Genomic DNA, 225,991 nt, shown 5'->3' with positions numbered 1-225,991 from the left:
CCTAAAGTTGAATATGATTTTTAATCCCAATGATTTCTTTCTTACATATACATGTTGTTTATACATTTTTTTTTGACATGCCAATCCTCTTCTGCTCCTATGTGTAGCCTTACAGAAAGGTGCCCCAATCCAACAAGGAAAATCCATAATGCAAATGTAAAGCTTTGTAAATTAAATTAAATGTAAATTAAATTAAATGTAAAGCTTTGTAAATGTAAATTAACTTTGGTGTTAATGAAATTTCTACTGAATCCAACATAGATACATCAGATAGAGACAGATACCCATCTACTGTCTGCCTCCTTGTTGCCCATCTCAAGACAATTCTAGAGTTATTCTGAGGTCAGGAAAAGCTATATATACAAAAAATAATCAGCATATTCTGACACAAAGGTTATCCAACTACATATTCACATTATCTACAATGAAAATAGCTTTTATTTCAAAAGATGAAATTAAAGAAAGTAGCAATTGTGTATGTGTTCTGTTAAAACCTTTCAACATTACTTATGCAAAGTGAACACCAAAATGCCTATTGGGGAACTGTCAAAGCAGTGCAAGTCACATGGAGTCACCTTTTAATAAAACATTTTTTGAAATACACTAAATAACGGGGTAGCTGGTATTAAGTCCAATTCAGTTGGGCATCCTTAGCCTAGAAGAGAGCATGGCTTCTAGGAGTTGCAAATAATCAGTTCATGAAACAACTGTAACTACATCCAGTGAACATCAGCACAGTCAAGTGAAATTAATGGGAAGTATTTATCACAGTGAAAAATTTCTGCCTGCCTACTAGATTTCACCTGAGTTATGTATGTTAAATGATGCTATATTTTTGTACAAAAAAGTAATGTCATTTTTAAAAAAATTTCCAGACCAGGAAAGAATTAATGAAAAACTAAAGCTGCCATTAGTTTTGTTTTTTGACAAAAATGCCTCATTTTGGCTCACTTCATGCTATTGAATCCCAACAATTGCCTTCTATAATCACAAATCTCTTTTTTCTTCCAGCCTTACTTTGAGTGAACAGTTATTTACTCTGAACACTGATGACTACTGAATTTATTGAGGCTTATTCAGGATAAACTTGTCAATGTAAATCAAACTGCTTTAGTTCTGTTGAAAGAGGCATCCACAAGAATTTTGTTGGCTGTAATTTGTCTTTAGAAATCTTCAGACATCTTGCTAGCCATGGCAAAAAAAAATAAAATAAATACATTTGTGATACTGAGTTCTAGTAGTGGTGCCACATTATGTGGCATTTAATGAATCTATTTCCTTTCCTTTTCATAATGTACAATCATTTGGATTACTGTACTATATGCCAGAAGCAGATATGGTCATCAGCAAGGCATCATTATATTATTGTGTACAAATATTCAGCAACAGATAAATGGTACGAAATAGCTCATTGTTGGCCCACGGTAAGGTTGATTAGAATTGGGATGATTTTAAGGTACAGCATTAGATTAAGCTCACTTGACTTGTGAATTACTTGTGAAGTAATTTGGACGTCATTTTACAGAGCATAGATCAGAGCACTTTCACCAGGAGTTTCTTAGATTAATATATGGTGTTCGTTATTATTTTGTCCCTAGGAGAAATATGCCATTTCCCTGGTTCAGCATAAATGATTTCCCACGTATTTCTTTGAAATGGTAATCAAAAGCATTCTTATTCATGGTGGTGGTAAGAAAACACCATTCTGTTTCGGGACCAGTCTGTATTTTAGTTTTGTCATTAACTTTTTAAAAATTATTTATTTATAGGATTATTAATTATTTTTGGTTGTTTTCTTAAAAACTGCTTTGCCTATGGAAAAAGAGAAGTACAGGTAGTCCTTGACTTACAATAGTTAATTTAGTAACTGTTCAAAGTTACAACAGCACTGAAATAAAATGCCTTATGATCGTTTTTCACACTTACAACCATTGCAATATCCTCGTGGTCACATGCTCAAAATTCAGATGCTTGACAACTGACTCATATTTATGATAGTTGCAGTGTGTTGGGGTCATGTGATCACCTTTTGAGACTTTCTGACAAGTGAAGTCAATGGGGAAATCCAGATTCACTTAACAGCCATGTTACTAACTTAACAATTGCAGTGATTCACTTAACCACTTAAAGGTCATAAAATGGGGCAAAACTCACTTAACAAATGTCTCACTTAGCAACAGAAATTTTGGGATCAGTTGTGGTCATAAGTTGAGGACTACCTGTAGTGGGATAAAATTAATAAAAATGAATAACAATATTAATTTTTAAACTCTTACAATATTTTCTATGGAGCTAAAAATGGGACCAATCTGAGTTGAATTGAGTAGCACTTGATGTTGCCTCACCAGGTTCAGTGACTGGATGGACTCATATGCTGGTAGCTGTATGATACATATATAGATTTTGGGTCAATTCAGTTGCAGTAATCAATGATTGGAAGAATCTGATTCTGTCAGGCAAGGCACTGCTCATAAGTAAGGATGACAGAATGAGTCCTAGAAGCTACACTCACTAACATACACAAACTATCTCTGTTCAAGGCTGATAGAGCGGTGTCTCTTGAGACAACCCTTTTTAAAGATTGCCTAGGTATGAAAATATTCAGAAGGATACTTAAGATGTACAAGGTTCTACCACAATAATGAAACTCAGCAGTTTTCTTTCAGACAGAACTTCAGCTGAAGAGGTTTCCAATGATTTATAAATAACATTCAAAAATCTCCAGTGCTTACACAACTACTCCATTTCCCCATCATATTTTAAATGACACTGGTGTTTGTTTGTTTTAAAGTCCGTGATTCCTAAAAGTATTGCACTTAGCAGGAAATAACAGATCAATACACACACATGTGCAGACAAACTCCTGTGAATGACAAATGTCATACAAGAATTCTTGCTTTTGATAAGAATCAGACACAGTTAAAGTCTAACTGCACAACCCAACTAACCGTGAAAGGGTTTGACTGTTTAACATTAAAAAGAACAAGATAATTTTGTAAACAGTTTCACAGTATATCAGGAATCATGTTGTAACATCTCTGCCCTCTCCCTACCCCAGCCCCCACGCCCAATTTAGACTTATGGCTTTTTAGAGTTAGCTAAATCGTTGCTTAAAAAAACAGTGAGGTACTCTAAATAGCTGCCAGTCTGGTATGATGAAAATGGCACTTATTAATGGGGCAGTTTAAAAAGTGCCAATCAAATTCTAATAATAAATTGGTTTAAAACAGAAATGTCTTCTAGTAGTGAGTTTTTAAAGTTTTTTTTGCATCTTATTATTTTCTAAATTCTAAATCTAAGCCTAAAATTAATTACACACAAATATACATTATTTAAAGATTCTTTACTACAGTACTTTTGTACATGCTGGATTTATTATTAAACTGAAAGAGAAAGAAATTACAGAAGGCATATGTACAGTATCATATTGATCTGCAGATCTTTCTGCACATCTTGGGTCTTAAAGCTGCAATAAAGGCATATCATTTAAATCTATTTTGGAGAAATATATATATATAAATCTGGAGTTAAAGCTCAGGTCAGTAATAATTATTACCTACAGGTTCTTCATTTGTTTTTGCCCAGATCTATGTGTTTTTGCTTTTTGGTATCAAAACAAAACAAAACAAAAGCCACTCGCTTATGTATGAGAATATTGATTTCATCAACTAAAAAGTGGAACAACAAAAGGTAAAATAAAATAGGAAAATATACAATATTGCAGCTTCAACCCAAATCTCCACTGATCTTATTGATGCATTTTAGACTGCTGTTTTTTCCCCTTCTTTTGAAAGTGTTAAAGTTTTCTCTCCCATAGTTCAGTTCTAAACTTTGGATTCATTCTCTAAGTTGGCCACATCACCATTCCTTTCTGTTTGTTCTTCATGGCTCTTAGCTTCCTCTCCAGCCTCCATTTCAGCATGCTGATCTAACTGGCTTGAGACAGACCAAGTAAGGGGTAACTCTGCTCGACTGGCCATCTCAGCCAATTCTTTGGCGCTATAAGATGGGGTGTTGGTTTCATATGTCTCATGGAAATTATTATAATCAACTTCATAGAATCCATCCTCTAGGGTGAGAACAGGTGTGAAACGATAACCCCAGAGAATTTCACTGGTAATGTAAGAACTTCGGGCTTGGCATGTCATCCCTGCAAAGAAAGAAGATAGAAATTAGAAGATTAGCTAGACTCAATAGTATTAAATTTATTTATTTATCACTTTTATTTAGCTGGCCATCTCATATGACATGATTCTGGGCAGTGTACAAGTAAATCTTTTATCATTGGTTTCAATTGCTTTTGTCAGCTACTTGGAATGCTTTTTCATGGAAGAGTGGGATAAATACATTTTTAAATAAGTATACTTACTATGATTTATACTTTGCTAAGGTCCAAGGAAAAGCATGACAGATTTTAAAAATTTAAGATTTAATAGCATGCAAAAATGATGATCTTATATTCAATTTAGAAAAACAACTTTACAAATAGTCCTTGTTTAGCAAATGCCAATTTTATTAAACACTATAATTATAACAGAAAAAACTAATTCAAACTGAACATACAAGAATAAAAAGAATGGAAAGTGCAGAAAAGAAAGAAAAAATGAAGTAATAGAAAAAGGAATAGAAAAGAAAGAAAAGTACAAGTATATAGTAAAGAAAATAAAAAATATATATGAGGTGACTTTGCACCTTCACCACAAATATAAACATTTTTAGTAATATCTTCTCTTAAAATACAACAAATGATTTCTTCTTCATCCCATATTCCATAAAGCAAAGTCATTTCTGTCCTTGTGCCAGCAAAAAGGTTTACCAAAGTAATAACATATTTATTTTAATCTTGATCAAGAAAGCCAACTATATATTGTTTTACTTCTAACAAAGAATCTTTAGCCCATTCAATGTGTCATAGAACTTTCATTGTTTTTGTCTCTTCTCACTTCAAAACAAGCCTTTTTTGTAAATCCACTACAAAAAAAATGATCCTGTATTTGAAAATGCCGGAGTGGCATTTGGACTTGTTTCTTCTGGCCAATAATCCTGTAGAGCGCCTTTGTTCAGTCCTTCTCTCTTCCCAGCAAGCTGTTGCATTGTAATGAGGTGTTTGCTCCACCTCTTCATCTTCTGTGGCCACCAATAGTACAACACAGACGCACACACACACATATACCACACACTACACATAGCATTCAAAAGAGACAATAAAAAAGTTAAGAAGGAAACAAAAATATCAGAATAGCAGTTTATACCCAGATAGGGATTAGCAGTTGGTAAACAGTCAAGATGAAAACAATACCCTAATCAAGGAATTACCAAGGATAAAAATTCAACCAACTTGGCAGGGCAAGCTACTGTATATAAACAAGCAGCAAACCCCATACTCACTTGCATTAATAATGATACTTAGTCTGGAATGAAACATCTGCAAGTAAACAAGCAAGCTCTGAGCACCAAGGTCTCTACAGTTGAACCCTGAGCTACATATATTCTCTTCTATTGGAAACATATAATTGGAGATTGCTGTAGATATGGTAATAACCCCTGTTTCTAGTATTTCTGCCCTCTGTTATTATGCCCAGGGACTTAACTCTATAAGGTCTAAAGATCAGGTGAATCAACACCTGGTCTTTTTGAGAACCCATTCATTTTGATACACAAAGTACATCATTATCTATTTGGCAGATGGGACTCTAGCATCTCATTCTAGTAACCTAGACACTAATAGCAAACAGTTAATGCACAGTTATTTTTTCTAACCAAGCCTTCTGTTTCTGTACGTGAGTCTACTGCTGAAATGCAGCTGACCAAATCTGAGAACAGCTAGAAACAATAATAAGCTAGAGAAGCTTAACTTTTCCTGACCTATCTTTGTGTCCTTTCATTTGAAGTGTAAGAATTCTATATTTGGCTCACAACATCTCTTAATTTTAATTACTTTATTGCCTCCAAAATTGCTGATACGTTTGATATGTAGGTCTTTAGAATCCATTTATTTAAATAAGGGTTGATGACAAAAAACCTACACAAAGGACTTTAGATTAAGATTTCTCTACTGAGGAAGGTTATTCTAATGATGGCTATTACATTACTTAGTAAAAGATGTGAAAGAACATAAAATTCATAGACTTCACTGACCAGACTCTAATATTGGTAGCGTGAGAAATAAGATGAATTTGAAATTTTAATACAGGTTTAATTGGCATAACTAAGAATTAGTAGAGTAATAGCAATGATTACAATATAGCTGTCAACACTGCATTGATCTTGGCTGAAGCCATTTTTGTTTCGTTTTCGATTGCCACAGTACTGGGAGGGGGAAATGGATGGTTCTAATGTTAGACTAAACAATGTTTTGTCCCGTGGGAACCAAGGTCATTGCTGCCTGACTTTTGACGGGCTGAGCCTTCCATTAAAAAGCCTGCCAAAGTATTCTATTGGGGAACTTCTATAGTTGATTACATAGTGCTGGGGTGGGAAGTTCAACATTGTAACATTGTAATGCTTGGGAGGGAACTCCAGACTTGGTTTCACTTTTGACTGTGCCGATACTTTGTAGCCAATAAACATGTTCTTTAAGGAAACCTCTTGCCTTGGAGTTCAGCTTTTACTGGTCTCATCTATTGGAACCATGACATTAGCAATTAAGAATACAATTTGTTAAGGCTTTTTGGATTATGATTTGGTGGAACATTCAAAAGATTTTTAGAAGGAAGATAAAGTTTACTCCTCAACTATTTTTACTGGGTATTTTCGTTGATTTAAATGAAAAAGAAACTATTTTGATGTTGAATTTAGTAACTGCAGCAAGGTTATTAGTAGGTTCATATTGGAAGAAAGATTCTTTGCCTACTTTAGAAGAATGGACATTTAAAGTATCTAGTTTTGCAGAAATGGCAAAAATTTCTGCTTATTTAAAGGATCATACACAAGAAAGATATATCACTGTATGGAGAAGATGGATAGATTATATTCAGAAAAAGTATGGAATTAAAAAGTTTCATTTATTTTATGAATGAATATTATAACAAATATTATAGAGAATTGTTTTATAGGTTATGGAGTTAAAGGTTAATTATGATATTTTCTTTTTTCTTTTTTCTCTTTTTTATTATTATAAATTTTGTTATTATTAACCCTGTATTCTGCTCTGGGAAGTGAGGGAGGGGGGTTGGGGGTGGGAGGGAGGGTAAGAGGGGGGGTAAGTGTAGTATAGATAATGGTTGTTTATAGGAGTGCGGCCCGGGCACTCCCCTTATGCTGCCTTCATGGGTTTGATAGGGATGGGAGGAGAGAAGGTGTAGAGAGGAAGTAGGGTACTGAGAGGAGAGGGGGAGGGGAAAAGAGTAGGAGGGGAGGAGAGAAAGAGGAGGGAAGTAGGGAATGTTTTAAGAAAGGGTGGACGCAGCTTGGGGCGAATGGGCGGGTCGCACCAATGGTTATGAATTTATTTTATTTAAAATTAAAATTGTATTGTATTTTTATAATGTTTAAATGGAAAAAAAAATTTCAATATAAAAAAAAGAATACAATTTGTTCAAAAGTAATAGAAAGTGAGAAAATGTACTATATGTTAAAAGTAGCCACAACTAAAAGTTGATTAACATATATCCAGGTTAACAAACTTGATTAAAATAAATTGAGGAACAAGTGAAAACAGTTTACTTTTTTAACAATTAAAAATGAATGGATGAGTTATATTTTGATTACCATTTAGCTTCAGGATATAGAGTCGGGCACAAGAGCTCTTCTCTTCTCTCTGTTCTTATGTTGATACTAACAGATAAATAAGACAGGGCTGCTTGCATTGTCCTTTTGCCAAATTGTTTGAATGGTCCAATAACCCTTTCTGGAGGCAGAAACATATAACGCTACCCTCTAATAATCTCCCACCGACTGCCAAAGCAGCTTCAGGGCACTTTTACTTTCCCATGTTCTCTCCTTGAGGCTTCAGTCCATTTCAGGTAGCATCCTTGTATTTGTGGAATGCTAGCAATTTATGGGTTGTTTCACAGAAGTAGGAATGCTTTTTTAAATAAGCCAATGCCGACTACATTCTGTAGTATCTTTTAGAACTAACTTTAACCCTGATTGCTATAATAGTACTTATAATGCTATATTAATTATATACTTATACATAGAAGTAGCTGGTCTGAAATCTTGCGGAATTTTTAAAAAGTACTATATGATTTTTATTTCATTGAACTTCCTTTTCCCGATGAATGTGTTTTTTAAAAGTCCAGTGGTATATAGTTTTATTGTTTTCCCCAATAACCTGAGATAGAAGATTTTCTCCTCTAGCTTCCAAAAACAAAAAACAAAACAAAACCCCATGATCTGTTCAGGGAGTGCATATGTACTCTCTGAAATATAAATCTTCAGGGTCAGGTGAAATAATTTGCAGATGGTTTGGCCAAACCTTTTTGCTTTATTCTTAAAAATGTCAAGAAGTGCCAAGTGCCAAATTTCTCTATCTTTTGATTGTCAATAAATCTGAAACTGGATCTAAGACAATTCTGTAACAAATCATAAAGAAACCAATCTGAAAGAACTTTGAAAATAACATAAACATGAATTTGTCAAAATGAATCATATATGAATTGGATGACTATCTTAATAGATTTTGGGATATAATCTACCTCATCTTGTTTTCAGTAAAGATAAAAATCGCATACAACAGTGGGAAGGCTCACAAATTTGGTGCTTAGAGTTTGGAGGGGTCCAGACTCCAGTTGAAGAGGATACCGGTGTATGCAGCTGTATTGGGCATCAGAAAAATGGAGAGTCCTTAGCAGGACAGCAGGCAGAAACAAGCTATGATCAGTGATCTCAGGAGTACCTTGCCACCGTTGTCCCATCCCAAGCCTTATTTAACCAAACCACCATTGCCAGACGGAAGGAATATTCTTTGTTTTAAACAGATTCTTGGCATTTTCTTTTTCCTCATAGGGAATGTTCCATACTCAGATGAATGAGGTTTTTGAGTGGAGCCACCACCCATTATTTAACAAAGATATTTCCTCTGTGTTGCTTTATATCCATTAGAGTATTCTGTGAGATTTAGGATCATTATATTGGGAGAAGGGTCATAAAAAGAAATTATGTTCTACTTAATTTTTCTGTCTGTCATCGTTTCTCTTGCAGAATCATGATGTACAAACCAGTTTCCTTGTAAATGTCTACATATTGGAAAGGATACTAATGTCAGGATGATAATGGATCATTGCATTTAGTCCTTGGAATAAAGAGAGACAATGTTCCTGTTTTCAGCCATCTGTTTAAATTTGTCTAATTTTGGAATACTTGGGATTACTAATATAAAATAAATAAAAGGTTGATTTTACTTAAGTCCCTCTCTCTTTTATTGGACACTTAGTAGACCCCCAGATTCAAATAGTAGGAAACCCTCCTCCCTAGAAAATTGAATACAGATGCAAATTATCATAGATGAGCAATTGTGCAAAATAAAACTGAAGTAAATTTAGTAGGTGTAAGTTAAGAGAAAGATTTATCATGATTTGGTAACTGGTTAAACAACACAAATAAATAGACAATTATTACCTCTGCTAATTAAGAACTTTCATGGTAATGGATTTTTCTTGCTCTTCTGCTTTCTTAGTATAATTGAAATGAGGGCAATTGCTACAGCAGTTTTGTATCAGTCTGTTGGTACTGAAATGTATTTTGGATAACCAGTTCCAATATACATTTCAAAATGTAACCATTGCACTCAGACATTTCTTTTGCCCGTCTGTCTAAGAAGTTTTAGCAGAGTGAAATGTTTCAAAACTAATAATAATAAGAAGCCAGTGAAGCATCAATACATGAAAGCCAGTTTGGTCTAATGGTTAAAGCACCAGGCTAGAAAGTGGGAGACTGTGAATTCTAGTCCCACCTTAGCCCTGAAAGTCAGCTGGGTGACCTTGAGCCGGTCACTCTTCTGTGTTGTGGGGAAAATAGGAGGAGGAAGGTGTGTTGCATACGTTTGCTGCCTTGAATTATTAGTAAAAATAATAAAGGCAGGATATAGACTAACAGAATAACATAGTTGAAAAGGACCTTGGAGGTCTTCTAATCCAATGCCCTGCTCAAGCATGAAACCCTATCCCATTTCAGGCAAATGGTTGTCCAATCTCTTATTTCAGTGTTGAAGCACCCTCAACTTTTGGAGGCAAGTTGTTCCACTGATTAATTGTGCTAACTGTCAAGAAATACCTTCTTAGTTCTAGGTTGCTTCTCTCCTTGATTAGTTTCCATCCATTGGTTCTTATCTTGCCTTCAGGTCCTTTTGGAACATAGGTTGACACCCTCTTCCTTTGACAACCCCTTAAACATTGGAACACTGCTATCATATCACCCCTGCAACCATTCTTTGTATGTTTTACCAGCCTGTCCCCTAATCATCTTTGTTGCTGTTCTCTGTACTCTTTCAAGGGCATGGGTGTCAAATTCGATTGCATCATGTGACATATTGTGATGTATCATGACTTTTTTGCCTTTGCGGAGCCGGGGTAGACATGGCCTGCGTATGATGCATCCAGCCTATAGGCCGCCAGTTTGACAACCCTTTTCTAGAGTCTCAACATGTTTTTTATATCATGGCAACTAAAACTGGATGCACTATTTCAAGTGTGGTCATACCAAGGTATTATGGTATTAGCACTTCATGTGATCTTAATTCTATCCCTCAATTGATGCAGCCTAGGACTCCATTGGGTTTCTTTTGGCAGGTCTCTACATTGTTGGCTCATACTTAAATGATTGTCCACTAGGACTCCTAGATCCCTCTCACAGTTATTACTATTGAGCCAGGTACTACCTGCAGCATGCTATATCTGTGCATTTGGTTTTTCTTGCCTAAATGTAAAATGTTACTTTTCTCTACATTGAACTTCATTTTATTAGATAATGTCCAGTGTTCAAGTCTGTCAAGATTTCTGTATCTTGAGCCTATCTTCTAGAGTATTGGCTATTCCTGAAAGTTTAGTGTCATCTGCAAATTTGATGAGTTCCCCCTCAATTCCCTCTTCTAAATCATGGAAGAAGATATTGAAGAGTACTGGGCCTAAGACAGAGCTTTGGAGTACGCCACTGCATATTCCCTCCATGTAGAAGGAATATAAATAAATAAATATTCATTGTTTCACAGAACATTACTCACAGGTCAAATATATATATATATATATATATAATGATATAAATATAAATATATAAATATAATTAAAAACTTATTTGGAATCTACAACAAGTCAAGATTATTAATGGATCTGATGAGAATTGGAATCAATCGAAATCTTGTTTGCATCTGAACACTGATAAATTGATAGCAATATTTGAAGAAGTGAAAATAAAGAAAATAGTATTTCAAAAATAAAAGCAGCTTCTCTTCCTTTCCTTTGGGAAGGCTATTTATAAAATGAATAATTTGATCTTTTAAAAAAAGTGTTACATTTTTTGTTGAGATATTATGGGTGTCTCATTTAGAATTCATAACTTTAAATTTTCATTTTGCAAAAAAAAAAAACCATCTGCAACTTTAATCTTGAATTGTTTGTAGGTGGCTTCCAATCATCAGCCTCTCAAATTTCTTAAACCAGTCCTGAATGCTTTCAGGCTTGCAAAGAATTCCCATTCCATCTTTAAAAACTCCTAAACCTTCTCAGTGTGGTTTGTATTTTGGAGTGCACTCCAAAATTAACATTTGAAATAACCAATAAAATAAGCAACATAAATAAACTGTAGATACATCTTGCACCAGTTAGCTGAGGTCTTGAAGTTAAGCGCAATCAGATCTGGCTAGTCCTTAAGGGAGAGTTAACAATTAATTGCAGGATTGTAGACTGCATCAGAAAATACCCCTCTCTCAGATTGGAAGAAAGCAAAACATAGATAAAGATAATAATAGAGATGTGTTCATGTATCACCAGAAGCTAGCTTTGAGTGAAATGCTACCTGTTGTGCAATTCTATAAAAGCAGCATCCAAATACAGTTATATTAGTTGAAAAGACCATGTGCTTAGCTCTTATCTTCTAGAAATGTTAAGCCCTATTGGCCACTGTGAAATGATATGCTTCTCAAAGTTAAGTGGTTGATAATTACAGATGCAATCAGAACTTTTGTTTTAAAATTTTATACAGTAAGTGGATCAAAAGCAGGTGAGCTTGTTTTGTGTGTTCAGGATCATTACGTTATATATGGTCAACTTTTACATCAGACAGATAAATTCCATATAATGTTTGAAGAATACACAAAAGTAGCAGTTCAAATAACTATTTGTTGTCAAAAAGCAACAACCTAGATGCATCTTTTGCTCACTATTGTATTTTTTGAATCTGTTCTTATATTTGTCCTTCTGTATGTCATTATAGCAGTCTAGCTTTAATCAATTCTATGTAGTGAAGAGCTTCATTCAAGTAGACAGCTATTAATGAAACATGATGCCTTGAAAAGTGGCATGAAACCAAGTCCATGCTTTATGCTTTCAGCTTAGATAGTACAACAAGCAATAAATTTTGAATGGTACAACAAGCAATAAATTTTGCTATTAGTATGGCAAGTTAGGCAGTTCAGTGTTAGGCAGTTCATTATTCAGGAGGTCAACAAAAATAAGGAGAGAATGTAAAACATAGCCAAGATCTCATGGGAAATTGGCTTGATTGAAGAAGCAGTGCAATATAACCCCAAAATAAAAATGGATGTAGTAGCACATATGCCTCAATTCTCAAAAGAGTTCTGAAAAATCCTCATAAATTTACAAGGGTACCTTGTAAATTTGATTATGAATATTAAGAAATAAAGTTTAGTTAAAATGAGGCTACCATTTTCTCCCCTCTTGGTTTGAATCTCAAACATCCTGACTGTAAACCTAGAAATCATCTCTCATTATTCTGTGACATTAGGAGTAGTGTTTCATGGTGGGAAAACACTTTTACTCTTTACTCATTGTAATGTAATGTAATGTACACTTTACTCATCCTTCCTTTTATGGTACCTTCCATCCCTAACCACATCCATATTTTCACAATAATAACCTTTTGAAAGAAAGGCAAAAACTTCAGGATACACTGTATTTGTAAGACATGTTTACCCATGGTGCTTTCCATCAATTCCTTTCTTTGGGTTTCTTTGATGTACGGAACCTTAAACTAACTTCACTATTTGGATTCCCAGATTGGCTTAGCTAAAGGTTGATTGGTTAATTTGTGGTGCAATGCCTCATGCAACTATTCTGAGACAGCTGAAGTTCCTCCTAATTTCTTTCCTGGGATAAATCTTTTTCATGGTTCTCTAATCCTCATTAGATGATACTGTATATCCAAAAATAGAATATGCTAAGGCAACACAGAAGAATGAAACAACCCTTATCTAAGTGCAGGTATGTCAGAATGAATACAGCAAGGTATGTTAAATTCAACTTTCTGATTATTACTGGCATTTCTAACTTGGCTGCCTTCTTTATTTCTTGGAAATTGCTTAGTTATGTGATATACTAATGTAGCTTTCAGTTTTGATACCAGTCTTACAAGACTCCAATAATGAGATAAGCAGAATTAACTTTTATATTGAAAGTGAAGGAATGGAGAAATGTGAGGACCATATTCAAATTCCATTTGAGTTGATGGCATAGTGCTGCAATGTGATTGTGCTTTGTTTAATTACACTGTACTATGTCATGTTCATCAACAGGTGGAGCAGCTGCTTTTTGCTCATGGGTTGCATTTTGCTTTCCATGTGGTTTAATCGGTGGCTTCAAACATCAAGCTGAAAAGAGGAGGAAATCAGAATGCACAATATTATAATTATTTTCCACTACCTGTAATAAACTGGGGAGTCAGTTTGGTCTAATAATTAAGGCAGCAGGATAGAAACTGGGAGAATCTGAATTCTAGTATTGTCTTAGGCCCGAAAGCTGGCTGGGTGACTTTAGGCTGCTCCACTCTCTTTCAGCCTAATCCACCCCACAGGGTTGTAATTGTGGGGAAAATGAGAGTATTAGGTTTGTTCGCTGCCTTGAGTTAGTTATAAAAATAATAAAGGTGGGATATACAGCAAATGAACAGAAAATGGAGGTATCTTATGTACAAAAGATATAAGCTGTGAAGTAACAATGCACTGAAATCTCAGCATATTTATTTGAAGTATAACGTTATCAAAATGAACGGAAAATGTAAAACATTGGTGTTAATGTGAAATATGGCTATTTCTACTTCACAAATCTAAAATGTGGAACAAGGCTGACTCCCCAATAGCACTAGCACTTAGACCAATATACCGCTTCATAGTGCTTTCTTCTGTGCATCCCATATTTTTTCCCCCTAGTGATTTCTTTTGGTAAGGACATACTATAGTAGCTCAGGCCCTGATTTTGTGCACCTGTACAGGTTATTGTAAGGTAGAATGAGCGGTATAAATCAGTGTTTCTCAATCTTAGCAACCTTAAGATGTGTGGGCTGCAATTCCCAATATTCCTTAGGCAGTATGGCTGGGGAATTCTGGGGGTTGAAATCCAGACATCCTAAAGTTGCCAAGGTTGAGAAACACTGGTTTAAATTACTTCTGGTCCCATGAAAGTTTGATTGGATTTGCTACTTCTGGGCAACTCTGCATTTCCTTTTCTAATTTTTCAGTCTGGCAAATCTCTTGAGTATCATTCCCTTTGTGGATGTCTCCTCCATATCTCTCCAGGCAATATTCAGCTGCCATAGGATTCTCATAGTAATAATAACAGTTGATTTAAATCTCCTGGCTCAGCTTTCCAGTTGCTTCCACTGTGGTTTCAGTACAACAGTTTAAAAAAATATATCACTTGAAGCAAGATATTTTGGGAAAAATTAAAAGGCACAGGACAGGGTTCACAAAGCAATTTCAAATCATGGAAGGAGTAATATGAATATTATTATTCTGCTAATGATAGATTGAAATTAGTTTCGCAAAATAATTGTGCACTAAGTGATTTGGTACTTCTGGAACAAACAATATAGTCTTAGAAGTTCAGGTGTTTGTTGAAATGACCCCATTATGTTACTTCTAACTATAAAAGCCTTATTTGCAGGTTTTTTAAGTACAGTAGAAATAACCCTCTCAACTCTTAGAAGCAAAGTTTCTTTGGTAGGGAAGAAGTTGATATTGAGGCATATTCTGGCCATGGGTTTCAGTGAGGGCTAGAATGCCTCCAAAGGGCTAACAAGTAAGGATTACTTATTTTTCTTTCTCCATTTGCCAAAGGCAAAGGACAACTACAAATCCCCAAATACCCCAGCCAGGACAGCATTGGAAAGGACCACATAGAAAAGAGATGCCTCAGTGGAATTTAATGGAGAAGACAGATGACAAAATGTTGACTTCACCATTTTAATTCATTTTCTTCACATTTTCTTGACACCCCCCCCCCAGAAATGGAGAACAAATAGCACTCTTCTTAAAAACAAACATGCTGAGCAATTATATATATATATTTGTCCCAGTACTTCATTACAGTTGCTAAAGTAATGTTAATTTAGAACGCATTGATATGTGGGTTGCCTCATACAACCCATGGCTGTATTTGTCTATTTTTCATTATTCTGACATTATCCTGGCACTGTAATATGAAAATAGTTGTGATGCAAAATGTTGTCTGTTGACTTCTGTGGTTAACTTGATCAAAGTATTGTTCTTAGATTAAAAGTTCCTCTTTGTCATTTTCAAAAAGATAGTTTTGTGTTTTGATGGAAAACTGAGAGACATTTTTATGGAATAACTCCAACTCTTTTTGTTTTCTGAAGTTCTAGGAACATTTATTGTTGACAGGTTCCATTTTTAGCAGTTAGAGTGATAAATGGATGTTTCTAGCTAAGCAGTGATATTAGTGTCACAGCAATTCATCCAATATAGATGATAAATTTCATGGATGCTGTGCTTGTAGGACTGCAAGATTATTCAGTGAGCCATAGGGCAAATAAATCTATATCTCCAACCAGTTTGGGTCTAGTGCAGGGGTCTTCAAACTTGGCCCTTTTATGACTTGTGGACTTCAGCTCCCAGAATTCCTCAGCCAGGCACAGCGTGCCTGGCTGAGGAATTCTGGGAGTTGAAATCCACAAGTCATAAAAGGGCCAAGTTTGAAGAGCCCTGGTCTAGTCTATCCAACTATCCCTACTCTAACTTCCTTCCAGACATGTTGAGATTACAATTCTCAGAATTCTCTGATAGTCTGGCTTTTGGCTTTACAATCAAGATGATGGGGCCTCTTACAATATTGAATGAAATGAACTGCATTACCATAATGTGGAAACTGATTTTGGCACTGCAGGGAGGAGGAAAGTCTCAGCAATGGGGAGCTAACTGGCAAAATGAGAGAGGCGGTAGAAGTATTAAGACCTTGCTGCAAGAGAGTAAATGGGGAATGAAGCCTAAAGTGTATAATAATAAGCACATGATGGAAGTGAATAACAAATTACTGTGAGGTGGTGTGCAAGGGTGCACTGAGATTACATAAAACATTTAAACGGCTTCAAACCAAGCCACAGCCTTATTCCTTAGACCAGTGATGGCGAACCTTTTAGAGACCGAGTGTCCAAAAACTGGCCTTGCCCCCGCTCCACCCCCTGTCCCGCCCCCATCCCGCCCCACCCCCCTGCTTGCAGGGCCACTCATTACCTCCAGGACCCGCCACAGATTGCCCAGGTAGCCCAGCAGTGCCATGGCGGCCACACCCTCTGCCCATGCCCCGCAGCATCAACTGTGCACAATGCCTGGCTGCCATGTCCTTGGATGTGCTGCTCCATGTGGGCCACACTCAGGGGGGCAACTCTCCTCCAGGGGGGCTGCTGGTGAGGAGGGGGTCATGGGGGGAGTTGAGGCTGGGGCAACGGCACATGTGCCCACAGAGAGGGCCTTGAGTGCCGCCTCTGGCACATGTGCCATAGGTTTGCCACCACTGCCTTAGACTGACAAAAATCCTCCATCCCAATGTTTTATTAACAGAGAAATATATACATAGTGTACTTCAATGATAAAATATTGTATTGATATTTAATATTAACTCTTTCTATACTTTCTCATGCATATCCAGTAATAATTTTGGAAGATTCCCTGAAAAAAACAGAAATATTAGTGGAAAACAGTGTTTGGGATGTTAGCTGTTTTTAAAATTAATAAACAAAATACCATGTTTCCCTGTAAATAAACCCAGGTCTTATATTTATTTTTAGTCCAATAGACCCATTAAGGCTTATTTTTGGGGGTGTCTTATTTTGTAGGCAGAGGCAGAGACATGGGGGAGAGGAGGCAGGGCTATCATGGGGAGGCAGCAGGTGGCAGGCCCACTGGAAGACCAGATTGGAAGGTGAGGCCCAGCACAGGAACTACGGAGTTTTGCATGATAGAAATGAGGTAGAACACTGATGTCAAACTCGTTGCATCACGATGTATCACAATTTTTTTCACATTGCCGAAGCTGGGGTGGGCGCAGCCTCCACATGATGCAACTGGCCCGTGGGCCGGCAGTTTGATACCCCCGAAGTAGAACATACTGTTACTGCACCAAAGCCATTTAGTCCGAGGTGAGCAGTGAATGTGGTTTCAGCTTTTATACTGTCCCTTCACTAATTCAGGGATCACTCCCCTTTTCCTTCAGCACAGCCCAAGCTCCCCGTGCTTCTTTCCAATTCTGCCTCAAAGCCTCAGTGATTCAATTCTCTCCCAGCCTTCCGAGCATGCAAGCCTAACCTCATCCCTTTCCTTTGACTATCACCTCCTCATTTACCTATTTCCACCCACAAGAGGCAGGCTTTCTTTCTCATTACTTGTTCTTCTCCAGGATTTTATTCTTGTGTGCTTTGAGGCAGTCACTGGGTGAGTTTCAATTGCCAGGCATGGCATCTCAATGCTGTGGATTCGCTGTGCTGCAAAAGTTTGGACTGGATCTCTCTCATACACAGGCACACACAGAGGTTGGATCAGATCTCTCTCTCTCTCTCTCTCTCTCTCTCTCTCTCTCTCTCTCTCTCTCTCTCTCTCTCAAACACACACACACACACACACACACACACACACTACACACACACTACACACACACACACACACACACACACACTACACACACACACAGAGGGGCCCCTGAGCTCTGGACCTGCTAAACCTCACTTGGACAGAACTTCAGCACCCAGCATACTCCAAGCTGAAGAGGAGCCCTCCTGTACAGCAAATAAGCCAAAATCAATGGGTGGCGTTCCCTTCTCCTTTCAGAGTGGGGCATGTTCTGCTGCTGAGAAAATAAATGAGTAAAACTCTTAAAGTGCCTGGCAATTGAAACTCACCCAGCTGCTGCCTCAAAGCCACACAAGGAAACAGTCCTGGAGAAGAACAAGCAAGACGAGAAAGGAGGCCTGCCTCTTGTGGGTGGAAATAGGTAAATGAGGAGTCAAAGGAAGGGGGTAGGGTTAGGCTTGCATGCTAGGAAGGCCAGGAGAGAACTGCTTTGAGGCACAACTGGAAAGAAGTGTGGGGAGCTTGGACCGTGCTGAAGGAAAAGGGGAGCGACCCCTGAATTGCCCTTTCTAGTCAAGGGATAGTGTAAAAGCTGAAACCACATTCACTGCTCACCTGGACTAAATGCAGTAACAGTATCTTCTACATCATTTGCACCATGCGAAACTCTGTAGTTCCTGTCCCTCCCCCCCACAGCCCCACCCAGGCTCCTGCACGTCCCACACGACAGATATCAAACTGGCCATGCCCACCCCCACCCCCTGGGCAACCACAATGCTAGGGCTTAGGCCCACCCCCCAAAATCAAGCTAGGGCTTATTTTGGGGGTAGATCTTATTTTCGAGGAAACACAGCATTAACAAAGAATTTGAAAATGGAAAAGCCAATGGAATTGATGGAAAAAATGATTTTAAGATTGAGAAAAAAACATGAGTTTGTCCAAAATAGATCATGGTAAACAAATCTTATTGCATTTTTTGACAAAAAGACTAAATTAGTGGACATGCTATGGACATAATGAATTTGCTAAAGTAGACCACAACTTACTATTTAATAAGATAGAAAAATGTGGGTTAGAAGCATTACCACCAGGTGGATTTGTAACTGACTGACCAACTGCATGTCAGTCAATGTGTAGTCCTTAATGCAACTACATCTACTTGGAGGGAAGTACGCAGAGGGGTAGCCCAGAGTTCTCTCTTAGGCTCAATACTCTGCAACATCTTCACAAATGATATAGATGAAAGGATAGAAGGGAAACTCATCACATTCATAGATGACACCAAGTTGGCAGGAATAGCAACAATCTAGAAGATAGGCTTAAGGTATAGAAGGATCTTGACAGATTTGAACACCATACCCTCTCCACTAAATGGAGAGAAAAGTAAGGTTTTACAGTATGCTGCAGCTGTTAAAAAAACCAGTGCAATCCTAGGCTGCATTAACAGAAGGACAGAATTAAGATCATATGAAATGTTAATACTGCTTTATAATGCCTCGGTAAGACCACATTTGGAATATTGCATCCAATTTTGATCACCACATTATAAAAAAGATGTTAAGATTCTAGAAAGAGTGCAGAGAAGAGCAACAAAGATAATTAGGGGATTGGAGGGTAAAATTTAAGAAGAAAAGTTGCAGGAATTGGGTATGTCTAGGGGTGATATGATAGTAGTATTCAAGGGGTTGCCACAAAGAAGAAGGTATCAGCCTATTCTCCAAAGGGCCTGAAAGCAGGACAAGAAGCAATGTATGGAAACTAATCAAGGAGAGAACCAACCTAGAACTAAGGATGAATTTCCTGACAGAACAGTTAATCAGAAGTTATAGATGTTCCATCACTGGAGATATTTAAGACAAGATTTGACATCCATTTTTCTGAAAGAGTATAGGGTCTCCTGCTTGAGCAGAGGGTTGAAGTCCTCCAAGGTCCTTTCCAACTTTGTTATTCTGAAAATTCTGTAAAATACTTGGGTATCATTATGTCTAACATGAATTGCATGTTATACCAGATTATTATGTTATGACGTGGAATGAAATTAAGAACAGGTTAAAATGGGAGCTATTACCATTGTCATGGTAGAATTTCTGTGATAAAGATAAATGTTTTGCCAAGAATGATGTTTTTATTTCAAACAATACCATTATGAAAATCAATGTACCATTTAAACAATAGCAGAAATATATATCTAAATTTGCATGGTAAGTGAAAAAATTAAGAGTTAAATATAAAATATTGTAAGATGCAAAGGAACCAGTGCTTTTTTTGTAGAAAAAAAAAGGTGCCGGAACTCACACAACGTCATGCCTACCCTACAAGCTTCCATTCAAAAAAGGTGCCGGAACTCCGTTTTGGGCGTTCTATGACAAAAAAAGTCCTGAAAGGAACAATATAGTATGCAGTAGAAACCAGTGTTGTTGCATCACTGGATGTAACATAGAACACCTCAAATACTTTGGATATGTATGAGGACCAAACAATCTTCTCTCAGCCTTAAACTGGAAGAACTCAGATTTTTTTTTCTAATTCCAGGTTTTGCCTGACATTGCTCTGTAACTATCCTGTTCCAGCTTCCACATAATTCTTATTTTGAAGACTTTGATTACTTGTTGCATTAGGTTCTGGTAATTTTGAAGAACTGAGGATCCAAACCAAACATTAGGTTCTGAAACAGATAGGTGGCAATGTGGGACTGGCAAGTTTAGGCACATTTATTATTGAGGAACTCTGTTATGCTTAGCAATAATCTTTGACATGCATAACAGTCATGTCAGCTGCTTTTATAGTAATTATTTTTTCTCTGAAACTTTTAACATTAATTCACCTTCTGTGGTTTTCTCTTCTTCTTCTTCTTCTTCTTCTTCTTCTTCTTCTTCTTCTTCTTCTTCTTCTTCTTCTTCTTCTTCTTCTTCTTCTTCTTCCTCTTCCCTTCCTCTTCCTCTTCCTCTTCCTCTTCCTCCTCCTCCTCCTCCTCCTCCTCCTCCTCTTCTTCTTCTTCTTCTTCTTCTTCTTCTTCTTCTTCTTCTTCTTCTTCTTCTTCTTCTTCTTCTTCTTCTTCTTCTTCTTCTTTTTCTTCTTCTTCTCCTCCTCCTCCTCCTCCTCCTCCTCCTCCTCCTCCTCCTCCTTCTTCTTCTTCTTCTTCTTTTCTTTTGAGTTTCAAATAGACAGTGTGTTTCAGGTATGTGATGTCAATGAGAAATTCTACTGCTGTGGATATATGACATAACACTTCCCCCCCCCCGATAAGTTGTCAAATATTTTCACTAGAATGACTACATTTATGACAATTGTTTCTGGAAGCAGATTAAACTGCCTTATTTTAAAATAATGTATCTCACTACAGCTTTATCCTTATTTATGTGGTAAGATTAAAAGTAGGCAATTACTTTCTACTGCTAAAATTTGCAGTAATTGTGAAGAATGAAGCAGTCGAATACTCAAAATTAGTTGGGACTGGACATAGATAACACCTATAAAGAAAATAAATCATGTGATGTTCTAATAGCACAGGTGTTTTGAGAACAATTTATATGTGAAATAGGCTCACCTTTATAGCTCTTAATATTAGAAAGATAAATTATATGAAGTAAGAGCTAGATAATAAGATATTCAGTTATATATAAACTCATGTTCCTTCATATGACTAAAGCAAAATAAATCAGAAATTAAACTGAGTCTAAAGTACAATTGATGGAATTTGAATGTAGATGTGAATTTTTAAAGCATACAATCAAGTCTGTAAATTCAATGTAGCCAGTATAGAACTAAACAATCCAACAGTCCACAAGACTAGAAGTAAAAAAAAAGCTTTGTAAATAGTAATCTGTTTGATAGCTTCATTAAATATCTAAATAACATTCTCTATGCAGTTTACTGCTTCTCAGAACATTTTCTGCAGCTGCTAAAGCATGCTTTTCTTTTTTAAAATGTAAGCAGAATTGGCTCTGCAAACATTGGACTTGAATTGTTCATCTGTTGGCAGCATAAATGAAATCACAAACAGATTTGTATGGATTAGCTATAAAGGAGTAATTTATCTTGTAAGGATTTTATGATATATTTTGTTCTTTTACAATGTATAAACATCTTTCTTTTAAGTTAACCTTGGCTACCTCATATAAAGAGAATCTGTATAAAATGTTTTACAGGTGGCATCTCTCCCCAACAAGATTGGCAAAGATGAGAAAAGATATATCACCACAATGTTGGAAGTGCACTTATTATCATACGTGGTGGACTTGTTCCAAAGCCAAAGAATTTTGGTGGCTAATAAAGACTTGGTTGGAGGAAATATTGGGACTGAAGATAGATTCCAGACCAGAATTGTTTTTACTGGGAATGATAGATGGGAAGTTTAACAAAGGAGAGATATATCTAGTGGTGCATATCATAACAGCATCAAGGTTGGTGTATGCCCAGAACTGAAAAAACGGAAATTCCCCAGTGGAGAGTGAACTAATTAATTTTTTTTTATATGTGCAGAGATGGATAGATTATCCTTAGAAATTAAAGACAAGGATGAAACAGAGTATTAAGAAGTTTGGGATAAGATGTACTATTGGTTAGACTCGAGGAGAAAAAGTCAGAACAGAGAAAGCTCATCTAGAAGAGAGAAAGTGTAGATTTCCAACATCAAAGTGAGCATATGATAGAGATCAGAATATGAAATAAGAATGGAAATGGAAGTTATGTTATAAATAGACGTAAATATGTATGTAAATATGTAAATAGTATAAAATGCAATATGTAAATAGTATAAAAGATCAATGACTAGGAAGGTATATGGTATATGGTATAGTATGTATGGCAAAATAATAGCCAGAAAAGTCACACTGTGTTCAACCTGTTTGTAAATGTTTACTTAATAAAAATAAAAAAAAAATCTTTCTTTTGTGGGGAAGAAAGAGTTGTTTAGAATACTACTTTTATTTTGCTCTTGGGGAAGAATCAGTACTGTGGAAGGCTTACATAATGTAATAATCAGGAAGCCTGACAAGAATGTGTCTGTTTTTCTCCAGCGAGAGCGACATCAAACTACTGGCTCCATTTAAACGGAACTAAACTCATTCTCTGCTAGTGACTAAAACGTAATGACATTCGCTGAACTAAATCCATGACCTCCTGCAATTTCAGATAGTTGAAACTGTCATTCATAGAATGACAACATACTTTATTGCTTGGGAAATTAGCTGGTGGATGGAAATTAGTTCCAAATTCCAGTGCTGATATTTAAAATTCTATATTTCCAGATTCCTAGATTTGATGCTGAGAAAGAATTCAGAGTCTTCAGGGGTTGTTGCTAGGCCTGAGATCCTTAAGAATACAGTTATGCCAATTATGACAATCATGTAAAGAAATCTATTGAAAAACTTTTGGATTATACTCTACTATCCTATTTTTGAGATGTCTTATTTGCAGCTAGATGTATCATGCCAGAAACTTATTTGGAATTGTACTTATTCAGGAACTAGTACTTGTCTAGAAAGCATTAACATTAAATACAAATAATACAATTATGATTGGGCATATAGAGTATCATTTTGTAATTTATTGCAGTACATTTGCCTATCAATGTGAACCAATGTTGTGGAATTCCTATTGTAAGATATAATGAAACAAATAAATCTTTCCAAGCCACATTTACCATAGTCATCACCATTTCTCTGCTGCAGACATTATTCTATTTTACAGTTTTTATTTCCTGCCAGCAATTTTAAAGCAACATGTCTTTTCAACAAAGCAGCTTTTCTGGTTATATGCCTTCTCTTGATATCTTAATTCATGGTGCTTGTGGCTGCCTTTCTTTTTACTATAAAAACACCAGATTATTCCCATTATTTTTCTATGGTCTCTTTTTATGAATTTTTGATGAAATGCAATTTTGTATTCCCAAAACCTATTGCTTTTTTTGTTATTGGAAAGGACAGTTTGTAGTAATTCCACACATGCCTTCTGCTTTACAATGTCTTTTAGATGCATGTCTAGACTGACAGCTCTCAATCATGTGGCTCTCACTTTATTCATTTCTAGTTTACTGTTATAGGCATTTCTCTGACACAGTCCATAGATTCCATTACCAGCTCAGCTGAATTTCTTTGAGACTGAAGTCAATTCACTTCTTCCTAAGCATGACAGATGTGAATCTCAAAAAAATATTGTTATGGTTACATCATATTTTTTAGTTTAACAATATTGTTATCTCACTAGCATTTTGTTCCGCTGATTTGTGTGATTAGTGCATCAGAGGAGAACAGACCATCAGGGCCATCTTTTAGATGATTTCCTTAAGTTGAGACCAGCAGATAGAATAGGACAATCTGTTTTCTGGCTCTACCTCCAAACATCAACCCATACAGATGAGATAATGGTATGACACAAATATAGATCATATCTGTGCAAGAATGACTTACACAGCAATATGTATATAAAATTTGTCTTCTATTAAATCAGATCATTGGTCTATGTAGACCTGTGTACTAATTAGCAGCTGCTATCAATTGGTATAATTCAATTGGCAATAGTTTTCAAACACTTCATGAAGGAATCAAAGTAAAACTGTCTGAAATGTTTCACTTTTCACATAGCAGGGACTGAATCTGGGAGCTAGAGTTCAAGATTACATGGGCTTACTATGGTAGAGAAAAATTAGAAGCTGATTAAGCCTGGAAAATTTCTGAAAATGTGAAACTTCTTTGAGAAGACATTAAACTAAAAGCAATGATATCATTTCTGTCAAATAGAATAGAATAGAGCTGGAAGGTACTTTGGAGGTCTTCTAGTCCAGCCCCCTGCTCAAGCAGGAGAACATATACCATCTCAGACAGGTGAATGTCTAGTCTCTTTTTAAAAATCTCCAGTGATGGAGCACCCACGATTTCTGGGGGTAAGCTGTTCCATTGGTTGATTGTCCTCACTGTCAGGAAATTTCTCCTTAATTCCAGGTTGCTTCTCTCTTTGATCAGTTTCCAACCGTTGTTTCTCATCCTTCTCTCTGGTGCTTTGGTGAACAATCTGGTTCCCTCTGCCTTATGGCAGCCCCTCAGATACTGGAACATTGCTATCATGTCTCCCCTATTTCTTCTTTTCTTTAGACTAGCCAAACCCAAGTCTCGTAGCCGTTCTTTGTATGTTTTAGTCTCCAGGCAATTAAGTCCAGTCTTGAGTTGGCAATTAAATCTTTTTTGGGCCGTATTCTACTAGTAAATGTATCTGATCTCTTCTTCATGGTAGGAATAAGATCAGTAAATATAATAACACAAGGTTTCTAAAATGTGCTGATACTGGGGAAGCTCATTTTTTTTTGTCCCATGTAACAGTGATAGGAGAATTACATTCAACAATAATAGGAAAACTATAACCATAAAGAATATCTGCCTCATTACCCCATTTGAGAATGTCACAGCACCGTCTCTGTTCTGTTCCATTTTATTCCATTCATCTTTTGCACCATCAGACTGATATATGTTAGACAATTTTAGATACTTAGACTTCAGGTGTGTGCTTGTAAATAAATTTCAAGTGTTTTACATTTTAACTTTTTTACAATACAATATTTCTTTAAAAAAGTTAATTTATGTAGAATATGAGAATAAAAATTGTTACCTGTCGCTTCCACCATTCCTTCTAGGATCACAACTATTTCTAATTCCTCTTTGGGCAACTGGGCTTTGGAAATCTCCCAGAAAGGACTCTGTTGGTTTATTTCATGGCTGATGATCAGTGGTGAAACCAAAAACAGTCGATCATCCCCAGTATAATAACCTACATTGATATCTGTTTGATTGAGAGGTATAAATTCCCCCTCTTTTGTCTGTTTCGATTTGATCAGCTTGGCTCGTATTGATGCTTCCACAATGTGTGAATTTCTAAGATCCCCAACTCGAAACATCAAACATAGCTTTCCATCCCGCATAGAAATTACAGCATTGGTAGAAAACACCAGAGTTTCCGCTCTCTTCTTGGGCTGTGATATTTTTACAAACATGCAGCCAACCATGAAAGCATTCACAATAGACCCTAAAACAGACTGAACTAAAAGCAGGATAATTCCTTCAGGACATTTGTCTGTGATAACCCGATAACCATACCCGATTGTAGTTTCTGTCTCTATAGAGAATAAAAAGGCTGAGACAAATCCATTGAGGTTACTAACACACGGTGTCCATTTCTTATCTCCTATGTGCTCCATATCGCCTCGGATGTAAGCAATTAGCCACCAGATGAATCCAAAGAATAACCAAGTCACAGTATAAACCAAGACAAATATGAAAAGGTTGAATCTCCACTTGAGGTCGACCAAGGTAGTGAAGATATCAGTCAGATAGCGATAAGTCTCTCTCACGTTTCCATGGTGGACGTTGCATTTTCCATCTTTCCTAACATACCTCTGGATTTTTCTTTTGGCACTCTCTTTGCTTAAATGCTTTGGCAGATCTTCTCTGGCCTGTTTGGGCAACTTGGGTGGATGAATTGTAACAGGGCTTTCCACGTCCTGCTCCATTGAGTCTCCTTCAAGCACATTAGCTATTATTAAAAAAAAGAGAGAAAGAAAATAAATAGGGATGGTGACAATGCAAATAAAATTTGCAAGATCAGTTACATGAAGCATGTGAAATATTTTTGAACACCACTAGAAAATTACTGAAAGTTACTATTTGTTACCAAGGAACAGATGTTAATCTGTATTATTTGAAATAAACTCTTACTTTTATTTTGTATAAGTAAGTTAATTTAATATTCATAAAAACTGTTTAAGTTGCAGTTATATGCAAATTTTCTTAAGTGGGAGTCTAGGTGACATATAGAACTGTCCTCCCCAAATCTCTCAGGAATTTTGAAATGGATTAGCTTTATAAATGGTAATTAATCAAATGCTATCAATATGATTTCTAAGCACCACATCACGTTGCTCTTTTTGGAATAGCAACTGTATAAATGATTGTAACAAGTTTTATGGATGTAAAGGTTTCAGAAGAACAGAAGCAAAGATTGGAAGCACTTTACTACTAGAATGTTTAGAAGCAAACTATAAGCTGATGATTTAAACAAATATTTATTGCATTTCTATGCTACCATATTTGATGAACTCTTATAATAGCCATGACATATATAAAACAAACCAATCCATTGTAAATATTAAATACTAATATTCTTAGTACAGGTAGTCCTCAACATACGACCACAATGGAGCCCAGACTTTCTATTGCTAAGCAAGACATTTGTTAAGTGAGTTTTGCCCCATTTTTTTGGCCACAGTTGTTAAGTGAATCACTGCAGTTGATAAGTTAGTAATAGGGTTGTTAAGTGAATCTCTCCATTGACTTTGCTTGTCAGAGGATATAAAAGGTGATCAGGACAGTGCAACTGTTATAAATATGAACCAGTTGCCAAGCTTCCAAATTTTGATCATGTGACCACGGGGGTGCTGCAATGATAATTCCAAAAAAACTAAACATTCATAAATCACTTTTTTCAGTCCATTGTAACTTTGAATGTTCACTAAACGAATGGCTGTAAGTTGAAGACTACCTGTAATTCCAATATTAAATAGTAAAATATCTACAGTAAAATCATCCATAGTAACCTAAAACAAAGAACAAAACTACGAATGAATCTCCTAGCAGAAATTCAAGCAATAGTTTCGATCAAGATGACCATCAACTAGCAAAGGCCTTCTGTGAATGCTTTATTTCATATTATAAATCAATATTGATATGTTAGTCTCTGTTCTTTTATTTCTGATTCTGGATGGTTTTTTTCCAGAAAAATCAAGAAAAAGGATTAACTACATACATGTATCATCAGAGATAAGCCAAACCTTGAATTTTTAACCAAAATACTATGAAAATGTGCCATCCATGAATAAGCCAATCCTAGAAAAAAAAATCACATGTTTTAGTATTCCCAATTGGCTCATCTGTGAATAAAACATGAATTATCCCCTTTTCCTGGTATTTTGATAAAAAAATTCAGGTCAGATTATCCATGAATAGGCTTATCCACAAATATATATGGGATGTATACCGTAGGTGCTTTAAAAGATATTGACATATACAGTGGATAAGCCCATCCTTGGCTAAACCAAACACAATTTTGGGGTGCATTTTGGTACCTAAAGTCTTGGTTATTCATGAGTATATACAGCATATGGATATTGTCACTTTCTTCATAAGTATTTTCCTTATGCGCATTCACACAGTCACACCTATTCAAAAATTCTAGCTCTGGAAGAAGGAAAAATATGCATATGGGCTGTGTTTTCCTCACTCCACAAATTTCATAGTCCTAAGCTGAATAATCATGGGTGTTGATATCCAACAATTCTGGGTAACTCAATAGTGTGCTGAGTAGTTAGGGGCATTCTCAATCAACTTTTGAGATTTTGAGATGATAATGATGATGATTTTGTAAGGCAATCATGATTCATCACCTAAGCAATTTTTGTGAAGAAAGAAGTAACTCTAATGTGTATTTTGCAGCAAATTATTGTCAGGACAGAATGTTGATGTTTCTGTTAGAACTATCCAAGTTTGGAAGGCACGTTTTAATGATATCTCAGGTGAAGCACTCTTCAAAGGTGTCTTGTGCGAGGCACACTCTATTTTCCCCTTTTTAAAGAATGAAACAAAGCTGCTGTTGAGTTGCTTCTGTGGCCTTCTTTCCATGAGCTAGTGGAGTTGCTGGAGGAGATCTCTGATGTGATTCTGAGAGCTTCACTGAGATGAACAGCGTTACCTCAGGCAAACTTAGTAGCCTTGGAAAGCTTTGTTTCTGTGTGTGGGATACTGAACTGACAGATGCTTGAATGCTGTTATTCTTTTGTAACTGTATATTGTAATGCTATGGTTAATCTTGCTTCTGTTTCTGCATAAACAGACTTTCTCATTCTTCCAAAATGATATGCTATAAGTTGCTCTCAGATTTTTTTTCAACTGTTATACATAAACCTGTTTGGCAACAGATGTTTCACTCAAGTAGGTGATGTAAAACCTCAGTATGCAATGATTTGGATAGCATCAATCAACACCAGAGTATTTCATGAGGGAACATTCAGCTGGGGCAGTTATATGAAGCAAATAGTTCTATGTAAATCATATTTGGTGACACAACTGGGATTACTCCATATTGCGTAATAAAATATGAAAACAAGGAAACATCCTCTTGTCTCAAGATTATAAAATATTAAGGGGAAAACAATGTAATAATCCTAAAATGGTAATTGTATAATTTATAGAAATCATTTACTACATTTCAGTTATGTAGTATCACTCCAGATTTATGTTAAGATAATCAGTCTTAACTATTCTTTGTGAAATTTATATCCCATCTTTCCGCTGGGACCTCAAGGTGGTATACACTACAGTCCTTCCTCTTACTCCCCCCACTTCAATTCAGTAATACAGTATAGGGTCATCTGGGAAAGAGAAGAGAGTAACTAACCTGAAGTCATATAGTGAAACTTTGTGGCTAACTATAGACTAGAACCTGGATCTCTCTACTTCTAAAACAGGGGTCTTCAAACTTGGCCCTTTTATGACTTGTGGACTTCAACTCCCAGAATTCCTCAGCCAGGCATGCTGGCTGAGGAATTCTGGGAATTGAAGTCCACAAGTCATAAAAAGGTCAAGTTTGAAGACCCCGTTCTAAAATAACACTTTAACTACTGTATTGTACTGCAGCTTTCTATTGCATATTAAACTAACAAAATTAACCTAAGCAATCCTTAGCACAGAACATAAATATATGCATGCTACATATATTTTCTAGTGCAAACATATTTTAACAATAACACTAGGGTTTATGTGGTTCCTCATGTTCTTCTTTTCCTGTAGATCAGCCCAGTACCACATTTATTCCATTGTAGAAGAGAATATACCATCAGGAAGTTTTCCTAATATTTAGTGAAAATCTCCTTTTCTCAGATTAAACCCATTGTTTGGTTGATTCCCTAGAACAATCAAAAATAAATTTGCTTCATCTTTTTTTTTTATTAAAAAGTTTTACAAAAATTACAAAATATACCCAAACCCACCCCCCCTACCCCCCTACCCCCCTACCCCACTTCCCAGAGCTGAATACAGGGTAACAAATATAATAATCATAATCTAACTAACATTAACCAACTATGTAGATAAACAAATATAATGCACTTTAACTCTCTTTTAACACAGGATAAACAATTTACAAATGATAAATTTGCTTCATCTTTGAGATAGTATTTCTATAGTCGAAAGTGAGGATAATGCTACTTATGCTTCAAATTTAATTATCTATCTTCTTAAGTTATTCTTACAGGATTTGGGCTGTTGTAAATCTACCATTCAGCTGAATTAAACCAATCAGAGAGCCCTATTTCTAAGCTTCTCATTTCAAGCAATCAATCCGACTGACTATAGTCAATATATTATTATTATTTCTTTAGATTTACATAATAATATAGGATTATATATTAAATACATACATAATTCATCCATGAAATTTACATCAGTTGATTGCCAAGGAAACTATTATGGCTTCACCTTTTAGTAGTTTATGTATTTACTTTAGAAGAAGCTGTCCCTATATATTTTACTTATTCATTTGAAGTTTTTGTTTAGCCAGTTAATAATTGGAACTAGTTGGTGTTTTTTTTAGGTACATGCCAACTTTATTACCTAATAGTGGGTATACTTTATAATAGTTTTAACCATAATTTTAGATGTACAGAGGTTTGTCCATCAGTTTGTGTGAAATCCACTTTTACATAACAGCTATGCTTAAATATTTAACCTATAATTATTTTATATTATAATTGTCCTAAAAAAAGCATACCCAAACCCAAGAATGCTGCATAACTTGCCAATGAGTTTCTCACTAAAATTAACAGTGAACTAGCTGCACAGTGAAAACCATGGGATTCTCATTTCCCATTTAATCTAATTTAAGAGAATGAGTAAACATTGCTCAATTTTATTCATTATAATGCTTTGCTAACCAAAACCATCTTCAGTCATTGAATATTCTGTTATAGCAGTGTTTGCCAATTGTGGGAACTTTAAGAAATGTGGACGTCAATTCTCAGAATTTCTCAGCCACATGGCAGATTGGAGAATTTTGGGAATTGAAATCCACATTTTAAAATTTCCAAGGTTGAGAAATAGTGGTGTATAGAATAATAAAGCACAGGGCTTTTTCTCTGATGTTTCATGCTCCAAACTCTGTTTCTGTGATGAAGACGTGTGTGTGTGTGTATGTGTGTGTGTGTGCTTGTGTGTACACAGCTGTATATGTATTTACAGGGATTTGATCAATAAGTGTTCTAATCTAGTAAAGCTGTTGTCACAAGTTCCGACTAATGAAGCACTTCAAAGAACTTTCAGGCATGTTTCCTAAAGTCTTTATTTGCAGAGCTACAAATTTTGCCGGTCACCATGTTGGACTAATTGATGCCAGAATCTGAACTTCCGGTCGCTGGCATCAAGCTTTCCTTGCTCAACCCCTCCCTTCTCATGCAGTCACAGGTCACATTATCCAATTAGTGAGAAGGTCAAAAGTTTACTTCCTCTTTCTTTCCCGGGCTTTTTCCCCCGCCCAGTCTAAGCTAAGTATTAACCCAATAAATGCCAAACAGTTTTGCATATTGTCAAAGCAAGAATATACAGTATTTGCAGCATTGACAGCTGTGCACACAAAACAGTGGGGGATGGGAATCCTATTTAATAGACTAATGATCTGGTCTTTTTGGAGTGTAGGTTTTTGCATTCAAATAAAACAATGGTTTTCTGTAATGATTTCCAGTTTTCTGTCTCCACAGGGGCCAGTTATCAATCCCCAGCAAAGTAGCCAGCAAGGGACAATGTTGCCCATTGGTTTTAAAAGAACGACTGAGCTGCACAGCTGCAAATACCATTTTTCTTGGTGTGTAACCAGGTTGCTATTGTGTTGTATATGTATTTTGCTATATTTTCTGCACATTGAAAAGTATGATAGAACATGAGTTCCTTCTTTCTATTATAAATTGATATTTATATTATATTATTGTAAGGAATGTAAATTGAGTGTTGAACATCCCAGCAGATATCCAAACCAGCATCTGCAAATCATATTTCTAGGAGAAAAGCTAGCAGTTTCACAACTCTAGAACTCTATATTTCCTGCTGTTTGCATACACATTCACACCCGTAGAATCTCTAACCACGACAGGGAAACAGAAGGCATGCTGTTATCCTGAGCAGTCATTGGTTAGTTCTTCAGCCAACTACAAAAAGCTATCAGCTAATCTCTCTACTGAGAATGTTGCCAGCATATTTTCAATTCCAAGAAAAGCCATTCACAGAAATTGCAAAGTCAAGAATCACTGACTTGGAAAGCAATCAGAGAGGTTATTCAACCAAACCCCCAGCTGCATAACAACATAGTGCAACAACCAAGGTGTGCACTTAGATCATGCTCCCTCCCTTAGGACCCTTTAAATATGCAAGTGGGCTGCTCACGTTCCAGAGCTCATGTGCCGGGAAGTAATTCAGGCAGAAGGCAAAATTCACCTGCCTCCTATCTCAAAGGCCTTTTAAAAGGGAAGCTTTTGTGCATAGGAATTCATGACCACAGCATGTAACTCTTCCTTTTTCCGAGAGCATTTTTTTCAATCTCTTCGTTTCCTAATAAAAAAAAATGTATTTCAAAGAGGATACCACAAAGCTAGAAAATCTCTTGCCAAATGATCATCAGCTTGCCAAACTAGAAAAATTAGAATGTTTGTGAGAAGGTAACTGAGACATTATTTTTTCTAAAATTGTATCAGGTAAAGAGGCAATTGCAGTGTGAGATTGTTCTTCCTCCATTATCCCCCACCCAGGAAATCCAGGAAATATTAAAGGAAGTTCCTGAAGATAAGTAACTGTGTAATTTTGTGAATAATTAAAGGGATTTGCCTGGCACGTGAAATGAAGATAGCCATTTATGTAAATATATTTAAACAATAACCTTTGAAGGAAAGTATGATGATTTGTTACTAGTTAGGTGATTGGGCACACATCCTCTTGTGGGTTTTCTCATAGCATCTGCTTGGTCAGGGAGAAACAGCTGGATTGTTCATCTGATCTAGTATAGTGCTTATGTCATTATCTAAAACTGAAAGAGTTGTATTCCCAATAATGTTTGAAATCTCCCAGCAATGCAAGCCACCTTGTTTAACTTGAATGACTGTTGAGATAGGCATCATTGTGCTCTGTCAGATACCAAAGGAGATGCTGTTAAACACAGGGAAGCAACCTTGCATCCTCCATATGTTATAGTTCCAACGTACGTTGCTATTAAGTCGATTTTACCATCAAGATTGGAATAACATTGACATGGTTTTGCACCAAGTATATTGTCCATAGTATCAGAATAAACTGGTACAAACAAATGAATAACATTCAAACTCCTCTAATAAAAGTGAAAAAACAACGACACATTATAATGAATAGTGTTTGCAGTGTCATTGGAGATATCATTTGAACTACAGTAGACAAAAAAAAGAGGTCTAAACCTCCCCCATTGTAATTTTAGCAACAAATACCTACTCTAAAAAAAATTATACCTGTTTGCAAATCATTAAAGTAGTATTTCCCAATCTTGGCAGCTTTAAAATGAATGGACTTCAACTCCCAGAATTCCCCAGCCAGCAAGGAATCCACTCAGGTTAAAGCTGCCAAGGTTGGGAAACACTGCATAAGAGGATCTTAAAGCTGCCTTCCATAGCTGGGAACAGAGGTGTTTCCCTTAAAGGAGTTGCAATGTTGCATAGCCCTCCTTTTTTCTATTATTATTATTATTAATAGAATAAAAGCTTTGAAGGCTTTTAGAGTGAGGTTCAGGATTATAGTAGAATGAAGATATTCTTCAATAAGAATATAGTATTATTTAAACCTTGATATATACATATACTGCATATATTGCAAGTGGGTAGACAAATCAGCATGATTTAGCTTTTCTAAAAATACTTCACTTTTTGCTGGATTGGATGACATTTTTCACATACATTCTTACGATATGGGAGAACTGGCTGACCCAGTATATTTTAGCATCGTTTTAATTTTATACTAATTCATGATCTTTTCAAAGTATATCTCTTAAAACACATCCAATTCACAGCAGGACTGTGATAATTCAAAACCTCTACAGCTTTATAAATTCTATATAGAAAGGATTAATTATATATATTTTTAAAAAGTATATATTTTTGTTCAGCGAGAACAATGTAGAAAAACGTATGTTATATTTTAAGAAAAACCTACTGACCCAAGCCAAAGATATATAAATGTTTTCCCAAATTAAAAAACAAAAACAAGTCTATATCATGTATTTGATTTTTTTAAAATTTCTTTTTAGACAAATGCTGAACTAAGTTATATGCTAGAAAAAGTAGACTTCCTGGAATAGTTTGATTAGGCTACAGCAAGGGTGTCAAACTTGCAATGTCATGTGATGTGTTGTGATATATTGTGACTTTTTTGACACCCCTGGGCTACAGGATCCTGATTCATAATTCTGACATATTGTTTTTGTCCATTGAAAGAAAGCCCAATATTGTTTGGTACAGTACTTTCTATGTGATAGGAAATTTTTCTTAAATTTTTCTTAATTTTTTTTTAAAAAGGTAATTCAGACATTGAATCTTCCAATAGTATCAATAAAATCACTGACAGATTATGAAATATGAAGTTGCCATCTGTTTGCAGAAATGTGTTCTTCTACATAACTGTTAAAAGAACAAGAGCTTTGTCTTATTTTTTTGCCAGACACCCTAATAAGAACTAAAACAATTATTTGATACGTAAGTATCTTAAATTGTAATTAAATTTATAAATAAAATGCTAAAAGAATAAATTAAAATAGTTCTGTACATCACAGAATGTAAAATGTACTTTTCATTGACTGATAATCTCATCTCTTAATAATACAGGAGTTAAAAGCTCTGAGGCTAATACAGATGCTAAAATATATGGCAGAACACAAGACTATGAAAATGGAGCAGATGGTGCATTCTCAACAGAATAACATTCAGTATATCTTGGTTTCTTCCATATATTTACTGTGGTTATCTGCTGTTCATAAATATATAGCTCCATGTTTAAATTCTGCAAGCAACATCTGGCAAGCCATTAATTTATCAGCTGACTGTTAAATTTCTATTAGCTGAAACTGATTTCATGGTTGACCTAGTATTGAGCAATCAAACTCTCTGTCTCATTCATATTGAAATTTCAGACAATTTCCACTGAAGTAAGCTACATGAATACTTATTGGCTTCTAACGTGTGTGATCTATTGACACAATATTGCTACATTTGATTATTTGCCATTTATTATTTTCTATCCTTTTTATTCCAGAGCCTTCATAATTTATTTATATATTTCACATTGTTATCACTTTTTTTTCCAGAAGAGAGTTTTGTGGTTCATATAGCTGAATTACAGAAAAGTCAGATGATCCCATTGTTACCTTAATTCAGTTCATAAAAATATTTGCTCAGACTTCAAAATGCAGCAGCGCAGAGGCAGCAGATAGAGAAATGATGAGTCATAAAAACAAGGTGAATGCCTCACTCTGGAACATCATACTCCTAAGATTTAGGACTCTACTACCATTTTGTAAGTCCCTGAAGATCTGGATTTCAATTTCGGGTATGGGGTTGGGAGGTTAGATGACCCATTTCTGTGGGTTTGCAGCTTTTATGATCTGATCTGACTTTGTCTCTATCTACCACTATATTGTTAATTATACCCATATGTAGCTGAACAATAATGGTATACAGTACCACTAGTTATGTTACACTTATCACGCTAAATACTATCATCAAGTGGTTAGTTTGAATTTTAATAGTCAAATACTTATTTGAGTTTTCTTCACAAGTGACCAATCTTGATGTTATTAGTGGCAAACAGAAGTTGCTGTGCAGGGAAGCTACTGTATGTGAGGAAAGGTCAATTGTAAAAAATGTCAATGGAAGTGTTAAAATCCTGTAAAGCAGTGGTTCTCAACCTTTTTAATGCCGCGACCCCCAACTGGTCGTAAGTCGAGGACTACTCAACCGGTTGTAAGTCGAGGACTACTCAACTGGTGCAGCATCGTTTGCAGAATGGGACTTTTGGCAGGCTCAGCAGGGCAGAGACAGCCTGGACAATTCCTATTGGCTTTTGAAAGCCAATAGAATTAGACTCTATTCAAGAGAGTCTATTCTATTGGTTTTCAAAAGCCAATAGAATAAAAGGGAACAGCACAACTAAGGAAAAGGGGGAAAAAATGGCGGACTGCGTTGTTTGGTGACCCCCGTGAAATGGTCATTCAACCCCAAATGGAGTCCTGACCCACAGGTTGAGAACCACTGCTCTAAAGACTCACTTGCAGTTTTTCATGATGCTGTAGTGCAGGGGTGTCAAACTGCCGGCCCACAGGCCAGTTGCATCATATGGAGGCCGTGCCCACCCAGGTCTGGCAATGCAAAAAAAGTCGCACTATGTTATGTCACGACACATCATATGACGTGCCGAGTTTGACATCCGTGCCGTAGTGGATGAATTCAGAGTTTGAAGTGGATGATGTGTTTAAACAATATATGTACAAAGAAACATTCCAGAAACTGCACGCTAGACTATTATTATATAAGAGTGGAAGTAGGCTAATAGCTGGCTTACTCTATGATCCAGAAGGTGAGGTAAATTAAGAGTTCCCATCAGTAAGAATATGAACCATACACAAGATCTATTAAACTGCAGTGACCCTACTAGGGGTTTATGGATAACTGGTTTTCTTCCATGATATGATGCTTTGCTTCATTGCAGTGAAGTTTCTCCCAAAGACATGCTTTTGATAAAAAGTCAAACCATAACTGATATGCATCTGTTGCTCACTCTGTTTGACAAGAATGGCTACTATAATGATGAAGTGGCAACTGCCATTTGGAAGCCATAATACAAGTGCTCTTTTAAATACCAGATTGTAATATACTGAATAAGTGTCAGAAATAAATCAATGCAGATTCTAGAACAGATGGCAACATGAAACTGACCATCTGAGCCAAACTTGAAGTGATGCAAAATAGTGATGTGGAACACCCTGAATCTTTTCCTTGATAGGAGTGATTGGGTTTGTTTTCAGAGGGGATTTGAACAAGTTCTTCTGTCTTCTGTCTAATAAGGATCCTTTTGAGGCAGTCTTAATAAGCATAAAATGACTTCAATTTTTCACTGATGACGTGTAAATTTGAATAAACCAGAGAGACAGTGTCTAGGATAATTAAACATTGATTTGCCTTGAGATCAGCTGGGAAAAGACTATTATCAGGAAAAAGGGTACATAGTTATTTTAAAAACTTGTTGGCTGGTTTATCATAGAGGTTTCCTGCAATAGAAGAAAAGGTGGGTAATCTCAACTATTTGCAGTTTCTGACTAGTCTCTGGAACCATCTCTGTTTGTGTCAAGGGTTGAAATTGATTTATTCAATTAATTAAATCATTTGCATTTATTGGCAAACATTCTTGTTCAATAAATATACTTAAAATTATTAGATGTCCCTCACATGATTTCTAATGCTTTAATGTGAAAATATAAAGCAATTCATCTCCAATTTAACTTTACAACAACAAAAAAAAAATCCCAGGAAACAACAACAGAAAAGGAACAGATAAAACAGACAACTGAATACAAATGTAAGGATAGAGACTTAAAGATGGAACCTAACAAAACAAAGAAGTATGCTTTAACCCAAGTGAAAAAAATTACAAGAAATACTGGATTTGGAAAAGACAACTTATACTTTAACACAACAAAACAAATTTGAGAATAAGAAAAAAGATTGGACAAAATGGACTGCAGAAATGCCAGGAAAAACACTAGAACTGGAGAGACAAAAAACGATAAGAGAAGTAGAGAGAAAAAGAAAGAAAAAGATTTTCAACAAAAATGAATGGGCAAATGCCTCTCACAAAGATATTGTACTTGACTTACCTTTTATATCTACAGTAACACCTACAAGAATATGGAAAGATTCTTTGATTCAGCAGAACATATTGATTAAGGAAGATACTGGGCAAAAGAAAAAGGCTAAAATGAAAATTAAGAAAATAGACAATGAGGCCTATCAGAGAGTATATTTTAAAAAGAAACACCTGTTTGAATATGGTTAAAGAAATAGAAAAAAAATGGATATGAATTTGATTTTAAGAGGGAAGAGCCCCTCAAGTAACCTAGTACTTTCTTTTTCCTCTTTCTTTTTATTTTATTTTTTGATATGAGTAACATAAGAGAGTTGGAATGGCTTATATAAAGGAAATGTGTTAGATATTTAAAGATGATTGACTTTAAGAAAATTACAATGGATTAAAAAAAGGTTTTGAATAAGAGTTAAAAGACTAGATGACTAGATTTATTAAATGGACTATTTAAAGATTAAATATATTTTTAATTATGGTAAAAAAGAATGATTTTTTTTGGAAATAAATATGTATTAGCTTATAGGAAATATGGATTTTAAGTAGCAGACTATCTTTTTATTCTTTTTTATTCTTATTCTTCTTTTAGTCTTATTTATTCTTTAAGAAAAGTAAAAGTATTGGGTTGGCTTACATAAAAAAATAGACTTAAATATTTAATTGTAATTAACTTTGAGAAAATCTTAACCAGTAAGATTGTTTTGAACATTGTGAGAAAAACAAATGTAAACAGGAACTGTAAACAGGATCTATGATGAGACAATCAGCATGACTAGATAGAAAAGGAATATTATATTGATGTGATTATTATCTGTAGAAATACTAGAAAGCGTTTATATTCAATCGTCATTCACTAAAATAACAAGAATGGTATTAACTTAAGGTTGGTAAAAGAGAACATTATGGGAAAAAGAGGAAATCAGGTAAAGTTATTATGTGGATTATAACTTATAGAAATCAACTGTTAGTGAATGTTTCTTAAATGTAAACCCAGACAACACACTGTTTGCCGAATATTAAGGTGATTATGTTAAAAAATTAATAAAACATATTTAAAAAAGAAATGAGATAGAGAGTAAAAACTTAACATATTATTAAGCAAAAAATCAACTCAGACCACACGTTTGTTAAGCACTAATGAATTAATAGAAAATTAATAAAATACTTTTAAAAAAATACATCTCTTTCAGCAGTGGAAAATGGACAAGTTATCTCCCTGAAATGAAGAATTATGGTTAAAAATAAACAACTTGTGACCATTGAGAGATATTTCCTTAATTAAATAGAGAAGCAGAATGACTCTAGGCTGGCAAAAAGGAAGTAGGAGCAGGAGTAATTTCCAATTTGCCAGCGACTTCCCCATTTTGGGAAGCTGGCAGGGCATGTCAAAATTACTCCTCCTTTTCCTTGGCTAATATGTGGAACTACCTGCCACTTTGCTTGGGGAAGGGGGAACAAAAAGAGCTATAGAGTGTCAAGAAAACCGCATCCCAGGTCACCTCCTGGCATGTCCCCAAAGGGAGAGCATACAGGCATATGGCATGGGAAGATCACAAGGGTGCATTTGATTGTGGGAAGCTGGCAGGGAGCATCAGCAATCACACTCGAGTTCACAGTTCCTGCAGGCTTCCCTACTGACTTGTGGGAAGTTGGCAGAGAGTGTTGGAAATGAAGAGCACAAGACTGAGGCTGCGCATGGCAATGTTGAAGCAGCAGCATTGTTGCTCCATTAGTGCAAATTCTGTTACGAACCATATTCAATGGTACATTCAAGGAGGATTTTATTTGCAAAATAATTATGGTATTACCAGCTGCAAAATGTGACTTCTTATATGACTTGGTGTACTATAGCACCTTCTAGCAGAAAACTAGCAATGTAGCAGCTTATTCTGTAAATATTGTATGGATTTCTTTAGGGCTTTTACAGCATGCTTGTAAGGGAGAAAAAGAGTAAATTAAATGTGTTTTCTCTCACTAGGGATACTTGACTAATTAGTCTTTTATAATTCTATGTGATGTGAATGGAGGTGATTTGCAACTTCCAGGATAATGTGCATGCCGGACACTAATTAGCTGATGGATTTTACACTTCCTTGATTTTTGCTCAAAAATATATTTACTTATCTTTTAAAATATGTAATTTGGGGTAAATTGTATTCAGAAATGTTTTATCTCCATATTGTGTGCACAGTTTGTCTATTTACTGTGCATAGTATATATTTAATATCTTTAATATTTTCATATTAAAGGATCAATGTATCTTTCATTGATCCTTTAATATGAAAATGAAATGGAACAAACTTATAAATGAGCACATGAAAATGAGCACAAACTAAAATCTGCCCTCTCCTAGAGATCTCGTAAGTGAAATATGCCTAATCTATCAGAATTTTACTTTTATGGCTTGGAAAGCTTTTCTTTAAATGACAACAGCAGTCAGTTTCCTTTCAGTCTGCAGTTCTCTGATACACATTCTAGAGTAGATGAGAGATTTGTGTTTATTTGCTGCAGTGCTAAATTGCAGATGGTTGCAGTGCAGCAGTACAGCAACCATTGGTAACCAGCTTTGTGTTTTGATGAATAAGACAAAACAGTGAAGGGCTCTTCCATCTCTGTTACATACACCCTTAATCATGGACAGAAGAAAACTGCTTGCAGAAAAAAAAATACTAAAAAAGCCAAAAACTGGGATTTGGATTTAAATAAACAACTCTTTTTGATATAGGTAGTCCTTAATTTACAACAGTCCGTTTAGTGACCATTCAAAGTTACAATAGCATTGAAAAAAGTGATTTATCACTTTTACATACTTATGATAGTTGTAGTGTCCCTGAGGTCATGTGATCAAAATTTGGACACTTGGCAACAGGTTCATATTTATGACGGTTGCAGCGTCCTGAGGCCATGTGATCACCTTTTGCAACCTACTGACAAGCAAAGTCAGTGGGGAAGCCAGATTCATTTAACAACTGCACAACTGTCTTAACAATTGCAGTGATTCACTTAACAACCGGACCAAGAAAAGTTGTAAAATGGGGGGGGGAATCGCTTAACAAATGTCTCACTTAACAACAGAAATTTTGGGCTCAATTGGGGTCGTAAGTCGAGGACTACCTCTATTTGGTATAACAGTTATAATGTTATACCAAATATTTTTATGTTCTCCAATATCAAAGTTCAAGATAAACTACATCAGGATTAAACTAAAAAGGGATATAAGGCAGAAAGACCGGTTGTTTAGTGAATCACTGCAATTGTTAAGACAGTTGTGCAGTTGTTAAATGAATCTGGCTTCCCCACTGACTTTGCTTGTCAGTAGGGTACAAGTTGTTTCCTTTTGGAGACCCAGTGTGCAAAATGGCATGATAGAATCCATATGCTTGTTCCCATACACATTGTACTTTGTAAACTAGTTGAACATCAGCAATTCTCAGGTAGTGCTAATTTTTCCCATGTGTGGAGGTTAAATGATGCTGGAGAACTAGCAATGGGGAGAGCAGTAGTTCTTCAATGGCATGCTAACACTAACAAATCCTTAAAACAATTAGAATGGAAGAATGTAAACATATCTGAATTGAAGGCTATCGATTTTTTTTTTGGCCTGTTGAACACGTTTAAAAATAGTTGGGGAAATTGAGGGAGTTTCATTCAAGCTATGAAGGTTTCTGTGGCACACTATTGATGCTATTAAATAACTGAACTCAAGAGATATTTAGTTGTTGATAAGGGGAAAAAGTCTTCAATAATATGTGGCTTTCTCTGTTTTTTCACTGGAACTACTAATCTTCATTGACATTTCTGTCATGACAGAAGTATATACATGTTTATCTCATAGATAATTGAATTAGTAAATGATTGGCATTTGTCAACCTTCCCTTTGCTAAACATTTTAATCCTGAAATGGATTTATTGTGGTATTTATGTACTAAATACTTCACCACTTTGGAATGTAATCCCAATTTAATATTCTTTCAGGTTTAAACTCAAGGGATTCCACATTTATCTCTAGCATCAGCCAGGTCTAGCTACTGTCTCTGGCCTGCTCCCATGTGAATCCCATAACTACACTGGAGTTTGAATAGTTGCTTCAGTTCTTCTAGGTCAGGATTTTCCAACATGGAATGCTCCAGATGGGTATGGGCTTTTCCAACATGTAGCCAACATAACCTATGGCTGAGGAATGATGGAAGTTTATCCAATAGACAGTAAGTCAGGGATGACATACTTAGCTCATTGATGTGGCCAGAGAAGGACTTTGATTCCTTTGGTCAATATCAAATGTAATTAATGTCTCCTGATAAACATTTTGGAGGTTATTAATGTGGCTTTTTGAACACCATTTTGAAACATTTTAAACACAATGTTAAAATAAGTTTATTTCTATTGGTTTATCTTGGAAATGTATATTTTTCTAGTTCTATATTTCCTGGAAACTAAGTGCTAGGGTACCTATTCAGGAAGATATCTTTCTCTTTTGAACTGGGCAGTTTGAACTAAAAAACAAGAAAACTGATGACTATGCATTACATCCCCATAGTGAAATTGATAGATTATACCTGCCCTGCAGAAATAGAAGCAGAATTTACTTCAAGTCACAGAACCTGTCAAAGATCAAAAGCATGCATTATCTGATTACATAAAAGACAGCACAAAAAAAGCATTGTTGCAAGTTAAAAAATGGGACATATTAAATGTGAAGGAAACAAAACATGAATATCAAAATAATGTAATAAAAACAAGAATAGAATGCTGGCAAGGAAAAGCATTACATAGTCAGTTTCTACAAAAGACTGAGGGGATAGTGAATATAGACAAAACCTGGCAAAGGATTACAATGGGAACATTTATAAAAGAAATTGAAGAGCAAGCTATTCAAAATAACGTAATCATGGCCAGAATTTAAAAAATCATCAACAATTTGTCATACACTCAGACTGCACAAATGTATTGTAAACAACAGCATAACACAATCAACATAATAATTCAATTTTTACATCTGTAAAAATTATTGTGTGCCAATAATGAAAAATTGGTGGTAACATAAAGTTGAATAAATAGTCAAAATATGAGCAGGTTAAACTATTTAGGGGATTTCTGAATACAAAGTAATAATGTCTTGGTGCATAACACACACACAGATTTAACTGGGGTTGAAAAGAAGAAAGTGTGGATAATTAATGTGGCCATACCATGGGATAGTGGAATAGAAAACAAAGGATTGGAAAAGATCACAAAGTATCCAGATCTGAAAACTGAAACTGAAAGATTAATAAATCAGCTGTGGTTGTCCCAGTGGTTATTGGCACATCGGATGTCATACCAAAGAATCTTGGATGGCATTTGGAAATGCTTGCCAATGTACTGATTTCTATCTATCAATTACAAAAGGCCACACTCTGGGTATACTATGCTGACACCTTAGGACAGGGGTGTCAAACTGCCAGCCTGCAGGCTGGACGTGTCATGCGGAAGCCGCGCCCACCCCATTGCCAGCAATGGCAAAACAGTCCCGATATGTTGCGCAACATCATGTGACATCGCGAGTTTGACATGTCTGCCTTAGGACATCTTTAGTTCTTGTGAAGAACTCAGTGAATATGAAAGCCAACACCAGCTAAAGGAATATGAAAGCCAACACCAACTAAAGCAGACATGTCAAACAGAAAGCCCGGGGGCCGAATGTGGCCTGCGATATGGTTTCATGTGGCCCATGAAGCCATCCTGGAAACAGTGAGGGAATGGCCCTGGCCCAGGCCAACCAGGAGCCAATGTACAATTTTGTAGTGGCCATCTATGCTGAAACACATTCAATCTTAGCTCCACAAGGCTGTCTGGAAACAGCGAGGAACCAGCACCTGCCGCATTAGCCCCACCCCCCTGGGTGCATGTTGGGGAGGTGTCACCCTTTGTGAGGAATGAAGAAATGCACTATTGCCTGGAAGTGGCCAGCAAACGGCCCTCGCCTATTTCACATATCTGGCCTGATGGGCTCCGGAGGAGGGGTTTCGGCAGGCTCTTCCAGTGGACCATGCCTTGGTGCTTGCCCTGGTCCCAACCCCTTCTGCCAGAGACCCTCAGATCTGTCCCACTCCTGTCCAGGCCCCCACAGGCACCCTTGATGCGAACGATGTAGAGCTGGCCATGTCCACCCAGTAGGCCACACCCATTCCAGCCATGCCCACCCAGTAGGCTGCCCTCACACTGGCCACACCTACCTGGCCCCCCAAGGACAATCACAATGCTGATGCGGCCCTCAGTGAAATTGAGTTTGACACCCCTGAGCTAAAGAATTGGCAGCTCATATTGTTGTGTATATAATACTATAAACTAAACACTTAAAAGATTTAATATTTAGTTGGTTTGATCACTCAGCACCCTGGCTATAACCCCCCCCCCCCAAATAGGACACTATACTATTAAAAAAGAATTGTGGATTCAGTATAGGTTGTACAAAGGTGTCAGATAAGCACTGCAGAGAAAACAACCTACTGTTTTCTAAGTTATTATACAACATGCTTTTGCATACTTTGGTATGCATAGGACTTTCTTTCTCATATAATATATGTTCAGTTTTGGGCTTTTCTCTGGAGAAACTAGAGAATTGGCCTAATTTCTGAAACAGCAGTATTTAATTGCTTGCAGACTGGTTGTGACTTAGTGCATATCGTATTATTAAAATAAATGGTTATTTAGAACATTGTGGAATGGACAGGTTGTAAGAAACTTTGTTTAGTATGTAATGCTGACACACTGCAGTGGGGGCAAGTGAGATCTTAATTTGAAGAGGAAAAAAATATAAACCAGAGAAATATAAATTTATGTTAGGGCTAAGCTAAGAGCTGTACTTTTGTCTTTTGCTGTCTAAAATTAATGAGGCAGGATGTGATTTCTTGTTTTCTTTATACACAAGCACACACATTCCTAATAGATAAGAATGGAAATCTGGACCAGGGATAGTAAAATGAAAGCAAATCAGTTGGCAAAAACAATCCCTATCCTACACTGGATTTTCTATGGAATGGTCCCCATGTTCCAGCTATACTACCTTGCTAACCAAAGTTCTTTCCACTCAAGCAAACATTTCCCAGAGTAGAAAGGTCTCAAGTGTTGGCTTAAGAATAGTTTTTGGGCAATAGCCTAGGAATCATCTTGTACGGCCAACTTCGAGAAAGTGCCCTGGGAGAATCTTTAGAATTTGTTTTCGGCTTGCCTTAAAAAACCCTGCATAGCTGAGATTGAGTAAAGTTAGAAGTTTAGCTGAATTTTCTTTCAATGTAACAATGCAAAGAGCAGAAAGCTAACTCAAGCAGTTGTTTAGCACTTGAGTGCATAACTGAACCTTTACCGTAATAGAACTATTTGAGCACAAACTCTTCCATGACAATACATGTCTCTTTGAGACCAGAATTAATGCTTGTAATTGAATCTTGGACAGGGGATGAAAAACTAGGTTTTGAAATTGATCGCTGAGGAATGTCCCAAGTTTTATAATGCCATTTGTTGGATCATTCAAACTCCTGAGTAGTGACTTCACGGTGACAAATTTTGATAGTATTATCTTGAACTAACCTACCCTATCATAAATGTTCAGTGTTGATCAAAACTTTAGACAAAATCCCTCACTAAAAACTCCTGAAAATATTCTCTGTTACAGGGTAAGATACATGCCTTTTTATGGGCTGGTCAGTGATTAAAGCATAAGAAGATTAAAACAGAAATTGATAGATAGTTCTTGATATACTTCACCCAATTTTAGAATATTGCTTGGTGAAGAATTAAAAATCCTCTGTTTATATCATATAACTCCCTTCACTGCTTTATATTTTGTCTATCTGCTTGCCTATTTACTTACTTATTTGTATTGAAATTATTAAAAATAACTTGAAAGCAAGGAAACTTCTAGAATAAAAGTCAGCAAGCTTTTTTGATATGAAGAGTTATATGAATTTCTAAACTCAGTGAGGCAGATCATATATATTTTTTCTTTCTGTCTTCAAAGTTGTAGTCATATACTATGTTTGAGCTTCTTACTGATCTATCTAATTTTCTGCAGTTACAGAACAGAATAAATCACAAATTACCCAAATGAACTTGGTTTATATAACCCATTAAGACCCACTGATATTAACATTAGCCAAACATAAAATGTTGTGGAAATATATATGTAGAGGTCTTTCTCTGATCGGGCTAAATATATTGTGTGAACCCCTTACACCCAGAGAATGTCCATTTGTCCTTTTCAACAATCCCAGTAAGTAGGTTGCTGTTTTCCATTTCTACTAGCAGCCTTGATCAGCACGGTTTTAGCGTTCTTCATGAGACTGCCACATTATTACAAACATAAGTGATTACCACTGGGTAATTTTTTTCTTGCAAATTAATTGAGAGATTAATCTAGATCAAAGAATGATTTTAAAAGAGACAAATTGCTTCTAATTGTAGAGCAAGAACTTTGTATTAACTGCATCCTCTGATTAAGGAAGATAATACATTTCTATTAGATTTTTAAGTAGGAGTAAGCAAAAACCCAAGTCTTAATTTCTTGAAGGATAGCACAAATTGGGTTTTAAAGACCTGTTCAATGCTGCATTATTTTATTCACAGTACACACAGTATATATTTTTTTCAATATAAACTTCCAGTTAACAAAGCAAGACACTACATTAAAAATATGGTAAATTAATATTTGCATATATAGGCATAGGCAAACATATCTAAAACTGAAAGTAGCAATAAAAAATAAGAAATTTCACTTCTATCATTTTTATTTGTAAGTCTTGGAGAATAAAAATTATCTGGTACCAGAAAGAAAACAAATCTGGTAGTAGGCAAATAGTTATATAACAGCAATTTAGCCTTTACTTTAGCTTGCTTGGACCTAATAATTAAAGAAAATAAAAGAAAACAAGGTCACGTTGTAAAGCTGATCTGATAAAATAATAGGATAGAGGGTACTTTAAATTGGAAGGTTGTTAATGCTGTCATTCAAAAGATAACTCTCAATTCTAGATGAACTTCTTCTGTAAATTTCTATGGTTAAAAAAAAGCAGCTGGCAGAGTGGGGAAACAAAAGATTCAAATAATGTATCCCTTACAAAATTTTACAAATAAATAAGCCTTATATATAACAAGGATAACATGAATGAGAGGAAATATTATGGTAAACAGGAATGAACAGTTATTCAAATTCACAATGGTACCAAATAAAGTTAAGTTCAAAGGACACAAATTCATAAATTACGTACAAAAAACAAATGAAGTTACTTATCTCCCAATATTCTATAATCTGATAATATTTTAATATCCTGTATTTTAATAAATATAATATAGGAGGCTTTGCCAACAGTTCAAATTTTCTTTTTAAAAAATAAATGGACAGATGATCGATGATAGACAGACAGACAGACAGACAGACAGAGTTAAAAATTAAGAGGAGCAAGGAACCCTTAGGTTGCTAAAGGAGCTGTTCCTAGATACATTGGCATAGTGGTGCTCTTATAGAACCATGGTGACGCAGTGGTTAGAAAGCAATATTGCAGGTTAATTCTGCTGACGGCCAGCAGTTCGATTCTTACCGGCCAAAGGTTGATTCAGCCTTCCATCCTTCCAAGACTGGTAAAATGAGAACCCAGATTGTTGGGGGCAATATGCTGACTTTGTAAACTGCTTAGAAAGGGCTGTAAAGCACTGTGAAACGGTATATAAGCCTAAATGATATTGCTATTGTTAAGTGGCTATAAGTTATTCAAGAGAATGAACTTCATATTAGTCAGCATCTTAGCTAGTAATAATTAATAATACTTGAACACTGCCTTTTTCAGCTAGGAAATAAGTTTTATGCAAAACATTAACTTGATGCTAAATTAATGAAGAACAATCTTGCCAGTAATGTGGCTTTTAATGTCTTTTATTTTACTGATGGAAGATGATATTAAAAGCTTATAACTTTCTCGTTCAGTTTTTAGCTGTATTGAAATTTGGATAAATTCTTTATTTGTTCATTCCTCTCTTTTTGTGTCATTTCAACTAGGCTAAATCAACCAACCACTCAACCAATTAACCAAGGAGGGGGGGCCCTTTCAGCATTTTCTGCACATATATCTTGAGTGGACAAAGTCTATTTGGAGTAGCAGTCAGGAAGATCATCAGAACCCAAGACATACAGTGCTTTAACTACTGGACTATCCTTCTGTCTGCCCAATAAGATGCCTTCAAATACTTCCTGAAATTCATTTGTGTCATGTCCCATTTTGATTTTAAAAATATATTTAAATGAAAAAGAAGGAAAAGAGTATTTTGCAAATGAAAATTTTCATTTATAAAAAATATCTCAAGCTCTGTAATGACTCTCAGTCATCCAGGTCATGGTGTCCCAGAGGTTCTTTTTCAAGAGGCAACTGGTCATCATCATCATCATCATCATCATCATCATCATCATCATCAAGTTGGAAGGGACCTTGGAGGTCATCTAGTCCAACCCCCTGCTCAGGCAGGAAACTCTATACCATTTTGGACAAATGGCTGTCCAGTTTCTTCTTAAAAACTTCCAGTGTTGGAGCATTCACCACTTCTGGAGGCAGGTTGTTCCACTGGTTAATTGTTCTAACTGTCAGGAAGTTTCTCCTTAGTTCTAGGATGCTTCTCTCTTTGGTTACTTTCCACCCATTGCTTCTTGTCCTGCCTTCAGGTGCTTTGGAAAATAGCTTGACTCCCTCTTCTTTGTGGCAGCCCCTGAGATATTGGAACACTGCTATCGTATCCCCCCTCGTCCTTCTCTTCGTTAAACTTTTTTCTTTTTTTTCTTCAAAGATGTTTTGCTTCTTCAGCTCTGACTGGATGGTGGGGAATGGAAGGGTTTATATTCCTTGCAGACAGCTGGTCATTTGCATTCTTTTAGAGAGTCATTATAGACATTTGCATTCTTTTAGAGAGTCATTGAGGCCACTTGGAGGTTTATGTGTATTCTCGGGGTCACCTGAGTAGTGCAAATGGGTTTGGAGCCTTCTTGGAACTGCTGAAAAGACTATTGTAGACCGGAGATAGATAATGTCTTAATAAAAGAGAATATTTGTAACTCAGGGTTGACATGAAGGGTCCTTGGTGCTCTCTGAGCTTCTTGTTTTGTTGCAGACATTACATTACCTAAGCTAGATAACATCATCAGTGCTAGTAAGGAGTTTAGTTTGCTGTCATATTATATTTTAGTGGCTTGCCTGTCGATGTTGGTGGGGATGGTCTTAGAGATTCTTTGATTGGACTATTTGCTGTTGGCTTCTTTGGCAGTTTCTTGATAGAGGTATTGTTTACTTGAAGTTGATCTGATGTTAAACTTTGAGTTAATCTATGCTGATCCGCATGCTGATTGCTGGTGGAGAGGTGCTTGGGTCTTATGTTCCTTTTTGGGCTGGGTGATAGTATCTTTTGCATAATCTATAGATGTTGTTAATGTCTATGTGTCTATTGATGGCTTCACCATAACAAAAAAGGACCTATTAGAGAAAACCCACAGAACCAACAATAGCATTTTTAAGACCTCCAAGGTGCCTCCCTCTGTTATTCTGTTAAATCTACTCCCTGAAAGAAGATCCATGGCTGAAATCCACAGCTTTGTTTAGGCACTGAATCAGCCCAAGAAGAAATCAAGTTAAAAACTGAAGATATGGCTTCTTTTACCTTCTTTGCCCACAGTAGCTATGACTGCTATGTTTTCATGTATGCATGTATACACCGGGAAGCTCAGGGTAGTCTACATATGGTCAGTTCTGGATCATATGAATAGAAAGTGGGGATTGGCAGTTCTTGTCCAAGAACTCTGGAGATGAATTGGGGAATTTTGTTTTCCCCCAGCAGACTCAAACAAATCCATCCGGTTTTCAAATATTTCTTTCAAATCATTTTTTTTTTGCTTGTTTGTTTCTTTTCCTCCACCATTCTAAATTTGTCCCCCTTTGTTCAGTTTCCTGAAAATTATGCTGCTGTCACAGATTCCTGACCCCTTTACATAATATCTTACCAACATTCTGTTAGTTTGAAAGAATAAATAGTAAGTTGAGACTGCTGAAGAACATTCATGGACTAGAAGTGCCAATAATGTACAACCTTTGTAGTTTATTTCTGGTAATTTTGTTTTGTTTTGTGAACAGCCTTGCCAATCAAAGCAACCATTTTTGAAACTGTAAAACTCCCCATGGCAGCAATGCTCTGTAAGTAGCTACAACACATTCTCAAAATACTATATGTGCCTGTTAGCTCCAAAGTTGGGGACTCTTGGGATAGCTAATATTTTAAAATCAAATTCAAAATGGTAGCTCAAATGTTTTAATGAAGCTAATATCTGCATTTAATTGCACTAAATTTGGAACAAGGACTTCCGGTATAATTTTGTTTAGTTCCATGAAACTTTGGTTATTCTACTGGTAAAGGTATTTTAAGGCCACCATCAGTAATTCCAAATTCTTAATTTAGAACTGGTCAAGGTTCTCTATCAAATAATTAAAGCCATCCATTTTCTGAAGTTTCCAACAGCTAGTAATTTTGAAGTCACAGCCCAGCATATCTGGAAGGAACAAGGTTGGAAAAAACTGCTGGAGTCTGATATGTATTCAAAGATTAATTTGCAGGAGAGTGTCATTAATGAGAAACCATGGAAACTGCAAGAAACAAGGCATATTTGCTAGCCTCTTAGCAAGAAAATAGGCAGATACATATCAGTTGTGATGATGCTAACCAAGAGTGGAGTGGAGTTAAAAGAGCAACTAAGATAATTAAAGGCCTGGAGACTAAAACATGTGAAGAACGGCTGCAGGACTTGGGTTTGGCTAGTCTAAAGAAAAGAAGAAATAGCAGTATTCCAGTATTTGAGGGGCTGCAACAAAGAAGAGGGGATCAAATTATTCTCCAAAGGACCAGAAGGCAGGACAAGAAACAATGGTTGGAAACTGATAAAAGAGAGAAGCAACCTGGAATTAAGGAGAAACTTCCTAACAGTGAGGACAATTAACCAGTGGAACAGCTTGCCTTCAGAAATTGTGGGCGCTTCATCACTGGAGATTTTAAAGAAGAGAGTAAAGTGTCATTTATCTGAGATGGTATATGTTCTCCTGCTTGAGCAGGGGGCTGGACTAGAAGACCTCCATGGTCCATTTCAGGTCTATTCTATTCTATTCTATTCTATTCTATTCTATTCTATTCTATTCTATTCTATTCTATTCCATCCCATCCCATCCCATCCCATCCCATCCCATCCCATATATGATTTACTTTGTATTTTCTCCTTTTGGCATTGGCCTTTTCTGATATTTTATTTTTTCATATATTCATTTAGTAGCATTATAATAGAAATATAATTTAAGTCACCATTTCCTCTATGTTGCACAAATTGGTTGTTTATAACTCTAATAAGGAAAGTCATTAAAAAACTGAATGGCACAGAGTGAAAGGATGTACTGTATGTATGCTTAGCCCTGGAGAATTGTTGACAAGCTAGTAACAGGAGCTAGTCTACCTATGTCTGGGAGCTTAGCATTCATATGACAAATTTGCCTAGTTCTATTGTTTAGTAAAAAATCACTATGTCATTTTTGTCCATCATGTAGTTATTTTCTATCATCAGCTGCCAGGCTCTAGCTGGAATACAAAGATTGAGTATATAAATGGCAGGATTTATAAGCTAGCCCTCACTGCTTTATAGAGGGAGGGGGGAGGGGGGAGGAAAAGAAATCATAGACATGTCAAGTCTTATGAGAAGTGCAATATCCAGAACATTGAGTTGTTGTTGTTAGCATATGGTATTGTTACAGTAGCCATGAGACCACAATGCTATTGTAAGGTAGCGGTTTGGCTTGCCAAGGTATCTTCCTAAGATGCCCCACAAGAGGGCTAGCTGGCTTTGCACCAAGTGGCTCTTCCTGCAGCATCGCTCAAGGCCCCCTTCCTTCCTGGAGCTGCCTCTCAAATGGGTGCTGCAACATGAAAGGTTCAGAGCCATCAGGAATCTGACTGCCTCCAAAGAGCACCCACTTGTCTCCCCAATGAAGTGGTATCTATCTATCTATCTACTTGCATAAAACATGCTTTCAAAGTAAGTGGACAGAAACTGAGGTAAGTGACAGGAGCTCACTCTGCCACACAGAGCTCGAACTGCCGGAGCTGAGACCATCTCCAACATCATTAAGCCATAGAGCCACTGTGCCTCTCAACTGAGTTGTTCAAATCAACCTATTCAAAAGAAAGCAGAATGTTATGTTAAAAAGGGCAACTGCAAAATATAATTGAAGTTTACTAAGAAGCCACTAAATGGTTTAAATGGATTTCAAATTGTCCATCTTTAGGTAAATAGGTAAACTTGATATGAATTATCAAATCAAATAGGTAGATCAAGACAGTTGGTATACATGCTAGTCACCACCAGTTTAATTTGGAAATTTCAAATGTAATGCATACAAATCAGTGCAAATAATTCAATTTGAAGGGATGACTAATTTGATTAAGCTTTAGGCAGCCTTAATATGTATATCAAAGCTACTGCAGGACTGTGATAAGAAATTAGTTTGTACTAGATAAAGTTAGTTAAAAAATTAATTGAAAACATTAGGAAAGTTCTGAAGGGAGATAATACCTATTTTAAATTAATAATAGAATGTTATTCTGAAGCTATTTCTCTTGCTTTAAAAATAATTTGTTATATTTAGGGTTCAGAAAAGGAACTTGAAATTTTAATGCCCTGAATTTTATTTTCCTGATCAACTTGAAAGAACTAGTTGGTTGTAGGAGTGTATGAATATGTCAAATATATAGAACTTAAATGTATATATTTATCTTCAATATATGTACAGTATATAGGCCACATTTTTCAGAACACAGTAAAGTAGAAAAGCATAATAAATGCTTTAATAAAGAGCTGACTGCTAAATTTCCTCATCTTATAGATTCTGTGAAAAGACAACTTGGAGCTGAAGAAACCTCTTTTGGTGGTCACTAAGCCTTGAAACCTGAACAATGTTTGTGTCTATTTAATGTGAACTTTTGCAAATTATATTTCCAAATCCATTGTATCTGAAACTGCGTTGTAACAGCCACCATATGAAGTTCTGGCTTTTAACAGATATGAATCTCCTTATCCTTATGCTCAGAAAATAAGCAGGCCTGTTGCATTACTTCATGATTTGTGGCCATTGCAATTAGCACATCATTTATCTCAGAGAGGAATGTTATATAACAAAGAGAATGAAGAAGGAAAGAAAACATATTGTAGCTATTTATTCAAATAAGTCCATTTTACTATACCTTGTGATTTGAAACTAATCACAATAGATGATATAGTGGCTTCATTTTAAAATCTACATCGCACTACACTGCCAAGAAAAAGGCCGTGAATTATTTTCTTCCACAAAAGTTATTTCCCCATACTGTAATTTGTCCTTGTATTTGGCAAAGGATGAGAGCTGAACTACACATTACATACAAGCATCAGGCTCTTTCTTTAGAAAAGAAAAAGCAAGGCTGAAAGCAGAAATGGAAGGGATTGTGCCAGCGTTACACATGGACATCAAAGTCTATTTTTAAACCTGGGAAAGTTCCCAGAGAGAGATGTTAAATGTCGGGGCCTGCAAATCTTGCTGAAGAATAGGATCAACGTTTGCACCCAGCCTATTTATGTCAGCTTTGGCACCAACAACTGAGATCATATAGGGCCAGCCAATAATCCTGGCTGCAAATCTCAATCTCAATGTTCCTTTCTGTTGTAAAATGCATTCAATAGTAATTTCCTCACTATATTATTATTCCTATCATTATTTGGGGGGTATATCCCTCAGTTGGGCTAACTTTTAATCATGGCTTATTCATTCTGCTCTTGGCATATGTCAGGCTAATGACTAATGTTTATCATGATTCAACATTCTAACTGTTGTCTATCCACTGCAGGATGAAGGCCTCTTCTGCATGTTTCCAATCAATGTTTTCCATGATTCTTTTAAGAAGAAGTATTTTGATTCTCCTTGTTTTTATTATGTGATTATTTTTCAAATAAGATATTGTCTCAGATCCTTGCTGTTAGCATTTTTCTGTTAACTGAAAACTTTGCATGGGTAGGGGGAATTCCTACCACATCAGAATGCAGTTTTTGCATTCCATACCAATAATTAACAAAATAAATCTCCATTAATTATCTTTTTTGAACTTCACTGTTGTGAAGTAAATATGACAAATTTATGTCATCCTTTATTTGATAAATAAAATATATATCATATTATGATTGCAATCTTTAGCACAATTACCTAGCAATCAGCTCCATGTTGCCTTATCAATGGCTAAAAACAGATAGGAATACTAAATGGTAGGAAGAACAGAACTATGTGTTTTATTTTAAGTCAGAATTTGCAGTACTTTTTGTTACCCTTTTTATGTCCTCTCCATAAGATAATTGTGATGATTACTAATAATAATATAATAAGCAACAGGACTATGTAGATCCTGAAGTGGAGTTTACTAAAGGTTTTGTGAAAGGGATCTTGAACCTGTTTTGCAAAACAATATGGCCACTTTACTGTTAGAAATAAAGAATACAGTAGCTGGAAGAAACTTCTTTGCAGGCTGTTGCAAGTATTAATGTTAAAGTCCTGGAACAAGACTTGCCTCTTTACTTAGTAAGGCCTATCTTGCTGCTTTTGATCATGAATTCATGAAGTCCTTTGTCTAATCCTTACAGACAATGCTGATGTCCACTAATTGTGCTTTCAGTGAACTATATAGTTCTTGTTCTTCAGCACTAAACAGAAATAGTCACAAAAGGGTACGGGACTTTTCTTTTTTTCTATTATCCATCCATCCATCCATCCATCCATCTAGCCATCCATCATCAATCCATCCCTTCTAGCTTGATGTAGTGATTATGGCACCAGACTAGAAACCAAGAGACCGTGAGTTCTAGTTCTGCATTGGGAACAAAGCCAGTTTGGGTCTGTCATTCTTTCTCAGTCCTAGAAAAGAGGCAATGGCAAACCACTATGGAAAATTATACCAAGAAAACTCCAAAGATCAGCCAGGCAATCATCAGGAATCAAGTCTGAGTCAAAGATGTGTGTGCAGAGTATGCACACACACACACTTAAGTTTCAAATAATTCTTTATCAAGTTGTTTGCTTTATAATATATCTAATTTTTTCACTCAATTTAATTTTGCTATCAGTTGTGTACTTCATATATGCAATTGTATGTTACTCTCAGGGAAACTTGTAGCAGGTTACACGGTCAGGCTATAAACTTTATTTAGAAGGCAAAAGGAAGATTAAGAGAATTGAATGGTTACATGGTACCTCAACTTATGACCCCAATAATTTTATGATCAAAATTCCAGTCCCAATTGTGGTTGTAATTTGAGGACTGTCTGTACAGCTGGACCTCAGAATATCTTCATCCAAGCAATATGTCACTGGGTTTGGATGGATAAAATATACATAAATATAAGATTTTGGAATGTGGTACTATCCAATCTATATTGAAGTAACTTTGGTTATTGACTCATATACTGCCATAATTATAACACAGAAGAGATTATGTACCTTACCTCAGGAATGCCCCCTGGCTAGTGATGTAAACCTGCATAGCTTCTGCCCACCCAATGAGATTGAACAATGAGAGTGTACTCTAACATTCAAGGAGTGTTACCCAACCTCGGCAGTTTTAAGATGGGTCGATTTTAACTCCCAGAATTTTGGCTGAGGAATTCTGGGAATTGAAGTCCACTCATCTTCAAATTACCAGGGTTGAGAAACACTACACTGGAGTGTTACACTGGTAATTCTAACACTATAATCAAATAATGTCATTATTGTAGGGCTTTTCAACTGGTGGTAGGTGTACAACCGGTGGTACTTTGGCATCTGGCTGATGGTACATGGTCATCCTAGAGAAGTAGTAGTGGGGGAGGGGAATGAGCTGAAGCAGTATCACAGAAGCCTGAGGGAGAGACAGCTGGAACTGCAGGGCTGTCAGGGCTCAGCAGTAGCCCCAGGATTGGCCCATGTGGCTACAAGCCAATTGGCGCTTCTGCAGGGCTATGGGGGCTGGGCAGAATCCCCATGATCAGTGCCAGGCTCCAGCTGATTGGCGCTTCTGGAAGCTGGAGGTACACTGAAGAGAAAAGGAGGAGGGGGAGAGGAGAGGATCTAAAAGAAGGTTTTGGTGGGAAAGGGCCAGCGAGGGGCTGCCCCTACCCCGTCCCCTGGGTACGCGCACAGAAGGCGGAAAGCACACGGCATTCCTGATGACCATTTCTGCTGACCACTTAGAAAGAAAAGAGGCAGGAGAAGTGCTTTCCTTTCCCCCAGGATCCGACAGTCTGTACTCGCCACCTCCTGTGTGTACCCCCAGGGGGCGGGACAGAGGTGGCCCCTTGCTGGCTCCAGAGCTGTCCCGTGAATCTAAGGCTGGCCACGCCCAGATTGTAGATCAGCGCCATGCCCACCATGCTTCATTGACAGAGGCTCGCAACCATGTTTCACTGGGACCGCCCCGCCTATGTGGGATAGCTACGGCTGGTGGCAGCATGGACACCAGCAGTGCTGGCAATCTAACCCCCTCCCATCATCCCTTCCTGAGTGAAGAGGAAGGAAAGAGATAGGAATGAGAAGCAGGGAAGGCAAGAGGGAGGGAGGGAGGGAGGGAGGGAGGGAAGGAAGAAAGGAAGGAAGGAAGGAAGGAAGGAAGGGAGGGAGGGAGGGAGGGAGGGAGGAAAATTAGAAGGAGGGAAGCAGGGAAGGAGGAAGGAGAGAATGAGGAAGGAAGGAAGGAAGGAAGGAAGGAGGGAGGGAGGGAGGGAGGGAGAGGCAACTTGGGAAGGAAGGAAGGAAGGAAAGAAGGAAGGAAAGAGATGGGAATGAAAAACAGGGAATGAAGGAGGGGAGGAAGCAAAGAAGCAAGGAAGCAAGGAAAGAAGAAAGGAGATGGGAATGAGAAGGAGGGAGGCAGGGAGGGAGGGGAAAAGGAAGGAAGGAGATGGGAATGAGAAGCATGGAAGGAAGGAAGGAAGGAAGGAAGGAAGGAAGGAAGGAAGGAAGGAAGGAAGGAAGGAAGGAAAATGAGGAGGGAGGCAGGGAAGGAGGGAGGGAATGAGGAAGAAAGGAAGGAAGGAAGGAAGCAAGGAAGGAAGGAGAGGCAACTTGGGAAGGAAGGAAAGAAGAAAAAAAGGAGATGGGGATAAAAACAGGGAAAGGAGAGGAGGAAGGGAGGGAGGGAGGGAGGGAGGGAGGGAGGAGATGGGAATGAGAAGGTGGGAGGCAGGAAGGGAGGGAAAAAAGAAGGAAGGAGATGGGAATGAGAAGCAGGAAAAGAAGGAAGGAAGGAAGGAAGGAAGGAAGGAAGGAAGGAAGGAAGGAAGGAAGGAAGGAAGGAAGGAAGGAAGGAAGGAAGGAAGGAGGCAACTTGGTTGGAGATGCCCCAGTTCACACAGTTCTGCTTCAATCCTGATCCATTGAGACTTCGGGTCAAAGGAGAAAGCAGTTTTGTGTTCTATTTTGTCACAGACAGAACTTTGTTGGCAATCCAAGTTAACATTGGTATTCTTGAATTGTGAGCTCTTAGGAATGTATCCCCTCCTTGTGTGTTGCAAACAGCCATTTCCAATGGGGAAAACAGGAAAAAACAGAGTGGAGAAAAATATTTTCCTTTGCTATATTTCTAGTCTGAATTAGACCAAGGCAGGCTCCCTACAGAAGAGCCCTTTATGTATTAATAGAAGAGCAACTAACCTACCTCTGGTCATAAATGCTAAAGCTATTGCACATAAAAAACAGAGGAGCTCTGATCAACTATCACAGCCACCATTTTGACAGTTTTGCTGTACTGTTGTCTGTGGACACCCTCACTAAATGCAAGCACGGGATAAACTGGGCCTACTTTGGTCTCAGTCTTTTAAGTGGCCACAAACTACTGGCAAAAGTGGCATTTGATCACAAGGCAAGGAGGCATTGAGAAATGTTTCCCCTTTTGCATTTGGGCATCCAAGAAGGGACAGGAAAGGAAAAAGGGAAAGAGGAAAGACAAAGAAAAAGAAGGAAAGAGGGGAAGAGAGCAAGGAAGGAAAAAAGAAGGAAAGAGGGGAAGAAAGAAAGGAGAATGAAGAGGGAAGAAAAAAAAAGAAAAGGGAAGAAGAAAGGAAGGAAGGAAGTAGATTATAATGAGAGGGAGGGAGGCTCTGAGGGAAGTCCTGCTTTAGCACTTGGCCACCAGCCGCCCTGCTACTCTTTCACCATCCCCTTGCCCCCTCTTCCTGGTCTATCCTGGTGGTCTCCCATCCTACCGTGAAGGATGCTTTGGTTACAAAGCCACATCTTCTCACATGGAGAGGGAGTGGGCCTCCCTCTGACCCACACACTTTGCCCTCCTGTGCCACCATGAGCAACCTGGCCAAGGAAGTGTGCACAACAGCAGCAACAGCCTCGAGGAGGAGGTAAGTGCATCCAGGTGCCCCCTCAGGGAAGTGGGGCTGGACTGGGTTGGGCTGCAGAGTCCTGGTGTCCTGGGAGCTCAAGGGCAGGGCTGGGTGCTTGTCCTCCACTGCTCAGGGCTCCAGGCAGCCCATGCCACCATCCAGGAGTCCCTCACAGGGCCCAAGAGGGATGGCGAGGCTCCTCCAATGGACCATAGCCTGGTGCCCACCACAGTTCCACCCTCCCACAGGCGCCCCCGACCTGAGTGATGTTGAGCTGGCTCCGCCCCCAGCCATTGACCTTGCTTGTCAAAAGGTTGCAAAAGGGGACCACATGATCCTGGGGCACTGTGACCATCAGAAAAATGAATCAGTTGCCATGCATCCAAAGGTAAATCATGTGACCCTGGAAATGCTGCAATGGTCATAAGTGTGAAAAACGGTTATAAGTCACATTTTTCAGTGCCATTGTAACTTCAAATAGTCACTAAGCGAACTGTTGTAAATTGAGGATTACCTGTATTTTATCACTTTTTTCCCCTTTTTTTAATCATCAAGTTTTTGACACCTTCCTAGGCAACTGGTGGCACTTGAATATTGCCATATCCTAAAAGTGGTACAATTGGTGAAAAGGTTGAAAAGCTCTGATCTATTGGACCTAGGCAATATTGGATCTATACTTGTTCCTGAAGTTGTTAAAAGTTGCTCTAAATGCAGGCCCTGAATTTAACCTTTGTTAGTCTTTTTCTTTTTTTGAACGTCCTTGGGTAAATTCAGTTGCTTTACCTTTCAAGATTCATGTCTTTTTATTGTTTAGTTTTTCTCTGTGTGTATTGTGAACCCAGAGTCTTTGGGGAATCAAGCAGTCTACAAATATAATAATAAATACCTTGAAAATTGCCCTGCAATTGTTAATATTCACTAAAAGCTGTGATTGTGAAAAGAAAAGAAAGCCTGTGATTTAGACAAGCATATTATCTAATCATTTTGTTTAGAGTGGCTAATACTTGCCTGAAGTAGTAGAGTATATGCCTACATACTTGGATTCTACAAAGGATGCATGTAGAAGAATGCTTATTCTGATGGTGATCAGACAATAAGATTAGCTGCTGACTTGTCTATTGTACTTGAGAACAAGCATTCTATTAGCTATGCATAAAATGCTTAACTTTGCATTAGTTGAAAAGGAAAAAAATAAATTCTAAATATCAAAACCCAGCAGGCCAGCAATCTTTGGGAACAGCTTCAATCTCTTTGCTCCTGTTCATTTTCCTGCCTAATTAAACAAGCATTCAGGCAGGCTTGGGTTGCAATAGTGCATTACTTTTAATGTTCTCAGGCACTTGAACAACCAGAATGCACACAGGAAGTCAGTATTAATTCATGCTCTTGTAAGCTGCCCAAATATTGATTTCCTGTCTTTTGGACTGTTTGACCTGATTCAGATTCTTTCCTTTCCCTCTCCTCCCCACTGATCTCCTCTTGCAACAAATATTTCTTTGAACATAATCAGCCAAACCTATACCTGGCAGCTAATGACAGATGAGGAAGAAAAACACAAAAAAACAAAGTGCATGAAGTAAATGAGCTGCTCTTTCAAGAGAGCATGGCGTAAGAGAGCAGGTAACAGTGCCTGCCTGTGTGATCACTGAAGCTATTGTTTAAGTCCGAACAACAGTTTCCTGTTAGCAGACTCAGTGCACTATTAACAAACCTAGAGATCAGCACCACAGGAGGAATCAAATATAGCTAGAAAAATGCATAATGAAGACTAAAATCTTATGCACACTTCCTTGGGACTGAGTTCTGTTAGATGTAATCTGACCTGCCTAGGAGTTAATATGATTTCTATTGGATTTTAAATACACCTAGATTAACAGTTCAGTTACATGCTGGCACAGTTTTTGTTTAATACTCGATGGAAAGAGCTGGGTTTTGTTTTTTTGCATTAGAGAAGGCAGTTCTTTACCAAATAAATACTTTGAATAATGTTTCCAGTAAGAGTTGAACAGGGATTGTGAGAAGGACATCCCTACCAACTTGTAACATGAAATAACAGGAAGAGCATACAAGCAATTTACAAAGCTCCAGTTCTACTGTTTCGGCAGTACTGAATGTCTTCTTCCAAATTGCTAATTGCTGAAAATTGACAGTGTAGCTTCCTATCATTTAAAGTGGAAAGCACACAAAAACCCATAACATGGGCTTTATGGGAGCAGAACTCCTCACCCAAAATAAGTGGGAAAGAAACAGATAATTGCAACTTTGCCCATGTATGTGACTCTATAGGACAGGTGAGGTTTTCCTGCAAGGTGAGCTTGATTTCTAGTGACTTTATAGATCAATCCATGTAATTTTTTTGACAGCTATAAGTGCAGCATGAATAGAAAGAAAAAAAGAATGAAAGGCAGAGTAACATTTCTTGTGTGTGTGTGATTGTGTGTTTTGTGTGTGTATAGTCATATACTTCATTAAAGGCATCAGGCTAGAAGGCAGATGATCATGACTTCTAACCATGACTTTTAATCCTACCTTAGGCATGAATCCAGACGGGTGACTTTGGACTAGGCCAGGGATAGGCAACCTTGGCTCTTTTATGACTCGTGGACTTCAACTCCCAGAATTCCTCAGGAATTCTGGGAGTTGAAGTCCACGAGTCATAAAAGAGCCAAGGTTGCCTACCCCTGGTCACTAGGCACTCAGAGAGAAACTCAGCCCTAGGAAGCAGACAATGACAAAGCATTTCCAAAAATCTTGCTTAAAAACTGCTATTATTAAAAGATTGGAAACAATTCTAACAATTTTCCCCATCTTTATATTTTAGCATCAAGGAAAAGTTTTCTGTATTTTTGCAGAGCCAACATGCCAGTTACGGTTTTCTTCTACAGTTCTGCTATAGCATATTAAATGATACAGGATTTTTATTTATTTACAACTCCTCCATAATTCTAAAAGTTGACCTGCAAGCTTCATGGACTGCACTATTTACAGGTTTTAATTAAAAAAAAAATTAAGTCACTAATATGTTGCTACTGCTTTGAAAGGGCATCTGTGGATTAACCTACATTTGAATGTAATGTATAGAATTATGCTGATTTGATTTATAAAATCTAATTTATCTTCACTGTTACAGTTACTGGGGGGCTTGTAGTGCAGACGTTTAGCAGGCAATAAGATTTGATCTCTTAAGGCAGCCATCATTAACAAAACTTTTATATAATACTTTGCAGTGTTAATTTTAAACACTGTCATCTGTTTCTAATTTTGAGAATTGGATAGTTTCTAGACAAATTCTAAAGTCATGCATTATGATATGTTAGAGCTAAAATTCTTTAAATGGGTTAATAATGATTCAGAAAAAGCACAGACAAAAAATGTATACTATTTGTAGACCTGCCATTCAAGGAAGTCAACCTATTAGATTTATTGTGATACAGGTATCAGCATTCAGCTAGGGTGGAGGTCATATGTTTATTGTTAATCTTATATTTGTTGTATACCCTTTTTTCTTTTTTGTGTTTTGTTTGTAATTCTTGTTTTCTTTTTCATTCTGTGTAAAACAACAAAATGTTTAAAGATTTTATAGAAAAAATGCTTCAGACATTATGTATGTGAAGTTCATCAAAGCAATCCTCTTTTCCAGGTTTTGTAGGATCCCGAAAACTAGCTCAACGTTTTTCAATCTCGATAACTTTAAGACAGCTATGCCGGCTGGGGAATCTGGGACTTGAAGTCCATGTGTCTTAAATTTGCCAAGGTAAGAAACAATAGTATAGCTGTTTTGACTCTTGAAAGCAGCAGCATTTGTTTTGCTTTATTTTTTGCAGCTTGCTTAGTCTTGTACAATGTCATATAAAATCACTGAATTATGGTTGTTCCTAAATGAAATTTTGGAGGCACTGTCCACCCTGATACACACAGGTACAATTTGCTATGCTATGCTGATGACATCTAGAGTTTAAGAGAATTGGGGAAGACAATGCAAAAATAGCAGGGTGTGCAGTAATTTGGGGCCTATTGGATCCTAAATAAAAGAAATGTATGAGGAATTATTGTAATTTATTTATATTGTCAATCACAAATATCCTATAACTATATATATCCTAATGGATGGAGGAAAAATAGAAAAAAAATTATAGACCTGGAACTAATATCCTTTGTAGAATATAAGAATTTACAAAGTCTGATTTGCATGATGGAAAAAATCTGTGTGGTTGCTAAGACTAGATGATGACTTGATGACACATAATCAGTCAATCAATCTGATTTGCACCTCACAATTCTGTAAGACATTTGTGTCAAACAGAGAAAACATGCAGAATGTGATTTCATATTTTTTTTCTAACTTTTTAAATGGCACATCAATCCTCATATCATAGAAGAAGTGCAGGGGATTTAAAGAAATATGTAAGGAGTCCTTGAATTTTTCCTGAATAGCGATTACATGATGCCATATTTCACCCAGAAGACTAGTTACATAATTTCCTATTAGGCATAGCTGAAGAGAATTTGATGATGAAGGCTGACAGCGGGTCATGAAGTTTTGCAATCAGTCATTTTCCTATATCAAGCCCTCAATCAAAATGAACTGGAGAAAAATATCCAGAACACAGGAAGAGAAATTTGTAGAAATTGAGAAACGGGAAACTAGAGCTAAGCTTCTACCACTAGAACTTTCTAGATATAGTGGATTGTCATACTTTGTAGCTCTAGGATTCATTGTCATTTTCATGGTATAAAACTATCTTACTATTTGTCCTTAGAGGATGTATCCCCAGGGCCCCCACCTTTGTCTCATATCCAGTCTTCCACAGAGTAGATTATATTTGTTTTTTGCTGTTAAAAGTAGTTTCTCCCCCTTCTTCTCCTATAACCTATAACCACAGTGTAGGCACAGCATGAACTTTTACCAAGGCTTGGTTATGTCCACTTTTGGTTTTTTACCATAATTTTCTTCAGCTTCTCAGTAAACAAAGGAGCCTGTTGGAATCAATACATGCGTGGAAGCCTCACAAGAGCATTACAGTGTTTGGCTTTCTTTTGGTTCTTGAGACCAACAGATAAATTACCTGCCAAGTTTTGGAATCCTTCTGGATCCGTTAGATATTCTAAAAAATCTGCCATTTGCATGGAAGTGACAGGATTCCTGTTCTTTTAATGCAACTAATATGTGGCTTACTCACTGTTCAATCAAATTCTTGAATTTTTGATTTCTGGGCTCATGCAAATGAGTAACACAAACCTGTCAACATAACACACCTGTCTGCCAGCAATGGAGACAGTAGTAGAACAAACATCTTTACAGAAAAGTATAATCTATGATTAAAGTGATCCAAAAAGAATTGTCATCCTAGAGAAAGGCAAAATCATTCCGAATAATTTTTACTAATTTTATCTCTGGCAAAAGGCAAAAGTTATGTTACTTGCCTCATTTTTATCTTTCATAAGTCTCTATGAAGATGGAAAACAAAAATTAAAGGTCAGTTATAACTGCTCCAACTAATGTGTGTGAAGGAACAACTTATTCCTGTAGTGACGCAGTGGTTAGAATGCAGGCTAACTCTGCATTCCACTGCCGGGAGTTCGATCCTTATGAGCTCAAGGTTGACTCAGCCTTCCAACCTTCTGAGGTTGGTAAAATGAGGACCAAGATTGTTGGGGGGAACATGTTGACTCTATAAACTGCTTAGAGAGGGCTGTAGTGCACTATGGAGTGGCATATAAGTCTAAGTGCTATTGCTATTGCTATTATTTCTCTGATTTTCCTAGATTCCTGCAATGTGTACATTATATCTCTGGGCCTTTCTTCAACATCAAGACAGGAAACAGCATATATCAATATTAGCATTTCTTATTGAGCAAAGAAGATGTCTTCAGAGGCTGGATTTAGAAATACAAACACAGAATATTGCTTCTGACACAATTAAATAAAGCATTTATTTAGGAACATGTAAAGGAGAGAGACGTGTATTAATACTCTTTGCCATGTGAATTATCACTGCCTTTATATTTATTAAATATAAATATGCAAGTCATATTAAAAATAGAGAATTCATACTTAACAGTGGAGGTCAGTCAATAGTTAAAGAAAACAGAAATAGCAGGTTCAAGGCTTCCACCTCTGACTTTGCCAAGGAGGTCTGAATAAAATAATTTAATGAATGAAAAAAGTGTGAAAGCTTTACCTTTATATTTCCAGCTGAACCAGCAGTAGTTGCTGCACAGCACCTCAGAGACCTGAAGTAGGTACAAATGTCAATTTTGAGTTGTCAAACTAATGTTAGTTTTATTTTATTCTCCCAATATCATACATCCTTGAAGAAAGCAGATGACCATGCAGCGTATTCATAATTCAAGTTAATCAAAACATAGTTTTTGTAAAAACAGCTGTGTTTAACAATAATGACAGTTCCTATCAAGCTTTTACTGAGGGGAGGAAACAAGAAATTTAGAGTTTGCGACTGAAAATTGTTGCTAATGTCCCTAACCTTCAAGATGACAGTTTTATCAATACAGCCTACAGTTTACAATTATCATATTCTCAGATATTTAAAATGATTAAATGTTTCAAACTCCTCTGAATTTAGACGTGGCTTATTTTGGACAAGGAAAACCATCTAAATATAATAGTTTTATTAATTTATTTGCCCCTACTGGAGTCATATAGTGCTCCTTATAACCACCATCACCCTCCTTAATTTAATTTAATTAATTTTTCAAATTTATACGGCTTCACAAAACAAGGGAGGTATATAAGGACATCCTGAAGGATAGCACCTTGAAAACGGTAACTGATTCTCAGATGACAATCACCCTATATCCTTTCTGATCCCAATCCATTTCTTTAACTTGTGAATGTGTAGCCTTCAGCTCTGAGTCTATATTTGGTTTAAAGAAGATCAAATTGGGTCATGCATGTGAGCTTTTTTTGCTACTTGTGAAGAGGAGAAAAATGTATCAGAAAGAGAATGAGAACAAGAAAGGGTGGGGGTCAGAAACAGGGGGAAAAGGATGTGTCACTAAAGAATAGGGGTTCCCATCCATTTTGGTTGATTCCTGAGAAGTGGGGCTCCAAGTAAAAAAAATATAGCCTTTTCCAGCCCACCTTGGAGAACTCCAAATGAAACTTCAATTTAAGTGGTTGATCCACAGAGGAGCCCCTCTGACTCCTGAAATTTTGTTACTGATTTGTGGTTGAGCTGAGACCATCTTGGAGATTTTGGTGATATTGGAAGTAACAAATTTCAGCCTTTCATGGAGTGCTGTTATATATAATGATACTGTAAACAAGTTAAAACAGCTAAGAATGAGGGAAATAAAAAAATTGTTTACAGAATTTGTTGCTCAAGCTAAAACAAGATACAAAGAGCTGTTGACCTGCCAAGACACTCTGGACTAGATTCAAAGTCATGCATGAAAAAAAGTTGCTTTATCAATTTTCCTTATGTGGAACATAAGCAGATTTTAGTGAATGCCATAGTAAAATGCATGCAAAATGCATTACTGATAGAATCAGCACAGTCTAATGGGTATCTTCTTCACAATCTCCCCATCTTATTGGTTTTTTTTAAAAAAAATTCTTTGCAGATCTGAGTATGCTAAAATATTACAAGCAGCTATAACATAAAAGTTTTAGAATATGAAGGGAAAAAAACCTTGCATGTGATTTCCAGATTTGTGCTCAGGGCTGATAAGAAACATGAAGCAGTCCACAAAAACTAGCCTTATAGCCCGAAAACAAGGGATAAAGACAGGATATATCTACTGCAATCTCTAGCTTAGTTTTGGCTTATCTTTGGATCCTTGGCTTATCCATGGATTACTTGGTACAAGGTAATTTTATAATCCAGAAACTGTTCTTAATTATCTCAAGCAACAGATGGATACTCAGATTGTTGCAGATTTATCCCACTAGTGTATTCAGAAAAGATATATTGGTTGGAGGATTTATGGAGGATATTACATCTTTCTCACGATCCCCCATCCAAACAGATACATATTTATACATACTATAATGCTTGATGCAGAGGGAGATATATCTCCCCTTTGGTATTATCATCTTTAATTTTTTTTTCAGAATAAAATAACAAAAAGTAGGGTCCCTATGTACTTGCCATGTTCCACCTGAGAGTGCCTAATAATGTAGAATTTTTATTTTTTAACATTTCAGCTTTAGTCAGTTATTCTTTACCCCCCATTCTTTGTGTTTCAAAATATGCATATACAGGTAGATTTGTATTTAGAATTTAGCATATTTTCCTATCTTTGAGATGTAAGAATATATGATTTTCATAGGTAGGAGACTTTGTGTTTTTATTTTGTTACTAATATTAAATATTGTAAAGTTTAAGACAATGTTTCAATTTTCTGATTTTTTTAAGCATTTCAAAAATTTTCACTGTAGTCCTAGAATCTGCAAAATAATTTATTTTCAATGTTTTTGTATTATTATTATTTTACAAAAAGTCTCCTACCTATGGAAATCATATAATTTCTGGTATGGAAAGGTAAATGGCTGAGAGGTGTAGCTGAATGAAGATGATTTTTCATAAATTGAAGACAATGAAGTCTGAAAGGAGTTTTTCTTCCCATGAGGAAAACATATTAATTTGATATTGGATTGATCAGACATTAAGAAATGGAAATTTGAAGTAACAATTAAATAATTTTCTAATTTCTAATTTTATTATTGAACAAGAGATTTTGAACTTTGAATGATATTTTATAATTCTGGTAGTTAAAAACTGAGATCACTGGATGGCTTAGATAAATTTTTATGCCCCTTCAAAATGGGTACTTTTCATTTTACACCATTGTTTTTGTAATCTTTTTGAATTACAGAGGGACAAATATTTTTTCCTGTGGGATTTAGTCTAATTTTGTATCCATTTGTGGATTGGAATAAGATTCTAAGGGGGGGGGGGAAGGCATGATTGGGTTTGAAATATTCTCCATGCATACATCTCTGAATTTAACTTAATGGACATATGGCAACAATTTAACTCAAATAAGCAAGAATATACTTTTATATTTTCTCTGTATAATACATATTCAAGACTGAACATTTTTTTAAGTATTTGGGTTGACAATTGGTATATGAAATAAGTTTGTAGGAAAGCACAGCTCCTACCTTGCTGGACATATGTCAGCAATCTTTTGAAAAACTAGTTCAGCCAGCCATATAATGAAACTTATGTAACAGTTACTTTGAAAACTAATAAAAGCCCTATAACAGTAGCTCAGTATCTTTGCTAAATGTGGATGCTAAGATTTCAACAATCACTCTAGCAAAAGTTATTACCTTCAATAATTTCTCTGTTGAGACTTGGTTTTGTGAAAGCGTGTGAAGTTGTAGACAAAATTAGACTTTAGTTTTTTCTTTAGTTTTCAATGCTACAACTATTTTGGTATTATGAGATGCAGAAAAGTCTTCAGTATGGTAAAAACATTTTTTTCTGGTACAAGTGATGAAGTTTGGATATAGCTTGCCATATTTATTTACTGGATTAAAAATGTTCCATTTCCAACTCCAGTTCTTGGGTAAAGATGAATAGGAATATTTTTTACTGAAATCAAAATGTGACACTTGAAAAATTGCTATGATTAATTTCCAGTTTAGTTTTCACCCAGCATCCTGCCAATCAATCCCTACATCTCTATACAAGCAGGAACATGTGTCAATTAGTTCAGCAAGCAAAATATATAACTTGATGTTTATTTATTAAACATTCAGCATACGTATAAAAACACTTAACTGGCAAAAATAGGATAAAAGCAGGGAAAGAGACACATTTATACTAATATTGTATATAAACAATTTACACTAATACTGTATATCAAAAGGCATAGAACTTTCCAGAGCCACTGGGAACAATACTGCAAGCAAGTAGCATGGGGAATCCCAAAGATAATGTTTTTTGGTTATTTCAGCCTTAACTGTTTAATATATATAATGGCAGCAGATAGAGATGGAATGTAGGACACAGGTGAGCTCTACTCTCCTTCCTTTGTATTGCCACAAAGAAATATATCAAGATTGCCCTTTATCTCCTTTAATGTTTCATTTGGTGCTTGAATCCCTGGAATGGTTGTTGATTTATAATTTTGATTTATAAGCCTGCTCCAGCTGAAAACCAACTCTGGGCAGTATAAAATTAATAAGTTAAATTCAGATCAGTATGTCAATCGGATAAAGTAATGTTCTTTTTAAAAACCTTTAAGCATTACAGAAGAATATATATTACCTAATACAGATGAATGGCAATATATAGCTAAAACACTTGTTAGGTAACCTTGTTTTTCCTGAGATCCCATAGCTTCAGAAATTCTAAAAGCATTGGATGTTTGGAGAACAGTTATGGAGGCCAACCATTTTATTATCCAGCAGGTGAATAATATATGAGAAATTGTAACTAATGAACCACAAAAATTAGTGTAGTCAAGTTTTAAGAAATATTATGTAAATTTTGAAAAAATTTCAAAATTTTCTTGAATCCAGCAAAAATAATTGAGAGGGGTTTTTTATGTCTCAAAGGATAGCAACAGATTTGATGAGGGTTCTGATGAAGAAAATTCCAAACTATTTTTTTCGTTGCTGTTGTTAAATTAGCTTGGATATAGAGGTGCTTCTTTCTGCTGCTGATTCACTATACCATTTCTGTTTGTTCCAAGCAGAACTGACCTCATATATTGAGGTATCTGCTTCAGGCAACTGATATGAGATGATGCGAAAAGACTGTTTTTTAAAGTTATTGTTGCATTTCTAGCATGCAATGAGATTGTGGGATTTCCTGCTTGAATTGTAAAAATAATTTGGCTAGCTTTGAATACAATACATTTCGCCTTGGGGTGGGAGATGCCAGTTGCTGCCTTCTATCTGCAGAAAATCTTAGGCTGATCTTCATTCCATGGCAATTGATCCAGGTGAGACAGGTCTTGGTTCTCCTAATTAATAAAGCTGGGCTATTTGAATATGTGTGGACTTCAATTCCCAGAATCCTTCACTCAAGAATTATGGTTAGGGAATTCTGGGAGTTGAAGTCCACACATTTTCAAGTGGCCAAGGTTGAGAAACAGTAGGTAAGAGAATTGACAGATGGATCAGATCAGCTTTGTTTTCCTCCAAATAAGAGGGTACTGAAAATGCTTGTAAATGTTGTTTTATTTACAGATATATATGTAGACTGTAAGAAAGTTCAGCCAACATGTTAACTGAGCTATCTTTATATATGCTCTTAAAATAAACTTTGATGTTTTGTTTTGCACATCACCTTTTTGCTTTAATCATTCAGCCCTCTAGCTGGCAATCATGAGTACAGTTACCATATGTGAGTTGCACAATCATCTTTGGTGTCCCTATTCATAAGACTCTCTTGGTGTCAACTGGCAATTACCTTCCAATCAATCTGCACTGAGGAAGCAATCTGTACTCTGGATCACTAACAAGCAATCTCTCTAATAAAGACATCTTAATGATATTTATGACAGATGTATATTGCTTGGGAATGTTGGTTTCTGAGGAAACTAAGCCTAATGCTCGTCAAGCTGTGAGACTGGTGTTCTGCTACATTTGGCAGCATTGCTTCTTTTTCCTAAATATCAGCAATAGCATTACGTAAGCACTCACGGTAAAGCCAGAAAAATCTCATATATGGGCCATCAGTTTTCGATTCCTTTCTGTCAAAGTTCCCCGGGAATGAAACTGATTATTTAAATATGGATTTTCATCAATGTTTTGGATTTGCACTCTAAAAATCAGTCGTAGATGGCTCATTTATTTGCACAGTCCTATTCATTAAAATAATAAAACACTCCATATCTGATTTTGGCAATCTTTCTTTTCCCCTTAGCTTACATCCCAGCTTCTCCTATTCTGAGGCATTTTTAAAGTGCTGGAGGGGTTTCCACAGGGGAGGGGTAGGCAGCACATTTCACTTCCATTAGCCTTGTTGCTTTTGTCTAAAAGTGGATCCAATCGAATGGCTATAGGTCTTTTCAATTTGCCAAATATATATGAAATATTGGCAGCTTTATCTGCTTTCAGATGCACTGATATAGTAACAAAATGTTTCCCTCATTTCTTTCCACTTTATAAAATAATAGCTGTTCAACTGAATGACAAATTGAACCTCAAAACCTTGGGATAAATTGTGATTGCATATGAACAATGGTTTTGCAATTCAACTCGTCCACATTTCTGCTTATTCTGATTAACTTGCCAGTCAATATATCACAATCAAATTACAATTTCCATGACAGATTGTAAATTATAATGATCTCAAATAACAGGAACTCTAAATTGATTCCAAATTATAAGAGTTCAATAAAGGTCACCATTGCAATTATCTTTCCCTGGGCTTCTGTATTGGGGAAAAAATACAGGATGACATGGTGCATTCCTTTTCTACATTATGAACCATATATTCCTACTTCCATAAGATGTTTAAGTTCACCTGAAAATATGACAAAATTTGCAATTAATGGGTTTGCATTATATTTTCAAGCTTATAGATTGTATCACAACTTATGAAAAAAAAATCAACTCTCCTTTACATCAAAAATATCTCTGAGACAACTAATATGCTATTACAAGCACTTGGCATCACTGTAGCACACAAAGTAACATAATCCCTCTAAAACCTCTCAAACAAATAAAAAGATCTTGTAGTCAAAGAAGAAAGAACAGGGGGAATTTATAACATACAACAGAGGTCCCCAACCTTTTGGGCACTAGGGACTGGTTACGTGGGGAGAGGTTTTTCCCATGGACTGGTGGGGGTGTGTTTTCATGTGCTGACTGCATCCGGCAGATGGGGCTTTGCTTCTTTGTGTGGCTCGGTTGCTGGTGTGCCATGGCCCGGTACTGTCCACAGACTTGGGGTTGGAGACCCCTGACATACAATACAGGGACTGTAACAGCCACTACATAGCATAAACAGATGGAAGATTGGAAGAATGCATCCATAAGCATTAACTGTCAGACAGAAGACTTAAAAATTCCATGAACCTTCATTCACATAGTCAAATTCAACCACATTTTCCATTGGGGAACTGTCAACATTTGAGATCAAGCCATATCCCAAAATGCAAAGGAATCCCTAGAAGCTTGGCATTCTGACAAATCAGCCACCAACAAACATTTAGAGATAAACCCTACTAACATACCATATTACAAATATAACCAACAATCGAGGAGAGAAACAAACAATTCAGAGCACATCCTTCCTAGCAAAAAACTCTTAGATGAGCAGGAAACAGCATTCAATAAATAATCAGGGAAGAAAGAAACCACACCCCAGCTAAGACAATTGTAAGGGCAAGCTTCTGTATATAAACAACTACCATCAATCTCCCATACACTGGTGATGTTATCATAAAACATCTGCAGGGAAACAACCAAGTTCAGAGAATACCAAGAATCCAAATGTCCTGTATATTCCAACAGAAAATAGGACTAGGATTTATATCATACATTTAGGAGATAGCTTCCATTTTAAGAAGGTAATCAATACCTTTGGTTAGGACATTGGGTAGGGAATTGAGTTGGACTGGTGATAATTGTATGTGTGACTGAGTTTTAAAAATATTTTATATACCTTGAGGTATTCAATTATGATATGGCATACCATTGAAATAATGGTAACAAAGGTTGTAGTGATATCAAATATGCAGTTTGTTGTTTCTCTGTCAACTCATCTACTTATTTCATTTTCTAAATATCATTGCAAGAACATTTGTGACCAGTCAAGATGGGATTGAGTCAAAAAAGTGGGCTGTGATGATTTTTATCTATCAAGAGTGTGTATTTATAGCTAGAGCATTAGAGGCATCCCCTGATAACATGATAGTGTTAGTAACTTCTTCCCTATCTTGCAAGTTTTAGCTGACCCATAGTTTGTAATAAAAAAAGAAAGTAGATAAAAGTACCTGTCTCTGAGGGCTTCTGCCTAACTCACCATGTCCAACTGTGGGGGTATGATTCCCTCTATTTAACAGTATCCTCCCAAACTCCAACAAACATTTCTAACTCTGCAAGAATTAGTGTGATGAGACCCTTCATCACTTTTCAGTTTCCACCCTGCTGACATTTGGTCAATCCTTCAAGACCTGGATATCTTCAAGGGCCCGTGGGTTGGCTAAACCCATACTTATGATTTTCTTTGCTATGTCTGTGGTTATGTGGTTGAGGTGATTGCCTCAGCCATTGTTATTATTATATTATTGTTTATACTGTTCATTATTTTGGGTTTGCTGGTTTTTACTCTTATGTTCACCACCTAGATTATGGTTGTAAGATAGACCTCTGTATAAATTAGTATGATAAATCAAGGCATGCCAGAATAATAAGAGTTGGAAGCGACCTTGAGGTCCTCTAGTCCAACCCCCTGGTCAAGCAGGAAACCTTATACCATTTCAGACACATGGTTGTCCAGTCTCTTAAAAACTTCCAATATTAGAGCATTCACAACGTCTGGAGGCAAGACATCGCACTGGTTAATTGTTCTAACTGTCAAGAAATTTCTCCTTAGTTCTAGGTTGCTTCTCTCCTTGATTGGTTTCCATCCATTGCTTCTTGTCCTGCTTCAGGTGCTTTGGAGCATAGATTGATCCCCTTTTCTTTGTGGCAGTGCCTCAAATATTGGAACATTGCTATCATGTCATCCCTAGTTTTTCTTTTCCTTAAACTAGACAACCTAATTCCAGCAACTGTTCTTCATATGTTTTAGCTTCCAGCCCCTGAATCATCTTTGCTGATCTTCTTTGTGCTCTTTCTAGAATCTCAACATCTTTTTTATACTGTGACCAAAACTGGATGCAGTATTCCAAGTGTGGTCTTACCAAGACATTATAAAGCAATACTAACACATGATCTTGATTCTAACCTTCTGTTAATACAGTTTAGGCTTGCATTGACTGATGGTTCATATTTAAGTGACTGCCCATTAGGACTCTAAGTTCTTATCACTTATTGCTATTGAGCCAAGTTTCACATAATCTGTACCTGTACATTTGGTTTTTCTTGCCTAAGTGTGAAACCTTACTTTTCTCTCCATTGAATTTCATTTTGTTAGATAGGGGTCCAATGTTCAAATCTGTCAAGATCCATCTGAATCTTTTTTTTTATTGAAAATTTTTAAATATTTTTACAAAAAGCAAAAAACAAAAAAACAACCCTAACCCACCCACCCCAACCCTCCCTCTCCATCCCCCCCCGACCTTCCCAGAGCTGAATATAGGCTTAATTAAAATTTTTAAGAATCTTAAAAAAAATTGAAAAAGTATAAATCATAAATATATCTAAATACCTTACATAAACAACTTATAAAGTAATTAACAATAAAATATATGTAAAAAAAAGCATAAGTATTAAAAAGAAAAAGTACTTGAAAGAAAAAGAGATAATAAAAAAAAGAAAAGAGAAAGAAGAAAAGAGATATAAAAAAGTACAATCTATAAAATATTAAAGTTTATATACAAGTTATTAAAAAGCTAAATGATATTTTTTATATCCAATTTATATTGTATAAAATTTATCCATTTTTCCCATACCGCAAAGAATTTCTCTTGCAATTGCTCCTTTAAGAAAGCCGAAATCTTTGCCATTTCCGCCAAACAAGAAACTTTTAAAAACCACTCTTGCAAGGTAGGCAAGGATTCCTTCTTCCAATATTGCCCTACTAACAGCCTAGCGGCCGTAATCAAATTTAACATCAATATAACTTCCTTAGCATCACAATCAATAACAATACCTAACAAAAACAATTGTGGGTTAAATTTTACCCTCTTTCTAAAAATTCTTTGAATATTCCACCATATCTTAAACCAAAAGACTTTTATATTTTTACACGACCACCAAATATGATAATAAGTAGCATCCAAATAACCACATCTCCAACATTTAGGCTGTAGGTCAGGATACATAAGAGACATTTTTTGTGGATCAAGGTGCCATCTATAAAACATTTTGTAAAAATTCTCCCTTAAGTTCTGGGCTTGTGTAAATTTAACATTCCTCACCCAGATAGTTTCCCAGGTATCCAGTAGAACTGGTTCACCAAAATTTTGTGCCCATTTAATCATACAATCTTTGATTAGTTCTGATTCTGAATCCAGTTCTACTAGAACCCCATAAATTCTCTTAATATGGGTTCGCCTTTGATCTTTTACTTGTTTAAAAAGATTTCCATCTTCTCTAAGCAAGCCCGTATTACGATCCATCTTCCATCTATCCACTATTTGTCTATACTGAAACCATGAATAGGTAATATTTTCATGTACTAAATCTTCCAAAGATTTTAACTGCCAATTTTGACCATCCCATCTAAGTAGTTGTGTATAAGAAGCCCTATCCATCTTAACTCCTCTCCTTATCCCCTCTATCGCATGCCAAGGTATAGCCCATAATGGTATTTTAAAATCACTTTTATAATATTTCCTCCAAACCCGAAGTAAAGAAATCCTTATAATATGAGATTTAAAAACCCGGTCCACTTTTTTATTAAAAATTAGATAGGCATGCCATCCAAAAAGTAAATCCCCAACCCTCCAAATGGAGTATTTCTACATTTGTTAAATTAACCCAATCACTAATTAAAGCCACAGCATCATAATATAATTTCAGATTCGGTACCTTGAGTCCACCTCTCTCACGGAAGTCTTGCATAATTTTAAGCTTTACCCTTGGTTTTTTACCTGCCCAAATAAATTTGTTAATACCTTTCTGCCATTCATTTAAATTAACCTCATTCTTTAAAATAGGTAACATTTGAAATAAAAAGAGAAATTTTGGCAGGACATTCATTTTAATCACTGCAATTCTTCCCATAAGAGATAAGTGTAACTTCTCCCAATTTTTCAAATCTTTTTGTACCCTGACCCACAGCCTTTCATAATTGTTTTTATACAATTTTACATTAGAAACAGATAGGGTAACCCCCAAATATTTTATCTTATCAACAACTTCAAAGTCTATCAGATTAACCAAAATCTGCTTATCCAAATTAGTCATATTTTTAGATAATATTTTAGTCTTATTGTTATTAATTTTAAAACCCGAAACCCGTCCATATTGGTAAATCAGTTGTCCTGATAAGGCTGTTACTATATCTTGCCTCAAAATAGTATTATTCTCCTCTAAGAGCTCCTTCATTTCCTTTCTACTTTCAGATTTATTCTGTTCAAGAAGGTCCTTCATTTGCTCTCTGATTTGGGATACAGCATTTCCCATTATATCTTTCATGTCTTGTACAGATAATACTGGCAAAGGAGGAGAAGGTGGAGGTGTAGCTTTAGGTTGCTGTACTGATAGTGTAGCTTTAGGTTGTTGTACTGGTAGAATTGCAGGAGAAGAAGCCACCTTAGAAACTGTAGAAGCTGGTTGCCTCTTTGAAGCCATTTTTAAAAATCTTATTCTCTCTTTCTTCCTTCTTAAAAAGAAAAAAAAGTACTAAAATCCTCAAAGTTTAAAAACAAAAACAAAGCAGAGTGCAAAAAAAAGCTTCAAAGCCACCAGAACACTTTCAAAAAAAAAAAGAAAAGCTTAAAAGAAAAGAACTATATAGTCCATTACGTTCCGTTTAAATCAATGCTTTCTTTCCGGGAAAAAAACAAAAAAAACAAAGGCACTTTCAAATCGCCATCTTACTTTCACTCTCCGCACCAGCAAAAGACAAAAGAAAAAGAAATCAACATAGACTAAAAGAGAAATGAGACACTACAAGTAAAATCCTTTAAACAGCTCTGTCCACTTTAAAAGTCACTCACCAGAACACTTTAAGCGCAGAGATGGTAGCGGCGTTTCACTTTGTTTCCGAGGAAACAAAAACAGCTGGGAGGCGGAGAGAACACGAACTCCGAGGGAGCGCTCTTTCTACCCCCCCCCAAAAAAAACTCCAGGGGGAGTTAAGAGGTTCTACCTCTATTCGTGTAGTTCTCTACCCCTTCCCTTCGCCTGGGAAGGGGATTTCGAGCCGCGGGCCAGCTGATGTCCACTGTGCTCCGCAGATCTAACGCCGTCCCAGGAGGACAGCTACCATGTAGCCGCCATCATCGTCGCTAACCACCGGAAGTGTCCAAGATCCATCTGAATCTTGAGCTTATCTTCTGATGTGTTGGCTATTCCTGCCAGCTTGGTGCTGCTGGAAATTTGATGAGTTCTTCTTCTATATCCTCATCTAAATCATTTATAATGATATTGAAGAATACTGGTCCTAAAACAGAGCCCTGGACTACCCCATTGCTTACTTCCCTTCATGTAGATGTAGTTCCATTAAGGACTACATGTTGAGTGTGGTTAGTCTCAATCAGTTACAAATCCATCTGGTGCTGATGCTGTTTATCCCACATTTTCTAGCTTGCCAAGAAGTAGGTTGTGGTCTACTTTGTCAAATGCCTTACTGAAATCCAAGTATATTATGTCCATAGCATTTTGCTTGTCCACTAATTTAGTCATTTTGTCAAAGAATGAAATAAGATTTGTTTGACATGATCTCCATTGTTTTTTGCATGCTATTAAGAACCCATTCAGGATGAATGAAATCAGCCATGTGGTATTTTCCTTATGTCTTAATATATGCCAGAGATGGATGAAACAATGAATTTTTTGTATGATTGGATACCCACATTTACTCTAGTCCATTCAAATATAAGTGCATTCTCATGTGCTCAGTACTATAGCTATTCCATGCATTCATTTCTAAACTGTATTCAATGATTACAGCAGTCTGTAATTAAAATAGAAAAGCCTAGAAAGGTCATACTTTCTATACATACGGTTTTCTCCAACATACATATTTTAGATATCATTATATAACTTTCTCAAATGTGTACATTTTGCACGTAACCTTCCCTCACATATACATTTTTGTATGCACTTTCTGAGTTGACAACTGTTATGCAAAATTAGGAGAACTGAATTGTGACACAAATTGGCTTGTTTGAAGCATTTCCCAGAATGTGTTCCTCTTAAGATATATGGTCTTCAACTCAATAATTCATAGCAATGGTTTTGCTGACTGAAGCATTGGAATATTGACATTCACATGCCTGGAAAGTGTTGCTATTGGGGAAGTTGGTTTAAATATTTGAATCAAATAAAAAAATCTTCCACATTTTATATACAGTATTTTCATTACCTGACTAAAATCTATATGTGTTCCTAAAAATTCAGAATATCCATAATATTCTATTCAGAAAAAAAACTGAGCAGAAATATCTCAGTAAAATATTGGGTCCAGACCACTTAAATTCAGTTAAGCTTAATGGAACTACTAGTTATGATTTAGGTCTCTAACTGGAATTAATGAGAATTCAGTGAAACTAACCTATACAAGATTCAAATTGATCCAATGCCTTTACATATTATTCTGTTACACCAAGTTAGCCTAAGGAATACGATGCTTCAGATCAATACTTTATAAATAGTGGGTCAAACTGAGAATGTATTCAATGAGAGTTACTTCCTGGTTTATTTCATTGTAGCTTCAGCGTGGATTCAGCTCATCCAAGCTGGAAATAATAACAAAAGGCACAGAGTTATGTGGGAAGAGATTAAAGCTGAAACTGACATAGGGATTTACATACAGAATTTTGATCACAGCCATTCTGTGTTTTCTTAATCACATGAGAGATTTTTTTTTCCTTTTAGCTTTGCTTCCAGCTATAAACCAGCTCAAGCAGAAGAAACCAACAGCAGCTGCAACATCCTTAGATAATACTGCATTTTTTTCTATTGGTGTCTTTCATTCAAGTAAGAAAAAACTTATAAATAATACACCCATTTTTCTTGCTCATCCTTAACAGCTCTGCTATAAGCTACTTCTTTTAACTGATAAATGCTAGTTCTTTCACTAAGTTGCCTCCCACCCCCACCAGGCTGCTGTTCTCAGTTTTCTAACATCTCTGGCTATATATAGCTAATTTGTCTAACTGAGAAGGGGGCAAAAAAAACCCCTTTACTTTCTGTAGGGAATACCAGGAAAGCAGCAAATATCTCCATGGAAACATGTTTCTCAATCTATCAGTCTTCTGCTTTACTTAAAACATGACCTGTAGAGTGAAGACTACTGTACTGTTAAATATTAACACATTTAACACAATTTTGTACACCAGATTAGCTTACCTTCTCCAGTTCACGAAGAAATAAGTTATTTTTAAATATCTCTAGAGAAACTAATAGTCTCCCAATCTCTATTAAAATGGATCATTTGACTTTTTGCCTGCAACCATGTCACATATGGGGGTTTCTATAGTAACACGGGATACTGGCTTAATTTGAAATTGTAATCTTTAAACACAAATGAAGATTTGTAATATGACTTACAAAAAAGAGAATTTGACTTACCATTATGGTGACATGCTGACCATCAATTCTGGTAAATAATACAATAATTTAAAAAGAGATATTTTCAATTTTCTAAAAGCAGTTTAAGATTTGGGTTTCTGTTGTATCAGTTACTCTAAAATGATTCTCTATGTATTTGATACTAGAGGGTTTTTTAAAAAAATGATTCCTCTAATAATTGTAGGGAAAGACACGTTTCCCATTATAGTTCAAAGCATCACACATTTCATAATCTATTCTAGGGCATAACATTTAAACAATCTCTCAGGATTCCAGTGATTTGCTAGGACAGTTTAGGATTTCAGAATTAATTATGCATGTATGCGGCCATTTCCTGCAATAACAGTTAGATAAAGTTCATCAATTCATGCATATTACATTTGCTCTTCATTAGGCACAATGTGAACAAACTGGGAAAAAAAAAAGGCCTGTGGAAGCTGGTAGAGTCCAATCATAGCATTGAAAATTCTATAGAGAAGCTAGGAAAAACAATTATTGCAGTATTTGCTAAAATTGCAGATAGGTTGTTCTAATTATTAGCTTTTAGTTGCCTGAATGGATTTAAAAAAACTACCATCAGTAGTTTGAATTGACATTTGTAATTGTGTTTGTTTATTCTGCATAGTCAGTTGACTAATAAATATTTTGACTGATTGACTGAATCCCTACAATACCTGTCTGCTTTGATTTTTTTTTTTTTTTGTGGCTTAAATAAAGAATGTGTGTGACGATCTTGGATCATCCAGTTCTGAGCCTGGTCTAAAGTGAACCATTCTTCTTTCTACTGCCATACATTCCTAAAGACTCTTTGCTGCAGTTTGAATAAAGGGCTAATTATAAAACTATGATGTCATGCTGATGTCATGACAGCTTTCAGTGACTATTTCTATAGAGGAATAATAATGCTTAGAAGGCCAAGCAGATTTCTCTTCATCCCAACAGCCCAGCATTTTTTTCAACATAAATGCACACAAAACCTACAGAAATTTTCTGTCTGTGGGTGCAGGGGTGCAGAGAACCACTGTTCTTTTTCTGTGTGGAACAAAAATGAGGGTCTTTGGGTTGGTTTACAAAGCTGTCAGAATTCAGAGAACCAGGCAATAACTGAATAACATGTTTTGCATTTTTATGTTGACCTAAAGGACTATTAATTGGCTCTTGATGTTCCCTGACTGTTCTCAGCATTAAGAGAATGGCAAGAATGACAGATGGCTTGAAAAGTCTGTGGAAATATTGGAGAGATTGCTTTGTAGAAGTACTTCTATTTGTACCCTTCAGAGGTTCATATTTCATTTAGCAATGTGAATTGGTTCAAGCTGGTCTAAAATCAGCCCCCTCTTCTTCTCATGTTTGAACAAGAAAAAAAGAAACTCATAGCTGCTAGCTTTATTTGATCTCCCCTCACAAATAAGCGAGGCTAAATTCTCCTGCTCCCTTTCCACTAAATCCCACTGTTTTCATCCTCAGGCTCCCTACTATGGGGAAAAGCCCTGTCTAGAAGAAGAAGAGCTCCATGAGAAGTGAGATGAGTTACTGCAGGAAGAGAAGCCAAACCCAAGAAGAAGAGAGAAGTGTTAATTTCCACGTGTGAACTGTTTTTAAATGTCATTTTACAGTTCATATGTGATTGCGCCAAATAGTATACCCTGTTATAAGAACTTCGGTGACCATATCAGATTCCAATGTTTCAATCTCAACAACTTTAAGGTATGTGTACTTCAACATGGCTGACTGGAGAATTCTAGGAGTTTAAAGTTGCTTTAAACTCAGCTCAGGTTGAGAAATACTGCCATGTTCTGAAGAATTCCTTTTGAATTGCCATGAAGCAAAAAAGACCATGGTTAACTGTGTGGAAACATTCAGCAGATACTTTTCTAATAATTCTGTGGAAAGGACAAGGGAAAGGACACTGGGAAAAAGAGAAAGGGGATGTTATGTCCTGAGCCTGTGCAAGCAGGCTTGGGGCATTGCAAACGGTCCCGGGCAGGTGCAAGTTGCCCGGGACCAGACAGGCTGTCGCCAGTACTTGTGCGCATGCGCAAGTGCTGGCGCGCCAAAAGTTGCAGATTGACCCGGGGATGGCCTATATAAGAGGCCAGGAGTTTTGGGCGTTGCCGGTGTCTTCTAACTGTAAAGCTGAACTAAGAATAAAGAGTTCCTGAGAACTACAACTGCTTCTCGTGTCTTGCCATTTCGCGAAGGACGCAACACTGGCGATGAAGGTGGGATTGCCTTACATTGAAGAAGAAAAGGTGTAAGCTTACCCGAGTGAATCCTGAGCAGCAGGAACGGCGTTGACTCGGCAGCTACCCGCCAATCCAGCGTGCAATCCAGCGTGCCGGTGTCTTCTAACTGTAAAGCTGAACTAAGAATAAAGAGTTCCTGAGAACTACAACTGCTTCTCGTGTCTTGCCATTTCGCGAAGGACGCAACACTGGCGATGAAGGTGGGATTGCCTTACATTGAAGAAGAAAAGGTGTAAGCTTACCCGAGTGAATCCTGAGCAGCAGGAACGGCGTTGACTCGGCAGCTACCCGCCAATCCAGCGTGCATTCGGCTGGCTGATAGACCCTTCCTTCTACAAAAATGGCAAAGATTGGAAGGCTTTCGGAATTCGACGTCTCACATCCAGAGAGGTGGGAGTCCTACGTAGCCAGGGTGGAAAACTATCTCAAGGTGAACCAAGTAAGGGAAGATAGTTTGAAGGCTGCCACCCTGCTGTGCGTTTGCGGTCAAGACGCATTCGAAATCGCTGAGAACCTTGCAGCACCTGTTCCTCTAGATTCTGTCAGCTACGCAGATCTAAAAAAGCTACTGAAGGAGCACTTCCAGCCCAAGATGTCCGTCATCGCGTGGCGCCACACCTTCGAGCAGAGAGATCAACGACCCAGAGAATCGGCCAAGGAGTACATCGCCGCATTGAGGAAGGCCGCCAAACATTGCGAGTTCAAGGACCTCGAAGAACGACTGAGGGACAGATTTGTATGCGGACTAAGGCATAGAGAGTTACAACAGAGACTTTTTGCCAAGGAGGACTTGTCTTTCCAAGATGCCTTGAGAGAGGTCACCGCAGAAGAAGCAGTGGGCGGCGCCGTCAAGAACATGCGGCCGATCAGAAACAGTCCAGATGCTGCATCCGTGCACCAGGAAGAAGTCCAAAGAAACTCCGAGGAGGATCCAGACAAGAAAGTGGACCGTCTCCAACCCACAAAGGAAGGGAAACAAAAAGGAAGCTCTTCAGCGCTCCCCAAGTGCATCGGCTATGGAGGTCGCCACAAGAGAACCGACTGTAAGTTCTGCTCCGCTATCTGCAGGGCGTGCGGAAAACAAGGATACATTGCAGCTGTGTGCCTGGGCCGTCAGAAGGTACAACCTCAGGAAGAATTGCGCCTGAAAGGTACCAGGGGTCCCAGCCAGAATAGGGTGGGGTTTTGCGCTTCGCAAAGAAGCATCTATAGGACAGACACACACAAGCCCATTAAGAAAAAGCTGTCACTCAAGGTGAAGCTACAAGGGGTTCCATTAACTATGGAACTGGACACGGGGTCTGCACTTTCAATCATTTCTATGCATACATTTAGGAAGATTTGTTCCGGCAATGGAATCCAGGCCAAGTTGAGGCCTTCTGACATTGTGCTAACAGACTTTCAAAACTCCAGAGTGTGTGTTAAGGGGGAGGCTACCTTAACGTGCAATATAAGGATTTTGAGGGTCCACTAGACCTATTAGTAGTAGGGGATGAACGAACGAGTCTCATAGGACTCGATTGGTTTGAGGCCTTGGGGATACACGTCACAGGGCTCAACAGCCTACAAACACTCGACCTACAGGAAGTCTGCAAAGAATTTGCAGATGTTTTCAGCCCCCAGCTGGGCACATTCAAAGGACCCCCTGTGTCATTAAAGCTAGACCCCACTGTCACTCCCATTAGAATTAAAGCAAGAAGGGTCCCTTTTGCTTTAAAGAGTAAAATTGACACTGAGTTGGATGAACTGATCCAACAAGGAATTCTAGAACCTGTTGACTCCAGTCCCTGGGAGACCCCCATTGTCATGCCTCTCAAGGCAAATGGGGACATTCACATCTGTGCTGATTACAAATGCACTCTCAATAAGGCATTGCAGCAACATGCCTATCCTGTTCCTGTGGTCAGTCATATTCTGGCCTCCCTCAACGGGGGGCGTGTTTTTGCAAAGCTTGACCTAGCTCAAGCATATCAACAGCTGCCTGTTGATGATGATGCTGCTATAGCTCAGACCATTGTGACCCACAGAGGGGCTTTCAAGGTAAAGAGGCTACAATTTGGAGTAAATGTCGCTCCTGGGATTTTCCAAAGCGTAATGGAAAACACACTAAGGGGTATACCAGGGGTTTGCCCCTACTTTGATGATGTCTTAATTGCAGGAGACTCCACACACAATTTAGCTGAAAGGCTGAGGGCTGTCCTATCAAGGTTCAGGAAAACAGGCCTCAAACTTAAAAAGGACAAATGCAAAATTGGGGTGCCTTCTACTGATTTCCTGGGGTTCAAAATTGATGCTGCTGGGATTCACCCTGCTGAATCCAAACTAAAAGCCATTATGCATGCCCCTAGGCCAAAGTCTAAGGCCAAACTACAGGCCTTTCTGGGCCTTCTGAATTTCTACAATTCCTTTCTTCCACATAAGGCTAGTGTAGCTGAGCCTCTTCACAGGCTATTAGATAAACAGGCAGTGTGGCAGTGGTCACAAACACATGAGGCAAGTTTCAATGAGGTCAAGGCCTTACTCACTTCTAACAGTGTACTTGCACATTTCAATGAATCCCTTCCTGTGTGCATCGCTTGTGATGCTTCCCCTTATGGGGTAGGAGCTGTACTGAGCCACCTCAGGTCTGATGGAACTCAGGTTCCTGTTGCATATTACTCCAGAACATTGTCTTCTGCTGAGCGTAATTATGCTCAAATAGACAGGGAGGCCTTAGCTGTTGTTGCTGGGATTAAAAAATTCCATGATTTTTTATATGGTAGGCATTTCACGGTCTTCACTGACCATAAGCCTTTGCTGGGACTGTTTACCACACGTAAACAAACTCCCCCAAATCATCTCCCCCAGGATGCTCAGGTGGTCTATCTTTTTGTCTGCATATGATTTTTCCCTACTTCACAAGCCTGGAAAGGAAATGGGCCATGCTGATGGCCTCAGTAGATTACCCCTGCCGGTAATAGAAGCTGACCCCGCGCCAGCCATCAATCTTCTTTCTATCCAAGCCTTGCCCGAGTCCCCTCTGAATGCCAGGGATGTAGCTGCTGAATCAGGCACAGATCACGCACTTTCACGTGTCCTTTCTTGGGTTTTGTCTGGATGGCCTGAGCACTGTCCTGGTCCTGAGTTTCAGAGTTTCTGGTCTAAAAGGAACGAGTTGTCCACCTCTCAGGGTTGTCTGCTTTGGGGAAGCAGAGTTGTCATTCCCACCTCAATGAGGACTAGGGTCTTAGGTTCCCTCCACGAGGGTCATCCTGGCATTGTACGAATGAAGGCTCTTGCGCGCAGCCATTTGTGGTGGCCGGGCCTAGACAAAGACATTGAAGCTAAGGTCCACGCATGCCACCTTTGTCAGCGCTTGCGCCCTGAAATGCCCCAAGCTCCTGTACATAAATGGGAGGAAACACAGTCTCCATGGTCTAGGGTGCACATTGACTACGCTGGGCCCTTTCAGGGTCAATTCTTCTTGGTCCTCATTGACAGCCATTCAAAATGGCTTGAGGTTGTACCTGTCTCTTCCACCACCACTGCAAAGACCATTCAGGTACTGAGGGGGATTTTTGCTGCACACGGGCTCCCAGACGTCATTGTGTCTGACAACGGCCCACAATTCACTTCCTCCGAATTTCAAGCTTTCTTGCAGGCTAACCTGATTCGTCATGCCACCTCTGCATCTTTCCACCCGTCCACCAACGGTATGGCTGAACGCATGGTTCGCATCACCAAGGACGCTTTGAAGAAACTCACCTACGGAGACTGGCATCACAGGTTGGCTGACTTCCTCCTTTCTTATCGCACCACACCGTCCACTTCTACAGCGAGAAGCCCAGCTGAACTTCGTTGGGGGCACAAACTGACTACCAAGCTTGACCGGTTGCATCCGGACAGACTGCCTCCTTCTGTCTCTCACCCCAGGGCACCTAGGCAACTACTTGTGGGTGCCCCGGTTTGGACTCGTAATTACGGGCCTGGTCATACATGGGTCCCCGCTTCTATATCCAGGGTCACAGGTCCTCTGTCTTACGAGGTGTCCCTGGACAACGGTCATGTCCTGCGTCGGCACATTGACCAACTTCGCCCTAGACGGGACCTTCCCACTGAGACTCCTGGGTCTTTTCCAGGGGGGAGGGGGAACCCTTTGGGCAAAGGGAGGGGCATGGAATGATGCCCATTAACAATGGGGAAGCTACAAACAGCCCATCTCAAGATTCCGCGAGTGCTCGAAACAGGAATTCAAGGAGCCCAACTAGATACCAGGCATCAACGCCTACTCCAGCCAGGGAGTCACCCCGGAGGCATAATCACTACTCACCCGCATCACTCAGTACTCCAGTCAGGGAGAATACCCGGGAGCATCCCAACAATCCATACCCTGCAAGAGAGCTGGCACACACTCCTTCTAGTTGGCCCAACACTACCCCTGTCCCCAGAAGTGGGCAAACACACAGGGAGGTGGTCGAGGAACCAAATCCCGACTACAACATCTCTGACTTCACTCAAGGGACAACTGAGTTTTGGGACAGTACTGAAAACCACACAAGCCCGGACACTGAACGGGATTCAGGGGACAGACAGCCTCCTGACAGGTCTTGGACGGACCTAGGAGGTTCTACAGGAAAGCTCGACAGTGATAGCCACTTAGAAGGGCCAGAGAGCCTACAGCTAGGCGGGACAACCAGGTTACACAGAGAAAGAAGCCCTGGCCTGACGAGCCCGGTGGGCAAGCAAGCAGGCCAGGCAGTGGAGCACAGCCCTTGGGAACCACCAAGGCAAAATAGGAGGGACAGGCACGCATCACCCCTCAGTCAAAGGGTACTTGGCAAATACCCAGAACTTAGGAGGTCACAGAGAGCAAGGAAATCTCCTAAGTATTTGGAGGATTTTGTAACTCTCTTGGCAAAACAGAGCTAGTAGAAAAGTAGAACACTGAGGCTGATGGAAAACGGGAATACCTGGTATCGGGGAGCATGGCACTACACTAAAGAAATGAGTTATGTGTTATTATGATATGGGGAATAGTTTTAGCCCGGGGGGAAGGGGTGTTATGTCCTGAGCCTGTGCAAGCAGGCTCGGGGCATTGCAAACGGTCCCGGGCAGGTGCAAGTTGCCCGGGACCAGACAGGCTGTTGCCAGTACTTGTGCGCATGCGCAAGTGCTGGCGCGCCAAAAATTGCAGATTGACCCGGGGATGGCCTATATAAGAGGCCAGGAGTTTTGGGCGTTGCCGGTGTCTTCTAACTGTAAAGCTGAACTAAGAATAAAGAGTTCCTAAGAACTACAACTGCTTCTCGTGTCTTGCCATTTCGCGAAGGACGCAACAGGGGAAATCTTTAAAAATTAATAATCTGGGGCAGTAGGTAAAGTTAACTTTTCTTAAAAGAGACAATCAAAAATTGCCCATGTTCTTTTACTCTCGGTTACATCTTTTTTTTTTACTGTATTTTAAGAGTTGGAAAGATTTCATTTACGGTCTTCCAAGCATTCAGCAGAAGGATCCAATAAGCGGTTATGGGAAGGCCAAGAAAGGAATGGAAGACAACCAGTGCTTTTTTTTGTAAAAAAAAAAAAAAAGGTGCCGGAACTCACACACTTTATACAACCCGCCTTGCCTACCCTGCAAGGTTCCATCCAAAAAAAGTGCCGGAACTCCGTTCTGGGCGTTCTATGACAAAAAAAGCCCTGAAGACAACACAGACATAAATAATCAAGAAACAGTGGTTCAGTCAGTTGATAGCTTTAATCATAAATGGCAATTTAGCCCAGGTGGGGAGAAATCTGAGAAAAGGTGTTTCAAATCATTCAGAGACTTTGCCATAAGTAACTCACTATAAATGAGACTGGGAGAGTCCTATTACAGTTTATTCCTTAAACCTAACAGACTCAGTGGGAATGATGTTACATTTTTATACAGATTACTTTTGGGGGAGAAGTGAAAATGAAACATGACCGTCTTTGCACTGTCCCAGGGGTTAAACTACTTCACATATAGGTACACTGCAATTTCACAAGCAATGGTATACAACAGAACTAAAAACTGTTCATAAATACATTAAAATATAAAAGCCAAACTAAAACAATGAATAATAGATGAAGGAATGTTAAAAGTAGTGGAATCCCTGCACTAATTCATCTGTCCCCTGGAATCCTCAACAATGACAGGACCAATCTCAACTTAGGGGGTGGGGAGAAGATTCATCTGCCTGGGTGCCACAGCAGAAAAGGCCTGCTCCTAGGGCCCACCAAATGTAACTCTCTAGGCAACAGAACTTGTAACAAGCCTTCCCTGCTGGATCTGGGCAAATGAAATTGGAGAAAGGCAGTCCTTCAACCTGCTCCCATGCCAAGAAGGGCTATAAAAGTCAACACCAAAACTTTTTAATTATTTAGTAAATATAGACACTCTTGGCAGTTTACAAATACAGCTATAAAACCATATAAAAGAGATTCAACTAAAAGCACAATTAAACACAGGTTAAAAACAGAAGCAGAATAAAAAATGAGTTAAAAGCAGAAGAAGCAACCTCAGACCCCCAATCAACCCCATGCTAGAAACAACAAAAGGTGAAGCTGAAAGCCTGAAGGTACCAGGAAAATGCAAAAGTGAATTCATAGTTTTTTGTTTGGATCTTGCAAAACCCAAAGCTATGTTCTTAGATGGTACATATTTAAAAGCTGGCAACCAGAAGCACATTAAAAAATGATGAAATTCCTACTCTTTGTATACCTGGTCAGTTCTGTTTTTGTTACGAACCTCCCCCCCCCCAAAATCACTAACTTCTTGTTACCAGTGGACCAAAGGCCAAGGTTGTCAGCATAATAATGTCAAGTTATGTAACCAAACACATAGGAACACAGAATGAAGTTAACATTTCCTGTCTTTACGAATGAATTTCATCAACTACATTTGGTGTTTTGCTGACCAACTAAGTCAATTAAGAGTGAAAGTAATGGTTTACTTTCTGTCTGGGCATTGCAAAAATTGCTAAGATATGAACAATTCCACCTCTCTTTTTAGCCTCTGTGAAAAAACTTCAATGGAATATATATGATTTTTTTGTAAAGAATGACATTATTTCTAAAAATACACCATTTGTTCTAGATCTGAGAAGTTAGTTGCTAATCCCAGCCAAAAAAGAGTATACTCTAGTCCAGTGCTTCTCAACGTTTGTGTGGCGGCGACCCCCGTCACACAAACGTTCTGCGCATGCGCGGCGCTGCGTGCATGGGGGCGGGGCCCCCATGCACGACGCGCATGCGACCCCCGAAAAATGGTCGATCGACCCCAAATGGGGTCGCGACCCATAGGTTGAGAACCACTGCTCTAGTCACAAAAATGCTAATGTTTTACCTGAATTATATCCCAAATTCCATAATCTAAACAGCATTTCTGCAAGAATGAAACTGCATTAAGCTGTGTGCAGCTTCACTGATTTAAAGGATTTAAAAACCGTTCTTGCCTTTCAAAAAGGAATATGATTAAATTTTACCTTTGGGATCAGTTTCTCTAAGTCCCTATGTGCCCTTATCTTTAAAACAGAGGTTACTGATACGGATGCTGGCCAGCAACCACTATTATCCAATCTATCAAGTTTTCTTTACTATTGCATTTGTTTTTAATTGCTTTTTAATTACATTGAGTTGCATCCTGTAACAGTAATTTCTTATTGGTTCTTTAGTCATATGAAAACATTATACCATTGGCAATTCTTTCATATCTCACAACTCAATAAGTGACAGGAGGCTGTGAACCTTGACTGGCCATGATTGGCTTATACTCATTTTAAGTTGTAAGATGTGACTCCCTATTTATGCTTTTGAAGTTATTCATGGCATCTATGTAATCATGTACCAAAGATGCCACCCTTTGTGAGGAGAGGCATCTCATAGAATGGGAGAAAAACATTATTTGGGTGAACATTATCTACAAAAGAGTTTTTTTTTTCCTAAATAAAACGACTGAAGAAAAATCAAGAATTGATCTTCCTGTATGTACTCACTCATTGATTCTGTCAATTTGGCCATCTTTTTCACTTTCTGTTTGAGATCCTCCTAGAGGAAGAAAGCAAATAATAAAAACAACCCCAAATAAATGTTTATGGGAAGTTTAATAGATTAAATTAGACTATTGGTCTATATAGCTCAATACAAACTCTGCTGACCACAGTAACTCTCCAAGGCTTCAGATAGGACTCTTCTCAAGCCCGGGAGATACCAAAGGTTAACTTAGGAAGTTCTGCATTTGAAATTTTGTCCTTCCTCTAAGCTGTTTTTGATGTAATTTCATTTGCACATCGCATCAGTCTATAATGTGGTTTGCTGGGTTTTGGTTTTGCATAATGTGTTTGCTGAGCCATTGTGGTTTGTAAGGCATTGTTTGCAAGTTAGCATCATAAGCAGATTACAACACTATAAAAGGTTTTATAAAATAACAAGGGAGGGAGGGATTTCCATATTTCTGAACCTTGCTCTAGCTCAATGGTCCCCAACTTTGGGGGGAACTTGGCAAGTGGGGGAGAGGGGATGGTTCAAGCACGCACACAGCTCCATTTCTTGTGTGAGGGGAGCTGTGTGTGCACATGCGCTCGCCCAATGCTTTTTGTGGCCCAATTCCGAACAGGCCGTAGCCTGGTAGGCTGGGGGCCCCTGCTCTAGCTCATATGAAAAAAAAAAGTATTGCGCACATGTTTAAAAGTGAGTAAACATCCTGGGAGTTTTTTTTATAGTGTTCTATTAACCAATTCATTCTTTGAGAAGTTGTTCTTTAACTCTGATTTATGATTGTCTTCAAAACAGAAGTCTTTCAGATTTGTATATTAGTACAATGGTATACTACAATTATACGATTCTATCACATTTACAGAATGAGGATTTTTTTTTCTTTTGAAACTGCTTCCCAGACAAGGCCTTGTTTATGAACGCTATTATTTGTTTTGGTCTTAGACCATAACACAGAAAAACAGAAGAATAAAATACAATAAAAATAAAATGAACATAAAAGCATAAATATAAAGTGCAAAATCATATAATACTATAAATTTATAATAATAAAATAAAAACCTCTCTCAAAATTAAACCACCTGGACTTTAAATCAGAGGATCAGTGTTATATCTCTGATAACCTCACAAAATTCAGCTACTTTTCTGAATAATTCAGCTTCTAGTTTGAAAAGTTAAAAGGAAGTGAGTGATATTTTAGTGTCACATTAAAAAGTAGGACAATTAGCAAAGAACAATAAACTAACACACAAGCTTTAAAACAACAGAATTTGCACTGTATAATGTTTTCTTGCATTTTCAATAGATCATTGCAGAGGGTAAACCACAGCATCTAACTAATCAATAGTCTCTATTATGTGCAGGAATTGTTAAGTTAGAAAGATATTTAACTATTTTAAGCAAGCAATTTATTCTATTTAGGTGTAATCGTTTGGAACCAAAAACACATCTGTTTGGTGTCACCGATACATTCTTATTTTAATGCTTGTCATAGCGCAATTCAGCCTGATGAAAAACACTAGGAGCTCAGTTTTTATGGGAAGTGCCCACATTTTAGAAAGAAGAGCTCAGGGCAGAGATTTTTAAAGGATGATGATTAAAAAAATGGATGTTACACAGTTGGTCCTTGAGGTATATGAACTTGGAACAGATGACTGGAATATGGGCTGCAGCTGGAAACAGAATGGTTGTAGAGGTCATATAAGAAAGGGAGGGAGACAAGAATAAAGATAGGAAGAATACAAGGAGGAGAAGGGAAGTGAGGAGGAATGGCGAATGATTAAAATTGGATTGGTTGGGATGAGTGCAGAAAAAAAAAACATGTGATTGGGTTGGACTTTGGATAATGGTGAAAGAAAGATGAACCAAGGTGGAGTAGGCATGTGGCAGAAAGAAGTTAAAAGAAAAAGACATATAGGAATTATTACTGAAGGAAGCAAATTCAGACATGGTCAAGCAATTCCTTTGTATTTTATGTTTGGAATTTCACCAATAGAACTTATCTATTAAGTTACTTATCCTATCCTCAGAGGTTATAGACCATAAATCCGCAGCATTTCCCTGTGACAATCCTTCTGGTATTGGAAGACTGCTATCATTAACTTTCTCTTTTTAAGCATCCCAAGCTCCTTTAATTATTATTTATAGGTTTTAGTGATCACACATTTCAACTTTGCACTTTTCAATAAAACCTTTTTCCCTTCACTTAGCATTCTTTTTGTCTATGATGACCAGAACTGGACACAGTGTTCCAAGTGTGATCCAACTAAGCATAGAACTATAATTTTCCTTGGCCCTTATAATTCTGCTGATATTGTCTGAGATTGCAGAGTTATTTTGGCAGCTGTAGTACATTGCTGTCTCATGCATCATCTGTGGTCTCCTAGAATGCCCAGATACTTCTCCAAGTCAAATGGTTGAAGCCAGTATAACTTATCGTGTAGCTGTCTATCTGATTTTTTTTTTTTTACCTAAGTCCAGGATCTTACATTTCTTGCCATTGAATTGCTTATTACTGATAGGGCTGAATATTCAAGTCTATCAAGATCCTTTTGAACCAATAACCTGGCTTCTGAGTTTTGTCAATTCATTCAACTGTGTGTTATCTTAGAATCTGATGAGTGCCCTTTCTATTGCCTCATTTAAATCATGGTAGTATAGAAATTGACATGAATCATTCAGCACTGAAGGACTAAATAGGCTCACATCAGTTAGTATAATGGCTTCATGAGGTTTCTTATTAACTCATAATAAGCCTGAAGTACTTAAAGAAATCAATTAGCTATATTATTTTTTTTAAAACAAACTGTGATACACAATACTGTATAGCTTATACTTAACTTTCCTCTTTTTTAATTTTTCATTTTTTATTATAATTTTCAAGATATCTATGTATTTCTATAATTAATACAGCATGCAATCCTGACTTAATCCAATTCCATTTCCAATCAGATTATCATGGAATATGAAATTAGTATAGATTGTATCTACAGCATTTCCACAGGCTATTAAAGAAATTATCTGATTTTTAAAAAGGCTAATCTGGCAATATTATTCTTTTCAAGGCGTTTACAGAATGATCTCTTTTTGACCAATTCTATAAAATTTCCAGGAACTAATATTTGATTCACTTGCTCCCTAGATAAATCTTTCTCCTATTTTTAATCTGACATGGAAAATGTTTTGACTATGTTATCAGCAAATTCAAAATGCTGTGTATCTGGTCCCTGGGAGCTAAACTCACTCAGAATAAATGTATATTCCCTTTCCATAATTCTTATCAGTCTCAGCCTTCAATCCTGTCCCTTTATCCTCTTTCTGGAGCCCATCAAGTGATTGTTGATTGTTGTCACCAAGGAGGTGTGTGTGTGTGTGTGGGGGGGGGTTATTGTTTTTTATTGTTTGTATATTGGGTTTCTATTTCTGTAAACTGCTCAGAGTCACTGAGAGTGAATGGGCAGCCACATAAATTCAATCAATCAATCAATCAATTTATAAGGACATGAGAATTACTTTCTTGAGCCTCTTGTTAAATAATTGAAGCTATACATATTTCATGATCTCCTGTATATCATCTAGAAATCAATAACTGGAGCCCAACAAAGCTTTTAAGTATTCTAAAGAACCAAAAATATATAATTCTATCCATGTAAAGTTTTCTTCCCACTACTATGCTTCATTCTTGCAAATCTCGTTTTCTTAGTCTGATCTTTTTCCAGAAATGTTCACTAAAATAGAATGTATCATTCCAATAATAAATTTCACCAGTACTTTATAAGAATAAAATATACATTTTTCTTTATTTTTCCTCCTTTTGCAACCATTTATTAGCCCTCTGCAAGGCCCCAAGTTGGTGCACCTTGTTAAATTTGACACTTTGCCGGCCTTCAATAAGTGCACAAAAAAAGTTCTTCTGGAAAGAAGCAGCTAGCTGAATTTAAGTGGCTTGTTTCAATACTTTTGACTTGAGCCACTGGAGAGATCCAGATCCTTAAGGTAAAGTATTTTGCTGAAGCCTGTTGTTTACTCTGGCAAAAGCTGCATTATCCTTGAGAATGGCAATATTAAAGGTAGTGTATACAAAATTAATAAAACGCTTTACAAGAACAAAATCCCATTTCCTTTTGACTTTAGAGCACGAAATGTATGACACCGTGGCTTCAGACTTATGCTTGTTTCAATTGATTTCAATGAGGTTTTATATGTTCTAGGCTGATTGAAGATCTGGCACTTATTTTTGGCTAGCCAGTGAATAATGAAGAATTTCCCTGTAGTGATAGTATTTGTTGAGTCCATAGAATTGATGACTGATTTGTACATAAGTAGCATTGTAATTTCCCCAATCTCCTTTTAAACATCTACATGAAACCACAGAAGAGTCCCGGATTCACTCTCCCTGTGTTTGTTTGTGTTTCTCTCTCTGTGTGTATTACACCACATGGTTCAGTGTAAAATTTGATAATTGTGACAAACGGAGTTTTTGCACAACTTTGTCTTGTGCATGTGCATCAAATGCATCTGTTCCTGGATTGAGAGAGATATGCTTATAGTCACTCATATCTTATTTGTATCCTGGTTAGAATGTTGTAATATGCTCTATATGGTGCAGCCCTTGAAGACCACCCAAATTTTCAGTTGGTCTAGAATGCAGTAGTGTGGATAATTGTGACATTTCTTGTGACAGGTAATGCGTCTATTCTGTGAGTTGCACTGGCTACCTATAAGCTTATGAATTCAGTTCAGGAGGTGGAGGCTAGGTCATCCCATTTTTACACCTGCTACCACCGAGCTCTGGGCTGAAAAGGCTGGAGAAGGCAATAGTGGCAACAGGGTGTGTGTTTAAATGGGACGTCCTGGCTGCCATCACCTCCTGCTGCCCATCCTGCCCACTGCCACCACCGTCCTTAGCCTCTTTGGCCTGAAGCTTGGTGGCAGTGGCAGCAGAAGGTGTGAAAATGGGAAACCACCAGCTGCTGCTCTGCGCTCTGCCCATCTACTTGCTCGTCCACATATGGTAAGATGTCCCTGCACAAGTTGGCCATGTGGGATTGTCCTGTGGTGACTTGCAAGCAGTGAGTTGGCAAAGGTGACTTGATGATGGTCAGCTGGTGATGATGAGCTGGCCACACCAAGCTGGCTGCACTATTGTCCTAGATCCTTTGTATACTGTCCAGAGACATGTTGCTATATTGGACAGTCATATAAATGTTCCAAATAAAGTTTATACCAGATTATCAAGTCCTAAGGTAAATTTATGCTGCTATTTATCAGTGGGCAATTTACTGTACAAGAGTATAGAGATAATCTTAATGAAAGAGTGCAAGTACCATTAAGAGAAAGCAAATGACATTTTAGTCCTGGAAAGTGAAAAGATGTGAGGAAGACATTCAAAACAATGTTGATTCTGTTTGGTATAAGAAGGGGCAGGGGAAGAAACTGTCAGTGTTCCAAGATTCTTATACCATACAAAAGTAAAGTAGCATTTCTGCATCCTTGCTTTGTATTTCCTAACCTGGTCTACTTTGACGGGCTGACAGTTGCCACTTAACTGATGCCAAATCTTTTTTGGTTAAGTTATATACTTCTTTGGATTCAGTTTCAGTTTTTTAAGAGCATGTGCATGTCAAATGTAGCACCTGCAACCAAACTGTGTGACCTCAGGAAAAGACATGATTGCTTTAAAGAGTTGCAGATAGGGTGCTATACTTCTACTCCCACATGTTCCAAAGCACCTTCTTGGAGTCAAATCTGAAGAGTTACATAGTCCTAAATGGGATTTGTTCCCAGAAGCATAAAAGGATCAAAGCCAGTTATTTGGCTAAAGCAATTGTAAAGGAATTCTTTGTAATGTCATTCTTTTTAATTATATGAATTCAACCAGAGTTTTAAAATTTGATTTGAATGTAGGAACCTGAAAGACTTCTCAAACAGATCATCAATCTGCAGGTTTATTAGCTCTTGAATAGACATGAAAAATTAACTGGAGCTAGCATGAATCTATCACAAATAAATCATAGCAGATTAACCTTATTTCCTTTGGTAAAATTATTAGCTGAATAGATCATAGAAAGACCATAAACCCAGTGAACCTGGACTCCACCAAAGCCTTTGACAGAATGCCTCATAATATTTTTCATAAAATGCTAAAATATGGGCTAGATGAGTCTGCTGTTAGTTGGACTCACAGTTGGCTGAATGACCGCACAGACTGCTCATTCCTTCAGCCTGGAAAGAAGCATCAAATAGCATACAACAGGTCTTATATTCAATATTTTAATCAATGACTTGCATGTTAAAATTGAGGGGGATACCTATAAAATTTGCAGATGAAAACTGGGAAGACTAGCTAATACTAAAGATAAATAAAGATTTTAAAAGATTGAGATAGGCTTGAGCAATGGGCTGAAACGAATAGGCTGGAATTTAATAAGAAAAATGTATCTGAGTAGAAAAATGTAAGATACAATTACAGGATAGAGAAAACCTGGATAGGCAGTAGTCCCTGTGAAAAGGGGTCTGAGTATCCTTGTCAAACATGTGTTAAACAGAAACCAGCAGTGCAATATAAATGCTAAAAAGGCAAATGCTATCTTGGGATGCATTAACAGAAATATTGTCCCCTAGAAGTGATTGTTCTATTGTACTCTGTCCTAGTCAGACACAATTTACAATTTGTCGGTCCATTTCTGAACATTGGAGTTCAAAAATTGAAGTAAGTTCAGAGAATGTTTATTAAGTTGATGAAGAGTCTGGAACTAAACCTTATGAAGTAGGGTTAAAGGATATAGCTATATTTAGCCTACAGACAAGATGACCGAAGTAAGTACGATAGTGTCTTCAAATATCTGAAGGACTGGACTTATTGCCCATTACCACAGAGAGCAAGAGCAGAATAAATGGATTAAAAATATAAAGAAGGAAAATCAGGCTAGTAACCAGGATGATCTTTCTGACTTGTCAGAACCCAGTATTAAGGTGTGTGTGTGTGTGTGTGTGTGTGTGTGTGTGCGTGTGTCATTTCTTTCTTTTTTCTTCCTGTAGGTTCTGCCATACTCCTAGAGGGCAGGGGGGAAGTAATAGGTGTTACAATGTATCCTTTTTATTTCCCTATATCTGCTACAATGCATCTTCTTTGCTCCTCTCTATATGCTTGCTCTTTGAACTATCTCCCTTGATGCCAACCTAGAATGAGAAAGGAATGTGCCTCTGGCCATCTGGCTTATCTCTTGCTGTGGAAGGAAAGGTGTGAAGACCTAATGGCCTAAACAACCTTGGGAATGGTTTGTTATCATCCCTGTTCCCACAGCAGATTTACACTTGGAGATTGGCCCATGTGAACTGACAGGATGGACTATTGGGGCGGGGTTTGCTAGTTGCTCTTTTAACCTATTGATTCACACGGGGACCCCTCAGATCCTGCCTTCTACGCCTACTGCCTTCTATACCTACTGTCTAATAAAAGTTCTTTTCGGAATGAAGTCATTCCAAGAATTCTGCTTTCTTGGAAAGAGGGTCTGAGGCGGGTCCTTACGTTCTGTATAAGATGTCAATCAATGGGCCAGGCTGCTATATGACTAGAGATTTTCAAATGGAGGCTAAATGGTTATCCATCAGAGATGCTCTAGTAGATTCTGCATTGAGGACTGGATTAGAAGAGCTCCAAGGTCTTTTTCTTATGGTTTTATGATTCTCTGAATTTTAGCTCATAGAACACTCTCTTGGGATTCTTAAATTCCTTGCAAACTGCTTGGAAAGGATATTCTGTTTAATGTGCTATCAGGAAAGAATAATAAAATTATATATATATATGGTATTCTTAAACAAATTAGAATGTGGTTGTTTTGTGGTGCTGTATGGACAAATGTGAGCAAGAATCTGTCTTTTCCCATAGTAGCCTACATAGAGTTGTAAAAATGAACCATATTTGAACAGAACAAAATTCCTCTGATTAAGCAGATACATACCCATTTAATTTAAACTAGTACTGTAAGGCAGATTTTGCTAAATTTCTGCTGGTTGGATGAACTGACAAGGAATTCTGGAGAGCAGCATTTGAGAAAGGCTGATACAGAACATCTCTCCTCTTATTCTTATTGAATAACTGGCTCATCTCATCACAAGGGCTTTAAACTAAAATTGAGGAGGGGAGCAATGTTCAAGACCTTTAGAACCTAATTCCAAGCAAAAGCCACTGGATAACCAATAACTTAAGGAAGTAGGGTATAAAGAGAAAGAAGAAGAAGAGGAAGAAGAAGAGGAAGAAGAAAAGGAAAAACACAATGAAGTAGAGAGTGATGGAAAGGATGGAAAACCAAGATACAAAACAGGAGATATAAGAAACATACCTAAGACCAATAAAGAACTCAAATGCCTATACACGAATGCTCAAGGTTTAGGGAACAAACAGGGTGAACTTGAAGTATTAGTAGATATGATATAGTTGCCATTACTGAAATATGGTGGGATGAAACTCATGACTAGAATGTACTGATGGAATACAAACTATTCAAAAGAAACAGATCTAACAAAAGAGCAGGTGGAGTTGCATTATATATAAAAGATCACTACATCTCTACAGAAATCCACAAAACCAAGGATGGAAACCTCCTAGAATCCATATGGGTCAATATAAAAGGAAAAAAGAATGACATTGCTATAGGTGTATGCTACAGGCCAAGCAGAATAAACAGAGGAACTTTTTGCTAAACAATTAACAAATGTATGTAGGAAGTATACCACAGTAGTAATGGGAGATTTTAGCTACCTTGATATCAGCTAGGAGACAAGTGGGAGATCAAACAGATTCCTAACCAATCTAGCTAACAACTTTGTCATCCAAAAGGTAGAGGAGAGAACTAGAAGAAATGCTATACTGGACCTAATTTTTACTAATAGAGAAGTGATAGTGGAAGTTGAAGTTACTAGAACTTTAGGCAAGAGTGACCACATTATATTGGAATTCAATATAACACAAGCAATAGAACATAATCTAACCAGTGTTTTAAACTTTAAAAGAGCTGATTTTAACAAACTCAGAGAGAGCCTAGGAAAGATTTCATGGATGAAAATCCTAAAGGGGAAAACAACTCAAGAAGCATGTGAAAGATTCCATGGATGAAAATCCTAAAGGGGAAAGCAACTCAAGAAGTGTAGGAAACTCTGAAAAATGTTGTCATAAAAGTCCAGTCCATCACAGTACTGAAGAAACTAGTTTCCAAGAAGAAACTAGCCTGGTTGCACAAAGATCTCTCTGATAAACTGAAAGACAAAAAGGACAAGTACAAAAAATGGAAAGAGGGACACATAATTAAGGCAGAGTGTCAGCAGATAGCCTGAATCTCCAAAGATGAAGTCAGGAAAGTAAAGCCTCAGAATGAACAAAGACTTGCAACAAAAGTCAAAGATAATAAAAAAAAAGTTTCTTTCAACATACAAATAATAAGTAAAAGTCAAGGAAACAGTAGGTCCACTTAAGAGAGACGATGGCAAGGAAGTCACAGGCAGCAGAGAGAAAGCAGAACTGCTTAACTTATTATTTGCATCAGTCTTCACACAAAAAGAAACTATAGCCCAACCACCAAAAACATAACTGTAAAAGACAGACTAGAAATAAAAAATAAAATAAGCAAGAAAATGGTTAGAGAATACCTATCTGATCTTGAAGAATATAAATCATCAGGGCCTGATGGATTATATCCCAGAATTCTGAAGGAGCTGGCAGATGTTATCTCAGAACCATTGTACTGTATCTTTCAAAAATCCTGGAACACCAGGGAATTATCTGAGGATTGGAAAAGAGCTGATGTGATTCCTATCTTCAAAAAAGGAAAAAAAAACAGACCCAGGAAACTACAGACCAATCAGCCTAACATCAATACCTGGGAAGATACTGGAAAAGATAATTAAAAAATTATCTTAGTTCATTCTTTGACAAAGTGATTGAATTAGTAGATCAGCGAAATGCTGTGGACATAGTATATTTAGATTTCAGCAAGGCATTCGACAAAGTAGACCACAACCTACTTCTTGGTAAGCTAGAAAAATGTGGGATAGGCAACATCACCACCAGATAGATTTGTAACTGGCTGACAAACTATACTCAATGAGTCGTCCTTAATGGTACTACATCTACATGAAGGGAAGCAAGCAGTGGGGTACCACAAGGTTTTATCTTGGGCGTAGTACTCTTCAATATCTTCATAAATGACTTAGATGAGAAATAGAAGGGGAACTCATCAAATCTGCAGATGACACTAAGCTGGCAGGAATAGCCAACACCCCAGAAGACAAGCTCAGGATCCAAAAAGATTTTGATATACTTGAACAATTGGCCCTATCTAACAAAATGAAATTTAATGTGGAGAAAAGCAAGATTTTACATTTAGGCAGGAAAAACCAAAGGTACAAGTAGAGATTAGGTGAAACCTGGCTCAAAAACAGTAACTGTGAGAGGGACCTTGGAGTCCTAGAGGACAATCACTTAATTATGAGCCAGCAGTATGCAGCAGCAGCCAAAAAAGCTAATACAATCCTTGGTTGTATAAACAGCATAGAATCAAATTCATGTGAAATATTAGTACTTTATAGTAAGACCACATTCAGTTTTGGTCACCACATTACAAAAAAGATGTTGAGACTTTGGAAAAAGGGCAAAGAAGAGCAACTAAGATGATTAAAAGCCTGGAGACAAAAACATATGAAGAATGGTTGCAGGATTTGGGTTTGGCTAGTCTAGACTAGAGAAAAGAAGGACTAGGGGGAACATTATTGCAATATTCCAGTATTTGAGAGGTTGCCACAAAAAGAAGGGGGTCCTTTTCCAAAGCATCAGAGGACAGGACAAGAAACAATGGATGAAAACTAATCAAGGAGAGAAGCAACCTGGAATTAAGGAGAAACTTCCTAACAGTGAGGACAATTAACCAATGGAACAGCTTCCCATCAGAAGTTATGGGTGCTTCATCACTGGAGGTTTTTAAGAAGAGATTGGACAGCCACTTGTCTGAAATGGTATAGGATCTCTTGCTTGAACAGGGGATTGGAGTAGAAGACCTCCAAGGAATCTTCCAGCTCTATTCTGATTGGGATTCAGAACAAACTAGGCAAATCTCCAACAGAATGGAGATATAGGCTGAAGACTGATATTCATGAGTAAGTGGTCCGTACAAATATCATTTTTTGTTGTTACATTTCCTAATTGCTTTCTTCTTTTGCTTCTTTATGCTCAATACTTATAAATATTTCCTTCTGTGGATTAATGATATTGATGCTAAACATCATAGCATGTTTTACTTGCAACAATAATTAATAATGTTATATTTTACACAATTTACAATTTGTCGGTCCATTTCTGGACATTGGAGTTCAAAAATTGAAGTAAGTTCAGAGAATGTTTATTAAGTTGATGAAGAGTCTGGAACCAAACCTTATGAAGTAGGGTTAAAGGATATAGCTATATTTAGCCTACAGACAAGATGACCGAAGTAAGTACGATAGTGTCTTCAAATATCTGAAGGACTGGACTTATTGCCCATTACCACAGAGAGCAAGAGCAGAATAAATGGATTAAAAATATAAAGAAGGAAAATCAGGCTAGTAACCAGGATGATCTTTCTGACTTGTCAGAACCCAGTATTAAAGGGGGGGGGTGTCATTTCTTTCTTTTTTCTTCCTGCAGGTTCTGCCATACTCCTAGAGGGGAGGGGGGAAGTAATAGGTGTTACAATGTATCCTTTTTATTTCACTATAGCCGCTACAATCCACAGTATATGTGGACAGTATGTATATGTATATGTATATGTATCAGAGAGGTTTATTATCAGTTTGTGGCATTCTCATTGATGTTAATACACTCTACTTACTTATTCATAATCACCATTATTTGGATACTTTAAGACAGAAATATGAATTTGATTTGATGGAGAATAAAGGCATACTTATAGAGAAATGCGACATTATCCAGATGCTCCCTTAGTTTGGAAGCTGGCCTCAAAACTAATACCAGTCCTACTGGAAATACTGCCAGTTTCTCAGATGTACCCAGCTACCATGCTATTCATTTATCTCCCTCCTACTAATAAAGTAGTAGGGCTAAGGATGAGTCAAGAAGGATTGAAGGATTGGGGATACTAAAGTGGACTGCCTACCTAAGTCTTTGCTCCAGTTGATGGTCTATGACTGTTTTCAGAGAAAATCAATTCTCTGAGTTTAGGTCCTGACTGGTCCTATTGCCTTTTACTTCACTGGGTACAGAGTCCAGTGAGCAGACAGCACTGATTTGGATGGGTGTGGAGTCTGCTCTACTAAAAGGCTGCTTCCTAAGATGGCAGGATGCTTAAGAACTGACATTAGTCCAGTACAAAGCGTTTTATTACTGATTAGATGTATAATGGCCACCCACTTCAAAAGTCTCTGAGAAGCTTATACCATCAAAAGATACAATTAAAGTAGTTAAAAACATGACCACAGAATATACTGCCCAGACTAAAAAGCAACCATAACAATATGTTATTCTGTCCAAGAATTAGATTTTCCTGTGCTGGCTTGATTTCTGTGTCATTCAGTTTTAGTTTTATAAAGGCAGCCCTAGGTACATTATTTCTGACGGGGAATAACATATACTGTAATTGTTTAAATGGGAGAGTTACAGCTTATGCACCATTCAAGATCTTCAGAGTATCTAAAATTATCACTGCAAACAACATACTGACCTCTTATATTTGTACACTCATTTATCTTTCCTGCTGAGAGTGTTAGTAAGTCTATCAATTAGTACTGAACTGATAGTTCTTTAATGCTGACACCTGCCTGTCAGACCCTATAAATTCATTATGGACACAGAAAGGAGTTAGATTATAATTGCTTGTAATTTTGCTGCTGGATACTATAAACATCATTAAGAAAACCAAAATCATGGCATCCGGCCCTCTCAATTCCTGGCAAATAAATGGGGAAGAAATGGAGGTAGTGACAGATTTTATTTTTCTGGGCTCCAAGATCACCTCAGATGGGGACTGCAGCCAAGAAATTAAAAGACGCTTGCTCCTGGGGAGGAAAGCTATGGCAAATCTAGACAGCATACTAAAAAGCAGAGACATCACCCTGCCAACAAAAGTGCGTATAGTCCAGGCCATGGTTTTCCCAGTTGCAATGTATGGCTGTGAAAGTTGGACCATAAGAAAGGCTGAGCGCAAAGAATTGAGGCCTTTGAACTATGGTGCTGGAGAAGACTCCTGCGAGTCCCTTGGACTGCAAGGCGTTCAAACCGGTCAGTCCTAGAAGAGATCAACCCCGACTGCTCTTTAGAAGGCCAGATCCTGAAGTTGAAACTCAAATACTTTGGCCACCTAATGAGAAGGAAGGACTCACTGGAGAAGGGCCTAATGCTGGGAAAGATTGAGGGCAATAGAAGAAGGGGACGACAGAGAATGAGATGGCTGGATGGAGTCACTGAAGCAGTAGGTGAGAACTTAAATGGACTCCAGAAGATGGTAGAGGACAGGAAGACCTGGAGGAATGTTGTCCATGGGGTCGCGATGGGTCAGACATGACTTCGCAATTAACAACAACAACTATAAACATTGTTTCTTCTTCAGGATTGATCCCATACTTTGATACTACAGTATTTCTATTTGAGTACCAAATAACTCTCATATTGATGGGTTTCATTAATTCTCAAGGTAGCAATTACCCCTAAATTTGTGCTTTATGCATACAGGGAAACTATTTACAAAATAACTTCAACATGTTAAAATAGAATACTACACTTACAAGAATTATAATCTAATGGCCATATCACACTAAAGTACAATGTCTGAAAAAATGTGTAATATTATTTAATCCTTCAACAGCATTATTACCCTTTTAAAACAGTGTGTCATTTAATTTTCTTTAATAAGCATGGCATTCCCTTTCTCATTCAAATGTCCCTTTTCCAGTCACCAGTCAATGCAGAGTTCACTGTAATTTCTTAACAGTGTAAGATTAAAAAAGAACCATGCTGGAACAGATTAGAAATCTATCCAACTCAGAGGTCTGCTTTTACCAACTGTCAAATCCTCTATCCTTAGGGTACAGACTCACCCCAAGCCTAATTCAGATAAGAAATAAGCACCTAATTCCAGGGATCTCTTTATAGACTCTAGTATATTTTCCCTGTCTGAGGCCATAGCTCTCTCATCAGCCATGAAATCTGAGGTATGTTTTCCCTGTAGCATCTCTTATAATTGTCCTACTCACTCATTTGTTCAGGAGCATGTGATTGAAGGAGCCATGGTGTGACCTACAGGATTACAGCAGGGTGGAAAAATAATTTCAGCCAGTGTTTTTAAGGCTCAGGTAGAGGGCATGCTGTCACTAATAATGCCCTTTCCCCACTTTGCTAAAGGAACATCATGGAACTAGCCATGGTCCTGATCACTGCTATTCTGAACTGGCCATGATCAAACCCTTAATGAAATAAAGCATTTTGAACTACCCTGTACAGTGAACTGACTTCTCTTGGTTTCTATGGAAATGAACTTTGTTCATATCCAGATTGTATTCATGTTCTCTATCAATTATGAAGTCTCTGATTTAATGATCACCAGCAAAGTGGAGTAAACTGAATTACAACAGTAATGGTGCACCGTTGAAGACCTGAAGGGCCCAGTTGTGGACAGATCATCCTGGGGAAAAAAAAATCTGTGTGGTTGTTAAGAGTCACTGCCTGCTTGATGGTACATCAAATGCCAACTTGATGATACATAATCAATCCATCATCAATTTGCTGACCATTTTCACATCTTTCAGCTGCTCCACTACAATGAAACAACTTGATTGCCCCCAGACAAGGTCATCGCTTATTACCACAGCCTCCTGTTAGTAAAACCCACTGTTTTGGGAAGGCCTTTGAGGACTGACTGAGGATTACTAGTTTAATTGTGTCATATTATGTTAGGAGGGATACTAATAAACCAAATATAATAATACAAAAACATTATTGTGTTGGATTTATTAGTATCTGTAAACTTCTTAGAGTACATCTGAAGCAATAGATTGCATAAATAAACAAATAGACAAATCAGTCTTGTAATAGCAGACCTCATAAGTTAATTATGCACTGGCAGAAAGTCACTTTATTTTGTTCTGTTTACCAGTGAGTAATCTATTATTATTTTGTATTTTATAATGGGAAAAATTAGAATTTATTTTGGCTAATTTTTGTCACCAATGAAACCGAGCTTTATAAACCAAATATGTTCGTATTATGAATGTGATTAAAATAAGATTTTGGGGGAAAATGGCATGAAGTACACTAGAAATACCTTTCCAGTGGAATTATATCCCTTCATATAGAGTGGAATTGCCTTCCATAAATGAAGTATCCCTCAGAGAAGTTGCTTCACCCAGTGTTTAGAGATATCTATGCTGCCTTGCATCACTGTTTATTCAGCAAGGTCTCCTGACTCACTGGGTGCTCCTGTTGCTTGAAGGAGAGAGCCTGCCTCTAATTGTGTGTTTCTATATCTGGATTAAAAGCAGTGTATTAAGAAATGTCTTAAATAATACAGGATAATAAAAATGATGTAGAGACTTTGATTCTAGAATTGGTATTTTTTCCCTTGGCTCTGTTCCTATTCTTTAAATTGACAAACACATCAATCAATCAATCAATCAATCAACCAATCAGGTCCAAGTCTCTAGTATTCAGGTATGACTAAATTAAGACAAAGTCATTAACATTAGAGTAAATTATTAAATCAAGATAAAAATGAGCAATTTACCTCCTACTTGCATCTGTATCGTTCTGTATTCTTAAAACTTGTATAAAAGAACGGTATAGTTATTCTTGTAATTGCTTAAAGAATGATGTCCCTTTATTTTCCTTCCATGCTCTGTCATAAATAAATTTCACTTTCAGTGATTGAGAAGAAGGAGGTGCCAGCCCACACTTTTTCACATTTGCTTTGTCAATATGAAATATATGGGTGACTATATGGAAAAAAGAACTTCCATGCTCTGTCAGTTTATTCAGATAAACTGCACATCTTTTGAAAATGACTATTAAATAAGAGATTGGTTTCCTTATCCCAAAATAAAACCATTTGCTCATTTCAATTTAACTTTCCTTCCTTCCTTCCTTCCTTCCTTCCTTCCTTCCTTCCTTCCTTCCTTCCTTCCTTCCTCCCTCCCTCCCTCCCTCCTTCCAAGTCAGTCTGCTTGTTAATCTGAATCATACAAAAGTGGCTTCAGTGCGCAGCTGTCAACAATATTTCATTATTTAATTGGTACTGAAACATTCAGTTACCACTCCATATGATTTACCAGCCAAGCTCTGCTGGAAGCAGAACAATTATGTATGGTTCTATAGATGTATAGTCACAAACATTGTATGTTTAATGAGTCAAGGTTCTTTTCTTTTTTCTTTTCTTTGTTGTTTAGCAGCCTATGTAAAGTTCATTTTACTTATGTTTTATAAGTAGGGAATTGAAACTGCTGTTAAGAAGGGATGTAAACCACCTGGCCCAGAATATATACAGACCGAACTCAGTCTGTAATGGCACAGAATGGTGAACAGAGTTTGCTGCTGAATCTCCACAGAGTAGCACAACAAGTGTGATTTTAGTGGAAGCAGGCGATGGTGATGGTGAACGGTGTTAGAATGTTCTTTCACCCACGCATCCCTCCCACTAGACTTTTAATTTTGTTTTCCTCTCGATAGGGCTCTATGCCAAGGAGGGCTGGAGAGAAACAGCTTCAACACAGTGTGAATAGGGAACACCAGAGGTATCCCATTATTCAGCCCAAGATGTAGTGTCCTGCATAATACTTTCCTCTTGCCCAGATTAAACATCTCTTTGTAAACATTGTATCTGCAGAAATAGGAAAGTAATGGGAAATAAGTGTTTATTACTTGCACATGCTATATACAAATCTGTGAGGGGAATAAATCTGGAATTTGGTGTGCTGGAAATATTATTCCTACTGCATTTTAAAAGGTTTGGAAATCTGTGTTATTTTTGACTTAGGTCTCTCTCTCTCTCTCTGAATTAATGACTAATTTGACACTGCATTTACTTGTATTTATGCCACCTGTCCACCTTTTTGCCACTCTACTCCTTCTGCCACCAATAGTCTCTTATTGTTGAGAAAACAGTCCAGGTAACTAGTGTGGCAAAAGCATCACTAGATGTCTGAAGAAGCAAGGAATTTCCTGAGAAGAATGGCATATGGAACTGGCAGGGAATACATCTTTCTCTCATTCTCTCCCTATTTCTGAAGGAGCAAAATTGAAGGATTTTTAAAGAGCATTCTCTAAGCGATGCTGCCTAAGAATAGATTTTCAATTCATCGATTGGCTTCCTGCTTATAATAACACAGTAGGATTTTTATTTCAACAGGATTTGAGGAAGATTTGCGTTAAATAATATTTTTGTTTTAATTGTTTGACCTTTTCCTTTTTAAAATTTTATTATTTAAAAAAAAGAAAATGAAGAACTTACATGAAAATGCATCATTCTTGAAATTATCTGTTTATGGTTATATTGCACTGTTCATCTAATTATTTTACACTGAATTAGTTTGCCTATCTTTTTAAAAAAGAGGGAAATAGAAAATTACATATATCAAATAGTATATGAAGGCCAAATTTCTTAAGGAATTTCCAGTCAAGCTCTTCACTGTAATTTCAGTATGTGCAATTATGTTTCAACATTCAAGCATTATTATTTTTCTTGACATAGGAAAATCAACAACTGCTTGTCATCTCAGATTACGGCCACAGTTTTGAATTTAAACGGAGCTAAAGAAAAGAATTATTTACTGAGTATAACAATGGGGAAATTTATAAAACTTCATAGGGAGAAGAAAATGTTTGACAAATTCTAAAAAAAGGACTCACTGAGATGAGTGAATAAAATTTTGTGTTTAGTAACAAAGGATATAGTTGCACTACTGAACTACATGTTTAATTGGGTCATGCAAAGGGTATAATGTGCTGCCTGTGGGCAAGTTGGCTTTAACCACAAACAGTCCCTGGAGTTAAACTACTGAAAATTTCCTAAGACAACTGTGATATCTAAAAAAAGTTGAGAATGAGGGAGGGAGGGAGGGAGGGAGGGAGGGAGGAAGGAAGGAAGGAAGGAAGGAAGGAAGGAAGGAAGGAAGGAAGGAAGGAAGGAAGGAAGGAAGGAAGGAAGATTTCTGATGCTCTCTGCCAACCTCCCATAAGAAAACAGTGAAGAAGCTGGCAGGAAATTAGAAGTCATTTCCATTCCACTGTCCCCCCCCCCCCACCTGTGGCTATTCTATTTCTGCTAAGGTAAGGAAACATTTCTTGTCTAGCCCTTTTACAAAACTATCAATTTGCTTGTGTTGAACTTCCACAAATTGCAATGGATTTTCTCTTCTTTTTTTTTTTTTAATATTCTCAAGGGAAGGACATGCCTGGCTAATTTAAGAATCTTTTTGCATTCATAATTCCATTGGGAATGATATACACATAGGAATTCATGATATATATAATTTTGTGAAACAACACAATTCCCATTTTCATAAACACCTACCAAAAGGTCAGCGAGATGTGTTGGACTACAGTTCCCAACAATTCTAGGCAGCATGACATTACAACTTCCATCAGCCCAGTGAGTTTGCAGAAGGATCCTCCAGGGCAGTGTTTCTCAACCTTGACAATTTTAAGGCATGTGGACTTCAACTCCCAGAATTCCACAGCCGGCATTGCTGGCTGTGGAATTCTGGGAGTTGAAGTCCACATGCCTTAAAATTGTCAAGGTTGAGAAACACTGCTCCAGGGGGAAATGCAGAAGATGCTCGAGGATAGTAGCTGTGAGGCAGCATTTCAGAGGAGGCAGTTTGGAGTCTATTGAAATAAAGTTGCAGCCTTATTGAATTCAATTACAATCCTCATGTTTTTTTTTATTTGCCTGAGGGAACAATACAGGAACCCAGCAATTGCAAGTGTCGCAATGAGGCCTCGCAGACTTCAACTGCAATCAAGAAATTGCATTGGCTGCTGATTTTATGTCCTTTATAGTCACAGATACCACCACATACTTGTTGTAACTTATTGATCAATATTTTTTACTTTTGATCCAAACTGAACAGATTTGTGTTCGCTTTTCTCAAATAGTTTTCAGTGCTTTCTCAAAAAAAATCTATGTCTTTTTTTAGAATACACCTTTAGAAGTTATGCTAAAAGATGAAGAATTAACAAAGCATAATTGAAAAGAATACTCCAAGGAAATAAGATTTAAGTGGGGAAAACGTGCTTTCTTTTTGAAGTATGGTTTGTTTTTGTGGAATGGGACTCAGTTCACAGCAATTCAAGTCTCACACTTGAACAAATGGTGATGGCGGTGGTAAACTACACAAGGCAGCTACTGAAATACACTGAAATATAGAAATCAAAGGAAGATGATTTCTGTTTTAGAAGAATCCTGTGTGAAAGCATCATTGAAATAAATGATGGGAAAAGCAATTGTTGTCTTGCTTCTCCCCAAAGAGGTGCTTTTGCCAAGGTCTGTATAAGATGGTAATGTCAATCACTTTTAAAAAATACAGGTGCAGTGCCACTAGATGTTTGTACTATAGGCCAACATTTGAAAAATAAACACATATCAAAATACTTATTCTTTAATGCATTCCAAGCCCAACATACAAATACCAATCCCTCCCTCCCTCCCCCCTCTCTCTCAGTGTGTGTGTGTGTGTGTGTGTGTGTGTGTGTGTGTGTGTGTGCATCTGAAGCTGTTAAGCTGGAAGCTAATGGTTTCCAAAAGCAAGCAGAAGAGTAGAAAGTGTTGGAAGACTGCTTGGAAGCAGTGATTCATTGCAAACACGATTTATTTCCCAGATCACATTCAGATACAGTATATTCAGAAGACAGATTAAGTTACCCGAGCTAGCAAATTCTACTGCTTATAAACTGAAAATCAAATGATAACTTTGAATTCCAGCATGGTGCAGGAATAAGTACAAAGTGATTAAACAACGTGTTTTGCAACTAGTTTAGAAGCCAAATGGCTTCTAAATAACATTGCCTATGTAAGAGTTAAAGTTCCCCTCTAGTTCATCTTAAATTTAATTTGTTGATGAAGCCTTCTAAATTTTTGTATAGTGTAGAGGTGGGGGCCAGGCAAAGGTCATGTGCAGAAAACTGCCCTTCCAACGCCTGGGTGTCTCTTCTCTACATTTATCTCATTCCTTCACATCACCATGGTGATGTGAAAGTGTGCAGGCTTGTATGACCTTGCCTGTCTGATAGCAGCTACCTCATACCAACAAGATGTTATTGCCAAATTGCTCCCTGTTTCTGGTCTCTGGCTTCTATATTCTTGAGGATTGGTAAGGAGTTTAGCCAATGAAATGCTATTGCCATGTAAAACTTTTGCTGCTTGGGAAACTGTATATAAACAATAAACGCTGCATAGGGAGCAGCCATATTTGCACCCTGCAATGACTGAGCACTGATTACTACAGCATAGATTATCCTTTTAGAAAGCTCTGTTAAGGGAAATGGAGGCAAACATTGATGTAAACCAGGAATGTGTGCTTGTCTGGCCTATTGACATACCAGGATTGAGGAAATGGAGCTTTGTTAACTCAAAGCTCATGCCATATTTTACTTTTTTCCCCTTCTCTCTTATTTAAAGAACTTGACATATTAAACACAATAGGCTTAATCTCTACTGAATATAGTGGGACAAATTCATGAATAAATATACATAGGAGTGCCATGGAAGACTGAAATTCTTTATCCAGAACTAAGCCCCATTATTATTAGGAACAAGTCTGTTACTTCTAGGTAAACCTTTAGACTATTCAGCTAGCACATCATTATAGCTGATCAGTATTCACCCTGCAGAAGTAACAGATGTAGGGAGGGCAGAATCTGATGCAATGCCATCACTTCCTCTACCCTTATTTTGGAGGCTTCGTGTTCTTCCAATATGACATGGCCAGGCAACAATCCCATTTTTTAGGATGAAAATACCTGAAATGGGCAGCATATTGCCATGGCTACCTGTATTCAAATTCTATGGTACAGAGCAATGCCATTGCTAATGTGCTGGGTGAATGTTTCTTGAACTCAGTTTGGATGAGGGAAACCCTCCTCCCCTCAATAAAACAGCTTTTCCCAGTGTGATATATTGGGACTATTATTCTCCAAATTCCCTATCAACAGTTTAAAGTTTCTTGGTTCAGACCAAATATGTATCAGAATCGACATTTTTTTCTATGCAAAGCAAAAACAAACAGGAAGGACATTTTTCTTAGTATAAGAAGGCTGAGACACCTTCACTCATTGTAAAGTAATGTAGCCAGCAGCTTGTAGGTTTGATATCCTGACATTTTGAAGAATTTTTTGCCCTAGTTAATATTGGAACGTCAGGATATCAAACCTACAAGGTGCTGGCTACATTACTTTACAATGCATGAAGGTGTCTTCTTATACTAAGAAAAATGCCCTTCCTGTTTGTTTTTGCTTTGCATAGAAAAAAAATGTCGATTACTTTACAATGCGTGAAGGTGTCTCAGCCTTCTTATACTAAGAAAAATGCCCTTCCTGTTTGTTTCTATTGCACTGGAACTAACACTTCAACTGGCTCTTAAGCCTATGCATGCCGTTTCCACACATGGTTGGCTAGTTATGTAAGTGTGCAGCAGCACAGCATGTAAAAAGGAAAGAACCAGGAAGCAGCTGAACAAAGCAATGCAGCCAAACGCTAACAAACAAAAAAACCCCACAAAGCTTTTCAGCTAGGAATGCAGCAAAACAGAAAAGCCTTGAAACAGTACAGTGATTCCCCAGGCTCTGCAGAGATCAGAGATTGGTTTTCTGCAGTTCCAAAGAGTAGTAGCGAGTGGATAGATTTTTGATGAACATGCTCTTAACAGTAAATCCAGTACTTGATCATTAGGATTGGCTACTATTGTTTCTCACTGGGGTTCTTAAGTAAAATATGGGCAGCTGTCTGTGGATAATATTCTAGCCCAGGGGTGTCAAACTCACAACGTCACGTGACACGTCGCGACATATTGTGACTTTTTCCCCATTGCCAGCAATGGGGTGGGTGCAGTTTTAGTGGCCCATGGGCCGGCAGTTTGACACCCCTATTCTAGCCCAATGACCTGCAACCAGCAGGAATTGAACTGGAGAGTTTATAAGAAATTCTCCAACTCTAGAATAAAAAGTAACAATAGCTTTAATAATTATAATAATAGTAAATACAAAAGTTCTTCATCCATATAGATATCATAATTCTCATATTCCAAAGAACTCTGAATTAGCTTTGCATGCCGAAGCTCCTATATTCTAGAAACTTCTTGTCTTCTCTAGTTAAAAAACATCTTGGGCGGCAAAAGTTCTTGACTAAAACTTTAAAAAACTGCTGCCATATAGCAGCTTTTAACTAGATGGACCATTTTAGAGAGCCTCACGCAGCCTGATTTCCAAATACAATACAAAAGTGTGTGGCAGTGTACTATAATGCATATACTTTATAATAAGGATGGGCAAAGCAACTGATGCTTCAGTTGGATTCCCCTCATCTCCCATAATGGACTATCTGACATTACCTGCCTTCCTCTCTGCTTGAAAAGCAACATGAATTCATGCTGATAATGATGTCAACATTTCTTCATTGCAACAGAGGAAGATGCTGGAGACCTGGCTTAGCTTCACTAATGGTCCACAGAAATTTCAAAGTAGCCATGTGAGCCTTCCAAAGGGCCATGAAAATGCTTCACTAATGCCAATACAATTCAATGCTCTCGCAAAGCACTCTTTCAAATGCTTTTGACAGCCTTTTACATAAAAAAGTAAATTGTTCTTCAGCTCAGGTTAAATTCTTAGTGGCTTCATGGACACATCCATGTAGCTTTCTGTCAATAGTATAAAAGCAATTTTCCATTGCCATCTTTCAGGATCTTTTTTTCTGTCTTCTCAATCAACCTGACAACTCTGATATTCTCCCATCCAAATGTTAGCTTGATTTGACCCTTTCCAGACATGGATTTGACATAATCTCATTTGTATATTATTTTCCTGAATGGATAATATAAATGCCAATATGCATGATTTTAGTTTTTCCATATTGCTAACCAACATCAAAATCATCTCCATCAGAATGCCCCAACAATTCATTTCTTACTTTTTGAATATTCATTTTACCTGAGAGATATTAAGAAAGTAGTCTAGGTACTTCAGAATATATTAATGTAATTTGTTGATTAGGATGTCAGATAAAAACCAAGGAGATGGGTGATCAAGAGCCAGTCCAGAAGTTCACTGGGTGATTTTAATTGCTTCAATTTATCTTATAAGATGTTTATATGGATAAAATAAAATAGGGGAACACATTTTTAAACTTTAAGTTATTGGAAGAATGGTGTATAAATATCACTGCAAATAATTAAAAATAGAAATGTATAAACAAAGAATATAAAAATATTTCATAAAAGACAAATATATGAAGCTTCAGGAGACCATGATTTGCAAATGTCATGTGTTCAACAATTGAATTCTGATACATTCACAATTCTAAAATGTACAGTGTTCTGAAATGCTGAAAAATTGCTACCAAAATGCTTCTTCTTTTTTTTTTTAAAAAAAAGATGAACAAAATTATATCATTTATTATGTGAGCAGCCTCAAAGCAAATCTTCAATCACTAATAAACCTGTATATATGGAAAAGTAGATGTTTTAATGCCCCTGATTGAACAGAAAGGATCTTAGTTTGCTTTTACTTTCCAAGCAGATATGAAATCATACCTGTTAATATTAGCTTACTACAGAAAAAAATATAATCAAGAATTTTGCAGCAACAGAAGGCATACATTTTGGGACTACAGTCAATGAAACTGAATAATGCTGTGCATGTGATGAAGTGACTGTGAAGAAACTGGCTTATTATTTTAGGAACTAGAAATAATGATTCAGTATACAAATTATAATTAGGGATCCTAGTCAGCAGTCATACAAACATGAGCATTTCTCCTCATCACTTCACTAAAAGCTTCCAAATTTGGTTGCTATAAACTGAACATTTCTTCTAAATATCAGGTCAGAGAGAATAAAAATGTTTAGACAGAATGATTTATTATTAATTATTGCTTTCTGATTACAAAATCTGGAGGTGTTTTTGTATCCAGATTTTCTGAATTTCTAATTTATTTGTACAGGTTTGTACAGACCACCAGGAAATTAATTGTATCCTGATGCAGAAATTCTTTATATTTAGATTACATACAATAAGGTACATGGCAAATAGTTACACCAGTGAGTTGCAAAAAATAGATATTTGATTCCTAATGTGTATTTTTATTTCTGAATAAACCTTCAGTCTACTTGCTCCAGTTGTTCAGACATATCCTCTGATTCTTGTTTTCTGGGGCTAGGAAAAGCATTAAAGGAAAATGTGTTTGCAAAATACAAAAGAAAAAGACCAAAAAAATGACATGGAAGAAAAGCTCCAAAATGAGTCATCAAAAGATTTGTTTCCTAAATGAACACTATTATTTTCTTGTTTTCTTTTCTGTTCTTGATTGCTTTGTATTTCTAACAATAGACAGAAATAATTATAGCAAGAAATAGAAATGGAACTAGCAATGTCAATGTGGAACAATACTTGTGTTCACAGCTATATTTTAGAGTTGTTCTTAAATAGGATAATAATAATAATAATAATAATAATAATAATAATAATAATAATAATAATAATAATAAAGTTGGAAGGGATCTTGGAGGTCATCTAGTCCAACCCCCTGCTCAGGCAGGAAACCCTACACCATTTCGGACAAATGGCTGTCCAGTCTCTTCTTAAAAACCTCCAGTGTTGGAGCATTTACCGCTTCTGGAGGCAGGTTGTTCCACTGATTAATTGTTCTCACTGTCAGGAAGTTTCTCCTTAGTTCTAAGGCTGTATGCAAGGCTGTACAATAAAAACATAAATTGGTTTTTTATTACCTGCTTTCAAGGTGCTATTTCTATCTCTAATAAATTTGTGAAAATGATCATCAGTCAAATAGTTTTGTTACTTTTCTCCAATGGAACTTTAATCTCAATCCCATGTACCAAAGGTCAGGAGTGACTTAAGGCATTTTGCTGTCTGAAGTGGACTAGCAAATGACTTTCCATCTATCCACCCACAGTACTTACACCTCAGAAACACACATGCTATCCAAGGTCAGTTCAATTAACCTTGGAGTCAGAGGCAGAAAAGCCCAGGTATTTCCCTCCATTTTTCCCAACAGAATCCAGATTTATTCAGAATAATCCCACTGAATGTCTAATTTATGATCCACTGATTTTATTAATAATAATAAAAGAAATAAAAGCAATAATAACAACCAATAAAAGTTAACAATTTGTTGCCTTTCCATGATACCCACAATTTTCTGCCTACCACAGCTAGGTCTATGAATTACACTAGAGCAGGGGTGTCACTCATTTTCACTGAGGGCCACATCAGCATTGCAGTTGCCCTCAGGGGGGCGAGTGGGTGTGGCCAGGGTGGGTGTGGATGGAGTAGGTGTGGCCTCCTGGGTGGGCGTGGCCAGTCTCCATCGTTTGCATCAAGGGTGCTGTGGGGGCCTGGGCCGGAGTGGGACAGATCTGAGGGTCTCTGGCAGAAGGGGGTGGGACCAGGGCAAGTGCCAAGGCATGGTCCACTGGAGGAGCCTCACTGTTCCTCTCAGGCCATGCAGGGGGGGGGCTGGATGGTGGTGTGGGCTGCCCGGAGCCCTGGGCAGCAGAGGTCAAATGCCCAGTCTGGCCCTCAAGCACCTGCGGCACCAAGCCCAGCCCCACTTCCCCAAGGGAGTACCCAGCTGCACTTACCTCCTCCTCAAGGCTGCTGCTGCTGTGCTTGCTCTCCTTGGCCAGGTTGCTCATGATGGGTACAAGGGCAAAGTCAGAGGGAGGCCCATTCCCTCTCCATGGGAGGATATCCGGCTTTGTATCCTTAGCAATAAGATGGAAGACCTCGAGGATAGGCCAGGAGGAGGGGGCAAGGGGATGGTGAAAGGGCAGCAGGGCAGAACTAAGGTAGGACCTCCCTCAGACACTCCCTCTCCTTTCCTTCTTTCCTTCCTTCTTTCCTAAGTACAGACTGGTGGGAAAATATTTGAGATGAGGGAGGAAGAAAAACAGGCAAGAAACGCAGCTGGGAAGGTGTCACCCTTCGTGAGGAATGAAGAAATGCACCATCACCTGGAAGTGGCCAGCGCGATGGTGCATTTCTTCATTCTTCACCTCCCCAGCATGCACCCAGGGGGTGGGGGCGACGTGGCAGGGGCTGGTTCCTTGCTGTTTCCAGACGGCCTTGTGGAGTTTAGACTGAATGTGTTTCAGCATAGATGGCCACCATAAAATTATACATTGGCTCCCAGTCAGCCTGGGCCAGGGCCAAGGCAACGGGAGCCGTTCCCTCACTGTTTCCAGGATGGCTTCACGGGCCACATGAAACCACTTTGCGGGCCGCATCCGGCCTCCGGGCCTTGTGTTTGACATGTCTACACTAGAGGCATCCTTGGCCATGTGACTTGAACCATTTGCATACAGATCTTATAATTTGAAATTCAGTATTTCTATTTCTAAATGCTATTTATTAACTATTTACACTATATTCAAATACTTAATTAATTAATTAATTAATTATACTATGCCAGACTGCTCTTTAGTTTAATTAAGACTAGAGTTAGGGTGAGAATAACTTCGGGGGACAATAGAAGACAAGGAAGACTGACGAGCTGTGGTCCATGGGCTGCAAAGAGTCAGACGCATCTTAGCAACTGAACACCAACAACACGGTGAGAATAGTTTTTTAAACTATTCGTGGTGCTGGAATAAAGCTGCTTTGTAATAAATACTTGTGAAGGGCAACAAAAAGAATTTTATTTTGGCTAGGTTGATTAAGTTTGGCATTGTTATTGTTTCTGCATCAAAGTAGCTGTAGAAATAGTTTCTCAACATAAATGCTTATAGAAAACTTAATTAAAAGCCATACACTTTTTAAAAAATATATATCGGCAGATATCATCATCTTTTATCAATTCACTGCAGGATGAAGGCATCTTCATTGGATGTTTCAGACCATAATCTGTCTGGTCCATTGTGGGATGAGAGAGAGATGTTTTCCCAGTTTACAGATGAAAAAGTGACTTGCCACCTAAGGGAGCTTGAGAACCAGGTTCTCACCAATCCCAATCCAGTGCTATATCCACTACACTACACTGACTTTCATATGGGCAGCTATACCAGTGCCTAATTTCCCAAATGAAAAGCAAGTTGTGTACATAGCAAAGCACTGATGCTATGCTGCTTCCATGTCTCTCAGGTTGTAGTGAAATGATGGAAAATTGCTGTGGCTACACATAAGAGTATAATCCTGCCAGCTAAAAAGAAAAAGGTTGAGGATTTGGCAGAAGCACTACTAAGCTGGAAGAATGGAAGAAATGCCATCACCATAAAATAAATACTGACAAAATGGCTAAAAGAGCTCTGAGCAACACAGGGGATATACTGATGTTGTTTCTCCATTGATAGTACAATATTATATTGCACCCAAATCTAGCACAAACACTTTTATTCTCTTGTCTTTACTGAAAAGTGAAAAAAGCCGGTCTAGCAAGGCTACTTTCTTCATACTGCCATGACTGAGCATCAGATATCATTTAATCATGTAATCAGCCTCATTTAATCACTGCACAATATCACCTGTATAGAGGTTTACACAAGAAAAATGATTGTCTGCACACTGGTAAACTCATTCTGAGATTGTTGCAATGCATTCCATAGAAGCTACCCAGTACTTAGTTAAAAGCTGTAGCAGAATGTAGCCGTCAAGTTGCTAAAAGGGACAATGGCTGTGCCCATGTTACATATATGTTGCAGCAATTGCACTGGTTGCCAATTAGCTACTGCGCCTAGTTCAAAGTCTTGTTTCTGACATATGGCCCCAACAAATTGGGGCTGAAATATCTGATAGAACTCCTTCTCTGTACAGATATGATTAATCACTGAGATCATCTGAGGAGAAGTGTAGGTTGCCATCCTTTCTTCTTGGAGTCTGCTCTCCAGAATAGTCTCTTCACTAAAACATGATTAAAAACATATTATCTCCTTTGAAATAAGCCCAACTCCTGATTCTTAATGAGCACAAGTACTTGCTATGGTGCCTTTTGGGCATCTCTGGAAAACCTTTTTGTTCATCAAAGCTTTTCTTGTATATCTCTTGGACGGATGTGTGTTTTGTTTTACTTCCATCCATTTTAAATAAATATGAATTTGTTGCTTTAACTTTAAGATAATTTGAATAGAAAGTGGTATTAAAAAGAATAAACAAATACTAAACTGACATAGTATGCAACTATAACTCTCAAGTCCCATAATATAATTCACAGATGAAGAACTAAGAGAATTTGGCAACCAAAGGTTACATACAATCTTTGCTTAGTTTTCCATGCAAAACAGCTTAGTTGACAATATACCTGCAGATATGTCACCTAGAAATTCTATAGATACAAATACCCCAAATTTTGTTCTGATACTGACAAAGCAGATTATCCTATAAGACTAAGCAAGAATAAGAGAAAATGTACTGTAATATGGAACTGCTGCTATGGTCTTCAAAGTATTCCCCTAGACCCATCTGCTTTGGCATTGATGAATATATCAGTGAGTCATCACTTCTCAGTGTGGGTAGCAGGTTGGTCCCATTACTAACACAGTCCCCAATTTGTGGGATGGTGTTTCTAGAGTTGGTATATGTGTTTTTATGACATTTTGAAACTTTTTATTTGTGTGCTTTCCTCTTTCTGCTCACAGACTACCATATATTAGATCCTTTAGTTATTCCACTGGGCAGCTATGATATATTTTTAAGTCCAGTGTAATATGAACATAGGATTGCTGAATCAAAATGTTAAAGTCCAGAAATCAACCAAAAAAAAATCACAAGTAGAAGGACTAGTGGTAACCTCTGAAATTCCTTATTTCATTGCCTAGTCTTCTCCAGATTTCCTAGAATACTTACAAAATAAGTCATGAAAAAAAATATAAAAATATTTTTATATTTACTTTTTATATCTAAAGAAAGTGTCACTTTGTAATTTCCCATTAATATGTGTCCTGCCCATCACTGTGCTTTTGCTTCAGTAATCTAGATGTCATGTTCTGTCTTCATCCTTTAGGAGCTCATCTATGGCAAATGTTTGTTTGCTCATTATTTTTAATTTTGGCACATTAATATGAATATGGAACATATTTAGGATAGAAATCCCATCTCATATGCAGAACAGAGAAATTAATCTAAAATGGCACTCATTCAGGGATGGACAGATTTCCAATTCACAGGATTTTCTTTATGTTTTTATTAGCATTTTGACATCTACCAAGTGAGCCTGACATACTTTTGTAGAAAATATTTATGCCACCTACTCTCTTGTGGGAAACCAATGGCACATTAAAACCTCACTATCTTCCTTTAAAAAACAAAACAGTAAACTAACCATAATAAAGGACAAAAGTTAAAACAGTAACATTGAGATAATAAATGTTTTGAGTAGTACTGTGCAACATTTGTCTTTTGATTTGGACAAGGTAAATTTACATCCTGCAGGAGGGTGATAATAGCATTTGCCTGCAACTCCTTAATGCAGGTGTCTTATTACTGGGATTGCACACTAGCTGGTTGTCAGAAACATGATCCTAGAAAAATATATTGCTGATTTATAAAGTCCTACAGTAATAATCCAAAGTACCTGTGGAACTGAATCTGAAATACTGTACACTGGTTTTGAGTCCCCTCTTAAACTTCAGGCTTGCTTCAATTCCAGCGGTAAATTATTCTATAAATGGGTCCTGGTACAAAGAAATCTGAACTGATCACCAAATTTGAGCATATCCATAGCAGGATTTGCAAAAGATGTCCTACTGACTACCCAAGATTATGGGGTGGACTGTAGGGAAATATTTAATAGGTCCTGTAAGTAGTTTAGGTTTAGGCTGATATTATATATATATTATTGAATACATTCAAGTGGACTCAGAAAGGAACCAGTAATAAAAAGTTTCTCCTGAAAGAAAGACAAGATATAAATATTATAAACAAACAAATGTGAGGATAATGTGGGAAATTAATTAAGTACTGAAGAATTCAAAACTCAGGAATTTGTTCTGAATACAACAATGGACAATATTCACAACTTTTCTGCAGGGATTCATTCTTAGTTCTCCTGAGTGTTCTTTATCTCAGTAGTATAAAGTTGAGATTTTAAAAGGAGTAGAAATATCTTTCTGCTAAAATGTTAAATAATTTGGAATCTCCTGTCCATGCCGATCTCCCAATAGAGTGTTCAATTGATTCTCATCCATTTTCTATCTATCCTGGCCCTATCATTCTCCAGCAGTAGCAATGCTGCATAGTGACCATTACCAAAGGAAAAGAAAAAAAATTATATAGTTCTGAAAATAAAGAATTAACTGAGTGCTTTTCAGATCATTTTTTTTAATTTTTTGATTGGACCAGAGAACATTGCTTTCATGCAAATGCTTTAGGTGATCACAGTGTGTGCATTGAAGCAACTTAAGAGCTAGAAGATATTTTAAAAAGTTATCTTTGAACAAGTGAATTATCTTTCTATCACTGTTAAAAAGTACCTGCTCCAAGGGGTTTTGGTTTGTCAGATATCTAAGCTACTGTTAATTTCTGCTAGCTACTCTGATATTTCATCAGTTTATATTAAAGTGGTGTATTAAAAACTACATATATAAGATGCAATAAGTTAAATATTTCCTATAAATACTTACTTTAAAATTAACACATTTACCATACAGTATTAGGAAAATGTCAAGTCTGAAATGCGCAATTGAATTACAGTATACCAACCCACAACCGCTACCTCCTTTTGGCACTGTCCATGGTGCTGATGCTATGTTTGTTTCAGGGCGGGATATCTAATGACTGTTTTGATCCTATTACCGTACGTAGTCCCTAAATCATAAAGTTGGTGTCTATAAAATTATGGATGGTAAACATTTCATGATTCCCCCATCATTTGCTCTCAGTAAAGATTTCCTGTCCTTACTATGTTCCATGGAACTGAAGTTAATATTCCTGGGTCGCCATGGTGATAGTGAGCTCTGTTCCTAAGAGCAAGACAAATTAGGCACTACCTCATTAGCCTGAACACCCTTCTAGCTTGCAGTCCTATGCAATTCCTCTTTGAAATATTCAGAAAGGATTAGGGTTGGCATGATTATATGTCATTACGTCACAGTGGCATACTCCTCAAGTTCCTTAATGTTTCTCCCACTGTTTAACTATCACTCTGCTATAAAACAAGTTCAGGGTACCTGGCAATGTTTCTGAAATCAAACAGAATTTGACCACTAGCTTTAGCCGGAATAAAAATGGCATTCCCAACCTTACCTTTTCTGGTATAGGCTGCATGTGGAAATATTTCCCTATCTAAAGGACATTAGGTGCCTTTTGGCATTATCTGCATCATTACTCATTCCCCTACCCCCTGCATAAAATTTCACTTAGGTACTTATCTACTTCACAACTTATAAATTATCCTAATCACTTGTTCTTGATTGTAAAGTAAATAACAATAAAGAGGATCCAAAACACACCCTCTATTACATTACCAAAATGCACAACACCTGTTTAATTTTGTATGCATGAAAGCCAAATACAAGCCAAGAGTCTTTGTCAAATATCCCAAGTTTGACGGACTCGCAATTATATGCATTTATTTTCTAATGGTTAGTTAGTTCCCTTCTCTCATCCTCCACGTGCTTGCTGGCTCTGGGGGGACAGAAATCAGCCAAGATTCCTCTTATTTTTCTGGTAAACAGAAATGCCACGCTCGGAGTTCAGCGATCAGAACTATTGATTTTCCTCAGTAGCAGAATAACAGATAGGAGTACACACACCCGCCGGCACACACCCCGTTTCACGCAGTTGTTTTCGGTTAACATGCGTGGCTTCCCAAACAAAGGAAGAAACATGTTAGAAATCGTAATTGGTCAAATGCCTGTCATGCACCCCATCCCTGTCCTTTTAGTTGCCAATAAAGAGACAGGAAACCGATCGCTTTCTTCGTTATGTAACTGTCATCCCTTTCCCTAAAAAAAACCCACAACTTTGAGATCGGATATACTTCAACGTGCGCTATGACAAGTTGAGGGTTGCAGCAACAAAAGGCGTATTTCTCTTAAACATGCACAGGATTGGAATAAACTGCACGGAAATACCTGTTTGCTGCTCGTTTTCACTCACTCGATCATGATTTTTCTCCTTCGGAACACAGCAGGCTCATCTGTCGCTCAAGAACGGAAGATGAAACAGTTAAAATTTAAGAAAGAAAGAGAAACAAAAGGAAACGAGAAGAAAGAATCTCCGGCTTTTACAGGGACCCGGCGCTGTTGTTGGGAGCTTCCATCCTCCGCCGAAGTCTTGGCTCCAATCAATCAGTTTGGTTTTCCTCACGAGAAGCCGACTGGGGCACACGAGGCGAATCGAACTGGTGCCCGCTTTGCCCACGCAGAGTTCAGCGGGAGGCGCCGCCAGGAACGGGAAAGATCGGAGTGGAGCAAGCCAGAAGACCCAGCGCTGGCAGAGAGATAAGTAATGGACCGCTCAGGGACACGTCACGAAAGCCTGCAGTTTCAATGAATTCTACTCAATTTCAAGCGAGTGACTGCTTGGATCTCCAGGCTAGCGCTTTAACAAAACAAAGCAGGGGAAAATTCTAGTCAGTGCCATCTAGCGGCTCAAGCCGAAATACAAACTAGGGGAGCCCCCCCCCCACTTCCCCGCGCACGCTCCCCAGCCCCCTCTTTAGAAAGTAAGATGTTTCCTTTGCGTTAAGAAGAGGCTAAATGGAAACTTTTCCGCCTGTGCGATCAAGCCTCTCCGTTTCCTGGGAGCAGAACTGAGGCAATACTTTTGTGTACCGTATATGTAGTATGTGTGATAAGGCTTATGGAAGTCAGTGAGATTCTCGCCCCTCCCCGCCCCCAAAATCTGTAGTGCATATATAGTAGGTCCCTTAGGGCCAAGAAAAATGACAAGACGTTAGAAAAGTAAAATAAAGGCACACAAATAAACGTAACCCAAGATGAGGAATTGTGTGCTGGGTGGAGTTGTGTAGCTTTGTTTGAAAAGATCTGGACTGAATAAGATCAGGGTTTTTTTTTTTTTTTTTTCTGAAGTGAGTCCTGAGGATGCTGCACTGTAAAATTTCTAACACAGAAAAGGGTATCCAATCCCAACCCTTAAGTAGTTCTCTCCTTTCCTCATTGCACCCTTTTACGTGATTCTGTCTGGGTCATAAATACATTAACTCACAGCTTCTAATACCGATGTTCCGAATGAACATTGACTCGCCAGATTCAGTAGCAGTAAATCCCTGATTGCCACATGCTAGAGAGAAGGACTGGGAAGTAGCTGGGATGCTGGAGCTATGATGCTCCTCCTGCTTTATGTCCAACCCAAGTGCAGAACTCATGGTTTCCTGGTTTCTAGCCTGATGCCTTAATCACTACATCCAACGGACTGTCCTGATAGTGAAGGCTGGTACTGAAAGGACCAAAAAATTCTATCAGCTCTAGTGTTTCACAACCATGGCAACTTTAAGAAGGGTGGACTTCATGGCTAGCTGGGGAATTCTGGTAGTTGAAGTCCACCCCACTTAAAGTTGCCAACACTGAGAAACACTGATGGACTCATTTAAAGATAGATGCTGTACTCAATATCTCAGCCCACCTGTTTGCCTATGTGTATGACTACTGAAGACAGTATCCTATATCAATCTACACTATTCTCTCTTCAAGTATGGGTTGCAGAACATATTCCAGAACAAGGAAAATTCTGGGCATGTACAATGGTGTGGTCTGAGAGGAAAGAATGTTAGCTCTGAGTTGGAATGGAATGGATGGAATGTAATGATGACATGAACTTCAGGTTTTGTTCTGGCCCCATTCACTTTGGAGGAGTGAAGCCTCTGGCATGTCAAATGTGAGCTTTGGTTCTCCAAACTTTCACACCCTGACTTCAAAATGATCAATGGAAGGATGGACAAGATTAGTAGCAGATCTAATCAGCTCAACTTTTTTCTGTGTTTGTATGAATGAATTTGTATTGTGAATGCTGATTTATGGAATCTGAAGCTGCAGTGAAATGGATATGCGACCTTGTGTCTCAGTCAACTATTTCTGTCCTATCTCTAACCTTCTCTCTCAGGTGAATGCTGTTCAGAAAGTCAGGTAACAGCTTCAAGAGGTCCTGAAAGAAGCTGATTATCATGGTTTCAGCTGGACTTCAGACAAGTGCATAGTAAAGAGAACACGTTGCTTAAGGTTATCAGATGATCTCTTGGTGAGGCTGGACTTCTTTGATCTCTTAATCCCATTTTAAAAATTACAATCTATTATAATTTTATAATTTATAAACAGAAAGAAAAAGCAAGAGAACTGAAAGAAGGGGAATTATAAAACATCATAAAAATTGCTATAAAATTTAAATTAAACAATAATTTAAATCTGCAAATTAGAATATCTTACGATTTGAAAGTTTAAGTCAGAATTAAGATACAGTAAGTCAATCTTAAAATTAGGTTATTATAGAATAATTAACAGGTGCTAATTATTCAATTCTTGAATAAAGATTTTTAAAAGTCTCATTGCAAGATAATGTAGCAAGTTTAAGAAAATCATTAAAATGTAAATGTTGTAATCTTATTTTAGGAAAAAACCGAAACTTTGAATGTGATCCAAATCTGTATATATTTTAGGAAAAAATCCAAACTCTGGATGTGGTCCAAATCTGTATAATTACAATGCTTTCTACACTAAGCTAAATTCTATATATCATATTTGTCTTTCAGATAGAAGGGTAGTTTTTGACATTGATACATACTCCCATAGTTCTCCTTGATCTCTTAGTAGATCTTGATACCATCAGTCATGGTATTCTGGATTGATTCAATCACTATGTAAGGTGCAATATTGCAGTGATTCTCCTCCTTCCTACAAGGTCAGTGACATTTGGGAAAAAAGGTCTAGCTCTGAACCTCTGCTTTAGTATGTGTGATTTGGTTATCAATGGCAGACACTCGCAGATACAGAACTTTTATTATACAATTAGAAAACGACAACAATACATCGACATAATTGCCATTCAAATTGAGGCACTTATCATAATGTCTTACAAGGTTTGAAATTCCTTAGTAGTAGTTGCTCGGTTCCAAATCTGGGCTATGGAGGGGAGGTGATCAAAAACATCCCAATGGAACTGCTTCAAAAGTTCTTGGGTGCGTCTAGCGGTGTGCGACACCACACTGGAAGTCAGCATGGCCTGACACTTGTTATGGCTGGCTCGTCTGAGTTTTCATAAAGTTTCACAGTAGACTTCTGAACTGATGGTTGAACCACGCTCCATAAACTTCACTAGCAGTGCTCCTTTGGCATCTTCACATTTGGCGGGATTTTCAATGGCACGACTTCTGGTGTGGTTTTGGTTCACGATAATGCTTGCCTGCACACCGCTAGACACACCCAAGAACCTTTGAAGCAGTTCCATTGGGATGTTTTTGATCACCCCCCCCCATAGCCCAGATTTGGCACCGAGTGACTACTACTAAGGAATTTCAAACCTTGTAAGACATTATGACAAGTGCCTCAATTTGAATGGTGATTATGTCAAAAAGTAATGTAATGCTGTAGTTTTCTAATGTGTATAATAAAAGTTTTGTATCTATGAGTATCTGTCTTTGATAACCAAACGGAGGTTTATTTCTGAATTGCCCTCGAAAATGATTATCTCCCTGCTCTTATTTAACATCTACATGAAGCCACTGGCTGAGATCATCTGAAGGCTTGTGGTCAGACATAATCTAAATGCTGATACCTAGCTCTGCATCTTAAACCCAGGCTTACCAAGTGATGCCATCTTTTTTTTCATAGTGTCTTGGGGTCTGTATGGTGAGACTGAGTAGCTATGAGTTTAAGGCTTTCTAAATTTAGGAATTTTACCAGTTCTGAATGGGGTTCCACTGCCATGGTCAGAACTGATAAGCAAGATATCAATGGTTGTTTGATTTTGCTGTGATCTTCAACTACAATATGTAGTACACTGATATTGTAATCCAAGGCTACCATATGAAGCACTGAGTTCTTTAACTTAAAGGCTACAAATATGCAATCCAAACATGCTGAAAACTTGATGAAATTGGAAGACTTTTATACAGATGTCTTATGTCTGAATGTTCGAAAATTGGTATTACTTAATTTTGTTTCATTTGAGAATTAGAAAGAATTAAAAATGACAATAATTTTGGCAGGTAATTACCTGGAGGGAGGGAGGGAGGCAGGCAGGGAGGGAGGGAGGGAGGGAGGGAGGGAGGGAGGAAGGAAGGAAGGAAGGAAGGAAGGAAGGAAGGAAGGAAGGAAGGAAGGAAGGAAGGAAGGCCTTGCTATTGTATGGACACAACTCCAGGATCTTTTGGAATTGTGTACCATCTGGTTTGGGAAATTTCCAGAGCAGACTAAGAACAAGTTGAGAACAAAGACAAGTGTGGGTGGAAACTAGCTAAATAAACGGTCTAATTTGAGTCATACCAGAAGGATATCCCTTTTGCCCTTTCTTTGGCATTTCTTTTGTAGAAAATCTAAAGATTGGTAGTTAGAATGTCAAGGCTATGAAGTTTACAGTCAAGAATCCAAGAATTTCTGCTCAGATTGATATTTATAGCAAAAACAATGGATTCTTGCTCTTTCTTTTCTAAATACTGATTGTCATTCATTATGTGATGATTATAAATCTTCCCCAAACTGTTCACATCAGGAAGGTTCTCCTAATAGGACTGCTGAGTTTATAAACCAGTTGTAGTATAAGACAGTGGTAGCATTACTATAATTTTGACACAAAACTATCTTGCCATTTGGGAGAATTATGTAGTATTTGGTATTCGGAAGACCCCCTACTTTTTAAAACGGATTTTCTTTTTTCACTTATGTGAAATCCACTACGCAACTTCATCACATATTATGAAGAACCACAGAAACTATCTCAGAGAAGGAATGTGGCAGTTAGCAAAACATTAAGTAAACCCAGAGAAGGAGGAAAGCATTAGAAAGAAACTTAGAGCGACCCTGCTTTGGCTGTCTTTGATGTAAGAACCAGGGAAGGAAAATATTGTAAGGCTTTCATGATTCTCTTATTATAGCTCATATCAATAAAGCAGAGTTTTAGTATTTCTTATGGAGTCCATTTCTTGACCTAGCCTACTAATGTAATGTCAAAAAGCATTGCATTGAATGAAAGTAGGTAGGAGTGTTTGATAACTGCTGCATTTCTTCTAAGGTAATGTCTGTGGTTCTTAGATATACATTTTGGGTGTCTCTTTCATGAAAAGCAGCTGTTACATATTGCTGCTTTGTTTTGCTGTGCTGGGCTACTGCTTTTTGATACTATCAGATAACATTTTTCATAGTTTTCTTTGCAACCAAACTAATCTCTTTGAGAAATAGAAATAATAAAAATAACAAAAAAATTACCATTTATATTATACATTGTGTTAAGCATTATAAAACGCACAATAAAAACTGAACTGTTTTCTCAGAGACAATCCTTTAATTATGCTTCTAGACTCCTCCCAGTTCCCCCCTCCCCCTTAAGTCAATGCAGGTGCTGACTAAAGGCATAAATTCTCAGCTTTGATTTTTCATTCAACCCAACTGTAATAAACTATGTTGACTCCAGAAGAATATGCAGACATTTTCATTTTGCAGTTGAAGTACTAATTACATTATTTTTTGGACTGACTTGGTTAGTCTTACATAATAGTATTCAATTAATTACTTTATAAGTTTTTATGAAAGTATTTTGGAATTGTATTATCCAATTATGAAAGGAAAAAGGATAGGGAGCTGGGAAAAACCATGCTTGGACAACTACATGTTTATATATCTTCCTCCTCATCATTATGTATATAACACCTGGACCAGGGGTGTCAAACTGCCGGCCCCTGGGCCAGATGTGTCATGGTGAAACCACGCCCACCCCATTGCTGGCAATGGAAAAATGTCACGATATGTCATGACACATCACATGACATTGCGAGTTTGACACCCCTGACCTGGACTGTCAAAAAGCAAACTACATACTTGTTATTTTAATAGTATGTTTATAGATACTCTATGACACTTAAAAACACTAAAACAGGCCTTTGAATTTTCAGCGGTCAGCGTGAAAATACTTCTCCTTGATATTCTTCAGCTGGGTCCTTTATTCCTGGTTCCCTTTCTCCAATCAATTAGTCACTAATATTTTTCAGCTCTCATTTTGCCATCCAGTTTTGCATGAGGTAGAGAGTACCTAGCCAGCTTGATGTGGCGTTGTCCTCGGGTAAGTTTACATCAGCTCTTCAGACAGTGGGAAGAAATTGTTGCATCTAATAAGCAAAGTGAATCATGTACTAAAAGGACTAATAAAGAGAACCATTTGCCTAATTTGTCTGAATTACTATAATTGTAGGAGGCCTGGAACTCCAGGTCACAGACTTTAACATTCAGTGAGTTATAAGCACAGCTGTTACTAAATGGAATTATATTCAGCTGGCAATGCTTCCAGATGTGTTTCTGAGTATTAGAATTATGTGGGTTATGGAAAATGTACTATCATCATCACCCATGTGTCTGATCCAGAGTGATCATTTTGCAATGCACATAATTCCTTCAAAGTAAGAATCAGCAGTAAGAAATGGTTTAGAAAACTTGTCCAAGATCTGTGGTAGAAAAGTCAGTAGCAAGCATATTGCATACACCAATGATTAGCCCAGTGGTGAGATTCAAATATGTGAATAACTGGTTCTCTGTATGGATGCCACTTCTGGAAGTCCATTCTGGGCCCGGACAACAAAAAATTAGCTACCGGTTCTACTGAACTGGCGCGAACCGGCTGAATCCCACCACTGGATTAGCTTCTAAAATGCTCAGTACAGCCATCTACTTGATACTCAAAGAGTTACTATAAAGTCAATCAGGACAAATAGCATAAATTCATGTTTTATCCTACAACAGCTAATGCACTTTTAGGCTTTATTGAGAAGAGTAAAAACGCAGTTACACATCGTATTTTCATTTGGTTAGGTTCCTCTTGGACTGCTTGGCTATATGCAGTGGTGGGATTCAGCCAGTTTGCATCACTTCGGAGAACCGATAGCTATTTTTGTTGCCCAGGGCCAGAATGGATTTCCAGAAGAGGCATCCACAGAGACAACTGGTTGTTCACATATTTGAATCCCACCACTGGCTATATGACTTGGTGACACATTTTCATGATCATCATATTTGCTTTGAAATAAATGCATATTTTGTAGGATGCTAACCTCCTTTGTTTTGTTATTTTAAATGTGTGCTGGTAGTATAATATTATTAAAGTAACCTACTTTGGTACTTACTTAGAGATTTGAAATAAGTTTTTAAGAAGAGACTGGACAGCCATTTGTCCAAAATGGTGTAGGGTTCCTGCCTGAGCAGAGGGTTGGACCTGATGACCTCCAAGATCCCTTCCAACTTTATTATTATCAATCATCGCACAGTCAGCCAGATGTTCAGACTGGATTTGGCATTTTTGTCTACCTATCGAGTCCTTACCCAGGACCTGGGATAGGCAGATGTGGATGTTTGATGGTATTACAGATATCGTCGCAGATGGAAGCAGTTCCTAGTAAGGCCGCCTTTTGCAATTGACTAATAGTGAATTTGTCAATGCCAATGGTGTTCAAGTGGTGCTCCAGTTGTTTTGGGATTGCACCCAAGGAGCCTATTACTATTGGTTCTACCCTTGCTTGCTTTTGCCACAGTCTTTCTATTTCTATTTGTAGGTCTTTGTATTTTGTTATCTTCTCCAGTTCTTTCTCGTCTATTCTGCTGTCTCAAGGCACTGCCACGTCCACTATCCAGACTTTTTTGTCTTTCTTATCGACAATTGTTAAGTCTGGGGTGTTATGTTGCAGGTGCTTGTCTGTTTGAATTCTGAAGTCCCAGAGCAGTTTAATTTTATCATTTTCTATGACTTTCTCTATTTATGATCCCACCAGTTTTTGCTTACAGGCAAATGATATTTTTTGCAGATCTTCCAATGCAACATTGTTGCTACTTTGTCATGCCGCTGCTTGTAATCAGTCTGTGCAATCTTCTGGCAACAGCTTACCAAGTGGTCCACTGTTTCTTCAGCTTCTTTGCATAGGCGGTACTTACTGTCTTTTGCTGTCTTCTCAATTTTGACTTTGTATGCATTTGTCCTTAAGGCTTGGTCTTGTGCAGCCAGAATTAGTCCCTCGGTCTCTTTCTTCAATTTTCCTGCTCTTAGCCATTGCCAGGTTTTATTATTATCTGCTTTTCCAGCTATTTTTTCATGTATTGGCCATGTAGTGCTTTGTCTTCCCATGCCTCTATTCTGTTCTTCATTTGGTCTTTCTTGTATGCCAGTTTGGTCTCTCCAGTAGTTAGTAAGCCTTCCTGATATACTAATTTCAGTGCATCTTCATCATTGTTCTTCAGATATTCTTCCAAAGCCATTTTTTCTTCTTCAACCATCTGATGTACTTATAGCATTCCACGCCCACCTATTTGCCTTGGTAGATAAAGTCTGTCAATGTCACTGCGTGGATGAAGGGCATGATTCATTGTCATTATTTTCCTGGTCTTCCTATCCATTGCTTTTAGTTCTGCTTGAGTCCAGTCCACTATTCCAGCTGTGTACCTAATGACTGGAATTGCCCAGGTGTTGATTGCCTTTATGGTATTTCCTCCATTGAGTTTGGACTTTAAGATCTGCTTCACTCTCTTGATGTATTCACCTCTAATCTTTTTCTTGACTTCAGTGTGCTTGATGTTGTCAGCTTGAAGGATACCCAAGTATTTGTAGTATTCTTCCTCATCCAGACTCTTAATGTTATTTTCGTGGGGCATCTTGATTCCTTCATTTTTCACTATTTTTCCTTGTTTGATATTATTAATATTATTATTATTATTATTATTATTATTATTATTATTATTATTATTATTTTTATATGACAAAAATAGTATAAACAGTATTTCAGCTGTGGCAACTAGAAATCAGTCCAGATAATTAAGTTTTCAAGTAAATACATTTCAAAGATATATCTTTCACTCTTCCATCAATGTCTTTTAATGAAAACCATTTGAGTTAGAACCTAACTTACTATATGGAATCTTGTTCTTTTATGTTGTTTATTACAGAAGAGATTTCTTGGCTTTATAAGTCTGATAGTCAACATAACCCGTTGCTGCATTACAAGTCTCCATGATTGAGATATTTCTGTAGCTCAATCACAAAGCACAAATGATCCAGGGGGTGATCCACCAAGTGCTAGGCTTCAGCCTTTTCACAAAATGCTTCCTGACTCAATCTACAGAGGCTAAAAAAGTCTTGATCCTCCTGAAAGTAATGTAAGATAGCTTTTAATTTACTCTCTCAGGCAACAACAACAACAACAAAGCTTCTTAGTCCAAAAGGCAGTAGTCTGTGTACTATTGGCACCTGGTATTGGGTACATATTATACTCGTGTGGCAGGTACTGCTCTGGCTTCTAATTGGTTTCCAAGTGCAATTTAAAGTGCTGATTTTCACCTATAAAACTCTTAATGGCTTGGTCTTGTAGGACAACTTACTCCAACCAGAATTCTCTTGACCTACTAGATAATTCCAATAGAAGCTATTCTTAGTCCTGCACTTTTGGAAAATCCTAGCTCAACTCAAGACTGGCTTTCATGGCCCAACTGTGACAGGAGATAGTGTGAAAGCAGGTTTTTAATGTGGTTACTTTCCATGCCAATTTATTCTAACATTACCTTCTCTGAGGGGATAATTAGCATGGAAAGTAGCCTTTTTTTTACTATTTCAGAACAGTTATTAACAAAAATTATTTTTCAAAACAGTTATTAACAAAAAGTGGAATGAATTTTAAGATATGGTGGAATATTCAAAGAATTTTTAAAAGAAGGATAAAATTTATTCCACAATTGTTTTTGTTGGGTATTGTTTCGGATTGTGATGACAAAGAGATCATTTTAATGTTAAATTTAATTACTGCGGCTAGGTTGTTAATAGGGCAATATTGGAAGAAGGAATCTTTGCCTACTCTGAAAGAATGGTTTTTTAAAGTTTCTTATTTAGCGGAAATGGCAAAAATTTCGGCTTTCTTGAAAGATCAATCGCAAGAGAAGTATCTCTTGGTGTGGAAAAGATGGATAAATTTTATACAATATATGTATGATATAAGAAAATATCATCTAGCTTTCGAATAATTTATATTTAAAGTTCAAGATATTATTTAGAAGTGTAATTATTATTATTCTTTAATTCTTTAATTTTTTATTTTTTTATTTTCTTTTTTTTTTCTTTCCTCTTTCTGTTTTTTTATATATAATGGAGTTAAAGTATTTCACAATTTGTTTATTGAGTGTAATTTTATTTGTTTAAGGTTGATTTGGGTTTAAAACTTTTTTTCTTTTAAATTCTAGTTAAGCCTGTATTCAGCTCTGGGAAGAATGGGGGAGGGTTTTGGGGTGGGTTGGGAGGGATCGGGGAAAGGGTTTTTATTGTAAAATCTTAAAAAATTTTAATAAAAAAAAAGTGGAATGAATTCAGAAGGTTAATTTAATGAAGATTAAGATGGCGGAAGATTGCTTTTACTCTTTAACTGTATCTGCCATTGATATTGTGTCGATGCACCAGGACTAAGGAGTCAGGATCACAATGCTCTTTGTGATATTTTAAACAAGAATGATAGTGTGATGGCTCCTATCTTAAGTTCCACCAGGAAGGTAATTTTATTCTACACACATTTGTATTATCTGGATCTCACAGGGTTTACACGTGGCCTAGTGTAAACTGTATGAATTGATCTATGGTGGACTAAGACGAATACAAATTTAGTTTGCTAAAGTTTGCACACCAGCAACGTATTTCATTCTTTTGCTGAAAAGGCAATTGCTGAACAACTTTGCACAGATCCTGTGTCGCATTCAGATCCCATTCACAGCACTCAGAAAACATTCTATCGAGAGAAATGACATTCTAGATCAAGGGTGTCAAACTGCCGGCCTGCGGGCTGGTTGCATCATTTGGAGGCTACGCCCAGCTCCGGCAATGCAAAAAAAGTTGCGACACATCGCATCACATCACATGACACAGTGAGTTTAGATGGTTGATGCAACAAAGAAAAGCATGTAGGAAAGGCCAAAAACCAAACAAATATTATTGATGACACCCACAGCTCCAAGTAACTCCCTTTTGAAACTGTACAGAGCATCTCCTCACACATTAGCATATAAAAAACAGATAGATTTCTTAAGAAAAATCTCTTACATTTTCTTGTATGACGGGCTATCTTAACAACAGAGATTGTGTGAAATGAAGAACTCTGTTCAAACCTGCAGCAATTCCATTCAGGTTTTATATGTACATTTCAATTAAAAGCAAATAGCCCACGTCAAGCCTGAATTACATTTTTTAAGCAAATAGTGAAATGGTACTAATGGAAAGGGAAGTAATTGTTTCATGCTACTCACTGTGTAAGCTTCTCAGCCATGAATGAACTGCTGGTAATGGTAATTCTTGACCTATTCATCACGTGCTGTCTTCCTGAACCTTGTTACAATTTCATCTTTGAATTATTTGTATTTCAATATTCTGACCAAATGAAAGTAAATCCAACCCAGGCATAAGCCAAAATGCAGTTAGCTTTTATCTTCCATGCACCCAGCAGCTCAGAACAGCAATGAGAAATCCAAAGCTGGTAGCATCTATTCTGACTAATGCATTTTAAGACATAAGCTTTTATTTAATGCAATTTGATAGTTAGAAAGATGCTGATTTTTGCCTCTATAGACTAATGCAGCTCTCTTTCTGGAAAATCCAAAACTTGTTATTCTATTTATTTGTGCACAATAGAGCAATCTTTTAAAATGACGATTTCTATTATGGCTGTGTGAAGAAGTAAATGGATGATTTGGTTACATGAAGCTTTGATTGCATCACTCCATCAAAGCAGGTTTGTAAATGAAAGCAGAAACTTCTTCAAAGGAATGACTTGGGTAGCTTCAAAGTGCTCTGGACCCTTTAGAAATTACGTCAGAGATGTGAGGCTTTTCTACAGCTTTTGGGATTCTTACATATAGCATTCAATACTGCAGTTATAATTCCATATACAAAAGCATTGAGAGGGGCTGAAAAGTATGATGGGCCCTCTGATGTGAGCAGTCAGACAATGAAATTAAATTCTCCAGAGTGGCATTGCTGACAGTTCTTTCCCTTTTTCAGTTTTAATTTATTGCAACTAGTTACAACTCTTTGCTCTTCCTTTTGCTAATGGGATGCTACTCCTGTTTGGTTGTCCTGTCAAGTCAATACAACTGGCTCCTGACTTAGCTCTCAGAACTCTGAATATAGGCTCAAGTGTGACCTCACTTTTAAATTCTGCACAAGTGGGGCAGGTATAATCCTGAAGGCATCCAACTGAAACTTGACTAAAGATCTAAACAGTCCACCATTCCTGGAAGTACTGCCACAAAATGAAGCAGCTTCTGGATTTTTGAGATTTCCACATTATGAAACTTTTTTCAAACCAAATCTTGAATCTCAAAGCAACTTCAACTGAATCATACTGTCCTTGTGTCACACCTGCCTCAACTTGGGCTTCTAAGTAAAAAATGATTCTTAGCTCCATTTATTGAGAAAGGTATAGCTTATTAGAAGTCAAGTGAATTGCAGTAGCATAGAGCCAGAACTGAGAATTCATGCCAGATTTTTGCCAGTTAACTTTCTTCCCTTGGTCCCTTCCTATTGTTTATCTCTCATTGTCCAATCAAACAATTAAACAAGATGTTTTGGAAACCGTCACTCTACCTGTTGGCATTCTTCTCCCAGAGAAATGACCTTAAAGACTTCCTCAATTCTCACAGAGAAATCTTCTCACAGTTCAATTTCACTTTCCCTCCAGCCCTCACCCTCCCTTCCAGCTCCCCCCTCCCATGGTTCATGACAGACTGGCAGTGACATCTTGAATCTCAGATCATAAATTCAAATCATGCTGCCTTCAAATTTCAAATCTCGGATCTGGCTTCGATACTATCACCTGATTGATTAGACTTTGCAAGTTAGGAAGAGATGCCACTATTTCCAAACTGGGTGTAAAAATGTGAGCCTTCCTTCTGTTACATCCTCTTCCCATGCCCCAAAACAGTGACTATCTTTCCTTTTGGACAGTTCTTTGGTATGGAGAGAAGAAACCGTGGTCAATGGCTGTCCCTCCATGATGTAATATGAAAGAGAAGAGGAATGGTTTTTCCAGGATAGGTTTAATATCATATCTCCATGTGGAAGGCAGGCTCTACCTGAAAAGGAGCAAATTCACCCCATTGTTTTAACTAACAACTTCCCTAATACTTTGGTCCTCAACCTACAAGCATAATTAGGATCAAAACTTCTATTGCTAAGCAATGTGGTTGTTAAGTGAATTGTGTCTCATTTTATGATCTTTTTTGTTTTTGTATTTAAGCAAATCACTGCAGTTATTAGCCAAACCTGACTACCCTGATTTGACTTGCTTTGTCAGAAGCCACACACACACACACACACACACACACACACACACAGAGAGAGAGAGAGAGAGAGAGAGAGAGAGAGAGAGAGAGAGAGACCATAAATAGTGATCATATGACCCTCCAAATACATGCTGATTGCCAGTGTCCAAATTTTGATAATGGGCCTGTGGGAATTTTGCAATGATCATAAGTCATATGTAACTTTATTCAGTGCTATCATAATTTTAAATGCTCATTAAACAAATGTTGAGGACTACAGTATCAAACTTTTCTGTTTTCCATGGCCTAATATTTGAAGAACACAACATTTTACCCATTGCAGGAATCTGTTTCTACTGCATTCCTTAACCTCTGGGTTCAGAGGCAATATACTGGTAAATATAAGAAGTCAGCATGTGCAGGTAACCTACAGCATCTTTAGGGCAGGGTAGGGCTGCCAATGTGCATTAAAGAGGAGAGATTGTGGAAGTACACGAGTATAAAGGAATTAATAAAAGACAAATTTTGGTCTCTAACCCATAGAGATTCGAGGGCTATGGTTGAATATTTGCAAAAATAATATTACAATGTTCTTTTTGTTCCTGGAAATGCACCACAATGTTCAGTTCTCTTGAGCAAAGTCATTATTTAAAAAGCAGAAGGATCATTGCTGGGATTATAGAAGAATGCCAGGCAATTCAGCCGAGTGATGCAAGCTGTCTATTAGTCCAGCAAGGCTGTTGGTGTTCCTTGAAGTATGTAACATTCTCAGTCTCTCAGCAGGAGTACCTTAGAAAAGGGACTTTCTGTGATACAGCTGCTGTATAAGAAATGGCAGGAAAATGAAGAGCAAGCCAGCCGCCCACACACTGCTGCAGTCAGGCTGTGATAGGCCACTGCTGCTGAATGCAGTCTTTCTCAAGATCCATTTGCTTGCTTGCAACTTTTTCTGCTTTGTATTTTCTGTTTGTTTGACTCATTTCTGTTGGATTGCAAAAAGTTCCTGAGTGGCCATGAATAAAATCTTCAAAACAATCAGAGTATTGATTTTGAAATAAAGTGATTCCTTTTGGATGTGAAGGCTTACATTGTTTGGTTTCTTATTTACATTTTCTTTACCAAGGACTTCATGAAGTTTATCTGTATTGTAAGAGTACTTTGAGGAATATGGAAGAGCAAGGCTTTGCTCGTTGCATCCATGTGCCTAAAATTCTTGGCCTAATAATACTACATACATGGAATAAATATATCCAGGGCTTCTGCTCTCTTGGGAGGAGTTTTCTATTCATTTTCAAGAAGAAGGTAGTTCTTATGGTGTTTCCTGAGGGAAATTCAGAGGTTACAATTCTTCCCTTATGAAAATGGGATTCATTCAGCTTTCTTTCATTCTTGCCCCTATCTCTCCCTTTGCCACATGAATAGAATAGAATAGAATAGAATAGAATAGAATAGAATAGAATAGAATAGAATAGAATAGAACAGAACAGAATTCTTTATTGACCAAGTGTGATTGGACACACAAGGGATTTGTTTCTGGTGCATAAGCTCTCGATGTACATGCAAAGAACAAAATGATAGCCATAGACCATAAATCTTTACTATCTTATATAGTTACAATCATTAATGATAAGATACAAACAACAAATGAAAAATTATATGATACCAATAGGAGAAGTTAGTAGGTAAGATAAGAAGATGAGAAAGATGCGAAGATGCGAAGGATAATAGCAGTGCTGCCTAGTACATGACTATCTTTAGACCTAAGATAGTGCTGTAAAACTTAGGGCCCTATTCCCACGAATTCTACTGTATATTTCTCATTACTTTTATTTCCACATAACAAATTAGATAGAAGCACATTCTTACATATAGCTACTTTCATTTCTATAAGCAAACAATTGACTATATACCAAACACTACCTTTTTATCAGCAATCATGCCTTAACATTTCTCTATCCATTTTTCATCTATTTGATTGATTTTTTTTACTATTTCACTTGCAAATACCTTCCTGTGCCCATCACAACTACCTTAATTTTTCATGCATTAACTTTTGATGCACATTCCTTCTGTTATTATGCAACTTATTGTAATATTCAATGAAAATAATTTGTGTTCTCAGCCAACAGTATTGCCTTATCTGCATCAAACATCTTGGTCATATTTCCTACTCAATGTTGAACTACTAATTAAGCATTGTTTCAGCTTAAATAAACAAAACTACTTTAAGAAGCTAACTTTTTAAATGCTTTAGGGAATTTATTGAAGCCTTTGCTCTCTTAAACCTAAAAACTAGATGAACATGTAATCCTGAGCAGCTGGTGGAATGCATTTTCATGGAATTCTGGGTCTGTGTTTCACCTGCTTTCATCTCAATTGGCCGTGGGTTTTCTTTTTAAGATTCTGTATATCCTCTAATATCAAGAATAATTCTCATATTTAGCTATAAAGGAGATATCTAACTAAAACAAGAGTAGGCACATTTCTGAGTGTAAAGAACTATTGGCTGCAATGCAGTTTCTAATTGAATCAGTATGTGATTCAGTATTCTGAAATAGAGGATTAGACAACCTATTTAAACTGCTAAATGCTCAGCTTGATATTTGAACATTTGAATTCCCTGAAATGCATCATTTTCCCTGTTAATTACCTTTGGCATATAAAATGAGAGCCACTCATGATTTGGTTTGATTAAATCTGATTGCTTGCAGGGTTTTGTTTCATGTAAATAGAGCTCTAGCAATTAAATTACACAATGCTGCTAGGCTGCTTCTTTCCTGTTTCCATGTATATTAATTCTTTATTCCTGTTATCATTTAAAAAAAATAATGGACTATAATCCTCCAGCATCCCATGGGCTGCAAATCTTGTGTATTACTGATAGCAGAAACTGTACTCAGAAAGTGTTACATAAAATTGTGGTTTTATTAGCTTCATTTATTTATGTAAAAAAGTTATGGTTTATTACAGTAATATGGCTTGCTGTTTGGATTAGAAATACCAAGTGAAATGACAAAGGTAGTTCCCTTTTCCTTCTTCAACAAACACTGAAATATTGACTGAAATATATCTGTGCTGGAAAAGAAACATAGGGAAACCAGATCTTAATTTTCCTATTCAGCTTAAGAGTCCCTATAAAAATAAAACTTGTCTGTCTTGATTTTTCCTGCTTATATAAGCAACATGGATCAACCTTGTGCTCACATCTCTTCCCATACTTTTGGGCTCATGAGTCATTATTCTATTTCCAGACATAGATGCTGTACACCGGTTAGAGCTATTGTGAAAAATGCTTGGTTGCAAGCTTCAGTCAAGATCCCCATTAATATAAGTTTTTAAAAAGAAACAGAAAGAATAAGATCTTTACAGCAGAGTAGCTTCTGATATAAAATGTGCAATTTATTCACAGAATTTCTCTACTTGCCTATATTATTTACATATGAATTTTTCTACTATATCCTTTGCTAACCAAAAGGCAGCTCCCAAAGAGAAACAAATAGGAAAGAATGCAGACTGCAACCATTGGCTGTCATTTCCAGCTCAGCTATCATTTTCATAAAATAAGCTAAAGACCTCAAGTGTCATGATCAAATGGACAGTACTAACAAACAAAAATATTTGTTTCTTTGGGGAAAAAAATTGAAAACGTGTAACTCGCAGGAAATGCAAGATGCTGGAAGAAACTATGAGAATGAACATTTAGTGTGAGAATTAACACAGACATCTTGACTTATACAGTATAAAAAATGGAGACATTTTTGAATAAAGAACTCTTCGGAATCTCCTAACACTTGCACTCCTAATATAAAATCTCCTAACACTCAAATAAAGTTTAAGTTCTTTTTTTTTTTTTAAAAAAAAAAACAAAACAAAACCTCTTCTATGAAGGTAGAACTGATTGGTGTTCTCTGCCTGAACTCATGCATTTTGAATTCATCAAATGTAAAAATTATGAATGGTTATTTTTAAGTTGTTTGTATATGATTAGATGTAGAAATGAAATGAAGTAAACTTTTGTTCTTTGGGCATAATTTATGTGGAACATACTTTTTTTCTGACATGTACTTATGTGTACTGTACATACACATGTGCACACACTTTGGTATATAAAGTTATTATATAAATCAATAACTGAAAAATTCATGAAAGCAGAAAGTTTATAAGAAAGAGATAGCAATAGCAGGTAGTAGCAATCAGCAGCAGCCCTCCCAAAATATATAAAAAAGGTTTTTGGGGGCCACTAGATCTGCTTTTAAAAATCTGGATAACCATTAGATAGCAGCAAAAAGGAGTTTCTATATCTTTTATTCACATCTAGTGATCATCCTGATTAAAAAAAACACAGATGTGGTAATTCTAAGCTTTCCCTGCTTCTTAAGAGGTTTGTGTAATAGTTTCCTACATGCAATATTTTCTCTCCCCAATTCAGATAATCAGTTCTCCAAGCAAGAAGAAGAAGATGTGTTGGCTAAATAGAGTGCTGACTATTTGGGGTGTGTGATGTCATTAAGAATAAACTTCTCCTCAGCTGTGATATATATCAATATATATATATATATATATATATATATATATATATATATATATATATATATATATATATATGTAGGTCTTTGTTGTTCGGGTTTTCTCCCACGTAAAATTGGAAGTGTCTTTTTACGTGGGAGAAAACCCGAACAACCAAAGACCTACATACAAATACCCGCGAAAAACCTCAGAAAACAAACAAATATATATATATATATATATATATATATATATATATATATATATATGTAGGTCTTTGGTTATTCAGGTTTTCTCCTGCGTAAAATTGGAAGTGTCTTGGCGACGTTTCGATGAAGTCCCATTCGTCATCTTCAGGCTGGTGTTTTCGGCTTCGTGCTTCTAGGAGCAAACACCAGCCTGAAGATGACGAATGGGACTTCATCGAAACGTCACCAAGACACTTCCAATTTTACATAGGAGATTTTACATTTGGATTGCTAGCAAAGAGTTAAGAGAGAACTGGAATAGCTATTTCGAACTCTTTAGCTCTTTTCAACCAGACATACCCTTCTGAGATTCGAACCTGGGCTGTCTGCATGTTAGGCAGCTGTATTAACCTCTAGGCCACAGGCTCTGTCTCACTTTTGCCAGCTGTGTTAGGGAGGGAAGAAACAGGGGAGGAGTTATCTAGAATGCTGTATGTTACACCCTGTTGGCCAAATATGGGAGAGAGAAATCTTTTGCCTTGTATCAGCTCAAACTAGAGCCATCCACAGGCAGCAGTCACAACTGTGACATCATATACATTTCTAAAATTTGGATTGCTAGCAAAGAATTAAGGGAGAACTGGAATAGCTATTTCGAACTCTTTAGCTCTTTTCAACATACCGTTCTGAGATTCGAACCTGGGCTGTCTGCATGTTAGGCAGCTGTATTAACCTCTAAGCCACAGGCTCTGTCTCACTTTTGCCAGCTGTGTTAGGGTGGGCAAAAGGGGTTTTTCTGTTTAACTTTTCTTTATCTATGCTCCTAGAAGCACGAAGCCGAAAGCACCAGCCTGAAGATGACGAATGAGACTTCATCGAAACACCGCCAAGACACTTCCAATTTTACGTGGGAGAAAACCCGAATAACCAAAGACCTACATACAAACATCCGCCAAAACCTCAGAATATATATATATATTCAAAAAGGGCTCATTTGCTGAATTAATATTAAACTTCATTAACATATAGCCTTAAAAAAGTTAAACAGAGACCCTCTACAAGCCATGCAGAGAAGGCAGGACTGATTGTTGAGGCTCCATCAGATAACTAAATTATAGTTTCAGTGCTGGGATCAAATAGAAATGTCTCAACTTAGCATTCTTAAAAGTGTACTCTGCATTATTGAAAAGGAAAAAAAGAATTCTTGGGAAGGCTATGGCATCAGCATCTTATGTGAAAGCTGCTTGGCTGATGTATGCTCATGCTAGAAGCAGAATACAAGGAGTTGATTTGGAGAGCTATTAAACATTTTTTATATCTTGCAGTTACGTTTCAGCATTCTTACTCAAGTTCATTTTTACTGATGGAGAATGGAGAAGAGAAGGACAAGGGGGGACATGATAGCAGTATTCCAATATCTCAGGGGCTGCCATAAAGAAGAGGGAATTAAGCTATTTTCCAAAGCACCTGAAGGCAGGACAAGAAGCAACGGGTGGAAACTAATCAAGGAGAGAAGCAACCTAGAACTAAGGAGAAACTTCCTGACAGTGAGAACAATTAATCAGTGGAACAGCTTGCCTCCAGAAGCAGTAAATGCTCCAACACTGGAAGTTTTTAAGAAGAGACTGGACAGCCATTTGTCCGAAATGGTGTAGGGTTTCCTGCCCGAGCAGGGGGTTGGACTAGATGACCTCCAAGGTCCCTTCCAACTTTATTATTATTATTATTATTATTATTATTATTATTATTATTATTATTAATTAAAGCTGCTAATGCTAGATGAAAGATCTGAGATTTAAAGAAACATTTGTTCTCCCCTTTAATAAAATGGCATTTGTAATACTTTCTGCCTTCAGATTATACATATATTTTATGAAATAAATAAAGCAAGCTATGTTTTATGAATTAGATTTCTAGTGTTGGAAATTTAATGTTGTAATAAACAGTGCAGCTCTAAACATTTGGAAGAGGAAAAATAATGGTACATTCTGTAGGAAGCCAACTTTCATTATTGTGAAAACGTTTCTCCAACTGAGACCAGAGTGCTACCAATGTGACTGAAATGCCTTCTAGAGGCAGAATTGTAGCGAATGCAGCAAAACTGGTGACTATTTTTGCCACCCTACAGGAACAAAACACTGCCCCCCAAATAAAAGTAATGGCTGTTCAGAACTGAAAGTTTTAGCTGACAGGGGGAGCTTTTTAAAAAATAATTAATTGTTCTCAATCCACTCAGAATTATCTTTTGTTCTCCTATTAAGATGGAAAAGTTTCCCATACACTGATCTTTATGTAGGTAAGAAGACACCAAAACAGCAGCTGCAGAATCTAGTGGCTTCCAGCTGTCTGATTCATTGTTCCATGTTTATTCTCCTTTCTGTTGTTTGTTAATGTTGAAAAAAGGACAAAAATGGATAAGACAGACATGTTCCCTTTTTTTTAATTCAGTGGAAAAATGTGTTTCTCCCATCTTCTGTTCCTTTCATTTTAAGATAGCTTTTTAAAGAAATTCTCTTTGTTTGTTTAATTTGCTGAAGAACTGTGAATGAGATTGCACTGTGAAGATCTGTGAATGTGATTGGAAAGGCAGCAGATTGATAAGCAAAGGAGGTACACGGTGGCCCGGGGATGAGGGGGTAGATCCAGAGGTGGGGCTTTAGCATCCAGAGATTCTGTACCTGAGACAGTTTCACAGCTTTTTATTCTTCTTCTCCATTAGGCTTGTACCCTGGAGACAACAAAAAGTCAGAGTGGGTCAAAATAAAGGAAAAGTTTGCATAGATCAGCACTCATTAATTTGGTCTCTTGTCCCCCTCCAACTTTTCAATATCAGGATTAGAGACCACAAAGGTACACAGGTACCCAAGTCAGGTTGTGGTATGCTGTAGTTTCTAATTGCCACATGTATGAGTAAAAAAAAATGGCATTGGAAGTGGGAAATTCATTGAATGAATAATATCCCTGGTTCAAAGATTCTGGCAACAGAGAGGGGGCATTGCCTCTTTCAACAGAAGGGACACTTCGAATTCCTGCTCAGCCACATTCATTTAGCAAGTCAGAGTTTTCTCAAAGGAAATGTTAACAATGTTTATGTATCTATGAACAGAATGTTTCTCTTGTCATCAAATATAGTAATTATAAATATTAGAACCAAACTGTCCTTTAGGCTAGGGAAGTATGGAAATGGAGATCCAGAGTTGACTGAACAGTTCCCTTTCTGAGAACAATATCAAGTAAGTTATTTTTACTTTGCTTAAGCACTTTAACAGGGTAGTTAGCTTCACCCTCTGGAGAGGGAGGGATGGACTTGTACCAAGAGGCATTTTGGCCCTAAGCGATAACAAATCCTTAAGAGGCATTCTAGACTGGAACTCTCCTATCTGAGCTTGAAGAGAAATTATTTTTCTTCTCTGTTCTCGTAGCTTTCTGATTACAGGGGATGAGTTGGCAGCTGCAAATCTAATGCTTCCTGGACACTCTCGTTGCTTGAGGTTGTAGGGAAATTGCTGTCCTAGTTTTTTCTTCATTAAATTTATGTTCCCTCCTTCTTCTATTTCAGCCTCTCTACCATATTATCTCCCATTAATTTCCTCAAATGATATTCATCTTCTTTCAGCCTCATTTTCTATCTGTCCGTAAGAAATTTGCTGACCCTTCATTTAACCTCTTACCTTCCTTCTCCATTTTTTAAAATTCCTTCTTAATTCTTTTCCTGAACAGTATATTGTCTCTCCTGTCATATTTCTTTCTGTCTCCTTTGAATTATCTTCAAGAATCTTTAAAGAGTCAAATAAGTTATGACTTAAGGAAGTTGCTGATATAAAAGTTCCCCATTTCCTCCTCTATGTTACAGAAACAAGCAGTCACAAACTATTTATCTCTAGAGATTGAAGGAAGTTTTCTAAATAACATTGGATGATGAAGAGACAGCATAGGAGAATGGGAGCCAAGAACCTTCTGTATGTAAATATACATCGCAAACTCTTGATTCTGTATTTATAGCTTTATTCTTTGTGGGTTTTTTTTTTAAAAAAGTTTCCTTTATTTATTTGTACATTTTATAGCCTGTCATTTCATTCTGGTATTGAAAGAAGCTGGAAGAAAAAAAACCTTAAAACTATAAAACTATATGAACAAGAGTGGTTACCAATGATCTTGTTCAGAATAATTTTAAGAAGGAAGAGATTTCTATATTGTTGTCTGCTTTTATTTTACAGAAGACTTATAGAAGTTGAGAGAAGCAGACAACAATTTAAACATCTCTTCCTTCTCTAAAATTATTCTGGACAGGATAATTGATAATTTCTCATATCTATCTATCTATCTATCTATCTATCTATCTATCTATCTATCTATCTATCTATCTATCTATCTTAATGAGGCTCTTTGGGAAAAGAAATCCTATTTGGAGCAACAGAGAACATTGGTCCCTTGTATTTTATGGACACCAGGAGAGTTTACACATCTGAATTTTAATTCAGGAAGAAAAGCCAAATTTCTTCTCCTGAAATGGTCACGAGAATTGCTCCATTGTGTCATGTACTCCAAAGTACGGGGTGCTGCAACCTCCAAAACATTTTCAAAAGCTGCCTATGTAGTGTAAATTTAAGATTACAGAAGGGGGAAACTTAAATATATAGGGACTATCACATTTATTGCTTTAATTTCTTTATTTTTATTTCTTTATTCTTCACATTATGGTACATCCATTTTAACTTTGCCCTTACTCTGACCACTTTTTGGAGCATAGTTCCAGCGTGCCTTTTAGAACCTCCCCCAAAGCCTTTAGATATTGTATTGCTAGGAGAAAACATCCGGCTATTGATTCTATTTATCTGCTAGTCATCTGTACTTCCCTTTCAGATGATTCTGCCTGTTAAAATAGTATAGAAAACATTTTTATAGCTTTATTTTTTTGATGCATTCTGATGTTAAACCTTCCTTTTCCCTCACCTCCCTATGCAGTATCTTCAAACTTGGCCCTTTTATGACTTGTGGACTTCAACTCCCAGAATTCCTCAGCCAGCATGCTTGGCTGAGGAATTCTGGGAGTTGAAGTCCACAAGTCATAAAAGGGCCAAGTTTGACGACCCCTGTCCCTAGTCTTTGGAAAACTCATTATAAGGAAGAAGAGAAAAACTCTTTTATTTTTAGCTTTCTAGTTCCACTTTATTACTATCAATAGCATCCTTGTGTGTTCTCTTAGGAATATCGCATTTCTAGTAATCTAACTTTGGAAAAGCCATTTTTTTCTCCGTTTAACTTTTTTTTATCTATAAGAAATCAATTTCTGAGAAATTATAATTTGTCTGCTTTATGAGATAACAAATTACCTAAAATAGAATTCTTTCTCAACAAGATCATTTTGGGGGAATGTGCTTGTTTCTGAATTAGTAGCTTACCCCAAAGCACTATATCCAATTATAAATTAGAACCAGGGCCACAATAAGAGCTCTTTCCTTATAACTAGGGATGAGGAAAAATGTTTGGTATGCATTATTAAGTAATTTAATTTGCATTTCTATATTAATCAGGGCCTGTTTCACAACTTTTGGGTTTTTTTTTGCACATGTCAGAATATTATGTTTTGCAATAAAAATATACACTTTAGAGATCTACAAAAACTTAACAGGTATAGATGAGGGAAAACTGTTTGTAAAATACATTAAAATAATGCATTTCAGAATCTGTACAAATTTTGGATTATTAAAACAGCGCATGTGAGCTTTATACCAATTTTAAAAGATCTAAGAATCGATGTGGACACTGATGGCACAAGCTTGTATTTGAAAAGTGTGAACATTATGAAAAGCAAAACAGTTCTGTCCATTACTATTTAGGACTTGACTGATTTGAGGTAAGTACCTCTTAGAATTTGTGCCCTAAAACAGCTTACTTCCCAATTCTGAAGAAAGATGTATATGCAAAGAGACATATATCTCAGACAAGTGTGGTATTAACATAATCTTAGATGGCTGTGGTACTCAGCCTTAATCATGTCAGATCATAGCTGGATTGGGGCTATCCAATTTGCTAACTTTGGAAAAAATAGGTTAAAAATAGTTTTCCTGCTGCTTATTGAAATAATACACATGAATAGAAAGACCGTGCCTGGCAGAGATTAAAACTCAATAAATATTAGAATGATTAATGACTCCAATCATTATGCTTCCATACCTTTTTGTTAGAGTTGCAGTTCATTTTCTGAAGAAAACATCCACATCTTCACCTTTGTTGAACATGTGGTAATGGTCGCCCACCACAATATTGCCTTTATTTGTTCTTGTCCTCATTTTAATTGAGATGTTCTCTGTAGCACTGCTAGATTAATTCACTTGAATATCTAATTAGAATGGAATGGATACTTTTAACATAAAATGCAACTGCTCCTTTCTTTCTATTTGTTCTGCACTTTTGAACAAACTACCTCATTTAATTATATTCCAATAATAGAGCTCATCTCACCAGGTCTCAGACTATTGAATTATATCTACTTTCATTACTAAGGCCTCAGGTTAATTCCAGAATAAGGCCATTGCTGCAGAATAACAATTGACAATATTTTAAGTCAGAAATAACTTGAGGTCATTCTTTTTTTTTTGTAAAAATTTTTATTTTCAACTTTACAATACATAACAATCTTACAAATACTTCAGATAAAAAATAAAACAAATTGATACACATCACATTCGGTCTTGCCCGCCCATTTCCCCCCAAACCGCATCCCACCTGAAACCAACTTACTTCTTTCCCTCTTTTTCTTCACTCATCCCCCTCTCCTCCTTCACCTCAACCTTCCTACATACTTCTCACCTTCTTCTCCTCCCTCTTGATGCGGTCCAGGGGAAATGCCCGAGCAGTTCCTCTCTCAAAATTAAAACATTAATATTATATACAATAAGACTATTTCTACTTTATCTGAACTACTTAAACTTTAACCCATCCACCCCCCCTCCCCCCACCCCCTCCCCCCGACTTCCCAGAGCAAAATACAGGATTATGCAAACATATTAAACATAATCTATTTAAGTTTACTAATTATACAATGAACAAAATCATAAAGACCCTTAACTCTCTTCAAACTTTGACATCATAAGTTTATAAACAAAATCATTACTCATAGAATAAGTGAAGCTTTGTAGTTCCATATTTCTTCTGAACATATTCTATCCATCTTCTCCATACATTAAAATATCTCTCTTGTGAATGGTCCTTTAAAAAAGCAGAAATTTTAGCCATTTCTGCTAAATTAGAAACCTTAAATACCCATTCTTCTAAAGAAGGCAGAGTATCCTTCTTCCAATATTGACCCACCAGTAATCTTGCTGCTGTCATTAAATTCAACATTAAGATAGTTTCTTTAACATTAAAGTCCACGAAAATTCCCAAAAGAAACAGTTGGGGAGTAAACTTAATCTTCCTTTTAAAAACCTTTTGAATGTTCCACCAAATCATAATCCAGAAGGCTTTAATAACTTTACAGGTCCACCAAACATGAAAATAGGTTGCATCCAAGCAACCACATCTCCAACATTTAGGTTGCAGGTTCGGGTACATACAAGACAACTTTTTAGGATCCAAATGCCATCTATAAAACATTTTGTAAAAATTTTCCTTCAAATTCTGGGCCTGCGTAAATTTAACATTTCTAGTCCAAATTTCTCTTGAGGTCATTCTTGAACATTAACCATATCATCTAGGGTTGGCTGGAAACATCTGGAGGACTCCTTGATTTAGGGAGTCAGTATTGATATAAACAGAAAAAAAGGTTCTAACTTCTGAAAGCTAGAAACTAAAATGTAATTTATTGAGATAAGACTTGGTGTTTACAAACAGCCACCCCAACGTAATGATTTATCCAACAGTCTTGTGCTTTATTGAAACATGAACCCTTTTGCTCTTATGAGACTATAGCATTCAGTTTTGTGCTATTCCCAGGCTTCTGATAGCATGCAGTTCATACTGTACATAACTTTATGAATTAATAAGAACTTTATGTAGATACTTTAGACAAGTGAAACACAAAACGTTTGTGGCAGAATTTTCAGTGTTTGGCTGAGCTTTTTTTAAAAAAAATGAAAACTTTTGTCAAAGTGAGGAATGAGAAATAAGACTGATAAAATATTTGCTATTTGTAGTGAAAGGAGAATAACAGTGATAATAGCAATATGAGAATGTCATTTTTCTAAGGTACATATATATCTGTTTATATATCATTATAAAGATTTGGATGTCAGGGAAAAATGAACTCAGACATTAAAAAGGACAGAATACATATTGAGTTACATTAATAATACTGACCTAACAAAATATATATGACAACATTTACTTCAGGAATAATATATGGCAGAATTGTGCTTATTCTTACTATAGCTAGAGAATAGCTGGCTTGAAATCTATCCCATTTATGTGTCAAAGAGATAAGAGATAGCTTTCCTTCTTCTCTGTTCCATGAAGGACATGTACATACAATCCTCTTTCATTCTGACATTGTGGAAGTTGATGTTTGTGATATGAAGTTAGAGCTCACTATGCAATATAAAGTAAAAATGTTTTATTCTGTGTGCTCCAACAACATACATTTCATGAAATGGTGATGTGTGGTAGGTTCCAGTAACATAATTTGTGTAATCTTTAATTAGATTATTAAATGTTTCCATCACTAGGACTGAGATAAAGGAAGAGACTTGTAAGATAAATCTGAACACATGATGGTACATAACCATTTCTTATAAATTATCTCCATAAATCAAGAGTAAGTATTAGCTTGCTAGTTTCTTCATTCCTTACTTTTACCCATGCTAAAAATAATGCTGATGAGAGATGGAACTCAACCAGTGGTGGGATTCAAATATGTGAACAACTGGTTCTCTGTGTGGATGCCGCTTCCGGAAGTCCATTGTGGGCCTGGGCAACAAAAAATTTACTACCAGTTCTGCCAAAGTGGTACGAATTGGCTGAATCCCACCACTGAACTCAACACTGAATCTACTTCTAAAAGCTATTTCTACTTAGCCCAACTGTATGAATAGTTTCATCAAAGTATTTAAAGACAAATGTATTGTTTGGGAATGAATCTTACTGTACAACAATAATTTATACTTGTTCTAGTTCTTATTTTGAATTACATTATAGTAAGTCAGAGTTCCATGGATCCTTAAGCATGAGTTCCATTTTGCATTTTTGTCTTATAGAAACTAACTTGGCTTGTTTCAGATAATATCATAGTAATGATCATAATAAATGAATCTGTACTTCTCCTTTGGTAAAGCATTCAGAGAACAGCATCATCCCAAACAAGAGGCTGATGTTATCATCTTGGCAGTGTTCCTACACAGAACAATATATACTAGATAGTATATCTAGGGAACAATCATGCTGCTATTCAGTTCAAGTCAGTGTCTCACAATTATCTGCCATCTGCCAATTTTTTACTGCTATGCATTAAGTAAATCAGGAAGGAGAAACTTAACTGGTTCGTAAAGTCTTCTTAATGGGCTATATAATTGTTAGGAGAAGGAGCTCTGGAGAAGAGAAAAAAACAGAGGGACAGTGAGCAATTCTTTAGAGAAGAGGTAACCCTTCTCCAAAGGTCCACCCATCTCCCCTTCTGGTCATTCTTTATGTATTCCAAGAAAAAAATAATTATTTCTCACTTTTTCCTATATGCAGCATTGAAAGCATGCTATGTAAGACTATATCATGGTCTTAAAGTTTGTTTGGAGTTTTCTTTGCTCAGTCAACAATGTTAATTTTTGAAAAAAAATTCAAATTTTTTTTTTTTTTGAAAAATTCCTTCTACTTCAGTATTCTGGGCAGAGCACAATGTTTATATGTTATGAACACCAGATATTCCCAAAATTTGGTCCACTCAGCCAATATAGCAAAAACAAATCTTATGGCATCTTCAATGTATTTATTGGATGAAAATTTCATTAAACCCCAAAGATTTTACTTATGACAGAGCTTACAAAAAAAATCAATCTCACTATTTTATTTGGCATATGATCACTTCTAAAGGATAACATTATTTTTTTGTTTGTTTTACTAAGCTTGTACGTTGCTTCAATTGCTCCCTGTTTCAGAGTTGCTTACAATTCTATTCTATACAAATATATATAAACAGGATTTAAACTACCATAAATATAAAACCAAAGACACCAAACATTAACAAAGATGATAATATGTTCCTGTGCAGTTGAAGAATTTTAAAAATTGGTATAATCAAGACATGAGAAATCCTTCAAGCAGGAAGTGAGTCCAGAAAGTCATTATAAATCTGTTCAGTACAGGAACTACCACTCTGTCCTAAACAAGAAGTGGAAATTGCTTGGAGTTAGATGGCTTCTGAACCCATAACTACTCCATCTTGCTTGAACTGAATTTAAGACTACAACTTCTCACCCAGACCCTGAAAGTTCCAGGCATTGTGATAGGACTTTGACTCTGTCTGAGGATAATATGTAAAACTTTTGTAATTGCAGGCCTGCCTTCTTCTCAAGAGCTAGATATATTTCTCCAAAGTTGCTGGTTTGAGCAATGTGTTCCTAATGAGGGGGCAAACCTTAAAGCCAATGGTACTAGACCTCAACCATGGAAGCATTTACCATAACAGTGGTAAACAGCATCTCATCACCTCCCTGGACACTTTCATCAACTAGGAAGGGAAAGACTCCTGTCAGCCCCACTATATCAACCAAACCAAGAAATTGACTCCACAAGAAAGTTAAAGCTACTTTTATGAATATTGGCTACAGTAACAGAATCTGTGCTTTATTCCTTGCTGCCCCAATCTCATGTTGTGCATACCTTCTTCTTATTTTGGACTTAAACCAATGTTTTTCCTCTTGTTGCTTTAGATCTGGTCTATCTCTGTCAAGGTCTCCTTCCTTGCTCTACACAAATTCTGATTACAGGAGGCAGGGCCAATATTAATAAGAATTTAATAATAATAAGGAGCAACAGACTTAGATTCATTACAAATAACCTCAGAAGATGTAATCTGTATTACTTCAGCAGAATTTTCTGAAGTGGGATCTACTATGTTCTAAGTTGAGTTCTAAGATGGCAGCACCTGGATCAGCTGCAGCTGCATTGGCTCTCGAAGGTGAAAAGTTTTTGGAGGGATATAAGGGATATAGGCCACATGATCAGGAAGGTTTTAATGTGTTTGAGCAACATGGTGGGACTAAGCTAACATATGACCGACAATCTTTGCTGGTATGGTGTTTTTTTAGCTGTTTGGGAACTGTTGGTGAGACTGTTAAAAGTTGTTTGCATTGTTTGAAATTGTTCTGCCGGCGAAATATCTGACTGCTGGCCCAGTGACAGATTCTCTTGCAAATCAGGGCTGTTTCTGAAGGAGGTAGAGGAGGAGAGGTCCTGGGGCTTATGGAGCAAAGGAACTGGATGAGGCTGTCAGCAGGCCCAGAGGAAGAGAAAGAGGCTTTTGGAGGAGTTGGAGGCAGTGGCAATGTGCTCCAGGGGAGAAAAGGGCGAAGCCCCTTTAAGGAAAACGTGGAAGAGACAGGATCAGAAAAAGGAGAGGAGGTGAGGTTGTTGTGCAGGAATACAAGCTAATTTGAGGGCTAATCTACAAGGAGCTCCATTTCCATCTGTCCTGTTTGCCATTGTTCACTCCCTAGAGATTAAAATGATGATCTAAAACTTGAGGTGGCAATGAACAAGGAGTGTATAATGGAGGTGGTGGCCCTTTGAGAGCTGTATGCAACAAAATTTCATTTTGATGTATGCCGATTGGTGTACATTCAAAGTGACAATAAAGTTGTTTATTATCGATCATCGCACAGTCAGCCAGATGTTCAGACTGGATTTGGCATTTTGTCTACCTATCGAGTCCTTACACAGGACCTGGGATAGGCAGATGTGGATGTTTGATGGTATTACAGATATCGTCGCAGGATGGAAGCAGTTCCTAATAAGGCTGCCTTTTGCAATTGACTAATAGCGAATTTGTCAATGCCCATGGTGTTCAAGTGGCGCTCCAGTTGTTTTGGGATTGCACCCAAGGAGCCTATGACTATTGGTACTACCCTTGCTTGCTTTTGCCACAGTCTTTCTATTTCTATTTGTAGGTCTTTGTATTTTGTTATCTTCTCCAGTTCTTTCTCTTCTATTCTGCTATCTCCAGGCACTGCCACGTCCACTATCCAGATTTTTTGTCTTTCTTATCGACAATTGTTAAGTCTGGGGTGTTATGTTGCAGGTGCTTGTCTGTTTGAATTCTGAAGTCCCAGAGCAGTTTAATTTTATCATTTTCTATGACTTTCTCTATTTTATGATCCCACCAGTTTTTGCTTACAGGCAAATGATATTTTTTGCAGATCTTCCAATGCACCATTGTTGCTACATTGTCATGCCGCTGCTTGTAATCAGTTTGTGCAATCTTCTTGCAACAGCTTACCAAGTGGTCCACTGTTTCTTCAGCTTCTTTGCATAGGCGGCACTTACTGTCTGTTGCTGTCTTCTCAATTTTGACTTTGTATGCATTTGTCCTTAAGGCTTGGTCGTGTGCAGCCAGAATTAGTCCCTCGGTCTCTTTCTTCAATTTTCCTGATCTTAGCCATTGCCAGGTTTTATTATTATCTGCTTTCCCAGCTATTTTTTTCATGTATTGGCCATGTAGTGCTTTGTCTTCCCATGCCTCTATTCTGTTCTTCATTTGGTCTTTCTTGTACGCCAGTTTGGTCTCTCCAGTAGTCAGTAAGCCTTCCTGATATACTAATTTCAGTGCATCTTCATCATTGTTCTTCAGATATTCTTCCAAAACCATTTTTTCTTCTTCAACCATCTGATGTACTTGTAGCATTCCACGCCCACCTATTTGCTTGGTAGATAAAGTCTATCAATGTCACTGCGTGGATGAAGGGCATGATTCATTGACATTATTTTTCTGGTCTGCCTATCCATTGCTTTTAGTTCTGCTTGAGTCCAGTCCACTATTCCAGCTGTGTACCTAATGAATGGGATTGCCCAGGTGTTGATTGCCTTTATGGTATTTCCTCCATTGAGTTTGGATTTTAAGATCTTCTTCACTCTCTTGATGTAGTCACCTCTAATCTTTTTCTTGACTTCAGTGTGCTTTATGTTGTCAGCTTGAAGGATACCCAAGTATTTGTAGTACTCTTCCTCATCCAGACTCTTAATGTTATTTTCGTGGGGCATCTTGATTCCTTCAGTTTTCATTATTTTTCCTTGTTTGATGGTAAGTGTGGCACATTTGTCCAAGCCAAACTCCATTACAATATCTTGGCTATATATACAGACAGTGTTGAGCAGCGATTCTATTTCAGATGATGTTTTTCCATACAGCTTCAGATCATCCATATAAAGGAGGTGGGATAGTCTGGCAGATGTTTTGATGTTTGATAGCCATGTCCTGAGTTATTCAGTATTGTTGACAGAGGAAACAGTGCAATAACAAATAGTAATGGTGATAATGAATCTCCTTGAAATATTCCTCTCTTGATATTTAACCTCTCCCAGCCTCTCACCATTGATCTGCAACTGTGTCTTCCATTGTGCCATCGATCTTTGCACAAATTTTCTGATGTTTCTACTGACTCCTGTTATTTCTAGGCACTTGATTATCCAATCATGTGGCAGAGAGTCAAATGCCTTTTTGTAGTCAATCCATGCCACATTCAGGTTGGTCTTCCTTCTCTTGCAGTTTTCCAAGATCATTTTGTCTATTAGGAGTTGATCTTTTGTTCCTCTGCTATTGGGGCGGTTTCCTTTCTGCTCAGGTGGAAAGAGATTGTTTTCAACTAGATGCTGTTGCACTGCATCAGCTACTACACCAGTTAGTAATTTGAAAGTTGTTGGTAAGCAGGTAATTGGCCTGTAGTTACCTGGTGTTGCCCCTTTTGCTGGATTTTTCATTATTAGGTAGGTTTTCCCAGTTGTTAGCCACTTTTCAATTTCTCCTCCTTGTAGTATATTGTTGAACTGTTTGGCAATGAGTGGGTGTATAACAGTTAGATGTTTCAACCAAAACCCATGCAGTTCATCTTCACCTGGTGCTGACCAATTTTTGATTTTCTTTGCTCTTTTTTCTACCATTTTTGTTGTTATTACTAGTTCTTTCATTTCAACTTCTGTTTTATTTGCATCCACCTCTTTTAACCAAGCCGCATCCTTGTTGTATTTCTTTGGGTTATCCCATATCTGCTTCCAGAACTGCACTGTTTCTTCCTTGTCAGGTACTGACTGATTCCTTGCAGTTTCTCCATTGATGGATTGGTAGAAACGTTTCTGATTGGATTGAAATTGGAGGTTCTGCCTATAGTTTGCAATTCGAGCTTCATATCTACTGATTTTCCTGGCTATAGCTGTTATTTGTTGCTTTATTATTTCCAGTGCTTCCTTGATTTTCCTTGTTTCTAAGTGGTATTTCTTGATTAGGTATTCTTTGGTCTTCTTGTTCTTCAGCTTCTTTTCTTTCATCTGTTCTAGCTTGCTTGCATGTGATCTTAACTTGCTGATCTTATTTTCTAGTCTAACCTTCCATTTTTCTGGTGCACTGTTTGTTTGTTTTTCTTCTTTGTTGATTTTGCATCCCAGGTATTCTGTTATAACTGCAGCTGTGCTGTACATTAGTTGGTTTGTTTCTTGCAGTGAATTGGTGCTTATACTTGATATTGCAATATTTGCATCTTTTAATGCTTGTGCTAGCTGTTTCTTTGGAACAAGCTTCAATGCAGGTAGCCTTATTCTGTTGTTTTTGTGCTGTTCTAGATGCTCAGTTATTCTTTGTTTCAATTCTTTTATTTCTTTAGTTAGAGGGTTTTGTTCTTCCTGAGGTAGAGGTGCCTGGTTTCCAAATGAGAACAGTTGTATATCTCTGCTAGATTCCTTCACTGCCAACTCCCCCTGGTTTGCCTCTACATTCTGAATTACTTCTGGTAAGGCTTTGATTTCTTTGCCCTGGGTAAACCTTTGCAGTTCGTCCAATTCTGTTTCTGTGAATATTTTATTTCGTGTTATAAATCGGCGTTGATCTGCTAGTCTCTGTTCTGTTATTTCTGATTCTGGATGTTGTTCTTTCCAGAACTGGTGCATTCGTTTTAGATATCCTCTTCTTGTTGGACTTGATCTGTAGTAACAGATCATTATTTCTTTGTTTTCCATCACTGTGTATCTGCGACGGGTAAACACCTTTTCTTCCAGTAGTTCTGCAGCTGCTGGCCCTGGTTGCTCAGCCAACAGTCCTGAGTCCTGTAACCCATTTTTCACCAGATATCCAGGAACTCCAATATCTAGTGCGGACCTTGTTAACCCGGGCGACATCCGAGCCGGTATGGCATTCTGAAATTTACGTCTCACCATATTTTTTATGGGAGAGACACTCTTTGTCTGACTCCTCTGATGAGACCTGTCCAGTATGGTTGAACCTCTGGCATAGCTCTCATCTTCCTCAGAGTACACAAGCCCCACAACCACGTCAAGGTATTATTATATTGGAGATCATCGCACAGTCAGCCAGATGTTCAGACTGGATTTGGCATTTTGTCTACCTATCGAGTCCTTACCCAGGACCTGGGATAGGCAGATGTGGATGTTTGATGGTATTACAGGTATCGTCGCAGGATGGAAGCAGTTCCTAATAAGGCCGCCTTTTGCAATTGACTAATAGCAAATTTGTCAATGCCAATGGTGTTCAAGTGGTGCTCCAGTTGTTTTGGGATTGCACCCAAGGAGCCTATGACTATTGGTACTACCCTTGCTTGCTTTTGCCACAGTCTTTCTATTTCTATTTGTAGGTCTTTGTATTTTGTTATCTTCTCCAGTTCTTTCTCTTCTATTCTGCTATCTCCAGGCACTGCCACGTCCACTATCCAGACTTTTTTGTCTTTCTTATCGACAATTGTTAAGTCTGAGGTGTTATGTTGCAGGTGCTTGTCTGTTTGAATTCTGAAGTCCCAGAGCAGTTTAATTTTATCATTTTCTATGACTTTCTCTATTTTATGATCCCACCAGTTTTTGCTTACAGGCAAATGATATTTTTTGCAGATCTTCCAATGCACCATTGTTGCTACTTTGTCATGCCGTTGCTTGTAATCAGTCTGTGCAATTTTCTTGCAACAGCTTTATTATTATTATTATTATTATTATTATTATTATTATTATTATTATTATTATTATCGATCATCGCACAGTCAGCCAGATGTTCAGACTGGATTTGGCATTTTGTCTACCTATCGAGTCCTTACCCAGGACCTGGGATAGGCAGATGTGGATGTTTGATGGTATTACAGATATCGTCGCAGGATGGAAGCAGTTCCTAATAAGGCCGCCTTTTGCAATTGACTAATAGCGAATTTGTCAATGCCAATGGTGTTCAAGTGGTGCTCCAGTTGTTTTGGGATTGCACCCAAGGAGCCTATGACTATTGGTACTACCCTTGCTTGCTTTTGCCACAGTCTTTCTATTTCTATTTGTAGGTCTTTGTATTTTGTTATCTTCTCCAGTTCTTTCTCGTCTATTCTGCTGTCTCCAGGCACTGCCACGTCCACTATCCAGACTTTTTTGTCTTTCTTATCGACAATTGTTAAGTCTGGGATATTATGTTGCAGGTGCTTGTCTGTTTGAATTCTGAAGTCCCAGAGCAGTTTAATTTTATCATTTTCTATGACTTTCCTATTTTATGATCCCACCAGTTTTTGCTTACAGGCAAATTATATTTTTTGCAGATCTTCCAATGCACCATTGTTGCTACTTTGTCATGCCGCTGCTTGTAGTCAGTCTGTGCAATCTTCTTGCAACAGCTTACCAGGTGGTCCACTGTTTCTTCAGCTTCTTTGCATAGGCGGCACTTACTGTCTGTTGCTGTCTTCTCAATTTTGACTTTATATGCATTTGTCCTTAAGGCTTGGTCTTGTGCAGCCAGAATTAGTCCCTCGGTCTCTTTCTTCAATTTTCCTGCTCTTAGCCATTGCCAGGTCTTGTTATTATCTGCTTTCCCAGCTATTTTTTTAATGTATTGGCCATGTAGTGCTTTGTCTTCCCATGCCTCTATTCTGTTCTTCATTTGGTCTTTCTTGTAGGCCAGTTTGGTCTCTCCAGTAGTCAGTAAGCCTTCCTGATATACTAATTTCAGTGCATCTTCATCATTGTTCTTCAGATATTCTTCCAAAGCCATTTTTTCTTCTTCAACCATCTGATGTACTTGTAGCATTCCACGCCCACCTATTTGCCTTGGTAGATAAAGTCTGTCAATGTCACTGCGTGGATGAAGGGCATGATTCATTGTCATTATTTTTCTGGTCTTCCTATCCATTGCTTTTAGTTCTGCTTGAGTCCAGTCCACTATTCCAGCTGTGTACCTAATGACTGGAATTTCCCAGGTGTTGATTGCCTTTATGGTATGCCTTTTTGTAGTCAATCCATGCCACATTCAGGTTGGTCTTCCTTTTCTTGCAGTTTTCCAAGATCATTTTGTCTATTAGGAGTTGATTTTTTGTTCCTCTGCTATTGGGGCTGTTTCCTTTCTGCTCAGGTGGAAAGAGATTGTTTTCAACTAGATGCTGTTGTACTGCATCAGCTACCACACCAGTTAGTAATTTGAAAGTTGTTGGTAAGCAGGTAATTGGCCTGTAGTTGCCTGGTGTTGCCCCTTTTGCTGGATTTTTCATTATTAGGTAGGTTTTCCCAGTTGTTAGCCACTTTTCAATTTCTCCTCCTTGTAGTATATTGTTGAACTGCTTGGCAACGAGTGGGTGTATAACAGTTAGATGTTTCAACTAAAACCCATGCAGTTCATCGTCACCTGGTGCTGACTAATTTTTGATTTTCCTTGCTCTTTTTTCTACCATTTTTGTTCTTATTACTAGTTCTTTCATTTCAACTTTGTTTTATTTGCATCCACCTCTTTTAACCAAGCCACATCCTTGTTGTATTTCTTTGGGTTATCCCATATCTGCTTCCAGAACTGCACTGTTTCTTCCTTGTCAGGTACTGACTAATTCATTGCAGTTTCTCCATTGATGGATTGGTAGAAACATTTCTGATTAGATTGAAATTGGAGGTTCTGCCTATAGTTTGCAATTCGAGCTTCATATCTACTGATTTTCCTGGCTATAACTGTTATTTGTTGCTTTATTATTTCCAGTGCTTCCTTGATCTTCCTTGTTTCTAAGTGGTATTTCTTGATTAGGTATTCTTTGGTCTTCTTGTTCTTCAGCTTCTTTTCTTTCATCTGTTCTAGCTTGCTTGCATGTGATCTTAACTTGCTGATCTTATTTTCTAGTCTAACCTTCCATTTTTCTGGTGCACTGTTTGTTTGTTTTTCTTTTTGTTGATTTTGCATCCCAGGTATTCAGTTATAACTGCAGCTGTGCTGTACATTAGTTGGTTTGTTTCTTGCAGTGAATTGGTGCTTATACTTGATATTGCAGTATTTGCATCTTTTAATGATTGTGCTAGCTGTTTCTTTGGAACAAGCTTCAATGCAGGCAGCCTTATTCTGTTGTTTTTGTGCTGTTCTAGATGCTCAGTTATTCTTTGTTTCAATTCTTTTATTTCTTTAGTTAGAGGGTTTTGTTCTTCCTGAGGAAGAGGTGCCTGGTTTCCAAATGAGAACAGTTGTATATCTCTGCTGGATTCCTTCACTGCCAACTCCCCCTGGTTTGCCTCTACATTCTGAATTACTTCTGGTAAGGCTTTGATTTCTTTGCCCTGGGTAAACCTTTGCAGTTCGTCCAATTCTGTTTCTGTGAATACTTTATTTCGTGTTATAAATCGGCGTTGATCTGCTAGTCTCTGTTCTGTTATTTCTGATTCTGGATGTTGTTCTTTCCAGAACTGGTGCATTCATTTTAGATATCCTCTTCTTGTTGGACTTGATCTGTAGTAACAGATCATTATTTCTTTGTTTTCAATCACTGTGTATCTGCACCAGGTAGACACTTTTTCTTCCAGTAGTTCTGCAGCTGCTGGCCCTGGTTGCTCAGCCAACAGTCCTGAGTCCTGTAACCCATTTTTCACCAGATATCCAGGAACTCCAATATCTAGCATGGACCTTGTTAACCCGGGTGACATCCGAGCCGGTATGGCATTCTGCAATTTACGTCTCACCATATTTTTTATGGGAGAGACACTCTTTGTCTGACTCCTCTGATGAGACCTGTCCAGTATGGTTGAACCTCTGGCATAGCTCTCATCTTCCTCAGAGTACACAAGCCCCACAACCACGTCAAGGTAGTGCCTCACTGGGGGATTATTATTATTATTACTTTAGGTGTGTGATTTTATCTACAAGATGCCCAGAAAATTCTTCCCAGTAGCTCACAAATGCTCTTTTGATTATGTGGGAGATACTTTCACATAAATGTGTATGCAACTGTTATTCTGATTAATATCTGGGGCAGCACAAGATCTTCTATTATTTTAGTTCTTTTAGCAATAAGTAATTCATTAAGTATTTGGATTTCATAAGAGATTCCTGAATGTGCTGATGAATAATTCTGTATGAATGTGCAGATACAAGTCAATATATTCTTTTATGTCTTGTCACAAGATTACAATTTTAGTATAGATTGGATACCTGACACTCATATTACAGAGCAGATGAACATACAAGCTATCATTATATCATGAATCACGTTGTAACCTATTTTGAATTATGTAATACAGCTTGAAGAATTATAACCTATAAATCATACATGCTGAGTTATACAATACGTAAATTATCTTCTGATGGCAAGCACTGATTATTAGCTTATACAATGTTTTTTAATCTTTTCCTGCACACAAGAAGCCTCAAAAATATATGTAAATATAACACAGCTGGTGGGTGTCTGCTATTTTTAAGCGTGAAACAATGTGAGTGAAATATGAAAGAATAAAGTCAGTTGCTGATAAGGAGAGTAAGAGCCACAGTTTTGCTCACCAGAATAAATAATCACATGCAATGAACACGATAGTATTTTATAATCATCCGCCGTAGAGCTGAACTCTAAAAATCACTGCCCCTCCCCCCTCCCAGCCAGAAAAGTCCTTTGTTCTGGTGATAGTAGTACAATCCACAACTGAGCCCCAAATTTCCATTGCTAAGCAAGGCAGTTATTAAGTGAGTTTTGCTCCATTTTATGACCTTTCTTGCCCAATTGTTAAGTGAATCACCACAGTTGTTTAGTAACACAGTTGTTAAGTGAATCTGGTTTCCCTGTTGATTTGCTAGTCAGAAGGTGACAAAAGGTGATCACATGACCCCAGGGCACTGCAACAGTCACAAACACATGCCAGTTGCCGAGCTTCCAAATTTTGATCACGTGACCATGGGGATGCTACAATGGTCGTAAGTGTGCAAAACAGTGGTAAGTCACTTTACACATGACTGCTGTAACTTTGAGTGGTCATTAACAAATGGTTGTGAGCCAAGGAACTACCTGTAATGATGCTTTTTGGGTTTTGTTCTCCACTTGCTGTTGTTTAACACAGTGACAAAGCAAATTTCTACCTTTGTTCTTTTTTTTTTTTAACTTTGAACTAGTGGAAGGAGATAGTGTTTGTATGTTTGGCTTTGTTTGGAGTTTTCAGTGCCTCTGTCTTCCCTATTCATCTTGGATTAGAAGTATACCCATTTATTGCCATATATCAAGCAAGCACACAACCAAAATAAGCCTAAAATTACTTTTTGGCTTGCTTGGAGCTAGAGAAAGAAGCAGGAATTTATCTCTGAACTCATCTTTTTTTGCAGCTGCTCTGTGAGGTCAGAGATAGAGTTGTGTTCTTTGAATTGACATCAAAACTACACAACTTTTGTGAAGAATTGCCAGAGACAACAAATGGTGAAAAAGAAAGAGGAAAAGATGTTATTCAGAAATAATTGTAGACATCGAAGAGCAAAAACACAAATATCTGTTGCAGAAATTCAACTGAATCATTTTATTAGTGGAAAAAAACATCATTTTTTTCTGCTTTACATTATTTATTTAATTTATATAAAAAATTGCTGCCCATCTTCCTCTGATTTGCTGCCCATCTTCCTCTGAAAAGTGATTGAATGACAACTTTGTTTTTGAAAAGGCAATCCTGTTATACCACCAACATACTGTAAGCCACTTTGTTTTCTCCTTACTAAATATAGATAAGTACAACTTTATGGACCTTACTGTTTCTAACTGAATGAAGACGGGGCAAGCAGTCAATCTCTCTAAAACAAAAACAAGTGCTGGAGGAATGCAGAAGTGTGGGAATGAGGGTAGGGTTTTGTTGTTGTTATTGTTGTTGTTGTTTACCATATGTCATTGCTGGTCTGCAGCCAAAGTTGTAAGATTGACCAAGTGTGAATTTACTCTTTGTTTCTGTTAACTGCTTTAATCCACGATATTAACATACATGCTATGCTTTAAGTACCTATCAATCCAGAATTATTCCAAGATAATTCTGTTCCATAATTGTTGATACAATGATTTGCATCATTTAGAAATGTATTTTTTCAGATTTTTACAAAAAACAAACCTTGTCACATTTTGCTTCAAAGGTAAATAATGCTTTGTTTATTCAGATCCACTATTTTCCATTTTACTCAAATTTATCTTTAAAGACAATTTTATGTTGAGGAATTATAAACTTGGAAAGAGAGAATGTGAATTAATTTATTTAGGGCCTTAAAATATCTGCCTTCAGTTTCTGGGCTTGACTATTTTAAATATTGTATCATGTCTAGAATAAAAGAAAAACCAGATTCTAAAAATGTACAAGAAAGTTTTTTCTTAATCTTTTGTCCATGATTTTTTAAAAATCTACCCCATATTTTAGGTTAACCATGCAAATGTTTTCATTCCAGGGTTATCTACTTTTTGTGGAGGAATTTTTGATATGATGTGATGATGGAATGCAAAGGAAGAGTTAAACCCTTCCCATAGTTCCACATTTAACACCCATAATCTGGCCATGTGCTTCACCCATTAGGAAATTACATTGTCAGTGTGAAAAAGACAGAATCCATCTGCTTTCCTATCAAGCTTAACCAACCATTAAGGTTGAAGCTACAATAGCTGATGAAAAAAAGTCTGTCTCTCTTAGTTCCAGGATTAAGGTTGAATGGCAATAAATTAAGGGAAAATTGCTTCTCATATAGTTTTCCTATGTTCTAGTTGACAGACATGTTGCCTAATCACATATCTGAAGGGATACCTCTCAATTTTTGATCTTATTTTCATGTTAATGTCTTAAGATGATGAAAGAAGGTGATACTTGGTCTCCATATTGTGCTAACTACAGATGTGCTGGATTTTCTGATGATGAATCTTGACCATCATTGCTTTTCCCTGCTCAAATGTTGGTAAGAGCTTGTGAATTTATCATTTGTTTCTCATCTAAATACCTGTTGCTTATATATGACCTTATTTAGTATAAGGGCTTCCTATAGAGGTGATCAGGGTACAATCTTATTCAATAATCTAGGAGGAAGCTGTGAACCTGCTTTCTGAAACCACAAGGTGTATGAGAATTGCTTTCAGCATTGGCAGGAATCAAAATACAGCTACTGTCTGCCTTTAATTCTTGCCCTTCATGTAGTTCCCAGTGCTTCAGAAATTAAACTTACTTTTGCTGGGGGATGAGAAAGAAGACTGTTGCTCTTCACATGTTTCACAGTGATCAAAGATACTTTTATCTTAAAAACATGAAATGCAGCATTAGAGATAGGATTAAGGTAAGCAATCTCTGCCTTAAATTTAGTTGCTTGTATCTGGGGGAAACAGCCTAATGCAACATGGAGGGAGGGGGCTGGTTTGGAGTGCTGAATGCCCCGCTGAGCATCTGGAACATTACTGTGGTAAAACATTACTGTGGTAAATTTTTCTACAACTTTCTCTACAACTCTTTACTTCTGTACAACTTGATGGAAATGAAGAAGGGGGCTCAACCTTAGGGCTTTGGGCAATCCTTTTCCTGGGCTGGTAGGAGGCACTGCATTTGAATTCAGGAGCAATAAATCAGCTGGTGACATGAATAGGGTGCAACACATTTGTAACACTGCAACATTAATTCAAGCACTTATTTTCCCGGACTTGTCCAACTTAGATGAAAATCCAGGAAAAAGCACGGCTTCTTTAAAGAGGTGCTGACAAGTGTGGTGAGCATGTCCAGCTTTTTCATGTGTGTCTGAATAATTGCTTATATTTGTTTGAATAAACTTATGGCTTCTCTTTTTTCAACCTCCAGTTGTGGCTTTTTATACAGTCACGCCGTCCTTGTGGTATAATAAATCCTGACTATTTCTGAGATGGTTTGAAGGAAAGAAAGTTTTCCTTTCTTCCTTTCAAAATTTTCTTTCTCAAAATGTGACACATGTAATCTGCTGGATATCAGAGGGCATCAGCAACAACAACAGTTTGCTGCAAGAATTCAGTTTGTTTCATTTGGCTCCTCTAGAATTAAGCTCTCAGCTTTCCTTTTATCAGAACTGCCATCACTTATATAACCACAAGTGCAGCCTAGGACAAATCTCAACAGATAACCTTTAATTTTGCAAATGCATTTCTATCACAGTAGGAACTCAACAGATATTCCTTTCTTTCTTTTCTTTCCCCAAATGTGGGCCTTTGGACCTGTCCTCCCTCACAATGAACCATGGCACAATCTTGCCTTCAGAGCAGCAATTTCCTGCCTTCTCTCAGTGACATGTATAAAACAGTATTCTTTCTCTTTTTCTGACACTTTCTTACAGTCTCAAAGTATGAAAAACGTGTTATACTTTGCCACTTGGTTATGGGGGTGAAAGCAGAAGACCATGGTAGGTATGATCGAAGATGTGTTTGGAGGAAGTTGGATACAGCCTGTCCACTCTGGTCACTATCCAGCCTTCAACTTAACAAATCTGATGCCTTCTGCATTAATCTTTCACTTTCCGATACAGCTGTCATCTGCCCATGCTTTGATATCAACTTTTCTTTAGCTTCTAACAAACTACAGGAAAGGAAAGCAGATGTCCACTATTTCATCTGGGAAAGATGAAATATTTGCCAGAGTTCCTATATTTATCACTTTTAATCTTCCCCAGACTCAAACAGAATTTTGGTTCTATAAATAATTTATAAAAAAATATTATTTATTTTTATTTATTATTTAATTTTATTATAGCTGCCCAACTCCAATGGACTCTTGGCAGCATACAAAACCAATTGTAATTGTACAATCACAGCAGAGTTTGACTTCTCTAGTCTAGAGGAGAACTCCTGAAGTTTGCTCCTGGAATCTTCCCTGCTGCTGTGTCCTGATTGGTGGATATTTCCCCAGTAATGAGTGGATAACAATTAACTCAGTAGTAAAGAAAATGCCTTTCTTCTATTTCGGAAAGTTTTTGCCTAGACTGAATTGCTGGGAAAATGATAAAAAAAATTTGGTTTGACCCAACAATATGTACAATGGATCTCACTGCATTTTTCTACAAAAGTTTCAATTCACACAAACGCTGCATAGCATTTGGAACACTCTTAAAACACTTATGGATACTTTATCATACATTCTTTCCCTTGTTCTGCTTCTGTTTCAAATTTCAATAAAAGTTTATACATTTTAGCAATTATATATTCATCATTTGTACACAGTTCTGCTTGAAACTAAGTTCTACAGTACTCAAAACCATAAACTCTTTTGTCTACTTTAAATCTTTTTAATGACTATAAATGAGAAAACCATTGAAAATTACATTGTCTATCATCTCTTTTTCTCCTAATTTTATTTTACATTATACATGTAATTTTACATGACAAAATTCTAGTATTTCATGATAAATTTGTCATTTGTGTTTTTCTATTATTTCTTGGCTATAAATTGCTTCTTGTACTGAGAATCAGCCCCAAGTCATCTGAAAACGCCCTTAAATTATCAGTTCAATCTTCACTTCCACAATTCTCTCATCTTGTCATATATCTCTGTTCAGCATTTCAAGAATCAAAATAAAAAGAAAAGAAAGAGTGGACACCTTTGCCTTGTTCCTTTTTGTATTTGTATTTCACAGGATTTATTTGACTTTGAAGTTTTCTCCAAAATTCTTGTCTTCAAAAACCTTGAATGAGAAAACACAGTTCAAATTGTCAAAGGCTTTCTTTGAATCTAAGAAAATCAATGCAGCAGCTGTCTATTTTTTGCCACTCTGATTGTGTTAGCTGCTTTGTGTTGTTTGATATACATAGCAGATAAGCCACTAATTAAAAAGGCATTCAGTTTTTTCTCTCTATCTAACTTCCACCCACACATCCAGGGGCAGTCTGGTTTATTAGAACATTTTCAACTAATTTCTTCACCAAATGGTTATACTATATTTAGTTGTGGAAAATCATTTTGCTGTTAAGTGTGGTGCATTTTAAATTATTATATTTTTTTATTTGTTTCAGTTTCTCACATAAGTAGAATTAATTTTTTGTCTTTTTTGAAAAAACAACAACTATGCAGCTTTCAGAAGGAATTGCTGCTGTAGTCCTTCTCTTCTGAAACAGACATTCTGCGTAGCAGGCTCTCATGAACAATGGCTGATCATTCTAATTTTACATTTTTAGAACAAATAAAAACGAGTGAAAAGAAAAAAATGGAGAAAAGAATTCTTAATCAATTTCAACACACACAATTATAATTATAAAACTGGAAAATATTTAATAAAATACATGTGTTTGTGTGTGTGTGTGTTTGTGTGTAAGAATGGATGGTTGGATAGTCCTTTATAATAACACATCTACATGTTATCTGGAATGCTCATATTTCAAGCAGGAAGCTAAGAAATGGATCAGAATTGATATTTCCCCCAAAATATTCTTATTTTTCATGGAAAAATTGCTTTGAAATCCAATTAAAACACTAGCTGTTTCTATCACAAAAGCAGTAATACATTTCAGTTGTTTAAAAATTCTAATGCTTTGTCCTATTTGCAAAAGACAAAAAGAGTATCCTTTATTACTTCTTATTTTTATGTGTTTTTTTTAAACGTGGTGCACCCTTTTCTTCAATGACCGAAAGAAAAAATAGACTTGGAAAAATGCCGTTGAGTTTAAAACTTGCACTGATATCCCTGTATCCCTCATACAGATTGGAGTCTTGTTGCACTTTCTTGTAATGCAAAACCCAATGAAATTAGCAGGAGCTTCAGAAATGTTCACATTGGTGGCTTACTGGAGAAGGAGGACCGATAAAGGATAAGGATAAGGAGTAGGAGTCTGGAAGGACCTTTCTGACTAATACATTGTATTAAACGGCATAAGATATTGTAAGCTAAGTAGGTTGCATCTCAGGAAACCTTACACCCTTTAAAGTCATTAGTTGGAAAAGATTCTACCAGACTGCTTGTAATGGATGATTTATGAGGAGAGATTATTTCTGCACTTTGTTTCCTGACATCATGATTTTTCTTCAGTCCACTGGCATTTATTCATTTTTCACTGTTTAAACCATAAAACATATATTTTATTTCAAAATAATCTTCTCTTACAGGTACAAACTACCTTAGGAAAACTCAGATTGGCAAACTTTTCTATGAAACTAATGGATTTTTTAAATAATTTTTATAATTTTTTATAATTTTGACAGATACTTAGCAGACATGTTTTCCAATGAGCAGCTGTACTGAGAAATTTATATAATAAACACTGCATGTATGTTTTTGCATTAAACATATTTTTAATAAGAAATAAAAGGTGTTGGAAAAAAGCCTATCTCTGTGCAAGAGAAAAAGAATGGGAGAAAGAGAGTGTCAGTCTTATAGCATATCACAATTTACCATAATAGGGGTTATTCTGGTATTAAGATGCTTGTGGTCCTGACAATTGTGTTTTTTTAAAACTATGGCTTGTACTAAGTGCTCCCAACATTTTTAGGCTAGTGGGCGCATAAAGGCATGTCATAGGATTAATTTATATTCTCTGCCTTGGTTAGTATGCTTATTTATTTGTTTATTCCTCAAGTGGATGCCATTAACACAGCCACAAAGCATTGGTTGACTTCAACCCACCTTGCCTTTTAAAAGGTTTTTGAATGCTTTTGCTTAGCTCAATCTTCTTTCCAGGTATAAGAGTAACACAATATACTGGCTCTAACTACATCTATCATGCTTATTTTCTAAGAAAGCATAACATAACTATGTCTAAAAATAAAGATGAAATAAGATATGAACATATTTTCTATAAGAAGGACAACCTCCTAGATTTTCTTTATGTAAACTATAGCCAACATCTAATGATGGATTACAGCCTTTCTGAGATAAGGTTTTATCACTGGGCATACATTTTGACTTGATTCAACTTGATATAAATGGAAACAATTAGAAGGTTATGGATGACCCCCTTTATATCATGGCACTTTTTCAAGAATGTGTATGGATTTGACATACAATTTTCTTGACAACTTTTTTCAGAAGTAATTTGACATTGCAATCTTCCTAGGATTGAAAGGGAGTGACAGATCTAGAATCACCCAGCTGGATTCATGTCTAGGGAAGGACTAGAACTCATAGTCTCCTAGTTTCTAGCCCAGCACCTTAATCATAGTATCAAACTGCCTGTCTTCAGTTTTTTTAGCAATATTGTTAATGCTTTTCTTTCACGAAGGACTGTAATTATTTGGAAGTGTAGAGGTGGAAGCATAACGTTGACCCTTATTTGCATGATCAATTTCATTTTGGAAGAAATTGAATCTGAAAATTGCAGATAACTTTTTTTTTATTAATATCTTAAATCAATGGCAGTATATTTGATCAGAAGAACTCTTGTTTTCACAGTTTGATGCAGATGAATTAGCTGTCTCTAAAATTCTGGAATTATTGTCAACATTAGCATCTATTTTGAAGTGGTATATCTGGTTATAAACAGATAAAGTATGTTTCTCATTATTTTAAGAAGAAATTAATTTAACACATAGTCTTTCATGTTTATTGGATACCTCAGAGAAAGCTGGTTGTCAGTGTTATTATGATGGAATTGTAAAATGTACCATATATTGAAAAAATGAAAAACTATGGATTTATCAAGCACAAAACTAAACACCCTTTGATTTTGGAAAGCTAGTGCATCCTCTAGATTGCAATCTTAGATTGATTGCATATATTATTTTTTTTTAATGTATAGTGGTTCTCTGTTTGCATAATGGAAAGACTTATTAGTATTATATGTAATATAGTATGTTTCTCTTCCCCACAGTTTTCTCTTTTTTGTTTGTTTGTTTTTTAAATAAAAACTGATAGAAAAAGATACACAGCAGTCTGCAAGTTATTTGTATATATTAACCTTCCCCAGTTTTTAGAGCTGTGCACGATGTGCTTCCATTGGTTAGTTTCACTAAAACCCCACTAACTGAATGCCCTGTAATTTTTATAGGGAATAGACCTACTGCAATATCTCCCAGGGAGGGCAGAAATATACTTAAATAAAGTAATAAAATAAACTCTCAGACTCCAATCAAGCTACCACCAACACAACCATGTTTTATGTGGCTGAACGAAAACATGGCAAGAATTGGTACAAATATGACAAATTGTCAATTTGGATTCATACCACTAGTTTTATTTTATTAATTTTATTTTTAGGGGTTTTCATACAAAGAACTTTAACTGAAACAATAAACTTGGTTTGGTCGGTTCAGTATTGGAGATGTAGAGTACAGAGATGCAGACCTAGGCAGCACTAGAGTAGCAACATTGGGATATCAATTGAAGTTTCTAGACACATTTTAAGAGCAAGCTCCATATCACTCTTAAGGTGCAGCTTATTTATTTTGAAAACAGCTGGAAATTAAAAAGTCAGTGGAAACATTCCCTCAGGAAATACAGCTTTGGATACCATGGGCATTAAAAAAAACACTCCCCCCCCTTTTTTTTTAAAATGAACTCACCAGCAATCTCAGCAGAATTCAGCAACATTTAGGCTGCAGTTCTGATTAATTGAGCATATGGGAACAGAAAAAGTTTGGGCCTAAGAGGTTCGTTTATATTGCCAATATCCTTTTGGCAGCCTGCCAAACAAATTTTTGTAAAGACAACCAAAACAAATTCACAACAGTCTCAAAGGGATTCATAAGACAGAAGAGAACTGTTAGATGGACTGAAGATGAAAAGCATTAGATGGAATGAAGGTTGATTATGCTGCTGTGAATGATGATTTATTCATTACACTGGAAGCTTTTTTAGATCCTGCAGCAAATTCTAGGAGGCAATTGGCATGTTACAACCTGCTGCAGATTTATTATGCTGGCCTTTGTCCTTGTTGCAGATGCCCCTGTCAAGAGACAAGGGAGAAAGGAAAATTAAGTTATCATGTTACTTTAGCTGCTGAGTGACAATCTAAGGGAAATTCTGGGCAGCATCTTATGCTATTTACCTTCCCTTCTGCTCCCAACTATTTCTTAAGTCACTTTCAGAAATTCCAGTCTGAAATGAGTTGGATTGGATTGACAATGGGTCTACCTCTCTGCCCAGACTATGGCCACTGCAAGACCTGATTGGTTATTCCCTTGTTTCTTATCCTTCCAATCCATGCAAGGAAGGCAAGTCCTGCTGCCTATCTTACTTCAGTCTACTATTGTCTGCTTTTTCCTTTGACAATTGTTTTCTCCTCACTAGCTTCCTTTGCTTTCTCAGATGTTTGCATACAAGCCTTTATATCCTGTTCCAACATATCTCCTTTGACAGTAACAGATCGTTTCTTTTGGAGTTTCTTTCCCTTATGGTACCATTGTGACTCCAATGCTATACTATGCAAGGCAACAGAGTGCAACATAAAGATGTTTTTAAAAATTAAGGGAGGAAAAACTACAATATTATGGGGGGTGGAGCAAGAGAGAAAAAAGCCACCCAGTCTGGGAAGAAACCAAAATATGTCTGTAGAGATGGGGGCCAGGTAGAGGTCATGTGCAGCAAACTGCCCCTCCAAAGCCTGCGTGCCTCTTCTCTCTACATTATCTCATCCTTTCACATCACCATGGCAATGTGGGAAACTACCCCAGATTGGTACAATGACCTCACTTGCCTGATATCAGCTAGCTTACACCAACAGGATGTTGCAGCAAACAGCTCCCTGTTTTGGGCCTCTGGCTTTCTTCTTAAGGATTGGTAAGGAATTTAACCAATGAAATGCTATTGCTATGCTATTTCAATGTTAAACTTTTGCTGCTTGGAAAACTGTATAAAAAGAATCAATGCTGTGAAGGCGGTCAGCCATATTTGCACCCTGCAATGACTGAGCACTGATTACTACAGCTGGCTGCCTGAACAGGGACTTTTGGGACCCTCCCCGGGAAGAGTGACAACCAACATACTTACCATCATCTGGAATAGACCCCTAAGTGCACTTTCTTCTTCTGAGACCCCTCCGTGGTAAGTATGGGTCGCAAGTTATCTCAGCACCAGCAGAAACATGCACAGGAACTCAGATTCCTGTTACATAAATCAGGCGTCATAGAGCCTGAGGCACACATAAGGAAGCTGGTGGATGAGGTAGGGAAACAATGCCCTTGGAATCCTGAGCACCGGACGCTTAGGCTAAAAGATAGGGCATACTTTACATCTTGAACCTTGGGCTCCAGTAAAGATATTACACGTATGTATGTATGTATATATGTATGTATGTGTGTGTGTGTGTGTGTGTGTGTGTGTGTGTGTGTGTGTGTGTGTGGAGGGCGAATGAGAGGAGCAATTGCTTACAAGGATCCTCATGATGATACCTGGAAAGTGTGGTACACTGCAATGCAATCCTCACCACAACGCTCAGAATTATCTGCTGCTTTTTTAGCTTTCCACACCTTTTCTCAACAGCCTTTTAACTTAATCTCTGACTTTCATTATATGTGCCAACTTATTTTTAATCTTCCAGGTGCTTATATCACGCCCAGGATTGACCCCAATCTTATGACTTTGTTTTTTCCTTTACAGCAGCTGCTACAAGACTGAAAGCATTTATATTTTATTTCTCATATACGCAGTCACTCCTCCCTTGCTGGGCCTAACTTTTTTTATGTCTTCCTAATCCCTGTGGTTTTGCCTCTAATCAACTATGGCAAATGGATGTTGCCCATGTTCTCTTTTTGGCTTCCTGGAAATATATTCATTTATCTATTGATACCTATTCAGGAACAATTTGGGCTACTCCTCAATGAGGGGAAACAGCTGCACATGTTATTTCTCATCTTTTTTTGGCCATTACAGCTCTGGGTAAGCCCCCTTCCTTAAAATCTGATAATGGGCCAGCCTATTCTTCAGTGGCCTTTTTTGCAATTTTGTACAACCTGGAATATTGTTCTTACTCATGGTCTTCCCTATAATTCCACGGATCAAGCCATTGTGGAACGTGCTAATCAGTCCTTTAAGGGCCGCCTTCACAAACAAATAAAAAAGGACGGATCTAGGGTATCCAATTTGTCGTGGGTAACACAGCAGGTTAAAAAAGTATTATTTACATTACACCAATTGAATATTTCCATTCAAAATTCCACCACTTATCAGAGACACTTTCAACAGAAAACAAGTTTGCCTCCACCTCTGACATATTATCAGGCTTTACCAGACAAAGCATGGTTGGGACCGGTCCCTCTGATCACTTGGAGGCGATGCTATGCTGCTGTGCTTGCTCCTACAGGACCTTTGTGGATTCCAGCACATTACGTTCACCCAGCCAGGGATATTGTGGCACCAGTCCCTGGACCTGGTCCCAGAAATGGCAAGGGTGACTCTACAGATGGCACAGCAACCAATCTAATCCCGGCATGCCAGTCGGCCAGTGATGTGGGGAGATGTAAAGAACCTAACCCCCAAGAACCTATGCACTGCCATTTTTGCAGTTTTAACTGCAAATTCTTTAGCCATCATTTGTTTGTGTCTGATCGTTAACATCTGCCCTTTGACAACAGCAACTGTCATCCCACCCAAACAATCATTCGAGCAAAGAATGAAGCAAAATCTATTGGTTCAGCTGGCTAACATCACACAAAATGATGTCTTTTGCTTACCTAAAGCATATGACATGGAAAATTTGCTTTTCTGTTTGCACCCCTTTTGCAGTAATTTAAAACTTCACTGGCTTGAGCAGAATTTTATTCAATGGGAACTTTAACTATAAGGCTATATATAGATGGGGGTTACTGCTTATTATCCACCCCCTGACGCTATTGCTTTGCACACCCCGGTGGTAGCAATCCCTGCAAATATAACATGTGCAAAAATAGTTAATTGTACTTCTTCAAGTAAAAAACCTCACTGTCATCGCATTGGCTCACCTGTTTTAAACTGCACAGATTTTGAAGAGACTTCCTTTCATTTTGGACATGTTTGGCTACTGCAAGGATGGTTTTTTACATGTGGTCAAGAAACTTTTAATTATATTCCTGCTAATATTAGTGAAGCACAGTGTTGCCTCAGCCAGCTGATTCCTGTTTTGCTTTCCAAACAACAAGTTCACTCAAACCGTTCTCGACGTGGGGTCATGCTAAACAGCACTTGTGACTTCGAGACAACCTTACTTAATAAAGCAGAATATGTGGCACTGACTATGTCTCCAGTGGGTGTACCAGGATTTGCTGTTCATGTTCACCTCAACATTAATGCTATTGCATGTAATTTAGCAAAAACAATTAATGCTACTTCTTCAGCTATTTCAGCAATCAACCATGAGCTGCAAGATTTGAGAAAAGCTATCTTGCAAAATTGCGCTATCGATTATTTGCTTCTGCGTCAGCATTTGGATTGTGAAAGTTTTGAGGGAATGTGTTGTTTCAATATTTCTGATAATTCACGAACCATCCAGCACCAGATTAATATGTTACACAATTTGGCCTCTGATTTGAAAATGGATACTTTAGGGACTTGGTGGGAAAGCCTTTGGGCTTGGTTGCCCACAGGATTACTGGGAGCTATCCTACGTTATTCAGTCATAAATTGTACTATTTTGATTGGTGGATGCTGTTTTGTTCAAGTATATTCCTTTCTTTTGCAATATATGTATCAGAGCTTTTAGCCCCAAATTCTCTCCCACATTGCCTCAGGGTCAAGGTTTATACCCTGTATAAACAACTGCAAGGATGCTCCTCTCCTGATTATAATCCTTTTAACCCCTCTTACTACGATATTTCATCTAACAAAACAAAAAAGAGTGAGATGTAGAGATGGGGGCTAGGTAGAGGTCGTGTGCAGCAAACTGCCCCTCCAAAGCCTGCGTGCCTCTTCTCTCTACATTATCTCATCCCTTCACATCACCATGGCAATGTGGGAAACTACCCCAGATTGGTACAATGACCTCACCTGCCTGATATCAGCTAGCTTACACCAACAGGATGTTGCAGCAAACAGCTCCCTGTTTATTACAATATTATGGGGGGTGGAGCAAGAGAGAAAAAAGCCACCCAGTCTGGGAAGAAACCAAAATATGTCTGTAGAGATGGGGGCCAGGTAGAGGGCATGTGCAGCAAACTGCCCCTCCAAAGCCTGCGTGCCTCTTCTCTCTACATTATCTCATCCTTTCACATCACCATGGCAATGTGGGAAACTACCCCAGATTGGTACAATGACCTCACCTGCCTGATATCAGCTAGCTTACACCAACAGGATGTTGCAGCAAACAGCTCCCTGTTTTGGGCCTCTGGCTTTCTTCTTAAGGATTGGTAAGGAGTTTAACCAATGAAATGCTATTGCTATGGTATTGCCATGTTAAACTTTTGCTGCTTGGAAAACTGTATAAAAAGAATCAACGCTGCGAAGGCGGTCAGCCATATTTGCACCCTGCAATGACTGAGCACTGATTACTACATATGTCCATTGAGAGATATTAGGGTTAAAAGGAACACAAGCTTCTAGGGTCAGGATAGTTAATTTTCACAGATTATTTTTTCATTGCAAGATGATGATGATGATAATGATGATGAAATTTTAAAAAACAACTGCAATGGGATGAGAGTGGGAAGACTAGAGGAAAGTAAAAAAAATATTAATTGGCGTAAATAGCCTATTCATAAAGATGTTTGAACAAGAACAAACTATTCTCCAAAGCGCCTGAAGGCAGGACAAGAAGCAACGGGTGGAAACTAAGCAAGGAGAGAAACAACCTAGAACTAAGGAGAAACTTCCTGACAGTTAGAACAATTAACCAGTGGAAGAACTTGCCTCCAGAAGCGGTGAATGCTCCAACACTGGAGGCTTTTAAGAAGAAACTGGACAGCCATTTGTCCAAAATGGTATAGGGTTTCCTGCCTGATCAAGGGGTTGGACTAGATGACCTCCAAGGTCCCTTCCAACTTTACTTGTATTATTATTATTATTATCGATCATCGCACAGTCAGCCAGATGTTCAGACTGGATTTGGCATTTTGTCTACCTATCGAGTCCTTACCCAGGACCTGGGATAGGCAGATGTGGATGTTTGATGGTATTACAGGTATCGTCGCAGGATGGAAGCAGTTCCTAATAAGGCCGCCTTTTGCAATTGACTAATAGCAAATTTGTCAATGCCAATGGTGTTCAAGTGGTGCTCCAGTTGTTTTGGGATTGCGCCCAAGGAGCCTATGACTATTGGTACTACCCTTGCTTGCTTTTGCCACAGTCTTTCTATTTCTATTTGTAGGTCTTTGTATTTTGTTATCTTCTCCAGTTCTTTCTCTTCTATTCTGCTGTCTCCAGGCACTGCCACGTCCACTATCCAGACTTTTTTGTCTTTCTTATCGACAATTGTTAAGTCTGGGGTGTTATGTTGCAGGTGCTTGTCTGTTTGAATTCTGAAGTCCCAGAGCAGTTTAATTTTATCATTTTCTATGACTTTCTCTATTTTATGATCCCACCAGTTTTTGCTTACAGGCAAATGATATTTTTTGCAGATCTTCCAATGCACCATTGTTGCTACTTTGTCATGCCGCTGCTTGTAATCAGTCTGTGCAATCTTCTTGCAACAGCTTACCAAGTGGTCCACTGTTTCTTCAGCTTCTTTGCATAGGCGGCACTTACTGTCTGTTGCTGTCTTCTCAATTTTGACTTTGTATGCATTTGTCCTTAAGGCTTGGTCTTGTGCAGCCAGAATTAGTCCCTCGGTCTCTTTCTTCAATTTTCCTGCTCTTAGCCATTGCCAGGTTTTATTATTATCTGCTTTCCCAGCTATTTTTTTAATGTATTGGCCATGTAGTGCTTTGTCTTCCCATGCCTCTATTCTGTTCTTCATTTGGTCTTTCTTGTAGGCCAGTTTGGTCTCTCCAGTAGTTAGTAAGCCTTCCTGATATACTAATTTCAGTGCATCTTCATCATTGTTCTTCAGATATTCTTCCAAAGCCATTTTTTCTTCTTCAACCATCTGATGTACTTGTAGCATTCCACGCCCACCTATTTGCCTTGGTAGATAAAGTCTATCAATGTCACTGCGTGGATGAAGGGCATGATTCATTGTCATTATTTTTCTGGTCTGCCTATCCATTGCTTTTAGTTCTGCTTGAGTCCAGTCCACTATTCCAGCTGTGTACCTAATGACTGGGATTGCCCAGGTGTTGATTGCCTTTATGGTATTTCCTCCATTGAGTTTGGATTTTAAGATCTTCTTCACTCTCTTGATGTATTCACCTCTAATCTTTTTCTTGACTTCAGTGTGCTTGATGTTGTCAGCTTGAAGGATACCCAAGTATTTGTAGTACTCTTCCTCATCCAGACTCTTAATGTTATTTTCGTGGGGCATCTTGATTCCTTCAGTTTTCATTATTTTTCCTTGTTTGATAGTAAGTGTGGCACATTTGTCCAAGCCAAACTCCATTACAATATCTTGGCTATATATACGGACAGTGTTGAGCAGCGATTCTATTTCAGATGATGTTTTTCCATACAGCTTCAGATCATCCATATAAAGGAGGTGGGATAGTCTGGCAGATGTTTTTGATGTTTGATAGCCATGTCCTGAGTTATTCAGTATTGTTGACAGAGGAAACAGTGCAATAACAAATAGTAATGGTGATAATGAATCTCCTTGAAATATTCCTCTCTTGATATTAACCTCTCCCAGCCTCTCACCATTGATCTGCAACTGTGTCTTCCATTGTGCCATCGATCTTTGCACAAATTTTCTGATGTTTCTACTGACTCCTGTTATTTCTAGGCACTTGATTATCCAGTCATGTGGCAGAGAGTCAAATGCCTTTTTGTAGTCAATCCATGCCACATTCAGGTTGGTCTTCCTTCTCTTGCAGTTTTCCAAGATCATTTTGTCTATTAGGAGTTGATCTTTTGTTCCTCTGCTATTGGGGCGGTTTCCTTTCTGCTCAGGTGGAAAGAGATTGTTTTCAACTAGATGCTGTTGTACTGCATCAGCTACCACACCAGTTAGTAATTTGAAAGTTGTTGGTAAGCAGGTAATTGGCCTGTAGTTACCTGGTGTTGCCCCTTTTGCTGGATTTTTCATTATTAGGTAGGTTTTCCCAGTTGTTAGCCACTTTTCAATTTCTCCTCCTTGTAGTATATTGTTGAACTGCTTGGCAATGAGTGGGTGTATAACAGTTAGATGTTTCAACCAAAACCCATGCAGTTCATCTTCACCTGGTGCTGACCAATTTTTGATTTTCTTTGCTCTTTTTTCTACCATTTTTGTTGTTATTACTAGTTCTTTCATTTCAACTTCTGTTTTATTTGCATCCACCTCTTTTAACCAAGCCGCATCCTTGTTGTATTTCTTTGGGTTATCCCATATCTGCTTCCAGAATGCACTGTTTCTTCCTTGTCAGGTACTGACTGATTCCTTGCAGTTTCTCCATTGATGGATTGGTAGAAACGTTTCTGATTGGATTGAAATTGGAGGTTCTGCCTATAGTTTGCAATTCGAGCTTCATATCTACTGATTTTCCTGGCTATAGCTGTTATTTGTTGCTTTATTATTTCCAGTGCTTCCTTGATCTTCCTTGTTTCTAAGTGGTATTTCTTGATTAGGTATTCTTTGGTCTTCTTGTTCTTCAGCTTCTTTTCTTTCATCTGTTCTAGCTTGCTTGCATGTGATCTTAACTTGCTGATCTTATTTTCTAGTCTAACCTTCCATTTTTCTGGTGCACTGTTTGTTTGTTTTCTTTTTTGTTGATTTTACATCCCAGGTATTCTGTTATAACTGCAGCTGTGCTGTACATTAATTGGTTTGTTTCTTGCAGTGAATTGGTGCTTATACTTGCTTTATTATTATTATTATTATTATTATTATTATTATTATTATTATTATTTCTTGAGCAAAATTGTTGGAAATGACTGTCCTAGGTCCCCACTCTAGTGGTCAAGAAAACAATGTGAGATATTTTTTTTTGGGTATCCATTTGGTTTTCTGCCCCATCTTCCTCTTTTACTTTTTAAAAAAAATCTTAATTTAAAAATAGGAAACTGGAATCCTATAAATCAACATACTACTTTTTTTCCATTCTCCTTCCCAAGAAAGCTTTGAGGCTTTCAATATCACAACATAATTTCTGCCATTTAAGTCCTGAGAACTGCAGTCCCAGGCATCTGGTTGCAAAGGAAGGGGGCACTAGAAGGGAAAACTTGCAACCAGATCATACCGATGTTACTAACAATGATTTATAGGAACAAAATTACCTCTGAATTATATCCCAATAAACCATGGTTCTTTGACTCTAACACTGGAGTCAAGTTTCACTGTTAAATACATTTTTGTTAGAGAACTAACAGTTTCTTCTTAGGATAATGGTTATCAGGAGAAGCGCTTACTTAAAATAGAGTATCATATCAGTTACTTTGCAGTGACAAAAACAGGAAAGATATTCTGCCAAGAAGAAGGCTGACTAAGCACCAGTCAGCTAAATAAACTAAGCAAAAGTTTGCCTTAGCAAATACTGTTGCAGCCAGATAATTTTAAATCCCAGACTTCTTGTTCTTAAGCTCTCCATGCTTACTAGCCTCATTATGCATGTTTTTCAACTGCTTTTACACCGTTGGTACATTTTTCTGGCTCCTATTTGGTTATTTGGCCCAAATTGGGCTGCAGAATTTTGGATTTGAGCCAGGAGGTCCAATCTTTATTACATATTGTAAATAAATCTAGGTATATGTTGAAGTTTTTATCTAGGAATTTTCTGGGACAAAGACAAAACAAGATTAGAAGAAACATGGTATAACTCGACAATATTAGCGTTCTGGATTTTAAGAATTTGAAAAAAATGTACATGCTTCCAAAACAGTTTGACTTTAATCCTGTCTAGTCTCCTAAATAGAAACAGAGATGAACCTCATTAGTATTTAGAGGAGAAACCAACAGAAATTGTGAAAAGCAGTGAACTAGATTAAGGTCTAAAATAATCTGAGAAGACTCATACTGGCATTAAGAAAACTCAGAGGCGAAGTTCATATACTTACCAGGAAATAGAGCTTTCTTCAAAATCTTGTTCAGAATTAACATCTGTTCAGAAAGTTTATTCAGATGAGTTCAATAGGAATCATTACTACTTGATGTAGTTAGATTGCAGTCTTGGTTTTATCGCAGGATAACTAATTCAAAAATCACCATAAAATGATGATCCATTTATGCTGAACATTATTTCATTAAGCTAACCTGTTGCTCTTTCACAATAGTATTTAGTGTTTTAGTATTTTAGTTAGTCATTTAGCAGAAAAAGATATTTCTCTTTCTTTTTAATTTCTCCTTAGCTCACAATGTCCCCATAATGCCTCCATAACATAACTATTATTACTTCTTCTGCTACTACTCATCTTCTTAAAGTGTACGAGGACTGCTAGGATATCTTTTAAAATAACTCCATAACAGTTGGAAAGTCTAAAATGTCATTTTGTTTTAAATGCTTTTTGTATTTGATTTTTCCCTTTTTTATAGCACTCCATGTGGGGTGTGGAATAATTTTACTGATGTATTTGTATAATCAAGATGGATCTGGCAATTGCCTCTTTCCCTTGTTCTCTATTTCTTTTTTTACATTATTTTGTACCATGGAAAGTTAATGGCTATGGACTTCCCTTTATGCCTAAGGAAGTTAAAAAAAAAAAAAATAGAAAAAAATCTTTTCTTAAAGAGGGTCACAAATGATAAAGCAGTTCTTACTGAACACTTGAGTGAGGAAGATGGTTTATGTGGTAATTCTAAACATGTAAGGTTTTCATATGAATCAGCTTTTGTTTCCAAATCCTTTTATAGATCAGTGACACAGTACTAACCTCAAATAATATTCTTAGATCCATAATATGTTGCAGGATTTTATGTGTGAATTTAACATAATGGATATTTAGTGTTTGTTTTCAATGTGAAGGAAACTTTCTTCTTTTCAGCACATAAATTTGTTTTCATTTAAATTATTCCTGATATCTCAGTTAAAGGCATCTGATATAGTTATTATAATTATTTCAGACACACTTTTCTCACGTGATGGTTGCACCACTGGAAAACTTGAAGGACCAGGTTAAGGACAGGTAATTCTGGAGAAAAATGATCTATGCAGTTGTTAAGATCTGGTTTGATAGCAATAGCAATAGCATCTAGTGCTTTACAGCCCTCTCTTAAGCCCTCATTTTACTGACCTCAGAAGGATGGAAGGTTGAGTCAACTTTGAGCTGATGAGACTTGAACTGCCAGACTGCTGGCAGCTGGCAGTCAGCAGAAATAGCCTGCAGTACTGTATTCTAACTACTGCACCACCAGGGCTCATGATGGAATGTAATTATCATCACCATCATCATGCTTTCATGAAATGAATAGTCTCATTTGACAATATATACATTTTTCAAATGGCCTTTAAATATGCTTTTGATGAATAACAATTATTTTATTAAGCAAATGAAAGGAGATGGTAGGGTTCCCCCCCCCCTTATATTAGGGACTTGATATCACTGCTTTTGGTATGGAATGCAGCAAAAGCCATTATTTGAGATTGCATTCATGCTATCACACTAACAAAAAGAAACAATGATTAAATAAAGATCTGTAGTCAGCTTTTGAAAGAAAAAGATACACACTGCTAATATTTTTTTGTGTCCCCTTCATCTCCTGGGTAGCTCACATCTACCCATGGTCTATATATCATGGGTATTCAATCTTCTGGCTTGCCTGGGCTGCACTGAGTGAAGAGGAATTGTCTTAGGTCACATATATAATAGAGTTAATGTACATAAATCACATAATAATGTTAAAAGTTTACCAGACTAGGAAACCAAAGTCATGCAGGCCAAAGCTACTTTTATTATAAGGTTATAATAACAGAAACTTTATAGTCTGAATACATTTATGCCCTTTATCTTTGTGAGAACTAAGAAGGGTCATGTCTGAGATTTTTTCTCAGGTTACAGTTTTGCACTGGACTTGGGTTTCTTTTATCTGACTGTTGTCTTGGTGACAGCTTTTCCTCCTGTCCCTCAAAGTAATTTTTTTGCCCATTACATCAATCAGCATTATGAATTATACCCAGAAGCTAACTGGTAACCAGTTCATTTCACCAACTAGTGGGATCCCGCACTACTGCCTTCTGACCAGCTCCATGCAAGAGTACATTACAGTAATCTAATCTTGGTTGACAAGTGACTTGATGGAACAACCAAGGAACAGAATCAATTTATAGTAGAAGACTGAGCAGCCCTCAGAAATCTACCTGCAGAAAAAGGCTGCACCACAGTGATTATGAACAGGGCACAATACCAACAAAAAGCAAAATAAATACTGGAGGACAAAGAAACCTACATCCTTGTGAACACCAATAGAATACAAAAACTAGACAACCAGATCAAGAGAACCCTCAGTGACCTCACTAAGAAAGGCCAAATTACCAAAGAAAAACAGTGGTGGATGAGAAGCAGTGGACCTATCCTCGCACACCTCTACAGAAAACCCCAAAATACACAAACCTGGCATACCCCTCCATCCAATTGTATCTTTACCAGGGACCCCTACATACAACATTGCAAAAGAACTAACAAGAAAGCTTGGGCATCTCACAAGTGGAAGCCAACATTCCATTAATTCTCCACTATACAGTGTCTTCAAACAATCAGGAATGTGTGACTATAGATGATCCAGAATTAGCCAAAATAATCCTTGACCCATGGCTCCACAGCACACCTGACTTAACTGAATACACAAAAATGAAAGAAGAGAATATTGCTGCAAAAAGAAATGGTTTTGTTTTAAGTTGAGGCAGATTTAAATTTAATTCATTTAGCTCAGGGGTGTCAAACTGCCGGCCTGTGGGCTGGATGCGTCATGCAGAAGCCATGCCCACCCCATTGCCAGCAATGGCAAAACTGTCCTGATACGTTGCGTGACATCATGTGACTTTGCCAGTTTGACATGTCTGCTTTAGCTAATACTTTGACAACAATGTCTTTTTAGAATCTGCAAAGCAAGAGTGATAATGAAAATATGCAATGGTCTAATATTTAATTAACCTAATTTTATAATTAAAGACTAGCGATGGACAGCTTGAAGTAAGGACACTGGCATCTTATTTAGTTGTTAAATACTTCTCATATTAAATAACATAGGATGCTGGAGCCAATTGTCTGGGAAGAAAAGATTGTATTTATATTCATTTGTAAATAATTTTTTTGCAGCCAACGCTTGTGACAACTTATAAATGTATGAACAGATGGAGTTACTAGATTGCAACCTGGAGATGTAGCGCACCTGAAATTTTGTTATTAAAATTGAGAGAGAACCTGGGGGAAGGAGTTGGCAGAAGAAACTGTTACTGCTTTATCTTCTGATATATAAGCAAATTTAAAGCTGCAAGCTGGGCTGAAATCTTTCCTCTGCTTTAGCATTTTTCATATAATGTCATTCTTCTAACCATGTGCAAGGAATCGAAAATTTCACTGACAGAGCAATCCTCTCCTCTCCTTACCATCCTCCCCTTTTAACTTTGGGAGATTCTCTCAAACAAGATAGATTGGGGTTTCACTGGGCTGCTGGTGGATAAGAATCAGTGGATGCTCTTCTGCATTCCTTTCTAACCAGTAAATCTTAAACAAAACCATGTCACTGAGAACAAGCCAGGCTTGGTACACACAAAACGTTTTCTGAATCAATAGGCAAATGGGAAGGTAAGGACTCTCTTGCATTCACACTACTTAGAATGTTTTGTTGTGTTTTTTTGAACCAAACGTGCACAGGAGGATGCATATATATTATGGAACAATGTAGACAAAGAAGTGGAAAAAAATGATGAAGATTTTATTATGGAAATTTGCTTGCAAAAATCCATAGATTAGGCATGCACAAAAATGTGCAATAATTACAATGCTTCTTTTTCAAAGTCATGAAGTGTTACTTCATGGGAAGGAACATTCTTAAAAATGTTTTCTAAAAAGTAGTGGTAAGGAACAATAATAAAAGCAATAGATTTGTTTTATTTGCCATTTAGTTATACATTTCCCCTTCAGCTCAAAGAGCTTGTGCTTGTTTTGTATTAGATATATTTGTGCTAGTTCCTGTTTGTATGTAAAGTTCTTTTACAAGCTAATGAAATAAAAAGTACATAAAAAGCTACACAATATGGCAATTTTATTACTGCATATCTTATGAGAAAATTGTTATTTCACATGTCCCACCCATTCATCTCAGACATATTTCCTAGTTCCTGTTTCTTAATTGTCCATTAATACATTCCAAATGCATTACCCAAGCATTAGTTTAACACTTTCAATTTTGATCAATATCAGATGATACTAGGACCTATATGGTCTTAACATCTATGTCCCTCATTAGTATGTATCTATTCTTCTCATCAGACAAATATCCTGAGGAACTGTCTATGAGATTCCACCATCTTGATACTGTAATCTAACTGCATCAGTCTCACTTTATTAGCTCATTTCTAGTTTACTTTTCTTTACCAAATCCATTCTCCATTACTATCTAAATTAAAAAACTGGAACTTAGAAAGGTTTACATCCAAATTTTGATCTCTTGATAAAAAAAGGCAGAAAGGTCACATTTATATTCAGTTCTTGTACTTTAATGTTTAGGTTATATTTGGATTTTGTGTGTTGTCTGCTCATATTTTCAAAGTCATAAACTTCTATATATGTTTACATCAGCAGATAATTCTTCAGTGTCAGACTAAATTGATTGGCTAGGAAACAAATAATTTGGGGGCAATCATGCATATGGAATCTGATTTTTATGTTGAGATAGTAAGATGATTAACATACTAGTTTTTTATTTTAAAATGTCAGATGTGCCTTATTAGCATAAGATAAAAGTTCATGTAATCTAGTGTTTCTGGGTTCCATCAAAGGCCAGGGGAAAAAAGCACCTTCACAGAGAGGTTTAGGCATTTTCAACTTTTGCTAATCAGATATAGCATTAAAAGGACTCCTAGTTAATAAGTGATTAGCATTTGTTAAGCAATTTTCATTTATACTGTTTTTGTTTGTTTTGTGACCTTTAGAACATCATTGGTAGTCTGATGAAGATAAAGTATATTTGAAGATACTGGAGAATTTAAGTAACATTTTGAGAGAAGGAAGGGAACTTGTTCTAAGCATGCATGTTATTAATATGTACGCATGTATAGTTAGGAGCCATCCAACTCCAAACTGACTCTTGGTAGTTTACAATATAATAAACAATAAAAACACAATACAAAAGAAGATGGGATCCAGTTGTTTAGGTAAAGTAAAAAATACATCCAGTGACTGCCTTAATACTCAAGATGGGGGAGAATAGCCAAGTCTTCAACAGCTTAGAGAAATCCATAGGATTGACATGAATTTCAGGGGAAATGCTACTTCAAAGGCTAGGTCCAATGACTGAGAAGACATGTTTCCTAAGAGATGGCATAAGATAGAATAGAATAGAATAGAATAGAATAGAATAGAATAGAATAGAATAGAATAGAATAGAATAGAATAGAATAGAATAGAATAGAATAGAATAGAATATTCTTTATTGGCCAAGTGGGATTAGACACAAAAGGAATTTGTCTCCGGTGCATAAGCTCTCAGTATACATACAAACAACAAAGTATAAGTCATAGATCATAAATCATAGTTACAATCATAAATCATAAGATACAAACAAGTTGTTAATGCTGCAAATACTGTATATTCTTGCTTTGACAATATGCAAAACTGTCTGGTATTTATTGGGTTAATACTTAGCTTAGAGTGGGGGGGAAAAAAGCCAGGGAAAGAAAGAGGAAGTAAACTTTTGACCTTCACACTAATTGGATAATGTGACCTGTGACTGCATGAGAAGGGAGGGGTTTAGCAAGAATAGGTTGATGCCAGCGACAGGAAATCAGATTCTGGCATCAACCCGTCTATCATGGTGACCGGCAAAACTGTAGCTCTGCAATAAAGACTTTAGGAAACATGCCTGAAAGTTCTTTGAAGTGCTTCATTAGTCGGAACATGTGACACAAGTGATGAATCATAAGATACTAATAGGCAGGCAGTCCCTCAAATAACCCAGCTGAATGCCATGGAGGCCTTTATAGATGATAACTACTATTACAAGGTAGTCCAAGCAAGGAGCACACTCAGGAGTATTAGCTCTACCTTTATTGTAATTACATTAACAGAACAGCGCAAATCTGAAGGCACATCTCTCCCCACTCATCTTTACATTCCCAAAAAACTAGAGAGGGTCCCTAGTTTTGCCTGAACTAACAGTAAAAATGACCTTATCCAGTTCCTTAGGAATCACCAACTAGAATTCATCTCAGATCGCACTACAAAATTGCAGCTCTACAGAATTTTGGAGCAATCTGTTTTCTTCTTGGTGAGCATTGCCTCTAATACTCCATTGGCAAGATTCCTGCCTCTAGCTTTATGGTTCTTTATGTTTTGAAGCTGGTGGCCATAAGGACAGCTGTAAGCAGCTCAAACTGCTTTTTTTGTGTGAGAGTAGAAACAGTGGTAGAGATCAACAGTGGAGATGCCCTCTGGTTTTCAAAGAGTCTTAATTCTTTTGAGAGAAAAGGGCAGTTCCTCCTGCACCTGCTGATTCTCTGCTGAATATCCAAAACTCTCATCTCAAAAGGAGATTTCATTAAAATTCAGTTCTATGGCATATTATTATATTTCATAAAAAATATTTCAAGATAAAGAAATATTACTTCAGTTTGATTTGTTCTAGACTGAAGAATTTATGCTGTTTTGAAAGCCTAGATGAAGTTAAAATGGTTTGGCTGAAAAGGCAGAATTAAAAGCTAAATTAAATTGTCTATTTAGTTTCATGATCCACGACAGTTTATATTAGATGAACAATACAGCTGTTAAGGATATAAAGCATATAAATAGGAGTTATGAAAACGACAGTGTAATAATGTTTACTTGCTTACTAATCTGTGGGTAAATGGATAATTGATAGGTAGGAGAATGCACAAAGAATGGAATGCAGATTTCAGAAAACACTAAGGAAGGTAGACATAGCAGTACACAATATTGAAATTTTGATATAATGAAAGGCTAAACTATCACCTCATGACATATGTTCAGAGATATTTCACGTCTCATTCTTGAGCCAATAATCTACAAGATTATGAAAATGTGGAGGTGTGAGACTGATGACAAATTGTTCCTTAAAGTACTTGAGCAGCTGGATACTACTGACAAGTTATGGCTTAAGCAGAAACAGTAAGTGGTATTCATATAGCACAAAAATAGCTGGAGATGCTGCACAAATGGCCAATATGGAAGACACTGCCTCTATGGAACTGGACAATGAGTAGCACAAGTAGGAAGCCAATGCCAAATGGTATACAAATGACCAGACTGACACTAGAGCAAGCCTCCCCAAGGCTATAAGGCAATTTTATAGTTTTGGTCTTGGAAAAATGCCCATATTCTGTCCTGTTGCATTATAGGTAGCTCTTGATAGATGACCACTCATTTAGCAACCACTCAACGTTTATGACCGTGCTGAAAAAAAGTGACTTACCTGGTGTTCACACTTATGTCTCTCGCAGTGTCCCTGGAGTCACATGATCATGATTTGGGTACTTGGAAACTATAGTACATGTATTTACTATAGTTGCAGCACCCTGGGGTAATGTGATCATCATTTGTGGCTTTCCCAATACCTTCCAACAAGCAGAGTCAATGGAAGAAACTGGATTTGCTTAATAACCATTTAGGCAAAAATGCTTAAATGCCAGAAAAGATTATAAAATCTGGGTATGATCACATTATGACTCACTTAATGACTGCATCACAACCAATGTTCCAGTCCTAGTTGTGGTCATAAGTCCAATGACTGAGATTTACAACCTGTGTAGTAGCTTCATCTCCATTGGCCTGCACTGGAGGACAAAACCCTGAAAAAGTCACCAAAATCCAATGCAAGCAAATGAGAGAAGATTGCATATATCTTAGGCTGGCTATTAGGTTGTGGAGTGGGATTGTTTTGTAAAGGGCCACCACCCCCACCTCCCGCCTCACAAGGTTTTCAATAAAAGATGTAGAAAAAGTCAAAGTTTATAAAAGCTTTCATCTTCTTTAGGTCAAGATTTTATGAATCTCTAAAATTCTTTTCCATATCTAGCCTGGGAGAGCTTTGCCAGCATCAATAAGATGAAAAGTAGAATCTTAACAAAATCCACTGCATATTATTAAAGCAATATGCCCTGAGAAATCTAGGAATTAACAGGCAATTTTGATGCTTCAAAGACCAGTCTTTAATATGTTTTAGAACTAACCATGAATCTACCTATGATGTTTTTCATATTCTAGCTATTTCTTTTTTGCATCTCTATCAAGTTGATCACACCAGTTTTCATTTGTTATTGCAGCTCGAGGGTACTGTACTGCCATACTACAGACAGTCCTCAACATAAGACTATTCATTTAAAGTTACAATAGTCTCAGAAAAGGTGACTTATGGCCTGTACTTGCACTCACATCAACCCCGGTTACATGATTGCAAACTTGGCAACCAGCTCGCATTTACAAGGGTTGCAGTGTCCTTCTGTCACATCCTTTGTGATTTGTGCATTGGAGAAGCTGCATTTGTTTAACAGCCATGTGATTCACTTAACTACTACTGTAAAAATTGTAAAATCAGGTCCAACTCGACTTATTGCAACTGCAAGGGTTTATGACAGAAATTCCGGTCCCAAATTTAGTTGTAAGTTGAGGACTAGCTGTTCAACTGATATGGCTGAGAGTTCATATTAGAAGCACTGTATACCTAAGTCTGCTTTGTCTCTGACTGTTTTCAGTTACCTGAAGTTTCTGAATGCTTTCAGAGGTTTTCCACTGCTGGCCAAGGGGGACATGCAGAAAAATATGTTTTCCCACTCAAAGAACTGACAGTAAGAGATATAAACATTCCTTCTGATTGAGAAGCAAAGAAGAAGAAGAAAACCTTGTTTCTACAGACTGAAAAGATTTGCAGAATGTTCATCTGTTTTCAGTGCATCAATGCTAGCCTATAGTCACTGCCTCATGAATGCTGAGTTATGTCCAGTATTCAGGCATGTAACAAGAATGTCATGGAAGTATGCACATAGTCCATGAATCTCATATCACTTTGGAGTTTGACATTTCCCCTTTTTGTTCTTTTAAAAAGCCTTGCTAGTAATGCATTTTGCCTTGTACCCAGCTATACAAAATGTTCTGCAGAGGCATGTTTTTATCCATGAATAAATAGCATCTAGTGTACAATCCATTATGTATACCTGCTTGTGCTATCTCCTTGTTAAATGTGTGGAATCAAGGTATGTGGTATATCAGATTTAACAGAATAACAGAGTTAGAAGGGACGTTGGAGTTCTTCTAGTCCAACCCCCTGCTCAGGCAGGAAGCCCTATACCATTTCAGACAAATAGCTGTCCAGTCTCTTCTTAAAACTTTCCAGTGTTCTGGAGGCAAGTTGTTCCACTGATTAATTGTTCTGGCTACCAGGAAATTTCCCCTTAATTCTAGGTTGCTTCTCTCCTTAGCTTGCTCTTGCACTAATACAGTTATTATGACTGAAGATCATAAGCTGAAGATATGTAGAGAGGATAGAATGGACAAAAACTGCGCTCCTGAAAGCCTGTAGTCGAAGATTCTTCTCTCACTGAAGAACATCAGGTAGAAGACTTTCTAGACATAAAATTTGGCTTTTTCACAGCTCCTATACAGTTGTTGTTGTTGTTGTTAATTGCGAAGTCGTGTCCGACCCATCACGACCCCATGGACAACGTTCCTCCAGGTCTTCCTGTCCTCTACCATCTTCTGGAGTCCATTTAAATTCACACTTACTGCTTCAGTGACTCCATCCAGCCATCTCGTTCTCTGTCGTCCCCTTCTTCTATTGCCCTCAATCTTTCCCAGCATTAGGCTCTTCTCCAGTGAATCGTTCCTTCTCATTAGGTGGCCAAAGTACTTGAGTTTCAACTTCAGGATCTGGCCTTCTAAAGAGCAGTCGGGGTTGATCTCTTCTAGGACTGACCGGTTTGAACGCCTTGCAGTCCAAGGGACTCGCAGGAGTCTTCTCCAGCACCATAGTTCAAAGGCCTCAATTCTTTGGGCTCAGCCTTTCTTATGGTCCAACTTTCACAGCCATACATTGCAACTGGGAAAACCATGGCCTGGACTATACGCACTTTTGTTGGCAGGGTGATGTCTCTGCTTTTTAGTATGCTGTCTAGATTTGCCATAGCTTTCCTCCCCAGGAGCAAGCGTCTTTTAATTTCTTGGCTGCAGTCCCCATCTGAGGTGATCTTGGAGCCCAGAAAAATAAAATCTGTCACTACCTCCATTTCTTCCCCATCTATTTGCCAGGAATTGAGAGGGCCGGATGCCATGATTTTGGTTTTCTTAATGTTGAGTTTCAAGCCAACTTTTGCACTCTCCTTCTTCACCCGCATCAAGAGGCTCTTTAGTTCCTCTTCACTTTCTGCCATTAGAGTGGTATCATCTGCATATCTTAGGTTGTTGATATTTCTCCTGGCAATCTTAATTCCAACTTTTGATTCATCTAGCCCTGCCTTTCTCATGATGTGCTCTGCATGTGCTCATTTTGTAGAAATGCAATGCAACCATCTTTTAATAACAAGCCTGAAGGTTGTCAAACTATTCCATACAGCATTAACCTTGTGAACTCTCAAGATTCCTCCTTCCATTATATATTCAAGATGGACAATATTTAATATTTATTTGCTATGTGTATGTAGGGATGTGGGTCTATACATATGTTGTTCATAGTATGTTTAGGTGTGTGTCATGCATGTGTTTCACTTTGAAAGCGGGCAGCTAAATTTCATTTTTGATGTGTGCCATTGTACCCACAGTATAAAAATGACAATAAAGGTTATCGTATCTTATCTTATCTTATCTTATCTTATCTTATCTTATCTTATCTTATCTTATCTTATCTTATCTTATCTTATCATCTTATCTTATCAGGTATTGAGGAAAAAAGCTTTCTGTTTGTCAGGCCAGCTGCAAACTCTTAATGATTGAAGACAACTTTTATCATTCAATCTTTCAATGCTTTCAAATTGATTCAATAGCCTACTTTAATTTTGGAAGTATGAGAAAATATTACTATTTTCCCCAACTCCTCCAAACTTTATTCCATATAGTGTTGCATGATAAATCTATTGCATATTTAGAAAGTTGTTCTGAGTTCAAGGGCGTTTATTTTTATAAGTTACTGTGATAGGCTCTTGGTTCTTGCTGATTTTTTTTTAAAAACAGCATTTATTTCATTTCTTTTATTAGCAAGGAATCAGCCTACAATATATAAATAGTTAACATTAAAACTATGAACAAAATGAAGAGCAAATAATTATATAGGATTCCCATCAGGGAAAACAACTCATCCAATTACAAAGCAGTACAAAATCTACTTCAAGGGCATGGTAACAACAACACTGGCTGAATTTTCAAGTACAACAGAGTCAGCGAAACAGAATGTAATCATGGCTACAGTAAACGTCCTGCAAGATGGTTCTTCTTTACTAGAACTAGAGCAAGTCAATCTTGTAAAACAAAATAAAACACAACAAATCTGAATAATAATAGTAGTGATAAAAAAAACCCAGAAGTGACAGAAGATATAGAAAATATTTGCAATATGTCTTGATTTGCATGTTAGCACATTATTCAATAGGCTAATATTGACATTCCTATTTAGCAAATATTATTGTTTATGTGTATTGTTTGTCCAGATAATTTTTTGGTATTCTTTTGTAGGTTGCTTATGAATTTCTTTCTTTTCTGTCTGGGAGACATGAGTCAAATTGTATGAGTTTGTTAAGATTATGACAACTTTAAGACTTCTAGGTTTATTATGGCACAAGTCTACAAAATCTATGCTTTATGAAATCTACTAAACTTTAAGTTATTGAAAAGGTCTTTTTCTTTTTCTCAAGCAAATCAGTATAGCTGTCCCTGTAGATGTTATAAAAACACCAGATAGATGAATAATTATAGTTTAATCCAAGTTGTAATACAAAGACAACGCACCTGTGCAAGGATTATATCCCTTGGTATCAAATAATGAAGGTATGAATTATTGTAATACCCTTTCAGCTTGCAAGGAATTTAATTAAAATGTAACATTCAAAGTCTTCCTACTTTTTCCTTCCTTAAATACAGAAACCTTTACTCTAATTTACAGAGAGAGGGAGGGGGGAGGGAGAAGAAGAGGGAGAGCAGGAGGGAGGGAGGGAGGAGATAGAGAGAGAATTGATATATTCCCAGAACTTGCATGGTATATCCTGCAAAACAATGGTGGCACTTCATAGATTAAACAGATGGAAGTCTGAGATAGGATGGAGGCTGGCTAGGGAATTCTGGGTATTGAAGTCCATATATCATAAAGTTGCTAAGGGTGAGAAACACTGGATTAGAGAAAACTCTGTGGTCTGGCTTTCCCCAAAAGATCAGCTTCATTTCTACTCTTTCAACTCAACTCATGCAACACATGTGCTTGTCCTTTATTTTTCATTTGGAAGAATGGCTGCTGGTCATGTTCCCTGTCTTTCTGTTTTAGTCTGAAGTTAAACTTCTTTTCCCTGGACATGTTTTGAATTTGCTGGTTGTCAGGATAAACTAAGGGGAAAGCACTTTGGATTTCCCATGTATTAAACAGGCTTTGAAGATGGGTTGCAAAACCAGTTCAATGATCACGATGAGGAAGATCAAATAAAGTTATGCTTAAGAAAATGGTATAAGGGAAATCCCAGTTTGTATCTTTCCAAAATATTTGCTTTAGAACTTTGATCTGTGCTTTTTCTAGGGGGCCAACTATTTCAGGCATTCTTCTAAGAATATTTCTTGTTTTATAATTCTAGAAACACTATATTGTTACAATAATCAGCAAGTACTGTATAACAATAATCAGCACGTACTGTAACTTGGAATGAAATGTCTTCTACTCAGAATACATTTGTACCTGCTTAGCAGTCTTAGACACTTTCTTGGTGTCTCCAAGATTTCACAGAGCACTGTTTAAATCTGTTTTCCTCAGTTATCCAAATCTGGCTTCTCAGACAGCTTTCCAGACCTCACACTACCTCAGAATCAAATATCAATTCTTTCTTTGCAAATGAATTGGCAGAATGGAATAAGGTGAACAAATGTTAAATTTTATATCATCTCCAAGAGTTACACAAACACGTTTATTAAAAATATATTTCAAAAAGAGCTGCAAGGTATATTTGGGCTCCATCTATTGACTCACGCTTAACATAGTTTGCTCAGCCATAATTTTATTTATTATTTTTTCTGTTTTCAAGGAAAGGAAATCTTATAGGAACTAGAGAACTGCAAAGCAAAGCTCACAATTTCCCTTCAGCAATGAAACAGTGCAAGAGAATGTCTTTAGCTCAGAGTCTTGTATATTCAGTTTCTCTGCTAGTTTTTTTTTCTTTGTTGTTCAGTGTGTTGTCAGATACCATTTATGATGCTTGATGATAGCTAATAATAGGTTGTTAACATAATTGACATTCCTGTCCTGAAAGCTCAAGATACAATATGATGCAGACAAGGATAAATTATGTAAACCATACTTAATACAGTAAATGATTTTAATTAAAAGCTTCATACAATTCCTTGTACACTGCCCAGAGTCCCTCCTTGAGGGAGATCAGTGATCTAGAAACACAAAATATAAATAGATAAATAAACATGTCTTCAGGTTGGTTGATTTGGATTATCTGGCAGAACTCACATTTTATTGACAATATATTACATTTTGGATGAAGCAACATTTCTCTCAAATGAAACTGATTCTTTGATATCTGGCCTTCAGCACACCAATGATCTCTTTTGTTTTAAGAATTAACAATCCAGAAAGTTGTTTCCCAAAAAGCAAATACAAAATTTTAATGTAGGTTTCTTTATCAAAGGTTTAATTTAGAAAATTAAGCATATAATGCCACATTAAAAAAACCATACCTGGGGAAGAAGCAACTTTTCCCTCTCAGTTTTAACATGTTTGTTCACACATTTACTGATATCCATTTTTGTAATAAGGATAAGGCATTGCTTGATAACTTCTAGCATTTAATTTCCAAAAAAAATATTTGGAAAGACTTGGCAAAGTCTTTAAATATTTACTTTAAAATATTACTTTAAAATATTTTAAAATATTACTTTAAACCAAAATGGGAGGAGCTGTAATGACAGCAGGAAACAGTTACATATTAATCTACCAGAACACAGGTTATTTTTTTAAAAAAGAAATTTTCTGAAATTTATACAACACATGGAATTGTTTAACTTTATGATAAACTAACCCAAATTCCTAGGAAAAGTTTCAACATAGGGGCTTTAGAAATTGGGTAATGTTATCTCATGTCCTTCCTTATAAAACCATTACTTAAACCAGGAGTCTTCAAGCTTGGCCCTTTTATGACTTGTGGACTTCAACTCCCAGAATTCCTCAGCCAGCTTGAAGTCCACAAGTCATAAAAGGGCCAAGTTTGAAGACCACTGACTTAAAACTGTATATCCCTGTGAATGGAATTCTATGGAGACTATATGGTCATTTTACAGCCCACTGGCCACCTCTGGCCCTTTGACTGTCCCCGTCTGGCCTGTGGTGTCATGAGGGTTAGGGGAGAATGAGTGGTGTCAGCCCTGCACAACAATCCCAGTTTGTTATGTACCCTTTGGGAAAATTAATCCCCACCACTGGTGTGGAGTATATGAGTGTGAGATGGCAATTGTTCCTATTCTAGCAATGTGCTGTAAATGCTGAGCACTAAATGTTTAATGCCAGGAATTTTGAATGCTACAGTCCCCTTGTAGCTGGAGGGTGCCAAGTTGTGAAAGACTGACTTATTAAGAGTTTTTTGTCCCTTGCTATCTGTACTGTACCTATCAATCACAAATGCATAGCATTAAGGATTTTCTGTATGTAAAATTATCCAGTTTATATGGTGCCAGTCAGGTATAAAGCCATTTTAAATAGGCCTTAGCAGTTTGACTAATGAGAATTTTAATGTGCCTTTTCTTGATAAGAACTTATGGAAGAATCCTGTTTTTGTTTTTGGTAATAAACAATAAAAAAGCTTGAGATTTTGAAAAATAATATGAAAGAATGAAACTGACAAATGGGTTCATTGGTCTGTGAGGGTAAGCAGTAGAGCTGGAGTTAATCAATTTGCCTTGTGTCAGCTGGGAGCAACAAATCAGCACCCTCAGCTCCATAAATTACTGTAGCTTTGTAGTACAAAAAGTAAAACACATTTTGTACACTAATGTAAACCACCATATCCTATTAGTTGAACCAGCTAATTCATCTCACCTCACCTCATTTAACTGAGTTCATTTTAAATGTTACCTTTATTTTGAACCTTACTTTGTGCTTTAGAACTATTTGTAGAAGAATTAAGCTATTGCCTAATAATAAGATTTTTTAAATAATTTTTCTACTGCTATAGTGTACATTTTAGCAGTTTATTCTACTATCTACTATTTAGTTTAAAATTTCCCTTCTAACAGAAAGGACCTATGCAGGCTCCCAGTGATGTATAGGGGGCTTCTCTTACTCTAGGTCTTCTACCCATGAAATCCAGGCTGAAGTAACAGTTTTTCTTCTTGAAGTTATTTATTGAAACAATAAAAACAATCTACAGCTACAAAGACTAACTTCATCTCAGTGCCCAGACTTCAAAGTATGCCTTTTCAAAACACACTTGTACTCTATTTTGAACATGCTAATTGTATCTCCGACTAGACAAGGTTATTATATATTTCATGTGCAGTGTTTTAAGATGTATTCCCACACAAAAGTATTTTAGCTGTCAGCTAGGCAGTGCTGAATAGAAGTAGGAAGCAATGCAGGTACTAACAACAAAACAGGATTCCAGCATTTTTTAAAAATCAATTATCCAAAGAAATAAAACTACAACAAACATTTTAAAGGAGCTGAAAAATAGTCTTCCATTTTAATTTGCTTATTAGACAGTTTGTTTCTCATGTGAAGAGCATCAATGTAATCTGATTCTAAAATGTAGCTGAAATATATTCAGAGACATTGCTCTGAAAACTTCAGCTACTTTTTCTCTAACAAATGAAAGCGATAATGAAAAGACAGTGTTTGCAGGGAAGAAGCAGAGCCAGTTTGCATGTCTGTTTGCATACATGAACACACAATGTTTAACAGAGGGAATGATACTATTCATTTCAGTTTCTTTCTTCTCCCTTGCAATTATTCCTCTTGTCACTTTCTAGTGTTTGCTACCCAAGATTGAAATGAGTAGCAGTAAAAGGAAAATTCAGTTCTAAATCCATTTTTGGGGGGTAATCAGTTGCTTGATGCACATGGAGAGCCTCTAAAAGATTTCAAGCAGTCACCCCATACCACTTTTGAGGGGGCAGTTATTTTTATTCCAGTCTGTCCCCCATTTATTTAATTAAAACAAATATATATTTCTAGAAGAGATAATATCAAATAAATGAAAAAAATGTTGTTAACATAAAATTAACTCTCAATATAGCTTTAGCAGAGATAACCAAAGCAGTGCACCCAAGTATGGATATGTATGTTTTTGTGTGTATATATATTTCAGCTTAGTGTCATATCCCTAATGTATTATTATTTATAATTACCCAAAAAAGAAAAAGAAATAAATTACTAAAATAATATAGATAAGTATTCAATCACTTACTTCCTGCTTCTTCTTGTGCTCCAGCCAGTTTATAGTATTTATTAGCAGGGTGAGAGCTGTGAATCATAAACACAAAGCTTTCGCTGTGTCCCTGCACAACAGATACAGTGCCCTTGCTCACCTTAATAGGGAAATTAAGGAGACAGGTAAAAGTATTTGTGATGATAACTCAAATAAGCAGGGGACCATAGACCGAGATGAAGAACTTGTTTTTGACAGGGAGAAGTGCAAATCAGGTATTACACATCAGTCATGCAAGAACAGAAAGGCATCCAAAAAGAAAAGCCACCTTCTGGTTGGTGATTCAATTATAAGGGATGTAAATGTAGGAAAGGACACAGAGGTTTCAAAACAGGTCAGATGTCTCCCAGGTGCTACTGCCAGTAGGGACAAGAAGCATATTTCTAAAATAATCAAGAATGCCAGCAAGGACTGCGATGTGGAGGCATCTTGGCACTAACGATCTGTCCCAAAAAGATTTACTTTCTGTGCAGAATGATTTCCAGAGCTTGGGGCAGGAACTTAGCAAAATAGGCTGTAGGCTAACTTTTTCAGAGGTTTTACCAGTGTATAAAGAGCAAAATGGAAAAGGTCAGCGTATAGCACAATTCAATATGTGGCTAAAGGAGTGGTGTAAAGGGGAAGGCTTTGGATATATTAATCACTGGTCCAATGAAAAAATGTACAAAAGAGATGGTTTGCATCCATCAAAGAAAGGGACTGAGTTACTCGGCTACAAATTCACAGATTTTCTGGAGGAATATTTAAACTAAACAGTGGGGACAGTGAATTAATTGATACAGAACAACCCTGTCCCCAGCAATCTAAAAACTATAGGGCTATCAGTGCATGTAACATAGATGTGTGTGTGGACAAGAATACCAACCTTGCTATCAAGCAAAACTTTCAATAATGAGTGCCATATAAAGTGCACTAACCAAATAGGTGATAAGACAATAGGGAAACTCAGGCACCACACAGGTTATGTAGAAAGTAAACATGGGGTCAGTCATAAAGGACTCAAATGTCTATACACCAATGCACAGAGTATGAACAGCAAACAGGGTGAACTAGAAATTCAGGTTAATGAGGGCAGATATGATATTGTTGCCATCATGGAAACATGGTGGGATGAAACCCACAAATGGAACACACAGCTAGAGGGATTTAAATTATTTAAAAGAAACAGACCAAATAAAAAAGGAGGTGGAGTTGCTCTCTATATAGGACAGTGGTTCTCAACCTTTTTAATGCTGCAACCCCCAACTGGTCATAAGTCGAGGACTACCCAACTGGCCGTAAGTCAAGGACTTTCTCTGCCCGGGAGCGCTACGGATGCATGGTGCCGCCCCCTGCGCCGGCCGAGGCCTAGCTGGCAAGGGGCAGCGACAGCGCAGGGTGACCACCTAGCTGCAAGGGGCAGCGATGGCGCAGGGTGACCACCAGCTGGCCCAGCCCAGGCAGGTAAGGCACCCACCGGGCCCCACATGCAGCAGCAACCCTCCCTGCACTTGCTGGCCTCCCACCTCCCACCCCTGGCCCTCTTTTACTTACTTTTAGTAGTTGCTCAGCAGGGAGGGAAGCTTTCCTTGCAGCACTGTTTGCAGACTGGGGCTTTTGGCGGTCTCAGCAGGGCAGAGACAGCCTGGACTATTCCTATTGGCTTTTGAAAGCCAATAGATTCTATTGGCTTTTGAACGCCAATAGAATAGAGTCTCTTGAATAGAGTCTATTCTATTGGCTTTCAAAAGCCAACAGAATAAGAGGGAGTAGCACAGCTAAAGAAAGGGGGAAAAATGGTGGACAGCCTTGTTTGGCGACTCCCGTGAAATGGTCGTTCGACCCCAAATGGGGTCGCGACCCACAGGTTGAGAACCGCTGATATAGGAAATAACTACATCTCTACAGAAATAGAGCACAACAATGATGAAAACTGTCTTGAATGCATTTGGGTCAATATAAAAGGGAGAAAAAAATGACATTGCCATAGGTGTATACTATAGGCCACCCAACCAAACAGAGGAAATAGATGAACTTTTTGCTAGTCAGCTAACTAAGGTATGTAGGAAGCAAATCACAATAGTAATGGGGGACTTTAACTACCCTGACATCAACTGGGAGACAAACTCTGCACCAAGTGGAAGATCAAATAGATTCCTGACAAACCTAGCAGACAACTTTGTCTCCCAAAAAGAAGAGAAGGGAACTAGGAGATTAGCCATTTTGGATCTAATTCTCACTAACAGAGATGAAATGATAGAAGGTGTTGAAGCCACAGGAACCTTGGGAGGTAGTGATCATGCAATATTGGAATTCAACATTATGGAAGCACTAGAACATAGTCAAACTAGAGTCTTGGACTTCAAGAGAGCTAATTTCAATAAACTTAGAGAGGGCTTAGGAAGGATTCCATGGATGAGAATCCTCCAGGGGAAAACAACTCAAGAAGCTTGGGAAATTCTGAAAAGCGAGATAATAGAAGCCCAGTCTACTACAATACCAACAAAGAAGAAAAATAATAGCTCTCAAAAGAAACCAGCATGGCTGCATAAAGAACTCTCTGATAAATTGAAAGATAAAAAGGACAAGTATAGAAAGTGGAAAGAGGGGCACATAACTAAATCAGAATATCAACAAATAGCCCGAGCCTGCAAAGATGAAGTGAGGAAAACTAAGGCTCATAATGAACTAAGGCTTGTGACCAAAGTCAAAAATAACAAAACAAGCTTCTTTCAACATGTAAAAAACAAGAAAAAAGTGAACGAAATGATTGGTCCATTAGTGGGCGAAAGTGGCAAGAAGGTGACAAGCAAGGAACTGGCAGATGTGATCTCAGAACCACTTAACTATATTTTTCAAAGATCTTGGAGCACTGGGGAACTACCAAAGGACTGGAAAAGAGCTGATGTAGTTCCCATCTTCAAAAAAGGAAAAAAAATGGATCCAGGAAATTACAGACCTATCAGCCTGATCTCAATACCTGGGAAGATTCTGGAAAAGATAATCAAACAACGAATCAGCTAACACCTAGAGGCAAACAAAATCACTACTAAAAGCCAACATAGGTTTGTCAAAAACAGATCATGCCAGACAAACCTTATTGCATTCTTTAACCAAGTGACAAAATTAGTGGATCAGAGGAATGCTATGGATATAATTTACTTGGACTTCAGTAAGGCATTTGATAAAGTAGATCACAACCTACTACTTGATAAGATAGAAAAAAGTGGGTTAGACAGCATCAACATCAGATGGATTCGTAGCTGGCTGATCGGCCGTACTCAGCGTGTGGTCCTCAGTGGAACCGCATCTACATGGAGGGAAGTGTGTATTGGGATGCCCCAGGGCTCTGTTCTAGGCCCAGTGCTCTTCAACATCTTCATCAACGATTTGGGTGAGGGGATAGATGGGGAACTCATCAAATTTGTGGATGACATCAAGCTGGCAGGAATAGCCAACACTCAAGAAGACAGGCTTAAGATACAGAAGGACCTAAACAGACTTGAACACTGGGCGCTATCTAACAAAATGAAATTCAATGGTGAAAAAAGTAAGGTTCTACATTTAGGCAAGAAAAACCAAATGTACAGGTATAATATAGGGGGTATCTTGCTCAATAGTAGTAACTGTGAGAGGGATCTCGGAGTCCTAGTGGACAATCATTTAAATATGAGCCAGCTGCCCAAAAACTCAACTCAATGTTGGGCTGCATTAACAGAGGGATAGAATCAAGATCACGTGAAGTATTAATATCAGTTTACAATGCCTTGGTAAGGCCACACTTGGAATACTGTGTCCAGTTTTGGTCACCACGATGTAAAAAAGATGCTGAGACTCTAGAAAGAGTACAGAGAAGAGCAACAAAGATGATTAGGGGACTGGAGGCTAAAACATATGAGGAATGGTTGCTGAAATTGGGTATGTCTAGTTTAACGAAAAGAAGGATGAGAGGGGTCATGATAGCAGTGTTCCAATATCTCAGGGGAAGAGGGAGTCAGGCTATTCTCCAAAGCACCTGAGGGCAGGACAAGAAGCAATGGATGGAAACTAATTAAGGAGAGAAGCAACCTAGAACTAAGGAGAAACGTCCTGACAGTTAGAACAATTAACCAATGGAACAACCTGCCAGGTTTCCTGCCTGCCTGAGCAGGGGATTGGACTCGATGACCTCCAAGGTCCTATCCAACATCATCATCATCATCATCATCATCATCATCATCATCATCATCATCATCATCATCTTCTTCTTCTTCTTCTTCTTCTTCATCATCATCATCATCATCATCATCATCATCATTATTATTATTATTATTATTATTATTATTATTATTATTATTATTATCTCCTCCTCCTCTCTAAGGCATTTTCTGCAGCAGGATCGACACTGCACCACAATCAATTAGTGTATTCTGTTTTATATGCCAAAGGACTGAGTGAGCAAAAGGCTCTCAAATTGTTCAAAGGAAAATGTAATCATCCATTTATTGATTATTTTTGATGTGGTGTAGAATTACAAAAGGCCATCCATTTGTTGTTGTTGTTGTTAACTGCGAAGTCATGTCCGACCCATCGCGACCCCATGGACAATGTTCCTCCAGGTCTTCCTGTCCTCAGCATATTGTACACCTTCCGACCTGAGGGGCTCATCTTCCAGCGTCATATCTTTTTGCCTTTTAGTACTGTCCATGGGGTTTTCATGGCAAAGATACTGGAGTGGTTTGCCATTTCCTTCTCCAGTGGATCACATTTTGTCAGAACTCTCTGCTATGACCTGTCCATCTTGGGTGGCCTTGCATGGCATAGCTTATAGCTTCATTGAGTTATACAAGCCCCTTTGCCACGACAAGGCAGTAATCCATAAAGGGGAGGCCATCCATGTGTTATATAATTACAAAGCATTATTAATTTTTTCTTCTCTGGTATGTCCCAAGGATTAGGACTTCCATCTGCAGTGATGCTTCCTTATTTTTCATCTACTGGTATTTTATATTAACTTGGCTTTCTATTTTTTTTTTTAAAAAAACATAAATTAAAGGTTTTCCTTTCTCAAGATGCCCCCTTGATAAATCACAAAATATATGACAAATGTAATTAATGAAGCTGGAGATTTTGATGAAGCTGGAGGTTGGAACTATTGCCATCCTTAAGTAAAAGAAGTTCTGTGCCTGACAAGCATAAATTTAGCAGGTTAATGCTTTCTCAGATAGCACATTTTGATGGTATTAAAATATGCATATATGGCATGCCTGCCTCTCATAGAGCTGTTATTAAGTAACTCCTACTTATGTCAAGCAAGCATTATTCCAGATGCCTCTGCATGCATTCCAGAGGGTTGGGCCAAAGCTATCATTGTGCCCATCTTAAAAAAGGTGATGAGGCACTCCCTGATAATTATAGGCTTATAAGTTTTCTAAATATAATCAATGCATTGTAAACAATGCAAGAAGTAGTGTGATTGGCTGGAGCAAGACAGCATCCTGAAGGATGAGCAAGCAAGTTTTAGGAAAGGAAGATCAACTTTAAATCATTGTCATCTTTTCTTCCAACATCCAGCTGATTAATATACATGTAACTCTCACAATTGTGTGTAACCTTTGTAAACGTGAAAGTGGCCTTTGATAAAATGAACTCCAGTGATGTACCATGGATAGGCTTTCATTGCTATTTATCTATAAATCGCACAAACAAACAAGAGCTTGAGTCTTACAGAGAATCAATGGGTAGCTAACTAATTCAATATCAGTGAAAATTATGCAACAATGTTATATTTTGCTTCCACAAATCCATACCTGTGATTTACAAGCTCCCAAAACAGTAGACAAACTCTCCCAATCTAAATGGCACAAAAAAACAACCAGCAAGCTGCTCCATTTGGGTCTGTCTCTTGATTGCCTTTAACCATCAATTAAAAGAGGTCATTAAATAGAGACTATGGAATTCCAGAATAATTTTGCAGCTGCTCCAAGGCTATATTGACTTTGTAATGAAACAAGGAAACTGCAACCTACATATCATCCAAGTTGTCCCATTCCAACTGTCTCTAGGCCTTCTCTAGAACAAGGGCTTCAGTGCCTTTTCTCTGCAAACATGGATCATACCAGATACCCCTTTCACAAAGAAGATGCTCTTGTGCCTTTGCCCAGACTTTAGATCACGTCTTTCTGAGATATAGATTTTACAAGGAATTGTACTCCCAAGTAATTAAACCCTTAAAAGCCTTTGCAGACAAAGGGTATTTAGAATTTTTTGAAAAAGATAACAACCTTGAAATTCCCCATTCATTTACTAAAGTCTGTGCCTAAGTCATAATGGTTTTCTATTGTCAGATCCAACAACCAAATAAATATCTTACATAATTAATAAGATTTTGTTGTGTTCTCAAATTGCATGTTTTAATTTTTATAAACTGGTCTTGACTGTAATAAAATGTTTGTATCATATTGCATTTTATTCATTTGTATTATTCCACCAAGATCAAAATTTCATACATATGCTGTTCAATAAGAGCAGTTTGCATTAACAGAGCAGCTGCAGAGAACTAAAACAGATAAAGTAGAACTATACATATTGCTGATTATTTCCAAAGCTACTTGTGAACATAAATTCACAGATGTGCATGTGTACATACATATAAGTGCATAAAAATGGCCTTTCACCTTTTTCTTGACTTGATGTTGTCAGTTTGAAGGATACCCGGGTATTTGTAGTAATCATCTTCATCCAGACTCTTAATGTTATTTTTGTTATTTTGTTATTTTTGGGGCTTCTTGATTCTTGCAGTTTTCACTATTTTTCCTTGTTTGATTGTGAGTATGTCACATTTGTCCAATCCAAATCCATTGCAATATATTGACTATATATATAGACAGTGTTGAGCAACGATTCTATTTCAAATGGAGTTTTTCCATACAGCTTCAGATCATCTATGTAAAGGAGGTGGGATAATCTGGCAGATGCTTTTGATGTCTGATAGCCATGGCCTTAGTTATTCAGTATTGTTGACAGAGGAAACAGTGCAATGACCTTGAAATATTCCTCTCTTGATACTAACCTCTCCCAGTTTCTCACCATTGACCTGCAACTGTGTCTTCCATTGTGCCATTGATCTTTGCACAAACTTTCTGATGTTTCTACTGACTCCTGTTATTTCTAGGCACTTGATTATCCAGTAATGGCACAGATAGTTGAATACCTTTTTGTAATCATTCCATGCTGCATTCAGGTTCGTCTTCCTTCTCTTGCAGTTTTCCAAAATCATTTTATCAATTAGGAGTTGACCTTTTGTTCCTCTGCTATTGGGCTGATTTTTTTTCAATTAAATGCTGTTGGACTGCATCAGCTACCACAACAGTTAGCAATTTGAAAGTTGTTGGTAAGCAGGTAATTGGCTTGTAGTTGCCTGGTGCTGCCCCTTTTGGTGGATCTTTTATTATCAGGTAGGTTCTGCCAGATGTTAGCCACTTTTCAATTTCACCTCCTTGTAGTATGTTGTTAAACTGCTTGGCAACAAGTGGGTATAGATCAGTTAGATCAGGCATGTCAAGCTGCCAGCCCGTGGGCTGGATGCATCACACTGAAACCGCACCCACCCCATTGCCAGCAATGGGGGGAAAGTTGCGATACGTCATCACATGATGTCATGAGTTTGACATGCCTGAGTTAGATGTTTCAACCCAAAACCATGCAGTTCATCTTCACATGGTGCTGACCAATTCTTGATCTTCCTTGCTTTTTTCTTTACCATGACTACTGTTATTACTAGTTCCTTCATTACAACTTCTTTTTTATTCTTATCCACCTCTTTTAACCAAGCTGTGTCCTTGTTGTATTTCTTTGGGTTATCCCATTTCTGCACCCAAAACTGCACTGTTTCTTCCTTGTCAGGTATTGACTGATTCACTGCAGTTTCTCTATTGATAGATTGGTAGAAACATTTCTGATTGGATTGAAATTGGAGGTTCTGCCTATAAGTAGCAATTTGAGCTTCATATCTGCTGATCTTCTTGGCTATAGCTGTTATTTGCTGCTTTATTATTTCCAGTGCTTCCTTGACCTTCCTTATTTCTAAGTGGTATTTCTTGATTAGGTATTCTTTGGTCTTCTTGTTCTTCAGCTTGTTTTCTTTCATCTGTTCTAGCTTGCTTGCATTTGATTTCAACTTACTGATCTTATTTTCCAGTCTAATCTTCCATTTTTGTGGTGCACTGTTTTGTTTTGTTTTGTTTTTCTTTTCTGTTGATTTTGCATCCCAGGTATTCAGGTAATAATTGCAGCAGTGCTGTACATTAGTAGGTTTGTTTCTTGCAGTGAGTTGGTACTTATGCTTGATATTGCAGTATTTGCATCTTTTAACAATTGTGCTAGCTGTTTCTTTGGAACAAGCTTCAATGCAAGCAGCCTTATTCTGATGTTTTTGTGCTGTTCTAGATGCTCATCTACTCTTCGTTTCAATTTTTTCACTTTTTTAGTTCTTTCTGAGGCAGAGGAGAAGAGAGGGTGCCTACTTTCCAAATGAAAACAATTGTATATCTCTACTGGATTCCTCTACTGCCAACTCCCCGTGGTTTGTCTCTACATTTTGAGTTGCTTCTGGCAAGGCTTTGATTTCTTTGCCCTGGGTAAACCTTTATAGTTCTTCCAATTCTGCTTCTGTGAATACTTTATTTCATATTATAAATTGACATTGATCTGCTAGCCTCTGTTCTGTTATTTCTGATTTTGGATGTTGTTCTTTCCAGAACTGGTGCATTTGTTTCAAATATTCTCTTCTTGCTGAACTTGATCTGTAATAATATATCATTATTTCTTTGTTTTCAATCACTGTTTATTTGTGATGGGTAAATAATTATTACTGTTGTTGTTGTTGTTGTTATTGTTGTTGCCATTTGTTGCCAGTCTTAGTTCATCCTTACCGATTCAGGCTATTTCCTGGTATTCTGTTTGAATTATGTGCCCCTCTTTCCATTTTTGATATTTGTCCTTTTTGTCCTTCAGTTTATCAGAGAGCTCTTTGTGCAAACATGCTGGTCTCTTGTTTTACTTTCTCTGTGGTATTGTTTTTATTTGGGCCTTTATTATCTTGTTTTTCAGAATTTTCCAAGTATCCCTTTTCCCTCTAGCAATAGCAATAGCAATAGCACTTAGATTTATATACCACTTCATAGTGCTTTATAGCACTCTCTAAACAGTTTACAGAGTGAGCATATTGCCCCCATCAATCTGGGTCCTGATTTTACCAACCTCAGAAGAATGGAAGGGTGAATCAGGCTTGAGCTGGTCAGGATCAAACTCCTGGCAGTAAGCAGAGTTAGCTTGCAATAAGAGCCGAGGTGGCGCAGCAGTTAGAGTGCGGTACTGCAGGCCACTTTAGCTGACTGTGTTCAGCAGGTCAGCAGTTCAAATCTCACCGGCTCAAGGTTGACTCAGCCTTCCATCCTTCCGAGGTAGGTAAAATAAGGACCCAGATTGATGGAGGCAATGTAAATATATATATATATATACATTGCTTACTGGTGTACACCGCTTAGAGAGTGTTTGCACTTAAAGCGGTATATAAGTCTCATAAATAAATAAATAAATACTGCAGTCTTATTACTGCATCACCACTCATGGAATCCTTCCTATTTTCTGCCTTAGTTTGTTGAAGTCAGCTATCTTAAAGTCTAGGACACTAGTCTGACTTCATTCATTTACCTATGCCTGCATTTTGGTGAATTCTAATATGATCTGTTCATTATTCCCCAAAATTGTTACAAATTTCACTCCCTCAGCCATTTCATCCCTGTTATTAAGAATTAAGTCCAGTGTAGCTGGACTTAAATTTTATATATATATATTCAAGAATATTGGTAAAAATGCGACTCCCAGGCATAATTATGAATAAAAGAATAAAATACGATCACCAGGAGGGTTGAAGTAAGAATACTTTACTAAAAATATACTTATACTAAAAAGTTGCCAAGCTTTCACTGGGGGAACTTCCCAGCATCGTCAGGGCTAAAAGGCCATTACAATAAAGGTGGTTTAAGTAGGTTCAAGTAATGTTTGCGCACGGCTCCTAGACCATGTTACTGGCCCTGATTGGCCAGCTGATAACCAAGATGTGTCTATAACGTTATGTTCTTTTCTTCGGATGCCCTTCCCTATCCCTCCACTATTGGTCTTTAGAGGTGTTAGTAACCTTGCATCCCCTCCTCCTCCGATAATACCAACGCCTCCCCCCGATACGGCAAAGACCTACATACATACGGCAAAGACCTACATACAAACACCCGCGAAAACCTCAGAAAACACACACACACACACACACACACACACACACACACACACACACACATATATATATATATATATATATATATATATATATATATATATATATATACGGTTAAAAAGGTTAAAAATATGAACCCTGGGAGTATACATGGTAAAGAAATAAAATGAACACCAGGGTAATAAAAACTGTAAAAGTTTTTAATTAATTAAAACTATAAAAGTTTAATTAAAAGCGCCAAGCTTTCGCCGTCACCTGCCGGCATCTTCAGGGCTAGCGCGCCAGAGAATGAGGAAGTCCTTTATAGGCGTGTCAAGGTTTGCGCCCGGCTCCTTGACCTCGTTATCGGGCCTGATTGATTCAATTGCGTACGGTTAACCTGTTTTTCCTTTCTCTTTTTGGTTGCATTTCTATCTTCATCCATCCTTATTTCTCTCAACCTTGGGGTGGTTGGGTGGCAACTCCAGTTGTTTCGGTTGTCTTTGCATTCTAATCTCCCCCCAGGTTCAGGTGGTAGTGCACATTCCACGTTCCTTTCACAGCCATATCCTACCCAATTGTTCCTTTTAAAGTAACTTTCCTTTTTAGTCCCAATACTTTCATTTTTGGTGCGCCCGTCATCCGGATGGTCTTGCGAGCTGTTACGAGTCAAATACGGCGTGGGGGGGTGTTCAGCAAGGTGGAGGGGTCGTTTCCTGGTCATCGCCATACCCAGCTGTCTTGCGCGCGTCCTGCTTCGGGTACTCGGTCCGGGGGGTGTGTGTGTGTGGTAGTCGAATCACGCTCCTTCTGGCTGTCATAACGTTTCTCTTCGGCTCCCCCCCTTTCTGCGCTGTTGATGTTCGTATGCATTCCATGGGAGTTCTCAGGATCATCAGGTAGGGGGCGTAACGACTCAATCCCTCGCACCCCACCGCTCTCTAATCTTCTCCCCTCCTCTCCGGCGGTGCTCGGGGGTTTGTCGTTGGCCATATCCCGTGATCTATCCCCCTTAGATCCGATCGCTCTGGCTGCGCAAGGGGGTCTTCTCCTCCCTTCCGGACCGGCCACGATGTTTCTTTTGGCGCGCAGGCGAGCTGTTGCGTTTGGCGATTCCCCCGCGCCTCCACCTGCCGTATCCTCCTTCATCTCGTTCTCACTATCAGAATTCCAGATCTCAGTTTCCACCACCACCCTAGTCCTCTGGGATTGCGGTAGCCTCACTGGGATGGTCGGGGTGTCCCGCAGTTGCCCTTCCTCCTCCGGATTACACCAGGTCTGTTGGGCAATTTGCCCTTCCTCTTTGGTATCACCGGGATTATTATTAAGCCATCGGGGGTGTTGCCGCTGATTATTAATGCTCCATGATCTTAAAGCCACGTATGCCGGGCATAGGTCAACATGCCTATTAATAGATCTATTATCCGAGAGCCATGCTTCCCTAAGTAGGCGGCCCCCTTTGGTGTTATCATTCGCCAATACGCTGACGCCACTAAAATTAAACCTATGGCCCAGATCTACCGTGTGTGCCCATATCTGGGAGTAACAATCTCCCCTTCTCACTGCCAATCTGTGTCCGTGGACCCTGGTCTTAATCCATTTAGCAGTCTCCCCAACGTAATTGCACTGGCAGTCCATGCAATCAATCCTATAAACGGCTGCCGATCTTTCAGTGTTGGGGAGCGGGTCCTTGGGGCGCATTATAGCCGCCCGCAGTGTTTGGTTTGGTCTATGGGCCACCTGTATGTTATACGGTGCCAGGATCCTCGCTGTGGCTTCTGATACATTATGAATATAGGGGAGGGTGATGCATGTAGTTGCCTGAGGTATGGATTCTTGGGATGTAAGGTTACCCCGGGGTCCAGGTGGTTTACTGAACTGATTAATAAACTTTACCGGGTAACCATTACGTCTACACATTTGGAAGAGATGGTTTCTCTCTTCCTTCTTGGCTCTGACGGTGCTGCAGTGTGTCTCCACCCGTTTGAATAATGTCCTGACACAGCTGACTTTATGGGCCATCGGATGATTACTCCCAAAGTGGAGAATCCTGTCCGTACATGTTGGTTTTCGGTACACCCTGGTAGCCAGACATCCATCCACCTGGCGCTGCACTAATACATCCAGGAATGCCAAACTGCCCTGATCTTCCTCTTCCATAGTAAATTGGATGTCTGGGTATACCGAATTCAAAATGCCCATAAAGTCAGTCTTGTGTCGCTTCTTGATGACCGCAAACGTATCGTCCACATAGCGGGCCCAGAATTTTGGTTGATACCGGGCCATCGCTATGTGTTCCAACTGTTGGAGTACTATCTCTGCAACCACACTGGAGATCGGCGACCCCATAGGTGTTCCTTTAATTTGTTCATATATAGTACCCTGGAAGGTGAAATAGGTGTTAAGGCATACTCCCATCAACTTTACAAGATCTTCCGTTTGAAGGGAGTCTTGGTGCTGCTCATGGTCTCCTTGATTTAACCAGTCTCTTAGGACCGTAACCGCAAGTTCTTGCGGGATGGAAGTAAACAGCGAAACTACATCAAAGGAGACCATGAGCTCATCTTCTTCCACCCTCAGGGTTCTAATTCTATTGAGGAATTCTTCTGCCGATCTCACAGTGGTATTGCTGTTATTTGCCAAGTGGCTGATGCGTGTGCTCAGCCACTTGGCAAGTTCAGAGATAGGGGTACCCCTAAATGCTACAATGGGGCGGAGGGGGACATTGGGCTTATGTATTTTTGGTAAGCCGTAAAATCTGGCGAGCGCTGAGTCGCCAGGGCGTATCCTTCTTAGCACCTCTTCCCCCATCCTCCCCTTACGTTTTAGGTCATCAAGAAGCTTGTTCGTGCGGTTTCTCAACGTGGTGGAGGGATCTTTGCTAACCACTCTATACGCAGCACCATCCTGAAGTAAATCCAATACCTTGCTTACATACACCTCTTTGTCTAAAACAACAGTTGCCCTCCCCTTATCGGCTGGGAGGATGACAATAGTGTCATCCTTTCTAAGTTGGCTTAAAGCCACCCTTTCCTTTGCCGATAGCGTTTGGCAGCGTCTGTGGCTCATGACTAGGCTCGTGACCTGTTGCCTGACCACGTTCTTGGCTTCTTCCCCTGCCCCAGTGCGGTGTAGGGCGGGCTCTAATGCTGCCACAAAGTCCAGCGTGTTCGCATCAGTGAGGTTGTACCCTGTATCCCGTTGTAACACGGATAGTTGTGGCTGACTTAACACCCTTGAAGATAGATTGTGCACCACTCCCGATAAGTTGTTATTACAAAACTCACGTAGCGAATTCAGTCTTTTCAGGAATACCTTCGTCATATGCTGAGTCACCCGGGCCATAGTTTGCCGGATATGCTGGTCTAGCATCCTAAGGTGCTGGTTACTCAGTTCTGTACTGCAAAAGTCCCGATAATCTTGGATCCATCTCTTTAGGTTCCGTATTCTCCTATGTTGGTCATTGACCAGCGCATATAATGTACGTCGTTGGAATTGACGGACTGCTTGCCGGCATTCCAAGGAGTCCACCGTTGGTCTTCTTCTTAATGAATTCGGCGTTAAATTCTCCTTAATACAGCTATGAAGAAATGCTAGTTTGCAGTAGTTGGTTGAGACGCGCCGTGCAGATCTTTCCCATTTTCTGGCTCTGAGCAGAACTGCTCTACTATATTCATGGTTAAAAAGGTTAAAAATATGAACCCTGGGCGTATACATGGTAAAGAAATAAAATGAACACCAGGGTAATAAAAACTGTAAAAGTTTTTAATTAATTAAAACTATAAAAGTTTAATTAAAAGCGCCAAGCTTTCGCCGTCACCTGCCGGCATCTTCAGGGCTAGCGCGCCAGAGAATGAGGAAGTCCTTTATAGGCGTGTCAAGGTTTGCGCCCGGCTCCTTGACCTCGTTATCGGGCCTGATTGATTCAATTGCATACGGTTAACCTGTTTTTCCTTTCTCTTTTTGGTTGCATTTCTATCTTCATCCATCCTTATTTCTCTCAACCTTGGGGTGGTTGGGTGGCAACTCCAGTTGTTTCGGTTGTCTTTGCATTCTGACCTCCCCCCAGGTTCAGGTGGTAGTGCACATTCCACGTTCCTTTCACAGCCATGTCCTACCCAATTGTTCCTTTTAAAGTAACTTTCCTTTTTAGTCCCAATACTTTCATTTTTGGTGCGCCCGTCATCCGGATGGTCTTGCGAGCTGTTACGAGTCAAATACGGCGTGGGGGGGTGTTCAGCAAGGTGGAGGGGTCGTTTCCTGGTCATCGCCATACCCAGCTGTCTTGCGCGCGTCCTGCTTCGGGTACTCGGTCCGGGGGGTGTGTGTGTGTGGTAGTCGAATCACGCTCCTTCTGGCTGTCATAACGTTTCTCTTCGGCTCCCCCCCTTTCTGCGCTGTTGATGTTCGTATGCATTCCATGGGAGTTCTCAGGATCATCGGGTAGGGGGCGTAACGACTCAATCCCTCGCACCCCACCGCTCTCTAATCTTCTCCCCTCCTCTCCGGCGGTGCTCGGGGGTTCGTCGTTGGCCATATCCCGTGATCTATCCCCCTTAGATCCGATCGCTCTGGCTGCGCAAGGGGGTCTTCTCCTCCCTTCCGGACCGGCCACGATGTTTCTTTTGGCGCGCAGGCGAGCTGTTGCGTTTGGCGATTCCCCCGCGCCTCCACCTGCCGTATCCTCCTGCATCATTAGCCACTTTAAACCCCTCCAATCCATACATGAAGCAAACTGACACCCTTCATGAAGATGAGGCACGACCACGAATGTGAAGCCAAAAAATAGCAAGGCAGCCCACCATTTTAAACCCCCCTGCAACTCAGACTAACCTGAGCACAACAAAGCCCCCACCCAAACAGAACACACCCCCAGCCAATCAGAGCACAGCCAAGCCCCTAACCAATCAAAACACACCTCCACCCAATCAGAACACAGCCAAGCTCCCACCCAATCAGTTCATACCCCCACTGGCAGTTAAAAGGAAGAAACAGCTAAGACCACACATTGCTGCTCGAAGCACGAAGCTGAAAACACCAGCCTGAAGATGACGAATGGGACTCATCGAAACGTCACAAAGACACTTCCAATTTTACATGGGAGGAAAACCCGAACAACCAAAGACCTACTATAAAACACCCCGCGAAAACCCAGTACAACATCTATATATAATATAGTATATATATGATAATATATATATATATCTAGATATATATATATATATATATATATAAATTTAAGGAACTAAATAGAAATTAAAAGCAAAAGGAGAAGAGAAAAAAAATAAACTGGAGCCAAGAATACACACAGACATAGATACAGACTCACTTCCAAATAGGAAAAATGCAACTAAGGCACACTGCTCAAATACTTTTCTATGGATGAAATCCTCAAATTCTAATTTGCATTCTAGCTCTGCTTCTCTATATATGTTATAGAGACATTTATTATATTTTCCTGGTGTTAACTTACTTTCTGAGTTGGGGGCTCTTATCTCTTATCTATTTGAGTTAGCCCAGAAAAGACAAAATGGATCGTACCCATTCCTTTCTTTCAAAGTTCACCTAAGTGGTGAATTTCTCCCACTTGATACAATTCTTTCGCATTTGATTTTCTCTGACCACTATTTTGACTGATTAAGTGGACTGACAGATCAAGATTGTAGGGAATACTTCTTGCAAGGCTAAAAGATCAGAAGAAAAGAGACAAAAGATATATTTTATACTAATTCATAATAAAGAACCTTGACACAAAGCAGAAAGTATTAATGTATGATAAAAAGGGGAGAATGGACTAAGTGAAAATTATTACAATTAAAATTACTATTTTAAACAGAATTTAAAATGGAATAGGTAGATTATGAAAAGCAAGGAATGGGGGTAAGAACAAGAAGTAATCCAACAGTTGGATTAGAGATTACTTGAATTAGGATACAAAGATTAATTGAATGAAGTAAACATTGTCACACATAACTCTACAGCACAAAAATCAGTTGGGAAAGCAAAAAAGTAGCCAATTAACATATTTAAAAGTACGTAGCACTCTGAAAAGTTACTTTATTGCAAAGTTTTAAATATGGTCCCTCATCAGTGTTTCATCAAAGTGTTTCAAGAAAGAAAGACATTCACAACACCTGCAAGGATCAGACCTATTTATCAACAAATAACTTTTTATATATATAATTCATCTACACCTCAATCCTTGGGATTCTAAATATGTTAGATATTAGACTAGCAACAAGAATAAGAAAACCCTAAATAACAAAAGGATAAGTAATATCAATAGCACATATATATAGAAACAGGGGAGGAGTTATCTAGAATGCTGTATGTTACCCCTGTTGCCCAAAAATGGGAGAGAGAAATCTTTTGCCTTGTATCAGCTCAAACTAGAGCAATCCACAGGCAGCAGTCACAAACTGTGACTCATATACATTTCTAAAATTGGATTGGGCTAGCAAAGAATTAAGGGAGAACTGGAATAGCTATTCGAACTCTTAGCTCTTCAACCAGACATAACAGCATCTAGCTAACTACCTCCCCTGTTTCTTCCTCCCTAACACAGCTGCAAAAGTGAGACAGAGCCCATGTTGCCTAGAGGTTAATACAGCTAGCCTAACATGCAGACAGCCAGGTTCGAATCTCAGAAGGGTATGTCTGGTTGAAAAGAGCTAAAGAGTTCGAAATAGCTATCCAGTTCTCCCTTAATTCTTTGCTAGCAATCCAAATTTTAGAAATGTATATGATGTCACAGTTGTGACTGCTGCCTGTGGATGGCTCTAGTTTGAGCTGATACATTGCTCCTCGAAGCACGAAGCTGAAAACACCAGCCTGAAGATGACGAATGGGACTTCGTCGAAACGTCGCCAAGACACTTCCAATTTTACGCGAACCCGAAAGACCTACATACAAATACCCGCGAAAACCTCAGAAAATATATATATATATATATATATATATATATATATATATATATATATACACATACATACATACATACACACACACACACACACACACACACACACACACACACACACACACACACATATATATATATATATATATATATATATGTGAATATTAAAAATAGAAGCATGATTCCTGGGTGTGTACATGTTGAAAATAAAACTTGATCACCAGGAAAAGTTAAAACGTTAAAAGTTTTAAATATAAAACAATAAAAGTTTTAGATAAAAAACATTAAAAGTTTTAATAAAATAGAAACCTAGTTTTCGTTGGCTCCTGCCAATTTCATCAGGGCGTATATAAATCAATGGGAGTAAACATTTATAAGTAAGTTAACACCTGCGCTCGACTTCTGGACCGTGTAATGGGCCCAGGTTGACCAATCGTAGCATTCGTTGTAATTACTGCATGATTGAATGACTCATCTGCTTGTATCATGCTTGTGTCACCACACAGGATGTCACCACCACACATCCATGCAAAAAGCCACACCGATGATGAGGCACGACCACAAACCAGAAGCCAGACCACAGCTGCATCATTAGCCACTTTAAACCCCTCCAATCCATACATGAAGCAAACTGACACCCTCCATGAAGATGAGGCACGACCACGAACGCGAAGCCAAAAAATAGCAAGGCAGCCCACCATTTTAAATCCCCCTGCAACTCAGACTAACCTGAGCACAACCAAACAGAACACTCCCCCAGCCAATCAGAGCACAGCCAACCCCCCAGCCAATCAGAGCACAGCCAACCCCCCAGCCAATCAGAGCACAGCCAAGCCCCTAACCAATCAGAACACACCTCCACCCAATCAGAACACAGCCAAGCTCCCACCCAATCAGTTCATACCCCCACTGGCAGTTAAAAGGAAGAAACAGCTAAGACCACACATTGCTCCTCGAAGCACGAAGCTGAAAACACCAGCCTGAAGATGACGAATGGGACTTCGTCGAAACGTCGCCAAGACACCTCCAATTTTACGTGAGAGAAAACCCGAACAACCAAAGACCTACATATATACACACACACACACATACATACACACATACATACATACACACACACACCATACATACATATACATTCCTTAGCTCTAGAGTTATCTCCAAAAGCCTTCTGGAAAACCCTACAAGCTTATGAAAGTCCCCAGTGCCTTGGGGGGGGGGCAGGTGAGAAGATCAATAGTAGGAGAGCTGTCACCAATGCCCTCTATCAGCTTCTTTTTGCTGCACTCCCATAATAGGGGATCCTTAATTGGTGCTCTTTGGCTACTCAGGTCAGACAGATGGAAACAATATTGGACAGTTACATTGATCCCAAAACATATAACGTTTAAAGGTAGTGACTAATGCCTTAAATTGTACTCAAAAACATACAAGAGAACAGCTGTTAAAGCAGCAGGATAACATAGTAGTATGGCTAGTGAACATGCATTTTGGATCAGTTGAAGGTTTCAGGGAGGCTTCAAGTTATCCCCATGAACAGCAATCATACTGACAGAGAGCTGAGCAGTCATGAGGGACTCTCCTGAGAATATCCTTCTCCAGGTAAGGTCACATCTGGAATATCAGTCAAAACTAGCCTAAGGCCCCTCCAATTCTCCCTTCCATATCATGGAAACTATATTCTGGGGGAGCACAATACCATTAGAAATCAAAGATAAGAGGATATTAGAATCAGAAGTTTACTGTTTGGGTTGAGGCTGAATCTGTTTTTCCCCCCATCCAGATCCTAATAGCTTGCAGAAAAGACTTGTGGATGGGAGGGGAATATATTGATGATATTTCATTATAAATGATAAACCAAGGGAATAACTGAAAAGTATTTTCTTATTGGATCTACAAAAGAGGCTTCTTAAACCATGAAGAAGGGTGTTCAATTATATAAAAAAGAATTGAGTAATCAAATCTTATGACACTATTTAAATGAATTGAAGATTAAGACTGTTAGAAGTAAAAGGAAGGAATATAAAGTTGACTTATTTAATAAAGATTAAAATTATTTTGTTTTGCAAGGTTCTTTTGGACTTTTTCCTGAGACCAGGATTGTAAAGTTGACGTTCTATGGATTTGCTTATAGAGAAAGAATGGGATATGGGATGATGAGATATCTGTTTGTAATCTTATGGGCTGAAGAGTTACTAAATGGTCTATACTTGTTGCAATGAAAGTTGGAAGTCATCCAAACTGGCTCACTTCAATATATCTATGACTGAAACCTCCTTTGTATAAAAAAGTTATAAATTTTCTTTGAATGTTTTCTCAGAGAGCCATAAGCATGCAGTGGGGGAAAAAATAAATTATCCCAAGGATGGTGAAATAATATTGCAGAGTATGGAACTGTGAATAGTTGAGCACTTCATAATGAATCAATTTTATCTAATGGTTGTCAAACTCAGTTGGAGTTTTTGAAGAAATATCAAAATTATGACTCAATTTGGAGATACTCTCCTACTCATAATCTTTACAGTATAACCTATTGACTTCTTCATTTCCTTTTTATAATGATGTTCAATTACTCTATCCATGTTCATTTGTTTTCTTTTTTGACACCTTCATATCATCATTAAATTAAACATTCTTCCATAAATAAAAATGTAAGGGAAGGTGGCAATAATTTTCTAAAAGAAAATGTGCTGAAGTTTTTAATATGTTTTAAACATTTTTTCCTAGTTGTCATGGAAATATCCTATAATGAAGCCTAAGGCCTGTAAATGACCATTCAGAAGATCATCTCTTTTAAGAGTTGTGCTATACGCAGTTTTTCCCCCTGGTTTATCTGCTTAAAAGATACTCTTTTGTTAATATATTCAAAAACTATATGATCAATATCTGTATAAGCAGGGGGAAAAGATTAATTTAGAAGGTTGTTAAATCTTCTAGTTCTGCATGAGATTTAATTGAATAATTGCTAGCTCAATCAGGTCCTCCATTAAAGAATCTAGCTCTTTTACAAAGAGATTGGGAATAGAAGACATTTTCATACTGATTAAATTATGTTTCCTTCTGTTTTCAACTAATACGTTTTTCCAATCCATTGGATATTTGCCTGGTTAGCAGAGCTTTCCAATGTCACTTGAATTTACACAACACCCAGTGTCGATAAAATTACAGAATTCTTTTAAATGTATCAAATCAGATAACTCTGTTCTGGTGCTTCATAAATATACTAGATATTGATCTGTTATATGGGAGAAAGAGTGGAAGTTTTGGAAAGGCATTGCCAAAATAAAGGAGCTTATTACCGAGGAAGGAATGAAGGAAAGCAATGAAGTGAGAACAATGTAAGGATGGAGGCCTCCTGGGCAATTTTATTTCAGCACAAATGGACTGGCACAGATATGGGAACAGAAGAAACAGAACATTGTCCATAGAACTGATGAAATTGAAGGCAAAACAATGTTACTACTTAGTGGGAGACAAGACTGGGAAGTAAGAACAACGTAAATAAACCTTATGGCATAAGCTACGATTAATCAGATCTCCACCTGTCAAATCAAACAGAGAATGTTCAAATTTTACAGAAAGAGATCCAACATCATCACTAAACCTTTCATTCCCTAGCCATGAAATTCAATTTTCCCAATGTCAGAAACTTTATTTCTAGAACCCTACAGGGGATTTTATAGAATCTTCTATTATCTTAAATTTGTAGAAAATGTTAAACCTGATGTGGAGGATTTTTTAAAAAAAAAATCTTTGAAAAAGATTTGAAAAAGATTTGAGGACAGAACAGACTTCTTTGTCAGTTACTCCATCCATCTGTTGCTTGCAAGCTTTCGATTTCCCGGAGGCTTGCTGTTTAGAGCCCTCCAAGAGCTTTGGATTCTTCTGCCCAGCAGTTAACATAATCCAAAGGCAATGAACACAGGAAAACAAGATTATGCAGGTGATTATTTCAACCTTTGCCAGTCATAAGAGTCTGATTCATAATGTCTTTACTATAGATCATTTTGGACAAAAAGGAAAAAAAGTAGTAGTGTTTAGCTTTGCATATCTGTTGTTTCATCTAATAAGGTCTTTGCTCCACTGCACAATACAAGAACATCCAGCCTCTCTGACATTGAGTAGCAATGTAAATCCTTCACAAGAATGGAATGATCAACAACACTGTGAGTAGGAAAATAAAAGCTGTTCATGGATCCCTTACAGAAGATAATTCATTTGAATTATTATAATCACTTTTTTCTGCTCCATGTTATTGAAAGATACCTCTTTTGTTAACATGTTCAAAATATGTATGATCAATATCTTATGAGCATGGGGAAAAGATTAATTTGCTGTAGAAAGCTGATAAGTCTTCTAGTTCTTATTTGAATAATTTCACTACAAGGTCAATCAGGTCTTCCATTAAAATGTCTCAGTTCTTTCACTTGATTTACCATTTAGAAAAAAAGAAAATATTACAAAACTGTTATTATTTTGATTGGTTGCATAGTCAGTCAGATGTTTAGATTGGATTTGGCATTTTTGTCACCTATCAAGTCCTTTCCAAGTACCTGGAATACACAGATGTTGTTTAATAATATGAAAGGTAGTATTGCAGGATATAAGCTATTACAAATAAAGCTGCCTTCTACAATTAACTGATATAATTTTGTCAATGCCAATGGTATTCAGCTGGGGCTCCAGATGTTTGGGGATTCTACCCAAGGTGCCAACTGATATTATTTTTGCTTCTTTTTGCCACAGTCATTCTATTTTTACTTGTGGGTCTTCATATTTAATGATTTTCTCCAGTTTTCTCTCTCTATTCTGCAGTCTCCAGGTATTGCAATGTCCATTATCCAGACTTTTTTGTCTTTTTTTATCAACAATTGTTAAGACTGGGATGTTGTGTGGCATATGCTTGTCTGTTTGAATTCTAAAGTAGCAGAGGACTTTAGCCTCTTCCTTTTCTATTACTTAATCTGTTAGCTAAAGGTTTTGTGATCTCACCAGTTCTTGCTTTCAAGCAAATGGTATTTCTTGCAGTTATTCCAATGCACTTCTGTTGTTATTTCTATGTTTTTAGTTTTTGTATATTTGTGATGATAAGCAACTTTTCTTCCAATAGCCCTGCAGCTGCTGCCCCTGGCTCAGTCAATAGTCCTGAGTTCTATAGCCCACTTGTCACCAAATGCCCAGCAAATCCAACATCTAGCAGTGTCCTTCTTGACCCAGGTAACACCTATTGTTATTATTATTTGAACTTAAAATATATGCATTTTCGTCAGTGCTGTGTCTCATTTCTTATATGCCTCCATTTTTTCCTTATCTATAGAAATAACATGTCAACAAAATACAATCCATCAGTGCAGTAAGAAAGTCATTGCTGGGGGAAAGATCATGTTGGGAAATACCCTGAAAATATAGCAAAATAAATATCTTTTTGTTTACATTATTGTGGCAAATATAGTTCATTGTTTAGGGAAATGGAGTAATAAACATAATGCAACAAGTCAGTATAACATTAGGTTTGTGTATGTGGATATACCTTATGGTTATATATCATCTGGAGCAATATGGGGCATGCTTAGTTATGAAAAATACAAACTGTGAATCATACAGTATGCTGTTTGCAGTGTTTATAGCTCCAAGAAGCTGCAGCAAGTCAAATCCCAGTGGCATGTTTCCCTTTCTTATACTTTCAATCCCAAACTGCCTCAAGGCTATTTTTGAAAATCACTATTTAATTATTCCAAACTAATTAACCAATCAATTCCCCTCCTTAAAGAAATAACTTCAAAATTAAAAGAAGAAAAAGACCTGGAAAATTGTTTAATAAACAACAACAAAAATCCTTGAAATTTGACCAATTGCCTGAGAATTCTCATCTTTTCTACTTTGCCTATAAATAACCCAGTTCAAAGCTTGACAGGCAATTCGTATCAATAGTTCATTTCTACAAATCAGATATAAATGTATCCTTGCACCATTTTACAATTATTCTTTTGACTATTCTGGGTACACAGTTTTTGAAAAATTGATACAATCTAAAATATATCCTAAAATATGAATATAGCCAAGCAGAAAACATACATCATGAATCTGCAACAATTGGTCTAAAGTTAATTTATCAATATTGTTATTTCAGTAAAAATATGGCAATGATATGTTGGTTTATGTTCCAACTCTTTAACTGTATCTTTTATAATCAACTCTATTAAACACTCATTTAGGTGTCCATGTATTTACTAGAACTTTTGGTTATATTTGCTTCCTCGTTTTGATCCCATATAAGCTATCTTCTGTTAGTTTACAAAGATGAAAAAATGAATTTATTTTATTTATTTCTTAAATTTATTTGCCATCCATCTTGTATTGAAACAACTCTGGACATTTCTTATCCCAAAGTTTGCACAACCATTTATTATTGTCCACCAGTTCTTAGGAAGAACATGTATCTGCTCACCCCTTTGTTGTTCCATCTCTGTTGGTGGGTAGCATAGCTACCATCCATGCTTATCATTGGAACAGGGAGTGACAAGAATAGCATTTTAGGGAATAGATTTCTGGAGTTCCTGAGATTAGACATTTGGTGATACAAAACAAATACATCACTGTGTTGGAGTAATGCTACCAAGAAAAGACACTTATACTGTATTTAGGAACATAATCAGATATTATGCTCCCCACATAAATGTATCTAATAAATGTGTCTAATACATTTATGTGACTCATATCTACAATGGATCTTATAATCTTTATAATTCTTTGAAAAATCCTAAAATATTAAAAACTGCTAAATACTGTGCAAATATTTTTTTGAAGACACACAATTCTGATATTGAGTGGAAATGTTATGTAGCTGCCAAAAGACCACAGATTCAGATGTGTTTAGGTAAATCTACAAATGTGACAACCAAGCCATGCATTTTTCAAGCCATCTGTTCCCACATATACCTGCAATCTCTTTGTTTTCTCACTTAGCTACTAGTTATATGAAGATAAAAACAAATGTTGATACAAGGAACATATTTTTAAAATTAAAAATTTTATGCCTGTAGTTTTCTGTTCAATTTTAAGAAGAAAATCATTTTGAACTTCTAGGGTTCTTTATGAGGAAGAGAAATTGGAGTCTCTTTCCATGCTGAGAAATTCTCCCATATATTGCAGCTATTGCCCCTTCCTGGCTCAAGGCTATAATCCAAAGGGTGTTAAGAATGCTTAGTTTGCTGGTAAGACAAAAGAGCAACTTTGAATGATAACCCTCCTTGGACTTTTAATGCAAACAGATTCTAGATAAGATAAAAGATTTTTATCTAGGCACAAGATGTACCGTAACAATGGTACAACATAAAATAATAAAGCTAAGTAGACTAAAGTATACTTGAAGACTATATAATTAATCAAAAAAAATCTAGGGAATGATTTCTTATACCTACTGTATTTATTTTCATAATCTTTCTGGCAAACTGTGTTCAGCATTCTCTAGACTATATTATGCTCAGATAAAATGTATTATTGAATAAAATTCATTTGTATTTATTCAGTTATGCTTTAGCTTTAACTCAATATACTAAATAACACTTAGGAATGAAATTCCATTAGCAACTTTATTTTTCAAGCCAGTTTGAAAGCAGATGGTGACATTTTCCTTCATTATCTTTTTGTTATTTTTTCAGGATTTCTCTTGAAAAGTCAAACTAATTTCAGAGGTTTTGAAACACAGATCTTGATTCACAAATGAGCGTAACCTTTGATTTCGAAATTGGTCTTTACTCCACATGTTTATGAAAAATTTCAGGTTATATTATTGCACCAATGCCTTCTAATGTTTTGCCAAAAAGTCATATCTGACAAATTATCAGGATGAGAAACAGATTCATTGGCATCAAGGCTGTGTACATGACACTCACAAAAGTAACAGGGATTATGTCATGATGCTACAACATTGGTTTTGTTGTTCTGCTTCCACTTGCTTCTCTTATGTTTTTTGGGGTGCATTGCATTGATAGTTGCAAAAATTTATTGATTTACTTTAGCGCCATCCCCTTTTCCGCATCAGCTTTTCTGTTTATCAGGTCCTAAAAGGAGGGATTAGGCCCAAGGAGACATTAATAATCGGGGACAGAGCAGTGTTTACTACTCTCAGTGTGCTCCATTCCTATATCCAAAATAAATAAAACATTACAATCACAGCTTCTTAAAATTATCATTCATTCCAAATAGCATATTATATGGTAATAGTTTTATCTGCCCCTGTATTGTGTGGATTGGTTAGTCATCATGAAGAACTTTGGGATTTAACTCAAATACCAACCTGTAATTTTACTAGGGCTCTTTTATTATTCCAAATATTTGGCAGATATGAGAAAAGATTGCTTTTCTTTTTTTTTTTTAAAAAAAGAAAAAATGTTACACAATGTTTCATACAGATCACTGCAAAATTCAGAAATTTCATCAGTGCTTAACATATACATTGTTCTTTGAACTATATAAGAGAATATTTATATTCTTCTATTTACTAGAAATAAAGCTTGTCTTAACAATGAATTAGGAGAGTTTGAAGTAGAATTTGAGAGGAACTTCCAACTAAGTGAGGAGTGAATTCTTTTTTAAGAAAGTGAATTCCCAGCCAAATGGAAAATATATGCTAGTACCAGTGGAGAACAAGTGTGATAAGGCATCTACCAGTGGAGGATGCCTTATGCACTTATCACACTTGTTCTTCAGATATGTATTCAGCAGGGACAATTTTTTTGCAGTTTTTTTGTGGCCTTTCTTGGTTCAGGCACTGTGCGCACTTCATTCAAGGTATGATTTAATATCCAAAATGGTAACACAAACTGATGATTTTTATTCAGTGTGTGCAAGTAATAACTTCAGATGCAATTCTACAAATTATTTTAATATTTTTGGCTTTCCCACACACTTTTAATTTTGGGCCATTGATATTAATGAAAGACAATGAAGAATCCACAGCAAAAAGAAATGGGGGCTAAATGATGGATTTTTTTTTCCCTCCTGGGATTCTTAAATTGTATATAGGAATGACCTTCACATAGTTCTCTGAACAGATTTAGCACAATTTATTGACTTCACATTAAAACCAAAAGAAATTCAAAGTAAGAAAGGGGAGGTGGTGAGTCAAATGTCTTCTGACTACGTCAAATAGCCCCATAAAGTGCAGTACAGTTGCACTGGGGGCGTTTGTGCTGAATTCCAATCAGAAAACTGATTAGCTTTCATCCAGTCTGGGAATTTGGGTTTTTCTTGCCTAAATTTAGAACCTTACTTTTTTCACCATTGAATTTCATTTTGTTAGATAGGGCCCAATGTTCAAGTCTGTCAAGATCCTTCTGTATCTTAAGCCTATCTTCTGGAATGTTGGCTATTCCTGCCAGTTTGGTGTCATCTGCAAATCTGATGAGTTCCCCATCCATCCTCTCATCCAAATCATTGATGAAGATGTTAAAGGCACTGGGTCCAGAACAGAGCCCTGGGGCACCCCACTACACACTTCCCTCCAGGTAGATGCAGTTCCATTGAGGACCACATGCTGAGTATGGCGGGTCAGCCAGCTACAAATCCATCTGGTGGTGATGCTGTCTAACCCACATTTTTCTATCTTATCAAGTAGTAGGTTGTGGTCTACTTTATCAAATGCCTTACTGAACTCCAAATAAATTGTATCCACAGCATTCTTCTGGTCCCCTAATTTTGTCACCTGGTCAAAGAATGAAATAAGAGTTGTCTGGCATGATCCGTTTTTGACAAACACATGTTGACTTTTGGTGTGATTTTTTTTTTATTTTTGATAGTTCCTTGATTAGGTTGTTTTGAATGGTTTAGAATGAGACATTTGAATGTAACAACTCATTTGATGTAAGAATAAGTAGTCAAATATCTTGACAGGATGTCATGACACATCTTGTAAGCACCTATAGTTCAAATGATTTTATTATGAACTGAATGCCAATTATAGACAATATTTCTGGGTAAATTTGAGAAGATATTTTGAGCAGTGAGCATATTTCACTTCATAAGAAAAAAATTGCAAAGTCAATTATCAAACTTGATGCAGTCTTCAAGCACAGAAACAGAGTCATTTGACATCTTATTGATAAATGAAAGTGTACAGCTTTCAGATTATGCAAATAGAGCTAGAAAACTACAGACCACACTAAGACGTAATTTGAAGAACTGAGGTGCCATCTAGTGGACTTTTTCAAGAATATTGAAAAGAGAAATTCCTTCGAAGCCTATTCAGGAGAAGGGGAAGGATTATTTTCTTGAAAATTAACATCAGTTTTTGATGGTTATGTTTTGTAGTGCTTTTGGAAATGGTAGCAACTGTAGTTTATTTTGACTTCTTTTTATTTTTATTAAAAACTAACAAGGTACAACTTCAATCTGCATTAAAACTTTGCTAAAATAAATGTCACATTTCTTTCTTTTTTTACTTTTTCTCTTCAGATGAAGGCATATTAAGACTGAAGACAATCTAGGTTGCTGCTATGTTTTATATTTATGAAAAATGGAATATCAACCATTACTTTTTTTTTTTTGACAAAGTAACCCAAAGTCACACAACTGGAAGATCTAATTCATCTTTAAATCGTAACATCTTAATTTCCTTCTCTTTGCCTTTATTCAATAACCAGTTTGTTGGAGCATTTTGAAATATTCAGTGGTTAGTCTTCGTTAGTCTTCTATTTCCTGCCTTTAATATGAATTTTAAAAGACATCCTATTAACTGTGGATTAACAATACACACTTTAAACAGCACAGAAAAATGATACACATGAAGTCAGTTTTCCAACAATAGTCAGTCCTATTAAGTGGGGCAATGGTGTGTCATTCAGCTGTGTAGTTGGGAAAAATTTAAGAAATCTGGAGAATACAAATAGGTATAGACAAGTTTTTATCACCAGTAACTGGGAATTATTGTCAGGGTCTATTATAGAAATATGTTAATTCCAGTAGAAATCTGAATGAGGAAAGTTATGTTCAAACACATTCTTTCATGTTTTACAACCAACCTACTCCCCCCCTTTTTTTATTCCTTTGGACAAATTTGTATAATTGCATCTAATCCTTTTGTGATTTGTTAACCTACTTAAGACATAATAATATTTTTTCAAGTATACTTTTCTCATTATTGCTCTTGTTGCAGGATGTTCATGAAGCGGGTGTTTAAAAAAGCAGCCTGGCAGCTGGAACCACATGTAAAATTGATGGGGCTTTGATCATTTGGACACAGCTACAATCTTTACTTTTTAACTGTGTCCTGTGAGTCACCTGTTGCTAAACAAATTGGAAGGAACTCACTGTACAAAAGTCTGCCTCCTTTTAGTTTATATATTGGATCTCAAGGACATTGAAATGCTAATCTTTATTTAAATGTGATAACGGTGGTAGCAAAAGGTGGAACTTAGATTATAATAAAATATACTACCTGTTCCAGAAGCAAACCAAAATTGGAACATTTCTTTAAGTACTTGCTCAGAAGCAAAACTGATTTAGCAATCTATGTTTGAGGGATACTATACCTGACTTTGTTAGGATTTACTTTGCTATTATTTTTTTAAATGAAAACCTTTTGTTAATGTGATGTAATTTCCATTTGATCGCATCTCTGACATGCCCTTTATAGTTCACATTTTATCTCTTATAGTAGCTGCAGCTGCCAAAAAGGCCAATGCAGGCCTAGGCTGCATTAACAGAAGGATAGAATCAAGATCATGTGAAGTGTTAATACCACTTTATAATGCCTTTGTAAGACCATACTTGGAATACTGCATCCAGCTTTGGTTGCCACAATGTAAAAAAGATGTTGAGTCTCTAGAAAGAGTGCAGAGAAGACCAAGAGGGATGATTAGGGGACTGGAGGCTAAAACATATAAAGAATGGTTGCTGGTATTGGGTATGTTGAGTTTAATGAAAAGAAGGACTAGGGATGACATGATAGCAGTGTTCCAAAATCTCAGGGGTTGCCACAAAGAAGAGGGAGTCAAGTTATTTTTCCAAAGCACTTGAAGACAGGACAAGAAGCAACAGATGGAGAGAAGCAACCTAGAACTAAGGAGAAATGTTCTGACAGTTAGAACAATTAATCAGTAGAATACCTTGCCTCCAGAAGTTGTGAATGCTCCAATATAGGAAGTACTTAAGAGGAGATTGGACAACCATCTATCTGAATAGTATGGGGTTTCCTGCCTGAGCAGGAGGTTGGACTAGAAGACCTCCAAGGTCCCTTTCAACTGTGTTATTCTGTATTCAGTATTGCTTGTGTTACCAAGATATTAGTTCAAGATGCTGGTGAAAAGTAAACAAAAAAAATGCACAATGGTAGAACACTTCATCAGATTTAACAAATTTCTGATAGAAGTGGATTATAGGTCATTAAATCTTTGGACATAATACATTTGTTAGATTATAAAGTGTGATTTAGATTTATTCTTCTGGAAACTTTCTGACCTATCCAGTTATGATCTGTTATACACAAGTCCTTGGGCCCATGTAGATTCTTCTTGCTACTACAGGCCTCAACAATGACTGCATTAAACATTTGTTTTTTTTCTATTCCTTATGTTAATAACTGTATGGTCTGCTTTTCCAAGTTGAATGCATTCAGACTTGAAGAGCTTGGGCTTATCATGTCTCCCTTCCTTCTCAACATTCAGAAATATCTTCAAAAACAGAGGAGATGTCAAATTATAAAGAAAAATCCAATAGCAGAATGGACTGATTTGTGAATCACTCTGTAGCCAAGAACTTTTTTTTTTTTTTTAAAGAACCCAAATCTTAGGTTTGCTTGTTTTTTTTATTAACTGGCAGTTCAGTTTTAACTCATCTCTGACAGGCTGGAACAATGTAGCCATGCAAAGACAAATGGAATACAGTATTTTATAGATTGTTTGATTGATTATGTGCCATACGTTTTTCTAATCCCTAGCAACCACACAGACTTTCTCCATGATGATCTATATCCAACCTCTTCTTTCAAGTCACTGAATGATACATCAGATATATATAGCTATTCAAATAAATAAATTCACAAATAAATTTGTTGGGATGGTTGGAATTTCTTTTAGTTCATTAAAAAAAATAGGCCATTTAAAATATGCACATTTCTTCATAGCTGGGAAAGAACTTGATAGTTGGGAAAAAATGTTGAACTGACAGTTTTGTCCATGCTTTAGTTTGTTTCCCATAGATTAATGAATTCTTCCAATTGATTAGGTGGTTGGAGGCTAAAATATATAAAAAATGGTTGCAAGAATTGGGTTTGTTTAGTCTAGTGAAAAGAAGAACTAGGGGTTATATGATAGCAGTGTTCCAATATCTCAGGAGTTGCCACAAAGAAGAGGGAGTCAACCTATTCTCTAAAGTACTAGAAGGCAAGACAAGAAAAAAAATGGATGAAAACTAATCAAGGAGAGAACCAACCTAAGAGAACTAAGGAAAAAATTCCTAACAGTGAGAACAATTAACCAGTGGAACTGTTTCCTTCAGAAGTGGGTGCTCAGTCACTGGAGGCTTTTAAGAAGAGACTGGACAGCCATTTGTCTGGAATGGTATAAGGTCTCCTGCTTGAGCAGTGGGTTGGATTAGAAGACCTCCAAGGTTCCTTCTAACGCTGTTATTCTGTTAACTGTTTTTCCATTTTACCACTAGTTATCTCATGGAATCCTTTTTTACTGATACATTTTTTTCAGAGTCACATGGTTGCATACAAACCCAGTAAGATAGTCAGATGAAACTTTTAAAATCTATTAAAACAAAATCGCCAATTTTGTTTCTTTTTAGTCTATAATTAGTGTTTTTCCCCTTGAATTTTCTTCTTCACTTTTTTGCACACAGAAAAACATTTCCTATAACAAGTCAATGCTAGTAGCATGACTTCAACACCAATTCTCTTAGAACTCAGGCTTGACTTTGAGCAACTTAATATTCGTTTATTATTGAGTCTGAGGAAAATTCACTTCTGTCCATGCCTATACTGAATAATTGATGAGATATATGCCATGACCTGTTTCAGTGTTCTATTCAACTAGTGCAATCACAAAGCTGTGATGTGTTTTATGGGACATAATAGTAAAAGATATAATGATAAAACTAAATTAAAATATAACCTTCTTTCAAATCCCAGTAAAAAGGTGCTGGAATCAATTTATTTATTAAGAAATGTAGCTTTACCACATCACAGTGGTTAACAAATACATATAAAAATCCATCAATTTATTTTGAAGATTTTTTATCTATGGAAACATTCAGATGGATTGAAAAAGACATTATAGTTCCAGTGGATAGTAGTTGGCGTAGGATAATTACTCTGATGTTTTAAAAAAGCATTTTAAGACGTCAATGTACCATTCTGTGCAAAATGAGCATATCCTGTGGAAACATTTCCTGTGGAAGTTGAGGATAAATTGTACATCGGTCTAGAAATCTGTAAGCAGAATTCAGTATAAGGGAGAGTTTATTTCACTATTTTCCTTTGCATCGAATGCATAGGATGAATTTTGCTCATTATACTATTACTGAATGTTTAGTTTTCTCTTAGTTTCATTTTC

The 225,991-nt window shown here is 37.4% G+C and overlaps 1 protein-coding gene across 4 annotated transcripts; it reads right to left on the bottom strand.

Moving 5' to 3' along the window:
- Positions 1-3,090: 3,090 nt before the first annotated feature.
- On the bottom strand, positions 3,091-121,588 carry KCNJ6 (potassium inwardly rectifying channel subfamily J member 6). 4 transcript variants are annotated; one of them, XM_039369837.1, is made up of 4 exons: positions 121,196-121,588; positions 88,933-88,984; positions 25,574-26,494; positions 3,091-4,150 (listed from the first exon to the last, which is right to left on the bottom strand). In XM_039369837.1, exons 2-4 carry the CDS (start codon positions 88,955-88,957, stop codon positions 3,825-3,827), a joined length of 1,272 nt encoding a protein of 423 aa, XP_039225771.1. In that variant the 5' UTR covers positions 88,958-88,984; positions 121,196-121,588; the 3' UTR covers positions 3,091-3,824. The 4 variants fall into 4 exon arrangements, with proteins under 4 accessions (XP_039225771.1, XP_039225788.1, XP_039225779.1 ...); XM_039369854.1 differs by lacking the exon at positions 88,933-88,984 and adding an exon at positions 64,537-64,588; XM_039369845.1 differs by lacking the exon at positions 88,933-88,984.
- Between the last annotated feature and the right edge of the window lie 104,403 nt (positions 121,589-225,991).

Source organism: Crotalus tigris, unplaced genomic scaffold (genome assembly GCF_016545835.1).
Source record: "Crotalus tigris isolate CLP2741 ecotype Arizona unplaced genomic scaffold, ASM1654583v1 scf7180000017601.7605149639:7615979, whole genome shotgun sequence".
NCBI classification, from domain to species: Eukaryota; Metazoa; Chordata; class Lepidosauria; order Squamata; family Viperidae; genus Crotalus; species Crotalus tigris.
Note: the sequence above shows the minus strand (reverse complement) of the source record. Positions and strands in the feature narration are given on the sequence as shown.

What these genes read in the sequence shown, in the direction of transcription:
- KCNJ6 (XM_039369837.1), bottom strand. Translation starts at nt 88,957, where the DNA reads ATGGCCAAATTGACAGAATCAATGA. An exon ending in CAAATTGACAGAATCAATGA is followed by an intron (nt 26,495 to 88,932) that starts GTGAGTACATAC and finishes TTTTAATAATAG; the next exon opens with CTAATGTGCTTGAAGGAGAC. An exon ending in AGGAATGGTGGAAGCGACAG is followed by an intron (nt 4,151 to 25,573) that starts GTAACAATTTTT and finishes CTTTCTTTGCAG; the next exon opens with GGATGACATGCCAAGCCCGA.